General features: G+C 43.6%; 3 protein-coding genes across 4 annotated transcripts; 1 reads left to right on the plus strand and 2 right to left on the minus strand.

Annotated features, from left to right (window-relative positions):
* Nucleotides 1–6,125: 6,125 nt before the first annotated feature.
* On the minus strand, nt 6,126–93,498 carry SHANK1 (SH3 and multiple ankyrin repeat domains 1). Of its 2 annotated transcripts, none has more exons than XM_063300956.1 (23): nt 93,279–93,498; nt 71,019–71,264; nt 64,537–64,740; nt 60,737–60,808; nt 60,117–60,225; nt 59,860–60,011; nt 58,903–59,070; nt 58,560–58,676; nt 55,661–55,738; nt 54,690–54,756; nt 51,987–52,272; nt 49,497–49,663; nt 46,415–46,528; nt 41,855–41,930; nt 26,772–26,854; nt 26,025–26,149; nt 24,281–24,416; nt 23,065–23,148; nt 20,336–20,392; nt 17,350–17,474; nt 14,140–14,242; nt 10,754–13,181; nt 6,126–7,301 (listed from the first exon to the last, which is right to left on the minus strand). In XM_063300956.1, exons 2-23 carry the CDS (start codon nt 71,232–71,234, stop codon nt 6,734–6,736), a joined length of 5,535 nt encoding a protein of 1,844 aa, XP_063157026.1. In that variant the 5' UTR covers nt 71,235–71,264; nt 93,279–93,498; the 3' UTR covers nt 6,126–6,733. The 2 variants fall into 2 exon arrangements, 1 of the variants encoding a protein (XP_063157026.1); XR_010067816.1 differs by having other exon boundaries at nt 7,168–7,301; nt 10,677–13,181.
* Nucleotides 93,499–102,877: 9,379 nt separating this feature from the next.
* CLEC11A (C-type lectin domain containing 11A) lies at nt 102,878–126,392 on the plus strand. The gene is made up of 4 exons (XM_063302942.1): nt 102,878–102,991; nt 111,179–111,395; nt 124,556–124,747; nt 125,836–126,392. Exons 1-4 carry the CDS (start codon nt 102,878–102,880, stop codon nt 126,234–126,236), a joined length of 924 nt encoding a protein of 307 aa, XP_063159012.1. The 3' UTR covers nt 126,237–126,392.
* Nucleotides 126,393–128,761: 2,369 nt separating this feature from the next.
* On the minus strand, nt 128,762–147,722 carry LOC134495467 (E3 SUMO-protein ligase ZBED1-like). The gene is made up of 5 exons (XM_063300955.1): nt 146,090–147,722; nt 141,249–141,511; nt 136,374–136,438; nt 135,597–135,754; nt 128,762–132,309 (listed from the first exon to the last, which is right to left on the minus strand). Exons 1-5 carry the CDS (start codon nt 146,190–146,192, stop codon nt 130,289–130,291), a joined length of 2,610 nt encoding a protein of 869 aa, XP_063157025.1. The 5' UTR covers nt 146,193–147,722; the 3' UTR covers nt 128,762–130,288.
* Nucleotides 147,723–288,358: the final 140,636 nt, after the last annotated feature.

Genomic DNA, 288,358 nt, shown 5'->3' on the forward strand with positions numbered 1-288,358 from the left:
AAGGTTTGTTTTGTTTTGCTCCCTCGCTGGGGCCTGTGGATGGGAAGGGCCGGTGCGACCAGTCCGACAAGACAAGAGCCCTTTACTTTTAAGAAGAGTAAGAAGAAGAAGAAGAAAAGATGGCCGCATAAAGGTGCAATACCGGCAGCACGTCATTAGCCACACAGTGAAGGAGAGGGAGCTATCACCACGTGGCACTTAAGTGTGGCATCGGTGACTGCTGGGCTGTGGAGGGGCAGGAAACTGCACGTCTGGAGCCAAGCAATGAGGCCACGTGGTATGGAGCTGTGGCTTTTGGAGGCACAGTAGAAATAGCCACATGGCATGTTCAGTGTGGCAGCAAAGGGGTGACCCACAGGGGGTGCAAGTGGGTGGGACAGTGATGTGGCAAGAAGCATCCTGAGAGGGAGGCACAGAGCCACAGGGTGCAGAGCCCTGGCATCAGAAGGGTTAACCCAGCCATGCAAATTGGTTGATGTGCAACTCCTCTCAAAATATCCAGCAGACAACCAGTCCAACATCACTCAATATTGTTGGTATAACTTTGCCCCCGTCCATTTGGTCCTTAGTTTCACCCCTCACGCCTAGTCTCTCATATCAAAATGGTGGCTGGCTCCTTCCTATTCTGTGGTCTAGCTATTCCTATTAGTGGTTTCTAGTCTTTCTAGGGATTTCTGCCACCTCTCCACACACACTTGTGGCCTTCAGAGTCCAGATCCAGCCCCCTTCTCTTCTTTAGGCTGCAGGGAGCGACATACAGTAATATCTCTCAGAATAGTTGCTCATGTAGATTCCTTGATCCTGTATTTTTCCCAAGCTAGGCAGGGGGCAAGCGTGTTTGCTGAGAACAGGCGCTTCCCCTGGAGATACAAGCACTTGCAACCTTGGTTGCACCTTTTGAGCATCATCCTTGCCCTGCGTTTTCCAACAAGGGCTACAAATTCCCCTTGTTTAATAAAAGCAAAGCTGAAACTTTTAAGGTTTGGTGAATATCCTGGCTGCCCATGTAAAAGTTTATTTGCAGAGGGGGCCTACCACCAGTTGGATTTTTTTTTCTTTTTTGCATGCCTGGGTTAATTGTGTGATCATGAACGGGAAAGGGTGCATTGCTGGTCTCAACAGGTGTCATATGTGCAAGTTACCCAACATCATGGAAATGGGGGTGTGTACGTGCCAGGATCCACATGGTACACAAATATGGCGTGGCTCAAAAAAGCAGTGTGCTACGCCCTGTTGTTGGTGATTGTGGGAAGAGGAGGACTTTGCTGTCTGGCACAGAAATAGTTTTCAAGGAGCAAGAGGAGGTCAGCTGCATGGCCCAGGTGTGACAAGGTGGTGGTGGCGGCAGCTAGCAGTAGAGTCACAGCATAGGCGAGGTGCTGAAATGGGGCTGCCACAAGGTCTACACAGCTGTACGAGTCCTGCAGACTTCCCCACAGCTCATAATCCCTGACATGAAGACTGGGAAGGCAGGCAAGTCAAGGGGTACCCCTTCCCCCCTTCCCTTTTCCCCTGGGAAAGAGCAACTTACTAAGGATCCCAGCAAAGAGCAGCAGCAAGAACCCCTTATCCAATTTGTATTCTGCAAAAAAGCTGTCCATGAGCTGGGTCCTGGCATCGGCTGTATGCATGTGTGTGTGTAGGGGGGAGAGCAATTTATGGAGCAGCCCCACCCCATACACTGGACTCTTGTTTCTTTGGCAGCTGAGCATATGGGAGGAGGAAGGGATGCTCCAACCACAGCACAGATGTGGTCAATATGTAAGATCCCACCTCACCCCCCCAATTTGGGCTGGTAGTAGGAAAATATGATGCTGCTGAAGGAGAGCAGAGGAGACCGAGTGTGGGAGAATTTACCTGTCCTACATTCTGCCCCTTTCCAGCTCCTTTCGTCTTTGCTACTGTCCGGAGCTAGAATGTTGCCACAGATACTCCCCAGGTTGAAGAATGTAAGAGACGCCCTGCTCAAACTTTGCTGGGGAAATACTCAAATGCACATCTCCGTATTTGGAAGTACAGAAACATGAGTCATGTGCAAATGGAAGCGATTTTGAAATGAAAGTAAGATGAAGTCTGTTGTTGAACCTGAGAATGTGAGGTGTGGAGCAGGCGCACAATAGCATGGAAGTACAACATGCATGAACCAAACCACAAGTTATGAAGGAACAGCATTTGCACACTGCTATGGTCAGGATTGTGTGTACTCTGTGGTAGAAAGAGATGGGACAAGGAAGAGCCATTTATTTAGTTGCATATTATGTATTCTGGGTGTCCTGGGTTTGTCCATTAAGGAGCCCTACAATATACGAGCATCAAATATGATCAGGTTTCCATGGGTGGTGTACAGACTTGAGATCAGGCATTCAAGTGGTCTCTATGAAAAATATTAATCATATCAACAGGAAGTGATTGGTGGTGTCTGAAATTATTGTAGGCAAGTCAGTGCCTTTGATTAGTGATCACCACACCAGGTATCAAGAATGGCTTGCAAATGCAGATTACATTCCATCTTTATCGTGAAGTGAAGGTGTAGGAGACTGCACTTCTGCCAAAACATAGCTTGGTCTTTGTGCAGGTCATTTAAATGCACAACACTTTATGGGAACCAGCCCACCTTCTTCTGCGCCACTGTAGGATTAAGCCACACACAACTCATTCCTTAAAAGAACTAAATGGCAAAGGCAGATGCACCACAGAACTAAGCAAAGTTGGCTGTCTAATAGAAGTCAATTATTACAGTAAAAAATCATTCCACAAGGTTTTGGCCGTATTAGCAGAGGGATGTCCCATTTCCTTTTATATAGCGTTTATCCACAACCCTCTGCGTAGGATCAGCACATCCAATCTCTTCCCAACAGGATCAGAACACAAGAGGACCACCCCACCCATCAAGTCACTTTGAATAGATTTGCAACTGGCCCCGTTTATGGAATATCAACATGTGCTGTTTTCTGACAGCTGTTCTTATACTACAGAAATAACCTGGGACAGGTGGATCATAGGCTGTACCCCATGCACTAGTGTTGCTCGTTTCCCTCCTTCAGGACAATGCTGGCATCACTCCCTGCAATACTGTCAATTTCAGGCAATCCTGGCTACAGAATTCCAATAGCACTGATGTGGAATGCAGCCTCTCAAAAAGGGCAAGCCCACTCTCTTTTGTCAACATACTCAGTGACAGCCTTTATTTGTAGACGGTGCATGCCCAGTGCACAAACTAAACAAGAGCTTTGCTCTTATGCCTGGCTGTGGTACTACCAAAGATGCGTCCTGCCTTTCTACAAAGGTTATGTGCAATGGGAATCAGAACTGTGCAACCATGGAGCAGAAATTTTTCTGACAAGCAGGCAGAGTAAAAGTGCAAGACTGTAGCATGCCATGGGTGAGAGTCACAGCACTGCATCTAGTTTGAACAAGTATATCATTTTAATTTAAATCAAGCTGAATTCTTAGTGACTTCACGGACATGTCTATGCAGTTTTCTTGGTCGCAATAGCATTCTGCCATTGCTATCTTCTGAGATGGCTGACGCCCCAGTGTAGCCTACTATCTTGGTATCTCCTGAAGATGCCCCATCTATGTACTAATCTGGACCAATCTGGCTTATCTTCCAAGTCCAAAGTTAGAGAGGTGCTGCTACTAGGACCAATTTCCCTGCATCCATTCTCTGCTTCCACTGAAAATCCAGAAAGCAAGTTTCTAGCAGTTAATAATTATTGTACACTGCACAAATTATTAGGCAAGTGAGTATTTTGACCATATCATTTTAATGCCTATTTTCCACCTCCAAGCTGTATAAATCTGAATGCTTATCAGATATAAGCATATCAGGTGATGTGTGTTTGTGTAATGAGGGAGGGTGTGGCCTAAGGAGATCAACACCCTATATCAAGGTGTGCATAATTATTAGGCAGCTTCTTTTCCTCAGGCAAAATGGGCCAAAACGAGAGATTTAACTGACTCTGAAAAGTCAAAAACTGTAAAAAGTCTTTCAGAGGGATGCAGCACTCTTGAAATTCCTAAAATATTGGGGCGTGACCACGGAACCATCTAACATTTTGTTGCAAATAGTCAACAGGGTCGCAAGAAACGTGTTGAGAAAAAAAGACGCAAATTAACTGCCAAAGATTTGAGAAGAATCAAACGTAAAGCTACCAGGAACCCGTTATCCTCCAGTGCTGTCATATTCCAGAACTGCAACCTACCTGGAGTGCCCAGAAGTACAAGGCGTTCAGTGCTCAGAGACATGGCCAAGGTAAGGAAGGCCGAAACTCGACCACCACTGAACAAGACACGTAAGTTGAAAACGGCAAGACTGGGCCAAGAAATATCTGAAGAGATTTTTCAAAGGTTTTATGGACGGATGAGAGTGACTCTTGATGGACCAGATGGATGGGCCTGTGGCTGGATCAGTAACGGGCACAGAGCTCCACGACTCAGTCGCCAGCAAGGTGGAGGTGGGGAACTGGTATGGGCTGGCATTATTAAACATGAGCTAGTTGGACCTTTTCCGATTGAAGATGGACTCAAAATCAACTCCCAAACCTACTGCCAGTTTTTAGAAGACACTTTCTTCAAGCAGTGGCACAGGAAAAAGTCTGCATCTTTCAAGACGACCATGATGTTTATGTAGGACAATGTTCCATCGCATGCATCGAAGTACTCCACTGCGTGGCTAGCCAGTAAAGGCCTCAAAGATGAAAGAATAATGACATGGCTCCCTTCCTCACCTGACCTAAACCCTATTGAGAACTTGTGGGCCCTTCTCAAACGGGAGATTTACCGTGAAGGAAAACAGTACACCTCTCTGAACAGTGTCTGGGAGGCTGTGGTTGCTGCTGCACAAAAAGTTGATCAGCAGCAGATCAAGAAACGGACAGACTCCATGAATGGAAGGCTTATGACTGTTATTGCAAAGAAGGGTGGCTATATTCGTCACTGATTTTTTTCTTTGAAATGTCAGAATTGTTTATTTGTAAATTTTGAGTTGTTTATTATTCTCACTTTAACAGATGAAAATAAACGAGTGAGATAGGGGAATTTTCGTTTTTCATTTAGTTGCATAATAATTCTGCACACAGAGATATGCTAAGAAAGCCAAAACCTTTTACTTTCTTAAATATTCAGGTTTGAGGTTTATTAACATTTTGGATTGACCGAGAGCACTGTAGTTGTTCAATAATGAAATTCATCCTCAAAAATACAACTTGCCTAATAATTGTGCACGCAGTGTATTCATCCAAAAAGAAGACATTAAATTTAGGACACCCTTCCCAGATAAAAGGAAGACAGGGAGAGGGAGAGAGGGAGAGGGAGAGAGAAAAGACAAAAAACCTGTGCAATGCCCTTCTTCCCCACATTGTCTATCAGGCTGTTTCTCCCTACCCATCAATAAATGCTTGCATGTGACATATTTGTATATACATATGCATGTATGTATGTGGATACACACACCCACACATCTCCCCTGCAGAAGCCACATCCCCAAAATGGCCAAGGCAGGACACAAAATTGTTAACTTACACTCAATCTGCATAAATCAGCCATTCTCACACAGAAACACACACACACACACACATATTCCCTTTCCTTCTTCCAGAAAAACAGCCAAAAAGAAAGTAACGATAACATGAGAGAGGACATAAATAAACCTGATGGAGAAGGAGAAAGGAGAAGTAATTGAACCAGAAAAAGGTGAAGAGAGAAAAGCAGGAACAAAAGCAAATGGAAATAAGGTAAAGAAATAACTGAACAGGGATAAAAAGAGAGAAAAGCCCTATTTAGGCATCACAAATAAGGTTGAAGTTCACCAGGTGAGCAGCCCCTCACAAGCGATGGCTTATCTTCCAAGGCACCCATGCTTTTCAGTAGCTATGCCTACAAATTCTTTTCAGGTAATTTCAGAGCCCACTCCAATTCACAGGTAATTATTGGGAGGAGGAACCCAATCTTCCTACCAGCTAAGTATGACACTCAAATGATCTGGATAATATATAATTATTCCCCCACCCCGAAATATCTGGAAGTCGAGGAGGGAAAGAGTCCAAAAGATTTCTAATGAGCCAGGCAGACACTGAAGCCCTCCCCAGAGAATACATTTTGCAAAGTAAGCAAATATATGCAAATTTCATTTTCTTGTAGCAGGTCTTTTGTTTCTTTTTAACGGCAGAGTACTTAACAATCCTGGTAATTGTGGAGATGTACAGAGCAAGCTGTTACATGGTTCGATGAACTGATGTGCAAACAGCAGCAGCTACACAAGGGCCATCAGCAACAACAGGGAGGATGAGGGATGGGCGCAGGTAGAAGCTGCCGCACTACTGGATGACCAATACCAGCCATCTGAGTGGCAAAGCTGGTGGCTATGCTGATGGAGAATGAAGAGCAAGTGTATGTGTACAACTATAAACACACGCACCTGGGAAGTGATGATACACAGGTTAAGTGTTCATACACTCATGTCAGTGCTGTTGGCTGGATATATGAAATGCGCAAATTGCTACATGGCAACGCAACAGAGAAAAGTGCACACCCATAAGGGTGCCCAGGCAGGCTTTGGTGAGCTTCTCCAAGATCCCCCACTCTACCCTCACCCCCACAGGGTCTCTCTTCACCGCTTCCCCTGTGCCCGGCCCCGCAGCTGCAACCCCTCCACCTCCTTTGTTCTCCCCATGGTGGAGGTCCATTGTACATTCAGGCAAGAGGCTCCCCCGGGGCAGGGCAGTTTCCCCCATCACCTCTCCAGAAAGAACTTGAGGGCACGGGCGATGTTCATGCGATGCCCGACTCGCGTCACGCCCAGGTCAATAAAATCTTCCTTAGTGAGCGAAGGCAGGTGAGAGCCATCGATTTCGTTGTCCAGGAATCTATCACGGTGCTCCCCCAGCTTCAGGTACTCCAGCCAGTCAGCCACATCATATTTAGTCCAGAAAGGCAGCGGCTTGGAGCCAAACGGCTTGTCCGTGGCTGGAGGCAGGAAGTGGGTTGGAGACAGGGAACGGCTGCCTGAAGGGAAGCTGGGGAAGGGATGCTCACCCCCAGAAGTGGGTGAACCACGGAGATCAAAGACGCCAGTATAGATGGGCACAGAAGGCAGGATGGGAAGAGAGGAAGGCCTTGGGGTGGGGCTAATCTTGTGCTCACTGGGCAGGGCAGCTGGGCTGGGGGCCCGTCGCAGGGCAGGACGGATGTCAAAGTCCACACTTTTGGGATGCTTGCCCTGGGGGGACTTAGGCCAGTTGTGGAAAAGGCTGCTGACAGGCTTGGAGGAAATCAGTGATGGGGATGTCTCATCCGGGAGCCTGCAGGGAAAGAAAACAAGGAAGGTGAGATGGTTAGCATCTACCATGTTCCCTGCTGGGAGAGAATTAAGTAGGAATTCTTACTCTAGGCAGGTGCTTTCAATGAATTGACTCTCATGGTCTTTTACCGACATATTTCTCTAAGGTGCAGAGTTCATGGTAGAGATAATGCTTAAATGCATCAATATTCAGTAATAATAATAGATCCATTAATATTAATCTTGTATTTATTTACATTATCCCAAGGATGGGGCACTCCACTCTGGTGTTGGGATGACTACTAGAGAAATCCCAGTCAATTTGGATGATAGCAGCTAGGAATTCTGGGAACTAATTCCCAACACACCTGAAGGGTGCCGTTTTGAAGAAAACCTACTTCGTTGCTAACTTGGGAGAATCTGTGGGAAAATCTGGAATCTGTGGTAGATACACAGCATTACTACAAAGAAAATGTAACACGATCATATATTACTGGGATATCTGCTTTATAGTCCTTGAAGGGATACCACTACTGTGGAATAGGAATCAGCTGAGGCAAGAAACCCATGCCAGGCATGCCTGAATTGGGATACAGGAGTAGTATATGGTATTGGAGGAACTGCATTGTATTCTCCCAGCACTGATGTGACTGTGGGTGAATGAAATAATGGAGCAAATGAAATTTTGTGATATAACTGCGTTGAATGGAAAGGAGAGATGCTACAGACCCTCAGTGCCCATGTCCCTCTATAATCATGTGTATAGGTGTACGTAAGGCTGGCTGGGGAATTCTGGGAGTTGAAGTCACACATCTTCAAGTTGCCAAGGCTGAGAAACCCTGGTCTACAGCATAACAACAGCTACTCAGAAGGAGTAGAAAAAGGTGCAGGCAGCTTTAATAATGAAAGAGATGAACCAGGGGTAGAAGATTCCATGACACAAAAGGGGCAAAGGTGTAAGGATAAGCCCATAATCAGCAAGTTAGTGATACAAAAATAGGTTACTGGATCTGTTCCATTACCCTTTCCTTTTCTAAAGAACCAAAAAGTCAAGAGCTCTGACCTTCCAAAATGCACTAGGAACTTTGAATCCAAGGTTGTGCTGGAAAGAAAGCAAGTTAAGGCTCCAGGCTAGAAACCGGGAGACTATGGCCTCAGGCATGAAAGCCAGCTGGGTGACTTTGGGCCAGTCACTCTCTCTCAGCCCAGCTCACCTGACAGGGTGGTTGTTGTGGGGAAAATAGGAGGAGCAAGGACTATTACGTATGTTCCCCGCCTTGAGTTATTTATAAAAAGAATAAAGGCGGGATTAAAAAAAACCAAAAAAAAAAAAAAGCCTGTTATCTTCTATCAATGTTGGATAGCAACTGTTATCATCCCTCATTGGAAGTTGGGGGCAATATATCAGGTACCACCAGGTTGGGACAGGCCTTTGTTCCTAGGAATCCTTCAACTCAAATATCTGTTATACTGGCTTGCCGCTTATTAGTCTTCCTCTAAGTTCTAGCTGTAGTTCAGAACAGAGATCTGTATGCTGATTATTATTTTTTTTTAAAAAAAGCTTTCCCCTAAAATTCATTTGAGAGATAGCATGGGTTAAGAACTTTTCCTTCTGGGTTTATGCCCAATACAATTCTCTCTTCTGCTCTCCCAGCTGTTAGGCTTACTAAGACTAGCAGAAGGACCTGTCTTCTCCTCCCTCTGTGGGCTGTTGTGCTGACTGAGCGGCTCAAGCAAAGGAGAGGAGAACAGTAAAAGATCTTGCATGAAACCCTGAGCTGGCTCTGGCCCACTTCAGACCTGGAATCAACAGAGAACACTTTAGAATGCAGTCTAATCCTTTGCAATGCAAGAGTTTCATGGCAAGCACAAAAGAGGATTCAGCAGGCAGGCCTGGTGGAATGGAGTTCAGTTAAACTGTGAAATCCCTTAGCACAAGATGGTGCAATGGATCTTAACTTGGACTGCCTTAAAGAAACGTAGACAAATCCCTAATGTATAAGGCTAGCAAAGGCTACAAGTCATACTGGCTAAACGGCACTGCATATTGGTTGCTGGGAAACTGAGGTGCGGAGAGGTAGTATTCTCATATCCTATTTAGAGAGTTCTGTGTTTTAAATTTGAAATCCACCCAGAGACTTCTGAAATTGTACAGAATAAAACTAATACAACCAAGGGTTACAAAAGCCTGGTTATCTACTTGGGGAAACAGACTGCTGGACTAGACAGATTTTTGCTTTTACAAGTTAATATTCCTCCCAAACAAATGTGAAAACCACTACACTAGAAATCATCTTTCTGACACAGACTTTCACCTTGAAGTGGGAAATCTCACTACTGACACATGCATGCAAATATCTGTTTGTACCATGCAGCCCACGTATCTTGATTCACTACAGCTAATGCAGCCATTAGGGTTGCAATATGTTGTCTAAGAGCTATACACAGAGGCGGCTTGTGAAATGGTATGTTACTTTCAGCTTTGTGCCTCAAGAAGTTGCAAGGCCTGGCGTACCTGACCATTCTTCCCCAAAATCAGCAATTTGGAAAAAGGTATTGCATGCAGTCCCAAGGTTCTGGTGATATGAGGAACTGTCTTGAAAATGAGAACCCCAAACACGTTCTCTATCTACATCCTTGGTACGGAATGACTTTCATGTGAAACCTCCAAAAACAGGTATCAGGCTAATAAGCTTGTCGACTTCTTTCACTCATATGAATGACTGAACTAGGGGATTAATTGTATCTTTTTAAAGGTATGCACATACAAAAAGGAATTCTGCTTAACTGCAAGATTCCTGGTACATGTGTTCATATCTTTTTTTTTTTAAGGGCATGACATATAATTTGTGTCTTCATTATTTGTATATGTTAGCACATTGCAAATTCTAAAACTTGACATTTGGGGAAAATCCCTGATTATCATCAGTCAGAAGACATCTTTGCCTAAATATGTATAGACAATAAAGTCTATGATGCATGTGCAAGTTGTGAACACATGCATACAGGGGGACTTTATAAATGCATGCATGGCTTTGTAATCATGCCCTTTTGGACATGAGTGCTTGCTTGTACATAGAATGGCCATGTGTGCCTAAGAACTTGAACTCTATTCTGCCTGCACATAAGAGCAACCAGAGGAATGCACAAAATGGTCAGCAAGTGCACACAGCTGTTAAGCCAGGGGTGTACAGCAAACGTACGTACAAGAAGGTACCATGTACACACCACTATTTGGACATGAAGTATGAATGGCTTTGCCTGTGGCACAACCTTGCCTTGTGCTTGCCAGCATACCAGATGACGCAATGGTGGTCAAAAAAGCAAACAGAAAAGAACAGAAATCATAAAAAAAGCAAGCACTGACTGGAGAATGAGAAAAGGAGACAAACCCAACTGAAACACGAGATGCAGCATGCACGGGGCTGGCTTCCTGCTTCCTGTCCTCCTCCTCCTGCTCCGGCCGACTAATACCTTTGCCTCTGCAGGGAGCTGGGTCTCTCGGAACCGAAGGAAGCCACAGCGTCAGGAGGTCGTGACCACGACACCCCGCCCATCTGCTGCAGCTTGGTGCTCAGCTCGCTGATGATGCTCGCCTTCACAGTGGACATGGGCGGTGCCTTAGGCTCCTCCCAGGGCAGCGGAGATTTCTGCGGCAGCTCTTTGCCAGGCTCGACGGCGGCTGGCTGCTGGTGGTACGGCGGGGCAGGCGTGAGGGCGAACATGTTCTCAGAACATGCCGAAACTGAGATGGTGGAGCTGGTAGGGGTAGCCACCGGCAAGCGGCCTGGGAACGGCCGGGAGCGTAGTTTGGTCTGCAGCGGACTCTTGTCTATGCTGCCACCGCCGCCACCTACCCCACCACCGCTGCCACTGCTCCCCCCGAAAGCCTGGCCATCCAAGTAGGTGATGTAGGTGTCCAAGAGTTCTGTGCCCTCCCCAGACATGCTGGACAGCGTTGAGACGCTGCTGATGGTCTCCAAGTGATGGTCACTGCTACTTCGACTGTCCACCTCCTCAATTCCCGAATCGGTGACTGCTTCTGGGGCTTCTGCTGCAGGGATGGCGATGGATGAAACCACAGAAGAAAAGTTGACGTGAGGGGATTCCTTGGTTTCTGCGGTTCCAGCCTGCGTCAAGGTGGCCACCTCACTGTCATAGGAGGTGAGGCTAGACGCCGTAGAATCTAAGGTGCCCGGGGCAGGCGGAGCGGCCGGAGGGGCTCCTGCTGGGGGCAGCTCATTGGCTGCCTTGGGGGGAGATTCGGGCTTATCAAAGCTATTGGAGAACTCAAGGGGCGGGGGAAGCGGCTCTGTGAAGACAAACTCATCATCGACGTCAATGGAAGGGGCAGGGGGGGGCAGCACCAACAGGGGGAGTCCATTCTCTTCGGCCACTCGCTCCATTGGCGGGGCAGCCGCTTCTGCTTTCCTGCTCTCGTGGCCACTCTCCTCCTCCTCCTCCTCCTCCTCCGTCGGGCGGCAGTTCTCCACAAAACGCACGTGCAGCTCCAGCTTCTCTCCGTCATCCGGCCGTTTTTCCCAAGGGGTGGCTCTGGCTGAGGTTGGGGGCGGCTGCTGCTCAGGCAGGTGATGCGGGGGACTCCCTTGCTCCTTCCGGGGCGACGCAGGCCGCTGGTGGTGAGGCTGCTGCTCTGAGGTCTCCCAGAGGCGCAAGATGGAACTGCCGGGAGACTCGGGGGTTTTAGGGGCCTCCCCAAACCGGGGAGAGGACGGGCGCGAGTGCCTCTCTTCTCGGCTCTCCTGCTGGGACTGGGACTCCTTTAAAGCCCGCTCACGGGCTACTAATGCTAGTCCCAAGGGGGACCCAGGATCTAAAATCTTGCCAGTCAGTGGGTGAATGAGAGGGGTCGAATGGGGCTGGAGTTGTGGCAAGAAACTCGAACATACTGAAGTGAAGGCACTGGTAGTGCTGGCTCCATACGTTTTCGCACTGCGAGACGGAAGGTAACCGGGGCTGCTTCCACCACCACCGCTACTGCCAAAGCCAGGAGCCATGTTTAGCTGGATGTATGGCTCGCTGGAAAACATGCCTTCGTCGATGGATTTGGAGTGGCGGAGGCGGGGAACAGGCATCTGCTGGGACTCGTCCGGTTGCTCAGTGGAGAGGAAGAGGGCAGACTTGCGGCGAGCCTCACTGTACCACTCGCGGTCTCGTCGGGCAGCGCCAACCAGGGCTGCCCCGAACTGGCTGGTGAAATCCATGCTGTTATGAAGCTGGAGTGATGGGACAGGCACCACAGGCTCTGGCTGGGACTCTGCCTCCATGCTGCTTCCCTGGCTACTGCGCCCGCTGCTGCTGGTCGAAGGGGCTTTAATTATGATGGTGGGTATTGGGATGGAGCTCTTCTCTGACGGCGCGGATGACGGGGATGTGGAGGACGATGCTTGCATCTGGGAAGAGGGGGCGCCCTGCTGCTGGCGCTGCTCGTCCTCCACTTTGGTCTGCTTGACCAGCGGGCCTTTGCGGCGCATGGGCTTGGTGGGAACATACATGGCGGTGCTGGTGGCCCGCGGGGGCAGATTATAATATCGCAGGTCAGGGGTGTGGCCCCTCCATCCACGTGCAGTGGCCCCTTCTGCTCCTTGCTCAGACTCTTGGCGGTAAAGGGACATTTTGTCACGGACACGGGGAGGTGGCTCATATGGTGGTTCCTGATGAAGAGAAGCTGAGTACAGCTTGGCGTCAGCGCTGGGATTGAAGGTGGAGCGGGCCGAGGGAGTAGCTCGGCCAGATGCGGAGGGCGAAGCACTGCTATACGGAGGGTCGGGAGGGGAGGTGGTAGGAGGTGGGGGGATGTCTTCAGAGCCAGGGACCGAAAGGCTGCGGCTAAACTTCATGACGGGGGGAGCGAGGTAGGGCTTCTCATCCTCAGCAGCTCCTGTGGGGAAGTAATGCTACCATCACTGCAGACAGCCAGGAGAGGGCTATTTCTCCCCTCCTGTCTCAGCTTTTCCTTATTTATTTCCATGTGATGTTGACATATTTCACATTTACTATAACCTAATCCCATGGGAATGTTTTCTCCTACTGACTGTTGTTGTACCTAAGACATAAAAAACTTTTTCACCCCAGCCCACCACATGGTAAATGTTTCAAGACTATTCTGTGAAAATCACTGTTTCATGGGTAACATGGCCATGGCTCGTTGGATTGCAGCAGCAGCACATTTTTTGTTCGCTGTGGTCACAGATGGGGGCTGGTTGGTGGGTCCCTGTCAAACACATGCACAACTTACATATACACACTGTCTATTTACACTGGGCATGAATCCATAGGCACACACAAAGCAAATCTCACTTTCCCCTCTTCTGTAGTGATGTCAATGTTTCTAAGGATGGAAGATGCCTACTAACTTAATGAGGTTGGAGCTGCTGCTGATTTTCTAGAAAGCCCTGTTTCTGCAAGGCCAGTGACCACAGAAGCCTTTCCAGGCAGAAGCCAGTGTCATATGGTCTAGCTTCTGTTCTGAGAGGGCTCCATGGGCACCAAAGCTTTCAGGAAGAGACTAATTTCCTGAGTTCTTGTTTCTTGCAAGGCCTAATAAGTGTACAGCCCACTCAGTACAAAGGAAAGAATGTTAGACAATCTGTCCTCCACACTGAGAGGGCTCTCGCTGCTAGACCGTTCCCCCCCCTCCAAAAAAAGGAGGTTCTAGGAAATTGGCAGTGGATGAAGTACCGGTAAGTCAGAAAAAGGCAGACAAACAGGAAAGGGGGAATGGCTGGCTTGTCTGTGGCAGGCCAAAGACCGTCGAGAACCGCAGTCCTTCTCTTCCTAACTTCCTTCCCCAGGCTCAAATACAGTTCCTACTTCGCTCCCTCTAGACCCCATCTCACCAATAGATTTCTGGCGAAGCATCATGCCGGGAGGATGGCTAGTTGGTAAGTAGGATGGACGCTCATAACTGGCCTGACCAAGACGGTGTTGTTCAAAACTGGGCTGAAACAAAAGAAAAAATGAGAGAGAAGGAGGCCAAGAACTGGTAAGAGAAGATGAAATGATGAAGTATTTACAGGACTTAGAAACTACCATTGTTATTTTTTTTTACTAGTAGTGAATTCAGTTGGCAAATGCCCCCCACAATGAAACCAATATAAAGCTACTAGGAAGTACTAGATTGGAGAAGTCCCCAAAATTGTAGACATAACCCCTGCCCTCTCCCCAGATGCCAGTCAGAAAAAGCAAGAGAGGAAGAGTGGTGGAGTAAGAGTTTAATAGCCTGCTTGGAGACAATGGCTAAAATCTTCAATAGAAGCGCTGCTATTAGGACAATGAATATACTGCAACATTTTCCTATACCTCCCCAATATCAAATAATTACAATAATGCTTTGATATACAATATTTCAACAATTCTTGCATTATTAGCATTGCTTAATAACATTAACAAATAATCTGCAAATTTATAACACCTTTTTCAAGATGTCAGTTTTGTATATGGTTCTCCTTCTTCCCTATTTTATTTTCACAGCAGATTGTTGAAGCAGAGTGTGACTGACAGAGGTCCATAGTCACTGAACACATTTTGTGATTGAACACAAATTTGAACTCAGATCCTCTGCAATGAAGATAGTTTGGCAGGCTATGGTTACAGAATTCAAGCCCTGTGGGTGTGTTAAATGGTCAATCTTCCATCTAAAAGAGATTCTAATTTGGAGAACTGAACCAGGACCTCATAACTCCTTCAGTACCACCAATCTCTTTCTAAAATTAAAGATTTTCCCAGCTTTGTGGGAAAACAAATGATTTTGGACTTGAGCAATAAAAGCATCCAGCCCTATCCCTTTCAATGCTTTTCCCCCCTTTATTCTTGCAGGTATTTGCACATCTCAAACCTTGCATGTACATAACCTCAATCTCTGACTCTCTCTAACAGCAGTTTTTCTCACACATTTCCAATTACAGGTAGTGAGTTCAACATTTGAAGTAATACATGTTGAAAATACACTGTTCTTTAAGAGGAGGCAACAAACACTGATGTCCCTCCTGCCAAATTCTATGTTCAACGGAGTCTAGCCAAGGGCTCTTCAGCCCAGCAGGCATCCCAAGTAACTTTTCAGAGACCTGATGACATTAAAAACTGTTACAGCATCACAGCATTTTCATAGAAAAGGATTTTCAAAATGTAAGCATTAGGTAGCAGAATCAAACAGATGCTGCTTCCAGGGGCATTCAAGCAATGATGACAGTGGATGGAAATGGGTAGGCCTACTGTTGCTCTTTTGGCATGTATCCACAAAGTTTGATTCAGTTGCCTGGCACATACAGTTTGAGGAATTATTTATTTACACCTATGTGTGCATAGGAACGTATATTTAGATGCCTTGATGCGTCTACATCTACAAAGATCAGAATGGTGCAAGCCGTGGTGTTCCCTGTGACACTCTATGGAAGCAAAAGCTGGACTTTGAAGAAACAGAATAGAAAGAGTACTGACTTCCTGAACTTTGCTGTTGGAGAGAATACCATGGACAGCCAAGAAAACAAACACATGGATCATCAAACATATCAACCTAGAATTCTTACTCAAGGCACAATTGACCAGGCTCAAATCATCCTACTTCAAACAACTTATGCAAAGCCCCAGCTCCCTGGAGAAGGTTCTAATGCTGGGAAAGGTGGAAGGAGAGAGAAGACGACAGCCAGCAGCAAGGGGGATGGACTCAGTTACAGTGCTGATGGATGCACTGTTGCAAGACTTAAAGGACCAGTTTAGGGGCAGATTGTCATAGAGAAAATCTATCTATGTGGTCACTAAGAGTAGATACCGACTTGCTGCATAATCAATCAATGTGTGCATGCCTGTGTACTTAGGCATTTAAGTTTCAAGGCTCAGAAAGCAGAGCGCGGTTCCCAGTAAAAACTGCAACAGCAGAACATTTTAAAAGAAAGCATTCCTCAAAATAAGTGTCAGCAAGCTGAATCAGTCTTTATGGGTGCATGCCCAAGGAGGCCTCTTGAGAAATTATAGACCCATCGTGTTTTTACACAATACCTTCATTGGTTGAGTGCCCTCAGTGGTAGTGGGTAGTCCTTTACTTAACAGCCATTTGTTTAGCAATGGTTCAGACTCACAACAGCGCTAAAACCTTATTTATGATCAGTCCTCGCACTTACCAATGTTGCAGCATCCTGCAGTTGCCATTTCTGACCTTCCCAGCAAGCAAAATCAATGGGTAACAACCATGTGGTACACTTAACAACCACGTGACTCACTTAACGACTGCTGCAAAAATGGTCATAAAATTGGGTCGGACAACCACATTGCTTAACGATCAAAATTCCTGGCCCGATTGTGGTTGTTAAGCGAGGACCACCTGTGTTACTTGTATTACGCCTTCCATTTTTGATTTTTAATCAAGGAGATATTGACAAGTAGGGAAGAAAGAGGGGACAAGCAGTAGCAGAAAAGGAACTGTGGCAGCAGCAGAAGAGGAAACAATGGATGACAGTGTTACCAAATGAAAACATGAGGGTTGGAGAAAGGATTCCCAAGAAGGACCAGGCTGAAGCCCCCCTCAAATCTCACAGAGCTGTTGTCTGTGTTATATTCAAATTAAATGTATCTGGTATAGCTCTTCAAACAAAAGCATTAGCACCTGTGTTGAAAACGTACTGTATGTCTTAACTCTATTTCATCACTCTTCATAGCAGAATTTCTAAGCAATAAAAAACCCCAACACAACACAAGATCTCATCTTGTTCAGGTCCATGTTCCCGAGTAAGAGAGACAGTGTATAACTGAATGCTTCAACAATGATTCAGGAGTGCTCTGGACTTCACATGAACAAATAACTCTCTGCAATTCATTTAAGCATGCACGGTTTTTTCTAGCTTCCACACAAACCTAAAAAAAGATGCTGCGACTTTAAATATTAAAGATGCACTGCTTAAATCCAAAGCAACTCTCTGAACCATTTTCAGAACATGCATAGCCATTCCCACCCCGCCCTCCAATGGAAAACACCTCATAGCCTAGTGAAATAGTTTTACCGCCTTGCTCCACCTGGTATCCTCCAGACTATACCACTTGAGTATCCCTCTTACCTCAGATGAGAAATAATTCTTGGCAGTGCCCCGTGACTTCCCCAAGGAAGGAAGCCCTCCACTTCCACACCCGTCCCCCACGCTAATTGTCTGTTGAGCTGCTGCCAGGATCTCATCTAATTTATCTGCAAAAAAGAGTGAGAAGGAAGAGGAAAATCATCGTAAAAAGGGGCAAAATTATAGTCATTACTTTAGCCATCATTCCTCTTTTTTCAAGTTGCTTAACAGAATCTGTACAACTTTAGTTTCTTTTATCCTAAAAATTTAAGTCTATGCTAAGTTAAGCTTATTTCACTCCCATGTGGTCTGTTATTATTAATAATTACTACTCACTAGAATCCCCAAGTCCTATTGATATATTTTAAATGTTGAGAAAAAGTACACACTCAATTATCTCAATAAGTAAAACAAATCTGGTTAAAGGTAACTTAGATTAGGGGCTATATAAGCAATATTGCTTGTCTCAATCATAGTTCAGTAAATCTTGGGCTATAAGTGGCCCCTAGCTATGGAGTTCTAGCCGCTTCCCTTTGCTACCAGCCATCAGGCAGGCAGCACAGGAACAAATCACTGCTTCCTGACAGTCCTCACAGATTCGTGGAAGAAGACTATTCAACTTCACCTCTGAAGCAATACTTGCAGGAAAAGTAGCTGTTTACCAACAGCTATTAGCAGTAGAGAACACGGTAATCCTGACTGCTGGGAGGTGGAGGAAGAAAGCAGGAGGACCAGGTTAAAAGCTCTGTTTGCTTCAGCAATCCCACATCGTATGCACATAAGCATACAGCAGAATGGATATACAAGAATGAAAGAGAACACTCAAGGACATTCAAGGTAGAAGATGGAATGAATAGGTGAGTCCCAGCCCCATTCACCTTTGTGGTTCCTGAAATGTTATTGGGAGAATGGCATGGCCTCCCCCATGCCACCCATCCCTGGTATGAATAAAAAGGATTACAGTATTAGAAATCTTGTTTATAGTCCAAATGAGCACATAAAATAGACCATAAACATATTTTGCCCCTGGAGGTGAGGCGGGTGCCTTCGCTCCCAGACTTCCGGAAGAATTTAAAAACCTGGTTCTGCCACCTTGCCTGGGCTGGGAAGAGCAATATCTCTTCCTGGAGATGGTTGGCACCTCCCTATTGAACGAGAGCTTTTCGTCACAAGGGTTGTATATTTATCTATTTATAATGATATTTGTATTGTAATTTATGTTTTATGGTTTTAATTTGTTATTGTGTTATAAACCGCCCAGAGTCCCCCTTGGGGGAGATGGGCGGTGACAGAAATTTGAAACATAAATAAATATATATAAATAAATATAAACATTCTGAGCGCAGGAAGGCAGATATTACATGGACACCACTGACACCTCTGATTGGTAAAGCATCTGAACACTGTAACATCTTGCCAAATAAGGTATTGAAAATATTCATACAAGCAAGAAGGAATTATGCTTCCTACAAAAAAATACTGGGTTCTAGAAAGCTCTAACGATGAACAGGTTTCCTGCCAGCTCACCTTGTAATTATTTTTTCCTTTTTCTGTTGAGTTCTGAGAATTCTTGAAAAAAATGTTATTTTTACCCACAGTTCTCAAATGCATTTCTAATGTTGGCCTATCAAGGAAAGCTCCCTGCTTGGCTCCCATTGTATTTTTCAAACTTGTTCTTGAGAAATGGGAAGCAATGCAGGGGATTGCTTGCAGCAGTGGTGTAGGTGTTGCCGTTGGGGTTCAGATATTCTGGGCTGGATTTTTGTTCAGAGAATCTAATACTGCAATCCCTGGGAAATAGAGCTCCAAATAGTTCCTAACTCTGTGGAGTGAACCAAAGGGTGCCTGCTCTCTAGCATTATTGCAATCCATGTGAGCATCTAAGCCAGTAATAAATCAAATTTAGGTTGTGTCCTGAATTAACCTGCTTTTTCAGTGTGTAACTCCTGGGCAATCTACTCTAAAGCCAAATGTAGCTTTGATTCATAGCAAGTAGATAGCTAGTAAGAATCTAGTTGCTGTGATTTATTTAACAGACCATGGTTACAATAAAACTTAGCACAACATATGAACTCAGCCATTGTATATTATACTTCATGGACACAACAATCTTTCCAGCCAGAAGCTACTTGCAGTACCAGATAGTAGGCTGGGGATTATAGATATACATGCATGGAGTTGGTATCACTCGGAACCTTTTCTTCCCTTGAGCAATGTTAACTGAAACAGATGTTAATGGCCATTTCAACTGCACTGAGATAGCTGAGAAGTGAAGGGTAAAGCTCCCCCATCAAGATCATCAAGATAAGGATCATTGGAGGAAGGGGAAAGGAATTAACTATTTCCTGTCCTTCAGGGATCTGGATGAAAGTTGTGCTGGGGAAGAAGGCACACAAGCATTTCTGTCCTTATGAATTCTCTTCTTCAACCACAATTGGGGCAATTGTGACAGCAAATTGGTTCTTCCAGGCAAGCTTCTTCTATCTACCATCTGACCTGTAACACCTGGAGATGTGTCTATTCTACTGCAACAGAGTGCCTATGACAACACTACAAGGCACTACTTGACTTTCAAAATAAAGTTACTATTACTTTTTAAATAAAGATCGCCAAACTCTTATGAGACAGCCTAATCTTGAAAAATCTCCCAGGAAATCTCATTACATTTTGGGTATTTAATTACTTTCTTCGTTATTAAAAAAATGTATTTTGGCATTTGTGACATTGCATGAACCCACACAGTGGTGGCCCACACTTGAAAAAGCTGCTGATCCCTTGCCTGCAATAACAACTGAATACCAATAGTCACAAATACTAAAGTGACGTGTACATTTTACATGGTTAAACAGATTGCATAAAGCTTTCTGTGGCCCATCCACCCCAGAATCTAAGGATAAGGTCCCCAAGAAGAGCACTATGCTACCGTTATTCCATGCACCCTCCCCTGCCCTTTCCACCTACTACCAGGTTACTCTGCTTTGCTACTCACTCAGAGCCATCTGATAGACAGTCCGCTTCTTATCAGTGCCCATCGCTGGCTCGTAATCTGTAGAGACGACAGGAGGGAAGGATGATGGGAGTGCGAGATGCAGACTGGTGATGATGCGTCACAGAAAACCGGCTTCCGGAGCTGTGTGCATGGAAGTGGGTGGCAGCCATGGATAAGAGTATGGGGCAGGGAAGTGTACAGAGCAGGGCTGGACGTAGGAGTTAATGAGAGAGAAGCAAGTGGGTCAGGGTGCGTGTGGAGTGGTGGGGAATGTGTGACACTCACCTGTTTTCTTCTTCCAAGGGGAGACTGAATGATGGGAGGGAGATAGCAAGAGGGGAAAAAATTAGCATCTTCGCTTGGGTGGGACAGATAGCTGGGAAGGAGGCCTGATAGCTCCATTACATTTCAGTATTGATAGACATGTCCTGGCAGTGGGAAGAACATGTAGGGGGAGAGATGGAACTGAAGCTTTAAGTGGTCTACTGCTGTTTGGAACTGAGGAAGCAGGTGAGGGATTCCTGCTATTCAAGGTTGTAGTCAGAAGCCTAGTTTTAATTAGAAATAAAGCTAAACATAGAAAATAAATCATTCCTAGCCATTTGGGGGGTGGGGGTAGAAAAAAGGAAAAACTTGCACATAGTATTCTACCAAATACCGAGTAAAAAGGTAAAACAGTTAAATAACTGTAAATGTATTGAGCATTAATTCTCCAGCAAGCTAGTTGGAGAATTCTGGGAGTTGAAGTCCACACATTTTCAGGTTGCCAAGGTCGAAAAACACTGTATTAGATTGTCTACACAGACACATGTTCTGGCTATTCTGCAATGTCTCTACCATTTCAGGTTTTCCTCACTATAAAATAACTACCTATGGGCTGTCTTCTGACAATTTCTTTTCCCAAACCAAAAACATTAATGACAGCAATGGATGGAACCAAGATGAGATCAAGTTGGGGAGATCTTCCTTAAATAGTAAGGTGGTTCAAAAGGGAGGGGCCTAAGTGTGTGAATATGTACATAATATGGTAATGTATAAACTGCTTAATATTTTGCTATGACTGGAGCAAAATTCTGGAGGGCAAGAGGGCAGGAGCTCACCTTTCTCCACTGTGATGGACCAAGATTTTGGAAGTTCCAGGCGGCAGTGGATGAACAAAAATAAAGAGGAGGGTGACAAAAGAGAAGCAAAAAATACTGCTCCTGTCCAGTTCATAGCACGCCCCATCCCTAAGTAGGAGATCTACCAGGATAGTCTCCAGGTTCTGAAGAAAGGAATTTCCATTGCCATCTCTCTCTCTTCCCCATTTTTTTTCCCGTTCAATCATGTCCAATTCTCGGAGACTGCCTGGACAAGTCCCTACAGTTTTCTTGGCAAGGTTTTTCAGAAGTAGTTTGCCATTGCCTCCTTCTTAGGGCTGAGAGAGAGTGAGTGGCTAATGTCACCCAGCTAAGGCAGGACTAGAACTCATGGTCTCCCAGTTTCTAGCCTGATGCCTTAACCACTACACCAAACTGGCTCTCTTCTTCCCCATTACTCTTCCACAACTAATACCTATAGATGTGTCAAAGTGAACTCCCAGTGGAGAAACCATAATGACCGAACAGCTGTGCTGCAGATCTGGAAGGCACCATGTTGGGGAAGGCTGGCTAAGGAACTACACAGGGTAGCCTTCAAACTGTCCCTACTGGGTTCTAAGTGGGTTATCAAAAAACTGTAGCATGAATGAAACCATGTGGATCTTCTCAAAATACTATTATGACATAATATAATCCCCAAATGACAAAGAAGCTTTTCCTAGACTGACTTGTTTACTGACTTGTCCAGATTGCTTCTACTCTGCAGCTTTTGTTATCATAACAGAATTCCTGTGGGAGAATAGGGCATTTTCAGATTACTGCACCTGTCCTCTTGAATGCTCTGAGGCATCTGTTCTCTATGAAAAGGAATTTCTGAAGTGTGTTTAGGTGGTAGCAGCATGTATCAGAATCAGCAATCATGAACTTGGAACCATGCTACATTTCTCCCAGAGCTTGAAAATAGCATGTCATGGACACCCACCAAAGCCCAGAAGAGAGTCCACTGAGAATCCCCCCTAGGCCCTCCTCCTTGGTATTCTTTTCTCCCGCTGTAAATATATCTAAGTGAGAAAAAGCAACAGCTTCCATTCCTTTTCCGTCTTCTTCTGGGCAGCTCTGCAAACTTAACCCATAGGGAAAAGGCGTGCAAATCAAGAAAAAGAAGGGCGTTTGCCCAGGGGGCTTACAAAAACTGGAGGTGGCACTGAATTCTGCAGTTAAAAGGAAAAAAAAATCTACTGTTATATATAAGCTTTGCGTGCATATATTCCTACAGATAATAAAGGTATATTGGGTGGAAAAAAATCAGTATATTTGGTCCAGTTTAGTTTAACATTTTGCAGGTCCAGGGTAACAAAAGGCACACCCGAAAACCTTGGAGCAAGACCACAACCTACAAAATGATTCAAAAGGTATTTCTGGCAAATAAATTATAGTTAGCACCCACACTAAAGCATAATTATTTTTTACAAAAGTTACAGAAAGATACAAGTGGCAGCTCACATGGGTTATATTGTGTTTCTGATACAATGCAGCTTCCCCTCCTATAGCGGACGTATATGTATCAGAAATTCAGCATGAAGAGCACTGGGAAGGACAAATCCCTGCATACCATTGGCACAGAAAATGGCAATTCACTGGCAGCCTTACCCATTTCCTCCAACTCCGATGTCATGGATTTGGAACGCAAGGAGATGGCTGGAGGGGGCAACCGTCTTGTCTGCTGGGGTGCAGCTAAAGCAAAAAAAACAAAACAAAACAGCAGCAGCTCTGGGATTTTGTCACTTGATCCAAACTTGTTCCAACTCCCACAACTAACCTTTCTTCCAACCCACTGGCCTCGTTTTTGAAAATAATTCTTGGCTGGGTTCACAAAACTTACTTAACCTGGTTCTTGAATGAATTTATCTGGGGAGTTTACACAATACACTAAAGTGTAAAGATGACAAATGGGCTTCATTCACACAACATGGCTAAGTCATCAAAACAACCAAGCTTTGCATATTGTGTGAATGCATGTACTTGATTCAATATGTTGTGTGAACATGAGTTCTTATATCTTTCCCCTCAGCACTCTTCATCTCCTCTTGAAGGTAATGGAGTCTATTCACCACTCAAGAAATGCAGACACCACCTGCTAACCAACTAGGATCCAGAAGGAAAGGCAACCAGTGTTAAAACCAAGGTAGGAATATCAGTTCAGCAGTATGGCAGACCTTGTTATGCCTCAAAGAGAGGTAGTTGCTTGCCCCTGAAGAAGAGTCATATGATCTGAAACACTCTGGGCCAGCACATCTTTGAAAAGCCTCCAAAAGCTCTATAGTAGATTCAGTGAACCAATCTGTGGCCCTCCAGTTATGATTGAATTGCTTCCATTCCCTTGGGCAATGATGTTCAGCAACATCTACAAGTCCACAGGTTCCCCATCCCTGCATGCTGTCTTACCCCATTCTGAAGTTACATTAACACCTCAAGAACCTGCCTACCAGCCCTGTAAAATCATTAAGGCTAGAGCTTAAAATGGCAAAACTGTAAGCAGAAAAGCATTCTTGCATCTCAGGCCCAAGAAGTCCCATTCACCATCTAGAAAACCTCAAGAATACAAGGAAGTTGCCATATAAAGAGTTAGACCACTGGTCCACAGAACCAACCACTACTGTATTTCCACTGACTAGCTACAGCTTTGCAGCTAAGAGACTTTCCCAACTCAAACTATATTGAAAGATGCCATAATCAATCCTAGGTCTCTCTGCATGCAAAGCAGGTCTCTCTCCCACACTTCCATATTCAGCCCCCTCAGGATCATACACACCCATTTAAGACTCCTTTCCCCACTGAAGAAAATCAGAAGTACCCAGCATGGTACCTTTCTTCCTCATGGCCTCCTCCATCTCAGGATTCCGTGTTACCATGACAACCTTCACCATCAAGTTGTTGCCCCCTTGTCGAATCATATTGACAACTTGCCTGTGACCAACTTTTACCACATTCTGTCCATTTACCTGAAACAAAAACTTGACATTGGCACTTACATCTCTTTACACAGCAGGGTGAAACCTCTTCACCCAATATGCAATTAATTGATAGGATTAATTTAAAAAACAACAACCAGCAGCAGCTACCTTTGGCTTGATGTGTGAAAGGTCCCCTGTGCATGTCTGACGCTTTGGGGGACACTGCTTTTGCAATGTTTTCTTGGCAGACTATATCGGGGTGGTTTGCCATTGCCTTCCCCAGTCGTCACCTTCCCCAGCAAGTTGGGTACTCATTTTACCAACCTCAGAAGGATGGAAGGCTTAGTCGACTTGAACTGGCTACCCGAGAATCCAGCTTCTGCTGGGATCGAACTCGGGTCATGGGGAGAGTTTTCGGTTGCAATACTGCCGTCTACCACTCTGCACCACACGAGGCTACACCTTTGGCTTAGATTATGTTAAATAAGATTTAGGTTGATTCACAGAAGGAAAATCCATCAATGGGTATTATTCATGGAAGCCTTTTAAAACTTCCACGTTATGGAGCAATCTATCTCTGGTACTAGTTTTTTGGCAGGGCAGGATAAATGGTTGGACACTGTGAGAAAGTAAATGCTGGAAGTAGATGGAACTTGGAATTCTAGTCTCATCCAACAGGATTCTTCTTTATGACCAATTCTGACTGGTGGGAGGATCATGCATGAGTGTGTATGAAGGGTGTAAAGAAAGCATGCATTTGCAAAGTGTACTGATTAATCCATATCCCTCATAAAACATTACCCCCCCCAAAAAAAACCCTCCACCAGCAGCTACACTGCAAACGTATACTTTCAGTGAGGTAAACAGAAGACATGGAATTATGGAATTAGCAACCAAAAAATAATGGATGTTTTTAAAATCTGGGACCCAGTACAGTTGCCCAAATAAGCATGTATATCCATGTATGCATCAACACACGTGATGCTATTACCCTGAGGGCTGGAAAGCACCTCCAGTGCTATGTATTGATCATTTTTATCTAGAGGCTCAGTCACATAGAAACAGGTCCAGGCGTATAACTTCATTCCTTTACACACTCACACAGCCATGCAAAGTCCAAGTGGCCAGGCCAGGTGTGAGTTTGAAAGAAATTCAGGTGGGATTCCCCTACAGGGCCTCTTTCTCTGTGATGCTCCAAAGGATTACGGTTCCCCCAGTTTCCAACTTCACTTGATCAGCTATACCTCTCAACAATACTTGACCAATCTATCAAAGCTTGGCCGCTCTCATCTTTTCTCAAACATCCTGGTACTTTTTTCCCAGAGTGCCACTGCCTCATCCATTTCACAGGGGAACCATCTGTTGTTTGGGGAATCATCTTTTGTTGTGAGAACCACATCTTGTTGTCTCTTCCAAATTCTGGGTCAATTCCAAATGCTTTGTAAGCTTAACCAGAACAAACCATCCTGCCTTTTTGGCTCGAAAAACACTATTTTTCATATACAAATACATGGCATAAAACTGTACATCACTATATACTGGCTAGTGACAACATTCTGACACTACTATACTGACAATTCATGGTTCATTTTCTAACAATGCTAAGATTTTGCAAGAGGTCCAAAAAGGAGCATTAGCATTGTGCCAAGCCATTACCTCAATGAGAAAATCACCCATGCGGAGACCTGCTCGCCAAGCCACACCCCCTTCATCCACTGACTCCAGGTACTGTAGAGCAGGGAAAGCAGGCGTGGGTGTGAACTCTTCAATTGGGGTCTGCGCTGTAAAGAGAGAGAGGTGTGAAAAGATGCTTCTGGAAGTGAGTGCTTGGGAAGCTGGGGAAGACTGACAGCAGATGGGGAATGAATGGGGTTGGAACCTGGCTTTGGAATTCTGTCATCCCGACCCTCTGTGAAACCGAACCAAATTTGTATCAAGCACACAATCTGTTTCCACTGCCTCAGAGCACAGGCACTTCTTTTGTTCCCTCACTTCTGAGCATCCATCACTGAGGAAAGGCTCTAGCCAAGCCTCCAATTTTAGAGTACACGATATACTTGGACTCTCTTGTTAGAAAACTGAGTTCTGTACTTGGACAGTCACATCTTGCACCCGCTTCTCTTGATCCTGATACATCCGCTGCTATCTCCCCAACATCTGGGGAAGAGGACATGGTTCCAACGTGAACTTTTTACTCTCTCTCGGCTCTTCCTAAAGTCATCCAAATTTTATTTATTTATATTTCATATTTCATCACCGCCCATCCCACTAAGAGCAATTAAAACTGCTCTAAGCCTTGCAGGTTGGTGGGGAATCACTGTAGAAACAGGTCCCTCTGCATAGGCAGTCAAAGCAGCTAGGGAGAGCCTAGTCTCCAAGGACGACCCTAAGTCCCCCTCTCACCCTTAGCCCCTCTTAGCACAAAGCCAAATCCTTCGTTGTCCTTCTTCTGAAGCAGCACGGTCTTCTCTTTAATGATGTAATCACTGCAAAAGGAAGAGATGATAGGACAGGTTAGGAGCCAGCTAGATTTTAAAGGGAATTCCCAGATAGACTTGCCCAGCACATAAAGAATCAGCAGAGCATAATACGTGGGCCCTGTGTTACTCATATGTTGCCAACACAGCATCATTCGTGCAGGGAATCTGTAGTGTACCAGGTCTGCACAACTTGCAGGCTCCAACTCTCTCTTCCTCCTCCTCCCTATACTAAGCCCTGACAGTGCAAACATAGCAGGCACCTGCCCACTGTAACAATAGCATCCGTGGGCCAGAGCCAACAAAGACAGCACTGCTCTGGCCAGCATTCCAAAGACACTGCACAGAATTTTGGCTGCCCTAAGCCCCACGCTGCAAATGCAAATACTTGCTCACTACCCAGGGATGAGATACCGGAAGTCTCAAAGGGTCTCCACAAACCAAGATGCAAGCAGTACTCCCTCCCTGCAAAAGCAGACGTCAGCATACAGGAGTGTCTCAGTCACTGTCCACTTGAGATATACTGTACAAGGTTGATAACATATAGCTTTAGCAATACATATATAACAGATGAGCACAAATCTCTTACTGCAAATATATTACACATTGCATGGGACTTCACCCCTACACAAAGGAAAGTAGATGGCTAATATAAAAATGGCTGGATAATGCATTTACAATGTGATGTCATAGTATAGTGGAAATATAGTTTGCTGCTCCAGGCAGCTATTTTAAAACATAGAATATAACTGTGTATCTTCATGGCACTGCACTCCCTTTATGTCTCCTATTCCCAATTCTGCAGAAGCAGTGCAACCAGCCACTTGCTCTGGCTGCAGATACAGCTGTTACAAACACTGCACAGGTAACTGGTGCTGAAAATACATCCCCTATCTTTTTCCAGGGCTCCAAACCGCAACTGCAATGCCCACTGCTCCTTGTGAAAGCATCAGGCATAGCAAGAAGAGCCCAATGTCATAGATGAACTCCACAGCACAGAACAAAAGTAGAGTACTTAGGCGTCTCGCTGTGTGGTCTAGGCTGGTATTCTCCCAAACAAAAGAAAAACAGTTCTCCACACAGAACAGGCCAACAGGAATCCAGACAATAGGCACAATTCTCCACACTCTACAGTGCCAATTCTACAAACTGTAGTGGTAATGATCAGCACTACTAAGTTGTCGAGATATCAGACTTCCTTCCAAGCCTACGAAGTTTACTTCTGCTAGTATGAACTCCACCTTCTGGTTATGTTACACATGTCATACTATGTTTCCTTTGACAACCATATATGACATCCCCTACACAAGACCAGCACATCACCCACTGAGCCAGACAAAATCCGTAATCCGTATAAGATTGAGTTTTTGCTTTTTTACTTTTTGCCTGTCTGGGGTTACCCAAAAGGAAAATCATCAACACCTTGCAGGCCATACAGCTGGTAGGCTTGTGGTGAATTACCCATACTATACTTATTTCTGCTTGTGTTTATTCAGATTATTAATATATTATCGTTTTTTCAAATTATTCAAATTCTTGTAATCACAGATATTCACCAACCATTATTACTATGATTATTTATATGAATTGAATTTATATACATTATTACTAGAACAACTTAAATGAAATAAAAGCATGGAAGATGAGAGAGAAATTTTACAGAACGGAAAAGAGTAAGAGGTCAGGCAGCTAAAAACAAACTGGAGAAATAGGATTTACTGGAAAGATAAGAAAAGGGAACTTCAAGCTGCCAAGAAGCAGTTATAGAAACAGGGCAATCTCTGTAAATTAAATAAATAAATGTGATGAAAGTTAGAAGACGTAGGTCTAAGCAGCAGCTGGATGAAATCTCAAGAGAGCGAAGATGACCAAACACCAGCAGATTTAAATCACAAAACCTCTGATCTCTACAAAAATCCACTCTTATGGAAGGCCTCTTCTGCTGTACTGATACACACTGATTGTGTGTATGAACAGGGAATGTTACTAAGCTCTTTAATATGTTTAAGTTGTACTAAACTTAAATGCTGGTCTCAGGCTAGGGTAGGTCAATAACCCTCCCTAATGATCTTGCACTGAAGGCCTGATCACTTTGGCCTATACAGGGGAGTAAGGTCAATTAAACAGAATTCCTCCGTAACTTTATGCATAACAAATCCCTGCACGTCAGGCTACATTCACTTTGGTGGATCAGAAGTGATGCAGTCTGCTTACAGAATATTCTCTTGAATCTGCATCAAAACATAATATTGGGGCACATAATAGATCCAAAATGCTAATATATGAGCTGCGTAAGGCACTGAAGAATGCAGATTTCCTACTTTATGCAGATATGTACATATGTCCTCCTTCTCAAATATATTTAACTTACAGAGATATTTCTATGAAGAACGTGTAAGTGCACAATACTGTCTCAGACAGGCAGCAATTGTTGCAAGGAAGTGAGGTTCCCTGGACAGAGAGCATGATTAGTTGTAGTGAGTGCATATAAGCCCAATTCTACCAATCTGGCACCTGCCAGAAATTTTAGATTATAACTCCCATAGTTCTCAACGGTACCAGGTTGGGGAAAGCTAATAAATACACCAACCCACATAACAGCATATTTCACCACACTCAGAAGTGAACACTTGTATACTAGCATGGGATCTGTCAAGCGCCTTAAAACCTTGCACAAACCCAGCCTCCATCCAATACCTACTGATGCTTAACAGTCCCCAATATTTCCAGAATTTAAAAAGAAGGAAAGGAGAGTTCTAGCCTCTCCTTTTATATAGGTTTCTATGAGATCTCTCTGGGGAATCCTTTGAGACAGAAAGGATCTTTCTTACAGCAAAGATCAATACTTTGTGTTTCTATGAAAGCAGGAGGCAAAGTCAAGTGACTGGGAAGTTCTGGTGATGTGCATGGAACTAATCAATCATGAGGACCAAGGCAGTCCTTTTCCATTTGCACCATAATCAGTTTTGAAATGGGAAATTTTAGGGCTTCCTGGTGTCTCTAAACTACAAATCCCTGTATCCTCACTGCAGGCCCAGTGGGTCACAATTGCTAGGATTTAAAGCTTGGCAACCTCTGGAGGGTCAGTTTTGAAGGAGACATATCATGGAACTAGAGTACCTTTGCAAATAATTTAGTGAGTTTTCCTTAAAAAGTCTTCTATGCCACATGCATTTTGGACACATAACCTCAAGATCCTAAGGTAGCAAATTGCAACCAATAGATTAACTTTCCCTTTCTGAATCACATGCATGAACCCATGCTGAACATGGCCTCAGAAACTCCCCATTTAGTATCCATCCTCAAGGGCCCAATCTAGGATGCAACTGAATGAGCCTCCCACAGCTGCAGTCTTCAACAATGCAGTCTAACTGTAAAGGGATCTGGAATCTCAACCTTCTAATTAAAATGGGAAAGTGCTATCTTCCATCATTAGATGAAAAATATGCAGAGGTTGGTTTATGTATTCAAGGAATAACATGAATGTACTATAAATCTGAGCATGTATGGATTGTGTCATATTCAAATATCAATGCAGGCCTGTATATACTTGCAAAGTTGCATATTAAGTTAAATGGGGTTAGGGAAAAATCACATTTAAAATATACATGCACAGATCAGCTCATAACATCTGCCTGTGTACAAGAGAGCATCAGAAAGGTCTACAATTGTATATATACATAAAATATGCATATTTCAAATATTTTTCCCATTATCACTAAGCAGATCTTCAAGTGCCCATAGACACACAAGACAGCATACACATAAAACTGTAGACAAGCACACAGAAACATGACATCTTGCAGGATGATGCTGAAATTTTATGGAAATGTGCTGCCTTTATATACACATATACACAATGGAAAAGAACATGCTTTAGTGCATGTACAGCATTTAGTATATTATGCTTTACAGGCTTGCTGTTCAAGCTCTTATGTTCCACTACAAAGGTTAAAACAAGCTATAATCCAGAGGATATGCAGAGGTAGATGTAATGCATGAATATCAGACAGGCACATGCATAATACTTTCATTTCTTGTCCACAATAATCTCAGAATGTATATAGTTTAGTCAACAGCATTAATCAACAGCAAAACTGCATACAGCGGATGGCACCCATGCATGCCCAGTTGCAGACACACACCCACAGATGTACATACATATACATACAGCCTTCACAGGCATATATGGATGCATGGCCACACCACAGCAAACACCCAGAATCGATTCTTGTGTTGCTTCCCTGCTTCCTAAGTCTCCACGCACAAATCACACCACCATATAGAAACTATGCCATCCATTCCCACACATTTTTCAAGCATCCTCTACAGAGGCAAAAATCCTAAGCAATCGAAAACACCCAGCACATCCTGATCCATATGCAGAGCTGCATCTGTACAGGCAAGCACACTTACTGACGCACACCCTGAACACACACACACACTCCTTTCCAGAAGAGACGTCTTAATTCCCCCACAGTGCGAACGCGCGCTCACATACCTAACATCTCTGGCAAGCACCTTCAACCCATCACACACTGCCAGCATCTCTCCTGCACCCCCACCCCGCGGATCCCACTCGCCATCCATCCATCCATCCGGGCGGGCACGCGCAGGTTGAATGGCCGGATGCATGGAGTACGGTGGGGGAGGGGGAGCGCTCTGCGTGGAAGGCGCGAGCTGGGAGCCGGCAGCTGCGCTGGATGGTTGACTGAATGGCTGCATGAATGGCGGGCGGGGGTGCGGGCGTGAATGGGCTGCGGAGGGCGGGCGCGAGGCGAAGGGATGAATGGGGCGCAGGCGAGGGGGCCCGTGAAGCGTGAATGGCAGGCGGCTTGGGGAGCGAGTGGAGGGGAGAGGAAGCATTCGCCGCCACCGTCGCGCGAGCCCGGGCCCCACGGCCGGGTGCCTGCCGGTCGGTGCTCCTCCGTGTCCTTCTACCGTACCTGTAGATGTACCAGACGCTCCGGCGCCGGGGCCCCAAGGCCGGCCAGCTTGACGAGAGGGCCGGCTGTTGCTGCTGGTTCCCGCCGCCGTCGTAGCGGGCCATGGCTCTGCTACCGCCGCCGATCCCGGGCTCCCAGCCGCCGCTGCCGCCGCCGTGGGGCCCAGCCACATTCTAGGGGCGCGCGGTGGAATGGGGAGGCGGGCGGGGGGCGCAACAGCGGCAGTAGCAGCAGTAGCAGCGGCGGCGGGAGGGCTGCACCATACTCACATCATGGCACCGCGGGAAAGAGGAGGACGAGACGACGACGGAGAAGAGTAGGGGACAGACAGGCCAACCGGCCGGCCTTGTTCATTGGCAGCAGAAACCGAGTCCAACGCCGCCGCCGGAGCGAGCGGGATAGCGCACGCCGACTAGCCGGCACGCTTGCTTAACCCCTTGCGCACAAGAGCACCCGGCGACGCCGCGGCACTGCAGGAAGCGGACGGGCAGGCCAACCGGATGGTTGGGCCAACCGGCTCAACCCTTGGCTGTGGGAAGGGGAGTGAGTTCCTCGGAGCATGTGCAGAGCGCTTCGTTCGGAGTAGCCGCACGTGCACAGCCCACACCCTCCTTCCACAGTATAACCTGTGGGCGAGGATTGATTTCCACCATCCACCTTTGCCATAGGTTAAAAAAAAATGAACTCAACGTGCACTCTCTTAGTCACATACACTAAGCAAGGCAGATCTTCCTAAAACACTACGTTTCTTCCCTGGTCAGTTGGATGATACTTCACTACAAAGATGGAATAGGGTAGACAATGAAGTAGTTCAGGTAACACAGAACTAATATTTTCTGTATCTGCCTCCATTATGTGATAAAGTTAGCTATCCTGGGTTCTAAAGGTGCCGAACTATACCCTCTCTATTTTGTCCAATCAGTGTAGATAAAAGCTGCCCAGGTCCAACACATCTGTATGTCTCTTTCTATGCAGCTGCCTCCTGCAAAGAAAGTTCACAAGTCGTCTACCTAAATTCTCCTTTGGGTCATCCTCAATTCCTGGTAACAACATCCAGCTCCAGCCTGTAGTCATAGTCTTCCATCCAAGCACTCCCCAGCCTTGACCCTGTTAAGCGTCTTGAGTTCAGGCAAGGGTCGGTGCAACCACCTCCTGAGGCCTCCTGCCTAGATTCTGTGGGAAAAGAAACCTTGCTCCCAGCTCTGGGGACCCTACGTAGCACTGGGTGGGAGATTTAGTTACAAAGACTCTCGTTATAAATGGCCATCTGAGGAAGTGTGGTTGTCTGGCTCTGGGGACTTCTGTTGAGAGACCTAGATCTTGTCTGGATCAAGGCTCTTCTCTCTGAAGCAACTGTGCCAATTCTGGCACCGGATCCATCCAGATGGATAGCTAGCTCCTTGTACTACTGACTGAAAGGCACTGTGGATCTATTTTATCTTTTCCTGCTTAATGGGGTTTTTTTTCCTGGTAAGAGGAAAATCAAAGGGTTATAAATGGAAGGGCTGTCATCCAGATGCCCTATAAAATTTTGTTAATGAGGCAGAGTGATAAAACTCTAGCCTTCCTTGGAGCTAAGGGAATTAGTATCAAAAATCTCCACTGAATGCAACGAAGGCCATCCAGCCTGTGAAAGGTCCTATTCCACTTCAGTATTTTCAGAATAAAATCTGATAGTTGCTTAGCATTGGTCTGGGAATATTGGATCTTGCTGCACTTCACACATCTTGAGAGATTCTATGGTAGATGTTTTCTGGAAACATCATAGCACGCAGTGAGGTGTACTGCCTTTACTTCTGAGTAAAGCGGCTTATAATTATATTGCTGGCATAGTGCTGTAGCCTAGTTCTATACGTTTGATCTCAGAAGTCAATCACTGTTTTGTGGAAAGGCACATGAAATTGTTATCCTGAGTTACAGTTCTGTGGGGATTTATTTGGGAATAAACTACACTGAAGTCAATGGGGTTTATAAATCAGTCCTGCTGGTAAGAGCCTTACCTTCCTAGTCATCACAATCTCCCTGTACTACTCTTTCATATCAAAGAAAAGCCTTCAGACACAATTTCATATACATAAAATATATGTAATTCTTATTCCTGTACCTATTCCCATGCATGTACAATATTCATACATATAAGCAGGCAGGCTTGTAAACAATTGTTCCTAAAAGTATTTCTGCTCACCTGAAAGACTTTCCTTTTGGAAACCTTCATGCAAGGAGTCTGGTAAAAATGCTGTTCCATTTTTTTTTAAAGTCACAGAATGCTAACCTAGGCATACATGGACTGGGATGGGAGAAACAATAAAATGATTGGCGAGCCAGTAACTTAAACAAACTGCTTTTTCTTGTAAGGCTACACAAAAAGTAATGTATACATTTGGATCTAAAAATAGTTCTTGATTTGAGGTTAGAGAACAAAATGAGAAAGGATACCTTCAGAATACACTGAATTCTTGAAGAAGCAGAATGGAAAAGGTAGTTCAGATATTTTAGTCCTAAACGCAAGTATTTGAAATCAAACCTCTCTCTGTAATGTTTTATAAAGATGTTTTACAAGCAGCTGTGCTGCCGATCTGACAAATTAAAGTAGCTTTCCCCAGAACTGGGTTTTGAGAGTTGAAGTCAAATGCAATGGAACAGTACTGGCTTGGAGAAGCCTGCATTAGGGATACCTCTCAGGGGTCTTCTGCAATTTCTTTGGAAGAATGTACATTTTTGTAAATCTGTGAGAACATATACATTGTCATTTCTGTAATACTGCAAGCATAAATGTTGCATGCTGTTATGGATGAGCGTATGAAATGTAACATATACATAATCACCAAGCCAGTAATGTGTACAGAATTTTGTAAGGGGACACCTAGATATATGGACACACTAAATCACTGAAAGAGGTGATACATTCATTGGCAATGATGATCACTCAGGTTACACATAAATGGCACATTTCATGCAAGTGTGGAATAATAAAGTCCTAACACATTTAAAAAGAAGAGAAAAACAACTTTAGACAGGGGCCTTACTGTGCCTAATAACAGAGCCAGCATTGGCTTAATACTTCCTTCTCTGGACAATTTTCTGTTTCTACATGCACCCATTCGCACCATCCCAGCTGTTTTCCTCTGCAACATTTCAGGTAAGTGTTCATCCTTGCAAACCCAGAGCCTGTCTCTAAGCAGTGGCAGATGTGATTCACAAAAAGTCAGCCAGAAACATTCCAGGGGGGAGAACAAATGACAGCAAATGTGTGTAGTGGTCAAAATGCTGGCCTAGGAAGGGACAAAGGTTCAAGTCTACTCTCAACCTCAGATGCTCCTGAGGTGACTGGGCCAGTCACTATCAGCTTAATCTACCTCACAGGGTTGCTGTTATGTGAAAAACTGGAGGAGGCACAGGCTATGTATGTCACCTTTAGCTGCTGGAATAATGCCAGGATATAAATCTAACTCCTAAAAGTGAATTGATACCTGCATCTGACATACTATGGAGGTTGGGAAACAACTGCTGTGATTCAAAACTACTTTGCTGCTGAACTGATACATGGGACAAAACATAAAATGTGCATTATATTTGCATTCATCATACTCACATAATGCTCAGTAATCTCTCTTGCACTGTGAAGTATTAATGCCCTTGATCAAATAAGATGCACAAGCTGTTGAAAAATGCTCAGTCTCATCTTTTTCCCTCTCTCCCTCTTCCTCTCCCTCTCACACACGCACACAAGCAACTTTCCTGAGTTCTTGATTTGCCCTTATTACATTTCTTTAGTTCAAGCTCTTCTCATTTCCAGATTAATATCATCCTGCCCTAACAAGCCAGACCCCCTCCCCCTTCCAATTTTGTTCACCCTGATTACAGGAGAAGATGAGAACACTTAAGAAAAATTGGGCAATACTGTTGAAGGGGGAGATTTCTCCCACTGCTTCGCCCCTTCCTCAAAGCACTTACTGCATCCCCCCTCCTTCTCCCTCTCTTGCATTTTCCCCTCCCCACTGACTTCAAACCCTGCCCACTCACCCAGCCTCCTCTGGCCCCATGGTGCTGCCCAAATGGCTTATGTGGCTGCTGGCCCCCTGGTATGTTCCATCTTCACTCTTTGGTTGAGAGCAAAGGTTGCTGCCTTGGGAAGTTCTGGGACCATTTGACCTTGGTAGGTCACCCCCCTAGGCAGCAATCATGCCCTGTGTTGAAAAGCTGGAGGGATGTGCTTGCACAGGACGTGCAGACCCCGCAGCAGCATCGCAACTGAGAGCTCTGGCTGAAGTGATCCTGCTTTCAGATTTAAAGCCAGCTGAGTCTGGGACATGTTTCCTGCTTGCAGAGCTCAAGGACATTTGCCAAAAGGGTGGAATGCAGCACAGCCAAACTGGAGCATCAGAGACTTAGAGGCTCGGAATAACTGAGTTCACTAGGGAGCAAGAGCAGGATGGAAGGACCCAGCATGACAGGAAGGGCGGGAGTGTGGTGGCAGAGTCCAAACCGAACTGTGGAAGACCGTGAACTGACACTGAGGGTCACAGTTGGGAATCAAAGGCTGTTAAGAGGGAAAAGGAGCTGCTTGTGTTGGAAAATGGCACCAGAACCTGTTTCTAACGGCATGTGGGTCACAAAGAGGGATATTAGTGACAATAGTGTAGGTTGGTGTTAGCACCAGAATTTCATAGGCAAGTATGAAACATGGGTTAGAGGCAGGAACCTTTTGGTGGCTGGGGGCTGCCAGGAAGACAATTGGGGGCTTGATGTTGCAAAGTGGGCAGGATTTCCTGACACAGGTAGACAGACAGATGGAAATAGTGGGGATGGTGGGGAGTTGGAGAAAGTTTTCATTTGTTTTAATTATTGTATTTACTTAAAATATTTAGCCACTCAGCTGTTTCAAATCTTGTTTGGGTTAAAGTAACGTATAAATTATATAGTAAATAAATTAATGTAAATAAATAAAAGGAAGACAGGGTTTCTCCCAAACAGTTATCTCTGAAGTGGGAAAAGTCATTTTATATTTGGAGAAATGAGGCAGACTTTACTTAAAGGGATTAGACTAGAAAAATGCATATGGAGACTATGGATTTTGGGGGTGGAGTGGGTATGCATATGTACTTGTGTATGGTATATGCGTGATTTGTGTATACATACAGATAGGAGGTCAATTAATGTTGTAAGGGGTTGTTTTGTTTTATGTACAATTCTAATCAGTAGTTATTAACCCAATTAATATTAACTTCTTATGCTTTGGGGGAATGTGGCTTCTGACCAGTGTTTATACATATACATACCTCCATATGTGTACACACACATACATATGTCCCATTATACACTCTCTCTCTCTCTCTCTCTCTCTCTCTCTCTCTCTCTCTCTCTCTCTCTCTCACTCATTTTGTTCCACTATTCCATAATGTTTGGGAATCACCAATCCCCCCTGATTCACTGCAGAACCATACTGCATGAGATTTACCAACAGAACTTAGATCTATCATCTGCCTTCCTCTGGTCAACATGTAGGACACCAGAATAAGGGAAAGAACACAAAAAGCCCATCTCCCCTAAGATACTATATTTCATTTAAACAGGTAGATATCTTGGTGCCTAAGCTGCTAAAACTAGCTTGCACAACTTTTAAAAAAGATCTTAGAGTAGATGCATCAGCGTATTTGAGGACAAATTACACTTTAGGCAAAAAGTTATAATAGTCGTTGGAGGACTGCTATCAGGTGAGAGCAGTAGAAAGCAGAGAGAGGGTTTTTTTTTTAATTGTTTCTACATCTTACGTCAACCTTCTCTGGACATTTTGACACTGCTGCTTGGTTCTTTTTGTCTGTGGACTGGCAAAAGCCCTGTAAACTTACACTGGAGCCGTTCTACAAGATTTAAGAGTTTAAGGCTGGTTGAGTCCTGCAACAATCTTTTCAAGCAGGAGAGACAGTACAATTCATATAGTTTGCCCTAGAGCAGGCAGCATAGCTAGCATCTGATCTACACTATGGAACTAGCTCCAAGCTCGAAGGAGCCTTTGGTGTCCTGCCATTCATGTGTCTCCTAATGATGTGGCGCCAGGCACCTCACACCCTGCAGTCTCCAGTAGCACCACTTCGGGGTGCTGTGGGGAGTTTAGGTTGCCTGCATAGGAGGCAGGCAGAAAAGCAGGTATTACTATCAAGAGCCTCTTTCAGAATTCTGGAGCCCTCACCGTTATCTGAGGTGTCACTGATCCCATCCCTGCTACATGCACAACAGAAACAAAATTACGTAAGACTGGACATGGTGGAACAAGCTGCATAAATCCAGCTTGCAGGTATGCAGTCACATTTCTGAATATTACACCACAGCCAACCCTCTAGGTGGGTGGGGAATACTGAGAGTTCCAATCCCAGCACACCTGAAAGACATGAGACTGGGGGAGGCTATTCTTCCTTTCTTAATTAATTGGTTGAACTGGGTTGGCTGGATGGTGCCAAGGATACTGTTAGAGGGCAGAGGAAAAGGGCATAGTTTTTTAGGAGGTGACTCATGTCAGAGAGGGCCCACCCCAAAGTGCTTTCTGCTAACGCCCCACCTATGGATTTAACTTAGTGACAGCATCTGATTTAGTGACTCGTCATCTTAAGCATGCCTGGATGTCCTGAAACACCTGATACTGCATTGTTCCTGGGAAATTTGAAATGAGGAGCTGCTGACTCAGCTGCTTAGACAGGAGGAATTGAGAAAGGCAGGCATTAGCCCTGGACCGTTGATGCCAGGTCTGTGTTTTTGGTTCCTTGGAGTTTGAAAAGGGGAAAGAACCTAAAGCCAGAATTTTTGAGCTGCCTGGAAAGGAAGTGACACTGTCTTTGCTCAGACAGGTGAGGAGACAAATGATTGGACAACCATTTGTCTGAGATGGTATGAGGATTCCTGCCTTGGGCAGGGGGTTGGACTAGAAGACCTCCAAGGTCCCTTCCAACCCTATGATTCTATGAGACAAGCCTCTGGGGCTGTTTGGCAAGGCAGGAGGCTCCAGATCCAGGAGAGAGAAAAGATGAATGAGGAATCCATGAATATCTGGATCAGGAATGGAGCACTGAAGGATATTTGTGGAAGATATCTAAGATTCTTGGATCATCTCACAATGGAAGATGAGTTTGGCAGGCCGTGTGGTTGGACTGTGGGGAAAACTGATGAGGTCCTTTCCCACCTCTTCATTCTTTTTCTTTTTGCCCTTCTACTGCTTTCTAAGGTGAGAGATCCACCTGAGAACTGGCAAACCCTTGCCACAGAGTGGCAGAACAACAGCCAACCCCAACACACAGGCTAACAGGATACTAAACATGGAGTGGGAGGCCTACATTCAAATGCCAAGCAAGTCCATTCCTCTTTAATTCCCAGGCTTCTTGTGAGACTAATCAAGGTACAAAATAACAAAGCACTTTCTAAATTGCAAGTGCTGTGTCAACAATTCACATAACTCAATCTGGAAGCAGTGGGTGCTCTTGTAATTAGTCTAATAAGAGAACTAAAAAATTGGCCGCCTCCTCCACATGAAAGTGAAAACAGAAGCAGAGATTACTTTGTTAGTCTTCTGTGCAGCAGAAAAAGATATGTCTTTTTGCATGTTCTGGGAACCACAAGGTGGGAAATAGGTTCATCTTCTACTGCAGTTACCAAAACTTTTTGTGAGCTAACAGCTGTGCTCCCAAAAGTGGGTGAGACTAACAAAGAAATGGGAATGGTTAAGACAAGAACTAAACTTAATTTATGATTGCTCCCTGTGCATTTAATAATTTAAATAATGCCTGTAACTCATATCACATTAAATCACAGCTGAATGGCAATTTTGGACCTGGGGAACATATTTAAGCAGGGGCATCTGCAGGAGGGGAGTACAAAAGATGGAGGCTATGAATGTGCAATTGAAGCCTGACCCCTTTTTTTACATGTATCACATGCACATTGTGTCACTGCACAACGACATTATGAATATACACAGTGTAACTTGTGCCCCTGACTCCCATGGTTTGAGTAACTGTTTACCACATCCACTGCAATCTAATTTAGCTCCTTTGGTAAGTTATTGACAGAACTAGTGCAGGATAGCAACAGGATTTCTAGTATAAGCGGTAGCTAGTCCTGAGTAAACTTGAGTTCACATCTCTACTTAGCTGTGAAATTTAGCATGTGAACCATTGACAGCACTCACTTGCATTCTAACTTATTTCATGGGGTTTTTGTGAGGGTGAAAACATGCGTGTGTATGTGTGAAGAATTCTGTTGCTTTGGCCACCTTAGGAGAAAGGGTAGAGTAAAAATGCGGTGTTTTGGCTTTACCTTCCACTCCATACAGCACATATGTGCAACTGCTTTAGGTTGGGGGCCCCGTTTGACTTTTGAATGGTATGTCAGGAGCAGTATTCCAAAAAGGGGTTGGGTCCAAGGCAAAAGCTAAATTTGATTCCATTTTATTTACCTTTACTTGACATTAACATAGACTGATAAAGCTACTTTCCAATCTTGTATTAATTTTCTCATTTTTGACGTGTTAAAGATGACTACTTGGTAACAATTTCAGAGGTCCGTGGGGCTACAACTAAGGCTTAGGAGAGCTGCTTGTGGCCCTGGGGCCTCAGGTTGCCCACTTCTACCTTATAGGGATAATACTAACCTACCTTACTAGGGTGTAAGATGTCCCAAGACAAACTAGGTGACTGTTGTGAGAAGGGGTTTATTACAGCTATTACGAATAGTACATTCCTTTTAATTCAGAAAGAGATATTTGGTCAATGTTAAGAATATATTTTATGTCATTCCTCAATCTTTGTACATATTAGGCCTTGATAATAGTTTAGAAATGTTACTTATTTTTATAGTCATGCATCATTATAGTTTAAGATGTCTTAAGGAAAGGCAGTTGAAAGAAAAAATAACCATCCCTTGGAAACCAGAAGAAAAAGCCTTCCAACTGCGTAGGCTCTGCCTCATATGATGAAGTGAACTGGTTTACATTAGACTAATATTAATTTGGTAGTTTTTAAGACTGCCACAAGACTCTGCTATTTTGCAGCAACAGCTAACCCAGCTAGTACTTAGGCTTTGAAAGAGATAACCAGTCACTGGTTGTCAGTACAAGTTCCTCCTTTTTTCCATGTTACTCACAATTCAATTTGTTCATGATGCCTTCAAATATTTTTGATAAAATCACCAGATTAGAAAGGATCTGAATCATACTGTGCAGTCCTATTTCACCCATACATGCCTTCCCTGTCTGGCCCCCTTCTCATGTTCACAAAATTCGTACCATCGGAGCAAAAAAGATGCATCACACTACGATTCATGCAGAACAGATCACTTGGGATGACTCATGCCAGTGACCAAACTACATCCTACAGAGGAGTGGAAGTAGTAGTACAAGACCAATTTCTCTTAGTCCCTAAATATGGTGATTTTGTAAGCATAAATCAAATCCCACTGACAGAGAAATCCCATGCAAATTTACTAAGCATAGTCCTATTTTGCTCCATGGGGCATACTGAAAAGGAAATAGGTGTAGGCTTGCAAACTTCCTTGAACATTTTATAGAAGTGTATCAACTCCATGGAATATCCTGATTCAAACTGTGGCTGTTTCAAATGCAATATAAATTACTAAATAAACAAATAGTAATTCCTGAGTCCATTAGACCCTTCAGAACAAAAATCACATGGTATCCTTCAAAAATGCACTGCATAATGGGAACTGAAGTCCAACATATCTGGAAGACACCAGAGTGGGGAACTTATATTGGAAGGAGTCTGAAGTTCAACACAAGAGAACTGATGATGTCTGGATATGTGTATAATGGCATCAGAAGAAAACAGTGGTCTTTATGATCTCCATATGCTATGCCAGCCTTCTTCAACTTGGCTCTCTTAAGATATGCTGGAATTGCAACACCTAGAATTTGTCAGCCAGCATTCTGAGAGTTATAGTTCCAATACAACAAGAGAGTGCCAAGATGGGGAAGCTTTAGCAGTTCACCTTTATCTTCCTTTGCATGGCTGCATTTCCACACATTTGTACTTTTCCTAACTTTTGGGGATCATCCACTCACCTTGGGGCATCAAAGCTGTCATAGGAACCAACTGTGTAGTGCCTGAAGAGTCGTTTGGCTTTATCGCTGCGGCTCTCTGCAAAGCAAAGTGGAGAGGGAATGGAATTAGAGCACAGGGGCATATGAAACCGAGATAGCATCTTCTCTGGGTTCAGGACACTTTTCCTCCAAGAGCCACTCAGTGGCAGCACAGATTTAGGGCAGCTAATGGTGGCAGAGTAAAAAAAGATGTCCATGGAAAAAGGGCATGTTAAAGAAAAGGAATAAAAGGAAATCAAATGCATACTTTCCAACTTTCCTATAAGATGCTGCACTTTCTTCTAATTTTTAGTTTTTGTGTACTCTACTTGTTACTTGCACACATCTACACTTTGTAAGACATCATGGATGATTAGTATTAATGATAATGCATGCTTGAATTTTAGCCAGTTTGGATCATTAGGGCCAGTTCTTTCCTTGGGCTTCCTAAGCCCTCTCCCATTGCATTGCTAAGTTTCAGTTTCCTGCCCTTCTAAAGTAGAAAACATAGGAAACCATTATATAAGCTTACAATAGACTTAATATAATTTAATCCCTCCACCCACTCAGATATTAGCTCATCCCCTTTACATCAAGACCCTGCCTGCTATGGTCCTTGCCACTCCTTTAACAACTAAGTGCAGTCTTTGGCCACCAAAAGCTAGTCCATTCTTGATTTAAGTCCTCACTAGTAGCTATTTAGACAAGAAAGTGCGCTAAGGCTTGACATGTCGAAGACCAAATTCCCTGTGCCTTTCTTTAGTCCAGCAAAGAAATTAAGTGGGCTCCAGGAGGATATAATCAAAGAGGAGGACAAAAAGGAACATTATCTATTTATGCACATCTTGAGCCAATGGCTGTAATTTAAAGAGAAATCTATTTTACCATAATACTCAAGATAAAGAGTGTATGACTATATGCAGGGCTGCAACTAGGGGGAGCAAGCGGGGCACGTGCCCCAGGTGCCACGCTGGGGGGGGGGCAAAATGAGCACTGGGGGGGGCGCCAAAATGGGCGCAGAATCCATGTTTGCCCCGGGTGTCACAGACCCTAGTTGCGGGCCTGACTATATGCAGAAGCCTGTTCTCCTAGTCTTAAGTCAGACTTCCCTATCCTGGTCCCTTTTAGATACATTAGACTTCAAATCCAAGAATCTCTAACTAGCATAGCCATTGTCCCTGTTGACCAAGGATTCTGGGAGTCGAAGTCCAAAACATCTGGAAGACACAGGGCCAGGGAGAGCTATAAAAAGTGGTCATGCACAACCTTAAGGTCACTAATTCTTCTCTCGCCTTAGGCTTCTTGTTCTTTTAACTGGGCTTTGACTGAGCACCCCTCAAAATAGGGCAGGAATGGGGAACCTGTAACCCTCTGGATATTTCTACACAGCAGCTTCCATCACCAGTAGAATCTGGCTGGGGCTGCTGGAAATTATGATTTATGACATTTGAAGGTCACATGTTCTCCACTTACAGGTATGAGAGAGAAATTCCTCCATATAAACGACTCTCCCCTGCTACTATTAGCAGTGATTCACACACATCTCTCTAAAATTCTCCAGTTATGAAACTGCATCCTTTCTGTAGTGAACCTTGAGGCACATCTGTGTATAGGCTGACATTTCACACACTGCAGCTAATGCAGCTCAACTGTTAAGTGTTATCACATATAGGACAAACACTGCTTGTTTAGTATAACACTTTTTTTTTGCTTTTAAGTATTATCACCAGATCCAAGCTGTGAAAGTTTACTAATGAAAATGTCATTATGTCTGGACTCCTATGAAATCCCATGAAAGGGACAAAACAACTACATAATAAAAAACTTAGCTTGGAAAGTTTTATATGAGAAGATTTGAAACAACAAGCTGATAAATATTTCAGTAGTGTTTAATGAGTGCATATATGCATGTGCATTCAAAGCCCAAGTGAGTTGTACGTGTTCTTATTTTTGTTTGTGAAATGTTCATGGACATATACCTGAAAGAAACATTAGTACATTATACTACAGCAAGTAAGGCAGCATTCTGCAAGAGGAATGCATCAAGCCAAATAATGTCCAACTGAAAACAATTTGTGATCCTGCCTTCTTTCTTTTCATCAAACAACTGCTACTGGAGGAAGAAGGAATGGCTGTTGGTTCTGCTAGGAACCACCCATCTGGAAAGACTCTTTGAATTCAATTAAAAAAAAAACCCTCAGCATTTTAAAAGAAAATCTACAGTAGAGAGATAAATAGATCTGAGCAAAACTACATTTTATATATGTGTATCTATCCATATTCTACTCTACCCATATGTTTTTCATACGCCACTGAGAATTGTAACATTATGAATCCTGAAGGCTTTTGGGGGAATTAAATACCAGTATAATATTTTTGATTGGATATTAGCTAATGCTAATTTAAAGTGGTGAGGGGAGTGAGAATGAAAAACTGAACAAAAAAGAGGTAAAAAGGCCTATGAAAAAACCAGAAGAAAAGAGTATCTGGAATCTATAACAATTTTTTCCCAGCTTCTAGAAAATACTGTTTCCATTTTGTTTTTGTTTTCCCCCAGGATGCCAATTTAAATTATTTTGCTCCATGAAATCTGGAAGATCTTCTGCATACACAACTTTTTCTACTCAACTCCTAAGCCTTTATAAAAGCATAAAAGGAGCCCTGCTGGGTCAAGCTTATGATCCATTTAATCCACCCACTAGCCCAGTGTTTCTCAACCTTGGCAACTTTAAGATGTGTGGCTTCAATTCCCAGAATTCCCCAGACAGCATGGCTGGCTAGGGAATTCTTAAAGTTGCCAAGGTTGAGAAACACTAGTTTAATGCCCTGCAGCAAAGGCTTCTTTCCCCATTTCTCCCTCCCTCTTTTTTTGTGGTTACAGTAAAGCAATGAGAGCATTCTGGGGCTACGTCCGTCCCATAATGCATCCATGAAAGGTGTCTCCATTGTGATGTACAATCTTTTCAGAGGTATAAACCCAGCTTATATCATTGCTGCCTGTTTTCCCCAGCACTACCCTGGAAGTAAATTATGTCAGGGGTTTTCAAATGTCTCCAGGCCACGGAACCTGCTGAAAAAATTCTCAGAAACTCTGATCAAGAGGCCAAGCTCTAGTGATAGAAAACTGGCTATACGTAATTGAGTGAACCATTTTTTTAAAAAAAATCTCTTGCAGTAGCCCATCAAATTCTCACGGAACCCTGGAGTTCTACGGAACACAGTTTGAAAATCCCAGGCTATGCTGTGATGCAATATCCTTCCACAGAGGTGCTTACAGGGGGGCAAAATAGTTCCAGAGTGGCTATGAGTGCAGAAAAATATAGGGGAGGGGGACAAAAGGCTGCCTTCTCTACGAGCATTAAATTTAATCCATAATCCTAGAAATTTCTAGGAATTCTCCTAACCTACCTCCTCAAAGTGCCTCCCCATATTGCAGATAGGGAATGGGGCAGTAATGGCAAGGTGGCCTTTTAGTCAAAAAGTGAAGGTTCCAGCAAGCTATTTATGTCCTTTCCTAAGTTACTCCATTCTATTACCCTTCCCCACCAAGCACAGCTTTAAAAAAATTAAATAAAATCAATAGTCAAAAAGCATGTTGTGCCCACCAGACATACTTAATTCTTTCTTCTTAGGTTCTTCTTCCTTAAAGACTTCTTATACTTTTGCAAACTATGGGATTTCCCCTATCCTGTTGATACCTCCCCTTAGTACATGGGTAGTATATTGTTCTGGCTACACAAAGATTCACGCTTGGAAAATGAGCTTATTGTAAGAGTTTATGTCTAGTAACATGCAAAAAATGTCCAAGGAAGTGTCCTTGAAATGATGTGAAACCAACTAATCAGGTGTTCTGATTAGTAATGGGATAAGATTTTACTCCATTTCATGAAAAGGGACACATATTTTCATTTAATGAAGTATTCAGAAACTGCAGAAAGTGACCTGTCGTGACTCTATGTGGTGCGTGTGTGTGTGTACACATGGAAGGGCACAGTTCCAAGTGCTGGTGATCACCTTTGAAGTCTTACATAGCTTGGGCCCTGGCTATCTGAGACCACTTGCCCCAGATTCTGCCCACCCAAAGCATTGGCTGTAGGGAAAGCTCACTGAGAGTCCTCACTCCTTGCAGGGTGTAACAACAGGGGACTCAGAGGTAGGCATTCCCTGCAGGAGGTCCCCTCCTGTAAAACACCCTCCCATCAGATATGAGAACCATACTCTCACTTTTAATATTCTGGAACCTTTTTTCTCTCTTTTTAAAGGTTTTTTCCAACATACATTTGGGGAGTGAGGTGAGAGTGGATAGAGATACCTGAGTTTGGGATGAATCTTTGTTGTCTGCTGTCATACAGTGCTATGGCATTATGATTGCAATACTTTAATTGTTGACTGTTTTTATTTTTGACATATTGATATGTTTTGTTCCTGTTGACAGTATTGCAACAGATTTATAATCTGCTAAGTCTGACTTAGAGTCAGATGACTGAAGCGGCATAAAAGCACTTGTAACAAATAAATAAAAGCATGAGCTGGAGCACCTACCTTGCTTCCCTTCCTGGGACTTGTTGGGCACTTCCTCCACGCAGTCTGAGGGGAACCAGCCTACACGACCCTTTACCTGTCCCTCCCAGAAGCCGCCTTCCCCAACACTCAGCACTGCAAAGGAGATAGGCATTGTTAGGGGCATAAAGATACTAGGGATGGTGTGAGGGTAGACCAGCGGTTTGTCATTTCCTCATAGCCAGTTCTGGTGCAGGAACCAAGCCCAAATCTACATCTAGCAACATCCATCATCCTTAGGTCATCCACAGTCTTTTGGCCTAGACTTCCCTAGAAGATTGTTACGTACAGAATGACCTGACTAGAATAATCAAAAGAGTTTAATTTTCTGCTTTTTTATTTTTTTAAGCTCGGGTTATTTTGAAGCCTACACTAAAATCTTGCCTTGAGATTTCTCAGAGATTCCCAGATTCTGGTCCTCTCTGTTCAACAAGAGTTTGACTGTCTTGTTGAATCTTACTTGCATGTTGCCATAAGGATCCAGTTCCCCACCATACCTTAGGAGACCAAGCTAGTTTAGTGGGCCAAGGACCCATTAGCTCTGTTCTCCAAGGAAAGGGAATGACTGATGAACTCAGCAGGTATGGCTGAGCGGTAGGAAGAGGCTACCATTGCTGCTCTTAAACTCTGCCACCTGAGGCCCAGCACACTGAAGCACAGACTGCTTGAAATGAAATAATCTTTTTCCTATTTTTTCTTCTCTACTTTTTATAAGTCTTTGAAGCCTTAGATCATCCATCTACATGCTTTTTCAGGTACTATAGAGATCCATTATCTTCTCCTTGTGTTTTTTATTTTGTTCTACAAAATAGTGGGGAGTTTGCAGAGGTGGGGAGGAAGAGGAAGGAAAAGGTTACCTGCAATGGAAGCCTCCTACTATTAAGCTCACCATTATATGGCCACTGCCATGGTTGTGCTGCTTCTAAAAGCTTTGTTTACATTTCCCTCAACTGGAAATAAATTGGAGAACAAAGAGTGGAACATCTCAATGGCATGGGAAGTCCCACCAACGACACCTATTGAGATTCCCCTTTCTGTATATTAAAGCCGCAGGAAGTCTTTGCTCTTCTGCATCTGATCACCCGCTCTATTGCTGTATGTGTAGACCTGAAATCAGGCCTCTTATCTTAGGATGTGTAGCATCTCACTGCTCCAGTAATTTCATAAATTATTGTCTGCATAACCATCACTTTAGGGAAGGGCCAAGGGCACCAAACAGCTCTAAGCTAAACAAGAGATCAGTTTGGATATTTGTAAAGGCCAATATGGCAGCTTACTGAGCAGAGAGGAAGAAAGAGAAATAAATTTAGTTGCTGTAATATCCACTCTGAGATTTGACCCTGACTCGTTACTGTCACGTCAGCTTTTACCTCTGAAGCAACATAACTATTCACAGAAAAAAGGTCTTCCATTCCTGGTTTAGGGCAGTGGTAGATTTCTGGCTTATCAGATCTACTGTATTTTTTAATTTGAACCTCAGAATTCACTAAGTGGAGCTTGCTGCAAGAGACACAAGCTTAGAATGAAAGGATTCTGAGCCCAGATATTTGATCTGAACACAGATCAGATCAACTATAAAAATGAATGTCCATCAATTAGATTTACTGTGTATCTGTTTTGCACTTTCCAGTTTAATATTACTTGATTTGGAATAAACAACAATGGAACACAGCTTTTTTTCAGGGCAGGGGGAGGGAACTGCATCAAGCATGAGAAGTGCAACAAATACTATAAGCACTATACAGGTTTTTAAAAGAAAAAATATAAGCTTGAAGGGATTAGTTGCTTTTCTCTCAGGGTGCTATGTACTTTAAGGTCAGTATTGGTGGTAATCTCCAAAGAAGCAGTAAACCAGAATTGGGGTCCATGATATGCATTACAGTATTTAAGAATCTCTAGCCTTGAACATCACAGTCTCTACAAGTGAAAAGGGTGCCCTTTTAGTTTCTTACCTCCAGCTTTATAGGATAAAAAGAACCATGCCATTATTTTACCTGCCGAAAACTCAAGATTCAATCTCTGTATCTCCATCTAAGTGATCAACATTATGCAAAAGCCCTCTGGCCTAAGACTCGAGGGATCTACTTCCAATTAGGTTAGAAAGTACTGGGTTAAGAGGACAAATAATATGAGTTTGGATAAGACAACTTCCCATCTTTCATTAAAATAATGCAGGTGATTCTTTTTTTCAATAGTCAAACACTTCCTCATTTTACAAAATGCTAAACCTGCTACAATTCTCAAGACACAAATCTATACACTAAGGAAAAGGCCATGAACCACTCATGTGTAGCTGGCTGATGATACACACCAAGACATTTTAGACACCAGCAAAAAGACATGTACACAAACACAAGCCAAGCCTCACAATTAGCCTGGCCTTTAAGCTGAGCCAAACACAAGGTTCTCAAAGCATGAAGTAGGAGGCAGCCCCCCCACCCCAATTTAGAGAAGTCTAAAGTCCCCCAATGATATGTGTGTATATCGATCACTCTTTGTTTCCATGTCCTATTAAGGATCAAATATGGGTTTCCTTTCTTGTGTTGCATGAACTGCATGCATGTTTGCTGAAAAACATGTGGAACTTTTGGTTTTTTTTAATGTACGTGGAATTCTCACCTGATCCACCTTTCCCTCCATTAAGTCCTCACCTGGCCCACTTCCCCTAGCAGAAGATTTCTAGATGGTGAAAATCAACAAGGTTTGAGGGATTCAAAAGAACTGAAAGGGATGGATCAAAGATTCTTTCCTGCTGCCCTTCTCCACACTTTCAAGAAAGTGAAGGAGATTTTGAGAAGTCAAGTCAAAGTGTCCTGGACACAGGAATCTTGCCCAGATATCTTCCACCAGGTAATTCTCAGAGAATCAGGTTTCCTAATTTTTAAAAACTGGTCTTTCTGGGAGGACCAAGTTTCTTACTCCTTCAGTTAGAGGAGGCTCACTACAACAGAGTTTGAGAACCTCTGTGCTAAGCCCAATGATTTCTCCCAAAGAAGCCGAACAATACTGTAGACTTGTGAAGAATCCCTGGACAATCCAAGGGTGTGCACAAGGATCAACGTACCCTTGATCTTCTCGCCCTTGCTGATGGAGAGCTCACCCTCAGCCTGGGCCTGGTAGGGTTTCACTGCCATGAATGTGCGGCCAGGCACAGCCGAATAAAGTTTCCGCTTCACACCTCGACTACTCAGTGTATTGCTTCCAGCGGATTCCTTCTGGTAGCCACTGGAACTGCCAGGAGAAAGAGAGAAAGAGAGGCCGAGATACAGTACAATGAATTACTTTGGACTCCTCTATTGCAGGAGAAAAATCTATTTTCTGGTTGATTCTATTCTTTTCCTAGTAGTCCTGCAGAGGCAAACTACATGTTAAAGAGATGTAATTTTCATCTTTGCCTTCTTCTGAAATAACAAGTGCATGCTGGGTATCAGGATTGGGATTACATCCCTCTTTCCATGACATCTGCAAGGGAGGTCAAAAATGGCAGGGTGGTGGTTGTGGCAGCACAAAGAAGCTCTACACACTCTTTGTATATATAGATGATGATGATGCCCCTCCTGCCCCACAGATGACTGCACTTTTCTCCTGCTGAAGAACCTGGGTTCCTTTAGATGTTACTGCACTACAACTCCCAGTAGACCTAGTCAGCACAGGCAGTAGTGAAAGGTGTTGGAAATACAGTTCAGCAACATCCGGCGAGCTACATACTCCCCAGTTCTGTTGCCATTATGCCCACAAAAATGGGAAGCAAATTCACAACCACTGCAATAAATAGCAGCTTTGAAAAAAAGAATAATTTTCCTTTGGAAAATTTACTTGGCACAGCATTCATCTTCATCAAATGCACCCTTCAGTATTATAATACAAAAATGGAAAAGAACAAATAATTTTAATGAGATGCAACTGAAATCTTACCAAAAGAGTCATGTATACGAGATGGGCGGCCATATAAATTTACTAAATAAATAAATAATAAATAAAATGTTGCTGTGTAGAGTATGCCTACTTAGGTTCTATCAAACTAGCAATGCCCTCTTCTGAAAGATATAATTCCATTTGCTTCTCCCAAACCTTGTTTTCTAACCTTACAGAAATGGTTGGTCAGTCCTCATTAATACTAGGAGAGTCCCCTTGGTATGGCTAACAATTTTCTGAACTTCTACGAACTTTGGATGCTTCAAGTCTGCTGCTTTCTCTCTCTCTCTCTTTTTTTTGCAAGTGATGCTTTTAGGTTATATAAAGATCCATACTCACATGATATTACTATTATTGTTGTTGTAATTGTTACTATTATTATTTCACTGTCTACATGATATTAATTTTTGCATTATTAATATTACTGTGGATGTTTTAATTGCTGATGTATGATTGTAAGCCACCAGGAGCTCTTGGCAAAAGGCAAATGAAACAAACAAACAAACAAATAAATTTTAGCTTGAGATGCTCTTTCTGATTAAGAATCCAGATCTTGGCTCCAGGGTGGTTCCTTAATCTCTCTCTTGCCACACAGCCTCTGAGAATAGAAAATTTTCTATGTCACATCCTTTCCAAAAAAAGCACAGCTTCCTGATCACCCTTCAACCTAGAGAATCTTTAGATTCTGATGCTTGTGGACCCAACTTTCTTCAGGCCAAGTCTTTAAGTCACGTGCTGGGCCACCACTCTAAAAACTAGATGGAGACAGCCTAAAAAAGCAGCTGGTCTCAGAACAAAGAATAAATTTGAAATTTCATTTCATTTAAATGCAATTAAGTGCCTTCACATTGAGCATGCTCTCTTTTACTTAATAATTTTCCCCATCTGCCACATTAGAAATTACAATTCAGGAGCAACTTTTGGGAAGATCTTTAGAGCCACCTCGAAAGCCTTTACAGATTTCAGATGGAGCATTTCTGTATTAGAACCAAGTTCCCTTCCAAGAAACCAAGAGCTGGTATTAACACTGGGGAAGGACTTCAGGAAAGACACCAGGCCCTCCTTCAACAGAATAAGCAGGAGGAAATGCAACAGCTTACCACAGTTTGAAGTAAACTATTATATGAAGCGGGGGCAGGCAAATATTTTACAGCAAGAGAGTATACTTTTTAAAAGCTATCTTATTTAAGGGTTTGGGGCTTGTATTTTGTTTTTGTTTTTTTTGGCTTTTGAGGCAGTGAAGTCCCCAGAGGTTAGGCTGGAATTTTTGTTCTTCTTTTTATTGTTTGGGTCCCTCACTCAGCATAATAGGTACTGTAAGCTTAACACCGGTACTGGAAAGGAGGGGAAAGGAGGGGAAAACCAGGTCCATTCTAAATTTGAACACCAGTGGTATGATTCTGAGGACTGTTTTTTTGGTGGGGGGTGGTGGAATATAAGGCTGAGAAACAATGGCTTGTGATCCATGGGTCTCCCACCCCTAATCTCTTTCTCACATGCATGCATCTCTTATTCCATAAGCCCAAGGTGAGTAAGTAGCTTAATGATAAATGCTTCCCCTCCTTTACCACACTCATCAGATCACATCTATTTACCCGAAGCTGGTTCTGAAGCTTCCAATATGGACCTCAAACCTTACCTGGGTCGGCCACGCTGTTTTTTTGCCTCATCTGTGTGACGCCCCCGTGATGGGGAGCGGCTGCGAGCACCACGCGGACTGCTGGAGCTGCGCAATGTTCCTGTGGTGATCTTCTGGCCCTGCACTGCCACAGTGGCAGATGGGATAGATGGCTGAGCATAAAGCATCCAGTCTGGGAGGTTCATGCTGGTATCACTGTTGGCCCGCAGCAAGGTGTGTGGCACTGTAAGGTTCTGAGGGCCATCCCGGCGCCGGCTGGCATATTGTGGAGTCTCCTGGAAAGGGACTAAAAGGGATGGTGATGTCAGAAAAAAGCTAAAAAGGAAAAAATGGGGAGAATTGATGATGGAGAATGATGATGCTGTGCTTTAAATTGTGTGGAAAATCCTCCTTTGAATTTCAGAATCTAAAGCAGGGGCTTGAAGAGGTTTCTGTTTTCACATCTTGGGCTTCAGTGTCTACACCAGTGTTTCTCAACTGTAGCCATTTTGAGATGCGTGGACTCCCATTCCTGCTGCTTGGGGAATTCTGCTGGCTGGAGAATTCTGGGAGATGAAGTCCATGCATCTTAAAATGGCCAAGGTTAAGAAACATTGGTCTCCACAGACCCTTGCCTCACCAGCTGACAGATGAAAAAACATGATGCCCATTTAATTTGGATCCTTAGGTCCTTCTGGGTCTTGGCTTTTCTGGGGGAGAAGAGTGTACACATCCTTATAGCAGTAGCTCCTGAGGAAATGATTTACAAGTACAAAAGTCCTGAAAGTGGGGAACTTAAGGAAAGTAAAAGGAAGAGAACCCAGTAAAAGGAGAAAGAGGTTGGGGAGGTCTTTGCCAAAATGTCCTCCGTGGACCTTCTTTTCCGTTAGTGGATCCCAACTATAGTTTGCCTGCAAGGTTACAGCTATGAGCGGTAGGAATATTTTTAATGCCAGGATAGGCTAATATGGATGGGATATTGATTCTTCGCAGAAGTAAGTGAATCTGCTCAGAAATCAGTTTTAAAATAAAAATCCATGCATTCCTTTGTTTCTATGTTAATTAAGTGTCTATCCTATTCTCTACCATCCTCACATTCCACCCTATCTTAAAGACTTAGAAGGATTTCTAAATCCAAAAAGGGGTTTAATGGTGACAAGTGTAGAAGAAAACAGGGGTAATGCTGACAAAGGTATGCAAGCACCATTAGCAGAGAAAAGAGACAGCGAACAATATCTCAGCCTTGAGAAAGGAGGGAGCATGAAAAAAAGACCTCCCTAGATTCTGTATGATATAAAAGGGGGATAGAGAGAAGCTTTGGTGGGCTTTCACGATTTTATTATCACACCCTACAACAGAGTTTCAGTCACCTTTGCTGTGTCTGTTTCCTGAGGTGGCCTACCTCAAATGGCTGACATAAGCAGACCAAAAGGTAATAAAGGAAAAGGCCACCACAAGAAAGAGGGAATGCAACAAGCTGCCTCAGCAGATTTTCCACAATGCTCCACAGGGCCCAACATCATTCTGCTTTGGGATATTCTGAGGAATTAATGGCAGCCCCCAGCTTCCCATGAGGTCCGACAGTGACTCTGCATTAGGGCCCATAGGGTATTCTGGGGAGTTTTCAAATGGAAATATTTAGCCCTCTCAAAGGGATCCAAGGCAGATAGGCATTAACGCTGATTGGCTCTGCCAAGATGTTGAGGGTTAGGAGCACCAGGGTGCTGACCTTGGTTCTACAAGGAGCAGGGAAAAAAAGTGGGAAGGCAATTTGGTGAGGCAAGGCAAAGTTGGCCTGAGGAAAAGGTGACAGGAACAACAGTGCAGCAACTGAGAAGAGCTTTGCACTTAAACAATGCACCTTCTGAAATGAAAAGCAGACTCTCTCTCACAGAGTCCAAAAGATGTCAAATTCCTGTCAACAGGAAGAGCCAAATCACGTAACTAAAACTCCAGCTGTTCAAAACCTCAATAGTAAGTGGAATTCCTAGGTGCTGCCATCAAATTTCTTATTATTCTGGTCTTCCTAGTGACAAGGTGGCAAAAAAGAGGGATGGTGCAATCCATATTCTATTATACTCATAAAGGCTTTTTAAGTTTGTTGTTTATTTACTTGTGTTTATATGATTTCTAGCCCACTTTATTGATAAAAATAATCCCAACATTGCCATATGCATTTAGAATGAGACAATAATTTTTATAGAAAAAAAAAAAGCAAAAACTAAGGTAAACATCACTGGTACAAAAAGGCTTTAAGGTATGTTTAAACCATTTCAGTTCCCATGGTTACTTTCCCCATATCTCCCCCCAAAAACTTGGAAATTGTTAGTTTTTTCTGAGTTCTGAAATGTTTGCTAGTAATTCTTAGCTTCTCTGGAGAATTACTTGCTCAGGGTTCTCATTTGTGTATGTATGTGTGGAGATGTGGTAGGGCAATAGCTGTGACAAGCACAGAAGCAAATTACAGGTAGTCCTCATTTAGCAACCACAATTGGGACCAGCAACTTGGTTGTTAAGTGAAGCAGTTGCTAAATGAAACGGCAGCTGCAGCTTTCCTTTGCTTCACAGATCTGCCAAGGTCATAAATGCAAGGACTGGTCATAAAGTTACAGTTTTATCACATTGTAACTGCAAATGGTCGCTAAATGAGACAGCCACGAAACGAGACTACCTGTACTTTTGTAGAGCAGCCACATTACCCTCCTTCCCTCAAATCAAACTTACCCACATCCGAATCCCGATGGCTTTTGATCAGCTCCCCCAACTCAAAATTTCCTGCAATGACTGCCACCTAAGATAGAGAGAAAACGTATCCATGTAAACATAGATCTCTCTCTCTATTTATATCGGCAGTGTGGAACTTGAGGTGCCAAGGTGCCTAGCAGAACCTCCCAAGAGATGCCACCAAGCTCCCCCAAACAATATAATTTAAAAACCTGTGAAATCTTGTGAGATTTCAGTATTCTTGCCCGGGTATGAAAAGTGGCTTGAAAATGCTGCTGTCTTATCTCTACATATGAGAAATAGGTACTGAGGAATCTCTAAGAAACTGGATATTTGTCAAGACTGATCTTTAATTCAAGCTGGGGATGATGGCCATTCTACTTCAACACATCTGAATGGTACCCGGTTGGCAAAGGTGGGCAAAAGCAACATCCATAGTTGTAAGGAAAGGCTATTTGCAGAATCTACCTTCTGATGTCTTCAATACCTTATTTTATTCCAATATCTTCTGAGTCCAATGTTGAGCCAAAGCTAGGGGGACATAAGTAGCTCTCAGTTTTGAAGATTTAAGGCAAGGAGAGGATGGGGGTTCTACTCCCCCCCCCAAGTTATCTCCTATGTCACACAGATGATGGCACCCTGCAGTGCTGGTGACAAACTGGGGGATCTTAGTGCCAAAATCAAGAATTTACATTAACTGGCAAGATTTGTAATACAAATATACCAATTTCCTTGAGAAAAACGTCAGCCAAAATATTTACAGCAATGTCTGCAAACTGAGACATAGGAGTCATGACACAATTACTCCTTTCCCTAAAATATCAAATTAAATCTACAAACACCCACATTTAGAGGCTCTAATGCTGAAGCACTAGAAAAGAGGGAAGGTCAGGGACTCAGCCCTACGATGCCTGGAATCAAATTGCCAGCATGCTCTGCTCTCACTCTCTTGGACTCAGCTCACTGCACACCTGGAAGGCAGTTTGACCATGGTTGTTCTTGATCTCTTTGTTAGCTCCTCGGTATAACAGGATTCGGGCACAGCTTTCCTGGGAGACATAGCGGGGAGGAGAGAGAGAGAGGAAGAGATCCCAAGAAGAAATATGTAAGAGGCAGCTTCCATTGTTAGCAATCTCGGGGGACAGAGGGGAGAATACCAGGAATGGACTTGTCAGAGGTGGGGCTGACTGGTGCTGTTTATATTTCAGTGCAAATTTACTCTGCATTTCTTAAATGTTTATTATATGAAAGGAACCTCCAAACATTTGGGGCCGGTGGGCACATTTAGTATTCTGAGAAAAATAAATGGCTGCCATGGGGACGAGTCACCCAATCCCAAAATAGTTGCTGTGGGGAGTGGTGCATAGCCAGTCACAATATACTCATTTCACAGAAAGCCTCACTTAGGAGACTAAAGACAATGCAAAGCACTGACTTCTAGCCATACCCTATTCCTACACATTCCTAGGAATGTCTTTTGGTCCATGTGGGTCCAAACACATTCAGAAAATAAACTCAGCAGGGAGCTGGATTCCAGTGCTTTGCTGTGAAGTACTTCCAGTCAACTGAAATTAAAATTGAAAACGAGGCTGGCAAAAGGAGAACCTGAGCATAACGGGAGTAGATTGATGATTTCGTCCCTTTTAACAATGGTAAATCCAAACAGATCATATCATTCTTCCCCCCACCCTTCATTGTTACATACAATCCCTGCAATTTATGGAAATTTCTCATTATATAGATAGGGCAGAGTGGGATTTGAATGACTGACAGAAGTTGATCTTTGATCAGGGTGTGCAGGATTAAAAAAGTCAAAATGGTGGCCACACAAATACAAAATGGGCATGGTTTTGATCACATGGTTGTGGCCGCCATGCTAACTTATTTGACTTCACCCCCATGAACAGCTCTGCCTCTGATTATAATCCTGGGTGGCTCAGTATTCTTTCAGAGCTGAAATCTGGAAAGGAAAGCTACATTTGGGTGGAATGCAATACTAATGCTTCCAGATTGGCCAGATTGCCTTCAAGCTGCTTTCAGTGTCTTCAGCCTCAACAACTGTAATGGAATATGGGAAGCTGGGGATGGGGAGGGGGCAGGATCCTCTTTTTTAAGTTCCTCTAAAACACAATTGTAATGGGTTGTCACCTGTTTAGTTAAAGCAAATTTCTCGTGTTAACCAATTCCAGAGTAAAGCATCAATTTCATGCGGGTAGATTCTCGGCCTTACTAGCATGACTTTTTAATACTCAAAGGATGTTTGCTAATTTGGAGGTACACACACTTAAAATAAATAAATGGACCTTCCTTTTCCACCTAACTGCAGAAAATTCTAAAGGAAGGAATTTTAGATTTGATCCTAGAGCCAGATAAATCCCATCCTTTAGGGGATGAAGGGAAGATGATGGAGGTAAGAAGGGGAGCTCACAATGTTACCGACATCTACCTGAGAAACTAATTAATTAAAAATATTTCTAAAATGGTGAGGAAAGGAAGTTGGTGTGTTGTGTATTATACCACTAATGACATCAATCTCTACCATGAAAGTTATAAAGCCAGATTGCTATTTTTATAGCCAGGTGCTGTGGGAGATGCTGCCATGACACAAATGAGGATACAAGGAGTGGGGCTATCCAATCCCAAGAGGAAATACATTATAGCCAATCTTTGTAAATTGTGCCTAGAATATAATGGTAGTTTAACACCATACAGTCTGGCATATGGGGGAAGACTGAGTGAAAATTTCTAGACAAGTAGGTTTATTTGGGGAAAAAGGAAGCCAAGAGGAGGAGGAGGAGGAGGAGGAGGAGGAGGGGGAGACACAGATGTTTAAATAACAGTAAAAAAGTCAATCTGATTTAGTTGGTTACATTTTATCTACTTGAACAGATTCTTGGATTTCAGAATATATGAAGAATTATTTGCAGAAAAGATGGGCGAAAGGAATGTTAATCCCTTGCACAGTATCTCTGGTCACCTGATTGTATAGCTCCAAAGGAAAGTGGACTAGGTGATCCCATACACCTTTATGGGGGTTTGAGGACAATGACAGCTAGCCTCCTACCTCAGATAGAGTATAAGTTGAACCAATAGTAAAATAAGCTCCATCTCTGATATAGGTGATCAAGGTGGCCTATCAAATTTTACTTAGATAAATGGTTCCATCTTCACAATGGTTTTGTCTTCCATAAGACAAAATTGTCTCAGGCATTTGGGCCAGGATGTAGCTTGTCCTAGCAGGTGGAATATATGTGGTTATTCCCCAATTGTGCAACTTGTTATCATTCTTGGAAGTTGTTTTGGTTGGGACACTGCAATTTATTTAATGGCCGTACACCACCTGGAGTCTCATTTTTGCAAATGGGTGACTGAATATATAAATCTTTAAATAAATTAATTAAAAAATGAAACCATTTAGTTAGTTCAGATGAGTTGGCCATTTTAAAGGGAAATTAAATTGGGAAAGTGAAGTGCAAATATACACCTAGGATAATGATCAATGCAGCTATCAGCCCCACTAGGTAGACCAGACTGGGAAATCAACTCCACAGAAAGGCTAAAACTACTTTTACTGAGATTAGCTATAATAACAGAATCTTGCAGGTCCACTTGTACTATCCCTTCCCTCCTTCTTATACATCAGTGAACTAGGGAGGTGTCTGCCTGAGTCGCTTCCCAATATTATCCCATTGTCCTGGACTCAAAAAAATGCTTCAGCCCCTTTTGCCTAGGTAATGGTTCCTGCGTATCTCTGTCAAGATCAACATCCTTACTCGCTACCGCAGGAGTCCTCAGTGGGAGTCCAGATTTCCAGATGCTTTAAATCACTTTATTGATTAATATTGGACTGTAAAAATTAATCATTCTTACCTTGTTGTAGAGGGCACAGATGTGCAATGCTGTATTCCCGGATGCGTTCTGTGCACCTGGCTCAGCACCGTAGAAGAGCAGGTGTTCCAAATGTTGGGAGTTTCCATGTTGGCAGGCCTGGTACGTGGAGAAGCAGAGGTCAGGAATGGAAGGTGGGGCTAGATGGTCAGATGGACAGGTGCAAGTCACAGCCACCCCCCTCAATCTTTAGACTTCGAGCCAGCCCTAGCAGGAAACACATACAGGATGTAAGATGGGTCGCTAGCTCTCTTGCCCACACAATTGAGTTACCACACATGGAAACTTGGGATGGCTGGATTTCGACCGGTATATAGGATCTCACCTGGTGTATTTCTTGCCAGCCATTCTCATCAGTGGTGCCAATGTGGGCTCGATTGTACAGCAGAAGTTCACAGCAGTGTGGGTCACCTCCAACCATGGCTGTATGGTAGAGTGGGGTCAGCCCACGGCGGTCCTTATAATTGGGGGAGCCCCCCAGGTCCAAGAGTGCCTGTATAAGCCAGAGAGAAAAATATAGCTTCATCAGTCCAACATTACCTCCTACCCTGAGTGAAGTCAAACTTGCTCCGTGGCAATTTTTGGGCACCAAGCAGCACTAGTAGTAACACACTGACCAGGCCCCTTTTTTCTTTCTTTTATTTTAAAAATCTGTTATTCCAACTCTTTCCCTTTTGTGGAAGGATACCTGGATGAAATCAAAAGTTTGCTCCTAATGGTGTCTTCTGAAAAAGGAGTTATCATAGCCAATAGGCTTCTCTGTGATTTCTCCAAAACTGCAATAAACTTCCTCTTCCCCAAGTATATCAAACCCAGTGCCTCTTGAATGTTGTCACCTCAGGCATTTTGAAATTCTTGCCAAGTATGTTCTGTGAATCTGCTGATCAAAAACTTGCATACCCCTTCAGTGTCTTATAAGAGCCCATTACACTGGAATATTATAATAGTTTTTTATTTTATTTTGTTTGCAGCCCAGAGTCACTTGTTGAGATGGGCAGAATTTATTATGCATGTCACCTTATGCAGACACCCAGCAATTGGGTATATCACACAAATCCTGCCACAGACTGTAAGTATCTCAAGTTGGGAGTGTCCCTCAGTGTAAGGAGGCTACACCTTCGGGGCAGCAGCCTTTCTTTTTATATTTATATTTTGAAAATTACAATGTGCATTACTAGCAGACTATGTAAATAAGCAGGAAATAAAAAGGTTGGCTTGGATCTTTATGTTCTCTTTTTACATCTGCCATAGTCTCAGAGCACAAGTTGGCATCTGACATTACCATGAGGGCTGAATAGTGGTGAGAACAGACAGCTTTGTGGAGGGCTGTGGCGCCATCCCTTGCCCGGAAATCTATGTGGGCACCGCCAAGGCACAACAGCCGGATCACGTCAATGGTCCCATCTAATTGGGCAGCCAACGTCAAAGGTGTTTCTGCAGAGAAAATTTTGGGTTACTATTGTGAAGAGGGATGTTGTGCGGCTGGCCTCCAAACTCATCCTTTCCTCCCTCTCTTTGGGTCTCCAAGATGGCACTTACCGCCAGTATCAGAATCGTGATAGTTCGGATCAAGCCCTTTGTCCAGGAGCCGTGCCACTTTTTCAGCTGCTCCATGTTGCACGTACTCCAGGAACTTCTTCAAACCCGTCTGGGGAAAGATTTGTCAGGGATAACCAGTGAGGGTTGGGAAAGAAATGGGACAGAATAGTGCAATGCAGGTTCAAAAGAGGAATACAGCTGAGCTGGACCAAAAGCTCAAGTCATTTATAACTTCTTCAGGTTGGATGGATTTTAGTTTAATGTCCACAACCCTCTCATCCACACACATTACTGTAGAGTGGTGTTTCTCAACCTTGGCAACTTGAAGATGTGTGGATTTCAACTCCCAGAATTCCCCAGCAGCCCAAGTTCACCCAGCTGGCTTTGTGCCCAAGGCGGGACTAGAACTCACGATCTCCCGGTTTCTAGCCTGATGCCTTAACCATGACACCAAACTGGCTCTCCTAATTTGCATAAGAGACACCTAAAAGAACATGCAGACTTTGCATATTGTGTGATTATACAAAAAGTTGGAGTTTTTACAGCCGACTTAGATTCTCTCCAAACACTGAATCTTTTATTCTTTCCATACAACTTTAGAAAGCTCTCTCTTTTCTCACCTTGGTGTGGAGTTTTGCTAGCTGCTTCTCATCTAGGTTGGTTTGCTTGTATACTCGTGTCTTGTAGCGGAACTGGAAAGAAGATGAAAAGGAAAGGAGCAGAGGGGACGGGGAGGCAGGTGATTTACTGCAGCTGTACACAGAATGGATACGTTTGCAGCCCCAGGTAAAACATGAATTAATGTAAAAACACCTGAAGGCCTCTTTCTCCCACCCAGATGCTTCCCATCCGTGATTTGTTTGAAGGCTAGTATCTGTGATGGCATGTGTCTATGAAGGGGGAGGTGATGTGATGGACTACAGTAATGCAGCTGGTTCTCAGGAAGGAGGGAGCACATTCCAAGGAAGGGAGCAAGATAAGAGAAAACACAGTCCGGAGCTAGAACATGGGAAGACAAAGAGATTCAGAGTAGCCACGCTCTAGAGCCTTCCCAGGCTATTTCCCCTTAGATTAGGTAGAGTAGCTTTAGTCTGGCAAGATTCTGTGTATGTGGTATGAGCAAATAAAGAAGTGGAGTTTGGCTGGATTGATTCCTTATCGTTCTCAGGCTGAGCCTGACAGTATCTAATTCAACTGAATGGCACAAATCCACAAATTTAAAACAAATTATGGATTCCTTCTCTGGCATCTTCCGGCATCAGTTTTTCACAAGGCAGCAGACTGAAAAAAAACCTTGATGGATTGTTTACAGGCATGCGATCACAGCCGTTGCCTAAACATTTCCAGAATCCCCAGAATCACCATAAGCATCTGTTCACATTGGGCAGCTGCCACCCCTCTTCCCTGCCCTGACACTCTCCCTCCATACATTAATTTTCTTGGCATGACACTCTTAAGTGGCATCAGGTCCAATTAACCTTTTAATTTCCAATGATGCCCACCACTTAGTATTGCCCGGAGGCAGAAAATCAAAAGCATGGCTGGATCCAGCAGGTCTGTGCTATTGGTTGTATATCCCCCAAGATTTCTTGACAACATGAGATGGTCCAGAAGACACTTCATTCATAGCTTCATTAGATCTAAAGCCATTCCTGGTTCTTTCAGTTCAGAGTTGCACAGCCTGGAGGCTGCATATGACCTCTGGTACATTTTTTGCAGCCCCCTAGGGCATCCCACACCACACCAATCCCAGAGCAAAAATTTGGCCTGCTTTTATGGGGAGGGGAGGCAGTTGAGGTAAGTTTTTATTGGTGGCCTTAAGCCTTTTCAAACCATTTCCCCCTTTAACCACCACGGACATCCCCCCCAATAAAATTAAGGGTATTTTTTCTGGTATGGGATTTGCCTACTAGAAAGAAGCATCTGCAAGGGAAGTCAAAAGTGGGCAAAGGACAAAAGGAGCATCATGCTAATGTGATGCACGTTCCACCTCTTTTGTATGTGCATTGTGAAGCATGGTTCCAAACTGCACAACTGTGATTTAGTTAACAGTTAAGCAAACAAAATTAATGATGATGGGCTGCTCTTAAATGAATGCTGCAGGATGCTATGTGTGAGAAACACTGTACTTCAAAACACTATGTGGGCTTTTAGCACTCATGCACGCATTTCCATGAGTGTCTATGACTAGAAAAAAGTATGTCCGGCTCCAGCGCCTCCCTGCATTACAGATTTAATTTCCATAGATCTGAAGGAAGTACATCAATTTCAAATATTCATATGATTCAGTACCTCCCACTCTTCAAGAAATGACTCAAGGCATATCTATTTTTCCAGGCCTTACCTAATTTATCACTTTCCCTCTGTTGTCTTACCTTGTCCTTCCCACTCTCATGCACTCCATGCACCTGATTAATCAAATTGCAAGTTTACAGGCAAGGCTTCCTTACTGTTAATCTTATTATAACCAGCCCTTCAGTCCCTTAGGTTTTAGCAGGACTTAAGCATGACTAACTTCTAGATCCAAACAATATTAGGCTGTATTTGACAGCAGCTTAATAGAAAGCTGTTCCATTTCTGGAAGGAAACACGTCCAATTTTCATCATCCCCCTATGAACTACAGTCCTCTGAGACATATCCCATAGTTTCCCAAAACTCTTCCAAATCTTAGGATCAGTTTCTTTGTGGACCCAAGGACTGCAGTGGATTATGGGGGAAGAGGATACGTACTCATGGATGTCCAGCTAACATTAGGTATGAATCTAGATATTTATATTTGATGCATTCTTCTCTAATCTTGAGAAAACACTACTGTTACTATGGTTGTAAAGGAAATAGATAAATGCTTAACAGCATCGGATTTTAGATGTTGTTATTATAAACAAGAATGGCTGACAACAGGCCCATGAAGCAACTGGCAAACAATCTGCACATACAATGAACTTTTTTTTTAAAAAAGCACAGCCTGATGAAGGCTTAGCATACATATTAAAACAAAATATCCTGTATTAATTCTTTTCTTTTCTGCGTGCTGCTCAGTGATTACCATGGAGGAATGGGAAGGAAATTAACCCCACCCTGGAAATCTATGCCTCAGTAAGTCAAGCCAGATGGTTCTAAATGCAGGTAGTCCTTGTTTAGCGACCACAATTGGGACTGGCTACTCAGTCACTAAGCGAAATGGTCACTAAGTGAAACACCACAATTTTACTTCAGCTTTCCTTTGCTTTACGACCTGCAAAGGTCGTAAATGTGAGGACTGGTCGCAAAGTTACTTTTTCATCACCATCGTAACTGCAAACAGTTGCTAAACGAGGCAGTCACTAAACAAGGACTACCTGTTTTTACACCTATAGGGGAGGAGTGGATAATCTATAGCCAAAATGCCACATTTACGGCTTCCAGAAATTATACCAAATTTCAGCAACTACTTTTCTTACCAAGTTTCAGTGGGGAGAATAAAAATAGAAAAAGTGGAGTGTAATCCTTCATTTAGATTTAACAGATCAACTTTTCCCAAATACCACAGACCCACACGCACACGTAAACACATTCCAGGAAATACAAGTCCTGCCCATTTTGAAGATATTAGCATGTTGTTGCCTCAGCTCTTGATCACCATTTATTTTATAGAAATAGTGGCCCTGGCTACTAAAATATTGCCCAACCCTTCATCTAGGTTTGAAGGCTCTTTTCAGTCTGGGGTTCTGGCCAGTTTATCGCTCTCCCCAATTCTTAACAGCACTGGTGCTTGATGAAACCTCCATTGGGGAGCAGGAAATCAGTACGGCCTCCAGGACAGGCCCCCTATAAAAGAACAATATGTGATAGCTGGCTGGATGAGGTTGCTACCATGCTCCATTTTAAAGTAAGATGCAATTCCCTTACACAGAAGCAAGCTGAACCAATTATCCACTGCCTTGGGGATGCATGGCCAATAGGAACACTGGAACACAGAGAGACCTGCCCCTCACTGGCTCCATGGACACACCGGTTCAGTTCACTACAAAGCTAAGTAGGGAAATATTTGGTACTTTAAAATCAACTTGGCTGGCCAGCGCAGTGCTTTTGTTTAATGTGCAATTATTGACTACCTGTCAGCAACCAGCAAGGAGGAAGAGGAAAAAGTGGTAGGTTTGCTCCCTAGTAGAGAATAGTGGAAAACAAAGGTGAGTCAGGTGTAGAAGCCTTGAGAAGCAGGAAAGGCAGAGCTGAAAATACCATCTTGTCTAGGAACCATTCAGACTAGAAATGCTTCTTGGGTTAGTGACGATATAAACAGCCTTTCCCAGTCTGGGGCTTTGCAGACAACCATATGCATCTACTGCTATTTGTTTTTTAAATAGAGCTACCTGTGTTCTCCCACAATACTCACCGCTCTCTGACCCAGGTGTGCTGTCAGACAAGGGGCAGCCTTACCTCAAGATAGGGTACCCCCTTCTCAAAACTCTGTGGGTACTCGCGCAGGAGTCGCTCTTCATCTAGGAATTTGGCATCCCGTCCATTGGTGGCTGGCTGGAAGAGTCCATAATTCAGAACATCCTTGAGGCTTTCGTTGAGAGTGCAGAGAATTTGTTGTTTTGCCACCCAAATGGCTGCATCAGGGTTGAAACGTAGGCATTTCTAGAGCAGAAACAGGCCATGCAGGAGAAGGGTGTGGATAGAAAGCAAATTCCATCAAGTTGGCCCCAAGAAATAGCATGATTCTCCCCCAATGGAGCATTGTGTGTCTATAATAATGCTTTTTAGCCTTGCATTTAGGACTTTTTCTTCTGTGATACACTTAGCTAACCTTGGTTGGTCTGAAATAGCTAAGCTAGGTCAGTCTAGTTAGTAGGGCCATAGAGAGCTTTGGGTATGATTTGAAAAAGGCATTTTGGAGCATGCAGGAGCATAAAAATAGAACCCATCTGCTGCACACAATCCAGGCAGGGAAAAGGCCCAGCTGCTTAAAACAGCTTGTGTTCCTGCATACTTTGAAGCACCTTTTTGGAACAGCCTAAAGCACTGAACAACCCTACTGGTTTGTACTTAAAATGGGAGACCACTAGGCAATATCATTATAGGCTAGACTCCTGGAAGAAGGCAGTGGCAAAACACTTCCATATTCTTGCCAAGAACGCTATATTGATGTGTTCATAAAATTACTAGGAGTCAGTCTCAACCGTGAGGAAACTCTACTTTCTTTAACATCAGACGGAGAATGAGCAGGCCATATAGTATCAGTGACATGAAGAATTTCTAGACTTGGTTAAGCCATCAGGCTGGGGAGGACTTAATCTTGGCAAGCATTTGTCCATAGCCAGAAATGTTCCAATAAGGAATCTGGGTGTACTGTATTGTGATAGAAAATCGACCCAGGTGAGCTGTGGCTTAAAAGTACCTTACATTATACTTATCTAGGTGCATTAAGTAGGTATTAATACAATGTTATTTTAACGCTTAGCACTCTTGTCATTCTACTGCCTCTGCATTCAGCCTTTGGTTGACCCATTTTGCAGAATGTGCACTTTCCTCACATCTCCATAAATGAAGCAGAGAGGAACTTAGATGTACTCCTAACTGAAGTTCATTGTTCAAACAAGGTGCTTGCAGCCTTCCCCAGGGAGTCCAACTCCTAAAGACCTTCTGAAGCTATGATCTGGGGCAGCTCTAGCAGTCTTTTTTTTTTTAAAATATAGTCTTTAACACTGAGTAGTAGCACAGAGGTGGCACTACCAAGGGTGCCAGCACTCATTCAGATGAATTACAATCATGCCTATAGTGATGTATCTACTGAGTTTCTTTCATGTATCCAGTCTGGTGGAAGTTGTAGGCCAAGATACAAAGAAAGGCTGCTGCAAACAGTGGTATTTTAGGCTTTAGATATAATGAAAATATTGGGTGGGGAAGGGGTGTTTGTTTTTAGTTATTTGTTTTAATGTTGCTTCTATCAAAACATGAATGCTTGCATTTGCGGGCCCTTCGGTTCATTCTGGGCACCAGGATTCTGCTCATATTTTCCCATAATTTCCTCTCACACTTTCCAGATTTATTCTTCTGTCAGCTTCTCTGTGTTAGCATTTCCTGTGTAGCCCACCATTTGCTTTACTGCCCACAGGAGATGTGAAAACTTGTTAATAGCAGGGGGCTACGCAAGGAAACTATGTTACATCTACCTGTCCCATCAGGACCAGCAGGAGAGGCATGTTACAGGTCCTATCTTTCATACAGTGTCATCTGGCGGGACCCAGGAAGAGAGCCTTTTCTGTCGGGGTGCCCACCCTGTGCAACACCATTCCCCTGGACCTTAGATTGGCTCCAACCTTCCTGGCCTTTAGGAAGGCTCCAAAGACATGGCTCTGCCACCGTACCTGAGGGGCCGGCAATGGTGGGGAGTTCTTACAATGGCTGTGTTGAACTGCTGCAGGATGAATTCTGCTGCTGATCACGATTTTGTTTTTTAAATTGATTATGGATTGTTCTTATATGTTTGTGTATAGGTAGTCCTCAGTTAATGACGGTAATTGGGACCAGAATCTCCATTGCTAAGAGATGTGGTCATAAAACACAATGTCACATGACCACATTGCTTAGCGATGGCAATTCTGGCACTCCCAGTCGCTGTTGTTAAGGATCACAGGTCGTTAAGTGAGTCTTAGGTGTTTTGCAAGCCAGCTGGCAGGCAAGGCATGTCATGAGGCGCAGTGTGAGCACAGCAGGGCTGGGGGTGGCTGCTGCCAGGCAGAGGAGGGTGCAAGAGACTTCACTGGAGCGACTTGTGACCTTCCCTGCAGGCTACCCCAATGATTTTGCTTGTGGGAAGCTGGCAGGGAAGGTTGCAAATGGTGATCACTTGACCATGGGATGCTGCAACCATTTTAAGTGTGAGCCAGTTGCCAAGCACCCAGATCACAATCTCATGACCGCAGGGGTGCTGGGATGGCCAGAACTTTGAGGACTGGTCATAAGTACCACTTGTTCAGCACCATCGTAACTTTGAACAGTCACTGAACGAGTGGTCATTAAATGAGGAAAACCTGTGTTGGTTTTTTATTTGGTTTTATTGGGTTGTTTTTACCTGTTGTGAGTTGCTCAGAGTCACTTAGTGGGCCATCACTCCACAAGCTCCACCACTTTTGTACATACATGCAATGTCATGGAGATCCACGATGGTGGCACAATGCTGTTTTCATCCTTTGACCCCCTTGCCCCTCCCTCCCCTCCCGTGGATATTTTCTGACCTGATTGTGGCAGGAAAAAATAGGGAAATCTTTTCATAAGGTAAATGTGTCCCTTACTTCAGGTACAGAAAAGTAACTGTTACGCCACAGGACTTAACACAATCTTCCTCAAAATGGCACCTTCCCTATATGAGGATGACAAATCCCATCACCCTCAGCAAAGAGCTGACTGTGGATGAGTGATCTTTTTGTGGTCTTTTATATCCAGAAGGTGCCAGATTGGGAAAACTTAGTATGTATTATGAATTATAGTATTTTTGGCAAAAATGTATACTTGAACCAAACAGGACCGGACATTCCTGCCTTTTGCTCCCTATGGCATTTTATCTTTTCCATAGATTTCTTGATGCAACATAGTATGATGTTGGGGTTTCTCTTTCCAACTTTCCTAGCAATTTCCACCTCCTTCTCTCACTGCTCAGACATCCAGGGTCAGAACTGGGGAGCAGGGGAAGGTAAGAAGGGACAATCAGCAAGACACATGCTGGCAACTCTATCCTTGTTTCCATGGTCACGACAATTTGTGATCTCTAGCAACGGTTTCCATGGTTGCCCCATGAATAGAAGTGGGACCTAAAATGAACATTGGCAGGGCATGGGTTTAAAGAGACATTAAAATTTTCTGGATGGGTGGAGAGAATATAACCTGTGGGTCTCTCTTCTCCAAAGTGATACCGACCAAAAAACTTGGTGTTTCTTTTTGGTAACAATGTGGTGGGTATGTTTGTATTTTACAAACACAAACATTGCTGTATACTCAAGAGTAGGCAAGAATCTTGTGTGTATGCACTGTGAAGTGTGTTTAGAATACAGAGTTAAAGAACAGAGAAATTAATTGGGTTAAATGAAAGAGAGCAGAAATTATTTTACACAGCTATTAATAAATAACAGAACAGAAGCCACAAATCTTCTATTTGTACAAGGGTTGATTGATTCTGCACTCTCTGAAACCAACTTTTATGTTAGTTTATAACACTGAGGAAAGTGACAACCTTTAGCTATTAAGTTGATATGGCATGTTTGATAAATTAGTGGTAGATACCATTGCCAGGGGGGAATGGCCATCATGGGGTATCCATCAGGTGAGCCCTGTTCTATCTTGGGCCTCCTATCTATGGTGGCCAGCAGCAGCTGTGAATGGCTGGGGTTGATAGCTACCAGGTAACTTCCCCAAACACCTCAAAGTGGCATTGCAGGAAATAAAAATAGCCAGCTCTTAAAACCCAATCATGTTCATGAAGAGGAGCTAGTGTGGTGAGATCTGCTAGATAATTAGGGTCTTGATAGCTGTCCAAGATCCATGTCCATGATAGCTGTCCAAGGATGTGTTTCTTGTGCTTTATTTTCCAAAAGAGAGGTCCAGACAGCACATTCTTGGGATGTACTTGCAAGCATAGCCCCTCAAATCCAAATGGAAATGGAAATGGTCTACCCTATGGTGACAGTAAGGTATCCATATGTGCTCAGACTGTTCATCTCTCTCTCATAATCTCAATTCTGACAATATACTTTTTGGAATTGAATCTTGGTTTAGATTCAAGACCCCTCTGCACATGGACCTTTACACTGGGATTGATGACACAGAGAGGTTAGAGCTGTCAGTAAGTTTGGCTAAAAGAGGAGAGGGCTGAGTTCTCTCCTCCTTCCTGGGGCAAACAGAGAAAAAAGACTGCAATATAATAAAGACTGATTAAGGTTCTATAAGGGTTGTGTGATCAGTTCATTACAAAAATCTCCTTCCAACAGTACTGAACATGACAGGCTCTTATATAGCCTTCTCCAACCTAACTGTCCTATCAGTCAGGAACCACGCTGAGACGAGGAATAAGTCTCTAGTGTTTTATTACTGCTACGTTAGACAGAAAATCCTAACAAACTGAAGAAGCGTGAGAAAACCCATACGGATAAACCCCAAAAGTCAAGGTGGATCTGTTCTGTGTCTCTTTGAATGACTCTTCACTACTACGCATGCGTTTTCCCCCCTGGATAGGGGCCCCCTCTTGCTCACCATCAGTGCTCATGACATCAACTCCTAATTCTAACCCTCTAACACAGTGTTTCTCAACCTTGACAACCTGAAGATGTGTGGACTTCAGTTCCCAGAATTCCCCAGCCAGCATGCTGCCTGGAGAATTCTGGGAGCTGAAGTCCACACATCTTCAAGTTGTCAAGGTTGCAAAACACTGCTCTAGCAGGTTAGAACTTCTGGAATTAAAGTCAAACATATCCAGACAACACCATGTTGGAAAAAAAATCTAAAAAATTATAATTTTATTCTTAAATCCTTTATAAAAAAGCTATCGAAATGTGCATGAAAAATAAGCCATGTTCATCAAGACCAGGCTCTCTCCTACTATGAGAAATTCTTCTGCATGACTGTGACCCTAATCCTAAACTCAGGCCAGCTAGCCTTTCTGGGGCTAGTAACATCACTATCAGCTTGCAATCTCCTGGAACAAGATGGGATAAGGTGTCTACCATATATGGAATATATATGGTGTCTACCATATATGGAATACTGTGGGGAATTTCATAGCAGCTCACCTCTGCACATGCACTTGCACAGAATGAAAGCAAAAACATTTCTTGGATGCTCAGAGATGGTGAGGGCAGCTAGGTAAAGAAACTGGAAGGGGAGTGGAAGGGAAGGGGCTCATGTTTCGCTTAGATCTGCAGTTGCCTCTCCATATCAAAGGATTGCTGGATGAAAGTATAGGCAGTTGGGGCAGTGTCCTTGTTTTATTGCTAATGAAGCAAAAAAGTAATATGTTCCTTTTATTGCTGAGCTCAGGATGAACCCAGTTCTGCATTAATTACTTCTCAAAGGACGACGGTGGACTTGGTGGTGGTGTGCGGACTAAAGATGGAAGTCTAATCTTCTTTTGTCTGTCCGCGTTCCCTTGTGCCGCCCTTCCTTTACAGTACAGGCCGTATTGCGGAATCAGTGATTTAAAGCCAAGGTCACCTGATGCTACACACATTCCTGCCCCCAAACCCACTGCAGATTTTACCCGCCCTTAATAAACTCATGCTGTGCAGCAACACAGTGTCTGTATGAAAGACGAGGAAAGATAGCAAGCAAGGCGCCCTGATTCAGAAGGGACGTACCTGATTCAAGAAATAATTCTGTACAACCAGGTACAATTGCATAACATCATGATCTACGGGAGCAAAAGTTAGTTTGGGTAATCTGAAATAAAAATAGTGTCCTCCTTCCACTTCCACTCCCTTGTGAATAGTAAAACCCTCGGGTCAGACACCTGTTACTTTTCATACTCTACTCCAAAGAGTGTCTACAAATGGCATGAAGATCATGAATGGTTGTAATAATATTCCAGGTGGCTCAAGCAGCAGAAAAAGTAAATATCATTTGAAATAGGTTTGATTCAAGTGGTTTGCCACTGTCTGCTTCCTGATTTTTTTAAAAATTCCCAGTTTAGCTTACAGCCTTGGTATTCCCTTCCCTAATAGTCCCCCATCCAAGTACCAACCATGCCCGACCTTGCTGGCAGACAAAAATGGTCAAGAAGTCATAAATTGCTGGAAAAATGCAGCAAATAGAGTTTTCCACTGCGCCTTCGAAACTCACCCCCCCCCCCAGCATTTCAGCTTTCACCTGTCCACAGGTGACTCTCCACGCTTTGCCCTACCCTCCCTCCTTCCCCTTTGGTTGCTTACCGTCTGGTGCAAATCAGGAATACCAATTCGGAAGACCATCATACTGAAGTGAGCGTCCTCAGGTACTGACATAGAGCAATCGTGGGCAGGGTTAGCAGGACTGGCCGGGGGGCTGGGCCCCTCGTGGGAGCTCTCCGAGCCCGACTCCTCCTCGGGGCACTGGGAGAAGTGCTCCTCCTCCTCCTCCGCACTTGATTCGGGGCTCTGGGGCATCATCAGAGGTGCTGGGCACCATCACTGGCTGCACTGCAAGGATGAGAAGAGAAGAACAATACAGCAGAAAGATATTTCCATGGAGGAGAGCAGCAAGGGATGCATGATGAACAAGTGGGACCTAGTACAATGATAGCCTCCACATCCCAGAACGACAAGATGCATTCTTCCAAAATACCCGTATGCACACTTACTCAAGTGACATCTTCACAGGCTGCAATGCTAATAAGGCATTTAAATCAAACAGGCCCAGAGCAAAACACCCGTGCACACCCAAATAAGATGCTGGGCAAGTCTAGTATAAAGTCATCCTTTATGCTGACATAAAACAAACACAAATACACTAAGGGTTATGTTGAGGAAAAAAAAAAAACCAGAGGCACAGCAAGGTTAATACAAGCTGTTTTGCTGGCCTAGGGCGAATGCTAATTGTGCCACCCACCCACATCTTGCTCCGTGTAGGAGGCAGACTGGGCTTCCTCCTTAAGGAGTTTCCCAGATTGTGGCTCACTTTTCTCTGCTCAGTACTAGGGAATGGGAATTTCCAGTTTTACAACTTATACAATAATGAGAGAAGAAAGACCAGAGATCAGTAAACCTAACTTCTTTGTTAATCCAGATAATGCCAAGTAAACAAATCAGCCTTTCACAATCTGGTGCTTTCCAGGTGCAACAGACTACAAGGCCCATCGAACCCAGCTTACTAAAGAGTACATGACTGCGGAAGGCTGACAAATGTGATGTGCTGAACACTGAAAAAGTCCTGAGGGAATGGTAGCAACTGCTACTTCAGTAGTGCAAGCTGCCAACATATGTGTACATGTAATGAGCTTTTCACACTGTATAAGGTATGAATATCAGCCACCTGGTCTCACAATAATGGATTCACACAAGCATATTGGAAAAACAAAAAGCTGTTTGCATGTATTCTAGTATATTTTCCAAGCAGTTTATGGAGAACTTGTTCAGACATATAGTGCTTACAAACATCATTCTGAACAAACATATACAAATTCTCATTTGATCAGTCTAGCACATCTCAGATTTCATTATTAATTTTGATTTATACCCCACCTTCCTGCCTGGAAAGAAGACATCCTACGCTTCCACACCTTTTGTTTCTTAAATTTCTTCCTTTCCTTCTGACTGTGCCCCTGTTTTGTTCCAAGTCCCCCAACCTTTTCCTCCTCTGTGCTCTCCCCATAATGGGGCCAGTTATAAATCCCCCATTCCAGGCCTTGTCTCAGTAATCTGCCAATCATTTTCCCTCTCATCTCTCCCACCTCCACCCCAATCTCCTTCTCTGACTTTTCATGCTCTGTGTCCCAGTTTCCAGCTGGTCCCAGGGCCCATGTAATCTGGAAACAAGCAGCACATAATGTCCCAGAAAGTGTAACAGACCTGGAATGACTGCCCTACTTTTGATACCTACCCCAAAAGCTTATAATTAGCCTAAAAGGACATTGTTTGCCCTACGTTGTCACTCTTCCAGTTTCAGACACACAGATATGATATGGGGTTGGAGGGAAGCATAACTCAAAGTTGGGGAATATGCAGTTTGGGAAAGGTACCAATTTCAATGGCTGCCTTTTCCAAACACGTGCTTGAGATGATGGAGAAGCATTGCCAATTAGAAAAGAAAATCTGGGACTAGATGGGCAAAAAATCCGAGCTGGAATAAGGCAGCTTTGCTATCAGATAAAGTATCCCTCAAGAGCAGGTCTCTTGTTTGATAATGTACACCAGACCATGCCTTCTGTGACCATGACTGCAGAGACCTCATAGAATTACTTGCTTTTCTGAGGCACCAGAGTTGGTCATGACTGGAGAAGGGAAACAGAACGCATCAAGAAAGAACAAAGATATTGGATACATTAACATAGACAGAAAAAAGAACTCTCCGAGAAGCCAAGTGGACAAAGGCAGATAACAATTAGCACTTTAAATTGGGGATTTTTTTCCCTCTTGGAAGGAAGCCATGAATTCATCTTCTAGCATATGGTCCATCTCATGGCCCAGTTATACCCTGCATAAAAATCTGTCCAATGCTCTTTACAAAACTAGATAGGCTGATATGCTGTAAATTTGGAGGGAGACTTCCTGATTCAGCAGTGCAAGTGTAGGGCATCACAGGTTCCTATTCTTTACATACTGTTACTGATATGTTTAATACCATAAATGCTTTGGATGGTATTAGTAACAGTGATGATACATGAAATGAGTGCAAGAACAGTAAACTGTGGGTTAATAGCACCTAGATCAGTGCTGGGGAATTCTGGGAGTTGAAGTCCATATATCTTAAGTTGCTGAGATTGAGAAACACTGATCTAGATAGTGCATCAAATTTGTTCTGTTACTGGTAGGTATGGAACAAAGAGGCACACAGGAATGTCAGAATCTCTTGGAAAGAAGTTGAGGGACTACCTAGCTCAAGTTAAGGAATTGTGTGTGGTTGTTGTAATTCCACTGTAGAAATGGTAGAATATGTCCATGGCTTCCACATTCATATAAACTGAATGAATGAATGAATAAATAAATAAATACATTTCTCAAAAGACATTTTAGAAATAATATTTTTGAGAATGCTTCAGCTTTCACTGCCAGTCCCTGAACGAGAGCCATGTTGCAGAAGATACTTTCTGGCAGAAGCTGTCATTTTACTGTGAACTGTCACAGTATGATAGTAGAGAAAGATCCAAGTAAAGACAGGAATGGATGTCATAAGGGAACACAAAAAGCAAACAAAGAAGACATAAAGCACCTCTCTCCGCATGCAGCAACCATATTAAGCTTAAGCACATGAAGACAGACTCACATACAACGCTATGTGCATTTAAAAGAACCATGCACTATAAAGGGAAAAGAGCATTTAACATCCTGTTTAGTTAGAACAGCTTTCCCCAACCTGGTGCCCTCCAGGTATCTGGCTCTTAACTCCCATTAATCTAGTCACTTGGTACTGGTCACCCATTAATGGATAAATAGGCAGAAAAAGAGTTACACAAAGATGAGTTCACATACTGTGCCATTATGAGGTTTATTTTTGGTTTAGTGCTAGAATTCTCAAACTTTGAAAGGTGAAGGGTCCTCTGTGCAAGCACCGAGTCATGTCTGACCCTTTGGGAGGACACTGCTTTCGTGACGTTTTCTTTGCAGACTCTAGCGGGGTGGTTTACCATTGCCTTCCTCAGTCGTCACCTTCCCCAGCAAGCTGGGTGCTCATTTTACCGACCTCGGAAGGATGGAGGGCTGAGTCGACCTGAACCGGCTACCTGAGAATCCAGCTTCCGCTGGGATTGAACTCCGGTCGTGGGGAGAGTTTTCGGTTGCAGTACTGCCGCCTACCACCCTGCGCCACACGAGGCTCTTTCTCAAACTTTATGGAGCTGTTATTCCATAAGTAAAACTGATTTCATTGGGGTTAGGGTCGGGCAAGAAAGATACCATTTACTTTTAATAAAGTGTTAATTTACAGATAAAATAAAACAATGCTAGAACTTTATAAAATAAAACCTTTTCATTGGAAATAATAGCATTTACAATCATATATTTTAATAAGAACAATGAACTTCCTTCGTTAGGCATAATGCCAGAAATCTGGGTTTGATTTTATTTTTGAGACAGCCACTCTCATTTTTCCTTCCACATTTAGTTTGGATTGGTATCTGCTCTTCATAGCAACACCAATCTACAGAAAATCCTGGCTTTGCTGTCAGCTTATCCAGCAGGCAAAGTCATAGTTCTGTTAGAACTCACCCTAAATTTGCTTGGACTAGCCAGCTGTTGGCACATCCAGGTAGAGCAAGAGAAAGTTCTGGTGGCATTTCCTGCTTTGTGTATATGACTCCCCACCACCAAATTTGTGCTCCCCTGAAATTTATTTATGACCACTTGGAAGGTTGCAACTCACAGTTTGAGAACACTTGGTGTGCTGTTAGTCCAGCTGCTGTGGCTTAGCATTTATTCAAACCATGTCTTAGTCAATAAACCATGGATAAAAAGCTGCAACTTTGGGTGATACATGAGCCCACCCAAAGAAAATCATTTACATCTGCATTTGTTATACTTCTATCCTTACAAAGAATAGTTTAGGAAATAGGTCCAAGCTAGCTATGGAATTATTTAGTCTTAAATTCAATATATATCTACATAACTTTTTTTAAAAAAGGCAGCTCATAAAATCAGTATACCTTTTTCCTAATAAAGGCACTATTAGACTTTAGTTTCAATTTTGCCTAATATATACTCTTTTTGCAAGCAACCTTTCTTAACAAAACACTTTTCTACCAGGAAGTATATTTTTGTGCACACTTTTTCTTACTGTTTTTCTTTCTGTATACCTCTTATTTAATGAACTGCATCACAAAAATCTCAGAAGTGCAATCAGTGAATGAGAAGTGCAATTACTGATGAAGAAGTGCGTTCTTGCTTGCATATTTATTTGGGAAGAGCTAATTTAGTAAGTTCTTGTCAAAATTCACTCTGAATCAAATTCTCCTTCATGTCTGAGTTAGTAATAGACTGGTACTAGAATATTAAGGGAGAACAAGCTTAGCTCTTTCCCCATGCCATTTTCCTTATGAAAAGTGCCTCCAGAGAAGCTATCACTGCCTTATAGGAGAATGCACTTCTTTTTTTAAATTGCAGGGCAAAGAGTCATTTAAACAATGCTTTCAATAAGTGCAAAGAAAACAATTCACTTCCTCCATCTCTCTCTCTGTACTTGCCTGTTGACATCACAAGTTACCTTATTCCCCAATCTCCTGCATCAGTTAATTTGGCCCTCCCTATGGCATATTATCCTCACATGCAGAGAACCCTTGCATATCAGGTCCAAACATGTGGATGGAAAATACTCTTCACTCAACATGCTGGGCTAAGTGAAAATTCTTTGGTACAACAGGTTGTCAGAACCCAGCCATTGTTAGTACCTTATAGGAAGCCATAATACAGTTTAGGGTTTTTCCAACTGTGCTCTGCAGAACCCTAGGGATCTGTGAGAACTTGATGGAATTCCATGAGAGGCTCAGGGCAAAAAAGTTCACTTGAACATAGCTGTTTTTTAATCACTAGAGCAGGGTTTCTCAACCTTGTCAGCTTTAAGATGTGTAGACTTCAATTCTCAGAATTCCCCAGTCAGCATGGCTGGCTGGGGAATTCTGGGAGCTAAAGACCACACATCTTAAAGTTGACAAGGTTGAGAAACCCTGCACTAGAGCTTTGCTTTTTGATGATTGGGGACTGTGGGATATTGTTTTTTATCTAACAGGCTCCATAGTCTGAAAAAGGTTGAAAGCCCTTAGAATTAGTACATTGGCAGAGGAAAAGGCTGAAGATGATGGAAAAGAAAATCAGAAGACAACAGGGGGATAGGGAAGAAGCAGGAGACAACAGAGAAGAGCAGGTATGTGGGGGAAGGAGATGAACAGCCATGTAGAGGAGGAAAAGAGTGGTAGGATGAACACAGAAAGAGGAACAAGATTGAGGCTTAGTTTGCTCCAGCCTCTTTAAAAATAAGCAAGCAATTCCAGCCATTCTACCTCCTGAGAGCCCCAATAGGGCTGGCATTCAAGGTCTTAAGATCAGACTTATCTAGGCAGTAGCGAATAGATGAAAACTCTTGCTAAACCAAAACCAAACAAAGCAAATTATAGCAAATTATATGAGCCCAGCAAGAGGGTGATATTGCTGTGTTTGGGACACAGGAGGGTAGGAAGATGCATATATCCAACAGCAGGACTTTGAACTTGGATATGAATGTTGCTTCTTACTAAAATGCTTTTGGCTCCCTACTGAAACTTGAAACGGTCCCTTGAAAGTTCTGCTTAAAGCTAGGGGCTGGGCCAGGCCAGGGTAAAAAGTTACACATATGGCCACCTTATTCTTCTTTTTGCCTGGGGCAGGATGTTCTACTAAACCAAAGTTTTCCATTTGGTCTAAAACTGAAAAACAATGGCTGTCAGCTTAAGAACAAGCCATGATCTTAAAATATAATTTCATGTTGGTTTAAGATCTTGTCTTGTCTCCAACTGGTTAACCAGAATAATAATGTTATTCCTGAATAAACCAAGATGGGAAACATTTTTCCACCATAGAATTGTTGTCCCTCCCAAATGTATATCAGCAGATGGTTCAAAACTGATCTGAGTAAAGCCAGAGTAGAATCTGGGCAGAATCTGCAGCTTTTCTGTGTGCCAATTTAACTCCCTCTTCTCCCTCTTTTTCCCCCCTCTCATTCTCTCTCTGCTATCCTATATGATTCTCTCTGGCTGTGATACTTACCTATAGTTAACTTAACCATAGTATATTCAATTAACTGAATAATCTGGGTTTGCTAAGAACAACAGAATCCACAAGCAGGTTCCTACAAGATGGTGGGTGCAGTGTTGAGATTCAAACACTGCCCCTTTTGTATGTCTGTCTCCATCTTTCAGATTTTGACATGCACATCTTGTGAATACTTCTAAGACATTCTTGACTGGTTTGTATTTAGTTTCCTGGCTTCATACAACAAGCTTAACTTCAAAGGCAGGTTAACAAAATACAACTGCTGTGTTCACTTAATGCTTTGTGGCTGAACAAATAAATCAAATTTTGGCTTAATGTGGCAGCCCTGTTTACGCAGTTAAGGCAATGGTTGGGTTCCAATAACATGCTGACCCACAAACCACCCAAACCCATTTTAGGCTAGCCTTATATGCTATGCAAACCCAAACAAAGTGGCTTGAACACACAGCCCATGTCCCCCATGTCAAATTAGGCTGTGGGCAACATGGAGACCATGAATCGCAGGTTCCACACTCCCTTTCTCTACCATGGCTTCAAGGAGATTGAAATGTCCCATTTCTGTTTTAGATAAACCATAGTTTTTCATGTTATGTCTAAACCCTAAACTAGGGCTACCATATCTGGGTGGGAACAATCCAGACAATCATGAAAAAAAACAACCAAGAGTTTTAAGTACTGTAATTTAGCAATCATCTGGATGTTTGCAGCTGAGATTTGAGAGCCGTCAACTGTGGCTATTCAGCTATCTGCTCTCTGAGCACCAGAGGGCCCCAGGGACAAAGGAATTGAGGCAACTTGGGACTTAAGCATTCGTTCAAGGAAAGGAAACTGCTGTCCATTTATTTTATTACATTTATATACTCTGACATTGCTTGCCAGGAACTGAATCTCAGGAGGGCAATCCCTTAAGCAAACATTCAGTCCAGGAGCTAAATTCCAAGTGTGACAACCCTGCAGAAACTTACAAATTTTGGGTTCTTCTGTTCTGGAAAAACAGGAGTGCTAAAATAGAATTCAGATAGAAAATGAGACTGAGACTGAGATCAAACCGTGGGTAAAAACTAAGACATCATTCCCAAACAACCACACTGCAAAATGAATTCAGGGAATCCTCTCATGCATATTTTGAGGGTGCCATGGCTGCAGGAGGGAAGACAGAAAGGAAAAATTCATTGTATAATTTTATTCAATGATTACTCATTCTTTCTCAAAATATAGAAGCCTGACATATCATACTTTCACCAAATAACCATTGTACAGAAAAAGAAGACACTAAAATAAAATACACCAATAACAAGGCATAAGTTAAAGGGGGAAGGGATTTTAGGGTGTTATGCTTCCGAAATATTGCTGCTTACCTTTTTCACACAGAAAAAAGATAAGCAGCAATATTCAGATACATAAAGCCCAAAAATGCACAGTGTTTTAATGCCTATGCATCGCTACAGTGTAACTTTGTTTTTCCTGTATTGCACAGTTTTGTTTATAAATATTTAGAAAAAGCAAGAGTGCTGTTGTGAAGGTCGTAAGAATAATAACCATCCATAGAGACTGGGTTCAACACCGCACTATATAAGTCATCTGATTTTGGCTTTGCATAATATGTGAACCCAGACAATGTGTGTTGTCTAAATCAGATCACTATGGTTTATTCAGCAAACCTTTTTTAAACCAAGCTTTAGCTTTACAATGTATGAATGTAGCTTGTGGATGCTGCAGCTGGCACAACCAGGTGACTTCACATATTATTCTAAGTCATAACGTGCTGGGTTTGGTTCTGATGTAATGTTATCTGAACTCAGTCATGCAATTAATCCATGACTTAGGATGCAGTGTGAATACAAACAGTCATTGTTTTTACTGGATTATTTCCAGTGATTTCCAATCTTCATAAACTATGTTTATAAACTAAATTTCCAATCTTCATAAACTATTCTCCCTTCCCACATTATATATTGTTATTCCAAGCTGCCCATAGTTTTAGGAAGATCCAGAAGCTTAGTGCTTAACTTGGTTACTGAACTATCCCACTTTGAGTTCATATTGTACAACAAATCCTAAAATACTAATCAACTGGGCTGAGTTTTTCTCAGATGCTAAATCAGAAAAAGAAACCCTAACCAAAAGTAACATGAACCAAGTTTAGCCTGTTATGCATATGTAAGCCACTATATCTTGTTAAGCATTGAATGCGAAAGAAAAAGTGGCAATGAATATGTAGAAGACAAAACTACATACACCAGCTCCCTGGCTTGTGGTACGAAAGGGCTGCCTTTTCAGTCTCAACAGGAGACACAATTGCTTATCTGGACAGCATCTGGAAGGCACCATCTTGCCTTCTGCACAGGGTAAACCAGCTGTTTGTGGGAACTAGAGGGAGGAAGCTTCTGCAGCTTCCTGGTATTAATTTCTTTTGCCAAATATCAGGGAACTGCAGAAGCCCCATGGACCTCCATGTCCATTCCCAGGTACTTAGTCAAGAGAGGAAAAGCATTTGGTGAGGGAAAAGGGTTTGGTGAGACACCGCCTGATGGCTGTGCCTTTAAATCAGCAGTAGCATCATTCTGAAAACTTGAGATGACCAGGAATGATTCAAACTAACCCAGTGTTTCTCAACCTTGGCAACTTGAAGGTGTGTGGATTTCAACTTCCAGAATTCCCCAGCCAGCAAGTGTGTGTTAGAAGGGCTGTGTTTGGGGGCAAACGTCCAGGCCCTGTGTACCTTAGGCCCAGGCGGGACTTCCAAATGCAGCATGCTGGGCTGGTTTGGATGCAGGAGGCTGGAGGGTGAAATGAAGATCCTGGGTTTGGGTGAAGGAGGCAGATAAGCTCAAGGAGAGGGGTTTGAGAGACAGCAGTATGAAAGGGAAAGTGGGTCTCTCTGATTCAGTGTGCGCTGGGAAGCGAGAGAGAGATTGAAAGACTGCTGTAGGTGTTGGGTGTCTGATCATGATAGACAGAGGAATGAGTCAACTGAGGTGACTCTAACTTGTGTATCATTGGAGAGGTAGCATAGAAAATGCTTAACCAGGTTGGTTAAAAACCTAGTAACTACATTTGCACAGCATGTGAAGTTCAGTTAATTTTAACCATGGCTACTTTGTTGTGGCTTAGCATGTTTTTTAATCCAGATCGTTTGGGCAATGTTTGACTGTCATGCATGTTAACACTTGATCATTTTATAAAGCTCCGAAGACCTGGGTTTTTTTAAATATAAAATGGCGGCACAGGTTGTCTTTAAAGGGTTTCATTATATTTTGTTTTTGAGGTTGGTATGTTTATGGGTATATTTTTGTTGTTTAAATCAAGTCTAGAGAAATTGCTTGGAGTCTTGGGTCTGAGATGGGTTCCGAATTTTATTAAATACATACATTTCGTAACTGTTATGTCCAACAGCCAATGCACACTTGGGAGGGGTGATTCTGAAAGAGGGATCAAAGCTGTGGATTTGTTTTTTGTTTTCGGATTCTTGGACAAGCTATTTGCCTTTTAGTTTCACCAGCTGCTTTTCTGTGAGATGGGCTTGCCCCCCCCTTTTTTTGGTGAAAGGCTGCATCCGATATAGCAATCATTTTACGGAAGTGGTAGCCATTTTTTTATGGCAAACATTTATTGCAATATAAAATGTGATCATTTATTGGCTCACACAGCAGGAGACTCTTGATCTAAAGTAAATAGTATTCAGTCCAGTGTTAGCCCATCTTAGGGCTATTATATCTGGGCTGCACAGATCTGGAGGACTACCAGATGGTGGCAAAGAAAGTTTTCTATATCCCTTGGCTGTCATCTAGTAGGCATCCAAGGTTTTGCAGGCCAGATGTGGAAGCCTTAGCCTACCTACAAGTCAATTAGGCATTTGTCACAGACAGAATGTTGTACCCAGAAGCCTTAGTGATGTGCAGTGGACTTTCTTCCCCCATTCCCAGAATCTAAAACAAATCGAGTAAGCAATCTCATGCCAACTCTTGTAGCTATTCAAACACTGCATCAACCCTGTATTGTTCACTCAGAAAATTAAAATGTTGCTTTCAGAGCAAGTGATGCCAGACAATCAAATAGACACTTATTGGCTTTCCTGACATAACTTTGCTCTATTTGCATTCTGTGTTCCAAATCAGACATCAAAGGCTCTCCACCCCGCCAGTCCCATTCAGATTTGTAATATAATGATAAAATAGTTGGGAAGAAGAAGGTTGGACAGGCAAGTGTTTGTTAAGGATATGCGTAGAAACTGCAAAGAAAAAGTAGGCAGTCATTCATGACAGCAAAACTCCCCCTGAAGGTCAGTTCTCTGACTGGCTGTATTAATATATGTCATTTACTACTCAGAAGCTTTTAGACTACCCCAGGAATAAGTATAACAACCCTGTGAAGTAGGCCAATAACATTAACTCTCCCTTCAGGGGGAGGCAGTATTTAAGCAGAGACACAGTGGTTGGGTTCACAAAAGCATGTTTAACCAAGTCAGTGGAAGGCCTAGCAGCTATATTCATGTAAAGCAGTGTTTTTCAAGCTGGGCAACTTTAAGATGTGTGAACATGCTGGCTGGGGAATTCTGGGACTTGAAGTCCACAGATCTTAAAGTTGCCCAGTCTGAAAAACACTGATGTAGAAGGTAAGCTTGATTTGTTTTAACCCTGATTTGTTTGGGGGGTGGGCTTGCTTAGTATGTTGAATAAATCCAGCCCCTTTGATTAGTTTATGGTTCAGTGTTTTTTGCAAACTCAGACAATGGGTTAATTCAGTAACCAGTTTATATGTATTCTGTAAATGCAGCACTGGGTTAGTTCAAACCTTACCCATCTGATTTGACAGTCCCCCCCCCCTTCTCTTGTTTAAGCAAGCTAAGGATTTGCCGAATTCACTGGCCTTGGGCCAGTCTCTTTCCATGTTCTCACACTAACTTTTCGGGAACTAGGTGGCACTTCGCCTTTTGGGGAGGCTGAAATCTGCAACAGATGGGGCAAGGATGCGAAGTGGACTGGATTACATTACACACACAGGCAGAGCTTGTTTTCTCCTACATTACGTTAAGCCTATTTTAGGACACGCAGTATGATTTTTGTATATTTCTCAGAAATGGCCGCTTCTAGATATTTCAAGCCCAAATGTGGCCCTATCTCAGCAAGTGCTAAGCCATAGGACATATCATGAGTGCTCTTTGCTGCTGCATGTTTATTCCAAGTAGCATAGTTAAAACAAAAAACACATTTGTGCTGTTTCCCACAATTCCTATATCCTGATCATGTAACCTGGAAACAGTTGTCAGATGACATAACCTAATCAGAAACAATCCACAGATTAGGTTTGTAGGTGTGCTCAGAAGGCTTGGCTGAGCACCAGGATCACTGATGCCCATGGGTACAGCAGCACATGTGCCATCTCTGTATGATACCGTTTTTTTTTAAAAAAATTTAAAATGTATATTTATTTAAAATGGTCCAGAATCTTGCAAGATGGTCAAATCTCACAAGATCTGCTTTCCCACATGCAGTGTTATGAATTTTGAGCCATATTTATTGATTTATTTTAAAAATATTTTGGGTACCTTCCAAATCATGCAGTGATGTTTGTCAACTGAAAATACTGCTGACTTCTAGCTTATGATGCCATGAAAAATGCACTCGTTCTTGCACTGGTTTTTCTCAGCCTATCCTATCTCATGGGATTATTGTGGGTACAAAATTGCCAGGGAAATTATGAAGTATTTCCTGAACTTTTTGGAGGAAAGGTAAGCTAGAAATTAAATAAAAAACAAACATGTCTGCTTTGCAGAAAGTACATGCCTATTATGTGGGAACAGGACAACAATCATCAAATGCACAGACAGTGGCTGTTGTTTGAGATAGTATAGTATTGTAATTAGGTTAGTATGAAGGCAAACCATGGTTCAATGAGTTTGGATGTATAGTTTGCTCAAACAATGCAAGGGCAAGATGAGAGGTGTTTCAGCCTGTAGCATATGCATAGTTTCTAAGGTCAACTACTGTAATCCCATGGTTTGGTTAAAATTGAGCACATTTTAAATGGAAGTAGCTCTGTTCATTTGCTTAGCTGTGATACACTATCCCAAGATCTCTCGACAGAGACATTCCCAGATTTGGGGCTAATGACAGCGCTATCCTAAACATGCTTAATTGGCAGAAGTGGTATCACTTCCAAACAAACCTGGTGGAGAAGTGGTAGGTAAAGGTAAAGGTTTCCCTTGACATTAAGTCCAGCTGTGTCTGACTCTAGGGGGCGGTGCTCATCTCCGTTTCAAAGCCGAAGAGCCGGCGTTTGTCCATAGACACTTCCGTGGTCGTGTGGCCGGCATGACTAAACGGAATGCCGTTACCTGCCCACCAAAGCAGTACCTATTAATCTACTCACATTTGCATGTTTTTGAACTGCTAGGTTGGCAGGAGCTGGGACTAGCAATGGGAGCTCACCCCGTCATGCGGATTCGAACCGCCAACCTTCCGATTGGCAAGCTCAGCAGCTCAGCGGTTTAACCCGCAGTGCATTCAGTAGATATGTGGTGAGTCCCTCATCAAAATGAGGCTTCATAGTAAATGCATCCCAATAATTAGCAAAAACAAATTGGCCACTCTCCTTTAAGAGCATCACTGAATCTGCTCCTTGTTCAGTGGCAAGGCCTGGAACTCTGCAACAGACCATGACAGTGAGATTAGAAAATGTGAAAGAGTTAGTCCCAGCTACTTGCCTGAAAGCTGGATTCATATTTAATAAAGCTAGAATGGCTGGGTGGGTGGTACATGACAGAAAAATATCACATGCGTTGATATTATAGCCTGTACATCCAGCAATAACTCTACCCAAGTCATCTTCCTCCCTCAATACATTTGTACTTAATGTTAAAGGATGTGCTTCATAGGCAACACTCCTACACGGCACAATCTACTACAGGAAAGCTTTCTTAAGAAAGGACAGTTGAAATGGCTGAAAGAAGCCAAGTTCCATTCTCTGCAAACGGATTTATAGAGAACATTCCAGATTAGAATCTGGACAATAGTCTGTTTTAGGACCACCACTGGTTCCTTTGGATAACTGCTTGATCCCATACTCCAGCAGTGTATGACTGCAGATGCCTGGTCAAATGGGAAAGAGCCAATTCTGACATCCATCCAGCTAATGCTAATGCGGTTTCACTTTTTGCTTTTTAAAATCTATTTTTAAAAAATCAATCTCCCAGTCAGGGTCAGCCCCACCATGGATGGAACTGGGAAGCTTCCCACTATCACCCCTTCCCTGTTCTACAACACCTGGTCTACAAAAATCCATACAACTGCTAGAAGGCAGACAAGAGGTACAGATAACTAACTCTTTGCTGCCATCTAATGGTGGTTTCGATTTTTGCAGTCCAGCTCTACTAGCCTTACTGCTACCCCGAGTGACAGGAGGGCAGGGGAGAAACGTGAAATACAAAATACCCAGAAAGATGAGTGTCTTAGAGCAGCTGTGGACTTTCACCTTTTTTTTTTTTTAATCTTGTCAGATGGACCATGAGCTGCATTGGTTGCCAGTTTGCTTCCGGGCTCAATTGAAGGTGCTGGTTTTAGCCTTTAAAGCCCTTCATGGCATGGGGCTGGATTATCTGAGGGACTGTCTCTTCCTGATTATATCTGCCTGTCCCATATCAGATCTGGTAGAGAAGGCATGCTGCAGGTCCGGTCAGCTGGGGAACTACTCTTGGCAGGTCCTGGGAGGTGGCCCTTCTGTGCCCACCTTATGGAACATTCTCCCACCTGAAGTGAGGTCAGCTCCATCCCTATTAATGTTCTGGAAGTCCCTCAAGACCTGGCTATGTCATCAGGCCTGGCAGTCCCAGGGGACTGGTGAGATCTTGAGTTGGCTCCATTACTGTGGTTAACATTCAGACTCTCTTGTGACCTGTGGTTTTTTATATTTTTTTATAATGATTGCCTTTATATATTTATTGTTTGATTTTTGTACACCGCCCAGAGTGACTTTTTGTGAGATGGGCAGCCATATAAATCTAACATAAATAAAATAACACCTCCCACTCATTGGGTTTTACAAATTGCTCTAAATTAGGGTTTCTTTTTCCATGGTTTATTGAATGAAGCCCAATAGGCTGGATTCACACAACACACTGAGTCGTAAGTTATGATTTAGGAACCATAATGTCTAAGCCAAAATTAAGCAAATCACATTATGGGCTAGCATACGGTGCTGATCAGGCCACCCTCAAGGATGGAGCTCTTTTTCACATGTATCACTTGCTCATACTGAAACTTTCTCACAGTGACAGTATAGATCAAGATTGGGAAATCCAACTTCAGTATAACAAGAAAGGCCATGTACTGAGTGATGCTGAGTCAGCCACTGTCTCTTAGGATTACAGTGAGGGGAGGAACTTTGATAGTCCTGTCAATCTCTGGAAATACAGGTAAGATATAGACATGTAGTAAGTAACAGTCCTGTTCTTTGTAAGCTACTCATGTATTCAATTTACAGAGGATGGTTCTCTATTTCAGGGAGGGGAACAGGTGGCCCTCTAGGTCAGTGTTTCTCAACCATGGCAACTTGAAGATGTGTGGACTTCAACGCCAAGAATTCCTCAGCCAGCATGGCTGGCTGGGGAATTCTTGGAGTTGAAGTCCACACATCTTCAAGTTGCTAAGGTTGAGAAACACTGCTCTAGGTGTTAATGCACAGGATCTCTTCTTAGATTTTGCTCACTCCCAGTAATCTCTCACCAAGATGGGAGGTTGGGAAGTTGTAATTCAGCTCTGTTCCATATGATAGGCTGCCATAGGCAGTTCTCTATTTGAAGGGCCACCCAATCCAACGCCAATTTAAAAACAGAAGAACCATGACAAGGATTAGGACCCAACTACAATTAGCCCCTGGCCTGAGCTAGTGAGCAGATGGATCTCCTGATCACTGTCTTTCCAACTGTAATGAGATGACTGATTTTTTTTTAAACAGAGACTTACTTCTCAATTTGTATTTGGGTGGCCTCCTTTTCAGTGATGTGGGGCCACATATTTTTGTGCACATATAGATTCACACAAGTGAGATTTATGCATCTGTATACAACTCTATATTCTTCTTCATGGTACTCCTCAGTTTTTTCTTAAGTTCAACTAAAAAGACATGCACAGTGTATTTAAATGCAAAATGAGCATACAGGGAAGGTAGCAATCACAAGCTTAGCACCAGTAGCATGTTGCATATTCAGGCAAATGTTAGGGTCTTAGTAGGACCTACTATTGGAACCCTTTTTATTATTATTTCCCAGGGCAGAAGCGAGCATTGCCCTTCGGTGCCTGCAAACCCCCTTTCCCAATCATTTAATTCTCTTGCAATGCAAGACTGTGTATTTTTGCTCAGAACCTGCTCAAACTGTGCTGCTATTGAGGAATGGGGAAATCTATCAATTCTGGTTCCTCTCTGATTCTTCTTTTTCTAAAGTTGTATTAATCTCACTGCTACATTACTTGTAGATTTTTAAAAAGTCACAAAAAACTGTACACACTTTTGTGTGAATATCTATCTCTGTATTTTTGCAGGTAACCACCCCTAACAGACTATCTCCCTTATAATTTTCTCAGATATGTACAATTCTTTAGGTACTTTCTCCTAAACAGTAGGTGGTTTGTAGATACTTTGCAATAAGAAAATGTCTTCCCAATATTCAGAGGAGTCTGAGTTTTGAAGGCAATATGTATTGGGCCACAGATTGGTTTGACATTAGATAAATTTGCATTTTGTATCGGGCCACAGATTGGTTTGACATTAGATAAATCTGCATTAAAATGCAAATAGAACTAATTTCTCTCTATTCATAGCAGTCACATGAATTTTGGCACGCAGGAAACAGCAGATGCAAAAGCTCTTTAGATTAGGGTATGATTTTTTTGTGTATTCCTGTGTTCATACATTATGCATATCCCCAAATAGACAGATAGATGCAGACATGCTCTACAGTGATGATTCTTATGCATCTGTTGGTTGCAGTGTGCCAACAATTTAAGTGTCTCTAGTCTCATATCGCCATTGCCCCTGAAAGAAATGTGCATATGTACTCAGTTTTTCAACTATCTTATCTTTTCATTCTGTAAGGGGGCATAAAAGCATATGTGTGCCATTGTGCAAATGCCATGCATCAGACCAAGCACGTTTGCATACCAAATATGACAAGAAAAACCCAAGGAATACATGGCAGAAATATACTTCATCTGCACATAAGCATGTCCACATATGCTTTATTTTAAGCACGCCTGCATATCTGCTCACATACAGCCTCACAGGTTTAGAGCCGACAGGCACTCCCGCATGCACTGAGCTGGGCATGTGCATCCCGCTCCTCCACCCAACTCCACTCCCTCACACACCGCAGTAGCTGTTCTCTCTGCACACCCAGAAGAAATACTCTCAGAAGCATGAATCAAAGACCCGGAGCTAAGAATAGCCAAGCCCAGCTGGGCGGGGGAGAGGCAGCGCACGCGCTGTTTGGAATAAAGCCAGCCTGAGAATGGTGAGACAGAGGAAGGATGGCCTTCTTCTCCACCGATTCCATCTATGTTGGCAGCGGGGCATTTGGGAGAGGGGAAGATATACCCTGGATCTTCACAGCTCAGCAATGAGCTTTATCCAACCAGTACTTCAAACGAGAGTGACAGACTGAAAGATCTGGCAAACAAAGAACATGAAAATGAAGCCACGAATGACCGAAGGACAAAGGGAGAGAGGAAATCTTGTCTTTTTCTTTCATCTTACTAATCCAACTGCTGCCTTACACCCCCCCACCCCCGAGAAACCTCGCTCGTGGGATATTCTGTATATATGGGTTGCATCCATTTACCAGTGTATGTCATTGCATCGCAAGCACACAGACGAAATCTGGTGCATGTGGAGAGAATGTTGTCTCTGTAGACTGCAGCAGTCAGCTATTTCTGGGAATAAAAGCCTAGATTTTTTTTTAAGCTTCATGCATGCTTCAATGTGTATGTGTGTATGTTGCTTTCTCAGGCTTTTTCATCCCTCTGGTGTCATGTGCAATAGGTGGGAAAAGGGGGCAAGTGAGGGCAATTCTCCCTAGGGTCACATGCATAACCCAGGGGACTCTTGCTTTCCAGTCCTTCACACGCAGGCACACACCTTCATTCCCTCTCCTCAGAGCATAAATATTTCTGTCCTCTTTGTTATGTTGTAATGGTGGGCTTATACTTTTACCTGTGTCTGTCTGTCTGTCCCTCCTTTTCTCTCATGCAGTCAATCATCCAGGCACACATTGGCTCACATGAGAATATCATTCTACGTGCCAGTTTGGTCATCTCAACACGTAAACCTTCCAAGTTTATTCCTTGGAAAGAACTCGATCCTACAAGACTGGGCTTCTACTAGTCAGATCTATTTGGGTGAGCCTTGGGTGAGTCACTCTCTAAGTCCTAGTTCCCTTACCAGTTAAATAATAGGACAAAACAAGATGTTACGAGGCAACCTTGTGGTTTGCAATCCTGTATTTTTCATGCAACAATATTACGCAGGGTGAATCTGAAATGAATGGGGGTGCTACACCCTTTCCGCATGGCCAGTGTAGAAGAAGTGGCCTGGAAGATACATGTAGGGGGAAATTGGGACACTGGGGGGGAAGGGCAGCTTGCGTTCCTTCCACATGTGGGTTTTTTCCTTAAAATACAGATACACAAATACATGCTTCTCCAGTTGTGCTTTCTGAGCATGTGGCTTTGGCCCTTCACCTTGGCCAGGTTGGATGCACTACCCTGTGCAGTCTTGTGGGGGTGATATAAAAACATTCCTTTTCAGCAGCGTTTGTGTCCATGTGGAGATGGCTCTGTGGAGTCCCAAAGCCAGATGCTCCTTTGTTGCTGCCTTTACAGGGAATCTAAGACATACCACTATCCCTGGTAGAGAGCAAGATGCTTATCTGCACTTCTTCTATCTGACCAGGACCCTGATATATCTTTCCAGGTTGCCCAACTTTCTGCCACCTTTTGTTCCATCTGTCCTACCTATGACTGAAGATTAGTGCAAATTTTGGTGATTGCCACTGTTATCTGTAGTACTGTTACTATATTAATTTATTTGTATGCAATCTGATTGTATTTTATGCCAACTTTTTAGTTTTATTAATAATTATAGGTGTATGTATTTTAATTGGAGTGCTTTCTGTCCTAAAGGCGGTAATATAGGTTTTGAGTGAGTATGTGGCTTTGGGAAACAAACTTGCTGATCTGTATCATTTAACCTACTTTCTCATGATTCTTAGGATGAGAAATAAGGAAACATCAATAATGCCCTGCAACATGTTCATCCATGCATATTTGCAGAATTCCCAAGTGAAACAAATCATGTTCTCTTGCCAGTACAACTCTGCAATTTGTATGTAACTTGAGAAAGAAATCCCAGGACACCGGTAGGTTCCCTGGAGGCTAAGCCACTTCTGCATAAAGAAATCTCTTGCTAAAAGGCTATTTCAACTGGAGGGGTGTTTTAGGACAGCCATCCCCACGTAGCAAGCTCTAGGTATATGACAACCTGCAATTCCCAATCACCATAGTTATGTGAGCTAGGAATTGTAAGAGCTGCAGTGCCATGCCATCTGGAGAAGGCTAAGTTTGGGAAATTGCTCTAGGAGGCATCCACTGTACAAAGTCAAGCACCCACATGGGCCAGGCCAATTACTAAATTGTCAAGTTATCTCAATGTTGCTGTAATACTGTGGGGTGAACCCATAGATAATGAGCTCTCTCAGTGCTGGGGCAGCAGGTCAAGTCTGGCAAAGAATTATATGTACATGAGCATCCAGTAAGTATTTCTGAGGAAAATACACTCAGATACATGATTCTTAAAGAAGAGATGTAATTTGCAGAGGCACATGCAAAAGAGACATGCCATCTGTGTCGAGGAACGCGTATATGCAGAATCCTGCAAGTATCTTTGAGGAATACCCAGATGCATGTCTCCTCAAGCACCACATGGGAGTATACATGAAAGCACAGAGAGGTGCTCTGTGACAGCCCAAGAGAGCAAGATAAAGCCACCTTAACCAAGTTCAAAGAAGCAGAGCTGTTACGAGAAAAAGATCTTTGAATATTGTCAATGCAACTGTAAGCTGGTTTGCTCAACATGAAGCCCTGCTAAGCTCAAGGGAGCTGCCTTCTACTGAGTCAGAGCATTAGCCCATCTTTCCCAGTGTTGCTTTCACTAACTGGGAGCAGCTCTTCAAGGTTACTGGCAGAAGGACCTTTTCTAGGTGCAGCTTCAAATGCCAGAAATTGAACCAAGGTCCTTCGGCAAGCAAACCAGGCAGTCTAGCCTGAGCTATGACCCTGTTCACAATGTATGCTGAGAAAGACAGACAAGCATTCAAGCCTATTCAGTCCCATTTTGTTCAGGGAGCCACACTGCAAAGTACATTGAGCCAGGATTGCGGGCAAAGATTTCTTTTGTATTCACTCTCCATAAGGACAAAAGTCCATTAAAGCCCCCCAGACTTATTCCTGAGTCAGTGAACAGAGGTTTGGGTTGTTAAATGTCACACATTGTGAAAAGACAAACAGCTTATTGAATTATGTGATAAAAAGAGAATTTTATCTCCATGCACACACAGTGTATGCACACACACAAAAAGGTATATAACATGCCTCTCTATCTCTCCAGCACAATTATTAGTAGGGTACTACATATGCAAATACTCTGCACATATGCAAATACTCTATTAAATATAATGCCCAGAATTTTGGGGGACACAAGTTCTTAGATTCATAGAAATTGGGAGCTAGGAAGCATACCTGAAGCGACAGAATGAGAAAAATCCAGGTAAGAGTTTTCTACAATGCCTGGAACCACATTGCACAATGCACAGGCAGACTCTAGAAATAAATGCAGTGCATGCTATATTTGTACAAGAATCCATCATGGGATGCTATTGCATGAGGAAAGCAACAAAACCTTGCATTCATTAAAGGCCCAGCAAGTACACTATGGAAATCCTGTAAGCATGCAGACATGTGCACACACAGCATGTGCTCTTGCACCCAGGAAGCCAGAGGGAGGCAACGCTAGCCTGCATGAGCTTTGCCGCAAATGAGAGCCTAGCTAGAAGGGGCAAGTGGCTCTGCAAATCAAATGGGCACTTGTTCTCAAAGAGCTTATGACAGTCACTGCTCATATGTACTGTGAAGGGGATGGTGGAGCTCATGACTACACCCATTCAGCAATATGCAGGCATACCGATGAATCTGGGGTTGTGTGAAAGCTATGCCAGCACACACACAGGCAATTCCAATTTTTAATGCCACACGCAGGATGGAAATACAGAAATATGACCCAACTGGTCTCCTTTACTATATCTGCTGCTTCTGAAATAATTATTTCAAAAAAATTAGATTGATTTCTGTATTTTACAAGGGTAGTTAAGGAGCGGGGTGAGAGAAGGGCATAAATATGAAGGGTGACAAATCAGAGGAAAGCATAAATTAGGGGTACAGAAGCCATTGAAACCCCAACTCTGCATCAGGAGGGGTAAGAGAGTATCAACACACACACTGTTTTACAACCCAGAGGACTAGGAACCTGCCTTCCTATTTTGTATGAAAGCTGGGATTACTAGGATACAAGAGTATGCCCTTGTACAGTGAAATTAAAAATGCACACATTGGAATACAGAAAAGTGTATCTCCACCTGTAGGGATATAAGTATGTGGACTCCCTGTTTGGTAAACTGGTGTATTCATATGCACATTTTGGTAGGATCCAGATGCATTTCAACTGCTGTCACCCGGTCATGCAGATCAGCGTTGCCCACAAAACTATCATTGCCCCTCAGTCTATTCACAACCTCAGGTACATATGCACCGAGCAGAGAAAGAAAAAATAGTCCCACAAAGGTTGGGTCATTGAAAATGTGCAAAGCATGCATGCATGAGGGCAAATGTATATGGCCAAATATGAAAAAAGGCATCTGGACACATTTCTGGGTGTTGCAGAAAAAGACATTTGCACACATCAGGCACTGTCACACTTACCAATCAAGCTTATATGGAGGGGAGCTCACATAATGATGCCCGTAATAATATATGGAAATAAATATAGACACACACAAAGCAGGATGCATGCACATTGTAAAACAAACAGAAAATCTCTTCTATACATCTCCTTTCTCAGTGTGGGTCTCAAACACATTACTAGGGATACACCGAAATGTGTGGGTGCTTACACATATACTCACTCAGGCTCCTAACCCCAGCCTGCACACGTGCACCTCAGCATTTCCACATGCCTGTACAGGCATGCACATATGGGAAACATATGTGCACCACACACCCCGATATGCTGGAAGGTCCAGCGCTCCAGCTTTTGGCGACCCCCGCCGAAGGTGAGGGTGTAAAAGAAGAAAATCCTCGTGTCTCTGTCATTCAGGCAAACCCCTTTTCTCCTTCAGCGGGGTCCCGTTGAAGCTTCCCCGCTCTACAAGTTCACCACGGGAGCCCCCACCTTGCTAGGAAGGGGGCGTGGCAGGGGCCACGGTGGTGGCCCACGCGGTGGCTCTGGTGTCACCTCCAGCCACCGCCGCACCTCCCCTGCCCCGAGTCACGATCAGACGGCGTGTTTCCGTCATGGGAACTCCAACCTCCTCTTCCCACCACCAGGGCTTGCTGACATTTTGGCACCCCAGCAGAAAGACCAATTCCTCCACCCCGCTCCCGCATGCACCTCCCAGAGCAAGCCCCGCGCATCTCTGGCCCTGAGCGCTCCCATTACCTGCCACGGATGGGAGCCGCTCAGCACATGTTCTTCTCGGGGGGGACCCACCGGCTGGTCCCCCCCCCGCCCTTTCTCCACCGCCACCCCCTTCTCTCTTCGCCCGGTGGTGTCCTTGCGGTCCTGTACGGAGGCAGGTGGGCGGGGAGGGAGCGGAGGTCCAGTGATTTCCTCTGGGAAGGAAGGGGCGGAGGCGCAGCCACGCTAAAGGGCGGGGGGGGGGGGGGAGCGCCTCAGGCTTCCATGGCGGCGCCCCTCGCCGTGAACGAGCCGCTCAGTCTCTTAGGGCTGCGCTGCTGCCAGCCGCTCCCTCACTCCTTCCCGCCTCCCCTCCCAGCCGGGGAAGGAGGCTCTCCGCTCGCTCGCCCGCCCCGCCCCCCTCCCGCTCGCTCGGTTGCTTGCTTTCTGCTGTTCAGGAATGCAGCGCTTCGCCCAGCCCCCCCCACACTCATTCATAGCGTCACGTGGGTCCGGGGGTGGGCAGGGGGGAGGCCCGCGCACGCTACGGACACCCGCCCGGACCCCACGTCGGTCCCTTTCCCACCTCCTCCTGCACTACGACCGACCGACCGACCTCCTGACTCTTCCTCGGCTCCTCCTCCCCCCCACCCCGCTCTTCTTTTAAAGCACGGCCGCTGCCCTTCTCCAGCATCCCCTTTATTCCTGTGCATCCCCGGAACGACCAACTTCATTTACATCCCTGTCCATTTTGCGCTCTCTTCCTCTGTTCTACAGATCCCTGACACCGCCTTCAAAAAAGGAAGAAATCTTCTCTGTCTCCAGCAGTAGCAATCCAACTTCAGGGGTTTTCATAGGCGAGGCTTCCAAAGACCCTGAGAACTGGCTCTCTTCTCCCTCCATCCTTTTCTCTTGTACTCTAAGCTTCCATTCCATGCATTATATCTCTCACTCTTAAAAACTCACTCGTGTTTGTACCATAGATGTTGAGTGCTCAGTCTTACTTGCACTGTCCAACCCCCAGATAGTACCACAGTCTTACATATCTTTCCTGCCCCCTTGGTTCCAGTTCAATTTGCACCTGGAATAATGATCTGAGAAACCAACTTTATATGTTTCACTCCATTCTTTGTCCCTGATTTCACCAATCAGAAATAATACTTAAAGCAGAATTTACACAAGAGCTTCACATGTTGTGTGGAGTCATGCTTTAATCATGTTGTTTGAATAAACCACAATTGACTGGGTTCACACAACATGTTAAGGGAGGCTGAGATATCTGTGATCTGTAGAGTCCAGCCCCTTTGTGGCTCACAGACTCCACCAAGATTAAGCCAGCAAACTGGGGCACCAAACTGTGAAGTAATAGCTCAATTTTTATTTTATGTACTTATTTTGCAAAATTCAGTGCCCCTAAATATTGAAATGCACCTCCTGGCTGTAAAATCATTGGCCCATCCTAAACCATAACCCACAGTTATAATCCATAATGCCTGGACTTGCCCAACACAACTCAATGCGTCACTATATGGCACATTGTGTAACCCAAGTGCACATACTGACAACAGCCTGTAGCAGCAGTAGATCATTGGTTGCCCAGGCTCAAGACTTGCCCTAAATCCTTGGAAAAATAGAAGGACCTGGATGAGTCAAAAAAGTATGCAGCATATTAAATACATGTTTACACTATCTACACTATCGCCCTTCAGTTAAATTATACTTCTATGGATGTCTGTCTGAATGGTATATTGCCTAATATTTGCAGAGTTGTAAGGGATGTATGGTTTCATACACACACACACACACATCTTTATATAGAGAGATTTTACTGAATTACTCATTTCCACATTGTAACTGTTTTAGGATTGATTTAATTTTAATTCTGATATTGTTAAAGCAATGAAAAGGTAAAAGAAACAGTATAGGCAAGGATGGATTTTTTTAAGAACACAGGAAATACATAACTATATATGGCAGTGGGTGGATAGATATAATTTGAAGTCGATGCAATAAATCAGAAAGGGAGAACCCATGGTTCATAAGCCCCTATGTGTGATCCAGACTCATTTTTGAGCACTCAGAAGTTAACAACAACAACAAAATGAAAATAGATATGTTAAGCCTCCATAGGGGATAAAACATGTATTTCCTCTCAGTCCCCACCTGTAGGGCATAGCCACCCTCTGAGAGGTTTTTCAACTTCTTGAGTTTGAGCCTACAGGTTTGATATCTCCTGTGGTTGCCCGCTGAAATATTTAAAAAAAAATCTGCTGATTGCTTTTGGGGGATCTGCTAAGATCTGCTAAGTATTACTACATAATTGGGTGTTTCCTAATTAGATAGATCATTTGAAACATGTCAATTTATACTATTATACTATTGAATATATAGTATTACCATACTATGCATATGGACTCATACATATGGTACTATACTATGAATAGTATAAATATACTATTTATACTATCCATTTAATAATAGCTTAATGTCCATTTACCTTTTTAAAAATCCTCAGGGTAGCTCACAACCTTTATAAAATGCAGTGGTTTTATTAAAAACCATATGTGTTAAGGAGGGAAAGAAGTACACCCCAGTTATCTTTGCCCGCTCCCCTCTTTCTCTTCCTCCTTCTCATTGGACAAATGCCAAGAAAGGGATTGATTAGAAGGAACAATCTGGCTAAAGAATGAAGACGCTTTGACCCTTCAGATGTTGCTGAACTACAACTCGAAAAGGCTTATCCAGCAGGTCCAATGGCTAAAGATGTTGGGTGTTGTAGTTTAGCAGCATGTGGACTGCAAGTTTCCCATCCCTGCAGCAGCAGAAGTGCTGGAATTTACTGTAAATGTGATTAGGTACATCTGTAATGCCATGTCTTGCAATTCAATATGCTTGGGACACATGAACACTTAGGGAAGAATGGAACATGTAATGGGATATGTCTGGGACCAACAACAGCTATCATTATGTCTCTATGAGTCAATATGTCTGGATGCATGTGTATACACGTTAACCATAATTTCATCTGATCCGATTGGTTGTTTTAAGGATTCTTCAATATACTGTTGTATACTATGGCTCTTGAAATAAGGGAGGGTTTTGTAAAATCCCAGCACACTAGTTATGAAACGTGCAATTTTCTATGTTTAAGTGATATAGACATATTATTATTTCAGATTTTAATTGGGAAAATGACATTTAGTATGGTCCAGAGACCTGTTATATGTTCAAGGAAAGACAGCGCAAAATATTCCTCAAACAAACCCAATAAGTTTTAGGAACATTTCTTATGATTTTTGACAGCTGGTTTAGCAGAGGTGTCTAGAAGACTGGACTGTGAACCCTGAAGTATCAATTTTACAAGAAACTCATTTAGTTTATCTGCAAGTTCCTGGCCAACCTTTCCCCCCCAGTGCAGCTGAGGAAAGCTGGCTTTACCAGACTGTTCTAATGATTTTTTAGATGATGACATATAGCAGATGTGGACAGATTTCAGATTTATGGAATCTCTTCTTAGAACTCAACAGTGAAGAAGTTTGGTATCACACAGGATAAAACCCAATGCAACCTGTGGCTCAGAGGATGGAGCAAGTCTCTTCTGAATCCAGTAAACTGTCCTGGGATGGCCTGCATATACACATCCAAACCTATATCAGATATGATACATCAGAGAAATGCTGAAAAAAGCTTAACTGAACCTGCCCAACAGATTTGTTGAGTCCACAACTGCTAGAATTCCCAAACAGCATAGGAAAGCTGTTCTAATACATTGGGGAAATCTCACATTATTCAACATTCTTTATGATTGTTGAACTGCTGGGAATAAGACCTATGATAACCTGCTGGGAATCATGCAGAGGTCAGTTTCCAGTAGATCCCAGTCTACTGCCCAGATATCCACAATAGTACTACATGCAAAGATGAATATATACATTGTCATCATAGTTATTAATTTTTGTGTTGTCTTATCTTAAACACAGGAATGCAGTTTCTTTCTGCAACTGTGTTCTTTTAAGCAAAATTATTTGTGTCTTTAGTATACATACCTTAGTCCATTGAAAGGTACATAGCAATAATTCCCCACTTCTGAGATGAAGTGAGATGGCCAAAGATGTAGGAGACATAATTGAAAGCCATGTACAAAGATGAGTGTGATGGGATGAATAAATTTTAACTTGAGTGATCTCTATCATTTTTGCCTAAATATTGAAGTCTACTAGCTGGAGCCAAGTGCTAAATAGTAGCTTCGTAAATGGAGAGGTGAATACTCAGAGCTCATCCTCATAGCTGAGTTTAAGGTGCTATCCACCACCTTGAACTGCCAGCATAAATTACGTTCCTCCCAGTTCTGCCACAGTAATGAAGCTGATAAATGATGCTGTTCCAATTTACTTACTGCAGTCCAAGTTAAGGAAAGGGATTGGTGGATTCCCCCAGCTTTGCTTTCCCTCCCACCCAGCATCCCTTGCTGGCAGGGAAACAAGAACAAACTGGTCTTCCAAATGCAGGGTGGAGCAAATTTAGACAGATGTTAGAAGGGCAAGTTTAGCCATCTGTCAAGTTGCCTGAACAACGGATGACAAGCAGAGTGAACTGGGGAAGGAGCTCTCTTGATGTTCCTTGCAACCTTTCCTCTACACCTGTTACTATCAGGTAGACTATTTCCATACATGGCAATAGTTCTCTTCTGAAAAAAGCACTAAACTTGTATTCAGGAATTGCCTGGCTGACAGATAACAATTATTGGGGGTAGGGGATAAGGGTGAGAAGAGCCATGGTGTGAAGGAAGCTGTCCCAATGCTCAGCACAATCCCTTTTCTGTTCCTGTTACCTGTTTATTAGGCTGTTTCTGATAATGGGTTCAGGCTCTTCTGAAAGATTACCAAGACCATGGGCTACTGTGATGGACTACAGTACCACAGCTGGTTCTCAGGAAGGAGGGAGCACATTCCAAGGAGAGGGGAGAGGCAAAACACAGCCCTGAGTTGGATCATGGGAACAGAAAGGGGTTCAGAATAGCCACTCCCTAGAGCAGTGTTTCTCAACCTCAGCAACTTTCAGATGCATGGACTTCAGCTCCCAGAATCCTCCAGCCAGCATGGCCCCTAGAGTCTCCCAGGTTATATCCTTTAGATTAGAGTAGTACAGGTTTAGTCTGGCAAGATTCTGTCTGTATGGTGTAAGCAAATAAAGAATAAAGAACTGAAATGTGGCTGGATTGCTTCTATGTCGTTCTTGGGCTAGACCTGACAACTACCAAGGAATCCAGTTCTGGCCTCATGGTTGGCAGCATGCAAAAGTAGACAAGGAATGGCCAAGGAGAACACATACACTAGACCAGACCTCTGGAACCATGCAACTGCTACTGGTACCCACTCCCCCATCAAAGGGGACATAAGTAACTGTGAGACACTGCACAAACAGCCATGGAAACTGCATCTGTATAAGATTAATCCTGGGAGCATTCCCCAGTCAGGACATTAGTTGTACTGTTTTTGCATAGCCCTCAGAGATAATTTTTTAAAAAGTTTAAAGTACAGCCACATGAAACCTTGTAATGGAAATCCCGTAATGGACTCAATGGTGGCAGAACTAGCAACACAAAGCGGGCAGAGCCCAGCACTTCTTCCCAGTTTAAATGCGCTATAGGTGCAGTGTGGGTTTAGCATTCTTTCAGAAGAGCACTAAACCTGTATTTCTAAGGATCCCACACGAGACTTGACAAATGCTGTGAAAAACACTAATTAAGCCTTATGCAGGCAGATGCCTCTGAGCAAGCCTAGTGTCATGAGTAAGGATGGCGAGCAGGGGGCTCCCTTCCAGACTGTTAAGCGCATGCGTAGCACTGAGGAATTGGTGAGCCATTCCAAGAGGCACAGATTGGGACTGCCTTAACCTGCGGGGTTTATATGGCTGGGTTTTTCCCACGCTTGTTCAGTTTGTTAGGATTACTGTTATGTACTAGCAATAAACATTAGAGAACAGTTCCTTGTCTCAGAGTGTTTCCTGGGAGTCAGGACACCTAGTGTCCACTGTCTCCTGTGGCTCAAGCTAAAATGGTCCTGGAGGGGAAGTGACCAGTGACCAGAGGGTTAGGGTCTATCTGCATCATCTGTGGCCAATAGTTGCTGGACACTTCCTAATCCCTGATCACATCAGCAACCAAATGGTGAAGAGTGCCAGATCATAATCTGGACAAAAAGTGAATCAGGAGAAGAGAGAAAGCACTCCTTCCAAACTGGAACTGCTCAGAGCAACTCAGGTATGGACTTGGAATGAGATGCAGACAACATTATGAGGATATGGCAGAGAAAGAGGTTGCTGGGCCATGGTTATGCCACGGTTCAGAGCAAGAGAGATGTGTCAAGGAACATATCCTTGTACACCTCAGTCCAGATATGTATTTTCAGTACCAGAAAAGCTCTTTTAAACAGAACCCTTCCCCTAGCTTTCTGTTTCACTAACCTAATTTCCTTAGAGGAAGGTGTTGCTATGGTTAAACAATTGGAACATCCTTAGCGATTGGCTATGACTCACCCAGAACTCTATCCTGAATTCTGATCTACTACTGCTCAGTTCTAGGGTGTGGGATACACAAACCCATCCAAATACAGAGTTCACTGAATCACATACAAATACAGAGAGGTATTATAGCCAAGCATTGCGTGGGAATGATATGCAGACATATTTTGCACAGTATCGGCACTTGATATATTATGTTAATTATGTTAGCCTTGCTTTTGTGCCAAAATCGACTTCCAAAATAGCTCACAGCAATTAAAATTACAGTGCCAAAGGCTGTCCTCACTGAGACTGGGACCCAGGTTGTCAGAGAGATGGTTAGCAGCTGCCTTCCTTTCCTCCACTCATTTCACTGATGGGAGCTGGTCGTTCTGGCAGAGGAGAGTCTCAAATATGGTGAGAGCTAACTGTTAACTGGAGGTATAGTACTCCCAACAGTCCCAAGCAGAATGAAATATCCTCCAGGAAAAGATGAGAGGAACCTTGCGAAGGCAAAGACTATTCTGGAGCCCCTTTTGTTCCTGAAGCATCTCTGTGCTGGTATTTTTTCAGATATATCTGCTTGTGATCAGATATAATGAATACAGCACAATATTTGCTGATTTTTTAATGTGAGCAAGTGCCTCATGCCAAGACATAGGACAAGGAGCCAGATTTTGAAAGATTGCATGTTCTTTATCATTTGTGTTTGCCATGGAAACCCATGCCAGAAGTTGGCAATGTACTGTGGAAACTGCAGAAGAAATAGGACATCACAAGGGTGATTTCATATCTTAAAACATGGTACCCCATAAACACCATACCTATGCTATCCCAGAACTATCCATTTATAACCACGAGGATGCCAAAATGGTGAAATGTCCATTGTGATGTCACAATGAAAACCCTTCCTTTTCATAATTGCATTGCAATGTTGTTTGCAAATATATAAGGGGAAGAGTTTGGTTGCAACTTTACTATGCATGTTTCATCACTTGACTCCCCATCTCTCTGAGAGTACCTATACAGGTAGTCCTCGTTTATCGACCACAATTGGGTACAGCAACTTGATCGTAAGTGAGGCGGTCACTAAGTGAAAACACAATTGTGCTTATGATTTTACTTCAGTTTTCCTTTGCTTTACAGACCTGCGAAAGTTGTAAATGCGAGGACTGGTTGCAAAGTTACTTTTCACCACCTTTGTAACTGTGAATGGTCGCTAAACAAGTCAGTTGCTGTAATGGTATGTGGGAATGACCTTGATAGACGAAGGGAAGAGATGCTGCCTAGGGAACAATCAGATAAAAGGGGGAAGAGTCCACAACTGCAAAACAGGAACAGAAAGAAACTTAGAAAGGATCCACCCTAACTGATCAGGTGGTAAAAAGGGAGGGCTGGAGATTTGTACTTTCAGACTTGCAAGATTATGTTAATGAAGCCTTACAATAAAGTAGAATTAGCTCATCTTGTCGTGTTTCCAGTCTGATCTACCTGGGAGGCTGACGTCAATCTTGCAAGTTTGAAAGTACAAATCTCCCGCCATCTTTTTTTACTGCCTGATCAGTTAGGGTCGCTAGGAAAGGACTATCTGTAATGCTGCCTTGAGTTCTTGGAAGGATAGAAATCTAACAAATTAATGAACAAATCTATATGAATGAATGGAAGGATGGATGGATGAATGAATATATGCAGGTTTTAAAGTTTTTAAAAATGTGGTTATTCACAATTGTGCAGCTAAAACTGAACACCTACTATCACAAGATAACACCTGACCAATTGCCACCTCCATGAAATGAGAGGAAATAGAACAAAATCCCAGATGAAGGTGGAGAAAAATGTCACAAATTTTTTTTTACATCTTTAAAGGTGTTTGCATTGATAAATGTTATAATACACTATTTCAAAATATATAAATTGGTAGCATGAGGAAATGGCAAGAAATTACAGTAAAAGAAGTAATAAAGGTCTACAAAAACACAACATAATATCTTTATAATCAGATCTTTTTAACACCTCTGTGTTGGAGTATACTTTTTTGTAAGAATATTGTTTTATTGTATTTTAATGATTATTTATTTCTGTTTTTATTGTAAACTGCCCAGAGTCACTCCTTGAGTGAGATGGGCAGTGACTAAATCTGAAGAATGAATGAATGAATGAATAACATAACATAACATAACATAACATAACATAACATAACATAACATAACATAACATAACATAACATAACATAACATAACATAACATAACATATAAATGGTGAAAGAGCATGGGTTGGGGACTGTAACATGCGCTCTGTGGCCAAACCAGATTTTCCTGTGCTGAGGGGAGAAAAAAACATAATATAAACTGGCCCTTTCAGTCCACCTTGTCCAGCATCCATTTGCCACCAGCTGCAAAGATACAACTAATAGCACACATACAAAAGCTTGCACATTTGCAATAGATTTTGAGAGAATCACACTCAGCATGACCATTTCTTATAGGAAGGTCAAACTTGCACATTTTCCATTCCACAGTATTTGCGCTGTCCTTTGCAGCAAGAACTTACAAACACTTTTTCGACTGGGTTGCAATGATATCTCTTTCTACACCTCCACTCCCAATGTACCTTTACAATGTACCAGGTAAAAATTGACTGTCTTTCTTGAATTAGATGCAGCACCTTCCAACTGAATTATTTCATATGTAAATATATACAAATGCAAAAGCTTGTACTTCACAGAGATTAGATCTCCCTTGAATCTTAGGTATCTTCATCATCATCATCATCATCATCATCATCATCATCGCAATAGTAACCATCATGAAGTTACATTACCATGAAAAGGAAAAAAGTTCATTCAAATTTAAACTGGCCAGGTGACAACCCACATGCAGTACTGAGCTGCAGTTCAGTTTGGGTGAGGTTTTGGCTTCATACTCTCACATCTGGATCAGATTAGACATTCCAGCTTCTGGAAGGCTGAAGCTTTGTTCCTCCCTCCTCCATTTCTGCTCCAACGCCAGAGTGGGCTGACAGCAGTGAATTCCAGGAATAAAAAGCGGACTCACTCTTTCCTCATATCTGAGCAGACTCAGGAGAATTGGCATCCCCTTCCATTGTCTGGACAACAAATCTGGATAGAGAGGGAAACACCATGGAGCTTTGGACTCTGATGCAGCTGCTGTTCCTGGGGACACTGTTGGGTGTAGCTCAGGGACAAGGGGATGAGCTCAGCTCCGAAGAAGAACGAAAAGCTCTGATGCTCAAGGTGAGAAAATCTCCTCTTTGCTCTGGGACCTCTTACCACAAGGGGGCTGTTGACCAATAACTAGGAGCTTCTTGGGCCAACATCAATCACACAGCACTTCTTTGTTTGTTAGAAAAAGTGAATCTGGAATCTTCTTAAATAGCTTAAATAGTTTTCATAGAAAAAAGTAGGAATGATTTAGAAACCATTGAACCATCCCAGGAGATTCTGGAGTGATGTTAGAGTGGGGAAAAAAAAGAAAAACCATACAATCCTAAAATAAACTTGGATGGCTCCAGCATAAAGACCTCCTTCATCTTTGCTTGGCAATCATCTTTAAAAAATCATGCGGTCACTTTATGTAACAGACTTTCCCTCTCGGCAAGTGTCTCTTTACTACAAAATCTGGCAATAGAGCCGGGCATGCTGGCTCCCCAGTTTCTCCAGTTACAGTTTTGCCAACTCTTTTCCTTGTCAGGAAAAATGGGAAATTGCAGCTCTTTTGCTTCCCCTTCACGTATTTGTGGAACAGTTGCCAATGAATCGCTTCTTTCAAACTTAAGTTCGAGACAGAACGATTTGACAAGCATTCCCTTAAACCTGGGATCAACCCTGGTGACATATTATCCTTTGGCAAGGAAAAACTGGAAAAAGAAGCCTATTTACAATGTTGGAGATCACACTGATATACGTATTAGGGAGTGAAGGAAACAAGAGAAGAGCCTGGGGCAGATTCCTCTAACCTGGTGTCTCCCACAATTTCAAGCCCTCCTTTGATTTATAGTCTCAATACATTTGGAGGGCAGCAAGTTGGGAAGATTGGCAGAGGAGGAGTTTATGTGCTTATGGTATGGACAGAAGAGTCTAGCCAGCCTTCCCTCCCTCCTCTTTCTCATGCACACAAAGAATTTTATTTTGGAAGAAAATTAAAACTAGTGCCCATGAAAAGAGAGGACACATGCTCTTCAGTGTAATATATTTCTGTAGCACTTCCCATACAAATGCATCTCAACACAACTTTTGTGTAGCTGCTTAACCACAGATTACAGCTTCCCTGTGATGAAGCACTCTATCTCAAGCCAGAGGTACCACCATTTTTGGTGAGCGCGAATAAGAATTTGAAATCACAAGTAGATATTGGCCGTAAATTTTGGTTAATCTTAACCAGAAATGATGGGTACTCCAGATTTAGACAACTCCCTTTGTTGTTGTTTATTCGTTTAGTCGCTTCCGACTCTTCGTGACTTCATGGACCAGCCCACGCCAGAGCTTCCTGTCGGTCGTCAACACCCCCAGCTCCCCCAGGGACGAGTCCGTCACCTCTAGAATATCATCCATCCATCTTGCCCTTGGTCGGCCCCTCTTCCTTTTGCCTTCCACTCTCCATCAGCATCTTCTCCAGGGTGTCCTGTCTTCTCATGATGTGGCCAAAGTATTTCAGTTTTGCCTTTAATATCATTCCCTCAAGTGAGCAGTCTGGCTTTATTTCCTGGAGGATGGACTGGTTGGATCTTCTTGCAGTCCAAGGCACTCTCAGAATTTTCCTCCAACACCACAGTTCAAAAGCATCGATCTTCCTTCTCTCAGCCTTCCTTATGGTCCAGCTCTCGCAGCCATACGTTACTACGGGGAACACCATTGCTTTAACTATGCGGGCCTTTGTTGTCAGTGTGATGTCTCTGCTCTTAACTATTTTATCGAGATTTGTCATTGCTCTTCTTCCAAGGATTAAGCATCTTCTGATTTCCTGACTGCAGTCAGCATCTGCAGTAATCTTTGCACCTAGGAATACAAAGTCTTTCACTGCTTCTACATTTTCTCCCTCTATTTGCCAGTTATCAATCAAGCTGGTTGCCATAATCTTGGTTTTTTTGAGGTTTAGCTGCAAGCCAGCTTTTGCACTTTCTTCTTTCACCTTCATCATAAGGCTCCTCAGTTCCTCTTCACTTTCAGCCATCAAAGTGGTATCATCTGCATATCTGAGATTATTAATGTTTCTTCCAGAGATTTTAACTCCAGCCTTGGATTCCTCAAGGCCAGCTTGTCGCATGATGTGTTCTGCATACAAGTTGAATAGGTAGGGTGAGAGTATACAGCCCTGCCGTACTCCTTTCCCAATCTTAAACCAGTCTGTTGTTCCGTGGTCTGTTCTTACTGTTGCTACTTGGTCGTTATACAGATTCTTCAGGAGGCAGACAAGATGACTTGGTATCCCCATACCACTAAGAACTTGCCACAATTTGTTATGGTCCACACAGTCAAAGGCTTTAGAATAGTCAATAAAACAGAAATAGATGTTTTTCTGAAACTCCCTGGCTTTTTCCATTATCCAGCGGATATTGGCAATTTGGTCTCTAGTTCCTCTGCCTTTTCTAAACCCAGCTTGTACATCTGGCAATTCTCGCTCCATGAACAACCCACTTAACCATAGGTAAATCTCTAACCAAGATTCAGGAGCCCTGTGGGGTGGGACTGAAATTACAATACCGTAGGCATGTTTATATTTCTAATTTTGCTCATTTAATGAATGAGTATCATGGGCTTATGTGAGACTTCTCACGCTAGCCCTGCCTCTGGCCCATGCATGTTAAAGAAGACTGGAATAGGACTTAGGTTTATGCAAGCTACTGCAAAGGAGCCACATCAGATGGCAGTGCCCAGCTAATCTTACTGATTTCAAAAAAAGCCAAGTGGGGTCCTCAGATGGGAGGGAGACAACCAGAAAATTCCAGGGCAGTGGATGAAATTGGGAAGTCAAAAGAACATCTGTGAAAAAGACAGTGACAAACCAATTTTATGCTGCTGCCAAGAAAACAATGTAAGACATTGTGAAGGAAACCATACAGTAGCATGTTTCTATAGATGCAATTGGGAACTGTTGGTTTTGCAGCATTTCTGAATGCATGGAGAAACAGCTTGCCTGCACAATCAAGTAGGGTCTGTGTTGCCTCTATTCAGATTAAACACAAGAGACCGAACAGTGGGCTTGAATTGAAGGTGGGTGAAAATGAACTTGATCTCTGTATCTTTGGGACAGCCAGCTTCCTGTTTTAGGGACTCCTTCAGAGAATGCTACAGATTGAGAGGTGTCAGGATTGGCCTCACATCAGCATGTAACAGCCTTGGGCATGGTCCACTGCTAACTTCTGGGGGTACCAATGAAGAATGGGAAGCTCTCTTTTTTAATCTGCTACAGAGCAATACCCAAAATCTTCCCAAAGAAGCTCACTCTGAATTTCATAGGACCAACACCTACCAAGGAACAATAGACCAAAACCATCATCTGGCTGCTTCCATTAGTGTAGTCTCAGCAAATCTAAAAGTCAAGCTTCCCATAAAAAAGATAAATTATTTAGTGGAAAAATTAGTCCTCATTTCAGGAAGATGTCATATTGCATCAAGAACAATGCAAGGAATTAAAATGGACGAAAGTAGTGTTATTGCTGCCTCTACCGAAGCCAGATATGCTGGGCTAGGGAGGGCCACATTAGAAAACACTTTGCCAAGGCTCTTGGAAGTCTGGAGCGGCTCCTGACTGGATCTGGAAGGTGACTTGTGGACTGCTTTGAGGGTCCCATCATCCAAGAACTGAAGCAAAACCATGACTTCCATACCCCCCTCCACATGTGTTAATTGAACATCAATACATCCTTTTCGAGATTTCTTAATCTGTATTTGTTGCATACAAGCAATGTGTTCTACCAGCAAGCTGCAGCCCAAAGATTTCTTCGTGAAATCTGAATAAATAAAAGCTAAAGTTAAACCAGTGGCTATTATGATGGCTCCTAACATTGACATAGATACTGGTTGTAATTGTATTCTTTTTGCTATCTGTAGTGGATAGACTTACAAACATGAGCCTGCCTTATCCCTTCCCTAAATCACCATGTTTAAAGTATAGTGTAACCTTACTGTTATTTATACTGTGCTTATATATAAATACATAGCAAATAAAAATACTGCCACTAGTACCACTGATTATATTTTTTTGTGAGGGTGGATGTATAGTAGCTACAGCAACAAGGAGGAGGAAGAAGTAAGTTTAGGGACCAGTAGTGGGCTCTGGTTGGGGTGTGGGCCTATGACAAGTTTCTAATAATAGTAACCCTGAATAGGTCCTCCTTCTTGGTTTGTTTAGCAATATGTATAGGCTTTTTCCAACTTGATCCCCATCATAATTCTGTAAGAAGGATCTCCATCATTCCTAACATGTCAAAAGGATTTGCTGGTTTTCTGGTTGTCTCTGCTACGTGTGTGTGTGTGTATTTGTATGTGGCACTGTGTGTGTTGGGTAATATGTCCACATACACCACACCGCAAAATCACGCAATACTTTCTGTTACAGTTCTTTTAATTCTTTCCTAGTTCTTCTTTCTTAGTTTTTTCTATTACAGTTCTTTGTGTGTGTGTGTGTGTGTGTTTGTATACAACTTCAAGTCAGTGTTGACTCCTGGCAACTTCCTGGACAAGTTTTCTTGGAAAGATTTTGGAAGTGGCTTGCCACTGCTACCTTTCTAGGGCTGAGAGAGAGTCTGGCCTTGTGCCTAAGGTGGAACCAGAACTCAGGGCCTCCCCATTTCTAGTCTGGCACCTTTAACCACTACGCCAAACTGGCTCTCAATAAACCATTACCATGCTTTACATATTTTTGCTGAATTTTTAGGAAGAAACTTACAACTTGAGTTCAGACTGTCCCAGTTCAACAACTCTTGCACTTGGTTCACTATCACCACACAACCCCTTTTTGCTTTTGATCAGGAACTCTTCTGAAATCCACATGTTTAATCGCTCAAGGAGAGCCAGTCTGGAGTAGTGGTGAAGGTGTTGGCCTAGAAACCAGGAGACTGTGAGTTACAGGCCTCCCTTAGACATGAAAACCAGCTGGGTGACTTTGGGCCAGTTGCTCTCTCTTAGCCCAACCCACCTCACAGGGCTGTTGTTGTGGGGAAAATAGGAGGCTGGGGTATTAGGTAAGTTTGCCACCTTGAATTGACTATACACACACACACACAAACACACAGTATGTGTATGTGTATATGTGTGACTCATAAAAATATAATAATCTAATAATAATAGTAATAATAATAATAAAATCTAGGACTTAGTAATGGCTAGGCTGTGATGTCAGAACAGTGGCATTTTCATCCCTTTTCTTTTTAGAAAGACGTTTTAACATCAACAGGGCCATGTCTTGTTCTTGATTGCTAACTGAGCAGATGCCACAATGTTGCATTCATCATGGCTGAAGATGAGAATAAAGTCTGGATCTCTGAAACCAGTTTAAATATAAGATATTTCAGTTACTGTCTTGATTTAAGGTCTTCAGCTGATGGGCAAAGAAAATCTTAATTTTTCTCTCACATGCATTTGCATCCATTTTCTTGATCCTATGCTCATTGTTTTATTTCTGGACAAATATAATTGGTTAAGTACCTAGCATTTTTAACAGGGTGGTTTCTAAACTTCTGGTATATGTTCCTGTTATGCTTCTAAATCTTGGTGCTCAATGTTTCCACAACTGGCAACCTAGAAAGAAAAGTGAGCATAGACTGTCAGTTTTCTGTTTTGGCCCCTGCCTAGCAAAGCAAAAATGGAAAATAGTCCAGTGCTTAACAAATTGCAAGATGTGGTTTGTAACCACATTTTGAAATTCTTAAGTAATGCAGGTCTATGCTGCTACATGAATCAATAGCAGAAATGCACCGATAGAAGTCGGATAATGTAATGCAAGCTGGCTGGGGAATTCTGGGAGCTGATGTCCACAAGTCTTAAAGCTGCCAAGTTTGAGAAACTGGTAATGGACGGGGTGATCTGCATGCGATATGTGAGTTTAAGTATTTTCTGTTTCCACAAAAGCTACTGTCTTCTTCCAGGCAGGGGGAGGCAGGTAGAAGTCTCTTATTCCACTGCAGGGTCCTGAGCGTATTGGGAAGGGCTGAACGAGCAGATTTTTCCTGGAACTCAAATCCTTTGGCCAAAAGCCCTGGAAGAACTAGAATTAAAAGTATAGAATTGGCAGGGGAAATATAGGCAAAAGCATCAGGGGTCATTTCTTTCTTTCCAGTACTGCTTAGTTCCATTATGTAAATTTACCTAAACTCTCATGTTTGCCCCCATTTTTGTTTGTCTGTTTGCTTGATTAATTTCTAGCACTTGTACATTGTCTCCCATAACTGGGTTCAGCTACCTGATTCCCCAAACATTTATTTTGTCACATTTGCTAAAATAAAATGCTTTTATTAATTGTTATTCTAGCACTGGGTTTGTAGTAGCACCACGTACTCCAAAACTACTTGTAAAAAAAAGGGGGGGTGGCAGTTCTCCTGTTCTGCCTTATCTAGATTTCATGTAAAGGGGAAGGAGGGTTCTCCACACTCAAGAACGGATGCTGAAAATTTAACAACTTATCTCAGATAGAATTCCAGGAAGCAGCTACATCCAGAAACGTTGAAACTCAGGTGGGAGGATAGAGATCAGGGTCAGCCACAGGCAGTGACTCAGATAACTCGCAGTGGCAGTTCTGGGTGTGCAATCAAAGCCAAGCCCTTTTTACACGCCTGTAAAAAGGGCAGGGCTTCAATCACAGAGTTATGCCACCATGTTGACTTTTATTTATCAAAAAAGTCAAGATGGCAGATGCCCTGTATCAAGCATGCAAAAAAAAAGTGTGACCTGATTGCATAGATGTGGCTGCCATGTTGACTTTTTTGACCCCCATGGACCCCCCTGTAAAAAATAGATGCACCCGCATATATATCAAACAATTGATTTAAAATGGGTATCTGCGCTACCATAATTTGAATTGTTATTGGGTATGGCAACTGAAAAGAATGGTTCTTCCAGCTTTGCAAAGGACCAGGAAGAAAAAAGTGTTTTTGAACCTCACAAAATCAGCCTCTAAAGGTAGTTCAGCAGGTGTGTGTGCGTGTGTGGATTTGAAAGAATAGCAACTACACGGGAAAAAAAATAGTGGAAAGAACACAGAGAAGCAACAGCAGAAGCTCCATGGCTGGCTGGGAAATTCTGGGAGTTGAAGTCCACACACCTTAAAGTTGCCAAGGTTGAGAAAAACAGCCCTAGATAGTTGGCTTAGCTAGAAAAGGCAAGTCAATGGGCAGAGGTTATGTAGGAGAGGAGATAGCAGCCAATTGATGATGCCTTCCCAGTCTCAGACCCAAATATATTAGCATATGGCCTGCCAGCAGTCAATAAGTCTACTATCCGCTGAGAATGGCTATGGTCCTTCCCCCCCCCTTTAACTCAATGGGTCTTTCATTATGTAGAAAGATGATTTAGTTAGGAAAAAAATAACTTACAGCAAAGACAGGAACTAAAAAAAAAAAACAAGATGTGCAAAGCAAACAGTATGATCAGAGCTATGGTAACAGAAGAATGGTAATTGCAGAATAGCAACGGATATTGAAATGTGAATTCACATATCCACCCTGGTGCCAGCATCTCTCTTTTTAAATAGAACTTTAGGGCTAAAAAAATGAAACAATCAATAGAAGAGTGGCTGTAAATGTACTAACTGCAAATAGTATAAATTGGGATTTTGTATTAAGGTATGGAACTATGTGCTTCACATTAGGGCTTGTAAATCCTAATGATATGAAGATTCCCTCCCCAAAATGGGGGAGTTCTCTCTTCCACCTCCTCCTTCCTTCCTTCCTTCCTTCCTTCCTTCCTTCCTTCCTTCCTCCCTTCCTCTCTTACCATCCATCCAACTACCCAACCATCCTTCCTTCCTCCCTCCCCCTAAGCCTGAACAGTGACCCAGGAGAAACAAAAAACACTGTAAAAAGGAAGAAACTCTGTATTTTTTCCTGGAGTTTTTTCCTTCTGTTCTGTTCCACCCACCCTCCTATGCAGGGCTGCAACTGGGAGGGGGGGCACCAAAATGAGTGCTGGGGGGGGCACCAAAATGGGCACGGAATCCATGTTTGCCCCAGGTGACACAGACCCTAGTTGCGGCCCTGCTCCCATGAATGTAGTTGGGAGAGAGAGGAAAAAGGCTGGGGTGGGGGGAGAGAAAGGGGGAAAAAAGGAATGAAATGTGTATGTCTGTGTGTTTGAAAAAAAAAAAAAACAATACACAAGTTGAGGAACAGCCGCCATTAGCTTTCACTTGTGCCCCTCTCAGATTTCCAAGAGGGGAATGCAGTGTCCCACCTCTGTAACTTTCCTTGTGGATCACTTTTTCTGAAGCATCTGGAAGAAGTCCTGGAGTTGTCCGAAATGACTGACCAAGAGGATGCACAGGAGGTGATGTTGATGGAAGTGAAGGAGCCAGATGGGAAGGAGGACCTGGACAAAGAGACCGAGCAGGAAGAACTTGAGGAAGAGGTTCTCCAGCCCACCCAGCCGTGGCTGCCAACTACAGCAGCCCCATCTCAGGAAGGGGAGGATAGCTTCACTTATGTGTGTGAGTAATGCTGAGCAGTGAGATCACCGCTTTTGGCTAAAACATCCTTCCTTTCAAAGGGAATCTTCAGTGTATTTTGTCCCAGAGGATGTAACAGACTTCTCTCGGGTGGCTTTTTAAAGAGGATGCGGTATGTTAATGGAAGATAAGCTCTGTTAACTGTTGCAATGAAATGGAACTTCCATGTTTAGGAGCAGCAGCATCCATGTACTACTAAAACGCTCGTGTCTGTTTGTAAACTTTAACTGGGCAAAACTGTGCGTCATTGGTCAACAAATTTTGAACCAATGCACCTCAGATGGGCTAACTTACAGAATGCATCCAAAATTCAGGACCCATGACTCCTGTGGAATTAAAATTTGGCAAATTTTATAAAACATTTTATGACATAATACAAAATGTCATAAAACATTTCCTGTGGTCAACTCCTGATGTTTGACTGGTCTATACAGTTCAGTATGAATGACATGTGTCATGAGTAAGGATGGCGAGCAGGAGGGGGCCTCTATCCAGGGGGGAAAACGCAGGCGTAGTACTGAGGAATTAAGCGGCCATTCAAAGAGACACAGATCAGACCCGCCTTAGCTTTTGGGGTTTATCTGTCTGGCTTTTTCCCACGCTTCTTCAGTTTGTTAGGATTCTGTTTAATGTAGCAGTAATAAACACTAGAGACCTACTCCTCGTCTCAGCGTGATTTCTGACTGTTAGGACAACATGGGCTATTTCCAAGGTAGAGACATCTCTGAATATCTCCCTGAATTTGTAAGAACTTTTGCAGTGAAGGCAGTACATTAGAAGCTCTGCCCTTGTTGAAGGCATTGAGGAATCTGGTAAGGAAATACCTCTAAAATGACGACCCAGTGGGTCACGAGTTGTCTAGTTCCCTTTATTTTAGGAGTTGAGGCAGACAGTGCTGTTGCCAGGCAACCAAAACAGTGACATTCACAAATAAGAGAGCACTATTGCCAAGTTTGGGGTACTCTGAGATTTGCGGAGTTACAGAAAACTTTGAGGAGAAAAATTCCCCAAGAACCCAGGTCCCCAAAATGGCTTGGTTGGACTGTGCTCAGGGGCCACAGAATTTTGGCTGACTGTCGAGGAAAGAAATGGAAAATGGGGAGGGGAATGAAGAGAGTGGGAATAATGAGGACTCTGTGCTGTAACATTGTGTTGCAGATCCCACTTGTGTGATAAGCACCAGTCACTGCTGCTTGTGGGCTTTATATTTAATCCAGCAAAGTTTCACCTTCAGAGTCATCTATGGGACACTGAGAAAGGCGGGGATTACCATGAGCCAATCAGTGCTCCTGCTAGTCAGCCAATCAGAGAATGCATAAAGCGGGACTCAGGTGGTGCCCCACCCTCTGAGCTACTGCAGCTCCTGGAGTAACAATTTCTCCTCAGTCTTGCAACACACAGAAACCAAGGGGTGAGTGTGTTTGGTTACTGTATTTTGATTAAAAACAACAACACCTTAGCTGTTGGTGTAAGAAGAAAGCTGCCTGAGTATCAAGAGGTAATTCTTCTTGCCTATAAGTTCCCACTGGAAACTGTGGCCATAGCAGGACACCATTGTTGTGCAGCCAGATGCTTTTCTTGGTGGTTGTAACCATGGATATAGATTTTACTATAGAGCCTACAGCATATGGTTGTTTGGATGATGGGTGATAGAATGTTTCACTTGAGCCCAGTGATGGGAAGTAGGATGAGTCAAGAGTTTGATATCCATTATTTATGTAGCTGAGCATTTTGTATAGGGCTTGTAAAACTGGCTAGAAGGATGGAGATTGGATTCATTAATACTGTAAAAGTTGCCGTTGAAATTTATTGGAGTAAAGTGTAAAAGTGTGGCTGAGAGGCTGCAGGTGGCTCACTAGCAGGGGTGTCTGCAGGGGATGCGGCAAAAATATCAAGGCAGCAGCTGCAACTGTGTGATCAAAGCCCTGTGCCTTCTTTAACTGCATTGTGATGCATGAAAGGGGGCGGGACTTTGATTGTGTGATTGTAGCCACCATCTTGATCTTTTTGACCCTCCACCCCACTTCCAGATGCTCCTGTACCACCACCATCCCTTCTGTGGCACCCCAAACCCATCCAGAACAGGTAGGTCTAAACATTTGGGTCGTCTTTGTGCATCTTTTGGGGTCTGGGAGATCTATGGGGCAAAATGGGTGCTTCAAACTTCATGGTTGTTAAGACACCCATTCCACTGTTTAAAATTTTTGAAGTCCTCTTCCAGAATAGGCCCTGGCCACATCCACTTTTGGAGTATGGTCCTTGGCATGCCATTGCAAAGTCAGGTACAGCCCTTGAGCTAACAGAAGTTGTGGACTCCTGTACTCAAGATTGGGAGGTGGCAGGTGAGGTAAGGCTGCACTTACAGTAAATTAGAAGATGGCTTGCTCCCAAGCCCTGCAGAGCTCCAGCATTGCCAATCATAAGAAGGTTATTTTGAGATTGGAGCTGCGCTACAGCTGGGCTAGAGGAAAACCAGCTTGGCTGCCAAAGAGAGGTAGCAAAGTTGTGGAAACCCAGCAAAGTTGCCAGCTTGGTGCAAAGGCAGGGTCTGATGGGGCTTCAGGACAATCACATTCCTCGTTGGTGTGAACATTGACTGTAATGGCTCCATCATCCGTAGCAAAGGCTATAGTATGCTAGGGGGAAATGCGACAGTTGTCCTCCAGTCTGAAACATTAGCATCAGATTGGGAAAAGCAGTTCTACAATTCTGCAGCTTCAATGTGAGCTCTTTCTTTTTATTAAATAGGGGATTGAATAGCATTATTTATTTAGACATCCTCTGCAGAATCACTGGGTTTATTCCAAAGAGAGCCAGCTTTGCATCTCAGCTGAACCATGAACTGATGTGAGAACTGCTACTGTGTCCTCCCTTAGCAGCTGTTATGAGAAACTAAACACATCCACTTTTTCAAGCTTCCCCTTGCATTTGCCTTATGCCTCCAAATGATAAATGTTTTGTTCTTTTTCAAAGCCATCACTTACTTTCTGGTTTCTCCCTTGTCTTCAGGCACAGAAGCCAATAACATTTTGCTCAAATCAATGCTTTGCATAGATCTGATTTCTCTGGCCTTGCCTTGGAAGCAACAGTAAACCTACCATCACTCTTCCTTCCACTTTATGAAAAACTGAGCTTTGGGCTAAAAATCCACATGAGCACTTTACTGCCAAAAGGGCCTGCACCTCTCTAGGTTCAAAATCACAACAGTAGTCAAGAGTTTTGGTATCTCTCTAAGAATAAGACCTGCTTGTTTCACAAGAACCAGCTAAATGCCTGTGAGGATGAACAAGAAAGGCAGGGATGTGATAGTATTCCAGTACCTTTTTTCCCCAGCATTCGAACCCCTTTTGTTTCTGAGATACTGCCATGCTGGTATTTCTTTTTTTAGAACTGCAATTGCAACTTGGTTGGCAGTGTGCGGAAGAAGTACAACACAGCATCCTCTGTATTTTTAATGCAATCAAGCACCACACATCAATATATAGTGAGGCAACGGCTGTAACTGCTGAGAGACGTTTGAAGGTCGACTGTGCTTCATTCTTGTGTAGGACATACATGCTAGGAGGCAGGAGAAATGGGAGTTCACGCTGCTGTTTCAGGTTGCTCTAAAAAAAAAAAAGTCCAGTAAATGCATGCATATCTGTACAGCTCTGCTGGGATGTTGATTTTAAATACATTTTAACTATGGGTAGAGCACATGAATCAAGACACAGTACAGCAATGCAGCTGCAGGAGATTATTGCCATATCACTTTGCTTTCTTTAAAAAAAACAAAAAAAATTTAAAGGTAAATTTGTCATAGCTGTGCATAAGCATTTGTTTTAAAATAAAATGTATGGCATACATACCACAACTCACAGCTGCAAGGAAAGTATGACCTTATATTGCCATTCTAGACTTTTTCTTGAACCTCAATAAATTGGGTGAGAGACCAACTGGGAGTAGCAGGACTAGAAGCTGGACTGAGAAGTAAAATGCAAACTTGAAGAAGACAGGCCACCCACTTCCATATGGTTGTCAAGAAAACTATGTGGACATGTCCATGACATTAAACATAACCTGAGGGAGACCTGACTTTATTTTAACTGCAGTTATGCATAGCTATGTGTGAAGGCGGTACACGTGAATGAGGAAGAGGCGTGCCAGTTGTTGCGCGGTGGGGATAGAAGCGCATGGAATGAAATGGGCTTGTTTCGAGAAAAAATCTTTGACCACCCAAATGACGGTTTTTCGTTGACTGGGGGGTAGGTCAACGATAAAGTCCATGGATATGTCTTGCCAGGGGACTGATGGGGTGGCGACAGGTTGTAGGAGACCCTGAGGTTTGCCTGGTTTGCGCTTAGTTGCTGCACAAACGGGGCATGCTGTGACATAGGCTTTAAGGTCTTTGAGCAACGTTGGCCACCAGAATTGCCGCCGCACGAGGTGGAGTGTTTTTAAATAACCAAAATGCCCAGCCAGCTTGTCATCGTGGCAGCGCTGGAGGATTGTTTTACGCAAAGCCTCAGGCACATAGAGACGATCGTTGCGCCAAGCAAAATCGTCGGTGAAAGTTACAATGTTTTTATTTGTTTGTAACCAAGTGTCAGTTTTAAGGTGGAGGAGCAACTTTTGTTGCAAATCCGATGGAACTGGGAAGCGCGGCGAGCGGCTGGGAGGCGGGGCGGCTGGAGTTTGCGTTTGATGCGCTCGCGCCTGACTGCGTGTCACCGCTGCCAAACTCAATTGTTTTTCGGTCCAGACGGTACCTTGGACTGTTGGCCCTGGGCCCGCATCTTGGGGTCGGCGGGAGAGCGCATCAGCTAAAAAGTTTTTCTTGCCTGGGATGAATTTAAGGGTGAAGTCAAAGCGGCTGAAAAACTCAGCCCAGCGAAGCTGTTTGGGGCTGAGTTTACGGCTGGTGCTTAGTGCCTCCAGGTTCTTATGGTCAGTCCAGACTTCAAAAGGGTTTGAAGTCCCTTCTAATAAGTGTCGCCAAGTCTCCAAAGCAGTTTTTACAGCAAAAGCCTCTTTTTCCCAAACATGCCATCGCCTCTCTGTTTCGGTGAACTTGCGGGAGAGGTAAGCACAGGGTTTCAAGGCGCCAGATTGGTCAGATTGCAGTAGGAGTGCTCCGATTGAGAAATCAGAAGCATCCACTTGTACAACGAATGGTTTGGCAGGGTCTGGATGCTGTAAAATTGGTTCAGTGGTGAAGATGTGTTTGAGTGCTTCGAATGCCTGTTGACAGGTTGGAGTCCATTTAAGGAGCACTCCTGGGTTTTTTGAACGTCGCGTATCCCCCTGCGCCTTGGTTTTCAACAGTTCAGTGAGGGGGAGGGCGATTTCAGCAAAATTTTGGGCGAATGCCCGATAGAAATTGGCGAATCCAAGGAAACTTTGTAATTGTCTCCTGGTACGGGGGGGCTCCGATGCCACAATGGCTTCTACTTTAGCAGGGTCCATTTCAATGCCTTTGGCGGAAATTCTATATCCTAGATAATCAATTTGTGACTGATGGAAGGCACATTTGGACAGTTTAGCATACAACTCTGCTTTTTTCAATTTAGTCAGCACCTGATGCACCAAGTGAATATGTTCTGACATGGTTTCAGTATAAATCAATACATCATCCAAATACACCAGTACCCCCTTAAATAGGTGGTCATGCAAGACCTCATTGATTAGTTGCATAAAAACCCCAGGTGCCCCCGATAAACCAAAGGGTAAGACTTTGTATTGGAAAGCCCCGAGAGGACAGTTAAATGCTGTTTTCCACTCATCCCCCTCCCTTATGCGAATACGAAAATAGGCTTCTCTCAAATCCAGTTTTGAGAAGAGTTTGCCTCTGGCCAGATGTGATAACATATCTTTGATCAGGGGCAAAGGATATTTATTTAATATTGAGACCGCATTGAGCCCGCGAAAATCGGTACAAAGCCTCAATGACCCATCCTTTTTTGGTCTGAATAGGACAGGAGCTCCTACAGGGGAATTTGCAGGTTCAATGAAACCCCTAGCCAGGTTTTTGTCAATGAACTCCCTTAGCGTAGTGAGCTCTTTGGGAGACATGAGGTATATTTTTGGGTGAGGTAACTTTACATTAGGTAAGAATTCAATGGCACAGTCTGTTTTTCGGTGGGGTGGCAAGCGATCTGCTTCCTTTTCCCCAAATATATCGGCTAGATCCTGATATTGACTGGGTAGTCCCTCAAGAGGTTGAAGTGTTTGTACAGTAGTGTACGCTACCCCTCCACCCTCCATGTCGTCTAGGAGATCCTTTTCGGGTACTTTGTAAAATCCATCTGCAAAAGTCACAGTTCTATGTAGCCAGTTGATGAAAGGATTTTGTTGTACAAACCAGGGCATACCTAAAATAACCAGAGGACCCCCCACTGGAGCTACAACAAATGGCAGTTTTTCCCGATGGGAACCCATCTGCAAGGCAACCAGTCCCGTGGAATGAGTGACTGCTTTCCCTCCCGCCATAGTTCCATCCAATTGGGTGAAGATCATAGGTCTTGGCAAAGGAAACGTGGACAGTTCCAGAGCCGCTACGACATCAGGGTGCATTAGGGAACGGGAGCAGCCCGAGTCGAGCATGGCCCAAACTTCCACAGTTTTGGTTTTTGATCCCAGTTTAACTTTTACAGTCAGTGTAGGGAAGTTTCCACTCACCGAATCGTGGTCATGCCCGGTTTCTTCCACCTGCCCTAGGGCACCTTTCAGGGCAGGTGGTAGGCTTTTCCCGCCGGCTGTTCAAATTGCAATTCTTCTTCCTCTTCCCCGAATGGCAGTTCTGGTGGGTCCAATTCGGCGACGGCAGCTTTCAGTTTCCGCGGCATAGCAGGCGACTTCACTGCAGGTTTCGTCTGCCGTTCTTCTGGATGGCGTCTAGGGCACGAAGTGGCGCGATGCCCTTCTTTTCCACATCTCAGGCATTGACCTTTGGAAAATCGTCGTTCCCTTTCCTCTTCCCAGGCTCTTGGTTTGGGGCGGCTGGCAAGTCCAGTCGTGCGCGCTCCTCTGGCAAGTCGGGATTGTCTAAGCTCTTTAGTATGGGCATAGGTCTGCAGGGCATTTTCTGCGCTGCCCACCAACTTAATCCATCCGTATAGCGTCTTAGGGTCGTCTCTTCCTAGTGCCCAATGGAGGATTTCTGGTTCTAGCCCCTGCTTAAACATTTCAATTAAAGTTGGCTCAGACCAATCTTCCACCTTCCCTGATAAAGCTTTAAATTCCAGCGCATAATTGGCAACTGTGAGGGACCCTTGGTAGAGTTTCCTCAGGGAGTTCTTGGCTGTCTCTTGGGCTAGAGGGTCTTCGAAATGCTGTTTAAGCGCCCACAAAAAGTCATCGAAGTCCTCTAACTCTGTTGCCTTGGTTTGGCACAGTTGCACATACCAATCGGCTGCCCTCCCTCTCAGTTTATTGGCAATAAAATTGATTTTGCCGTGTTCCGAACGAAAGCTTCGGCCCCAATCCTCCATATAATGCTTAGCATTAGTGATAAAGAAGGAGAGCGTAGTGGGATCTCCATCGAACTTCACTCCAAACGGTGGGAAGTTTCTTACCGGCTCAGCTGGCTGTGGCGGCTCCGTAAACGTCAGGGTACGCCGAGCCCCCAGGGGTGCCCGATCTCTAGGAGGTCTTGCCTCTCGCCCCCCCACCTGACGGGATGCTCGGGTCGTGCTTCTTCCCCTGGGTGGTAGGGTGCTGTGCCTGGGGTAAGCCATTTGTGACGGCTCTTCCTCCCAATCTTCCTGACTTGGCTCTGCACCCCTGGGGAGATCCTTCAGGATTGTCACTATTAGATTCATTTTGTCCTCGAGTGCTTTCATACGAGCAGGAGTGACCGGCTCTTCAAGGGGTTGGTTGGTTACCACCACCCTCGGTGACAAGGGGATTTCGGGCTCCCAGGATAGTTGTGGAGACCCCCTCCCCGTTGCCCTCTCCATTACAGTTTTGTGTTCACTCCTCAGGCTCTCTTGCATGGATATCAGTAACTCATCCAATTGGACATCCCGCATCTCCCGACGTGCTGCTCTTTGCGCTCTCGAAGTTAGAGCTGGCCGGGTCCTTGCCGCCTCTAGCTCTTCCTCGCTCCCTTCACTCGCGCGAGGCGGATGGTCGGTCATCGCTAGCATTCCCTCTTATCCAAGGTTTGGATGGGGCTAGCGGAAGATGATTGAAATTGATTCTCAGCTTTATGTAATGGTTGCCTAATCCCAAATACTCAGTCTCACAAGCTCGGGTTTAAAGATAACTGATTTATTAAAGGAATAGTATGCAAATACAGAGAAAGCTGAGAATGAGCAAAAGCGCGCCAAATACAAACTTAAAAGCTTTGCCTGTAAGCCAGTCCCACCCCAATCACCCGTCAGTGTGCACCCCCTCCCAGGTGCTAGGAGCCGTTACACGCGCCTGGGAAAGTAACCTTGAACAGGAGCGCAAACCCAAACACACATTCCAGCGCTGTTAAACAACAGAGGGCGGAGGAATGGAAAAACCCTGGAGGGTGAAGGAACACGGGAAAGAAGTTGACATGTGAAATGTTACAATGTTAACAGAACATTGAAATGGGATACATGACACTATGTGATACATAGATACAGAAGGCAAATAAAATCTAAGGGGAAAAAAATCCTTTATTACAGATTATCATTTTACCATGACATCTTTTTGTAATGTGGATGGGACAATCTTGCCATGGAGCATGTCTATGTAAAAGAGCATAAAAAATGCATATTTAACCTGGAGAAGAGAAGATTAAGAGGCAGCATGATAGCAGTCTTCAAATATCTTAAAGATCATTCTGTAGAAGATGGAAAAGATGTACTACTCCAGAGGGTAGAACTAAAAATACTTGAGGTTTTTATTATATTGTATTATGTATTATAGTGTTTTATATTTTTATTTATGTTTTATTGTAAACTGCCCAGAGTCCCTTTTAGGAGATGGGCGGTGATAAATTTGAGAAATAAATAAATAAAACTAATGATAGAAATGATAAATAAAAAAGCAGCTTTCAGTTAACCTTCAGAAAACTTTTCCTAATGATGTGCTGTTTGAAAGAATCCCTCAGAAGGTAGTGAATCTCCATGGCTAAGCTAAGGAAAGAGGCTGAGCTGAGCAGCTGGTTGAGGCAGAGCAATCTTTCCCTGACACTGCAGATGCAAGATTCTGGTCTTGAGTAAGGATTGGACTGGATGCCCTTGAAGATCCCTTCTGACTCTAAAGATCTATGAAATAACCTCAGAGTGGTACAATGAAACTGCAAGTCCCTGTGCTTGTAGATAAATTGCAGAAGAGGTATCTATGGATGCTCACTTCAGCAAAAACCAGAATGAGGCTGTATTGGACAACAGATGAACAGCTCATATAGTTGCCATCAACTCTCTAATCCATGGCAGTTCTAGATGTCTTTATCATCTGCCTGCTGTCTGAATTCGGCCTGCGACATAAAGTAATATATCTCAATCATGGGCATTTTCTGAGTTTCTGTTTTGCAGCTCAGATTTTTGTTGTGTTTAGTTGTTACTTGCAGCCCAAGGAATTCTACAAGCCCCATGACCCTAGACTGGCAGTTGCTAATACACACTGATCTCAGAGCTGTCCCTGATTTCAGACATCATTGGCTGAAAGTGCAAATGTTTTGACATGGTACATGTTTAAAAGACAGAACTATCCATACTAAGAGGACCCGTTGATGAACAAAACCCAGAAGGCTGCTTCTTTCAGCATAAAATGTTGATTTAGAGGGCAGGAAGAGAGCAGGCGTTTAACTGTTTCCCTACCCCAAACTTCTATCTTCTCCCTTAACTTTTCCCCATCAGTGGTTCCAAACTCTTAAAGCGTGTGTTTATAACTTCAGTGGGGTTTATAAAAGCAGCTAGAGAAAGTTGTAGATAAAAGCAGTTGATGTCAAAAGAATAACGATTTTACCAATCTAGCCCCCATTTTCCAGCTAAAACTTTTTGCCAGAAGAAACAAACATTGGGTTTCCATCCTTCCTGCCTGAAATGTAGTGATTGCTTTCTTCCCCATCATAAACAAGCTTTATTCTAATATCCAGATCAACTGCAGCATTCTTTATGCCAGAAGTGAGAATTTTGATGCCCAAGTGTGGGCTGCTATTTGTGGTGGATGTGAGTTTAACTGTTGGGTGGGGGTGGGTGGGGGCTACAGGTAGAGCAATACCACAAAATGGACCATAGAGCTCAGCAGGGGCAGAGATTTCTTGTGGTTTCTGAGTGAGATTGATTTTTTCCTAGGGAAAAAAAGTGCTGCTAAGCCCATTTTAAGCTTATGTATCAGTTTTGTGGGTCTGCTGCCTCAGAACTGTAAAAAAACTGAAATCCGGTGGTACAGCTAGAGGGGTTTCTGCAGGTTGAAAATACCAGTTCAAGAGCTGCATTCAGCTGTGGGCTACAGTACAATTTCTTGGATTGTATTCTAGGAACAAGCTACCCTTAAGAATAAATTATGTGTCATTTTGTCTCAGTATTTTTAAATGAAAGGCATCAGAGGCTTGAATTTTGAGCAAAGGGGCCTCTCTCTTCCTTTCTGTGCCCATAGTTGTTCCCCAGGACAGGCTTTTTAATCATTTTGCCTCGGGCCATGTGTTTGTGTTTAAAGTTATCATCAGCAGCTGCTTTCTTTATGTCTGTCTGTATGTGTGTGTGGAAAGCAACCCATGGGTGAATTTGTGTATAAAGAGGGTTAAGGGGTTAAGCTCTTCAACATTTCGGCTCATGCTGTGCCTTTCCTCTATACAACACACACAAAACATGCACAAACCATGGGCCATCAGATCTGAGCTGCCAAAAATCCCACTAAATGGAACAAAGAAAAGTGCTTTCTGTACCTCACTGGTGCCACCTTGAGATCATCCAGATTTTTGAAGGCCAGATCTGGTAACCCTAACAAAGTGCCCCACATATCCACTACCAGCAGGAAAAAAATAACACTCAGTAGTGTGTTAATACAATTTTTTGTATTTTTAACTATTTTTTTAAAAGGAGTATGCAGTATATGTGAAAGGGGTGTGGATATAGCTACTTAGCTTTTTTTTTTCTTTTTTAAAACAAGGGAAGGATTATCCTCCATGGGAGATTCACTTGTTATAGATTTCTATGGATTTCTCACTGGGCATGAAAGGAGCACACACACACACACACACACGATGCTTAGTTGTATCAGAAGCAAATTTTAACTCTGAATGCTACAGAGACTTAATAGCTGAATGAAAGTTATGGGAATATAATGATAAAAAAAGGCATTATCTCCTATCTTATTTCTGCTCAGACTTCCTCCCAGGGTCTTGATACCGCCTTTTTATAAAACATTAACGTACATCTGAGTTTTTGTTCACCCTTCAATCACAGCTGATAGAAACCCCGTGAACACACCTTTGCATTCAACTGTCAAATAATCTATAAGGGTTTATTTTTTTTTGCAAAATACAAATAACTGGCTGTGAACCCAGCCCATAATTAGTATGCGTGAGTCTTGAAAGCATTTCACCAATATTAGCTCAATAATTCTAACTACATCCCTGCATGGCAGGCTAGCATTATTACAGTACTTCATTTAAATCCCAAGATGATGTGTATGGTTCCTGTTATCCTGGGTCACATTATCTGACCATATTATTCTCACAGCAACCCAGGGAAGTAGGTTAGGTGGAGAGAGAGTGAATATCCCAATTGTTGTGTGGGCTTTCATGGATGAGGGGGGATTTGGACCTCTGTCCTATTCTAACCTCACTGTAGGGATTTCTTTCTGGCAGCTTTGTAAGAGGAGAGAGAAAGACAGAGTGCAAGAACCTGAGGTGTATTCTAGTAAATCTGGAACTATGATTTAGCATTAATAAAGCTTATGACCAGCTTCACATTTCACAATCAGCCATAGTTCATTTGACTCTGGTTTACTGAAGAAACCACAGTTGGCTGACTTGAACATGCTAAGCCATAAACCAAACAAATCAAATTATGGCTTAGTATAGGGATGCGGCCCCGAAAAGCTTTGAATGTAGCCACCTCCCTTCAAAAATTAGTGCAGATAATTTTCACAGATAAATTATGTGGCAGTAGATTGTGTATCAGGGTATGCAGTAATTTTTGAGCTAAGGGTCACACTTTGCCATTCAATTGCACAAATGAAGGGTGGAAGCTTCTGGGTAGGTGCCCACCCACATTGTGCTACAAGTATAGCATGGGGCAAGTGAAGTGCCAGAAGTTTTTTATAGGTAAGGAATTGGCCCACCTAGCTGACCCTCTGCAAACCTAAGCAGGGGTATAATTAGTATTTGGATGGGAGACTGCCAGAAATAGACTGGGAAGTAAAAAAAAAAAAAAAGTCCTGGAAGAAGGCAATACCAAACTGCTTTGGTGTCATTGCCAAAAGAACTAGGTGGATGTGTCTGTGGAATCTCTAGCTGAACTTGGTAAAGTCTACAGACTTGTCATGTGGCCATGGCAGTTTTCCAATGGAGGCTGAAATTAATGTTATATCAAGGAAAGTTAAAATGTAAATTCACATACCTGGCCCAGAAACTACTCAAGAGTTGCTAATGTACTTCCTGAAACCAGCTATCCTTATGCCACTTCCTCTTCTTGCTATGTACCCCCTTCCCCCATTTCTGGTGTACTGCGATTGGGTTTCCCCCATTTTCTGATTATGTATTTGATTTTTGCAGAGTTTTCAACCATGCTATCCAAAGCTTCCTTACAGACCATTTAGCCTTGCTAGCGCTGGGTGATCATAGACACTTTGTCTACTCTTTGTCCAATGTTATCTTGGAAAGTAGATCACCAGCAGGACAGTATTTGGTTGGATCCAGAGAGTGATTCTCCCCCCCCCCCCCGATAAGCATCTATTTGGATTTTAGAAAACTGGATCTGGCCTGGGGTTTAATCTGGTGCATAAAAGTTCCTCATCGGATCTCTGAATTCTTTAAGAAGATCCAATCCCTTTTCCCAAACTTCCACCCTTCTTCAGTGGCCCTGGCCGTCTCCCTTATTTTTGCATTCTGATTCACTCCTGATTTGTTTTTTTCTCTAGATAGGACAGCTCTAATATCTCTTGTTTTTCAGGTCCTTAAAAGTGGTAGAGTAATTGCTGTCTTCTTTTTCTCCCTGTTCCTCCTGATGCACAAACAGTCTCACGACTGAACAGTCTCGATGCAGCCGTCCACCGTCTCAACGTGCAGTTCTATCACATGGATGTGCGAGTGTCACAGTTCTCCCAAGGCTTGGATGAATTGAAGAGGGGCCTGGCTGAGGCTCACGAGTCACTTGCTTCTCTGAATGAAGTTGCCACACACAACCAGAAAGAACTTGGACGCATAGATGGTGAGGATGGAAAAGGGGAGTGGAATCAGCCGTTTTTTTCTTCTTCTATAGCAATGTTTCTCAACCTCAGCAACTTTAAGTGTGTGGATTTCAACTCCCAGAATTCCCCAGCCAGCCATGCTAGCTGGGGAATTCTGGGAGTTGAAGTCCACATGTCTTAAAGTTGCCAGGGTTAAGAAACACTGTTCTATAGCATGTGAATTACAATTCAACACTTAAAAGCCCAGGGTTGAGGAAAACTAGCAGTTTGCATGAAACTAATCCAAGCAACAATAAACGAAAGATAGTTGGGCTGGGCCCAGACCCCCAGAAGCACAAGTGTCTTTGATCTACAGCCTCCAGGGAATGAGAGGACACTGTCCAGAATCTTTGGAGGTCACTCTGAGAGCTGATTTCAGCCTCTGAAGTTACCAGTTGCCAAATCCCTCCAAAAGGGAAAGCTCATCTCTTTTACATATAGCTGAGGTCCTATTGAAAGAGCCCAGTGTAATATACTGCTCAGGGCCTGCTGATCATTGCTGTCTGCAGAAGACAAAAGGATCAAACAAAAGGTTATTCAGGCTGAGGAAGGGTTAGCCAAAGTCTGCGCATGAATTGAGCTGAGAGAAGAACGAAGAGGATGGTTTTCAAGGTCATTCCCCTGCTGTTGTGTCCGCTGTGCTGCAGCGTGGTGCAGTGGTGAAATATTGGACTAGGACTGATTGTGGAAACACAGGTTTAGGTTCACCATTAGCTACAGAAAGTCACTGGCTGAATTGGGCCTGGTCATCCTCTCTCTGCCCAACCTATTTCACAGGGTTGCTGTTGTGGGGATAAAAGGAAAGCCTTGTACTCTTATGAAGAACGTGTGAATTGGGTGGCCATACAAATTTGTTTAATAAATAAAAATAACAAGAAAGACAGGAGATAAACCTAGCAAATAAATAAATAAAATAAACAAACGATCAAACATTTTTTATTAACTATGGAAGTTCATAGGGCAGGGATTTGGCCCCTTGTGTTCTATATACCTCCATGCATTCTGCAGCTGGTGATAAAATACAAAACCACTGTTACTACTAATCATCATCATCTTTGCCCCAACCTAGGTTGCTTGCGGGGCCGGCGCACTCAGAGCAAGTGCTTCCTGATCTTCAAGCACTTTGAGGTCTATGACGGAGCCCAAAAACTCTGTGAGGCCAGAGGAGGGCATTTGGCCATGCCAGTGGATGATACTGAGCTGGCTGTCCTGCGCCGCTACCTCTATGATGCTTTTCAGCCCTACAACTGGCCAGCCTGGGTGGGCATCCATGACCGGCGTTCTGAAGGGTTATGGCTTTTTGAGAATGGCCAGCGTGTCTCTGTCTTTGACTGGTACCAAGACCACCTGGTGACCCAACCCAATGGCAGTACCCGTGAGAACTGCGTCTCCCTCAGCTCGGATGATGGGAAATGGTGGGACAATGACTGTGAAAGGCGCATGTATTACATCTGCGAGTATCGCCTCTAGTGGGGCATCCCTTTTTATGCTCAGCCCCTGGCGCTCCTGGTTGTACTGGTGTCCTTTCACTAGTAGCATGTGGGTGCAGGGACAGTTCTGGGAAATCCCCCACCCCCCATTTTGTACATGGATCTGTTTGCTTTCCCTTCTTCACCTGCCATAACCTACCCCAGTCTGGTACTCTTCAGATGTATGGAAAGGCAACTGAACTTTTCTGTGCTGATTGGAAATGGGGCGAGTTTCAGTCCTCAACAAGCAGAGAGCATTTCCCTGGGAAAGCAGCTGTACCCCAGTCTGCAGGGGAAATGAAAAAAATTCTAATTGTTTTATTAAAGTAGGTAAGATATGTTCAGCTTCCAAAAGGGTTAACCCATTTTTTGTTTTGCTTTGGAAGTCTCTGAAAAAGCCAGAAGGGATATTTGGAGCCCATCCTCCTTTGGTGACCTTCCTGAATCACTGGTATGCCCCCTGCAGGCCTTGGAGGACAATTTTTGAAACGCAAGTCTCCTGGTTGAGGGGGAACCCCCCCCCCACCTATTTAGTCCTAAAGCAAAAGGAAAAGAAGGCATGTAGAGTGCTTCTTGCTTCTTCTTTACTGCCTAGTGAATCTGCAGTAACAGTTTAATACAATGTTTCTCAAGCTTGGCAACTTCAGGCCATGTGGACTTCAACTTCCAGAATTCCCCAGCCAGCCATGGTTTAATAGGAAATCCAGTATTCAATAGATGTCAAAGCCAAGACACAAGCCTAAAACCTAAATCTGTAAAAAAATATCCCTACAATACCTTGTTCACTGACAACGTGGAGATTGTTGAGTCCATTCCTCATTGGACCTCTTCAGGAATGGTGGACCTCCAACTGAATTGGGATCAGTCTTGTAAAATTTTAGCCCTCTGTCCCTACCACAGTTAACTGTCCCAGGCACTTAGGATTAGCATTGGAAGGAAAGCTCTGTCTTATCTTTGGAGCAGTGTTTCTCAACCTTAGCAACTTTTAAGATTTGTGGACTTCAACTCCCAGAATTCCCCAGCCAGCATGAATTCTGGGAGTTGAAGTCCACACATCTTAAAGTTGCTAAGATTGAGAAACACTGCTTTAGAGAGCTTCTCTCCTGTAGCCCTGCACTTGTGAATGTGGTTGGGAGAAAAAAGGTCTCCATCCTGTATGATTTGGATGGATAGTCTGGACCCGCAGGCCTGCATGCAGCTCATAAACCGTTTTTATAGACCCCAAAGCTCTTTCCAACCACAACTGCTAAAAATCAGCCCTGGTGTTCTGACATTTTAAAGCACAAAACAAAAACTGTTGTGTGATCCCAAAAATAGATGAACAAAGATATTGCCCTAAACTCTCCCTTAAACCAGGGGAAAAAACCACCGCCTTGACTCTATTTGTGTGATTCAGCCCCATCTATTTTGCATCATTACCCTACTCCTGAATGTAACACTGCCTACCTGACAATGTGCATGGTCCCTGTCTGCCCCATATCAAGATGATGAAGAAATCAATTTCCTTTTTAAAGTTCTATAAATTAAGAGGTTACAATTGATTCTACATTTTTCATAAAGACTGAACATGATGCAGCAAGAGGAATCACAGCTTTCTGAAAGCAGGGATGAGTAATAGATACCTTTCCAGATGTTGAATCCAATACGCCAGTAGTAAAAGCAAAATTATGTTCCATGGATGCATTCATGCAGTTGACATTTCCCATCCTGCCCCCCCCCCCAATGGTTTGCTGCTGCCTTCTGCTGGGCTATTTTTTCAAAGTTCCTGCCATTCAACAGCCCTTGACTTTCCTTCTAGGTGACACTCCTTTGAGTATTAAGCAGAGCCAGCAGTGCTTAGCTTTCTAGATCAGCCAAGGTTGATTAGGCACTGTCACCTGCTGAGAACCATATTCTATTAGCTGTATCTATTATGAATAGTACTAAGAAGGTTGATGTCTAACAGCGCCTCATATTGCCCACCAGATACTACCAAACGACAACTTCCAGCAGGAGGAGGAAGGTAATGAGAAGCACCAAGAGATGCCATTCAGCAACATGCAAAAAGGCTCTATGTTCCCCACCCCAGCACTAGCAAGCATTTGCCTCAGCTTAAGCATCAACTCTCTTGAGACATTGGCCACTATAGGGCAGCTTGACCTCCCTTTTGGCACCAATAAAAATTCAACAGCTACTGGATATTCTTAGATACATAGAGGGACAGCCATGAGCAATCCAGCAGATGTGCTCTGCAGACATGCTGTGGTTGGAACTCTTAGCGAGAGGCAGCTATGTAACTTCCACTATTCCTAGCCCATTTGGAGAAATGTTGGATGAGACTAGCAGCTAAGGCCAACAGAACTGAATTACAGAGTCAGAGGGTAATGTCTTATTTGCATCGAACAGGACCAGAGTGGGATGTTTTCTATGCTCCTTTGCTCTGCTGCATTCTTGGGTGTTGCTGCCCTAAAGCACTAACCTATTGCTATCTGGGCATGAATTCCCTCAGTCCCCCCCCCCCGCATTCTTAGCACCAGAAGCACCATCTTTTTTTTAATAAAACATCTTTTATTTTCTTGTTGAACCACCATTCTTTGAATTAAAAACAAAAACTAAAGGCGAAATAAAACTTGTTTTAAACTGGAGCAGGGGAAGGAAGGTGGACTCATGGATCCTGCCTGTATTCCTTATAAAAGATGTAAACCTGTTTTTAGCTGTTCCTCTTTTGCGTGATAACTTTGAACCTTTTAATGTGTGCAAACATTGGGGGGGGGGGCAGGAGAGAAGGGCCAAGAGGCATATATGGGGGAAAGGGTGTCCAAAAAAATGACCAAGGTGCAATGAAGAGAGGAATGGTTAATACTTTCTTTGGTTTCTAGGTCAATGTAATGCCCCAAAAGTGGAAGGGAGGCCAGAGGAATCACAGTATTTTTCTAACATCCCTTCTTCTTTTGGCTCTGTATCTTGGTTTTTGTGGATGGGTGGGAAGAGAAGGGAAAACAAAGGATGCTGGATATATTCACAGAATCCATAATGCAAGAAGGTACCTCAGCACTGGGGAGTTCCCCACCTACTATGTTGCCCACCATCACTCCAGAAGATAATAAAATAAGGGAAAAGGTATGATTAGTGTATCTCGTTGAAATACTCCAGGGCTCCTTGCAAAGCAAAACCACCTTGACACTAACCACATGCCTGCTTGGTGTGTGTCTGAATTACAATCCAAACCACTTGAAATATTCCATGCCATCTTTCTGTTTCCCTGAACCTGTACTGTCATGATCTTCAGCTCCCTACACCGTTCAGTCCTTTATTTTTTCCCCCACCTGCTCCCAATTATGAATCTGTCTCCCCATTGTAGGCATGGAATAGTCCAACCCTGCCCCTCTTTTGGTGTCCCCACTTACCCTTAATGCATCATTTCTGTCCTCAAATGTTCTCTCCTTCCGACCCATACATGGATTGTTCCCGCCCTCCGGGGTATCTTTTCTCTGAGAGGCGAGGACAATTATGTCGAGTGCACACTCATACACACTCTCAAACACTCAATTCCCTTACAGTTATGGAACATTCCAGTACATCAGCCCTCCTACGTCTTAGGAGGATTCAACATGATCTAATTCGGTCTCCTTCCCCACTCTCCTGCTCCAGACAAAGCCTACTAAAAGCCACAGCTGTTTTTTTTATTCCAGATCAGCCTTCCTCAGCCTGGTACCCTACAACTTTGTTGAACTAATATATTCACAGCTCCCAATCAGCTGGTGGGAATAGATGGAAATTGTAGTTCAATACCTGGACGATGCAGTTTGAGGAGGTTTGCCCTAGTCTGGCTCGTGGACTTTCCCTCCCCCACCCCACAAAACCACTCAGATGGTTTGTTCTATTCCTCTTTTACTTCCTCTCTCCAAAACACACAGACTGTATTCTCCCTCTGGATCTTTTGGCCAGCCCGGCAGAAGGAAGGAGGTACAGGACACGTGGAAGCCCTTCCTCCATTTCACCCAATCTTTTGTGGTGGAATGCTCTAGGATTCTGCCGACAGATGCCCACCCAAACCTGCTCTCTTTGCATATTCTAATAGAGCATTGCACGGTTGCCATGGAGGAACACAAGCATATCAACATGCTCTGGTGTCAGGGCTTGGCGCTTAGCATGGATGGCATCCCCAGCGCTGCTGAAGAGCCAGCCAGCAGGCACTGAGGTGGCAGGGACACCCAGGAGCTTGCGGGCTGCCCGGGCCAGCAGTGGGTACTGGGTATGGTGGATCTTCCACCACTGCAGGGGTTCCTGAGCAAGGGCAGATGCTTTGCTGGTCTGGAAGCTGGCTGTCTCCTGCTCGGCTTGCTGTTGGGCAGAGCTGATGCCTGGGCCACCACGCATGCTGCAAAGGTCTCCCAGCAGGAATTCGATGCCTGCATCTTGCTTCGGCAACTTGGCAGGGGGTGACAGGGAAGCCACGTCGGGCAGGCTGGAGGTCAAGAAGGCAGGGGCCTCGGCCAGGCGGGACACTTCGGCCTTGAGCAAGTGCAACGTTTCCACCCGGTCAGAATGGCTCAGGAAGTCAAGGCCACGGAACCGGGGGTCCAGAGCGCAGGCCAGGTTGAGGGCCTGGTTAACATCAGGGCTGGAGAAATGGTGGTTCAGTTCCTTCTGGGCTGCTGCTTTGGCTTCGAGGGCCAGGGCAGAGTCCCACTCGCTGGCCACCAAGTGCTTGTAGAGGAGGCTAGTTAACACGGGCTTGACTAGGGCCAGGCTGGAAAAGGGATCTTTGGTAAATGTTGAGGTAGCAATTGCCATGGGCTTGAGAACTTGGACTACATCCCGAAGGGCAGCCCAGTCCTGCGGGTGCAGGGTTGCCTCTCCATCAGGGCCGAGCCCCGACAGAGACTTGCTGTACTCCAGCAGACCCTGCAGGACTGTGTAGACACTGTGCCATTTGCCCCCATCTCTCAGGAAGTGGCTGAGGTGGGCTTGCAGGAGGGGCTCCTGGAACCATGGTTTCTCGTTACGACCTGCCCCGGTCAGCGCCCAAGAGGCCAAGCGACGGAGACGCTCCAGGGCACTCTGGGCCACTGGCTGGCCCAGCACCGCTTCCATCGCTGCCCGCAAGGCCTGCCCAATGCAAGGCAGAGCTGTCCACCCCAGGGCCGTGGCTGCTTGCTGGGTGGCAGGGCCAAGGCCGCCCACAGTGTACGAGGTGCTATCGCGGACCCCCCACTCTTTGGTGGCCTCAGCCAGAGCCTCCGCCAGGCTTTCTGGGCTGGGCTTCTCGGGAATGGGGCGGCTTGAGAGGACACGAGCCCGGGCTTCAAAGCAGTCATCCACATAGTGCACAGTGAGCGTGAGGTAGGTCAAAGTGCTGCTGTGGTGCCACACATCCAAACTGAGGGAACACTGGGGCAGGGCCCGCACCAGTTCCCAGATTTTTCCTTTCACCTGGGTATACATGTCCTTCAGCACTGTGTGGGCGAGGGCAGCAGCCTCAGGGGGCTTGTAATTGGGGTCCAGGACCGCCAGCATCTGCCCAAACCCCTCACCTTCTACCACCTCCACAGGCATCAGGTCCAACACGATAAAGTCAGCCACCGCCCGTGTGGTCCGACCAGGGAATGGAGGCCGGGGAGCTCCAAACTCGCCTGTCCCGGTCACTCCTTTGTCGAGGGTGGCCGCCTGCGTCCCAACGAGCTGGTTGTACTCACAACGGTGCTTGTAGATGAGATGTTGGCGCAAGTTGGTGGTGTTTCCGCTGTAGCTCAGCCGGACCCCACACAGCTTGCAGATGATCTTGCTCTTGTCGAGGATGCGGCCGTAGGCATCCCCCTGGAAGCCAAAAAAAGTCCAGTAGCGGCTCTGAGCCCTGCCCAGACCCACCAGGTTTTGTGTCCCTTCCAGCAGGGGAAAGGTGCTTCCTCCCACGGGAAGGCCTGGCTTGTGGAGCGGCAGGAAAGAAGAGGCAGTGGCATCTCCACACAGGTACTGGGTACGTGAGGAAGGAGCGTGGGGAGCCAGAGGTGGTGACTGAGCCTTGACATGCAGCTCTTGGAAGAGTTTCATCAGTAATTCTTTCTCGCCAAATTCGTATTTGAAATGCTCACCTGTGGGGGAATGGGAGAGATTGCATCACAGGGACAAGAGCCCCCCTGTATTTGAAGGGCACAACTCCCGGATGTTTCTTCTTTCTGAGCACTAAAGAGTGGCACCTTCCCCCCACAACAACCTTCAAAGGCTGAAGTCCCCTCCCCACCTTTGTAGATCTGGGGATACGGGCAGTCCTTCCCTTGGTTTCAAACTCTTCGGTGAGCAAGCAGGGCAGACATCTGGCTAGAGGAATGTAGTTTTACATGTATGGAGAGGGAAAAAGATAGAAATAGAGAGAGAAGATGGATGGCCCCACCAATCTTTGGTTCTGACCTTGTCCACAACTAGGTTAAGCACCACTGGGAATTGTCACTGACAATTCCCAGATGACTCCCATGAGTAGGGGACTAACAGTACCCAGTGCCTGCAACACCGTTGGACAGCCCAGACAGACTTCCCAAGTTAAAACAAACAAACACAAATGTAAAAATGGCTGAAAACTCACAATAGCCAAATCATGCAAAGAGCTCTGCTTTCATATGGGATTCTGTAACATTAATTTAAAAAAATGAAAAAGGTGTTTTTGGTGCCCAGTAGCACTGCATAACATTGTGTAATGTCCACTGACTGTAAAGATAGCTGACCCCTAGCCCAAGAGAATGGGACCCTAACGAGAAAAAAAAGTTCTTCACCTTACTACAAAGGATTAGGATACAAAGTCCCTCAAGTTAAAAGGGAAGAAGTAAAGCAGGAAAAGCCTCCGCTAGCCTGGACTTTGTTTTAAAGTTGGTTATATTTTGGATCTAGGAGGAAAAGACCCCAGGAACAAACATTTAGGGGTGCCATTAGCAAAAGCAATCCACATTTTCCCCAATATATTCCGAAATCCAGATAACTGAATTGAGTAAACCAGTGTTTCTCAACCTCAGCATGCTGGCTGGGGGAATTCTGGGAATCGAAGTCCACACATCTTAACATTGCTGAGGTTGAGAAACACTGGAGTAAACCATGGATAAGTGTGTTGTGTGAATACAGTCATCCAAGAAGCTTGTAAATCAGGGCTGTGCAAGCTTTTTCTAGGGAGGGCTGCATTCCTGCAAGGTATTTGTTTGGGGTCACGTGGTAAAAAGAGCTGAAGCAAGCGGATGAATCCAGAGCTAAAAGTGGGTGGAGATACTCAGTAGCCCTGTTTGGATGACAGGGTACAAACTTTAAAAACTGCATTAATTGACCCACAATTGGCATTGTTTGGAACTAAACCAACCTTCACCTGTGTTGGGTGAACTCTTTACTACAAAGGTAACCCTCCTAATGTCTGCAATGAAGTACCAGAGAGCTCACCCCACCGTAAAATTCTGATGTCTCTGATTGAGATGAAGCCTAGAGAGGCCCAGCTTTTGCCTTTTACCCTCCATGACCAGGCTGACTGCAAGTAAAAAAGGGGCAGAAATGGATGGTAACGTGACTACCTGCACCCAACTGCACTATTTTCCCACTCTCAGAGAGGAAAAATGTAACAGGAAGTGGAGAGGAAAGTGACAACCTCCTTAGCTCCTTTTGTGGCAGCTGAGAAGACTAAAAATAGGGTTGCCAAATAACTATTTGAGTAATTAAGGATTGTGAGTACCCAACCTACAAAGGTGAATCACTTAACTGGGAGAACAAATGATTGGATCATTCATGTTGTGTGAACAAGGTCATTATTTTCTTAACAACTTATTTTTTTCTCTCTTCCATAATAGGCAGCACTGAAGGGACAAAACCTTTTCCAGAGACCTAAGCTGGTCTCTTCCAAAAGCTTGGAAATTAAGCAGAGTTTGTCCACGTCTATGTTAAATATTCTCCTGATTGAAGTGCATGGATGTATTTGAACATAATTACTAATGGTGAAATAGAGAAAAAAATACTAGATCATGACCTTAATTTCCTGGGTTTTTTTCCTATTGCTAACAGAATTCACTGCAGAAAGCAGTAGAAAACCACTGCACTATTATTTTCCCAGGAAAATCATAAATGGCTGAAAACAAGCATCCTAGGGCCTCTGGTCCCTGGCAGGCCTTACATGGTCTGAGGGTGCAAAGAAAATCCAAAGAACAAATAGCTCTGATGGTTACCAATCTCTGGTAGGAGATGTCACTAATAGTGCTGAACTGATATATAATACTTGATATGTATTATATATGGCCAGTTATCTGTTTAGGGGAACCAATTTGGCATAGTGGTTAAGGCATCAGGCTAGAAACCGGGAGACTGTGAGTTCTAGTCCCGACTTGGTACGAAACCAGCTGGGTGACCCTGGGCCAGTCACTGTCTCTTAGCCCTAGGAAGGAGGCAATGGCAAACCTCTTCTGAAAAATCTTGCCAAGAAAACTGCAGGGACTTGTCCAGGCAGTCTCCCAGAATCAGACATGATTGAACAGAAAAAAAAACCCTGTTCAGTACGTAAGGTCTGTCTGTCTATCATCTTATTTGTCTTCATTCTTTTGTTTGTGTTTGAATGTATGAGCACACACATATTAAAAAAGAGGAAAATATTGATTGCTTGGCTATCAGTCATCCTTTATCCCCCCTAGCCATGCTAGGGATACCATAGCACACATTTTGCACTCACTAAGAAATTTAATCCCTGACAACTCTTTTTCTGTCAAGGGATGATGAGAGAAACCCTATGTTATTCCTTACTCCGCATACACATTACTGGGCTGAAATTTGATGCTGTGGTAGCTGTTAAAAATTGGTATCAAAACTTGCTATTTTTGATGCCTTATGTTTCTTTCACTTCATCAGTGTCTAAATATACTTAATTTTTATTCTTGGAAAATCACAATTTTGTGGGAGTTTTTTTGGCCTGGCCAGGCCCCATATTTTGATCCTGCTCCTCGATGCTTTTTTTTTAACTGCAGCCCTAAGTCCCCAAAGAATCTTCTACCCTTGGTCTAGTTGAGACAATATACAATCTGCACCCCACTAGGATTGGGCCCCCAGAGGCCCCAAAACCTGCTGCCAAATTGCAACTTTTAGTATGACAGAAAGGGAAGGTAACTGAGGACACATCTGGAAAGGAATCAAATTAGCTACATTTAATTTTAAATAAAGTGACATGTAAAGAAAACAACACTTAGTTTAATTCTTTAGCTCTACCCACTGCTTTTGGGCTCTTGCTGTAGAAAATATTGTGCGCCCATGGCCTCAGTGGTTTAACGCAACTTGCCGGAGTCTTTTAAAAAAACCCAAATGGCTGATAAAAGCAAGGGAAGCAAGGGGGCTTGCACTTAGCCCTCTCCCCCTCCCCTCTTTCGCTTACCTAAGCGCAGTCCTAGAGTGCGGGCATATTCTTCTCCTATCCACACCAGCAGCTCTGTGTCAGCGGGTATAATTTGGCAGACACGGTAGTAGATGTAACCCCGGTACTGGAATACAGTTAGGTTCTGTTCGTCCTCAGTGGAGGCACACGCCACATATCTGCAAGAACAGGGTGGATGAGTCACTGTGGTTGGGGGAAGCATTGTGTTTTACTTCTTGGTTGTTATACCAGCAGTAATTGCAGATTATGTCTCCAGGGAACTATGGGCCTAGTGGGTTTTAAGAAGGACTCTCCTCTGACTCAGGAAGCAACTTCTTTAAGGAAAGGGCTAGGCTAATTTGGAGCCCCCGAGGACCTCACCTGATACAGTATTCAGATTAAACGGGGGGTGAGGCAAAAAACAACACTGTGCCATAAAAATATGGTGCGACAAAATGAAAGTTAAGCATTCACATATTTCCTTGGACCTGCCCAGTTCTGCTTTAGTAGAAAATTAAAAGGGCAAAAATCTCATATATCCCTATCTGTCATGAGTTAGGACACTATCCTTCCTAGTCCTCCCAAAGATCACCAACATCTCACAAGAACTCAAGTGAGATTTTGCTACTCTTATGCAAGATCTTCAGACAATTTGGCAATTATTTATTTGCTTTCGCTCTGTACTGTTATCTGATGGTGTCAGAGGTTCCCAAAGATTGCTGGAGATGTCATAAAAGATTGAAACGGTGATAATTTCCCTTTGCAGTTTCTAGTGGGCTTCCCTCACAAGATATTCACCTCATCCAGTTGGATTTGGAATCATCCGAAGCATCAATGAAAATATAGGAGCCGTTGTCCCGTACCTGGAGAGGGAGTGGAAGGAACAGAAAGATCCAGTCAAACCCTGCCCACAAGTTCTACCTTTATTTTACAATTTGCTTGGGGATTTTAGGCTGGTTGTGAGCAACCTAGAGCCAAGGGGAAAAAGGGCTCAAGAGGTAAAAGAGCGCCCTCTGCAGTGGATCTGAAAAACCCCATCTATTTTAAGGCAGGGACAGGGAAATCAGACTTCTGGGAGGACCTAAATATTAGCGTTATCTACTACAACACCAAGGCTCACCAACAAAGCTATGCACAAAATAGTGGCCAAGCGAGGCAGAGGTAGATCTCAAATGGCAGCTTGTGAGTACTGCAGAGCAAATTGTACCACTCCAAGTCCTCCTAGCGTAGGTAGATACAAATGAACATCTAGCACAGATGAGAGATTCTGAGTAACAAATTTGAAGAAGGGGGAAGAAAGAAACCATTTTGTCCTTGTGATTGCTAATCAAACGCAACACTGCACCCCTTGCAGATCACCCACTACCAATTACTGGAACCCAATGGAGCTTCAGCCCTCCCCTTGCTTCATTATGGGCTTTTGTCTACTCATCCAGCTTATTGGGGAAATTGATTTTGTTATCAATTTCCCCAATTGATACATTTGGGGAATGTCCCTGAATCCTCCTTCAAGGCTGTGCTTCTTTGGAAGGCATATCATGGATCGTTGAGTGCTCAGAGTACATTGTTTTCTACCTGGGAAAATGAGGTTACTGGCACTTGCCCCCCACCCCCCATGGCTTTTCAACTATCACAAATGCTTGCAGTATTCTTGGGGAGAGGGTGTGGACCCGCTAGTGAGAATGCAACCCTTCAAATCCTGCAGGCATACCTTTCCAAGCTTCCCCTTTAAAGGGCAACTGCAAGACAGCACAGCAGGACTTCCTAATATTTGGTTTTAAACTGTAAATCTTTTGTTTGAATGCATCTTATTTTCTTCTTCATCTTCTGTATAAAATACATTCTTGGAACTCTCCTCTTCCTCTTCAATTGTACTTGGCTAAGTAAAAAAAAGCAGGGGGAGGGAGGGCCCTCTCTGAAAACACACAACTGACTGTGCCAGTCTGGTGTAAGGAAAAGGCTGTGGGCTTTGGAATGGGAATCCCAGATTCAAATCCCCAAGCTTCTTTTACTTTTTTCCAGCATAAGCTGTGGGTGTTCCCAGGGGGCCCTTAATGCTGCCAAGCAGAAGACACTGAGCAGCTATTGCCTCTTTCACTCCCTAAAGGAGAAGAAAAAGAAAAAAGAAACAGCAAAGGGAAAACATATGAGAAATATAAGTAGAAAATACTTCCTCTGTTAAATTCCTTCTCTTGCTCAGAAGCATCCTATCTTCTGAGGTTGCTGAGAACCTAAATTGAAGGGAGGATGGGAAAAGAACATACGTCAGGAGGGCAGTCTGATCACCCATTTTTGGTGGCCTCTAAAAGACTGCAGACTGGTGATGTTAGTGGGTGCCACTAACATTTTCAGGCAAAATGGGCACTTTAAGCTGCCCACTCGAGGTACAGAGGCTATTTTTCAGAGGGTTTTAGGGCTTGAGAGATCCACTTTATCCCTTAAGGCCCAAATGTTTATTCCCTTCTGGGTATGCTCTGAGCAGACAAAGAAGGGTGCTGGAATGGCTTGTGGGCTCTGAGGCATAGCCTAGGAACTGCATGCAGCTCACCAAGGGGTCAAACATGGTCTCCAGGCTCTCTTAGAATCTGCTGCCCACCACCAATAAGCCTCCAGGTTGCCTGTGTCTCACTCTGTCATAACCTGCGTCTGCGATTGTGTGTCGGTGTAAATATGAGAATAGTGGTAGGGGTTTTGTTCACACATTACTACTTTCATTTTAAACTGGGACTCAACCAAGATGTGATAGGGATCATTATAAAAGCATGTTTTAAAAGGTATGAACTAAGTGACTTAAAACAAGTATCAGTATCAAACTTTTCATTTTCATCCCCCATCCACTTCTAAAGCATTCATGTGTGGCCCTGCCTCTTTTGCAGTAGGGACTCCACCACACCATTCAACAGTGATGTGGTCCTTGACCCAAAGGAAGTTGCATAGTTTTGATGTCCAGGGTGGATGGTTTCGGAATCACTGGCTTTTACTGATGAGGCTGCAGAGCTACTGATAATCAGAGTAAATACAATGGGTTGGACAAGGAGTCTAACCTGGAAAGAGAAAGTATCTTTTGTTTTCATTCTACCCCAAGGAACTTGGAGGAAATGTGCTTCCCTCCCTCATAAAAACAGAAGAAGGAACAACTAGGCCTACCTATTCCCTGGATGGACTGATTGATCACTGCTGAAGAGAAAAAGATGTTGAAAAATGCAGCAGCGCAGCAATGGATTTTTTTTCCTCTGCAGGGATTATTTGACAGGGGCTCTAGGCAACCAATGGAGATGACCAAAGAGAACAGGTGAAACGAAATGAACTAAAGAGGGCAAGGCACAATGTTTCACTCCCTCTCTTCCTGACATCTCTTTTCTATATCTTTCTTTAGAGCACCTATTTCTCTCTCTACCTTTTTCTGCTGAGAAACAAACAAGTTATTTTTGCTGGAGGTCTGAAATAATCCCTCACAGGCAGTTTGTAAAGTTAGATCCAAGGCTACAGATTCTTGGGAGGATTGTCTGAACCCAGTTTGAGTGGAGAAGGATCCTCAGTTCAGAATAATGAAGCCAATGTAAAGTGCCAGTGGGAGATCCTTTTCACCTGCTAAAGAAAACACCAGCTTCAGAAAAGAGATTCTTCTCAGGATTGCAGGAGAAGAGGAAAGGTGTCGATGTTTGCTTGATATCGGCTCTGATCCTATTATCAATGGTTAACCTCCCCCATCTCAGTTGATGCCTTTTGCATATTAAAAAAACCTTGCATATTTAGCACAAACTCTTACCCTTTGACTATCACAGACTGTTATTTTAAGTTAGAATGGGCAGGTAAGCATGAAAGAGCTCAGTTTTCTATGATAGCAATTGTGTGGAGGTCCCGTTTGCCAGACAGGGATATGAAAGAACTTAATTTAAAGGTAATATTTGCAGCCCCTGGCAGATAGTTAAAGGTAATTGGTATTATGGTCCAAAATGTCTAGAGCAAGCCTCAGCAATGTGGCATCTATGGGTGGCATTGACAGAAATCATACAAAATGTCAGAACGGAGTAGGACTTGTGAAATCTTGTGAGATTTGACTATCTCTTGGCATATCTAGTGACAGAAAAAAAGAACAGCAAGTTTGAGATAGCTATGACATGATGACAGCTAAAATTACACAAGCATTTACTCAAAGTATTTTTGGTTTTATATAGTAAGACAGCAAATTAATGGTATAGCAGCTTCCTCAACCTAATACACTCCAAGCATATTGGCCATGCTGCCTATGGATGGTAACTGAGTCCAGCATTGCTGGATCTGACACTAGTTTGAAGAAAGGATAAACTCTTACATTTTTATCCCATGCTTTGACCAAAAGGTTCATTATTAGCAGACACAACTACCTCATCCACCACTTAAAAATCTATGAAAACCTATTAAAGTGACTGGGCCTGGCTCAGGATCATCACTAAAACTTTCCTACATACAAGAATTTGAATCTGGATTTCTCTGGCTTAAGACCAACAACAGCCTTGATGCCACACTGGATCTCCTTTGCAATGGATAATACACTGGATTATAGTTAAGAAATGGTCAATTATATCATCCCCATAGCAAAGATTTAGGGCACTTTGTATAGTGATCTCTTTGAAGAAATCTCAACTTTAAGGAAAGTCCTTAAGAATAATCTACATAGACACACACACATACGTTATCTTCTCCTTGTACATTATCCCATTTATTGTGCTTGCATGGCCAACTCTGGGGTTGAGAGGGGGCTCTGGCAATATATGTTAACCCCTTAAACCCCTACTTCATGCTACAATGTACAAACCCCCCAACAGCTCACTGTTGGTTGCAGCATGATAGGTAGACTCTTTACGAGACACATATAACCCTCTAGTTATTTTCCATTCCAATATCTCAGTTAAGGCTTGTCCAACACATTGTGGGGAACCAAAGTTAGAGGATGGCTGAAGCCATCTGCTGCAGGAGATAAGACTAGGTGGAAAACTGGGGAAGGGAGGTGGACCCAAACTGGGGACAGACCCCAGCACTAATGCAATTGCCAAAATGGTGGAACTGCTTTCCACCTCTATCTAATACTACTATTTTTTTTTACTCCCCAGGCATTTATAGAAATCTCATTTTCTTCAAGAACACATTTTTTTCAAATAAAGGGATACACAAAGTTCTACCAGATGACTCCATCCATGGTGAAACATTATGTGATTATTTTATCTTTTCTTCAAAGGTTTTGCTGAGGTAAAACTAAAGCCAAAAAGGCATGAGGTAAACACAGGTTAACTTGAAGTCAGTGATACCTGAAGCTCCTGGAACTATTCTGTGAATGAGGAAGAGAAGCTGCACAATACGGTAAAGCTCTTGTCTAGAAGCACCCACAATTAATTGAATCAAGGATGCCTGAAATGACTGTTCCCAATCTCTTTCTGAAATTATTTACTGCTGCTACTGCTAATTCAATTCATTTGCTTGGAAGCAAAAGCCAGTCCACACATCTCACAGTGTTTTATACTGAGATAGACAAACAAAACAAAATGAAAGATGGACAAATCTCCTTCAATAGTCACCAATTCCCAAATCCAGAAGAAATTTCAGTTGAGGTCTGTGATTGTGTCTAACAGAGACACCAAGAGCTCTGTACTGTGGTGGACTGGTAGGTGTATTGTGCATCCAGGTGTGCCTTACCGCCCAAGAGTAACGGGTGCAGTCACCATGTTCTCGGACCACTTCCCCCTCATAGGGCCCAAAGATGCAGCCACGAGGTAGGGCTGGGAGAGCACTCCACACTCCAGAGCCTCCTTGAGAACGTTCTTTAACCAGAAGTCCCTCAGGCAGGGACAGCAGTGCCCGTGATGGAGCTCTTTCTGGAACAGGTGTGTCAGCCACAAAAGTAGGGGGTCCGTGCTGTGGGCAGGAGTCGCGGAAATAAAGACGGCAGTCTTCACAGACTGTAGGGAAAGAAAGAAGTTTAAAAAATGGGTCTTATGGGAGCTCCATGTACCGGGACAAGCTCACAACCATGGTGAAGGAAGACCACATACATAACCCAGTGCAATCTGGGGAAATGAGAATCAATGAATATGCCACAAGATAATTATAGCATATTTATTTATTGAAGCTTTCAAATGCTCTTCAAGGGCAGCCCTGAAAACACCTAAAATACACCCTGGTTTCTGGGTGTGTTCCCTTTAGATCATGGGTGGACAATCTATGGCTTACATGTGGCACTCAATCTGTGTTTTTTGTGACACCCCGCCCCCGAATGCTGAGTTACGATTTCTCATTTCCCAGCACAAAACAGATAAGCCACCCCCAAGAAGAACTGTTGCCCCTCCCACCCCAGGCGAGGCAGCAGAACCAGGTTTTCAAGTTCTTCCGGATGGCCGGGAGCGAGGGGGCCTGCCTCACTTCTGGGGGCAGAATGTTCCAGAGGGCGGGTGCCACTGCAGAGAAGGGCGCCTCCTGGACCCTGTCAAGTGGAATTCCCTTACCGGCAGGGTTCGCAGCATGCCCTCTCTGCCTGACTGGGTGGGATGGGTCGATGTTAAGGGGATGAGACGGTCCCTCAGGTAACCTGGCCCCATGCCATGTAGGGCTTTAAAGCTCATAACCAACACCTTTAATTGGATCTGGAAGCAAACCTTCTCTGTAGTGGCCCCCACCCTTTGGAACATCTTGCCCCAGGAGGTGAGGCAGGCCCCTTCACCCCTGACCTTCCGGAAGGCCCTGAACACTTGGTTCTGCCGTCTTGCCTGGGGCGGGAAAGTGGGTAACCATTCTTGGGGGTGGCTTGCCCCCTAGAGGCCCTCCCACCAGCTTGGAATTTTACATCCTCTTGGATATTACATTTATTTATTGCATTTTATAATAATTGTAATGGGTTCAGTTTTATGAGATTTTAACATTTCTGACTGGAGTTTGATTTTATTGTAAACCGCCCAGAGTCCCTCTTTTGGGGGAGATGGGCGGTAATTAAATTTGAATAATAACTGGCACCCAGTGCAGCTCGCACAGCAGTGGTGTCACATGTGCCGACCTTGGGGCACCAGTAACTGCCTGCGTGGCTGCATTCTGGACCAGCTGAAGCTTCCGGATACTCTTCAAGGGTAGCCCCATGTACAGCGCATTGCAATAGTCTATATGGGAGATGACTGGGGCATGAGTGACTGTTCAGATGGCATCTCGATCCAGGAAAGGGCGTAACTGGCGCACAACACGGAGTTGCGCAAAGGTCCTTCTGGCCACGACTGCCACCTGCTCTTCGAGCAGGAGTCATGAGTCCAGAAGGACCCCCAAGTTATGCACCGGGTCTGAATGGGGCAGTGCAACCCCATCCAGAACTAAGGATAACTTCCCTGATACAGAGGAGCCATTAACCCACAGCCACTCCGTCTTACCAGGGTTCAGCTGAAGCCTATTGTTCCCCATCCAGACCCCCACAGCCCCCAGGCACTGAGAGAGGGCAGCCACCTCATCACTTACCTCACTTGGGATGGAGATATATAACTGAGTATCATCAGCATATTGATGATACCTCATCCCGTGGTGATGGAAGATCTCACCCAGTGGTTTCATGTAGATGTTAAATAGGAGAGGGGAGAGAACCGAACCCTGCAGGACCCCGCACAAGAGGGGTCGAGGGTCGATCTTTCATCTCCTATCACCACCGATTGGGACTGGCCCTGGAGGAAAGAGGTGAACCAGTGTAAAACTACGCCACCCACCCCCAACTCCCTGAGCAGACCCAAAAGGATACCATGGTTAATGGTATCGAAAGCCACTGATAGGTCAAGATGAGCCAGGATGGATGCACTCCCTCCATCCCACTCCCGCCAGAGATCATCCATAAGTGCGACCAATGCAGTCTCTGTCCCATATCCTGGCCTGAAGCCTGACTGAAAGGGGTCTAGATAATCCATTTCATCCAGAATCCTCTGGAGTTGTAACACCACCACTTTCTCAACCAACTTCCCCCAAAAGGGGAGGTGGGAGACAGGACGGAAATTGTCCAACATAGTAGGGTCCAGTGGTGGTTTCTTGAGGAGAGGGTGTACCAGCGCCTCCTTGAAGGCAGCCGGAAACACCCCCTCTCTCAAGGATATACTAACCATCGCCTGGACCCAACCACATGTCACCTCTCGGGCTGCCTTCACCAGCCAGGAAGGGCATGGGTCTAGATGACATGTGGTGGCATTTACAGTCCGGAGGATCCTGTCCCCTTCCTCAAACTGTTCCCAGATAACAGGGTAAGTACGTTCCCTTGGCACCTCCCCAGACTATGCCTCACGCTTAGAATCCAACTTAGAATGGATCTGAGCGATTTTATCTTGCAGATGCTCAGAAAACTCTTCCGCACGGCCCTGTAGGTGGATCACCGAGTCCCCCTTACTCAAGAGGAATCGAGTAATCTTAAACAGGGCCGTTGGGTGGCATTCTGCGGATACAATAAGAGTGGAGAAATACTGACGTTTCCCCACTCTTACTGCCATAAGGTAGGCCTTAATAGCGGCTCTAGCTTGTCTTCGGTTGGATTGTCTTTGTCTTCCTCCAGTGGCGCTCTAGACGTCTCTTGATCCTCTTCAGAACCCACAACTCCTCCATAAATCACAGGGAGTGCCGGGTCAGATAGGGCAAGAGAGGTCGCACAGGTGCAATCCTGTCCAAGGCCCCAGCTGCCTCCCTATTCCAGGCTGCAGCTAGGACCTCCGCTGGACTGTGCAGTAGATCCTTGGGTATAACCCCCAGCTCCTTCTGAAACCCCATAGGGTCCATCAGTCGCTGGGGGCAGACCAATCGAATGAGTCTTGCTTCCCTGTGGAGTGGGGCAGTACCAGAGAATCTCAAGGCTACCAGGGCATGGTTTGACCATGACAATGGGGACAGATCTAACTCTCCCCTCAGATCACATTGCCACTGCTCCGACAAGAAAACCAAGTCTGGAGTGAGGCCACTGTCTCGAGTTGGGTTCCGAATAATCTGGGACAGGCCCATGGCTGCCATGGTGGCCATGAACTCCTGAGCTGCCTCCAAGGCACATCCCAGGGATGGCAGGTTGAAGTCCCCCAGAACCACAAGCCTGAGGAATTCCACCACCAGCCCCGAGATGGCCTCTAGCAGCTCAGGCAGGGAGGTTGCTATGCAGCAGGGAGGCTGGTACAGCAGCAACACCCCCAACTGTTCTCGGGAACCCAATTTAAAGAACAAGGTCTCACAATCAGCCACTTGTGGAGCAGTACACCTGAAGGCCACTAGAGACTCTCAGATGACAACCACTACCCCTCCTCCCCTACCCCGATGTCTTGGCTGATGCCACACCTAAACCCGGCTGGGCACATTTCCGAGAGGGCTAACCCCTCTTCTGGGCTCAGCCAGGTCTCGGTAATACACACCAGGTCTGCCCCCTCCTCTGTGATCAAATCACATATGAGGGGGGGCTTGTTGTTAACTGACCTGGTGTTAAGCAGCAGCAGCTGGAGACCGGGGCCCTCAAGGATCTGCTGTCCATGGCCTGGGTCTGAACACAAAATCCTGGGAAGCAGGGTGTATCTTGTGATGAGTCCCTGCCTATCCCAACTTGAGACAGAGGAGAGCTAGCTTCCTGCTCATAACCATACAAGATCTCAGAGGTGCTTGGAGGACATCCCAAACTCATTATGCTCAATTCCTTCATTATATACCAGCATTCTCTACCTGTGAGCCCTCTATATATGTTAGAACTATAATTCTCAGAATCCCTAGCACATCTAGAGGATAGAAAAGGGTGGGCTATGCCTCCTATGTATTTTGTACATCACACTGTCACTTGTTGCCATCTTTCTCTTATACAGGGCAGACAGACCACCATCTGTATGCTTGTGTCAGCACATGTGCATGTATAAAATTGTGAACTTTTTGTTCATAATGTGCATGCTTTGAAAATGAATAAGAAGAAATGACTCAGATCTCATACATGGGCAAGCATGCATCTCTCTGCTATTCATTAAAACAACCCATCTTTTTCCAGGATTCTGAGTCTGAAAAAAACCTGCTTTAAGGAGTCAGCTCATTTGTTAATGTGACCGTTAATAAAGCTGCATCTTATTTTAAGGCTTGCACAGGAGTTTGACAATGTCAGACTACTTTAATGAATAGTAGAATGGGCAATGCTCACATGAAGTCTGAAGCACTTCTTCATCATTTTCAAAGTCTACACAGCCCAAGCATTTTTTCCCCATATCATCATCTAGTGATGGTGCAAAAGCAGAATTAGCAAATGTGACCCAACCACTCACGTATACTCAGATTATCATAAGTCAGAGCAGATTTCCAAAACTTGGTCGTTACAATATGGCTGAGTTCACTCAACTAGGGTAAAATGGGGTGGGCAGTTTGTGGTTCAGTAAGTTATGAGAACCAGCCTGTTAGTCAACCACCAAGACACCAGTGAACAAATATACTACTGTAGTAAATTCTGTGGATTTCTTTGCTGAAAGAAATGGGCTGTGGAGACTCTGAAAGGGTTGAAAATAATTTTACTTATAACTCACAGAGCAGCTCATCCTCCAAATGGGTGCAGGCATCTTCAGCCACTTGCATGGTGTGAAGGTTGGGAAATCTGCAAAATAATGAGATGAGGTACATTTTCCCCATTTCTTTCCTTAATTTTCAGTGTCCTGAACAAAACACCAAGATATCCTTACTGCATTCCTACATCATGCAGAGATATCCAAAAAGCCCTTCTTCCTGGCACAAACACTCACAGTTTCTTCTCCCCAAATGTAACACTAGCCCCCAATCCAATCTCTCTGCCAAGTGATACAAGCCTTCCTTTTTCCTGGAGCAGCAACCCTCCCCTCTCTCTAAAATGATACATTTCTCTTACCTTCCCCCCTCCCTGCTCCATTTCTTTGGCACAACTAATGTCACCACTAATCCTTCCCTTCTAACTTACCTTGCCTAACCTTGGAGTTCCCCAGATGTACTGGATTACAATTCCCATCACCCCCAGCCAGCATGATGGCAATTGCCAGCTAAACCCCCAACAACCCCAGTATCACATTCTAATCTCTGACTCTTCTGCTTTCCAGAGTCTACTGAATCCCCCAACCAGATGCAAATCTACCATATTAGATCATCCACCCAAATAGCAACACCCCACACCCCCTCCACTTTTTACGAAGAGGAAATAAACTCGCCCAATTTACCATATCTGTACCTCATTTCTCCAAGGAAAGCTCAGTTAGTTACCAAAGACTTAGGGCCCAGACTGATAACTGCCAAACCCCTGCTGAGATCAATACAGTAGGCACAGTCCCATATCTCCTCTGCCACCTAAGCCCATCCAGTTTTCCCATCCTGCCATCAGATGCTGATCTCCCTTCAAATGCTGCTACCCCTTTCTCTTCCCCTGCCCCCTCCCCAGCATGCAAAGTACCTCAGCATCATCCCCAACCTGGCACTCTCAGATGTGAGAGACATGAAGTCCCACATCTGAATGTCTCATCATCCCTGCCCATGCTAGCAGGGGATGGTTGGGTTTGTATTCCATATACACCGAATTGGGGACAGTTGCTCTCTCTATTCTACGGGCAGCCACCTGCAACATCAGCCAAGCAAGATTTTTCTCCCAAATCAATACGGGTCGCCCCACCGCAAGGCAGGCAGCTGTTGCTACTCCGCTCCCACCCGCAGCATCAAAGAACAGCCCTCCTCGCCGTCCTGCTCCCGCATCCGAACAGAAAGGAAACCTCAACAAATTGCGACGTATTGCCCTGCCTGGGCGGAGTTGGATCGATGCCGCTGCGGCAGTTCCTCCCGGCGGGCGCCCTCGTGGAAAGGATCGTGGCGCACCGGCGGACAGGGGACGCGCACGCGCACTCCGAGGAGGGGGCAGCCTGGCGACCCTCACGCGCCGTCCTCCTCCCTCCCCACTCGAGCCCGCGAACCTGCCCGCCGCGCGACGCCGGGCTTAGGCGCGTCGACGGTCCATCGTTGCAAGCAAGGGTGCAATCACATTCCTTCTATGACAGCTCAGCCTCGCCAATCAAAGCTCGTTTGGGTCCGGGTGTGTCCAATGAGAGCCCCATCGGAGTTTTTTGCTCAGCCAATAAGATACTTTATCGATGCCAAGATCGGCCCTGGCAAGGCGGGTTGTTTGAGTTGCTTCCAATGGATTCACTGGACTGGAATAAGGCGGAATGGCGGCGCATTGTGTCTCTGGCAGCGGCACATAGAAGCGTTGGGACCAATGGGAGAGAAGAATCGATAAAAGGGCGTGGCCTTGATCTCTTTACTGTAATAAGAAAAAGGTTGTTTTTTTTAACAGTAGGTGGCGCTTCTTGGCTGACTTTGTTTGGGTTTGGAAGCTAAATAGATCAAAACCCGGTTGCACTTGGATGGGCAACCCTGAAATCACAGGAATGTTGAAGAAAGCAACAGCAAACCATTTCTGTATTTTCTAAGATGTGTCCATGTAGTCACCAAACCCAAGCTGCCCTTGAAGAAGACAACCTCAGGAAGATGAAAGGAAGCCATGAATTGTGTAGGAGGAGGAATGCTAGCACTTCTGGCATCTTAGGGGCCTGGCTGGAGAGAACAGGTTTGGCTGCATTTGCCCAACATACAGGCCCTGCTAATTTCATTTGCACAGCATGCTAAACTTCTTTTTAACCTTCTTCTTCTTCATCTTTCATTTTTTGTTCAAACCCTGCATTTTGAGACTGACATGCAATGATTTTCATTCCTCCCTACCTTGAAATGCAGAGATTTCCATTGGCCAATCTGTGCTCTCCTTCCACTGAGGTTGATCAATAGGAGTGTGCAAAGAACGTTGTGCAGTTGGTGACATGGTCCCCAGGATAACAAAAGTCCACTTGTCCCCACCTCACACAAAAAGAAAGCACCTGCTAGGATGTGCTCAGATGCTGCTATGATTTGGAAAGCCAAGCTACCTTGCTACCATCCCTCTGCTGCCCTTACTTAACAAAAATAATAAAGGTGGGATTAAAAAAAAATCTAACCCCCCCCCCATGATTGGGACCAGCAACTCCATCACTAAGCAATATGGTCATTAAGTGAGACATCACATGACGGACTTACGACCTCACTTCTGCAGTGGTTGTTAAGTGAATCACCCGCAGTTGTTAAGCAAGACATCACATGACCGCGACTTGCGATTTTACTGCTGGCTTCTCCATTGACTTTGCTTGTTGGAATTTGGCTGTGAAGCATGCAAATGGCAATCACACTGTGATGGTCATAAATGCCCACCAGTCGCAAAGTGCCTGAATCTCAATAACATGATTGTGGGGAAGCTGCGACAGTCGTAAGCGCAAGGACCAGTCATAAGTCTCCTTTTTCGGTGCTGTCGTAACTTTGAACAATCACTAACAGGGCAGACATTAAGCAAGGACTGCCTTGTATTTGGAAATGATGGCTTCAGAAGGTGCAGTGATACTGTATTAGTGGTGGTGGGGAAATAGCACAGGAGAGGGAGTCCAGGAGCCAGAAGGTAAGAGGATTCAAGATTTCCCACAAATAGAAAATGGACCAAATTCTGTGGAATCCCAAAGTGAACTCTGCTTTGCTCCAGTTTCAAATAAACTGCAGCAGAAATGGAAAAAAAAAGTATGATTCAGCTCTCAAAACTGAGATCAAAGTATTGCGTGGGCCCAGGGCTGGTTCAAACCAGAACAGACCATAATTAGAAATAGTCATTTTGTTTTTTTAATTAACAATAGGCTGACCATATTTCCTTGAGACAAAAATGGGACATTGGGATGGCAAAACGGGGCAGGGCTGGACGACAGGCTGGATCGGCAGGCAGGAAATTCTCCGGTTTTCTCGGGCTGGGAATCTTCAGATTCCTTTGTTTGCGAGAAGCAAGGCTGGGCTGGAGACTCTAGTGAATGGTTGTCCCTGACAAGCCATGCCTCCTCTGGCTGTGCGTTTACATTCTCTTCTTCCCGCTGTTTCAAGGCAGGAGTTAATCAGCTCGCCCTCTGATCACCGCCTATCAGCTGATCCTGTTTTTTCCTTTTTAGGTTTCCAGCAGGGTTGAGCTCTGCAGCTTTTTCTCCCGCTGTTTCTGCTGAGCTCCCCCTCCTTCCACTCGAAGTCAGACTGCATTCTGACAGGTTCGCAGGAACTTTCAAATTTTTAAGCAAGGTTTTTAAGAAAACGGGACAAAATGGACATTTATATTAAAACGACAGGATGGTCTGGAAATGTTAAAAAAACGGGACTGTCCTGTTCAAAACGGGACCTATGGTCAGCCTAATTAACAATGTAATTCTTGTTCTCAAATCACAAGGACCCAAAGCCATACATACATTAAAACTGAAAAGATGGGACAACTCTGACATCTAGTGGACAAATGGACACACTGTGGTCTCCTGTTGAAAAGGCAGTGAAACAAACCATTCATTTGAGAAGATGGGGCTGTGCCAATACAACATACATTTTAAAATCCATTATAATCTGGAAGAGATGCACAGTTAACTTCAAATAACATGTCGTATGCATTTCCATCTTGCACACATTGCAGATGAGAAAAGACTTAAAGCATTCAGAGTAATCTTCAACTGGGTGATGTCTAGGTGGGTTGTTTGCATTATGGGAGTTGTAGTTCCACCTTTAGTTGAGGTTACAAAGCTGATTTGGGGTGTTTAATTCAGAAAAACATGACTGAGCACTAACCCTTGCATGTTTATCCCAAAATATCGTATGATTAACTCCCAAATAAACGAGTTTTAGTTTGCAACGCTGGTTGGCCTCAGCATAAATCTATAAACTTACTTTTGGCTTGGAGAAAGTGAAAATTCTGAACCCAGTGGCTGGTGGTATCAAGAAAGGATGGTGTGGCCACATCAGGTTGAGATAGTTGAACAAGTCTTCCAAGCAGCATCTGGGGAAGATATAAAACCTTTGTGACATCCTCCTTTTGAGTAATCGAGGCACCCCAAATGCCCAAGTCTGTCTGAGATTAACATGCAAAAAGCAACGTCTTGTAAGAGAAGTTCTTAAGGCTACTTTATCAGTGCCACCTTACCACAATTTTATTATTTATCTGTTCAGGACTGTTGCTTTCTAGTACTGAAACCAAGAATAGAGAAAAGAAGCTGGAGCAACCAGCGGTGGGGAAATAAAGTTAAGGAAGGGCAAGAGACTCAGCGCTTTCCTCCTCTTTCTCCTCTGCCTGCTTGTCCTCACTGTTACCTGAGCTCCGTTTTGCCTGGTTTTTTCACGCAAGGAATAGGTGCACATCTGCTACTGTCATGTCCTGGGCAGATGAAACCCCACTGAGCTTCTGTCTATACTGCTCGAAGGTTGACTTTGAGTGCAACATTTGGATTCCTGCTGGTTGCTATTGGGGTTGATGGGATTGCTCTGTTTAATGCTGGCTGCTTGATCACTGATTTCTTCTTAAATCTTTTTGTGTCCTCAGTTCGATACTATGAAATGCCCTGAGAACTTTACGAGATTTTAGATCCACCGGTAAATGTCATGGAAAATAACTATATCTATATAAAAAAGATGGAGTGAGCTCCCGCACTCACCCCAGCTCTTGCCAACCTAGCAATTCGAAAGCATGCAAATAGATAAATAGGTACCGCTTTGGCGGGAAGGTAACAGTGTTCCGTGACTGTCATGCTGGCCACATGACCATGGAAGTGTCTTCGGACAACGCTGGCTCTTCGGCCATGAAACGGAGATGAGCACTGCCCCCTAGTGTCAGACATGACTAAACGAGAACTTTTACCTTTATATAAAAAAGACAGTTTTTAAGGTCTACAGGGCCCAGATCTTGCAAGGGTTTAAAATAGGAGAGGCAAGCTGCACTTTTAAAAAATATTTTTTCGGTGTCCAAGAACTACAGGAAATGGGATGGTCACATAATGATGACATTAGAAGAAGCTGGAATGCTACCTTCAACCTGATCTGCCCCTTTTTTGTTTTTACTTTCAAAGATGCAACAAGCATCTTGAAGATTTAACAACTTAAAAAAAACCCATCAAAAAGCCCAGTAGAAAATTGTACCCTTGTTATTAGAACTGTTTGTACATTCTTAGAGTATTCAAAGTGCTTCTCATGCATTCTTTCAAATGCAGTCCTTATAACTGCAGGGGATTATAAGGTAAATTCGTATGAATGATATTTTTTCTTAGAAAGAAAAGAAAATGAAAGAACTAGTGAAAAAAACGGTATCCTTTCCTAATTTTTATTTTTATATTTTGGCATTTCTATGAAACCTGGTCCCCTAAGCCTTCCAGTATCAATACCTCTATTCTGTTCATAACTAATATTGTTCTGTCTATTTAAGGTCCACCCTTCAGAGAATGAATTTGTTGTTAGCATATACCTAGGTTCTCCAGTGTGTTGCTTCTAGGATACTACTCTGCTCATAAACATTTTCCTTAGGGCCAACTAAGGCTACAGTTTTTATTTTTAAAATTGTATTATTAAAAAATTAGGAAATGACATGCTACAAAGCAAGTGACAGCTTTTGTGTCATCTCTAAGAATAAATGAATTTTGGATGACTTTGAAGTTTTGTTTGTAAGTATATCCATCTGCCCAGAAAATAGATTAAAGGGATAGAAGCATTCTGGAGATGTAATCAGGTAGTAAAGAGCATACTTGCCAATTTATGGTCTTGCAAGTGAGTGTTTTGGGGCTGGCTATCTCCACCAAGGCAAGTGTCCCAGTCATTCTGTGAAAACGTCACTTACTCAAAAGACTGGGGACTCCATTATCTCCATATTACAATGTATAGGCTTCTCTTCTACTGGAATGTACACCCCCCCCCCATCACTATTCAATGTGAATATTGTGTTCTGTTGTGGGAGTGCAATATGCCATTTCTTCCACCAAGTGGCAAAACTGTTCCATTTTCTTACCCACTCCCCCCCTTTTTTTTTTGAGAAAAGTGACCATGTGCAAAAATTCATTCTCTTTATCACATGCTGACTGAGCTGCAGAGGACAAATAAAAAACACTGAAGCAAAGCATGCTGCTTTTAGATTCCAATTCCAGAATATTCAGAATGAAAAGTGACTTTCAACTGTGACTGTATTGTGACCAATTAATTCAAATTAATCAAATTAGTTTTAAACCCAACCAACTGATCTTCATACCATCTGCATATGTTAAAGACAATAGGTTAAGAATTTAATCGGTTAATATATTTCTAGATGTTGATTCTGTGTATGCAAGAGACACTTTCTGAGAGGACCGATTCCATGTTTTCTGTGACAATTTCCCAGGCAGTAATATTTGATGGAGGAAAACAGAAGGACAGGGTATTATCTTTACGCCCCACTTTTGACCTTTCTGGAAGCTTCCGCAACCAGTAAAAAGTTTACAATTTAGGATGTGCAAAACATGTTGATCTGGGAATGGAACATTCTGAAGAACTCTGGAATGTTTTATTTTACTGCAGCACATGCTGAACCTCTTCCTGGATTATGCCAATTTGGGGGTGGTTGGATGGTCCAGAAGGAGTGTGGTCCAGAAGGAGGTTCAGCATGGTTCGCCCAAATATCCTGTTCTCAGATTAACAAATTTTGCATATCTCTAGTTGTAGTTATATAGCATTGTCTAAGTGAGCCAGTATGGTGCAGTAATTTGGATGGAGGACTGAGTTCACTTCCCGGTCAACCAAGGAAGCACATTTGGGGGATGGGGGGATTGTGGGCTAGTCACTCTCTTTTAGCCTTGTCTACTTTATGGGCTTATTGTCAAATAGATAAAAGTGGAGAACTATGTAGAGTGCCTTGAGCTCTTGGAAAAACGGTAGGATAGAAATCTATCAAACCAATAAATATTATCTTCACATAGGAATTATATGTCAGACCCATGCCTTATATACAGTAATTTATTATCACAACTGGATAGGATTCCATTGCTTACCTTTAATCATATTGCCAGCAGTATCCAACAGATGCCCTTATTATTTGCACATACATGTTGCAAACAACAGTTGCCACAGCAATGAAAATACAAAGCCCATCATTAAAAATATTGTTGTGGTTGCATGGATACATCCTGTACTGATGTTGGTTTTCATTGCAGGAAGTTTTCAAAGCTGGGGAGCATGCAAAAAAGAAGTCTTTCCCTTGCAATTTGATGTGGTCCAACCTATGGCATCAGCATGCAGCCAGATGCTTTGGCTGCCTATATGTGGACTGGTCACAGATACTAAAGCACAAGTATATGAGAGTCAGTTTGGTGTAGTGGTTAAGATACCAGGCTAGAAACCGGGAGACCATGAGTTCTATTCCTCCCTTAGGCATGAAGCCAGTTGGGTGACCTTGGTCCAGTCACTTTCTCTCAGCCCTAGGAAGGAGGCAATGGCAAATCACTTCTGAAAAACCTTGCAAAGAAAACTTCAGGGACTAGTCCACGCAGTTGCCAGGAGTCAAAAACTGACTTGAAGTCGCAAAAAATAAAAAAATAAAAAACAGGGGTCTCTAGAAATGCTCTGAAGTCACCTGGGGCATCATACACTAAGCAGGTATGGGTCTGGTCAGTGTCTGGATGGAAGACTTACTTAAAGCCTCATCTTTATTGCTTTGAGATTTAGTCAGGAAAATAAGAAAGGAAAGGAAAAAGGAAAGGAAAGGAAAGGAATGCACCTCACATAAATGTCTCTAATTAAATATGGTTGCATTTTTCAATGATTTGCATAGAGACATGTATTTAATTTTTATAGAGTTTGTACATACAGAAACATTTACTTTTTGTTTAATTATTTTAGTTTCATTTTTGCTATTCTCTCTCCCCCTCCTCCCACATTAGTGATTTGGATCCTAAGTAGTTTCTCATTCATGTAAGGAGGGATTTGATTTTCACACATTCTACCCTTCACTGATTGCCCCCATCATTCTCTGAAAGACAAAAAAGCCCAATATGCAAATCTAGAATCTTCAAAACTCTGCATTCCAGCCCTTTCCAGCCACCTGTTTTCACAGCTTCCTTTCCTGCCTCCTCCTGGATTGTCTCTGACATGACTTGTATGACTCCTTCAATGCTATGGAGGGTTCTCTAACCTCCAAGAGTAGATTTTGGAGAGTCATGGAAGCTCACCAAGCGTTTGGTGGGATCACTACATCCAGCCTATCCCTCATAAGGCTTTGTTGTGGGGGAAGGTTGGAGGAGGGTATGTTAAGGCATGTCCCTTTTGAGATCTATGAGGACATGTGTGATATAAATTTATTGGCAGCCATGATTTGGAGAGAGCCAATTCTCCAATGATGCTGTGCTGCTTCCCCAGCTGTGAATTGGCTGTCGTACAGCTGCAAGGGGTTGCCCAGGGTCATGGTGCCAGCAACTGGGCCCATTTCTTTGTACCAGAAAGAAGAACATGGTGGCAGACAAGAGTGCCTGGGATTTAAATGGAGGTGTCTGCACCAGCTGGGAGTGGCCAATAAGCACCAGCTGTCCCCACTCCCTACAAGTCACCAGACTATGTCTCAAATGCATAATCAAGCACCATTATTCAGCAGTGAGTTAGGACAGAGGTAGTGGAGGTAAGGTATTGATCAGCAATGGGGATAGGAAATTTCATGCTGGTATAGAGCAGCCATGAAGGCCTTGGAAAAGATATTCAAATGCTGGGATGTGTCTATACCTAAAAAGATCACAATTGTGCAAGCCATAGTATTCCCTGTAACACTCTATGGAAGTTGGACTTTGAAAAAACAGGATAAGAAGAGTATTGATGCCTTTGAACTTTGCTGTTGGAGAAGACTCCTGAGAATACTGTGGACAGGCAAGAAAACAAACTGATGGATCATCAAATAAATCAACCCAGAGTTCTCACTCAAGGCACAAATGATTAGGTTCAAATTATCCTGCTTTGGATAATTTGTTGTGCGAAGACCCAGCTCTCTGGAAAAGGCTCTGATGCTGAGAAAGGTGGAAGGAAAGAGAAGAAGAGGATGACCCATGCCAAAGTGGATGGACTCAGTTACAGTGGTGATGGAGGGACCATTGGAAGACCAGAAGACCAGGTTAGGGATAGATCGTCATGGAGAAAATTTATCTATGTGGTTGCTACGAGTCCAAAATGACTCGATGGCCCATAATCATAATTTTCTACTGATTCAAGAATCAGTGGACAGCTCTTCAACTCAGCAAGGGTGAAAAGCCCTAAGTGATTGTGTGCAGGATACAGTTTGAAACACTCCACATTGTGAAGCACTGTCAGGCTTAATCCTGACTCTGTTCCCCCCAGCCTAGTCACTGGATCCTCCAGCTTAAAACGGGCTACATAGCCTTCCTGCTCATGGCAGCAACAAAATCTCCCTGACTTTGGACTTGCAAAGAAATGGAATTGTTTGGCTGCTTTGTGCTTTCTTTATCATTGTAAAAAGTTGCTTTGTTTTGGGCATTTTCTAGTGGGGGAATGACTTTAGAGCAGTTTTCCCAACCAGGCACTCTTTTAGATTTGTTGCAGCTGTATTTCCAGCTGAAGGTCCCCAAAATATTTGGAGGTACTGCCAGTTGAAGAAAATTTGTTTAGAGGGTATTCTTGACAGGAGATTAGAAAGGTCAGAGGGAGTATAAAAGCTCATCCTATAAATTTAAGTGGCAGGAGAAAAAAAAAATCTGAATTATTGTGGGACCCCCAAATTTAGCAAAATTCTGCTTCTCTTCTGCCTATCTAAGAAGGCAGGAGAGATTTATGGTAGTATATGTAAGTGAAGCTTGAAATAATTCAAGAAGAGGTTCATGAGTTCATAATAGACAATGCTGACATTGCTTAATTATTCGTTCTGAGCTAAAATAAGAAAATAGTCTAGACTAGGCTGAGATGGATGATTGGACCCACCCCATGTTCTTTTTTTATCCTAAAATGGATCTTGGTTAATTGCTAAAACTGTTTTAAGATCTGTTCCTCCCCACCCCATCCCAGAAACAGTGTGATAGTAACTACTGAATTTCTCCTATTTGAAACCTTCAGTAAAATCTTAATCCAGACCTGATGTTTAATTTTCACTCTCTGCATACTTACTCTCTAACTGGATTCATACCACACATTTGAATTGATTATTGAATTAAGCCATTTTCTAGGTTTCACACAATGCATGGAATCATAAACTAACCAAAGGGATTGAATTAATACAACATGCTAAGTGATGTTAAAACTGACCAAGCTTTGCATGCTATGGAACTACAGCCACAAATTCTTTAACCTGACCTGGGAAGCGTGTTGTGTGAACTCAGTTTCCCAGGGCAGCAAGGCTCAAAGTTCTTATTTAAGGGAGGCATATAGGAAATAAAGACATTCACTTCATGATGGTGAGAACTAGAGTAGAGATTGTGTGGTATATTGTATCAACACTCAGCTTTTACTCCTGCACTGATTCTGAGCTGACCCCTGATGAGTTCTGATGATTCTACCTTGATGATAAAACACTCAAGTATATCTTGAGTCCTTTCAGTTTCTTCCTAACATGTTCAGGTTCTTCCTTGTACCCCCTCTCTTGCTAAAGATTACAGGCATGTGCAGTAAGATAGAACAGAAATTGTATCCTCCAGGACAAGCTCATATGGGCAAAGGGAAGAGAGGTGTTCTGTTATTTTAGCCTGCAGAGACTCTTGAGAGCCAATCCTGATATCTCTCAGTAGGGTTAGGAAAGCTTCCTGGACTATTGCTGCCTATCCGTGTTGATAATCCTGAGCTGGATGGCCAATTCATGGTTGGATTAAGTATCAGGCAATTTGGGAGTGAACGGGCTGTTCCATTCATTAGCTGCTGCGCCCCAAGTGCCATCCAGGTAAAGCAGCCAGCAGAGGGTCATTTCATGGTAGCTACCAAATACAGCAATACAAATGAGTGTCTCTCTCATTATTCCTGGGAGAGTCTTGGTCTCTGTTGGAGGGGAGCAGATGTGTCACCCTTGGGTAGCAAGAGGAGCAGTGATCTTTGGCCATGCTGGGGAGGGGGGATGGGAAGCTCCTAGAGTTGCCAAGTGCTATTTATAGTTCTCTGCAGCCTGGTGCAAAAGGGATCGTGTGGAGCAGCTGAGCTATTTATAGCAATTGGCTCTCAGCAGCAGCACCCGACTCACATTCTAATAACCCACCGCAGAGGAGAGAGAGAGAGATAGCATGTGCAAGCAAGCAAAGGAGGTGATGGGAATATTCTCATCCATCAAATCTCAGACTGGGATCAGAAATGATTGATTTTTAGATCCCCTTTCCCCAGACAATCCTAGATATTTATTAGGACCTCTGCCATTAACTCCTTCTCTTTTTCTGATGAAACATTTGGCCACAGTTAAAGGCTTCAGATAAGAGCTGTGGGAAGTGGTTGTTTTCAAAACATTCTTTCTGATCTATGCAGTTGATCTGTTCTTGTGCAGGATACCTGAAACAGAACTGTATGATCTATCCCCACGGTAACATTATGCCTTGTTCTGAAAATTTCAGTCCTGAAATGCAAATGTGTAGGGTAGGTGGGGTTTCTTGTGGGTGATTCACAAGCTAACAGAAGGATATACTGGATATCTCTTCCTGAAAACTTAAGTTGTGTTGTCACAGAACACTAAGCTAGTTTAATGTTAATGTTTAATTTTTTTTTCTGGCTCAGTGTGTCATTCAATTGGCTTAATTTAGTAAACAAATTTTATCCCTAATTAAGTTAAGAATGTTGAGTGAACATAGCCAGTAAGTGCAATCAAAGAAGATAGATTATGTCTTAACGTGATGGTTAACACATTGTGGTTGTAGTAATACAGGTATCTTGATTGTGATATATTTAATACATCATGGTTAAACGGTATATGAAAACCAAGTTGGTGAATGGTTAAGGCACCAGGTTAGAAACTGGGGGACTGTGAGTTTTAGTCCTGCTTTAGGCATGAAGCCAGCTGAATGACCTTGGACCAGTCACTCTCTCTCAGCTCCAGGAAGCAGGCAATAACAACCACTTCTGAAATTGCCAAGAAAAATGCAAGGCCTAGTCCAGGAGTCAACACTGACTTGAAGGTGTGGGCACACACACGTAAACAATGTATAGTGTACCATGAGGTGTAAAATCTGTCTTACTGTAATGATTGCCTAAACCCAAATACTCAGTCTCACAAGCTCGGGCTTAAAGATAACTGATTTATTAAAGGAATAGTATGCAAATACAGAGAAAGCTGAGAATGAGCAAAAGCGCGCCAAATACAAACTTAAAAGCCTTGCTTGAGGGCAGGTCCCGCCCCATCGCCCGTCAGGACGCTCCCTCTCCCAGGTGCTGAATGCCGATAGACGCGCCTGGGAACGTAACCTTGAACAGGAGCGCAAACCCAAACATGCATTCCAAGCCCTCAAAACAAGGGAGTGTAACAGAATGGAAAAACCCCGGGTGAAGGGATACGGAACAGAGAATGACATGTGAAACGTTACAATGTTAACCAGACATTAGAATGAGAACATGACATATTGCCCCCCCAAAAGCAATCAGGGAGCCGGTTTGTCAGGATAGGCAGAGTGAAATTGGGCTACGAGACGAGGAGAATGCACGTCTGGAGCAGCAACCCATTCAGGATGAGGGAAATGTTTCCAGCGGACGAGGTATTGTAGAGTAGAGCGCTGGCGTCTGGAATCGAGAATAGATGCCACCTCGAAGTGCTGCTGGTTGTCTATCATGAGGGGAGGTGGAGGAGTGGGTTGCGGATGCCAACGGTCCGATGACAGGCAGGGTTTGAGTAAACTACAATGGAAAACAGGATGTAAACGTTTAAGGTTGTGAGGTAAATCAAGTTTAAACGTAACAGGGTTGAGCTGAGCAACAATTGGAAAAGGACCGACAAATTTAGGACCAAGTTTTTTAGAGGGTTGTGGGGACTTGATAAATTTAGTTGATAAGTAGACTTTATCCCCGACTGCAAAGGATGGTTCTGGGGAACGCTTGGCATCAGCATGGCGTTTATAGGTAGCTTGGGCATGGTGGAGAGCGAGTAGAATATTAGACCATGAGTCTTTGAGAGAGTCTGCCCAGCCAGCGAGGGTGGCTGGGAGTGGTTGAGGATGAGGAAGTTCAGGAATAGGAACAAATTCACGTCCAAAAACTGTTTTAAAGGGAACTTGACCAGTGGTTTGATGAATGGAATTGTTGTAAGCGACCTCAGCAAATGGGAGTAGATCGACCCAGTTGTCTTGTTGGTAGTTAACAAAAGCTCTGAGGTATTGTTCTAATGTAGAATTAACCGCCTCTGTAGATCCGTCCGTTTCCGGATGCCAAGCAGTAGAAAGTGATTGTTTCGTACCCAAAAGTTTTAAAAATGCCCGCCAAAATTGTGACGTAAATTGTGTGCCTCTGTCACTCACCAAACGGGCGGGGATACCGTGGAGGCGGTACACGTGGATGAGGAAGAGGCGTGCCAGCTGTTGTGCGGTGGGGATAGAAGCGCATGGGATAAAGTGGGCTTGTTTGGAGAAAAAGTCTTTGACGACCCAAATGACAGTTTTCCGTTGACTAGGGGGTAGATCAACGATAAAATCCATGGATATATCTTGCCAAGGGACAGATGGAGTGGCCACGGGTTGGAGGAGACCCTGGGGCTTGCCCGGTTTGCGCTTTATCGCCGCACATACAGGGCACGCAGTGACATATTCCTTTAAGTCTTTGAGTAAAGTGGGCCACCAGAATTGGCGGCGAACGAGGTGCAAAGTTTTCACGTAGCCGAAATGCCCCGCTAGTTTGTCATCGTGGCAGCGCTGGAGTATGGTTTTTCGCATTGCTTCGGGTACATAGAGACGATCGTTGCGCCAGGCAAGATCATCGGTGAAAGTTAACATGTGTCTGTTGGCTTGTAACCAAGTATCTGTTTTAAGGTGGGAGAGCAACTGTTGTTGCAAATCGGAGGGAATTGACAAGGGAGGCGAGCCGCTGGAAGGGTGAGCGGCTGGAGGCGGAGTCGATTGTGCTCGGGTCTGGCTGCGAGTCACCGCTGCCAGACTTAATTGTTTGTCGGTCCAGACGGTGCCTTGGACCGTTGGCCCTGGGCCAGCATCTTGGGGTCTGCGCGAGAGTGCATCAGCCAAAAAGTTTTTCTTGCCTGGTATAAATTTAAGAGTGAAGTCAAAGCGGCTGAAGAACTCAGCCCAGCGCAGCTGTTTCGGACTGAGTTTTCGGCTGGTGCTTAGAGCTTCCAGGTTTTTATGGTCAGTCCAGACCTCAAAAGGGTTGGCAGTACCTTCCAATAGGTGTCGCCATGTCTCTAAAGCCGTTTTTACAGCAAAAGCCTCCTTTTCCCAAACGTGCCATCGTCTCTCTGTTTCAGTGAATTTGCGAGAGAGGTAGGCACAGGGTTTTAAATCGCCAGATTGGTCAGATTGTAACAAAATTGCGCCTATGGAAAAATCAGAAGCATCTACTTGTACCACGAAGGGTTTAGAGGGGTTCGGATGCTGTAAAATTGGTTCTGTGGTAAAAAGTTGTTTGAGCGTTTCGAACGCTTGCTGACAGGCTGGAGTCCATTTAAGGAGCGCGCCTGGGTTTTTCGAACGTCGCGTATCCCCCTGTCCTTTGGTTTTTAACAGTTCCGTAAGGGGGAGGGCGATTTCTGCAAAATTTTGGGCGAATGCCCGATAGAAATTAGAAAATCCAAGGAAACTTTGTAATTGTCTCCTGGTACGAGGAGGCTCCCATGCCACAATAGCTTCTACTTTTGCAGGGTCCATTTCAATGCCCTGAGCTGAAATTCGGTAACCTAGGTAATCAATTTGCGACTGATGAAACGCACATTTTGACAGTTTTGCGTACAACTCTGCTTTTTTCAATTTAGCCAATACTTGACGCACCAAGTGGATATGTTCTGACATGGTTTCCGTATAAATCAATACATCATCCAAATATACCAGTACCCCTTTAAATAGGTGGTCATGCAAGACCTCATTGATTAACTGCATAAAAACCCCGGGTGCCCCAGATAAACCAAAAGGTAAGACTTTATATTGGAAAGCCCCAAGAGGACAGTTAAATGCTGTTTTCCACTCATCCCCTTCCCTTATGCGAATGCGAAAATAAGCTTCTCTCAAATCCAGTTTTGAGAAGATTTTGCCTCTGGCCAGATGTGATAACATATCTTTGATCAGGGGCAAAGGATATTTATTTAATATTGAGACCGCATTGAGCCCGCGGAAATCGGTACAGAGTCTTAATGACCCATCCTTTTTTGGCCGAAATAGGACAGGAGCTCCTACCGGGGAATTTGCCGGCTCAATGAAACCCCTAGCCAGGTTTTTGTCAATGAACTCCCTTAGCGTGGTAAGCTCTTTGGGAGACATGGGGTATATTTTTGGGTGAGGCAATTTTACATTTGGTAAAAACTCAATGGCACAGTCCGTTTTTCGGTGGGGTGGCAAGCGATCCGCTTCTTTTTCCCCAAATACTTCAGCAAAATCCTGATACTGATTGGGTAGTCCTTCAAGAGGGTGAAGCGTTTGCACAGTAGTATACGCTACCCCTCCACCCTCCATGTCCTCCAGTAAGTCCTTTTCGGGTACTTTGTAAAATCCATCTGCAAACGTTATAGTTCTATGGAGCCAGTTGATAAAAGGGTTTTGTTGCACAAACCAAGGCATTCCCAGGATTACCAGAGGGCCCCCCACTGGAGCTACCACAAATGGCAGCTTTTCTTGATGGGAGCCCATCTGCAAAGCGACCAGTCCCGTGGAAAGATTGACTGCTTTCCCTCCCGCCATAGTTCCATCCAATTGGGTGAAAATCATGGGTCTTGCCAAAGGGAACGTGGGCAGTTCGAGAGCTGCTACCACGTCAGGGTGCATTAGGGAACGGGAGCAACCCGAGTCTAGCATGGCCCACACTTCCACAGTTTTGGTTTTTGAGCTCAGTTTAACTTTAACAGTCAGTGTGGGGAAGTTTCCACTCACCGAATCATGGTTACGCCCGGTTTCTTCCACCTGCCCTAGGGCGCCCTTCAGGGCAGGTGGTAGGCTTTTCCCGCCGGCTGCTCGAATTGCAACTCTTCCTCCTCTTCTCCGAAGGGTAGGTCGGGGGGGTCCAGTTCTGCGAGGGCCGCCTTCAGTTTTCGCGGTGGAGCAGGAGCAGGCGTCTTTACCGTGGGTTTCGTCTGTCGTTCCTCAGGACGGCGTCTCGGGCACGACGTGGCTCGATGCCCGTCTTTCCCACATCTGAGGCACTGACCCTTGGAGAACCGTTGCTCCCTCTCCTCTTCCCAGGTTTTCGGTTTGGGGCGGCTGGCAAGTCCAGATGTGCGCGCTCCTCTAGCAAGACGTGTTTGTCTAAGCTCTTTGGTATGGGCGTAGGTTCGTAGGGCATTTTCTGCGCTTCCCGCCAACTGAATCCACCCATATAGCGTTTTGGGATCGTCTCTGCCTAGCGCCCATCGAAGGATTTCGGGTTCTAGCCCCTGCTTGAACAATTCGATGATTGTTGGCTCAGACCAGTCTTCCACTTTTCCTGCTAAAGCTTTAAACTCCAACGCATATTTAGCAACTGAGAGGGACCCCTGGTAGAGTTTGCGCAGGTCATTTTTGGCCGTTTCTTGAGCTAGGGGGTCTTCGAAATGCTCCTTGAGTGCCCACAAAAATTCATCGAAGTCCTCTAACTCAGTTGCCTCAGCTTGGCATAGTTGCACATACCAATCCGCTGCCCTTCCTCTCAGCTTGTTGGCAATGAAATTGACCTTGCCATGTTCAGACTGAAAGTTCCGACCCCAATCTTCTATATAATGCTTGGCATTCGTAATAAAGAAGGAGAGCGTTGCGGGATCCCCATCAAACTTCACTCCAAATGGTGGGAAGGTTCTTACCGGCTCAGCTGGCTGTGGCGGTGCCGCGAATGACAGCGTACGCCGAGCCCCCACAGGTGGTCGATCCCTAGGAGGTCTTGCCTCTCGCTCTCCCCTTTGATGGGCTGATCGAGTCTTACTTCTCCCCCGGGTCGACAGGGTGCTGTGCCTGGGGTACTGTGACGGCTCTTCCTCCCAATCCTCCGGGGTGGGCTCTGCCACTCTGGGCTGATCCTCTCTGGGTAGATCCTTGAGGATCGTCACTATTAAATCCATTTTATCTTCCAATGCCCTCATACGGGCCGGAGTGACCGGCTCCTCCGGGGGTTGGTTGGTTATCACCACCTTCGGTGACAAGGGGACTTCGTGCTCCCAGGCCAATTGGGGAGACCCCCTCCCCGTGGTTCTTTCCATAACAGATCTCTGTTCACTCCTGAGACTCTCCTGTATGGATGTCAGCAGCTCGTCCAATTGGGTATCTCGCAACTCCCGACGTGCTGCTCTTTGCGCTCTCGAGGTTAGCGCTGGCCGGCTTTTGGCCACCTCCCGCTCCTCTTCGCCTCCCTCACTTACGCGAAGTTGAGGTTCGGTCATCGCTGGCGTTCCCTCTTATCCAAGGATTGGATGGGGCCAGCGGAAAATGGAAAAAATGATTCTCAGCTTTATGTAATGATTGCCTAAACCCAAATACTCAGTCTCACAAGCTCGGGCTTAAAGATAACTGATTTATTAAAGGAATAGTATGCAAATACAGAGAAAGCTGAGAATGAGCAAAAGCGCGCCAAATACAAACTTAAAAGCCTTGCTTGAGGGCAGGTCCCGCCCCATCGCCCGTCAGGACGCTCCCTCTCCCAGGTGCTGAATGCCGATAGACGCGCCTGGGAACGTAACCTTGAACAGGAGCGCAAACCCAAACATGCATTCCAAGCCCTCAAAACAAGGGAGTGTAACAGAATGGAAAAACCCCGGGTGAAGGGATACGGAACAGAGAATGACATGTGAAACGTTACAATGTTAACCAGACATTAGAATGAGAACATGACACTTACTCTTATATTGCTTTTTGGAGATATTTGTTAGATGCTTTCAGAATTAAAATGTTCAGTTTTGTTAAAACATCATAATGTTGTTCTTTTACTAAGACTCAGAGCAGAAACTAGTTAGAGATAGGCACAGATTCCTGGGGGAGTTTATAGTTTTCATTTTGGAATGGTAGAAACATTCCAGTAAGATTAAAGATGAAAAAAGGGGAAAGGATAATAAGGATTGAACATAGGCAGGTATTAGGCAGTAGACAATTTCCTAGGAAGAAAATCACAGGCCAAATTGGACACAAATCTGGTAAACCAAGAGTGAAAACTCATTAGTTCATGATATTGGAAGCGATCTTCAGATTAAGTTCTTGGATCCAGTAGTGCTGTTTCTTCAGGTCATAAAAAATCTTTGGCTGTCTTTGGCAGGAATAAGTAACTGAATTTCTTAAAAAGAATGACTGATCAACTGTACTGTTGCTTCACAAAGAAATTGTACTTTCATCTACACAGTACTTTGAAATAACTAAAATTGAAAAAGCACAGTGAAAAATCTGTAAAGGAGAGCCAGATAGATGAACCTGGAGTAGGGAAATCTAGGTTCAAATATTGAATTAGCCATGAAGTTCATGGATGATTTTGGAATTACTTTACTCCTAATGAAAAGTGGGCTACGTTTAATAATTGTGTGTGTGTGAGTGAGTGCATGCCTTCAAGTCAGTGTTAACTCCTGATGACTGCCTAGGCAAGTCCCTGCAGTTTCCTTAGCAGTATTTCAGAAGTGGCTTGCCATTGCCTCCTTCCTAGGGCTGAGAGAGAGTGACTGGCCCAGGTCAACCAGCTGGCTTCATGCCTAAGGCAGGACTAGAAGTCACAGTCTCCTAGATTTCTAGTCTGGTGCCTTGATCACTACACCAGACTGGCTCTCTCTTGTTTAATAAATAGATAAACAAAATAATCTATCTAATTTATTTAGGCAGATTCATGCCTAAATTATTTAATAGAGATATGAGAATTTAGTAGAAAAAAACCAGATAGGTCACATTGTCTTCTTTGGAGGTAAGGGAGAATAGTAATTAGAAAGAAAATAGTAAGGAACTAGTCATAGGATTCTAGGATTCCCCAGATAAATACTGCCTGAAACCTCCCAGTAAGCAGTCCTAATCCCATGGCATTTACATGTGCTGTAGCAGACAGGAAGTTCAATTTAAATATGGAAATAAATATTCTTGTTCAGCCCATTTGGTACTAAGCAATTCTGGTTGACTTTCTTGCTCTTTAACCTACCCTATTTTCAGAGCCATGAGAAGAAAATGTGAAGAAAACCATACATCTATCCTGAATACTTTGGACAAAGAGCTGGATACAACTTTAATAAAAACAAAAACCTATTTATAAAAGGATGGACAACCAGACGTTTCAAGCAGCCCTTAGCTTAATTTCTTAAGGCTTTTGCAAGCCATCAGTTCAAGACTCTCGTAAGGGCCATCTGCCTCTTCCCTGGCAGATTTCTAGGTGTGGAGAAAGACAGAAAAAGGGGGCAACAAAAGAACTGATGCAAAAGGTGGTGGCAAAAAGACAGTGACTTTAGCTCTGGCCCTGTCTACCACTGACTTACGTCCCATCTGTTGCTAGAATGATAGTTTACCCCAAGGGAATGCAAAGAGGAAAGAAAGGAGGTTTCCTACTGCTGTTTCCAATAAATACATCGCATGCCAGATGTAGTTATTGTTTGATGAAGGTAGCATCACTGTATGCTCAGTGGGAGCTCTAACTTAGTGCTAGAGCAAAAGATGCCAGTTCTAATCCCTGGCATCACCAGGGAAATGTGAAATCTTGGAGAGCCACTGAATCAGACAGCCCTGGACTGGATTAGGAGTTCCCACTTTTTTGGACCACTGGTCCCATTTGGTATTTTTAGAGCATGCCATGGACACTCAAAGAAAATGGCTGCCACAGGGGTTCCACAAAATAGTGCAAATAATAGTGGGGCTAGTAACAAAACGCCAGTTCGTCAGAAGTGGGACTGGAGAGACCACTCCACCAATCCTCCAAATACCCATGATCAGTCCCAGTTTACCTTTTACTTCTTTTATAAAATTCAAATAGACACATTTACAAACAAGCACAGGACTGCAGCATCTCACTATTTTTAATTTTTAAGACCATCTAAGGGGAATCCAAGGCATTCTGTGAAATAAATGATCTGGATGTGTCCTTTGCTTTGCAGCATGCCATCTGCCTTTTAAAATTTGTTTAAAAATAAAAACAATGTTTTAAAAATGTCATAGGAAGTGGAGCAGGAGCCTGGCAAACACCAAAGCACACTGGCATCCACATGTACCAGTCTGGACATCCTGGGACTGGATGGACTAATAGCATAGCCCAGTATAAGGCAGGTTTCTGAGTCTCTTGTGCCATCCAAGTGTCATAAACTTGCTTTCTCACAAACAGAGGGTCTACAAAATTGGAGAGCTTTCCCTCCTTGCCCATTGTTCATAGAATTATAAAATGGAAGCATTGGAAGGGACCTTGGAGATTATCTGGTCCAACCTATCCAGTGTAGACATCCACTATTGCAGCATTCCCAACAGGTGGCCAGTGTGAGAGTGAGTTCTCCCACTGTTGGTGAGGAACCACATGAAAGCAAATCTGATGATTACAAGAGCACAGATGGAGAGGGGCCAGCCTGCCCAAAATAGGGGGACAAATATTCTGTTACGTGGGGTAGAAAGAAGAAAAACGAAATATAAGGAATTTTGAGTAAGGCAGCTGCTGAAACTCTTTAGTTATGACTTCATACTTTTCTTCAGTGAAAATTACTCTTCTGAAGTTCTTGGATTTTTTAATGAGCTTTCTCAGGTGGTTCAGCCTGACTAGAGGTGAAGCCTGGCAACCATTCAATCTCTGCATAAACACTTCCAGCAATGAAGAGTCCACCACCTCTGGAGGCAATCTGTTGTTGAACACTCTGACCTTTAGGGTCTTTCCTGTTGTCCAACCAAAACCTACTTTCTTGCGGTTTAAACCTTTTCTTGTCTTGTCTTCTGGAATAGTATTAATCTGTCTAGATGGTCTTTCTCATTCCCATTGTCTATGAGACTGTTTCTCCATATTTCTTTGACTGAAAGTACATGCAGAATAATGAAACATTTTGTAAAGCTTTGATGAATTATCATCATCATCATCATCATCATCATCATCATCATCATCATCATCATCATCATCACAATGATTGTATTAATATGAACAAAAGCAACACTGCCAAGTACCTCTGCATTGTTTTTGAACAGAAATAGTTTCCCAAGCTTTTTATTTATACACTGAGTTCTGATTGCTCCAAGTTAAGGATAAAAAAAATACTGCCATCCCATGAATGAATTCCTCATGTCCTCTCATGAACTCTGCAATCAACTGGGAAAGTCTCTTTAAACGCCAAGCAGACATGCCAAAATGTCTCTCATATATTTCTACAAAACAATATTTTAATAACTTAGATTTCAGTTTCTTATATCTTATTCTTTATTACATGGGTGTAATTTCAGTGGAACTCCACAGCCTATTTTTGAGTAGGCATGTACAGACTTGCTCAATTAGAGCACGCATATTTCCTGATATGTAAGTCTATTGGGTACAGTGTAGTTTATTTCCAGAGAAATGACTAAACAACAACTAAGTGTTTATGGGGTTGCAGCCTTGCTAACTTGAGGAATTTGTCTTGGTTTTAGAAATAAAATAATGTTTTCAGTTCTAATCACTAACAACAAGCTGGGTTTGCAAAGCCAGCTACTTTAGACTAAAATTGGGATGGACAGCTGGTGGCCCAGTTGTGTGAAACAGGCATCATATTAAGACATACTGTTGTTTACTTGCTTGGGCTTAGTGTGTTATTTGAACACATCAATTGTGTTTTGTTATTCTTTGTTTAGAGTTTACTGTATTGTGTGAACCCACACTACTTAAAAAGGATTTTTAAAGAAAGATTTAGGAGAGGGGGGAAAGGGAATATCTATCTATCTATCTATCTATCTATCTATCTATCTATCTATCTATCTATCTATCTATCTATCTATCTATCTATCTATCTATCTATCTATCTATCATCTCTCTATCTCTTATAAAAAAGCAGCCTGCCTGCCTGCCTGCCTGCCTGCCTGCCTGCCTGCCTGCCTGCCTTCCTTCCTTCCTTCCTTCCTTCCTTCCTTCCTTCCTTCCTTCCTTCCTTCCTTCCTTCCTTCCTTCCTTCCCAGGAAACATTTTTAGAAAAATGATATGATGGTCACATGTCTACCAGTTGTCAGTTGATATACACATTATGCTAATGTCATGCAAATTAGCTGCAGTCCATCACCTAATTATTTATTTTTTCACCTGCCCTTTATACCCTCACCTCTCTCCGCTGCAACTTCCTTCAATTGAAGGACCCTAATTGGGTTGCTCCCTTGAGTTTGTCCAGCCTTTTGTTTGGGTACCCAAGTAGCTGTCCTGAGCGCTGAAGTAGCCGCCTACCAGGGAGCTGTCCACGGTACCGATCGTACCTAAGACACTGTTCATCTCAGCACCACCTGCCGGCCCTCCCTTCTCTAGCGCCTGTCTGCGCCTTGCGTCCCCCCCCTCCCCCCAGCTTCCCTCCCCAATCAGCGGTGCTTCGTGACTGCCTAGCAGATGCGTCACGCTTGGGCCCGGAGTTCCCTTCCCCGATTCGTGACTCGCCTGCCGGAGTCTCGGGCGGGACTCGGCAATCTCTGCAGCTCCGTGCCTGGACAGATCCCCTCCTTTTCTCCCCCCTAAACTGACAGCTCCTGTGCTCCTAACCCTCTGAGGTGCCCTTTTGGAGAAGGTGAGCATCTGTCCAACGGGAACAGATAGGAAGAAAGAAATGGAAAGGCAGCTTCCAAAGATCTCTCTAATCATGCCCTTCTAAAGGTCTCTAGGCAAAGTTAGGGGCTGGGGAGAAAGGGGTCCTGGTGAAGGAGGAAGAATAAGAACTGGAGTATGGGAATGGGAATAGGACTCTGGAAATGTCCGGAGGAGACTCTGAGAGGACTGGGCACTAAAGATGTGATGTGGACGATTGGAGTCCCATGAATAGATCAGATTGGGGTTAAAACACGAAAAGCTCTCTCTGTGTGTGTTTGTGTGTGTCTGTGAGTGCATGTATGTGCGCTTCCATGTGCATATGACATACTCAGAAGAAGGGAGCTGAGAGGGGAAAAATAAAATGATGTGTCACAGACAATCAAGTGTGTGGTTGTGTTTTGGTTTGATATGGAGAGACAGAAGTGCTGGCTAGTTCTGGGAGGGGTGGGTGGGTATGATGTGCCTGGTTGTAGTTGTTTCTGTGCAGCTACTTCCCTCTGAATATGGTTATTAAACCCCATTCCACATTTTCCCATTTGTGCCTTTTCAAGCCTTAGTTTCAGGGATGTATACAGTATGTTGCTGTGATTTCCATTTCTATGTTGTGGAGTAGAGGGCTTGATTCCTTGCTGACCTAGTATACATCTTTCCCTCCACATTTGGGGTTGTAGGGAAGGGCAGGGGTGTGAGGAATTGTGTGTGGCTTTTAGTCTGTGGAAGCATAACAGAGTGTTTTGTTAACTGACTAAATATGCTTGTGCAGAACATATTGCACCATGCCTGAGCTGTAACATTCCCTGCAGGTCAGTTTCAGACATGAAAGATTTCTGCTTTGGAAAACATGTCAGGAAAGAACGCAAACTGTAGATCATTATGTCTAATCATGACTCTTGTTAGGGCTTTCATTGTGGTTATTTATATGGGCTGTGGGCACACAAGCTGAAAAGACACTATTGGTCATGGTTTCCCATTACATGCATGTTGCAATAGATATGTGTGCAAACCTTGCACATGATGATAAAGGCACTATTTGTGCAGCCTGTTTTGCAAAGACATGTAGGCATGAAGGTCTTAGAAAGACTTGTGAGCCAGTGAAAATGTTTGTGGTTTGGTGTTCCTGAAGAAGAGTTAGATGTACTGTATATGTCTACAGTTTGTGCGCCAGTCTAGATATGTGCTTTGGCTGGTGTGCATATCTAACAAAGATGTGTTTGGGCATGTGGAGGATGAGGATAGTATGTTCAGATAGTGTCCATTTAAATTAGGATATACATCTACGGTGAAGATATTTGGGTGGGTTTAAGATATATGTATGAACACATATGTATGTGTGCATGAGCATGCAAAAGACAGACATTGTGTACTCATTTCTGGGCACATGGCTCCTTTCTGTGCATGTTTAAACATACACGTCCGCTGCCATTCAAGAGAGTTTTATCAGGTAGAATCTAGCCTTGGCTGAAGAGTATTAGTATAACCAAAGGCAGAACATAGGGATAAATATGGAACATGGAGGATCCTGTAGTCTGTTTAACACACTCACCACTAACAAAGACTAGCTATGTTCACACAATACGCTTAACCTGGCTAGTGAATTAACCTATCTCTGGGTTCACATAATGTGAACATAACCTGATCCAATGGGCTGGTTTGACATAACATGCTAAGCCTCCAATATCAAACAGATAAATAAACCCTAAGCTTAACACTTATCAAGTGCAGGATGTTGCATGAATGCTGCTACTAGGTCTTTAGCTGACCTGGCTAAGATCTGTTTCACAGCATAAGCATGTCACTGAGCAGAGACTAGGATGTGGGGAGGATCCTTTGATCCAAACAGCTTTTTGCTCTTCCAATATAAGGAAAAAGACCTAGCAGTGTGTCTTAAAATTTCAGACAGTTGGGAAGGAGTTAACCTGAACCTTTTGGAAAGGCCTTGGTTCTGGACTTCTGCAGGGGTTTTGGTGTGGTGGTGGTGATGGTTTCTGTATATGTTTGTGTTTATGTGTATGGTGCAGTTGGGAAGAAGAGGGCTTGGAAGCATTTTTTCCTGAGGTACACGGGAGAGAGAGAAAGAGAGAGAGAGAGAGAGAGAGATGGTTGTTTGGTGATGAGAGGTTCCCCCGCCCACAGATAGATGGTGGCTGAGTGCGTGGGTGGTGGAAACAGGGAGCTCCCCAGAAGGATAGAAGGGGCATATCTGAGAAAGAAAAGAGTGGGGAGTCTTGCTTTTTGGAGTGGTGAGGCTTCCAGCCACTGGGGAGAGCACCAGGAAGCTGCAGAAGAGGCAAGGACCTTGATGCCCTCAGCCAAAGGAAAAAGGGGGCCACAATTGGAGTGACAGGGGTGTTGGTGGTGTGCAGATGACCCACTAGAAATCTCTTAATCCTTATGCAGCCTCCCCATAACCTTGCACCTTCCCAACATTCTGGTTGCAACACCCATCACCTTCAGTTGATGAAGCCTCACTGGCTGGAAGGGATAGGAATTGTTATATGACCACGGTGAAGCATGGCTGTCTCTAAGTGAAGTCAACAAATGGCAAAGGGAGAGTGGGGTTCTAAGAATCCCAAGAGCCACACTTAGGTCCAGCATATCCTGGGACGGCATGCCACTGAAGCTGCAGCTTTTCCCCACCAGCAAGGCAAGAAGCAAGGACAGGTCTTCTCTGGGTCTTTTTGCGGTCTGGGCTTTCTGGGTCTGTCCAACCCCGTATCAGAAAGCCCTTACCCCAAAAAGCATCCGGGGTTGTACGATGGCATCTGGCATCGCTGGAACCACAGCAAGTTGGGCACCTGCAAGTCGGAGAAGAGGGAGAAGCTGCTGTTAGTGGCTTCCTCTGGCCTTGTGCTCCCGGAGGAGGTGAGGAATGGCTCCTCATGTCCATTGCCCAGGTGGCACCCAGACCCCTGACAGGGAAGGTGTGATGGGAGCCACGGGAGACAGAATGCAGGAGTGATTCTCCCATCTCTGGTTGATCTCTTGCATGAGGCTGATTGACGTCAGTGCGGAGGAACAGCCCCGCCGTGGATTCCATGATGCACTTTGGGAAACTGGATCAAGTGCCTTCCTTCAATTGCTCCTTCTTCTCTCCCTGGGCTGTCTTCTGGTGCAAATTGCTCCACCTAACTTCCAAGAACCTGGAGCTTCCCAAACTCTTTTAGACATGAAGGGATATACTCCTGGAGTTGTTACCACTTGCTCTCCCTTTCCTTCAGCAGTTTCCTTCTATCATAATTCTGTCACCCCACTTCTCCCCAGCCACTGAGCCCTAGGCAAAATGGGCTGGCTGGGGCTTTTACTTTTCAGTGGTGTACCTGTGCTAGGTTCAAGTGGATTAACATCAGACCAGCCTTCTGCAATGTGGTGCCCTCCAGAAGTGTTGGATTTCAGCTCCCAGAATTCCTAGCCAACTTGGCCTTTCGGGGAGTTGAAGTCCAACACATCTGGAGGCAAGACCTGTTGGATAGGACTTAAGCAACCAACTGGTTCACATGCTTACCAAACCAATAACCTCCAGATTGTGGGATGTTGCCTGATCCAGATCCCTCCTCTTATACTTCTACTATAGTTAGAATAGTAGAAAAGGACTGAGAGATCTAAAGTTTTTTTTTTTTTTTTTAAAGGAATTCTTCATGTACTTGCTGTTTCTCAGCCTAATACAGTTTACTGGGCTGCTGTGAAAATAGTAGGTAGAGCAATGGATAAGATACAATAGATAATGACATAAATGACATAATGCAGAATTCATGTATGCTTCTTTTGCCGAAGTTCCACAATCCTTCATACTCTGAAGAATTATGCATAGATATGTCTGCTCTATAGAACATGTATTCTATAGTGAGGACATGTATTGCTCCATTATGTGGGATGGGCAGCATGTTTGGTAAGTGGGGAAGCTGACTCAGTGAGTCTTATAGACCTTTCAGTCAGTTAACGTCAGTGTGCTAATATATTATTGTGGAATGTGGGTTTGGAGACATTAGGTTTCAGTCCCTGTCCTAATGGACATGGATTTTCTGCATGGGCTTGGAGAAGCCATTACAGTGTAGCTTCTGTGGCCCTTGTCTATCATGACCTGCATAACTGTGGTCTTTGGCAAGATGATTGAGGAAGTAATAATGATCAAAGTCTGATCATCAAATAGCCTGATGTTAAATATTGCTCTTGAAATCTTATTTAACAATATGGAAGATGACACACCCTTCAGGGTTTCCACTGTCTTACCTCCCAGAAGGATCAACAGATACTAGGATCAAGCAGAAGAGGAAGGTCTGGACCTCCGACTCTGCTTGTCGGGCACATCTGGTTAGATGCTGTTTGGTCAGAATGAGCTTTCACTTGCATGTTTTTGCAAAGAAATGAAGAGAGCTGCCAAATAGATGGTGTAATTTATGAGGAAAGGCAAAATGCTGGGGTCTCTTCAACTCAGTAGAGGCTTACAATTCTAATTATGAACAGTGTTGCAGTGTTGGAGGGGTCCATGTAGGACAATCGATTCTCTGCTCAGTGAAGGAACTCCAAAGCTAGAGCAGTTCCACCAGATGGCTGTCCAGCTTGTACACATAGAAGAAGCAATTCTTCAGTGAGGAACTATTTCGTCATTGTATGCATTTCTCTCCATTGTTGGACTGTTTACCTTCAAGGATGTTATTCCTAACATTCCACCAAAATCGGTTTTCCTCCATATAGTTCTGCACTCTAGAGCTACAGTGGACTAGTTTTTGTCCTTTCGAGTTAGATCAGTTAAAAACCTCGTGATTTTATTTGATCAACATGCTAAGCTTGGCTTGTGTTAGGTTTTCCTTCTTTTTCTTTTTGGAATCATTGTGTGGTTTAGCATGTGGTTCAGATCCAGCCTGTTAGGGCAGTTCTGGTTCAATGTACAATATTATGTCCATCCAGAAAATGGGTTACTTCAGTAATCAAGTTAAACTGGTGTGGCATAGTGGTGAAGGTGCTGGATTAGGACCAGGGAGGCTCAGGGTTCAAGTTTACCCTCCGCTATGGGACTCACAGGTGATTTGGGGCCAGTCAGTCTTGCTCAACCCAACCCACCCTGCTGCTGCAGAGAAGAGCGATCCCCCATAATCTTTTGCTTTTGGAAGAACGGGCGGAATTAAGTAAATGAATAAAAGGATGGAAGTACAGATACATGCCATCTGGAGAGCTGGAGGATTATATATTCCCGGTCCTTGTCTTCAGAAGGCACAATAAGCAATAAAAATATAATATTTTAAAAAAAAATTAAAGGCAAAGGATAAAAATAATTCAAAATCTGTATGAAGGCAATGCTTTAATTAAGCCAACTGAAGGATGCAAAAATATGCCAGCTTTTCTGTTTTTAAGAACTTTGAATCAGACAAAATGCTTAAGGATGCAGAAGAGGGCAGAGAGGAAAAGAGAAATCATAGCTGGTGTTTAATCCATGTCTGGATCAGTTTACAGCAAAGACTGAAACCTGTGCAGACAAGACTTACGCAACAGCTTCATTTTTTTCTTTCCACATTTCCTTTTGCTTTTTAACCATTTTGCAAGAAGAAGGGCTTTTAGATTTTGTAACCATATACAAACCACTGGCTATAATATACGTACTGCCTTAACATGGATTTTATAATATGAAAAAGCAAAATACCAACCCTCACATGGAAATTCCTGGACATTTTTAAAAATTATAATAATTTCTTGGAATAGAAATACGTTAAAAGTTTTTTCTAGAAGTCTGTATATGGCCCGTTGTCTTCCCTAAGATCAGCTGGGAATAGCTTCTAAAACATTCATGTTGTGCCATCCAGGAGGATCATCTCATCCCAGGATATTAAAATACAGCACTACTTTCACAGTATGAGGCCAACTCTTTTTTTTAAAAACATAGTTTTATTAATGGTACGTAATAATGAACCAAACAAACAAAAAGGAGCAATACAGTAAGAAACTACATATTTACAGTGGTCAAGATAAACTAAACATAAAGGGAGAAAAAAAGAAGAAAAAGGAAAAAAAAGAAGATATCCATTATGATATCATTATAAAATTAATTCAATCCTTAAACTTATTAACAAATCTAGACCACACAGGGACATATTGCTCCATTTTTTTCATGTTTAGAATACAAAGAATTTTCATGTTTAGAATAAAGAATTTTAAAACATTGATTTGAAATCAAAGAATACATATGTTCTATCTATTCCTTAACTTCATGAGTATCAATCTTTTTACTCCCCATTTTTGGGAGCTTTGTGGGGGGAGAGCCTGGAAGTGTTGCTTCTCCACAATGGGGCTGGCTCTCTGGGATGGCCTTCTATTGGAGATTTATTTGTCCTCAATATTATCTGCCTTCTGGAAAAAGTTGAAAATAGAGCTTTTCCAGAGGTCTTTTGCGGCCTGATGTCAGGTAGTGTTTGGGTTTTTTCTAAAGCATTTATTTTATGTGATCTTTGGTATTATTATGTTTTGTATTATAGGCTGCCAAAAGTCTATCATGCCAGGATATAAATAAGAATTATCTTTGTGGATCCCCAGGCTTGGTAAAGCCAAAATCCTTCATGAAATGTCAAATTCTATATTTTAGGAGTATAGTTCAACATCACATTTACATCTTTAGCTACTATATTCTCCCCCACCCCAAAACTATGTTAGCTTACATTATAACTTGAAACCAAAAAGGAGCCATGAATGGACATAACCAAATCGCATGAATCAAAAAGCCCTCAAATTTCTGCTATTGGGATGGACTAATTCTGATTGATTGTCTGCATAACAACCTGCCTCTCCTTCAAGAACTCAAGCTGGCACTCCTAGTCCTTGGCCCCAGTAACAATACTGTGAGGAAGATCATGCTATCTACTGGAAGAGATGGCATCTAAAACAACTATAAGCAGATATAGTTAACTGGTATAATCAACCAGTTAACTATATCTGCTTACCATCTGGATCTTCCTGCTGCCTTAAAGCTGCAATGCTCAAAATTCTTAGCTAACATGGTAATTGTAGGACTCATGGTCCTACAATTCACCTGAAAGGTGCCAGACTGGGAAATACTGACCAAGATATATTTTTTTTCCTGTTTGGAGCTTTGATAGACATGGCATAACATTCTGCTGCTGTTATTCCAGCTGATGATTGGGTCCTTTTAGAACTGAGATATTCTGTAAGGGGAGGTATAGGTAGTATTTCCTAGAGCTTCCTAGATGCTGTTGTCCAATAATTCCTTTTTTTTCTCTGGCTATTGGCTCTTCTAGCTGAGACTGATTAAAAGCAGTGTTTGAATTATAATCTGCAGATGAAATGATAGAGTCTAATATGGGTCTTCTGGTCATGCAGATTACTTCTTAATCTTTGTTGTCTATGTTATTCTCCTGTTTGGAAATTTTGACTGGTTTAGGTCTTCCATTGCTCATCTATCCTGAAAGAAGACTTTCCCTGACAATGTGATACTCTTTGATAGAAGTACCATGCTCACAAAATAAACAATGCCATATTCAGACCATATGGCTGCTACAGTTTGATGACATATAGGCTAGGTTCACGTGTGTTTAACAATATTACCTAAAGACCTAACAGCAGTCTTTGCATTAAGCTTGATTAGTTTTAACCTTGGTTAGTTGAGGGGGAGAAGCTTAGCATGTTGTATGAGCTTAGCCTATTGAGTTACTTTATGATTCAATGTGTTGCCTGAACCCCCAAATGAGTGAGCCGAGCAATCAAATTAACGATATCCTACAAATCCATCCACACTGTGAACTTCAAATACAAAACTGAAAACTACTATTTGGTTAGAACTTTCATGAGCAAATGTGATGATTCACCACTATACCTTTGCATTTGTAGATACAGTTTCTGTTTGCCTAATACAGATGACCATTTCAACTGGATTCAGAAAGTGCTCTTCAAAGACCTCAGCTAATAGAATTACACAGTGGTCCTAAAATATAGTATTGCAGTATGCCAGGAGACTCCTACTTAGAGTTTCAGCCAATTTTTCTATTAAACTCTGTTCCATCCATCCCACCTACCTAATTTTTGATTTCCTTCCCTAAAAGTCACTTAGCATTCCGTGTTTATGCAGGCTGCTCAGTATCTTCATCAGGTTGTTTCAATGATTTCCACTTGCCTAGTTTCTGCCCCTCAGATGGTTCGTATTTCTGTAAAGTTTGGGATTTGTCAAAACATTATGCCATCTGCTTGTGTATGAGTAGTATTGTTTCGGCTATTTGAAAAGTCCACAACTGGAAAATGAATTTTATAACACACGCATGTTAATATATATGATGTTGTAACAGAAATGAATTTGCTGTTAATACATATACAGATACACACAGATACACACACTCACACACAGTTAATATATACGCTGTTGTAACAGAAAGCAACCACCTAAGATTAGTACTGTAGATAATGATTTCTGAATTCTTTTACGTGTAAGATATGACAATTCCTAGGTCGAATATACAGATTCAGACAAGCTTAGCATCAGCCAAATGAGATCAATGAGATTTAAGTTAGCAATGACTAATTCATATTTATTTCAATGGATCTACTCTTAGTATATATAAATCTGAAATCAAAATATGCAAGATGTGATTGATCATGCACATGTAAACTATTAATTTATTAAATACCCTCAAGAATAAAAAGAACATTCTTTTTAGATCAGCTGGAACTTTCCCCAATGTATTGGATTACTATTCCCATCATACTTAGCAAATTCATAGGTTCAAACAGCTGTCTTTAAATAGGCTGAATTATAAAAATATTTACTATTCCCATTGTGCAAACCTCAAAATTTATCTTCCTGAACTTATTCCCCCCAAATTTCAACATATTTGCAGATAAAACCTCTCAAAACTAACTGGTATATCTAGGATCCAAAAAACGTTTCTCCATTTCCATATTTTGAATTCAAAGACTGCCCGGACTAATTATCTTCTAAGATAATGTGTATACAGTGCCATATTCTTTAAGGATGCTGCCTTTCATTCTGCTTTGTACATGTGCTTGTATTAAAAACAATGAATGTCTTTTTAAAAACATGCTGCTTTTACAGGGACCATTCTCATTCAATAAAATCTTTTTTTAATAAATGCGAAATATATCAATCAATTTGCTTGCTGCATTCTTAATTTTTAAAATTTATTTATACAATACAGTTTGCACCTATCTTTCCTCCTAGAAGATGAAAATAGTATAAATTGTAATTTCTTCCTTACAACAAAATTTTGATTTAGTTAGACTTGGTAATTCACTAAAGGCCACCCAAGAGTTTAATGGCGGAGCTGGTTCTTAATCCAAGTCTTTCTAATCCTAGTTCAACACTTCCACCTTACATCATGTTGGCTTTTACTAAATTGAAAGCATAAAATGCCATTGGGTTTGTCTGTGGAATACTGCGTGATTTGTCATGAGAAGAAGACCATGAAAAGCAAACATTGCAGAGAAATGGCTTTGGAAAATCTAAGACTGGTAATGACAACCTTGTTTCATATAAAACTCATTATTTACATATCATAAGTGGAGTCATGCATCAAAAGCCACTGCAAAGTTGTCATGATATATATGGCATATTTTGGTGTGGTGAATAATTCACCATAAATATTATCAGCCCAAGCCATTACAAAGTTATTCCCTGTTATATCCAAATAGGTATTATCACAAAAGAACACTCATACATTTGCAATATGCTGTTTATTATGTTGTGATATATCCCTACAAATTTTGTTTGCTCAAGTAGCCTAGTCCTCTTCAGGGTGAACAAATATTTCCATTATTTTCTGTAAAAAAAAAACAGCTTGAAAACCCCCCCGAAGATTTTAAGAAAGAACTGGTGGGGAGGTTGTTAAAAAAAAGAATCCTTTGATCCAAATACTAATATCTCTCTGGAAATTTAATTGAAATGTGTTCCAGTGTTTCACACACAAAGGATGTTCCATTTTGATGTGTTATTGCTCTCTGATTCTGGAAAGGAGCATAATCATCAAGGAAAGATGGGTTGATTTTTGGCTTATGGAGCAACATTTGAAGAATGCAGAAGACGTAGAAAATGCTCACATTCAATAATCTGTGCTTCTAGAGATAGTCTATGAAACTATACATGTCCTCCATCTTGGTAACATCCTTCCCTGATCCATTCTTTATGATACGTAACTGGATTCCACTGAGTCAAGCTGGGGCCTTCTTGGAATAAGCAATAATGAAAGGGCCATCTGATTCCTCCCAGAATGCAAATGAACATTCAGACTCCCATTACTTATGAAGAAGGCACAGGAAAAATACACATAATGGCATACGGTTTGTGCAAAGATAAATTCCATGCATGTCTGTGTCAGTGGTTGGGGGAGAAATGAATAGGCCTTTTAAGTCAGAGTTTCTGTTGAACCCAAATATTGAATGATGATCTGCAGGATCTGGAGCTCAAGCAAAACATTCCTTTTTAAAAAAACCAGTCTTTGTTAATCTGATGTCTTCCAGGTGTGCTCTATTACACTCATAGATGATTTCTGCTGGAACTTGTCCATCAAAAGAAAAAAAAAACATGGTCTTCTCCAAGATCTCAGATGATGGACCTCTGCCACCTCTGTTCTTTTTAAGTGAAATTTTTTAGGAGTGGGACTCAGACTTTCTGTATGTGTTCTATGGCTGAGCATGCCTTTCTCCAAACATCAATTGTACAATGCTCTCTCTCTATCTTCCCCAATCTGCTTACCCTCCAGATCGTTGGTTTACAATTCACAGGACATCAGAGAATACACAGTATAATACTGCTGAGGCTCAGCTCAGGGCAATCATTTGGCTAGGAGACGTTTACAAAAACAGAGTTGCGGTAAAGTGGCCTGCATAACATAGTCCCTTTCAGTCTATTGCATTGCAAGCCCTACAATCCTAGACATGCTAGTTATGAATGGTGGGATTTGTAGTCTAGCACATTTGGAGAGTTGAGGTTGGAGATGGTTGCTTTAGCTGTGGTAATTCCTGAAGCTTTTAATTTTTTTTTTAGATGGAAAATCTCTTCATGGTCTTTTGAAGATAAACTCAGTAAGATGTCAGAGCAGAGATCACACAGCAATTATAATGGCATAAAACTTATCTTTAAGTCTTCTTACTTGTGCTCAGCTATGTCCTTTGCTGTCCCAAACTTCTATAGAGAGACTACCCAATTATCCGTTTCTGTTAAGATGGATCTAAGAAGTAAAGTAGCATATGAGGCTAATAAAATGATGTATCAAAAACAAACAACCCCCCATCGCCTTTTTTTTTTGTGCTCTTGAACACAAACAATAGCTGGATATCAGTTGGAATGAATGCTTGGTGATGCATTCACTTACAGAAGGATTCAAACATAGGATTCCTATAATCCTCTTGACCTGGTGGGAATCTTCTTGACTATGTTGTTCAAGAAGTAGACTTCAGTTCTGCAGTGAATCAAGAGGTATGTATGTATGTATGTATGTATGTATGTATGTATTTATTTATTTATTGGATTTATCACCGCCCATCTCCCCAGAAAGGGACACTGGGCGGTTTACAATAAAACAGGCTCAACCATTAGGAAAAATGAGGAGTTGATTCAGGCAGCAGGCTCTGTAAGAATTGGAGGAGAGCGATGTATGTCAAGGGGCTTGCCCTGTCCCCTAACTTGATGCCTTCAGATGTACTGATGGATACTTGCACCATTACCAGTGCTACAGTAAAAGAAAGATTCAATGGCTAGTCAAATAAGCCTTTATTCTTGGACTAGGAAGGGTCACAGTTTTGGTTTTTTTGTGTCAGAAAGCAAAATGTCCTGGTCTAGCTCAGCTTTAGGCTGAGCTCTCCCTGCTAATACCTGGCAGATGTTGCTCCCCATTTTTGAGGAATGGTCAAGCCAGAAGTGGCTCATACCTCTTTATCAGTTATAAAGAATATCATCAAACTCCTCCAAGCCAGCTCTCAAAACCGATGCAGTGCCTCATTCTTGGAGGAGAGGTGGGATTCTCAAGTCCTTTGTGTGGGCTATTGTAATAGTTCCATAATAAGACGTTATCTGTGAACTTCTTTTTTCTCTCCTTATCCACATTTCCCATCAAAGCTGCCCTACTCTCAAGGCTAGGCCAAGATACTTTTCTAACTAAGGAGATACCACCTACCCACCTCAAACCCAACAGTGTTCCCTCTCTACTCACAAACACCTGTGAGGCAGAGGCTCTCATAATCTCCTCTTCTTGACAACAAAAGTGCAAAAACAAAAGATCGAGTAATGACCAATCTTGTACCCTTTAATGTTGTCCAACCTCTGTTGCCTGGGACAATGGTTTCCTCTGCCTAATGGCAGGGCTAGTCCTGGGCACTCAGCTTGGCAACAACACTGCAATGCTTTGCACTTTAGGGCTGTTGCATATCATCATCAGCAAGGCCACTGTGTGGGAAAAAATGTCTTCTCCAATGGAAAAAATAATGGTAGGAAAACCTTGGACAAGTCTGTGATGTACTGTAACTTGTAGGTTCCTCCACACATACACCTTTGTTTCCCCTACTGAATATCTACTCTTACCTAATCTTTCATGCACATATTTTTGGATTAACTCCAGTTATCAACCAGAGCAATGGAAAATCCACACACCTAACAAATGAGAGTCAAAACAGTCCTTAGACAACTCTCTGGGCACCACTTGGAATTTCCACAACTCCTCCGTTGCCCTTGACAACCTGTAATTGTTGCCTACCTTTGGACTGATTCAGTTTAATATTGGCAGAGAAAAGCCTGTTTTCAGTTTGGTTCTGGGAAACAGTGTCATGGTTGGGAATCTCTTGCTCCAGTGATGAAATAAGCGATCCACATCTACTACATGCCTGCATGTTGAAACTGGTGAGCCATTCTAGATGCTCAATTTCAAAAAGGACATTATACAGCAGGAAAAAGGATAGAAAAGGGGCAATAAAACTGGGCTGAAACGTCATCATTCTCTCTAAAAGTTAATTTGTGTGAAATGGAGCCAATGGAAAACAAGGGAGAAGTTCTAAACACTTGAGGAACTCTTGGGATATCGCCTTTTAACTGGGAGAACATCATGCTGTCCAGTCACAGCTGGGCTAAAATCCTGGATTCCTCCAATATTTTCTATACAGCCCACAGTTCAATTTTCATGGTCTATTAATTCACTGTGATCATACAACATATTAAGCTATTGGTAACCATAGTTTATTCAGTAAACCTCAGTGGGCTGGGTTCACACGATATGCTAGTCTACAAACAAGAAAAACACTTCTCAAATAAATAATGTATTAAAAAACAAGAATAGGGCCAGGAGATCCAGGTTCAAATCCATTCTCAGTCAGAGACACCCAGTGAGTGATCTGGGGCCAGTTGCAATCTCTCAGTCAGCCAACCTCTCAGATGTTCTTGTGGGGAAAATTTGGGTCACAGCACGCTACTTACTAAGACTTAATCTCCTGAAGAAAATGTGGGATATAAATCGAGTAAGGTAAGTAAGTAAGTAAGTGAGTAAGTAAGAAAGTAAAGTCTAATTAGTGGACTGTTTTTATGGATATGTCACTGTGTGATCCAGCAAAGTACATAGCTACTGAAGGACAACTAAACAAAAAGAAGTTCACAAAATGACTGAGCAGTGGGAACTGCTCAGTCCTCCCTCCCTCCCTCCCTCTGAGGATGAGTACTCCAGGTGTAGGTTTGTACAGCAAGAAACTACAAAACCCTCAATAAACCAACCAAAGTATATTATGACTATGTTTTTAGAATACACTTACTATACCAGGATTTACCCAATTAACCCAGGTTCCTGAGTTCCCATGACACAGTGAAGAATAAGCTAAGTATACAGGCTGAGTTTGGACAACCTACTGAACTAGATGCATTTCAGCCTAGCATATTGTGCAATCTTGGTCTATGAGATCTGCCTCTATACTTCAACTTAATGGCATGATTGGTCATCCAAGTCCTCCAAAGAACATCAGAAAAATATATCATGGTAAGAAGACCAGAGGATTGGCAGGCTGACCAGAGAAGAGGAATGTGTCTTGTTGCCCATCACTTACATGCCAATGCACTTCTTCTTTTTATCAAGGGCTATAGTCTTTCAGGGGGTTGAATTTTATGCAGGATTAAAGTGGTGGGGCCAGAGTCTGAAGTGGGTGAGGACCCTTCTCTGCCTCTTTCTGATGTCCTATTTCTTCTTTCCACGTTGGAGGGACAGATAACTCTTAAGAGGTCTGAATTGATATGGTCCTCAGCCAGAGAGGGCCCATCCCTATATTATAAGCATTAGCCCCAGTTTAGCATTAACAACATTGTATGTATATGTACGGTGCATGTGGGTGCATGTATATGTGTATGTGGGTGCAAGGCACTCAATAATCAGGCTCAGTCATCTTGCCAACTGTGCTCACCATCAGTGCTGTTTCCTTTCCACTGAAATTCTGGCAAGCTGAGCTATAGCTTTTAAAGGCACTATTGAGGCTGCATCACCACTTGGCCACCTGAATGCTCTGTCAGCTGATCCCCAAAGGCCAATCTCTGTGAATCAGACCCTGGTAAAGCTGAGATGCCACATTTGGTCTTCATTCTGTCTTAAGCACCTTACTCTCTTTTTCCGATTGCTTTCCTTGTGCTTACCTGGAAATGCCAGGAATTGAACCGTGGACCTTCTGAATGTCAAGAAGATGCCCTACCACTGAGCTACAGCCCTTCCCCACACAAGGATGCTTAGAATTGCCTGTAGAACCCATGGTAGTGCCACTGGGCAGAAGCTGCCCTTAGACTGGTTTATATTTGCAGCAGAGATGCAGCCTTTATTCCTTTCTGGGAAATTTCCATTCTCCAAGTGGTCACTGACGTCTAGCTCCCCTTCCCTCCCCTCCTCCTTACCTTGCTGCAGTCAACTCCAAATGCCAGCCTTCTGCTAGATGCAGCAATTAACTTTGCCTAGGACAGAAAGGCCGAAGAGGTTGCAGCTTTGGCATTGGGGGTGGAGGAACGAATGCACAGGAAACATCGCAAGAAGAGAGAAGAGACAGAAAGTGTGAATTGAGTCCCTGGGGCAGTGTAGTGCAAGAAGGGGAGACACCTGCTCAGTTCAGCAGCTGTTAACTTTGACAGCTATATTTCAGAGTGCAGGCAGGTCACAAACAAATCAAGGGTAGAGAATAGAAAGTGCCCCAGAATAGGGGTGATCAGATTCTAGGCTTGTAACATCAGTTTATTTTTAGTTAGAACCTCAAGATCCATCAGCCATTGCTTGAGGAGTGCTTCCAGACACTCCATGTACAAAATCCACTGGACTGTCAGAAAAATCTTTCTGCAACATCAGTAATGATGTTCCACTGCCCCTGAAAATAGCAGGCTAGTTTATGGAATTTAGGGTCAGCCCCACTGCTCTTTCCTCCCACCTCTTGCTGCTACCTCTCAGTACCTGCCACCAGAGAAGATGTCCTTTGCCTGATGGTAGGGCTGGCTTTGCTAGTGCAACAATCGTAGATTCAAAATGAAACAATACTAAGCCTGGGATATTTTCTTCCTTTTGGGTTCAGTTTGGTTTGGTACTGAAAGAGAAGGCAGTTCTTCTCAAAAATCTACCTCTGATTCTTTGAGTGTTTTTCATTCTGATAATCAGAAATCCTTGCTGATCTACAAAAGACATCAAATATATGAAAATTGACCTAAATCTATTTTTTGCCCATCCTTTGCAAAGGAGGCCAGCAGGGGCATTCATGGGGTTGATAGTGGTGTTAAAATGTCAAGATAGCGTATGTGACTGCAAATCAAAGTCCCGCTCCTTCTTTATGTGTACTGTATGTGTGACACATGTAGAAAAGGGGTTGCTCTTTGATCATGTGGATGTAGCTGTTAGCTTGCCTTTTAGATGCTCCCCCCCGCCCCCCATGCCTCTAGAGGGAGGGCAAAGGCCTGAATATAAACACAATGTCAGAGCAAAACCTCTATATCCATTCCTACAGATGTTACTACTATGAATGAAAAGTGCCATTTGTGTAGAAGTCCCCAAACATACAGGACATTGTGGTCATCTTGCAATATCAGAATCAATCTGCTGGTTTGGAGGCACAGAATGCTCAAAATAAAGCAATCTTCTTGTATAAAACAGTGATGGCCCGAAAGCACTGGGAAAAATTTGTTTTTGACATACGCAAATCAGATATCAAGAAACACCGGAGATTCAGTCAATTTCACAACCACCACCAAATAATTCTTTTCGAAGCCACTTTTCTCATCAAAATCCCTTTCCTCGGTAGTGATTTATAGCGTCATTTAGTATTATCCAATCATTGCTGTGCCAATGAAACAGTCATGGAGATAGGCTTTGTATCATCACACAGAGGGTTCAGTAACACTAGAAGATGCTATAAATCATTTGTGAACAAATGGCCATATTGTTCCTTGTCTTCTCCATCTTCTTCTCTTCTGTTTCAAAGGTGCTTGACTTCCTTCAGTGTTTCTAATGAAACTTCTAATGTTAAGGCTCTTACATTATGTCTGATCAACTTCCATTACAAAAAAAGAAAAAGAAATTCTCTTGGATTCCTTTTTATAAATGTGCATGCACCACATTCCTGCTTCTCTGAAAGAAAACAGAGCAACCACCCCTCGTGTATCAGCCCATTCAGACAGTGCTTGCTTTAATACTGCCTCATCTGTTTCTCATTCATGCTTTCACCCCATTCACTCCTCCTGTTTCTCTCTGGATCATGTTCTCCGTTCATTTATTTTCGGATTTGTTCACCGCCCCACTCTGCCCCTGCCCTATCCACATACCCACAGGAACAGTCAGGATAAACTGATAAATGTTCATCTGTAGGAATTTGAACAGACCTCAGATATAAAATTGGAGATGGGAAAAGAAGAAAAGGTTTGGGCTTTATTTAGCACACACACCCCCATCCCCTGGAACAGTATGGATGAGTTGAGAAATGTTTGTGTCCCTCTCCTCAAATTACATGGTGCTGAGGTTAAGGGGAGCAGCATCTATGAAAAAAGGGCAACGGGCGAGGTACATAAACAGCAGTGAGGGTTGGATGTGTGAGAATGGAGAGGCCAGGCACACTTTTAGCAGCCAAAAAACGTGACCAACATCTATCTGTTGATGCAGCGAGAGCTGGAGGCAGAGAGTGGAACCACACGTGGGAGCTAAAAATAAAGCCTCTCAGCCCCGCTCCCATTGGCTGGGGGGCACAAAGAGCTAAAAATACTCTGCATACCATAACAGCGGCTGCTCCTGTCTCTGTAGGCTGACCTGTGCAGGCCCTTGCTGAGTTCCCTGCAACTCTGAACATTGCTGCTGCAGAAGGACTTTTAGCCAATGTCCTTTGGTCACCTTGTACCAGACATCTTTATCTGCCTCATCCATCCTATTTCTAACCACCCTCTTCTTAGAAGTGGACCTAAGAATTCATTTTGTAAATGAGACAAGGGCTGGGTTCATGTAGGTCTTAACTCCAGGACTGAGTTAAGCCAGTTTCTGGGATCCCACCACATGCTGAATCAAACTAAGCCAAAGGTTTGCACAACAAACAAACGAACAAACCAAGGTTAAATGTAATCCAGCACAAACAAAGCCCCAGAAGATCTAGTGGGCAAAGCATTGGGCCTGTTGGCTTTTAACTTATAAGAATAGGGGGACCAACTATTATATGCCCACTTATAAAACCATAGAGTTGGGTTTTTAAGGGACCTGAGGAGTCATCAAGTCCAACCCCCTGCACACTGCAGGATTCACTCCACCATCTCCAACAGATGACTATCCAGCCTATGTTTGAAAACCTCAAGTGGAGGGGAAGAAGCCATTCCACTCCACTGCTTGACAGCTGTTACTGTCAAGCAGTTCTCCCTAATGTCTAATCTGTATCTACAGATTAGACAGATCTACAGTCTAACTTGTATCTACAGCTCCTGTGTACTACAGGAGCTGAAGTAGATCCTTGTGGTCCCTTCCAACTCTACAATTTTATGATTTTATGCAGAGGATACTGTGAGTATGCTTGGGGTAAAACTGAGCTTTGATTGCACTTGAGGGATACTGACCAAAATGTGCCCAAACTGCTTGGTACTGTCCTTATTAGTAGTACAGAATGCTGCACGTGGCATGGCTATGATTCAGCTTGGTAACTTGGTCTACACGTTCTTATATTACTAGAAAGAATTATGGGAAAGCCTTAATTGACCAAAGGGTCAATGATGGGTGGACCCATCCAGAGGAGGCCGTGGTAAATAGAAGACTGTGACTTGGGTTGTAAGAGGAATAAGTGGTAAAGAGCATGAGTTAACTAACAAAAGAAAAAAAAAAGATCCTGTATATTGTGTGTCTGTGAAACTAAGACAAAGGGAAAGGAGTAAGTAGATCTGAACAGTGATCTAATCTTGTAGAGTGGGGGTTGATGTACGGAAGTGAGTATATAGCTTTACTTATGAATGAAAGGGCTAAACTTTGGAAAGTATGAATTGGTTTCATCTAGATTGTTGTGGAACATATGAAAGGAAGAACTCATAAGATGACCTTAGTGGCATGTGAATGGAAAATGGTGATAATGGAAGAACCAAGGGTAAGTTTTGAGTAAAAGTTTTGAATCAAAATTATCTTGGGGTTAAAAGTTACCTTGTTATGCCACATGAATGAATTGGTGGAAATGAAATGAGAGTACCGTAAAACTGATTGGTGCATTCAGAGAATAAATGAGAATGCTGGTTTGCAAGTATTGCTTAGAAAAAAAACTGTTTTGAATACATGATTTAAGCATAAATCTATTTATGCATACACATGAAAAAGGAAAGACTCAAAAAACATAATTTACGGATGGTTTATGATGATATTTTTAGACAATTAATGAAGGATATAGGAGTTATAAGAGGTTCTGAATGTGGAACAAACCAATTTTTGGTAGTGCCAAGAGTGGATCTAGGGGAAAAATGAACATGAAAAGGAAATGAAAGAAATGAGAGTGAAAGTAAATGACTGCATGAAGAGAAAGCATGAGGCCCATATGGAAAATATTAGATTTATTGCCGAACAGGAGTGGAAAGTGCATATAAGGAAAGAAGCTGCAGAAGCTGCTTTGAATAAGGTGAAAAGAATGATCTTTCAGAGTGCCACAGAAGTGTGCAAAGTTCTGCTAACAGTAAGTGTGAAAAATAATGCTTGGGGGAATAATTAAGTGAAAGAGCCTTCTTTCACTTAATTGGGTGAGGGGAAAAATGCACAGAAGAAAATGTTTGCTGCAAAAATGTGTAGAGAGCAAAAATACAGTTGCAAAGAGGTATAAAATAAAGAGATATAAAAATACTGTTTTCAAAGAGAGCCAGGAACCCAATCAGATTTACAGAGACAGAGAAATACTGAGTGATTTAGATAGAAATTTAATAAAAGTTTGGGAAGTGGGCAAAAAGAGCTAAACAGGGAGACTTCTGCAATGTGGATGGAATTAAAAATAAAAACAATATAACTGGGGATGAAACTGAAGAGCGGGAATACTGAAGGAATATTGTAGAGATTGGTATGAGAAAGATAGTGATAAGTTGATGAGCGGAATTGAAATGAATACTACAAATGCCCAAGAAAACATTGGTGGAAAAAATACTCATAAATTTGTGAGCATGTTGAAAAATGGTAAGGCTGCAGGTACAGCTGGTGTAACTAGAGAAGTATTAAAATATGTTTGCTTACAGCATGACTGTGTCTCTTCTTAATGTGGGTATGGAGACTGTACCTGACAGTTGGAAGATTGCCATTTTTGACCTCATGTACAAACAGAAATGTAGAAAGAATATATGCAAAAAACACAGGGAGATTAATTTGTCTGTCCGGGGAAGCACTGGGCAGAATTCTGACTGAAAGATTACGAGAGGTGACAATGAACAAAATTTGAGAAGTCTAGTGGGCTTTGTGCTGGGCAGGGGGTGTGCAGACTTGTTGCTGTACAGCAGATTGTTGAGAAATATATGAATGTGAGAAAGTATTGTTGTGTTTGTGGTTCTAGAGAAAGTATATAATGAATAGGCTTGAATTATGACATGTTTTGCACACCTATCCAGCTGGAGTTTAGCTGCTGGATATGGTAACAGTGGCATGTGAGAGTAACTGGAATGCTTAGTGAATGATTCAACAACGAGCACAGCACAATAGTGTGATATGTGATGTCTCTTTGGTTGTTTAAGTCGTTTAATGCATTTATAGAGAAATATATAAGGAATGCTCATGAGGGTATTAGAATTGTCTTTGTTGGGAATGTGAATATATGAGTATTTTTGTAGTCTGATGATGCCCTGTGGCTGGCCGTGAACCCAAATTATTTACAGTGAATGTTAGCTAGAGATTGTATAATGCAGGAGTATAAATCTGAAAATCAATTCATCAAAGATCAAGGAAAATGGAGTAGTTATACTGTATATAAATGGTAAAAAACTAGAGGTGGTAGATGAATTTGTGTGCCTGGATAGAGTATTCACTGAAAATGAGAAAATGGGTAGAGAAATTTTAAGACATATAAATGCTAGTGAGTAGATTGTGATCTGTTATAGGAACAAATGTTTATTTTTTTTTAAAAAAAGTGAAAATGGCTGTGTGTAACAGTGTACATCTACCCATGTTGTTACGCAGAGTTGGAAACATAAAAGTAAGTTGAGTGCAGTGCAGGTGGGCTACTTAACTATATTTGGCAAAACAAGAAAAGATAGGGTCAAGGATGAATGGATGATAAATGAATGTGGATTAAAACAAGAATGTGACCAGTACCCAATTAGTACATTGAGGTGATTTGGTCATACAGAGAGAATGAATGAGGATTAAATTACAAGACAATTATATGAAAGAAGAGTGAATGGGTTGAGAGGAAGGGGGAGACAGAGAAGGCCATGTTTAGATGGAACAGAAGGTTATAGAACAAAAATCAGTGCAAGAAATGGGGCTATGAATGTAGTAGAAGAAAGGATTGTTTACAAAGACAGAAAGGTATGGAAAAATATAGTGAACTGTGTACAGCAGGTGCAAACAAGTTTTAGCTATAAGTTCCTTTTCTTTTTCTTAGCATATACCCTTTTTTTTGGCTACTTTGTCTTACTTCTTTTCTGTGCTTTGCATAATGTTGCTTACTTGCAAGGAAATAGCAGTGCCACCTTGAGGGCCAGAAAGCATCTTCAGTACTACCTATGCTTAAAAAAAAAAATCCAGAGACTCATAGGTAGAAACAAATGCAAGTTTATGATTTTCACTATCCAATTTCATTTGCACACCCACGTGTACCTACTCAATGCAAAGTCTAGTTGGCTAGGGAGGATGAGTTCCAGAAAAGCTGAGGTGGGAGACCCAATTGCATATGAATCTTGTTCTATGTGATGGTGCCAAGGGGTTACGGTTTCCATATATATTTTCTATCTTCCAACAAGACTTGATTAGTCCATCAAATTTTGGCTCAATCCATCTTGGCACTTTTCTTATACCTCCTGGTATTTTTCCACCAGAATGGCATTAAACAATTCAGTTCACAGGGGAACAATCTGTTGTTTTGGGAACAATCTTTTGTTCTGAAAACCTTATCTTTCACGCCGTGTTGTGTTTCCTCATCGTTCTCCACATGCTGCATAAACTGAATTGTTCCTCAACAAAACTTTCTGCCTTTTTGGTCTCCTTTGAAAAGGCACAAATGTTTCATCTTTCATATAACTCCATTCTCACACATCTGTGGCATATATTACACATTACCATTACACCATGGCATTAGATAATGATTGACACTATATGTTAGTGACAGCATATAGGCATTAACATACTGATACACAGTTCACTACTTAATGTGGCTATATATGGTTAACATATATTAAAGTGTGATGGATATTTATATATGCTAGGAGAGGAAGCGGTGCTGTTAAAGAAGAACCTTGTCCCTCTAATACATTTACTGCTATGATTTCATTCTTCCCTACCAATATTTTTGTTATAATAATGCAGACATCCATACAGTAAAGAATAAAAACAACTATGCCTGCTTAACAAGCTGGATTCTTGGGTAGCCGGCTCAGGTCGACTCGGCCTTCCATCCTTCTGAGGTCGGTAAAATGAGTCCCCAGCTTGCTGGGGAAGGTGATGACCGGGGAAGGCAATGGCAAACCACCCCACTCTATAGTCTGCCAAGAAAACGTCATGAAAGCAGCGTCCCCCCAAAGGGTCAGACATGACTCGCTGCTTGCACAGGGGACCTTTCACTTTTCAACTTAAAATTTAGGGATAAATTCTGATAATTTAGTATATAGGCTTATTATCTAGCAAGTTGATCACCAATTGACAAACAGAAGCAGGTCTCTCATGCTCCTTTACCTTTAACAACAACTGTTCTCCAACAGGTGAAGGACTTCGTTTTTCATTAGTTTTCCAGACTGGAACCAACTGTTACCCCTTGCTCATGTGTACAGAGCAGGGCTTAAGAAAAGTGGTTTAAAGGTTGGGCAGTCTTGTTGCTAGCACATATTTCTGTTGGCATTATCACAGCAAGAAAGGTGGAATTCCAATCTGCAAAGTCCGAAAGACCCCTCAAGATGAGTAGGCCATACTGGGAACTGTGGCAGCAATCAGGTGAATTCTAGGCAAGTTTATCTAGAATTCCTATAATCCCCAGCCACCATGGCTGATTGAGGCAGATGATGGAGTCTGTATTTCATCTCCTCTGTGGGAGGGACAAAATAGGACCATCAAGAGGTAGCTGAACTACAACTGCCAGCATCCCACATCTTGATATATATTGGGTTAGAGCAGCATTTCTCAACCTTAGCCCCTTGAAGATGTGTGGACTTCCATTCCCCAGCATGCTGGCTGGGGAATTCTGGGAATGGAAGTCCACACATCTTCAAGGGGCTAAGGTTGAGAAACACTGGGTTATATAGCTTAGCATCAAATGGAAAACTCCTTGTATCCCACTTCTTTTTTATTGGGACTATTACTCGAAGTATATATTGAGTAAAATAATTTATAAGTAAAATAAATGTATGTGATTCCCTCATTGTTTTGCAATGTTTTTGTTTCTCTCTCTGTAAATATAAATGGACGGGAACCGTTGTTTGTAGCACGCACAGCACCCTGCATTCTCTAGGATTCTTTGGGGAAAGCATAACTATTTTAACAATTTAAATTTAGTACGGATGTGATTGCTTTATATCCCTTCAGCACAATTTTACAATACTTTATGGACATGAGCTCCGCAGAGACTGGAGGACAGCATGAGAAAGCTCAGCATAGGCTAAATGGTCAAAACAGCTTCTTACGTCTCAGAGCTGGAAATATGGACTTATCTGTTTGTTCTACCTTGATTTTCACACCCAGAATGAGATATAACACATTGTTCTATTGCATATAGCTGAGGCCCCAGCTTCCCTTCCTGCAGTGCTTGAAATGAGAGAAAAGCTAATTTCCATTGCCACACCAGGATCACTGGGGCTGTCAGAAGACAGAAGCCAGCAAAGTTATCCTTTAAACAATGCTTCCTCTCTCCCAGGCTGGCTAGCCATACTTCAAAGTAACACTTTTAAAATGAGGCACAGTGAAAAGGAGTAGTGATTTATTGGGAAATTAGGAGAATAAGCAACTGGAGCACATGCGACCATCAAATGCTGCCCATGTTCTATTCTAATCCTAATTCAGTGTTTTCTTCAGATTCAACCATTTGCAAGACAAACTGAAGTTAACCTACCCCCAAATGGTTGTTTTAAAAATGTGTTAATTTATTTGCTGGGGTTGGGGGATTGAGGGCAGCAGTTGTTGAGAGGAGCGCTGTAAACACAGGCTAGATCCACTAATTCAATTTCCTGGATCAGCTCAGTTGTAACGCATTTCAGAGGCCCTAAAATAGTCTCAGAGCAGGCTCTGGTGGCAACAAGGGCAAACTGCAAGTGAAACTTGGAAAAACCTGAAATAAATCTTCCCACTCATGCTTCTGACATTTTTTTGCCCATCAGTGCTACTGATGGGCAAAAAAATGATCAGTGCTACAGTGTTTGAAATGGGTCTGAAATACACCTAGGAGTATTTTGAGCTAAAAATTGGCAGGATGTAGTGATAAAGGTTCCTCACATACTTCTGCTATTTCTATCTACTTCTTATTTCTATCTACTGATTTCAGTAGCTTTGCTTTACATACAGATGTTGTTGTTTATTTGTTTAGTCGCTTCCGACTCTTCGTGACTTCATGGACCAGCCCACACCAGAGCTTCCTGTCGGTCGTCAACACCCCCAGCTCCCCCAGGGACGAGGGGGACATACAGATAGCCCTCCTTTAACGACTGCCTCCTTTAACGACTAATCACAGTTATGACAGTGATGAAAAAGTAACTTTACGACCAATCCTCACATTTACAACCTTTGCAGGTCTGTAAAGCAGAGGAAAGCGGAAATGAGATCATAAGCACAGTTGCGATTTCACTTAGTGACTGCTTTGCTTAATGACTGAGTTGCCAGACCCAGGTCCCAATTGTGGTTGCTAAACAAGGACTACCTGTACTTCCTCTGTTCTTCCTACTGCCTATTTTATAATACAGGGATGAGCCTGTAACATTTTCTTTTCCTATCCTCACTTTCTCTACTTCTTACATTCCTCCAACCTGCAATCTCTGTAGTTTACATCTTGTTCCACCTTAACACTTCTTTTTCATTCCTTTCTATCCTTGTCCTGTCTCTTTTCTCTGACCTTCGGTAACCCCTCCCCTGGTGGCTGTGCTGCTGGGCTTGGCTACTGTGATGCTTGGTTTATTGCTGGTGCTGCTTGACACTTTGTTTTCTTTATTTTATCCAATTCATACATCTGTCCATCTCGCCCAAGTGACTCGGAGGGCAGATAGGGGTGAAAACATCCGTATAATCGTAAAAATGACAATTCACAACAAAAATGAAAAAGAATGGCAGCAGAGAATAACCATCATGCTTGGGAGAGCAGCCAAGTCATAAGGACCTTCCGAAAGACTAGCTGGGTGGGAGTCAGCCTAATCTGGGGGGAATGGCCGTGTTGCCTCCTAGGCTATGCGTGGCTTCCTCCACTTTGCGCCTGCTGCTCTGGCTTGGGGTGGGGGAGGGGCTTATTTATTGGGGGAGGGATTTACTTATTCAATTTATATAGCTGCTGGTCTCACATAAATGACCCTGGAAGGCTTACAAAATTAAAAGCCACAACAACCTATAATAAGCAGCATACAAATAAACCATGAAACCAGATGGCAAACCAGATTTAAAAAATGCAACTGGCAGCATTTATGATCCATACATCATGAGCAGTGCAACCGTCTCACAGGCTCCATCCCACCACCGGATCCCCCCACACGGTGGGGTGGCTCTCTGCTCAGGATGCTCCTTCCGAACCTTTATCCAGAGCTCTTCTTTGGCCATGCTGGAGCCCTTCCCTGCCAGCTTCCTGGCAGTCTTCACCGATACGCCTGTGCCAACTCTCTTCTGGACATCCTGAAGCCCTTCCTCATGGACTGCCCTTGCTTGGCATTCATGCCCTGGGTTGGCTGGTGTTGGGGCCTGAGCATGGCTCTGCTGCTGAGCCCCGACTTCCGCTGGCAGATTAGGCCCCTGGGCCAATCCTGCTCTAATTGACAGCGCTTGGACTCTTTACAGCTGGGTTGCCCTCATCCTTCTCCTTCTCCTTCTCTACCAGGCAGCTGCTAAAGCCACTGGCGGCCATTCTGACTTACTACTGCACTGATGGCTTGGCTGCCACCTTTTGCAGTGCTGCTTGCCCCACCACTGTCTTTCATTACTTGCCATCCTACCTGCCTCCACCTTATCCAAGAGATAAGTGTGGTGTCCTGAAGGTGGTGAAGGAAGGGCACAGTGGCCTTTGCTGGCTTGTGACTATCCTCTCATTGTTTGGGGCCAACTCACCAATGGGTAGGTAACATTTGAACTCAGAAATGAGGAAAGGCTCTTAGTACTGAACATGTTGGTTGTATTCCCTGTAACAACAATGCTCTAAGGTAGAACAGTATTCTTACTCCTCCCTGCAGTATGACTGGAGTCAGCAGAAGGTAGCTCAGATCTGATTTTCACAGTCCTAATATCTATGGCTGGAGTTACAGGTGAATGTTGCAGAGAGGAAGATTGCAGCTGTGCCTTTTGAAGGACTCCCTTGCAGTCAGAGTTTTTCAGCCATGGAATGGATGTCCTCGCACTGTTGTGAGACTCTCCTTTTTGCTGGACGTATTTAAATAGACACTCGATGGACATCCATCAGGAACGAAGTATTAATGTTCCACATGGAGTTGGACTAAATGACCTGACAGATCCTTTTCACTTTGTGATTCGTACTGCAAACAGAAGGATGGAGATGTTGTGATTCAGAGCTCATCCACACAGCCTGTTCAGGTGTTTTCCCCCCACCCTTCTATGCCATTGTGAAATCTGGTCCTCACAATATACCCAGGAGGAGGCCAGTGGAACTGCTGCCCCATGGTGGTTAGCTGTTGCAGGTGGTGGGGATGCCTCCAGCACACAGGGAGGTAGGAGCCAGGCAGAGGGGACTGGAAGTGGGACCCCAGGATGCTAGGGAATCCATGTCCCTTTCAGAGCCATCTGCCTGCCCTCATGGCCTGGGCTGAATCACTGCCACAGGCACTTTCCCTTCCCTGCTCCCCACCAGTCCGTGTGGTTTTTCTAATTGGGTGCTAATTAGGCACTGCTTCCTAATTACAGCTATGAGTGAGTTAGGAAATCAGCTCTCTGTCTTTCAGCCTCTGCTTGTGGATATTGCTCCAGTCTGTTCACAAGGGCTTCTCTAATGGGAATATTGACCCCATGGCAAAAGACAGAAGTTGCTGGATGAGGTTCTGCAGCCGAGCCAGAAGTGGCCATGGAGGCACAGAGTGCTGTAGATGGAGGGGAAGGGACAACCCTTGCAGCAGACCAATGGGAGGTCAGCATGATGCCAGCCCTCCGAAGACCCCGCTGCCTTGAGACCTAGAATGTTTGCACGGGAGGTCTTTTTCTATTTTCCCATGGAAAACTCATCTTTCCTTCCAGATCAGCTTCCTACACAAAGAGTAAGTGGGTGGTCTTAGAGCCAGGGCCAACAGGCTGTATGGATGAGCTCTCTGTTTCTTAGGCAGTATATGAGGTTTACCCTTCCTCCGAATGGCTGTGGGGTATTGGAAAACACTGCTTTTGGTTAGACACAATACAACAACAGGAAAAAGCCACGGATATAAGTGGAAGTCAGGAACATACCCTTCAGATTCTCTAACAATGGGAGTTTCTATAGAAGTTCCTTTTATCTTCAACCAAAAAGTGTTATGTAGCTCTCAACACACTAATAGGTAGAGAGGGAAGATGATCCTGTCTGTATCCGCACCCAGTGAACAAGACAGGGTGTTCACACAATAAAAGCGTGGTCTGGAAATATTCACTGTGGTTGGAACAAGATTGGCAACGTACTGAAGCTCTGGAAGTCAAAAAAGGTAAAAGTTTGGCTGTTGGATGCCAGAAACTTGCCTATCCTGGGGCTAAAATAATATATATTGCTTCCCCTTGGACTGCACTGTAATTAGAACAAGCCTTTTCAGCATAACAGTCAGCATGTGGGAAGGCTTCTCAACCATATCAGCACTTGCCCCTGTGGTCTATCTTATTGCCCTGCCTCCCCTGGCCTACCAAGATGTTTGTCACCAGTGTTATGGCTTAGTGTCAAATATAGATTACTCACTCTGGAATAATGATTGCCATACACTTTGAGTTTCACAATCACAAGCATCATTTCGAGGCATTGTTCCAGCCATAAGTGGGCACTGACATGGTGAGGGGGGCGGTGGGGATGTTTGCATACCAGAAATTTATAACTACAGGTGGAACCAAAGGGTCCGAAAGGGAAATGCTCAGAGGAGAAAAAAGGAAAAGAGGAGTGTGCAGGCAAAAGATTTGGAACAGACAAAAGGAAGTTGCTGAATTAAGTATGGTTCACATAGTTAAGCTATGAAACCAGGCCTCAATTTACAGTGATGGTCACCGGCATAGACCTTTTGCTTTAAGAGAAGACAAGATCAGGGTTGATAAAAGGAAGTGCTTCTTTATACAGTATAATTCTTAGTTAAACGATGGTGTTTCTTGCCATTGCATGTAGTGATGGAGGACTAAGCAAAATCATGGTGGATTGTGCTATTGGTGTCCACACATCAAGATAGCTCTTGAATTATAGACAGCATACCTTCAATACAAGCCATTGAGGAGCAATGGTGGACGACAACAATAGGCCTCCTGTCTATCCTTGTAAGCTTCCTAATGCATCTGATTGGCATCTTTGTGAAGGCTAGATGTGTCTTTGGCTGATCCATCATGGCTGTTCTTAAAATTAGGGGAAGACTGATAATGTTCATGCAAAATATACAAAGCGATAAACCTTTATAAAAAAATTGTGGGTTGCATCTGGATCTATTTTGAAATATTCACAGGAATGGGCTCAAAGTGACAAACTCAACTGAATAAAATTGAATGTAAAGGCCACAAGGGCAAATGCTGATATGGTTGAGAAGCCTTCCCACGTGCTGACAAAATCAACTGAATAAAATTGAATGTAAAGAAAGAATAATGAGTGAATCCTCTTCCTTCTTCCCCTTGCCTCCATGCTTCCTTTTCTGCCAAAGAATGGCACTCAAAGTGACTGACACTAAAGAATTTTAAAAATCCTGTATGGGTATGTATGGCAAGAAGCTCAGATCATACACAATAATCATGTTCACAGAAAATGCTTCAGTGTTTAATGCCAATAGTTGGCTACTATAGAGGGAGAACATCTTAAGTTTGTCATGTATACCTTAGATCAGTGGTCCCCAGCTCTTCAGCTCATCAACCCCTTCATGAAGTTTCAGATTGTTCATTGACCCCCAAACATTTATTATATGAAAATAATTTAATAAATACAGTACTGCTTTAACTAATAGCACTATGAATAACAACAACAATAGAGACAATTCAAGTCCTCTCTCACTGGCAGCTGACCATTCAACCCTGGGAAACAACTGTCTGTGGAGTCCTTGGTGCTCTCTGAGCCTTGTTGTTTTCTTGCAGACGTTTCATTGCCAGACTAGGCAACGTCTTCAGTGCGAAGAGGGAGTGGGCCTGGCTCTCAGCTTATATACTGTGGCTTGCCCTGTTTGTGTTGGTAGGGGTGTTGTTCTCTCCTTGGGAGTTCTTTGATTGGGCTGTTGGACTCCACAGTTCAACCCTGAGCTACAAATATTCGCTTCAGTTGGAACAACTGTCATGTCCCCGTTGGGATGTATACATACATCACAACAGGGAACATGCCTTTCCGGTGAAGGGGAGGGGGGAGGAAAGAATCAGTGCTAATCCCATAAGCACTGAAAGACAATACAGATAAAGGACAAAGGAGCCATACCTTGGCCCTGACCCGGGAAGCCATCATCCTATCTCCCTGACATCTCTGCATTACCACGGGGGACACACCTGCTCCGGACACAGGAACAGGACAGAGGTAATCAGCACTAATCCCCCTGATCGCCCATCGAGACTCCGGGTTCACCGTCGGTCAGGACTTTGGTACAATGGGGGGTGGGGAAGGATCAGGTCCGCACCGCGGGTATTTACCGGCTACCTCGCACGCCATGTGCTCATTCCCGTCTTTCTCCGTGTCTGCATTCTATTCTTAATAAACCAGATATCCTTAGCCCTGGCTGGTGAGTCTGTGTTTTTTCTGAATAAGGCAACCATCACAACAACTGTCTTGTTGATAGCCACCTCACCTTCAGGACTAGGGACTGATGTGGAGCTCTATAGAGACCCCAAAAATCAATTGACCCCAATCAACCTTCCATCATTTATTGACCACCTATTGACCCCCAGACATTTATTGATCCCTTGGATAGTCCCATCAACCCTCGGGGGCTGATATTGATCACTTTGGGGAACCCTACCTTAGATGGTAGTGCTGCCTTATAATTACTTCCTGGAAAAGCAGGAAACACCTGGTTTAAAAGGCAAGATTTTTAAGGGCTTGCAATCCAGCTAGGAGACTTGCATTGAAAATTTCCTTCCATTTTGTTGGAGAACTTTGAATGATGAAAGGCCCCCATCTCCTGCACTATGTAACTACGATAATCATCACACTCTAAAATGTTTATTTCTACTCGTCCCCTCCTTGTCCAAAGCTGTACTTTGCCTAAGTATGACTCAAAAGCTGCAGCCTCAGACATCTGCATACATGTCATTAATTCAAGAATTTGTCAGTAATGAGGCATCATAAAAATAATTTGTCAGCCATGTGGCACCATAAAAGGCATCAGATTCTCACTCTTTCCATACAAGGTCAGAAGAGGCGCCCTCTGTGTAAAATGCACACCCTCTATGTACATAGCATACTCCCAAGTGTGTTTTATAGCTTGTACAGATGTTATTGAATAGGGCTGGGTAAAGCTTTGAATTTGAAGGAAAAAAGTGGCCTTGGAGGGCACAGGGGTGCTTGTGTAGTCCCAGTTTGCAACTCCTTAACGTAGTTGCGTCTTTTTCCAGGATTGCACAGCTGCGATATGTTGGGAAAGAAGAATGTGGTTTAAGGAGTTGTGGGCTCCTGTTCTACCTTTGCACCTCAGAACTGCACAGCTCTATGGCTGAGCCAGAAACTCCCAAGAGGCCCCCATCCACGAGACTACCAGTGCTGCTGCTCCAGTCACAAGCACTCTGGGTGGAGCTAGGCAACCTTTCCCTCCTTGACATCTGGTACACGTAGTTGAGCTATGGAACTCAAGGCCTCAATTTACAGTGATGGCCACCAGCACAGACTGTTTTAAGAGAAGACAAGATCAGGGTTGATAAACGGAAGTGTTGTGCAGCTGACCAATGGAAATGCTAAAAGTGGCAGCTAGTGGCATCCATCCACTGTTCCTCCTCCTCCTCCTCCTCCTCCTCCATGAAGGAAAAATACTTTAAAACCTCCAGCTGGCCTCTGTGCTGACGAGGGTAAGAGCACATGTGGTGCTTTTCAAGCAGACGGGGAGGAAGAACAGCAGAAACCTCTGGATCCAGGAGGCAGGGAAAGTGGGCATTCCTCCCCCCAGCGGAATATTGTCTGCCCTGCAGCTTCAGATCAGACACTGCAAAATTGTCTTTGAGACATTTCCTCTGGTGCTCCTGAGCTTCCCAAACTTTATGGGGACACTGCAGTGTTGTGGGGACATATGGAAGCAGTGCAGATCTCAGAGCAGCATAATCCTTGCATACGGAAGAGACTTAAGACTCTTCAGCTGGAGTAGCTTCCCATAGACCAACATGCTGGGAAAGAATTTAGTTTACAGGTAGTCCTTGACTTACGACCACAATTGGGAATGGAACTTCCATTGCAGTCATTAAGTAAGTTACACCCAATTTTATGACCATTTTTGCCACAGTTGTTAAGCGGATCATCATGGTCATTAAGTGAATCACATCGTTAAGTGAATCCCGCTTTCCCCCATTGACTTTGCTTGTCAGAAACCAGCTGGGAAGGTCACAAATGGTGATCGTGTGACCCTGAGATGCTACAACCATTGTAAATACATCCCAGTTCTCAAGCACCTGAATTTTAAAAGGCAAGATTTTTAAGGGCTTGCAATCCAGCTAGGAGACTTGCATTGAAAATTTCCTTCCATTTTGTTGGAGAACTTTGAATGATGGAAGGCCCCCATCTCCTGCACTATGTAACTACGATAATCATCACACTCTAAAATGTTTATTTCTACTTGTCCCCTCCTTGTCCAAAGCTGTACTTTGCCTAAGTATGACTCAAAAGCTGCAGCCTCAAACATCTGCATACATGTCATTAATTCAAGAATTTGTCAGTAATGAGGCATCATAAAAATAATTTGTCAGCAATGTGGCACTGTAAAATGTGGCATCATGTGACCACAGGGACGCTGTGATGGTTGTAAGTGCGAGGACTGGCCATAAGTCTCTTTTTTCAGTGCTGTCGTAACTTTGAATGGTCACTAAACAAATGGTCATAAGTTGAGGACTACCTGTACTTTTATTATTGTGCACATCCTGACTTTCTTTACTGTTAGTTTTTGTGTTTTCTTCACCCCACCTTTCCTTATTTTTGGAGGTTTATTTCTTTACATCTCTAAGGACAGCATCCCTTCACATGCCAAGGCTGCTGTCATGATCACCGTTGCGATGTTTGTGACATCGCAACGGCTCGCATGACAATACAAGAATATGGGTCCCTGGCTGATAAGACAAGGGCAATAGAGAAACACAAAAAGCAGCAATGGGTCTAAAGAAACAAAGTAACAACCGAGGCCACAACCCAGGAAGCAACAAATTAAGGTAACTGACAAGAAATTGAATAACAACTGAACAGGCGAGGTTCGGAAGGGCGCGCCCGGGCTTTCGAGGAATTAGAAGCCTGATCACCCGGCAATGGATCATCACCGCACAGGAAGGCGATCGAGGCAATGCCTGGGGCGCAGGGGGGCTGGACGACCTCTCGCCTGGCAAGTACGAACTAATGGGACTCGTGGGGCACACCTGGGGTAAAGTGGGGTGGAGCGCTGACCGGCGCAGGCTATTTAAATCCCGTTCCGGCGCACTCCCCTCACTTTCAGCTTTCTAAGGGCATGCACTCTAGTCCCAAATAAAACCTGAACCTAAAGCCTACTTTAGCGTCTGTGTTTTTATTGGGTCTCAGGCAGAGCCTGACAGCTGCTAATTGTTGTGTTTCAGGGAGCATCGTTGGCCAGTGGGATTAAAGTTTTCCTGGCTGCCTGCTTCCTCCTGAGTAAATACCCTGTAAATTAGAGAAGGCTCTCCTGCTTCCTGGCTTGGCTTGACCAGAAGGGCATGGCTGCAGCAATAATTAACAATGATGGACACACGGCTGGTGGACACACTTCATAAAGTTGGCAGGGGAAGAACTGCAGTCATTTTTGACAAAAGCTATGTCAAAAATGGTAGGCAATAGAAAGTTTAACCAATCTGTAAGCTTGTTGCAACTTTTCAAGACCTTTAGAATAAGCAACAGCCATAATATGTATTGCCTGCATCAGCTTCCTTCCAACCTGATGCTGTCCAGATGTATCTGGCTCCCCTCAGCCAATTATATTTGCCTATCAAGTGTGGGGATTATGAAGGTTAGTCCCACATATCTGGAGAGCATCATGTTGGAGAGGTCGAACTACTGTTTTGCTTCTCTTTCCTTGGTCTTTCTTTCCCCTCTCTCCTTCTATCCACTCCAGTATACTCCCTTGCTTTCACAGCCCTATTAAGCTACGTTTATGGCTCATTGGTGGGGCTGCATGTGATGACAGTAGGAAAAAGAGCCCTACTGGATCAGACTGAAGGTCCCGTAGAAGCCAATTAGATACTGCTGAGAAGTTACAAGACAGGACGTGAGGATATGGCTCCTTTCACTGTAATTGCTCCCCAGCACCCTAAATCCAGTTACATGTTGTCTCTGGAGTTAAGGCATGGATACATCATTATGACTAATGCCCATCCACAGACAGATGCTCCATGGAACTATTTTCCATGGGCTTGCTGCTGATGCCTAGCAATGAGTAAATTAAGCATTCCAGTGCCATTATACTGTGGTAAAACACATGTTTTGCATGCCAACAATCGCTGGTACAATCCCTGATTTCTGCAAGTGGAGTAAAAAAACTTTGCCTAACATCCAAAAGAACCTCTGCCTGTTAGGGTTTGCCATGTCAGGTTAGGCCCAGCAACAGTCTCTGGCTCAACAGAAAGCATCTTTCTTGGGTAGCTTTGAGGCACGGCTACCATATCAGGCTGCAATACTTTGGATGGCCACAGGTGGCAGCAAGGAGTTTCCTAAGACTCCTACCCTTTCCTGCCATCTAGTGGTTGCTCACTAGATTTTTGTCAGCCCCAGATATGCTATGCTACTCTTAAAGGCAAAAACCTACAAGAAAACAGGAATGGAAGAAAAGGCTCAAGAGAGCATCTAAGCTCATGGTTTAAATATCAAGCAGACCTGACTTTCTAGAGTGCAAATCAATTTTCCTCAATATTCATTTGAACCTACAGGAGCCATCTTCCTTCATTTTTATGCTAGACTTTCCCAAGCCGGATGTTTTCCAGATATGCTAGAACCATAACTTCCAGTCTTTGGCCAAGCTAACTGGGAATGATTGGAGTTGTAGTCCCAATACATCTAGGGGCAACAAATGGTTACCCAGCTTGGAATACAGTAAGTTTTAGGCAGGCCCGCAACTAGCGTCTGTGTCACCCAGGGCAAACATGGATTCTACGTCCATTTTGGCACCCTCCCCCTCACGGCACCCAGGGCACATGCCTCGCTTGCCCCCCCTCCCAGTTGCGGCCCTGGTTTTAGGAAAGGGATGATGGGAAGACTGACAGAGAATTCAGAATTTTGTTTGCAGAGAAGCCTATAATTAACTTCTGTACAAAAAACCCTGTAAGAAACACTTCACTTTAAGCTTCAATCTAGGCAGGCAGTCTTGAGCCCATCAGAGTTTTTGTTCAACCCCCATCAGCCCAACCAGCATAAGCAGTAACAAGAGCTTATGGGAATTGTTGGTCTGAAACCTCTGGCAATTCTGCGAGGTTTAAAGTTAAAAATGTCCTCAAATTGAAATCAGCTCTAGTGACTATAGGCATTGCAGTTTTCCTGGCAACAGTATGCAAGTGGTTTACCATTACCTTCTGTGATGCTTTTTTGACACCTTATTCCTGGGATTTCCTGGTGGTCTCCCATCCAGTATTAATTATGCCCAGTCATACTTAGTTTTTCAAAATTAGCCATAGTCAGCTAAGTGCTGTCACCGAGCTGGGCCCCAGGATGTCTATCCCCGCTTCAATCCAAATTGTTCCACTTTTTATGAAAAAAGTGCACACATTTAAAGTATTATATTTTCTTTCATATTTTTCTGCATATACTGCACTTTTCTTTTCCTCTGATTTTCCAAATTTTATACCATGATCGCAGATGCCTGATTTCCCCATTGATCTGCTGTGTGATTTAAATCAATATTTCAAATTTACTGCAGCTGTGAACAGTTCCAGGTCCTCTCTAATTATCTCACCTGGCCTGCTGGATGCTTCAGTCGTATTGGTGCACACACATGTGCATTTAAGGGAGTGAGTGGTTAGATGGTGATGATCTTGGGCGGGGGGGCAGGTCCTGGCTTGCTCAGCCTCTTATATTATTTGAAAATATGCATTTCCTGTGAGAAAGCAGCTTTGAGCCTAAGAGTCTGCCATAAAAACATGTTCATCTCAAATGCTATGGCATTCTTTATTATTTTCAGATGACCGGCTGACAGGCCACACTTCTGGAAGTGTATAATTCATACAATCTTTCCATCTCAATGTCAGCACTGAAATATGGCTGCACCTGTCTCTCCCTTCTTTTGAAATCCTACCTTAAAAGCTACCTTCTCCATTTGGATTTTATCTTGAGATCCCCTTCATTCTCATCCTCAACTGTGCTTCAGATAGATGGAAAAATTCATTTTCGTGCTTCGCTTTCTCTTTATTTTCCCCTGGTTCCCACCCCTATTCTCTACCCATACGGTCTTTTTTAGATGCAGGATGGAGCACCTACAGCACTCCTGTGCCACAGATGGCATGGCCAGTGTTGAGTGATGGTGGCTGCAACTGATGCCCCACCTCTTTTTTACATGTGCACAAACAAGACATGGATGAAACAGGTGCTGCTTCAATTGTGTGGTTATGTCCACCATCTGGAGTTTTTTGACCCCACCCCACCTCACAGATGGGTTTACGCCAAATGAGGACTCTGGTTTGTTTTATATTCCATCAGTTATGTTGAGGTTCTTCTACTTCTAAACCAAATAAATGTCACCACATTGTGAATTCATTGATTCGACCTGCTTACTCTGTCCTTCTATTACTAGGTTATGGGCACAAAGTTCCTGCTGTTTTTAAAATTTACTTACTAAGCTCTGAAACCAGCACAATTAGCATTTCTTTAAAAATTAGTTTGTACTGTTATATATAGACTAATTTGCTATGTAATTCTATAACCGTATTACTACTGTATAAAAGACTGTATACTTTAAAGAAGAAACTGAACCTATTATACAAAACTACACTAAACTAAAAAAGCAGGAAAAAAGACAAAAAGACTCTAGAAAACAAAACAACCCCCTAAACCAATAAACAAAACTAAAAGCACATCCCCCTCCAAATTGTATCTAATTTTAAATACAACCCCCCCCTACTAATATTATATTACTTTCTTCAATTTCCTTATTATATTTCAATTTTTGAGCAAGGAATTAAACCTAGGCCATACAGAATCTTCTTGTGCACTCTTGCCTATCATTTGGGGCAAAGCTAATTCCAAAGCTGAGAGATGACAATTTTTACTAAGCCAATTCACCGAGCCATTTTTTAAAGATGATCTCTGATGGGTCTAACTCTACAACCATTTTTTTTTTCTGAACTAATTGAGTTTTCACATCATAAAAACCCATTTAACATTCCTTAAAGCCTGACGCCACTGAATGGGCAATACAGGATACTTCTATTCTCTATTCCAATCTTCCTGTATATGGTCCACATTTATTTTTATAATTAAAAAAAATGGGGTGGAGTATCATAAATTGTCGGTTTAGTAAAGGCCACCTTCAATATCTCTGAGTTTCAGAAGCTGTTTGGGCATCAGGACCAAACAAAGTGAACAGCCCGTAACAAGTATTTTAACTGGATGTATTGCCATTCGGCTTTTAAAAGTAAATCATATCCCCTTTGAAAAATCTTAGCACTTTTAAATATGTTATTACTTAATAATTGGTTAAAGGTAAAGCCCTCACCAAAAGAAAGATGATGAATGACTCTAATGTAGAGCAGCCGTGGCAATTCAAGAAGAAATTGCTCTGCTTCAAAGAAACATTTGGACTAGCACAGATTCCAGGAAATGGGGACAAAAGGAATAAGCAAGTAAAGGTAGCATTTGGCTTTTTTGTGGAAGATGACCAGCAAATTTGCATCAAAAAGGACAGCACCTGCCAATTTAGGACAGCATTTGATGCATAATAAAATAAACAGACAATATATTTCCCATTTATTTTGCAGCAACAACTACAGCATATATAGTTTAGACCAGTGTTTCTAACCTTGGCAACTTGAAGATGTGTGGACTTCAACTCCCAGAATTCCCCAGCCAGAATGCTGGCTGTGGAATTCTGGGAATTGAAGTCCACACATCTTCAAGTTGCCAAAGTTGAGAAGCACTGGTCAGGGCAAAAGGAATGAACTGTGTTTCCTGTTCAAAGGTCCTTAGCTGTACTTGGAACTAAATTAACACAATACTCATTGCTTTACGTGGAGTAAAAATGTGGCTAGTATGTATGGTGCTGATTCAGGATTTGTTAATTTTCCCTGCAATGAAATAGATTTCCAGCAGGGGATGCTGCTCCCCTGCTGAGCAACTGGAAAACTGCAGGGGAGGAGCAGCTGCTGCTGCTGCTGTGGCTGCTAACCCTGGAAGGATCCTGGGTGGTGCCAAGGGCAGATGAATTTTCCCATCTCAGATGTTGCACCTGGGTTCCAGCTTGTCTCATCCTCATGGGACCCAGGCCACTGTAGTTATCTATCAGCAAGAATCTATAGGAAATGCCATCTCTTCTCTACAGAACTTCCTGTGCTTTCCCTGCCTCCAACAACATGGGAAATCCCCCCCCCCCCGCCCCACTGGATATGGCAAAGCATTAAAATGTTTCCTAAATAAATTGCTGTGGCAGATCTCCTTTGCAAAGATCAGCTAGGAAATGGAGAATTTAGACACCCCTGCCTCTTCCTTCCATGGAAAAGGGCTCCCCGCAAAAGAAGCCAAGTTCTTTAATCAAGTATTGGTTCCCTTGGCTTCCTTAAACAAGGGTCCCCATCTCCCTTGCTGGCTGCCAATAGGATATAACTCTTTCTATCCTTAGATAGATTGTGTACGGCTCTCCCTCCCCCCCCCTTTTTTTTTTTTGCTTGCTGTCTTCTTTGCTCACAGCTGCTGCCCCGATTTTCATCTTTTTGGGGCCCAGCCTTTCTCTCTCAGATGCTGGGATGTTTTTCAACAGTCCATGACATCGTACCAGCTCTAGAGAGCCTAATGGAGATTCCTACGTGACAGCCAATACTTTTAATGTGGGTTGAAAAGCTGCATCAGAGTTCTGTGTCCCAGAACATCACAGATGGACAGCTTAGGATCCATGGATTTCATGAGGCCTTCAGGGTCCTGAAGTATGGCATATGCAAATGCCTGATGCCTCCAGTGTTTGCCATTAGCTCTAGGAGAGATGGTGTGGGGGGAAATGATGCTTCCTGGGTGCTATTCTTCCTATAAGTCATGCTTCCTCACAGTTTAAGCTGGGTATAGAAAGCTCCCCTCCACGCAGCTTTGGGCTGCAGCACCATCTTTACTTTTTTGGCTTCTTTGACCTGCAGACACCACTGGTAAGTGGCTAGTAGGAGTGGGACGGGCCCTGTCTGTAACCTCACCTCAGGCAGATGTATTTCAGATGGACCAAGAAGCACAGCTTGGACTGAAAGAAACTGAAAAAGACCACTTTTGAAGTCAGCCAAGGGAACACCATTGTAGGTTGTTTTCGTAGGTGTAGGAGACTGGGATTTAAAAAGTGAAGTGGATAAGAAAGGAGTCTGCTGTTCTCCTGCTGCCTGGTACAAGGGGAGAAATGACAAAGTCTGATAAGGAAGTTGATGGGAGAGAGGCAGGCATTTGAAGGTTCTGCGCTGTTTAACTAGAAGACCATCTCACCCCATTTATAAAGCCAGAATGATGGTAGGGAGGATGCTTCACCCAGCCTGAGGGGTGTGCTGGAGATGGCTCGTACTGGCTCGCAAGAGCTGATTGTTAAATTTTCTGGAATTTTGTGAGCCAGTTGAGAGCAGAGCTGAGCCCCAATGCCTAGCGTGCCAATCAGCTGTTTGGCAGCTTGTGGCATGGTGTGGTGGTGGTAATGGAGTTGGCAGAGCTGGTTGTTAAATATTTACCAGCACACCACTGACCAGCCCTCACCTGTCATGGAACTTTGAATATATACACCCTCCTTCTTTACAGGGCTGAAATATACCCCTTTCCCACATTTGCTTCCTAAAGTGGGTAATGCAATAGTCCTACAATAATTCCACTGCATGATTTTTTGGAATACCCGGACCAGCCCTAGGCCATCTCCTTCTCTTTTATCTACTCTAGTTGGCATCGTGAGAAATTATTCAAGGACACTTCGGTTATTCATCAAAGTGGGCGGATGCTACACTATGTTGCATACCTCTCCCTAGGTCTGTGGTTGTCTCTCAAAGGGGTTTGTGTAATTTGAGCCATTTTGGAAGAGTCTCTCTGTCCCTAACTTATTTTCTGAAATTGGGTGAGGGGGCTTTGTTCTGAGGATGGGTGGGCCACTTCTTCATAGCTGAGACCAACACTCAGTCTTTTACACCATGTTGGCATGCAGGAATGCTGCTAAAAAGAGGGGAGTGGAGGAGTTGTGGCAGAGCTGCTGTGACATCATAAGAGGAGGAGCTAATTACATTCTTTTTTGTTGTTGTTAAGGAAAATAAATACTCTAAGTCTCTAGGAGGTTTAACATCTCTGTTTGGCTCTTATTTTTACCTTCACCTAAATATGAACATTCCTGCTACTGAAAATGGTTGATTTGCCACCAGATTCCAGGAGTGTGACTTTTGGAAAGGTCTGGGTCCGGCAAAATGGAGTTGGAAGGCCTTGGACAATGGATCACCCACTCTTGTTCTGAAACATGAGTACAGTGGAGAGGCTGACAAATGGCAAAGGGCAATAGAGCAAAAATGGCCATGGAGAGAACATGTTTGCACTGAACACTGCTAAATAATACAGTTCATTTCCTCTGACAGTTATCAGTTTCTTAATATAATGGCATTGCCATGTCCTAGAACTGATGTTTGGATGGAAAAACCCATGCATATCATCATCCCAACTCCAAAGCCATCTTTAGATTTACAGAGTCTGAGCTGCTATTGGAAAGTTGTGGTTCTTCATTGGAAACTACCCATTGTGAATGCCAGTCGTTTAGTTCAATCAGTCCTTACATGCATGGACTGGCATTTGTTCAGGTCAGTCATGCCTGTTTCATGCCCCCAAAGCTCTAGCAATTTCTATATGGAACAGAGCAAGCAAAATATATCCCAGCCCTTTCATTTGCTGCAATGGTTAGACTACTTAGATTTTTTTTTCATATATTTAAATATGTATACTACCTTGAACTTTTAAAGTTAATGGCAGCTTTTGAATGCTATAAATAAATAAAATGTACTTCTGACCTGCCAAGATGAATACAGCCCATTTTCTGTATACGATGGTCTGCCAGAATCTTGGCAAGCATCTGTTTCTACCATTCCAGACAGGCAACCAGCCAAGAGCTCCGATGAGTTGCCACCCAGGGCTGGGAGAATATTTTTGATTGGTGAGTCACTAGTCATACAGGCTTCCTAAGCATATTACATTTGCAATGAGTTGTGGTTGCTTGTTCATTGGTTCTGAGAGTTGATATAATGTTTGAAACATTTTTATTTCATAGGGTTATATGCAGGGCACCTAACACAGTCCTGCAGCAGGTTATCTCCTGGGCCAGGCGTGGGCAACTACCTTGGACTGCGGGCTTCCCAGGGAATTCAGAAGACATGGTGGATGATGTTATCGTACCCCTTGAAAGAGAGGGGTCAACATTTCTGCCTGTTTATTTTGGACAAGGAGAAAGTTGGGGGTTAACTAGCAAATCTGGTGCCTGATGGTAATTATGGGGACGGTGCAGGGTTAATTCTGTGGCGAAAGGCCCCATGTGCCATCTTATTGTGGCTTAAAATACTCCTTAGAGGTACCCCCTAAGAGAGAGCTTTTGCAGATGTTCCATGGGACATCTGCTGTGGGTTGGAAAGCAAATGCATTTACCACCTCTCCACTTATTCAGGGGTTAAGGAATGAGATCTATGAAGCAGGAAAGAAAGGGGAAAGACACCGAACATAGAAATTGTGATTTCTCCTCACTGAGGGTCAATTTGTTGCCCTGTTACACTCCAGAGAACAAAGAAAATAGTCTGAACCTTTTCTTTATTCATGTGTTGTAAAGTGAAAGGCAGAAGAAAGAAAAATGATTGAAGGTGGAGGTTTTGTTTTTGTTTTTTGCATTGCCCTATACAAAATGCATACGTGGATATTTCACAGCCTCAGCAGGTGGCAGCTACTTGCTGACCTTGTCTGGCCTTGGAAATGTAGCCAGGTCAAACCTAGTTAGTACTCGGATGGGAGACCTTCAGGGAACACCGCAGCTGCAGGCTACGCTGGGAAGTGGAAAAACATTTCAGAAGAAGGCAGTGGCAGATCACTTCAGTACTGTTTGTTTATTATTTATTTATTTATTGATCAAATTTATCACCGCCCATCTCCCACAAGGGACTCTGGGTGGTTTACAGTAAAACATAAATAAGAGAAATATAAAACTATAAAATACTATAATACATAATAAAATAAATATAATAAGAACCCGATGGCTACATTTTTTCTGTTGCTGAGAAAACCATGTGAACTGTGTCCATGAAATCACCAATCAAGAGTTGAGCTGGATGCAAAAGAGCCTTTGTCTCCATAGTTCAGGACAAGAAATCCATACAGGCCTGTATCACTGCCCAAACAGAGGGTCACAAATCCCACCACCTTCCTGTCTGTACAAGGGTATGATTGATTGATTGATTGCTTATGTGCCATCAAGTTGGTGTTGACTATTAGCAACCACATAGATAGATTTTCTCCATGATCTGTCCCTAACCTGGTCTTTCAGGTCTTCCAATAGTGCATGGTGCACCCATTGCTGCTGTAACTGAGTCCATCCACCCTGCAGCTGGTCGTCCTCTTCTTCTCTTTCCTTCCACCTTTCCCAGCATTACAGCCTTCTCCAGAGAGCTGGGTCTTTGCATAATATGTCCAAAACAAGGGTATGATTCTATCACAATTCAGCGCTCCCCATTCTGTTGGCTTCAGTGGAAGGGTGTGACTGGATCAGTAAATTGTTCAATGCAATATCCGTTCTTTGACGGCTTTTTGCTAACATAGTAAATTGGAACATACCGCAGTGTTTGCAGGCATGACATCAGCTCTGTGCTTTGGTTCATGATGTGGTTTGTTTCTTTTTGCCTTAACAAGGAATGTAAACCCAACCATTTAAGATTTTTTTTAATGCATAACCATTTATAATTTAACATGTTATGCAAATATAATCATTCTGGCTTATTGACTATCCACTATTAAAACAACCACACCTTAGCACAATGTTTCAACCTACCCTGGTGTTTTGCCGTATGATCCACAAATGGATCCCTCAGAGTGCTCTGGGGCAGTCTCCCCCGCCCCCTCACCAGATAGTGTCCTCTGTATTTGTTGGATTTCAACACCATATTCCCAGGTTTCTCAGGCTGTGATTGCATCAGAGATTGCAAGGAACTTAGGGGGCCTATTGCAATTTTTTTAAAAAAACTGCTTCAGGCATCAGGAGCATCTGTGGTGTGTATGTGTATGAAAATCTGCAAGATGGCAGTTACAGCCTTCCAGTCTGAGCCCCTTTGAAAAAGGTGGAGCTTCAATCACAAAGCTGAACCCAAAATCCTGAAGATTTTGACCCTTCTGCAGCTGCTCCTGTCAGGCATGGAAATCAAGCTCTGCCAGTTGAATATTACTAAGCTTATGAACTGGTTTTCCATCTGCTTCTTTATCAGAGCACAGGAATGATTGTATCCTTTAAATTAGTGTATCTCAACTTTGGCAACTGTAAGACGTGTGAACTTCAACTCCCGAATTCCCCAGCCAGCCATGCTGACTGAGGAATTCTGGGAGTTGAAGTCCACACATCTTAAAGTAGCCAAGGTTGAAAAACACTAATTTAAATTACTTATGTTATAGAGCAATCTTTTGAAATGAATGCATTTTTATACTTACTTCTCTATTTATTTTACAAATGTTTTAATATATTCTTTAAAATCTACCATTGTCCCCAAATTGTTGACAAAGTTTTTGAAATTTGTTTTGATCAATGCATAATGTATATTGTAGATAAGGTTTTTGATGTAACTGAAATGAAAAAAAAGCCTAATTTTTGCAAAATACCACTTAGTGATCATACGCAATTATTAACAGTCCATTGACATCAGTCACCAAAAGCTGGGTTTTGGTTTGGCTTCTGTAGGAAACATTGCTCTGTGGCATCTCCACTGCCATAACCAATAGTAATACATCTCTGGAATTCCTACGGAAGTCTATGTATTACTGAAGTTTGGCATTTTTATCAGTGTTATTTTGAAAACTCCAGTCATTGCTTTATTTGATATAAAATAATTTAATTATTAAAGTAAGTGGTATATTTATTACTAGCCCAACCCACGGGGAGCTGCACAGATTCATTCATCATTTTAGGGTGTTACAGAATTGAAATGTTTGAGAAGCCCTGCTATACTTCTGCTTTGGCTATGCTTGTAAGGAATTACAGGAGTCAAAATCCAACCCGTTTGAAAGCTGGTCTGGAGCGTTGCAAGTGGCCCTAGGAGTGTATTTCTTACATTACATTTTCTTCATTGACATATTATCTCAAATGCCATGTGGGGTCTCCTGTCTGGTTCCAAATCTCACCGTCATAATTCTTCTTGCCACAGGGATGTTTCCTCAATGGTATTTTTTTTTTAAATAAACAAGTCTGGATCAAAATAAGAATTTCCCTGTTCATCTGGTCTCAGAAGACCAAGGGTGTGAAGGGGAAAATGTGTGTTCTTTGTTTATTAGAGCAATCAGTAAGCAGCTCTGAGTCTGTGCAGTTTATGGATTCAAAGTCTGTTTGTGTGTGTGTGTGTGTGTGTGTGTGTGTGTGCAGGCCTGAATACATTTGGGCAGCCTAGAACAAATAGCATCTGTAACTAACTTTCCCTGTGTGCAAGCTGAGAATTCCTGGTTTACCGTTTCTGTGTAACTCAGAGGGCAACAAGACCAGCCCAAAGACGGTGTTAATGATGTGATGGCTGCAGGGTGCCTTGCTGTGGAAATTACTTTGATATCTTTTTCATAGCTAGACAAAGACAGTTTTAATTTCCTAGGTTTTTACATCTTCTATGTCAGAAACAGCTTTAATTGCTATTCTTCTTTCTCTTGCGGCTTTATCTATTGTTTGTTATTGATTTTATGGTTCCTTGTTTTTTTTTAATTTTGCTTTTGTATACCACCAGGGAGATGTTTAGCAACAAAAGACAAGCCATAAATCAAGTCAATGAATAAACAAATCACTTGACCAACCAAGGGTGCTATTATTATGCTCATCATCATCATCATCATCATCCACAATTATAGTGTTTATGTCAATAAAAAAATCTGTTTTGTATTTCTGCTTACATAGCTTCACTAAGAATCAGTAACTTTTTCAAGAAAGCCTTTTTTACCATTTGACTGTCATGGTTTTCTTCCAAGAATCTTGACAATTTGTGTATGTCAGAAAACACAATGGTCTAGACTCAGGACCCTCCTTCCTCATACTTTTGATCCTACAGACTAATTCTGAGTGCACCCTTGGGATGTGGGGAGAATTACAAATTGGGACACTGGCATTTATACCACTTTTGGAGTAACTCATTTTCCTGCTGATTTGATAGATGGAATTAATCCTCTGTTCACTTAAAAAAACCCAACTTCTACTATACATTAAAAAAAAATGAATTATGGGAAAATGGATTGATTGATTATGTGCCATCAAGTTGTTTTTGACTCCTAGCAACCACATAGAAAGATTTTCCCCAAGACGACCTATCCCTAACCTGTTCTTTCATGTCTCCCAACGGTGTACTCATCCCCTCTGTAACTGAGTCCATCTACCTTGCTGCTGGCTTCATTTTCCTTCCACCTTTCCCAGCATCAGAGCCTTTTCCAGAGAGCTGGGTCTTCGCATAAAGTGGCCTAAGTTGGATAGTTTGAGCCTGGTCATTTGTGCCTGGGGTGAGAACTCTGGGTTGATTTGTTCAGTGATCCATCAGTTTGTTTTCTTGGCTGTCCACAGTATTCTCAGGAGTCTTCTCCAACAGCAAAGTTCAAAAGCATCACATACTGTTCCTATCCTGCTTCTTCAAAGTCCAACTTTCGCTTCCAGAGTGTCACAGGGAATACCACGGCTTGCATGATTCTGATCTTTGTAGGTATAGACACATCGTGGCATTTGAATATCTTTTCCAAGGCCTTCATGGCTGCTGTATTGAGTGCTAGTCTATGGTGTATTCTTGACTGCTTCTTCCTTTACTGTTGATGGTTGATCCTAAAGGGCAGAAGCTACCCACCACTTTGATATCTTCATTGTCAGTTCTAAGGTTGGTTGTTCTACCTGTTGTCATTACTTTGGTCTTCTTTTTAATTTTAGTCCCATTTTTTCACTGTGCCCTTTGACTTTTAGTACTAGGGCTTGCAGATCCTTTGCATTTTTGGCTATTAGGGTAGTGTCATCAGCATAGTGCAGGTTATTGATGTTTCTTCTTCCAGTTTTAAAACCATGCTCATCTTCCAATCCAGCTTCCCTTAATATATATTCCGCATATAGGTTGAATAAATAAGAGGAGAATATGCAGCCTTATTGCACTTCTTTGCCAACCTGGAGCCAGTCTGTTTTCCCATGTTCTGTCTAGACTGTGGCTTCCTGACCTGTATGTAAGTTTCCCATGAGGACAATGAGATGTTCTGGGATTCCCATTTTTCTGAGCACATTCCACAGCTTGACATGATAAATACCATCAAAGGCTTTTCTATAATCCATGAAGCTCATACTGACTTCTTTTTGGTATTCTTTGGCTTTTTCAATTATCCAGCATGTATCAGCAATAATGTGTTCCTCAGCCTTTTCTAAAGCCAGCTTGAACATCTGGTATCTTTTTTTCCATGTAGGGCTCTAATCTGTATTGGATGATCCTAAGCATTATTTTGCTAGCGTGTGAAATTAAGGATTATTGTACAATAGTTTGCATACTCGGTTAGTTTTTCTGGTATTGGAATGTAGATTGGCCTCTCCCAGTCGATTGGCCACTGTGTCATTCTCCAGATTTGATGGCATAGATTGGTTAGAACCTTGACTGATTCTTCTTCTGTTGCTTGCCGTATTTCAGTGGGTATTCCATCAGTTCCTGTAGCTTTCTTACTTGCTAATAAGCAGAGTGCTGATCTAACTTCATCTTCTAGTAATAGAAGTTTTTGTAAGGTATCATGTATGTTGACATCTCTATTGTATAGTGTTTCAGTGTACTCCTTCCATCTTCCTTTGATCTCCTTTGAACTGGTTACTATCTGTCCATCGATATCCTTTAGCATACCAAGGTTGGAACCTTATTCTGAATTCAGAGGTCTCTTGAAAAACTTTTCTTGTTTTTCCAGTTTATTTCCATCTTTAATGTCTTTACCGATGTTGTAATGCTGCCCCTTGTCTCTTCTAAAAGCTCTCTGAAACTCTGTTAAGTTCCTTTCTGAGATTTTTGTCTTTCCTGGCTTTGGCTTCTCTTCTCTTCTTGGCAATTTCCATGGTTTGCTCTGACATCCAGTTTGCTTTCTTCTCTATTTCTTCATTTTTGGCAGTCTCTCTTCACATCCATCCTTAACAACTTCTTTAAGTTCTTTCCATAATTCCTCTGGTTCTCTATCAGTGAAGTTCAGGACTTCAAGGAGATTCCTGATGTTCTCCTTGAAAATGGTGGGTATACGTTCAAGATCATATTGTGGAAACTGCCTGTCTCTCTTCTTCTTCTTTAGCTTAACTTGGAGCTTGCATATGAGCAGTTTGTGATCTGTTCCACAGTCAGCAACTGACCATGCCTTTGATGCTATAATTGAGCTCCTCCACCTTCTTTTAGCAATGATATAATCAATTTGATTTCTGTATACTCCATCTGGTGAGACCATGTATAGCGGCATCATTTTGGTTGTTTGAATAGGCTGACCGTATTTCCTTGAGACAAAAATGGGACATTGGGATGGCAAAACAGGACAGGGTTAAACTTATGTAATATTCTGTATTCACAAAAAAGACGATAAAAAGGTTATCGACAGTAAGCTGGGAAGGTGTAGGAGGGGGAGGTGTGGCAATGGTTGGGTCTGGAGAGGCTGGTGCAGGGGTGGCGTTGGGCGGAGCGGTTGCAGGAGGGCTGAGAGCTGGGATGGGAGGACAGGAACGAGGTGGCAGGAGGCTGGAGAAGCAGAGGGCTGAGGGCGGTGGCGAGCTGGGACAGGAGGACAGGAATGGAGGAGTCTTGTGAACGGTTGTCCCCGACAACCTCTTCCTCTCTGGCGCGCCCTTTTATTTTATTTTCTTCCTGCCGTTTTGGCCTGAGAGCCAATCGGCTTCTTGTCTGCTGGGCGCGCTTTTCCAACCGTCTTCCACTGCACTGATTGGCGGCAGCGACTCTTCCTCTTGCTCACTGCCGATCAGCTGTTCCTGCGGTTCCCGCTGTAGGTTTCCCGCCGGATTGAGAACTACTGCCAATGGGTAAGTCGGCCTCCTTTTCAATTTCAATTTTTTCCAGCTTTTCCCAATAATGGCTCCAATGTTTTTTAAAAAAACGGGACAAAATTGACATTTATATTAAAATGACGGGACGGTCTGGAAACGTTAAAAAAAACGGGGCTGTCCCATTCAAAACAGGACATATGGTTAGCCTATGTTTGAAGAAAGTGTTAGCTATGAAGAAATAATTGGAGTGGCAAAAATTGATAAGTGAGTCTCCTGCTCCATTTCGTTTTCCTAAGCTGTGCAATCCAACTACATTTTCCTCTTTCATATTTCAAACTTTGGCATTCCGGTCTCCAATTACAAGCAGCACATCCTGTTTGCATGTTCTATCGATTCTGAATTGAACTTGATCATAGAAGTCATCAACCTCCTCTTCTTCTGCATCAGTGTTGGAGCATAAACTTGAATGATTGTCATATAAAAAGGGTTGGCCACCAAGTCTAATTGATATTATTTGGTCATTGATTGCATTGTAGCCAAGTACTGTTCTTGCTGTACCCTTCCTAACTATAAATTAAGAGAAACACTGATGATTACATTTAGATCTGGTCATACCTGTAGTAATCAACCCTTCAAAATGATCCTAGGATAATAACACAGAAAGCTGTATTGTATGGACTGGGTTTGCATAACCCATCAAATCAGATAGAGGTTTTGGCCCAGAATCTTATGTGAACCTAGCTACTGTGATTGCTAAAATATGTTTTATGATTTAGCATGATGTGTGAACACAGATAATTGTGGCTTATCTGACTGGTTAAGCAAGACAGTGAAAGAGGAATAGAGCTCTGGAAGTTCATTATATAACTTTTGGCCAGTCCCTGACTATGTTTGGGTGAAGGGGATGATTATTGTAACCACTAATCTCATGGTTTAGTGGCACATGGTCACAGATGCCCCACTCAAACAGGAAATGGCTGTCTGGTTTCCGAGATGATGCAAATGGAGCTGGGAGGCTAATACTTGTCAGCCCTCCCACGTAAACCAGACAGGAAGCATGACTAGATGAGCTATTTCTACTTTATTGTTAGGCTACATTAACAGAATCTTGCAAGTCTGAAAGTACAAATCTTCCACCATCCCTTTTTACTGCCTGCCAAATTAGGGCGGATCCTTTCTACAGTAAGTTTCTTTCTCTTCCCATTACTCAGTTGTGGGCTCCTCCCCCTTTTATCCAATCATCTAAGCAGCATCTCCCCGCCCCCTCCCCCCCCATCTTCCAAGATCATTTTTACATTCCATTACAATACTTCCTTTTTGGAAGGTTTTTTAAAAAAAAAAACTGTTGAAGAAAATATAAAAAAATCCAGTGTTCCACTTGAAGAGGCTTATCTACCTCACTACTTTTCTTTTCCTGCACTTCCTCTCTTTGGAGAGGGGAAAAACAGAGAGAGAGAGAGAGAGAGAGATGAAGTTGCTGTTTTTAAGGGATGAGTCTAGGACTTCCTCTGTTTCCTGGCTGCAGAAAAAAGAGTTAACAATTTTCTTCTATATGCAGATAACACAGTTAATTGGAGGAGTTAGTTTAATCCATAGATAATAAATTGTCAGTTAAATTGAGTTTGATTCCTGATCATTATATAGATATTTCCATGTTATTTCTTGGCAATTGGTAGTGGTATTTCTTGGTATGCCACTACCACCTTCTAGAATTTCTTTCTTTTTTTTACTTCCCAGTCTAGCCCTGGGATTTTCTGGTTGTCTCCCATCCAAATACTAATCAACATACTTTTCTTTCTTAAGATCAGCCAAGCTTGGCTAAGTGCTACTACCAGCTGAAGTCCTCTTACTGACTGTTATGGTGTTCACCTGACATACTAGCTAAGACAACCCTTGGCTCCATTAAATTATGTTGTGCAAACAAAGGCAATCATTAGAGTTGTTGGGAGTTGGACAGTACACAAATTTTAATAATAATAATTGATAATAATATAATAATGATAATTGATAATTGAATACAAACTGATAACATCTTGGTGCATAACACACCAGATTTAACTGTGGTTGAACAGAAGAAAGTGTGGATAATTGATGTGGCAATACCAGGGGATAGTAGAAGAGAAGAGAAAGAATTGGAGAAGATCACAAAGTATCAAGATCTGAAAATCGAAGTTGAAAGATTATGGCATAAACTGGCCATGGTGGTCTCAGTGGCTATTGGCACACTGGGTGCCATACAAAAAACCTTGGAAGGTACTTAGAAAATCTGTCCATTGACAAAATTTCCGTCTGTCAATTACAAAAGGCCAGACTGCTTGGATCCACACATACTGTATACTATGCTGATATGTTAGGACATCCTAGGTTCTTGGGAAGAACTCAATGTGAATGAAGGCCAATAACAGCTACAGAACTGGCAGCTGTGATTTCACATTGTTGTGCAAATAATAATAATAATAATAGCAATATCCACATCTGTGTCCTGAATACTACATACTGTTCTGGTTGCCATATTTGAAAAAGGTTATGATAGAGTTAGTTATACCAGTGTTTCTCAACCCTTTTTTCCCCATGGCCCCCTTCCAACCTTGTTTTTCTCCTGTGGCCCCCCTGTCCAGATCCCATTACTGGATGCAGACATGGGACAGTAACTGGTGCATTTTCGGGCATCAATAAGACAGTATTTACAGTATAGTATACTTTGCTTTCTGGGCACACCAAGGCATGTGCCATGGCTTCCTTGTTACATGTCTTTCACCTGTGGCTCCTTGAAATATCCTAGGGTGACCAGGGGGCCATATGGCCCCCAGTTGAGAACTGCTGAGTTAGACAGTGGGGAGAAAAGGGCCACCAAAATAATCAGGGGGGTTGAACATTTCCCTGCAAAAAGAGTAGAATGTTTGGAACTCTTTCAGTTGATTGATTACGTGCCAACTCTCATTGTCGACTCTTAGCAACCACTTAGATAGATTTTCTCCATGATGATTGGTATTCTAGCTTGAATAAAAGGCAAATAAAAGGGAGTGTGGTGGAAACACTCACCTCTAAAGAAAGCCAGAGCAATTGGAGAGATCCAGACTGGCTTCCTTTATTAAACTAGCCAGGTTGCCAGCAAACAAAGCCAGGAGCCACAGATCTTATATAGGTTTCCTCACATTAAGCCACAGTCTAAGGAGTTTAGGCTAACTGAGTGCCTGGATGTGCTTGTCAGAGAAGACAAATCACAACACATATGTGATAGCTTATCAAAGCCACATACAAAATACAAATCCACCTACATATCTTTTTTAAGGAGGCCCTATGTATTACCCCTCCATGTTACTTTAACAGAGTGACAGGGGAAAGCCTGAATGAGTTTATTATCCTTTTTTGTGTGTTAAAAAGGTTTTGCCTGCCAGTGAGTTTTGCCTGCTTATTTTGAGTTACCTCTGTGAGTGTCTGTACCAATGCTGTAATCACAACAAATCTATCAGTCAGTCACTTAATTTTATTATCATCTGAGCTGTTGATTAATAAATCTGCAGAAGCTGCCTGAGCAAATTTATCTGCCATTGGGCAAAACCATTCTGGATGTGGGATTTTATCACTAGTGATGGGTAAATAAGGAACAAACAAGAGCCTGTTATCTTTATCCTGACTAACAATGCCACAACCTTCTATAAGTTCACAAAACTCATTGGGTATACCTCTAATACTGCTATAGGAAGACAAGATCAAGGTGTATACAATCATGCATGGTGTGGCAAAAGTGGACAGGGAGGCATTTCTCTGTCTCTGAAACCACTAAGACCAGGGGATCCAGTGGAGCTGATCAGAAGGAGACTGAGAACAGACAAAAAGAAGCACTGCTTCACACAGTGCACAATTCACCTGTGAAATTCCTTACCACAAGATTTGGTAACATCCATTAATTTGGGTGGCTTCCAAAAGGAAAATAGATAAATTCATGAAGGACAGGTCCATCAAAACGTGAAACTCAGTGTTATACTCAGGTTGGGGGCTGGTTATCCACCAGAGAAAATGGGGGGAAATCATGCAAATGCCATGGCTGATATAGTTGCTTCAGATAATCTGACACAAGTGCATAATTGCAATATTATTGTGTAATCACGCATTTCACCATTTGGCATCACGGTGGTTTACTGCAGCTACTGCTGGTTAGAAGCAAAATGCCTCTAGCTGAAGGGGGACAACACTGGCAGAGGGATATCTTTCGCTCTGCTGCTTGTGAGAACCCAAAGTCATCTGAAAGCCAGTTTGGTGCAGTGGCTAAGGTGCCGGATTAGAAACCGGGAGACTGTGAGTTCTAGTCCTCCTTAGTCATGAACAACAGCCGGGTGACTTTGGATCAGTCATGCCCTCTCAGCCCAACCCACCTTGCAGGGTTGTTGTTGTTGTGGGGGGAAAATAGAAGGTGGAGTGTTATGTACACCACCAATAAAGATGGGATATAAATCTGATAATAAATAAATAAATGAATCTGGTTTGCCACTATAAGAAATAAAATGCTGGATTAAAATGGGCCTTGGCCTGATCCAGAAGGGGTGTTCTCATCTTTTTAACCAATTCCACAGGAGTGTCAGGGAAGGTTGGTGTCTGTGATTGCACAGTTCAAACCCTGTCCTGTTTTTGCGTGTGATGTAGACACACTTGGAGGTGCTGCTGTGGAGGGAAAAAAGTCAGAATAAGGAGTTCCAATGTACATTGCCTACAATTCCTGAAGAAAAAGCAAGATCTAGCTAATCTGTCTTCTCCTCCTGCCTCTGATGGCCATTTGCTGGGAGACCAGTGGGCTTTCTTCTGCAGTTGGTTGGCCAATGTGAGAACAGACCGCTGGACTAGATGGGCCAAGGGTCTGATCCAGCAGGGAACTCCTTATGTTCCTCTTTCCTGTTAACGTTATTCATTTATGCAACAAAAGAGCCATGCCTACTCTGTTTTAACTGGGCAGAATAAATTCACTGCTTCAAGCTGCAGATTTGGGGTGTCCTGAAGAGGGAAGCATAGTGTTAGCTGCTTAAGCTGCATTTTTACATCTTGTAAAAACAGAATTTTTATTGCTGAGGGACTGAGGGATTTTTCTTTCTGGTGTTCTGGAACAGCATGAGCTGATTTAAGATCTTGTATGCCCTGACAGGAGTGGTTGGCTATTCTGGTTTTAAACAACCTAAAGAGAACTGCCCTTTACAGTTAAATGTATGTTAGAAAATAATAATGAGTTGCTGCAAACAGTTTGCCCAGAGTCTCACTAGCTGTGCAGGCCTGCGTTACACAGCAACTGACTGTATTTCCCTTGTGTGCCTTGGCCTCCCTCAATTTCATTCATGCACCTGGGTGATCCTTTCCCTGTTTGGTCCTTATCATAAAGAAGCTGGCTCAGCCATTCCTGCAGCTACTGTAGGTTGATCTCCTTGGTTTACGAAGCATGGGAATCCAGGCCTGTCCCATAATCTAGCCACTCTGTTGCCCCCCAAGTCTGCATTTGTGGCTGAGGAATCCCTGGAGGGGAATGGCCGTGGGGCTACCATGTTGAGCTCCTGGGCTTCCAAATTCACCCCTGCATTATGAATCACTTGTGTTAAAAATCCTCTTCAGAGAAAAAAGCAGCCAGATGGAAAAATGCTTGGTTCAACTCTTTTTTGGAGATGCTAGTTTTCTACTAGCATTGAGGTGAGTTTTTATCATTGCTGTCTTTGTCTAGATCAGTGTTACTCAACCTCACCAACTTTAAGATATGTGGACTTCAACTCCCAGAGTTCCCCCAGCTGGCTGGCTGGGGGAATTCTGGGAATTGAAGTCCACACATGACTTTGACTCCTGTTTTTGACTCCTGGCAACTGCCTGGACTAGTCCCTGTAGTTTTCTTGACAAAATTTCAGAAGTGGTTTGCCATTGTTTGCTTCCTAGGGCTGAGAGAGGTCACCCATCTGGCTTTGTACCTAAGGCGGTACAATTAAGGAAATATTTAATACTCCTGTAGCTTCAAATGGAGCAGCCCCTTCTACACCTTTAGCCTCTCACTTCACATTCCTAATTCGTACTGCTGTGAGTATAAACCTACCCAGCTTCAGAAAATAGCTCTGTTACACTGTTCACCCACCCCCCACCTCCCACCGCTCCAGGCAGGGATTTTTTTTTTTTGGTCTTGCCAGCAAAATTATTATTTCTGCTGGTTGTTACAGAGCTGCTAATCTCTCCTGTTTTTCTCTCTGACTCTGGGGGGTCAAATCTTTGTGGAGAACAGTGCCAGAGGGCAAGTGTTTTCCTTTTGAGATTTTGAAATGTTGGAGCCATGGAAAGATTTATTTTTGCAGACCGCCAATACTGCCTTTCCCCCACCTGCTAGGTCATGTTGGCCAGCCCAGGCAGCCTAGCAGCCCTGTGAAAGGAAGCAGAATGAGGCAATTTGGCAACCTGGTCAGCTCCCACTCTGGAACAGCAGATCTGATGGCAAGGGAAGCGCTTCTTCCCCTTGAGAAGACTCCTGCCAAGCGCATCCCTTGGGCCCCATTCTCTGGGACTGGCTCCCATCAATCTGCCCCACAACCTGGGCTTCCTGGCATTGTCCCGGAGAAGTTCTTCACATTGGCCGCAGCGGTGACATTTGAAATGTTGCTGTGGCTGAGAACATGGACGCCAGTCAGCCAGCAAGGACAGAACAGCATATTAAGCTGCTTGGGAATGTGCAGGAATTCTGTGCCAAGAACAGGGGAGGCCAATTCTTTACACAGAGACACTCCTAGGTAGTGTCTTCATTTGCTAGTTCTTTCTTTTTCTTGGATCTTTCATGATCCCTTTGGATTTTCCAAGCACTGTATGTCTTCTTTGCTCTTCATCTTGTAGTAGCTCAGCTTGCAACAATGGCCCAGGGGAGTATTTCCTATCACTCTCCCTCTCTGCTAGGAAATGCTTCCCCTACTACATTTCTAGATTCAGGAAAATCAGATCAAGCTAATGGTCAACCTAGACCAACACTGTGTTGATCTCAGGGCCGTTCGCTTCAGGGAAGCCACAAGCAGGTGCTTCATGCAATCATTCTACCTGGTTTTGCTTTTCAGTCATGGACTGTTGGTGATGGTGATGGTGATGGTGATAATAGTAATAATAATAATAATAATAATAATAATAATAATAATAATAATGCTTTTGAATCCAGGTCTTTTATACAACAATGATCAATCCCTTTTTTCTAGGTATCAGTTTGATCTTTGGATCCCCAACAATGACGCCATGGTCACCAATATTCCTAATGAGCCCGATCTCTCTTGGTGTTACCAGGCGCCACACCCACTCTGATTTTGGTAAAAAAAAAGTTTCAATTTTAAAAAACAGGAAGCTAGCATCAGCTTCCAACACCATCTTTATTTTCAAGAATGCTTCTGGCCCGATAAAGACTGCAGAGGCATTCTTAGAAAATAGAAATGATGGGTATCTACAGTTCACTGCTTTCTTTGGAAATATCTGTCTTTACAAGAAGAGCAAGGTAAGCTGAATTTGGTGGTGAATATCCTGGAGGCTACAGGGGGACGTGGGCAGCAATCTCACTCCTTTGGCTAGTGCCAACCGACAACAGTAGACATTTTGTGAGCATGCCAAAGAAAATAAACTCAACAATCCAGATGTGCTCACTGACCCAAGGTTGGATATTACATACTGTTGGTATATTGTTTTCTGCTACTTCCTTAAGTATCGGCAGAGTGAAAAGATCAAATTTAATTGTCCTCCGTTTAGGTGTTAATAGCTACATTGCCTGGGGGAGGAACCTTGCCTGGACTTGTTTTAGTTTCAGTTTCCTTTTCCTTGCAGCACAGTCTTTCCCGCTCTCAGCTCTGAGTGTGTGCGCATGCACAAGCTTGAAAATGTTTTTGTGCTTTCTGTAAATAAATTTATTTTTATAGAAATGCCTGGTGTGTGATTTTTCTGATCTCTCGGGCCAAATGCTTTCCAGCACTCTGCCAAGAGGTTATGGGCCCAGTAAGAAACCCAGTGAACCCCCAGAGAGAGCAGAGAGATCAGCTCCACACCTCATGCACATTTTTAAAGGCAGGTAGCAAAGACCTGTGAAGATTTTCCTTGGAGCTGCCTGGAGATTTTCCAGCTACTGTTGGTCTACAGGACAAAGAAGCCAGCTGAGGTGACTTGCAAAAGAAGGAAGAAGCCATGGCTGCCTCCCAGCCTTCAGCGATGCCTCTTGAGTGCCTATGAGAGACCAACTACTTGAATTGGGCCCTGAAGATGGAAATGTATCTTTGCAGAGAGAATCTTTGGCTGCCAATTGGTAAGCAAACTCCCCAAAATCCCAGTGCTGAATGGCTTAGGCAGGATGAGAGAGCTAGAGCCACCATTATACTGGGAGTTGAGGACAATCAGCTAGTCCACGTGCGAGGCATGCAGTCTGCAAAGCAACTTTGGGACGCTTTGAGAGACTTGTATGTAAAGGCAACAGCAGGGAGTAAATTTACCCTGACAAAAAAGCTGTACAAAGCCTACCTAGCAGAAGGAGATAGCCTTCCTGAGCACCTGCATCATATTCAGCAGCTGTTCGTTGAGTTGCAGGAGAGAGGAATGGAATTTACACCTCTCACAAAATCCTATATCCTGCTGTCCTCACTGAATGAAACGTGGGTCACGCTGATTTGTACCCTGGAGGCTATGCCTGAAGCAGACCTCACCCCATCGTATGTTACACAGCGCTTACTTGCTGAATGGGAGAAGAGAGAGGAAATATCCCCCCCATCTCTTCTGAAAAGCTGCAGCATCAGAGAACAAGGGAAAAGAAGGGAAAAGAAGCTGAGGCTACACCGCTAGCCAGCCAGCGATGCTTCAACTGTGGTTCAGCTGGACATTTGTAGAAAGACTGTGCCTTGAGACCCAAGAGTAGAAAGACAGAGAAGAAGAACAAAAGGGCAACACAGAAGAAGGCTCTTCAGACAACCCAAATTGCACAGGTTGCTGTGAAGGGTAATTCTGATGTATGGGTGTTAGATTCTGGGGCCAATTGTCATTTATGTAATTGTAAAAGCTCTTTTGTGTCACTGTCTAAAACTGACAGACAAAGTGTGTCTTTGGCTGATGGGTCTGTGACCAAAATTATGGGACAAGGTGACTTGTATTTATCCTGCTTGGGAGAAACTGTGAAAGGTGTGTTGTATGTGCCAGATTTACAGTCAAACCTTTTATCTGTGACACAATTAGTTGCAACAGGGTATGTCATAACATTTAAGAAAAATGGTTGTGAGATACGTAAAAATGGAAAATTGTGTGCTGCTGGTATGTTAAAAGACTCCTTGTACATTGTGCAAAATGCAAGGAAGCCAAGCTGCAAGGCTGCAGTTGGCAACACTCCATATCATGACCAATGTGTACACCTGATGCACAGGAGATTTGGTCATGCTAATTTCAAGTATATAGCACAAATGCCACAGCTGTGTGCTGACTTAAAGATATAACCCTGTGATAAACACTTAGATTGTGTAATTTGCAAAGAGTGCAAAACACTAAAAGCTCCTGTGAGTAAGCACAGTGACAGAGTTACAACTAGACCTCTAGAAATTGTACACCCTGACATTATTGGTCCTTTTGCTCCAAGTTTTGGACAAGCAAGGTATGCAATGACCATCACTGATGAGTTCTCAAGATACACATTTATCTACATCTTAAAACATAAAAATGAGGCATTCGAGAAATTTAAAAGTTTTGTGACATGGGCAAATGGAAAATTCCCTAGGCCTGTATCTGCACTCCAATGTGATAGAGGAGGAGAGTTCCTTTCTCACAAATTCAAAAGGTTCCTAGCAGAAAAGGGGATAGAACAAATTCTTTCTAACCCTTACACCCCTCAGCAAAATGGTGTTGCTGAAAGAAAGGGCAGAACTTTGCAAAATGGTATGCATGCTTAAAGATTCGAATTTATCTTTTAAATATTGGGGAGAGGCAATATCTACAGCCTGTTATGTGCAAAACAGACTGTATAATTCTGTGATTCAGGACACTCCATTCCATTTGCTTTATGGTGTGAAACCAAAGGTAAACCATCTTAGAGTGTTTGGTAGTACTGCATGGGTTCATATTCCAAAACAACAAAGGAGGCCCCACAACAAAGAAAGCCATCTTTGTTGGCTATGAACAAAGCCAGAGGAGCTACAGGTTCATAATGGGAGAGAAATTAATAATTAGCAAAAGCGCTTCTTTTGCTGAGCAAAACTGGGGGAGATTAAATTCTAGCTCTCCAGTTGATCTATCTACAACAGAACAGCAAGGACTTGCTGATAGTGATCTTTTGCCTGATGAGGACATTAAGCCAGAAAAGCAAACTGAAGATCTGTCGGATGAGACAGATGCTTCTCAGGAAAGTGATAGGAGTCAAAATTTAAGCCCTGTATTACCTCGCAGATCTCAGAGGAGTAATAAAGGCGTTCCTCCATCACGTTTTCAGGCTGAAACAGTAAAGGCTTTTCACATATTCACAGAACCTGAGTCTTTAGAACAAGTGAATGCTTTACCATCTGACATTGCACAAAATTAGCATTCTGCCATGCAACAGGAATTAGCATCCTTGAAAGAAAATAAAACATGGAAACTGGTAAATCTACTTCCCAATGAAAGCTGTCTAGGTTGTAGGTGGGTTTTCAAACTGAAAAGGGATGCTGATGGCAAAATCCAAAAATATAAAGCAAGGTTGGTTGCAAAAGGGTTCACTCAAAGGAAAGATTTAGACTTTGACAAGACTTCTGCACCAGTTACTAAAGGTGAATCAATTAGATTACTGTCAAAAATTGTTGCACTCAAAGGAATGTCAGTTCATCACTATGACATTCAACCTGCATTTCTCTATGGTGATTTAGACCACAAATCATACATGCAGCAACCCCCTGGCTATGAAAAAGGGGAGAATCTGGTCTGTGAACTGCAAAAGTCAATCTATGGGTTAAAACAGGCTGCTAGATCCCGGAACCAAAAATTAGATGAAAAACTGCAGAATTTTGGTTTTGAAAAAGGAAAAGCAGATCCATGTGCATATATGAAGAAAGACAAACAAGGCTATATGTATCTGTGCATTTATGTTGATGATTTGCTGCTGTTCACATCAACAGAAAAACAAAGACTTGCTTTTGAAGTCTGCATGAAAAGCCATTTCACGTTAAAAAGCCTTGGAACAGTAACAAATTACCTAGGCTTGGAAATACACAGGGAGAAGGATGGTAGCTTTCTGTTAAGCCAATGTAGTAAAATTCAAAAGCTCCTAGAGGATTTTAACATGCAAGACTGTAAACCAGTCTCTACTCCCATGATACCAGATTTTCAGAAAGGCATAAGAGAAACTCAATTAACTGAGGCAGAGAAATATAGACCTGCAACTGGAAGTTTACTGTACATTGCAAATCACTCTCACCCAGATATCTCAAATTCTGTGGCCATTTTAAGTAGACAGGTAGAGAAGCCTACATCAACTGGAAAAGCAGCATTGAAGAGGTTAATGAGGTATTTGCAAGGAACACAGAATTATTGCCTGAAGCTAAATGCCTGTGGAACAGAGAAATTGCAGGCTTTTGCTGATTGTGACTGGGGAGCAGATGTCAGTGACAGGAAATCCACTTCTGGGATTTTAATTCAATTTGCTGGGTCAAGCTTAGGCTGGCATTCTAGAAAGCAAACCCTTGTTGCTCTTTCCACTGCAGAAGCAGAGTTTTATTCTCTAGCACAAACCTGTAATGAGGTTATATGGTTTAAATAGTTGTTAAAAGACATAGGCATGGAAGTGAACCAGCCTATAACTGTTTATGAGGATAATCAAGCTTACATTGCAATGGCAAAATCTGAAGCTTGTAAGAATAGGACAAAACATATAGACATCCGATATCACTATATCAAAGACATGTTAGCTAAAGGGGAAATAATGTTAAAATATTGTGCATCAAAAGATATGATGGCTGATATTTTAACCAGTCAGGAACCACGCTGAGACAAGGAATAGGTCTCTAGTGTTTTATTACTGCTACATTAGACAGAAAATCCTAACAAACTGAAGAAGTGTGGGAAAAACCCAGACAGATGAACCCCAAAAGTTAAGGCAGGTCTGATCTGTGTCTCTTTGAATGGCTGCTTAACTCCTCAGTACTATGCATGCATTTTCCCTCCTGGATAGGGGCCCCCTCCTGCTCACCATCAGTACTCATGACACCTCTTGCTCTACCAAGACATACAGAGTTGACAAAGAAAATTGGTTTTGTGTCTCATTCTGTAGCGTAAAAAGGGGAGTGTTGGTATATTGTTTTCTGCTACTTCCTTAAGTATCGGCAGAGTGAAAAGTTCAAATTTAATTGTCCTCCATTTAGGTGTTAACAGCTACATTGCCTGGGGGAGGAACCTTGCCTGGACTTGTTTTAGTTTCGCTTTCCTTTTCCTTGCAGCACAGTCCTTCCTGCTCTCAGCTCTGAGCGTGTGTGCATGCACAAGCTTGAAAATGTTTTTGTGCTTTCTGTAAATAAATTTACTTCTATAGAAATGCCTGGTGTGTGATTCTTCTGATCTCTCGGGCCAAATGCTTTCTAGCACTCTGCCAAGATATACAAGTAAAACTTTTTTTACATATGATAAGCCTGATTTTTTCAGTATTATGGAGTGTTAGGAATCAGATGAGATTTTTTTTTTTTGCCTCAGGTGACTGGGTGGGGGCATACACCATGAAATAGCACACTGCTATATGTAAAGATAAAGTCTCTTGAGTCAAGCTTGGCTCCCAGTGACTTTATGCCCATGTAATTTTGTTTGAAATAGTTTACCATGTCTTCTTCCAGGATGTTAACTTGACTTCCAGGCTGTCCTGAAGCTCTGGGTACTCTCCAGTTCAAGTACTAACCAGTCCAACCCTGTTTAGCATTTCAGGTTTGGCCAAAATTAGCTAGAAGCAGCCACCTTCCCAGGGTTATAATATGGTATATAAAAATATGATGTGTAATTTTATTGAGATGACTGAGTGCATGCAGCAGGCAAAGATGTACACACCTTTTTTACTTGAGACTGTCCAGGAACAGCATCTCCAGCCAGCAGGGCTGCATGTTATGATGTGATATGCATGTACCTCCAGTGTGGCTAGGCTTATTCTGGGTGTGCAAGGTGCATATGCTGTACTTAACCTGTGTGCCTGGGGCTTGAGTGACAATTCCATTCCATTCACAAGCATATGAGCCTGTGGTTTTGTGGAGGTGCCACATGTGGTGGCAAGGGCTATTGTTCTGTTGTGCCACATACAGTGAAGCAACTTCTGACAGAGTCTGAGCTTTGTGTTAGGAAGGTCCCCACTTGGAAATTTGCCTTTGCCACATACTCACCAGATGGCCATGATCTCTTGCCCCTTTATCTGCAACATGCAGAGAATAATATGAGTCTTAATATGAACTGCCCTGAATCGTCTAAGGTGCTATAAAAAGATTGAAATATTTCTAGGGAAAAAACCCTAGATGTTACACCAGCAGCAGGCAACCATTGCTGGTCGAGGGTTGTCCTTTTGTTTAAATCCTATTTTGGAGGGGCAACAGGGAGAATGGCAGGGGCATGATGATGGCACTGGAGGAGTAGTGGGTGGCGGGTGGGGATAGAATTCCCAGGCCTTTTGTTTCAGAGACTAAAACTGTTTATAGTAGCTCCAAACATTGAAGAATATTGAATTTGGGAAGGATCGTCTGGATAATTATAAACAAACTATGAAAATGTTTGTCATCCCAAATTACTATCATCTTGCCCTAACAATATTGAAATTTATATTTTGTTTATGTTTAATGGTTCCAAAACCCAAACATGATCATTTCCTAGAAATTATTCATCTTTCTACTTCATGAGCCATGACTATGTATGTTAGTGTTATCATTCCAAGCTATTTATCAGCTGACAGCAGTTCAGATCTTTCCCACTTGAGTGGTATGAATTTAAGCTGCTGTCAGTGGATTTGAAATTAATTTTATGCCCTGTCTTTTCACTGTGCCTTTTAACTACCCTAATAGAATCATTCAAGGGTCTAGGGAAATTAAACATCTTAGTGGCTCTTTGATTACCTTTACTAGTCCTTCCCAGTCTGCTCTGATTTTAGCACAAAACCATCATTTATGGATAATACAAATGCAGTTCACGAAGATTTTGACCTGCTCCCACCATTTCACTGAAGATTAAGAATTTGACTTTATAAAAAATACTGCAATAAAGCAATAGAATCTCAGCAGCTACTCAATTTTGCATCTGGGAAATTCTGTATTGCAAAGGAGATGACGTGTGGCCATGAACAATGTTTGCTTGCTTATTTATTTGGTTGATATATAACCCACTTTTCAACAACTGTCCTCAGAGCAAATTTCACCTGAAAAAAAAATTACCGACTAGTTTGCTGCAGAAATCATCAAACTCTAAGGCAAGACTGAAACAAGAATATATTAAAACAAGGAATAGTCATTAAGATAGTTTTATAATGATAAAAGTTTGGTCTGGAAACTCCTTTTAAAATAGCTGATCTCTTGGACCTGTTGCTCCAGATGTGGGCAGATGTAATGGGAAGAAGGAATAACCTTGAGGAACAGGAGGAAGAACCACAACCAAGACAATGGTCAGATAAAAGAAATCTGAGTCTAGGCCAGATTGGTAACCCAAGTAAACATCTCAGAGAAGATCCTCCCCAGTCCTTATGAAGATAAAGGGAGAGAGAGGAGAAGCACATTCAGAGTTGCAAGGTTCTGTTGCTATAATCTTATAATAAAATAGTATTAGCTTGCATGACTTTGGTTTCCTAGACTGACCTACCTTGGAGGGCTGACAGCAATGATGCCAGAGCCTGTGGGGTGAGGGAGATTACACAAAAAATGTGGTGGGCTTCCAACCTGACTTTACAGACCATAAGAAGTTCCTGCCCTACCTGGAATCAAACCATCTAAATCAGGGGGTGGACAATGTATTGATAGACAGGTGCTATATTTAACACTTTTTTAGAAACCTAAGGTTATCATAATTTTTATGTTTTCCATCTCAGTATGGTGGGAAACTTCAACACCAATTTTGGCAATTGCATTCAGAGAAGATTCCAGGGCCTGCAAAAAGGTCTGGGAGACATTGTGACTCTGCATTTTCAAAGTACCCCCCTCCCCTTCTAGCTTAATATTGTCTATAGCAGCCTTCCACAATATGTTACACCTTCCAATTTTATTAAGCTATAGTTGGGTATTAATCCCCCCCAAGACCTTTTCATTCCTCATTTTTTCATTTTTCATTTCGCATTTTTCTGGATGCGAAGGCCTCCTCCTCTGCAGTGTAACAGAGACCCTCAACTGATGAGAGAGATATAATTTATGGAAACTGGGGAGGCATGGAAATGTGCATGTGTGTATGTTCCTGCATTTGTAGCTCTCTGTGTTGGGGTGTGGATGGGGAACCTTAGGCTTCTTGAATGTTTGACCCATTTATACTTGCCCTTAGTGCCAGTGCTAATTTATGCCATACGTATGTGGCAGCAGTTATTCTCGCACCTTGTTTTGTGTGAGTTCCACTTTTACAGCTAGGATGTTGAGATGCTTATCTTGAGAACTGCCAGAGGAGGGGTGACCCCAAAAACCAGTGCTTAACATTCAAAGGTCAAGGACAGCCTGGGGCAATAGAATAGGATCTTTTCTGAGACATTCTTATTTTTATTGTTTTATTATTATTGTTACATAACTCCTTTTCTTCCTGAGTACTCAAGGTAGTGCATATGACATAGGTAGTCTCCTTTCATTTTTGGTTCAAAACATTCTCATCAGGTGGGTTGAACCAAAAACAGTCACTTGTACAGAGTAATTCAGCGAGCAGCATGATCAACTGGGATCTGGCACCAGTTCTTCAGTGTGTCTTCAGTGTACCTTGAATATTACACTACATGGGGCCTTGGAGGAAGGAACAGATTTTAATTCAAAATAGTTATCCTTTAATATCATCTCAATCTCCAATGTACCTTGGTTAATTCCTGACGCTGTGTTATTCTGACTTCTGGAGAAAGACACTTTATGATTGGTTGGCAGGCAGTATGAAGCCTCTGCATTGGCCATCCATAAATATAAACAAACTAAGAATCTGGAGGTATATTTTGCTTGCTGTGCCTCCATCTCCCCACAAGTGTCTTAAAAGATCTTAAGACGCTAGAATGTAGCAAAGATCTTCCTGTGGTTATGGTCTCCCACAGCCTCTGCTTTGTCATAACATTTCTGAAAAGCCTGGCTCCTACTCCATGTACTTAGGGGAACTCAAGAGCTGTAAATTGATGATCCCCACACCCTCTTTTGATTCATGTCTACATATTGTACAGATAGATGTACGTAGAGAATGAGAGGGTGGAATTTAAACTCCACTAAGTCAGCTGGAAAAGGCATAAATTTTGATGGGATATACAGTAGGCTGGGAATTGTGAGTGAGTCTGGATCAGATCAGTCTGAGATTACAGCTGGGTTCAACACAGCAGTTTAACCAGGTAAGTTAAGGAAATAGCATATTTAGGAATCTATTACCTCAATCAGAACTGGAGCAAAAAAAGACAGTTTTAACCCCAAAGTGGACCAGGGCAGTTAAGAATCAAACATCATCCCCAGGTCAGCCATTTTGTGTGAAGTGATCACCAAAATTGTGGGGCAGTGATCAAGCCCTGACTAGTTACTCCTCCAAGGAAATGAGAAAGTAGAAAGTGCAGATTGCAGCATTACAAAATTCATGGCCAAGGCCAGCAAGATAGAATTCCCCTTCCAGGCCATGTCTATCACTGCCCACATGACCAATGGAGTAGAGGCCTTTGGTATAATGAAGACTTGCCAGTAGTCTTATGGCATTAGGGATCATAGAATATCAAATAGGACTGGAGGAAGTAAGCAGGCCTCTACACTCCCTAAAATGATAGCCCTGAATCAATTAGTATACAGTAATTTCTTATCTCTGTACTGGGTTAGGAGTGACCAATTAAAGGTGTTCTATGAGCCCAGCCTGTAGCTGCATTTGCACAACATACTTAACCAGGTCAGCAGAAGACTACTAGCTGCATGCATGCAACATACTAACCTAGTTTTAACCGTGGCTATTATGTGTGTAGGTGCATTACCATGCTCAGTGAGCGCAGCACATTAGTTTATGATTCAATATATTTTGCTTCTTAGACAGATACTTTGTTATCTTGTAACCAAGTTAGATGTGTTGTATAAATGCAGTCTATGCATCACAAGAAAATATATGTTTGCATGGTGGAGGAATTACAGACGTAATGCTGATTTGGATGCCCAAAAGGTCCCCATCATCCCATGAAAAGCTTCTCTTAAATTAAGTGAGTCAGTAAGAACACAAGGACTGAGCTGCAGTTCTCTGATTTCATTTCTTGATTATTTTTATTTTTCAAAAGTGACATACAGCTGTGGATGGCCATGAATGCTCTGGGCAAGCTGCCACCTACATAAATGTATACCTCTACCTGCTTCATCACCTTCTGGTGCTTCGTCTTTTGTTCTCCCACCTTCAGTCTCTCCAGATCAGTGTTCTCAACCTTGACAACTTTAAGGTGTATGGACTTCAACTCCCAGAATTCTGGGAGTTGAAGTCCCCACTTCTTAAAGTTGCCAAGGTTGAGAAACACTGATGTAGATTCTTTCTCTTCCTTCTTCATCACATCACTATCTAGCAAGCTGCATGTACCAGGATAACTTCTCTCTCTTTCTTTTTTCCTACAAGCAACAGAGCAGACAAGAACACTGTTCTTGAAATTTGTAAAACCAAAGGGAAAGTCAAATAGATAAAGGCTGGCTTTGCATAACAATACAGAGTTAGATGGGCCAATGATTTGACTCAGAATAAGGCAGCTTTTTTTTTTAAAGAATCTTTATTGAAGAAATTTTTTACAGAATAAAAACAGTACAAATTTTTTAAAAAGGAAAGTAAAGAAAAGTGATAAGTAAGTAAGTAAGTAAGAAAAGAATAGAGACAGAAAAGAAAGAAAAAGGGTAAAAAAGGATATAAAGGAGTGGCTTCCGATCTTCTTTACAGCAGTTGTAAAGATTGTTGAATCTTCTGATTATGTTTGTCTGCAATGATGGATCAACGTGTATCAAGGAGGAAGATGGGAGGGGGGAATTGTAAGGAGTGTGAATCACTGTTGTTTGGGCTGGAAAGGGGGAGTCAAGGTCGTGCTGCCAGAGACATCTGCAGCTGGTATGGCTGACCATTAGAGGTTGGGTGAGAAAGAGACAGGAGCGGGGAGTGGGGTATTGGAAAGTTTTAATGAGTGAGTTTAGGCAGGAATCTTTTAATCACAGCTTTCTTCTGTTCTGTACACTTGTTCTCAATAAACTCGAATTTTGCATATTCTCATTGTGCATGAGTTGGGTCAATATTGGAACTAATGGTGTCAGTTCTTAAAGCAGTTATAAATGCATTTATATTTTATCCTCTTTCTCTAAGGTTGTATTGTGGCTCCATTCTTTCCATATTCCACCCTTTGTAATAATCAAACCCGTAAATCATAAGTTCATTTTTTTCCTTTTTCAGCAAAAAGTCCATAAAAGTCTGGATTTGTAAATGTAGTTACAGGTAGTCCTTGACTTCGCTTAGCGACCAAGTTACGACAGCACTGAAAAAAGTGACTAATGACCGGTCCTCACACTTACAACTGTTGCAGTGTCCCCACAGTCACGTGATCAAAATTCGGGCACTTGGCAATCGGCATTTATTTACAATGGTTGCAGTGTCCCAGGATCACATAATCACCACTTGTGACTTTCCCAGCTGGCTTCTGACAAGCAAAATCAATGGGGGAAGCCAGATTTGCTTAATGACCATGTAATTCACTTAATGACTGAGGCAAAAAGGTAACAAAATTGAGCGTGGTCATGTGATGCCTCACTTAATGACTGCATTGCTTAGTGACCGAAGTTCTGCTCCCAATTGTGGTCATAAGTCGAGGACTATGCTATCTCTTCACCAACCATTCCTCTATTGTGGGTGTTTCAGTGTCATGGTTCCTGTTTCAATGTTCCTGTGAATATTGTAAGTAGTTCCCATGCCATGCTGGTGTTGCAGGAATGTCTATTTGGGTTATCTCGCCTCACTTTCCCGAAGACTGGCTGGAACTGTTAGGAACACCTGCAGGCTGCAGGGAGTGGACTTTTTCTGACTCTGGGGGGCGGGATTGGAACTGTTTAAGCTTTAATTGTTTGAAAGACCCGCGCTTTTGCCATTCTCAGCTTTGCTCTTGAACTTGCATACTATCCAGTAATAAATCAGATATCCATAAGCTTCTTGTGTGAGTCTGGTTGGAAACCTGGGTAGGCGTTCATCACATAAAGCTGAAAATCTTTAATTTTGTTAACTCCTACCAAGAGAATATTCTTGTCATGAGCACTGATGGTGAGCAGGAGGGGGCCCCTATCCAGGGGGGAAAATGCATGCGTAGTACTGAGGAGTTAAGCAGCCATTCAAAGAGACACAGAACAGACCCGCCTTCACTTTTGGGGTTATGTGTCTGGGTTTTCCCACGCTTCTTCAGTTTGCTAGGATTTTCTGTCTTATATAGCAGTAATAAACACTAGAGACCTATTCCTCATCTCAGCGTGGTTCCTGACTGTTAGGACATCAGTCCTAACAAACTCCTACTCCCATTGAAAGAGGGAGGAACAAAAAAAAAATAAAGGAGAGACATTTGGGAAAATGTCTTCGGAAAACCAGGAAATTCGGCAAGCCATCCAACAATTGGCAGCAGCCCTGCAACAACACCAACAACAAGTAGATCTCCAGATCAACACATTACAAGCAGCTATGCTACAGCAGTTACAACAACCAGCTCCGGTTAACCCACAATCGGTGCCAGCAGCAGCAGCAGCAGCAGCAGCTCCGCCAGTAGTCTTGAGATCCCAGGGCAGTCTACCAGAGAAGTTTGGAGGAGAAGCAGGTCAGTTGAGAACCTTTCTCACACAGTGCACAATGTTTTTCGACAGCAGACCAGCGAGTTTCCCACAGACAGAACCAGAGTCACCTTCATTTTAAGTCTGCTAAAGGGCCCAGCAGCTAAATGGGCTATTCCCATGGTGGAGAACAATTCTCAATGACTACCAGAATTTTCTGGCAGGGTTCCAAGCACACTTTGACGACCCGATCAGAGAGGTCACTGCCAGCCAGAAAATTCGGAAGCTCAAGCAAGGCAACAAGAGGGTGGGAAGTTACATTGCTGATTTCAAGCTGTTTGCAGGAGATCTGGACTGGAATGAGAGTGCCTTGAAAGACCAATTCAAACAGGGACTGGATGAGGATATTAAAAATGAATTAGTGCGCTAGGGAACACCAGCTACCCTAGAAGGTTTATATCAGTTGTCTGTGGTCATAGATGCCAGGCTAGAAGAGCTCAGACAGATGCAGCCGGGGAGAGGCAGGGGCCTCAGAGTGCTTCCAGGATTTCCAGCTCTCTCTGCAGCATCTCTCTACTCTCGACCAGAGGAGCCGATGCAGATTGGGGCGAGCAGGAGGCTTACTTCTGAGGCTGAGAGACAGAGGAGGAGAGAGAGAGCCCTCTGTTTCTACTGCGGAGTCCCAGGGCATATGGTGAGAGCTTGCCCAGTGAGAAGCCAAGCAAATTCCGTAAGAGCCCCAGGGCAAGCAGCAGAACCAAGAGCCACCTCTACCTTGACTTCCAACCAGGGAAACTCTGTCAGTCTCCCTCCACAGAGCTCAGCAGGGAGACCATCAATCAATTAAGAAGGGCTCATTCCGAGGATTCCAGGCAATCCTTTTACTACTTACCAGTCATAATGCACGTAAACCCAGAGCACCAGGTCAAGCTAGAGGCCCTCGTGGATTCCAGAGCTTCCACCAATTTTATTGATGTACAGACTGTACAAGACCTCAACATCCCAACCATGGAATTGCCACGTCCCATAGAAGTTGAGACCATTGACGGCCAGCCCCTCAAGGCAGGACCGATTCGAAGTTTCACAGAACCTTTGCAACTAACAATGGGAGACCACACTGAGTGGATCCAACTTTATGTTACTGTATCACTTAATGTGCCTATAGTCCTGGGCACACCTTGGCTGAAGATCCACAACCCATTGTTGGACTGGACTACGGGAGCAGTCTCCTTCCCAGCTAAGGAATGCCAGCACCACAAGATTCAAGCCGCTCTTCTCTCTCCAGCAACCAACGCAGTCATGGAAGCAGGGGGGGTCCAGTTGCCAGCCAAGTATGCAGATTTTGCAGATGTTTTCAGTGAACAAGAGGCCACAGCACTACCCCCACATGGGGACTGTAATTGCACCATTGAGTTGATACCAGGAGCCAAGATTCCAGCAAGGAAACAATATCCCATGTCCCCCAAGGAACTAGCCACCTTAAAGGATTACTTGGATTCTAATCTCCAAAAGGGTTTCATCTGACCATCTACTTCCCCAGCGTCTGCTCCTACCTTCTTCGTACCAAAGAAGCCTGACCCATTGGCACTGGCAACCCAGGAGGCACCCATAAGAGTGGTGCATGATTTCAGCCCCCTCAATAAAGTCACGGTCAAGGAAAATTACCAACTCGTCCTAATATCTGATCTGCTGGATCGCTTACAGAAAGCACACATTTTTACTAGGTTGGACCTCAGGAATGCGTACAATCTGATCCGGATGAAAGAGGGGCATGAATATCTGACTGCCTTCAATACCAGGTTTGGTAAATTTGAGTACCTTGTTTTGCCCTTTGGCTTGTCTAATGCAGGAGCCATATTTTCCCGATTTATGAATCAAATTTTCTCTGATTTACTAGATAAGTATCTGGTCATTTATCTAGATGACATATTAATATTCTCTGAGGATGCTACAACTCATGTAACCCATGTACGTAATGTCTTACAAAGACAGAGAGAACAAGCTGTTTGCCAAGCTAGAGAAGTGTGCCTTCGATTTAACTGAATTACATTTCCTGGGCTATAGAATATCAACAGAAGGCACATCCATGGATCCCTCAAAGGTCCAGGCAATTCTCTCTTGGCAACCCCCCCGAAATGTGAAAGATGTACAAAAATTTCTAGGATTCTCCAATTTTTACAGAAGATTCATAAATAAATTTAGTGACAGGGCTAAACCCCTCACTTTTGAAGAAAGGATCAAAATTCATTTGGGGGAGAGGGAGCAAGCAGCCTTCCAAGAATTTAAGCAACTCTTTGCATCTCAGCTGCTTTTGAAGCATCCTGATCCCACGAAGCAATTCATAATGCATTCAGATGCTTCAGATTTTGCTATTGCTGCTGTTTTATTGCAATATACTGACAAAGAAAGGAAGACACTGCTTCCTTGTGCATTTTTCTCCCGCACACTCTCACCAGCAGAGAGAAACTATGATGTTTTTAACAAGGAGTTGCTGGCAATTAAAGCAGCATTCCAAGAGTGGAGGCACTGGCTAGAAGGTGCAGCCTTTCCTGTGAATGTTTGCACTGATCACAAGAATTTACAGCTTCTACAAAACACCATCCCTAACCCCACGCCAAATCAGGTGGAGCCAGTTTTTCTCCCGTTTCAATTTTATTATTTCCTATGTTCCTGGGGTGCAGAACCGTTTGGCAGATGCCTTGTCTCGATCCATTCAGGCAACCCCCGCTACTCACCAGGAGGTCCAGGCTACTATATTACAACCTCACAACTTTGATCAGTCTATGAGGGGGAACCAGACAGAGATTTTAGCAGCAGGCAGACAAGCAGAGGACCTATTTACAAGAGTCAGAGCTCAGCAACAACAGGACCCGTATGCCAGGGCCAGGATGGATGACCTCCAGAGGGGCCCGCAAGACACTCCCTCCCCATTTAACGTGGAAGCAGGAATCCTCTGGCATAGCGGGCGATTATACATTCCCCCCTCATTGAGGGAAGAAGTACTGAGTCTTTGCCATGACCATCAAACGGCAGGCCACGGAGGTGTTTTCAAAACTCTCCATAGAGCTCTGAGAGACTACTGGTGGCCTAAGATGACTGTAGACATAAAGGGTTATGTTGCTTCTTGTCATACCTGTAGATGCGCCAAGCATCTCCCAGGGAAGACCACAGGACTCTTGCAACCCCTACCCACCCCCAGTAGACCTTGGGATACAATTTCCATGGATTTCATCACTGATTTACCCCCAGTCCAGGGGCTGACTTCCATACTAGTGGTGGTGGACCTTTTCACTAAAATGGTGCATTTTATTCCTTGCAAGGGCCTCCCATCTGCGCAAGCCACAGCGCAGTTGTTTATGGACCATGTTTTTAGGTATAGAGGCTTGATAAATCACTTGGTGAGTGACAGAGGCCCTCAGTTCACTTCCAGGTTCTGGAGGGCCCTTTTCCAGTCATTAGGGGTCCAGATCCACCTATCATCATCACATCATCCAGATAGTAACGGGCAAGCTGAGAAAATTAACCAATGGTTACAGCAGTATCTCAGGTGTTACACCACTTATCAGCAAGACAATTGGCCAGCCCTGCTCCCCATGGCAGAATTTACTTATAACAACTCTGTGCAATCCTTACCAAGATGTCTCCTTTCCAAGCACTCTACGGTGTTAACCCTCGGGTGTTGCCCACCTCCTCCCAGCAGGGAACTGTTCCAGCCGTGGCTGATTTTCTTAAAGAGCAACAAGCCGCACAGGAGTTGTTAAAGGAGCAGCTGAACAGGGCAAAGAGTGCTTACAAGAGAGCTGCAGATGCTCACAGACAAGAGGGGCCAGCGATTGCGGTAGGAGACAAAGTATGGCTCTCTACGAAGTTTTTGACCTCTACCAAGCCCTCCAAGAAGTTGGACTCTAAGTTTGTGGGCCCTTTCACTGTGGTACAGCAGATAAATCCAGTGGCCTATCGCTTAAAGCTGCCACCATCCATGAAAGTCCATCCAGTGTTTCACAGATCATTGCTAGCCAAAGACCCTCCCCCAAGTACCTTACGATCGCAAATGCCCCCCCCACCTCCAGTAATTGTGGAGGGGGAGGAGGAATACGAAGTCGAGGAAATTCTGGACTCTAGGAGGAGGGGAAGGGGCATCCAATATTTAATACAGTGGAAAGGGTACCCTGAGGAAGTTTTTGACCTCTACCAACCATGTGGGAAAATGCCAGAGGTGTGCATGCACCAGCACTGGTTCAATGATTCCATCAGCTTTTCCCTCACAAACCCAAGCCTCGCACTCTACCAGAGATTCCTCACTTGACTCAGCAAGCAGAGGAATCCCAAGCAGAGGAGTTCGTAAGTTGGCAACCTCCACCCCAGCCAGAGGCTCTGAGGCCAGAGCGAGAGGAGGAGGGGGAGCCACAGCCCTCCACCTCTGGCTTGCATTTCCCAAGGGGGAGTGGGGAAGAATCGTCTAATTATCTAGCTATTTTCCAGCAGCAGCCACCTGGGCCAGAAGCATTATCAGACCTGGAGAGCAGCACTGATTCATCCTTGGAGGAATTTTCCTTTGAAGAATTTCCACCGTTGCCCAGTTCCCATGGGAGCTTGGAGGGGGAGATGGACTCTCATGAGACTTTGGAGGGAGGGAGGAACTCTAGAGAGGAGGGGGCTGAAATGGAATGTGAATCTGGAGGGGAGGGTGATGTCATTGATAGTGCACTGATAGTGAGCAGGAGGGGGCCCCTATCCAGGGGGGAAAACACATGCGTAGTACTGAGGAGTTAAGCAGCCATTCAAAGAGACACAGATCAGACCCGCCTTGACTTTTGGGGTTTATCTGTCTGGGTTTTCCCACGCTTCTTCAGTTTGTTAGGATTTTCTGTCTTATATAGCAGTAATAAACACTAGAGACCTATTCCTCATCTCAGCGTGGTTCCTGACTGTTAGGACAATTCTTGTGAGGAATTTTAGCTGATGATGACTATGGCAACCCAAACTACGGAAGTGCCAGAAGAGCCCTCCAACTCTGCCCCTGAAACGGGGGAGCGAGGTGAAGGGCAAGTCGTCCTGGTCGAACCATCCCAAGCACCGGCTGTTCAGTGCACCTCCCCAGATAGAGGAATGGAATCAGACTTGGAGGAGGCGGAGACCAGTGGGGTGCTAGCAGAAGGACCGGGCCCATTGGAGTCCCTCAGCGAGTTGATTGTCCTAGACGACATCGACGAGGCACAGCCAGGAACATCTTGGAAATACCGGGTGCCGCTGACGCCAGAGGAGGAATCCACCAAATTGGCCGGACCCCTGGGACGTCAGGTGAGAGGGGACTCACCAACTCCCCAGAGACTGCGGGTGTTAGAAGCAAAAATGGAATCTATAGAGAACTTGTTAAAAAACATCTCCATGTCGATGGATAGCTCAGTGAAGCAGGGGAGGACAGCTATCAACAATTCTTACCTGTACCAGCTGGCAGACCAACAACGGGGCAGGGACAGGCTGTGATGGGGGGGGGGATTCCTATCACATAGAACTTGACCCTCCATGACCTGGAGCGATGGGGCTTCTGCAGCTCTGGCTCCTGCAGCTCTGGCTCCTGCAGCCCCTGTTTCCGTGGCACCTGGCCCCAGCCGAGGTTTTAAAGAGCTGTCAGTTAAATTCGATGGGGATCCAACGAAACTGGTGTTTTCCCTCACCAATACAAAGAACTATATGAGGGATTTCGGGATGTATTTTCCGCATGAAAGATCCAAGGTTGATGCAGTTGCAGCCTGACTCAAGGGGAGGGCGGCGGATTGGTACAACCAGCTGTGTGATGCTGATGCACCTGCTCTGGACACCGTTGATGATTTTATGTGGGCATTGAAGATGCATTTTGAAGATCCCCTGGCAAAAGAACGGGCTAAGAAAGCCTTGAAAGAGCTCTCCCAGGGCCAGATGTCAGTCGCTGACTATGCATTGGAGTTTAAAGCTCTGGCCAATAAAATTACCGATTGGTCAGAGTCTACCTTAGTTGAGTATTTTAAAGAAGGTCTTTCCAGTGACATATTGCATTGGGCTTTAGGCTGAGACGATCCCACTTCTCTTTATGATTGGACCTGCCTGGCCGGAAAAGCTAAAACTGCCAAATTTACCTACTTACAAGCCCGAAAGGCTGAGCGGTCCTATCCAAGTACCCAAACTCCCAGAGGGGACCAGTTCACTGCCAAGAGAGCCCCAAAGCTTTGGGAAGAAGAGAGGAGCCACCGCTATGCAAAGGGGCAGTGCCTACACTGTGGGAAGGAGGGACACCGGGTGGCCGATTGTCCGAAGCCCAAACCCGATCCCAAACATGGTAGAGTGCCTACGAAATCGCCGCCAGCAGTCTGCAGGGCCACAGCAGCCAGAGGTGATGTTGACAGTGAGGATTTTGTGTACTTCTCCAGGGAGTCTGAGCCCAAACCCAAGGAGCTGGTGGGAAACTCCGGCCGCCTGCTGTGAAAAGTGCCAGCGAGCAGGTGGCAGAGCACGGGTGCGAAGACTCCATGGTGAGTGATGACTGTACCACTTTGATGTTAAAAGTCAGGCTGAAGTCCCAAACGAAAAATGCTGAAGTTTGGGCACTAGTGGATTCTGGCTGCTCACGTTGTTTGATCCACCCTAAATTGGTGGCAACCTTGGACCTACCAACATTTCCCCTTAAGTGCCCTCTGGTTTTTACACAGATTGATGGTTCAGAGGCTGAAGGGGGCCTGGCCACCCACTTTATTGGAACTGTAACCATGTAAGTGGGGAGCCATACAGAGACATTGAAGTTCATTGTGGCTCCTGCAGGCAGTCCTTCTGTTATCTTGGGCATGCCTTGGCTAAAATACCAGAACCCTTGTATCAACTGGGAGTACAGAACTGTGACATTTAGAGATGGATTTTACAAAGGCCCTGCTGAGGCAGTGTCTATTACGACTTGAGAATGCAAGGTGGGGGCTGGTCAAGCAATGCCAGCGCCGGCACAGCTTGAGGGACTGCCTCCCCAGTATGCGGATTTTGCAGATGTATTTGGAGAAGCGGAGGCAGACCAGCTTCCCCCCCACCGTAAGACTGATTGTGCCATTGAACTAGACCCAGAGGCAAAGCTACCCAAGCCCAAAATCTATCCTATGACCCAAAAGGAGCTGGCAGCTTTGCATGAGTTTATTGACAAGAATTTGGCGCACGGCTTCATCGAGCCCTCCAATTCCCCTGTGGGAGCACCAGTTTTATTCCATGAGAAAAAGGATGGGACTCTTAGACTTTGTATGGACTACCGAGGCTTGAATGCTATCTGCACATTTTCCAAGTACCCCCTACTGTTAGTGAAGGATATGCTAGCTCATTTAGCTAAGGGGATTTTTTTTTCCAAACTGGACTTAAGGGAAGCATATTTCCATGTTCGCATCAAGGAGGGGGATGAATGGAAGACTGCTTTCAATTGTCCTTTGGGGTCCTTCCAATATAAGGTTCTCCCGTTCAGACTTTCAAGGGCTCCTGGAGTTTTTATGGAACTCATTAACGAGGTTCTCCATGACCATCTATTTAAAGGAGTGTTGGTCTATTTAGATGATGTATTAATATACACAGAAACAGAAGAGACACATGAAGCCTTGCTCAGGCAAGTGCTTGCTAAGCTTAGAGCAGCGAAACTGTATGCCAAGCTCTCTAAGTGTGAATTCCACAAATCACAGCTTGATTATTTGGGATACCGGGTGTCAGTGCAGGGCATTGAAATGGACCCAGCCAAAGTGCAAGCCGTGGCGAATTGGGGGCAACCTCGCACCCGCAAACAGCTACAAAGTTTTCTCGGGTTTGCCAATTTTTATAGGCAGTTCATCGGGGGGGGGGGGTGCGAAGATTGCCCTGCTACTTACTGATTTGTTGAAAACCAAAGGCCAAGGGGAAACTTGCAAAGTTAAAGCCCCTGGTGCCTTGCTTAATTGGACCCCAGACTGCCAGGCTGCATTTGACAAACTCAAAGCTTTGTTTATTGTGGAGCCTGTATTGTAACATCCAGACCCTGATTGTCCCCTTGTTGTGCAAGTAGACGCCTCAGATACTTCTATTGGGACTATTCTACTTCAAAAGGACCCCCAGGCAAATTGAGACCTTGTGCTTACTTATCCAAAAAGTTATCTGACACTGAGCGCCATTGGCACGTTTGGGAGAAAGAAGCATTTGCTGTTAAAGCTGCATTGGAGAACTGGCGCCATCTATTGGAAGGTACCAAATTTCCTTTTGAAGTTTGGACTGACCATAGAAATTTGGAAGCTCTTCGCACACCACAGCACCTTAGCCCTAAGCAAGTTTGCCGGGCTCAATTTTTTAGTCGTTTTAATTTCCAACTTAAATATTTCCCAGGAAAACGTAACTTTTTAGCTGATTCGGTTTCTTGTCTACCTCAAAATGATTCTCAGCAACCCCACATTGTTGACACTGTATTAACAAAATCACAACTAGGTTTGGCAGCTGTCACTCGAAGCCAAACACGGCTCCAGCAATCCAAGCCCTGCAGGTGAAAAGGGGAAGTACCTAGTCACTTTAAGGCTGACTTTCTTCACGCTTTGAAATCTGATCCTTGGTTGCAAACTAACAGAGACAAAGTGTCCACTTCTGATGGTTTTGGTTGGGCAGACTCTAAACTATACGTTCCTGAGACTTTGCATTCTCAAATCTTACAGAGGTCGCATGACCATAAGACTGCAGGTCACTTTGGATTTGTAAAAACCTTACACCTTGTATGAAGGCAATTTTGGTGGCCAACTTTGCAAACTGATGTAAAAGAATATGTTGCCACTTGCCCAGTTTGTGCAATGTCTAAGCGCAAAAGAAGAAAACCACAGGGTCTCCTCCAACCAGTGGCAAACCCTACCAAACCCTGGGAGCAAATTTCAATGGACTTTATTGTAGATCTACCTCCCAGCCAGAAAAAGACAGTTATTTGGGTAGTAAAGGATTTCTTTTCAAAGCAAGCCCACTTTGTTCCTTGTGCTTCTTTGCCAACTGCTCAACAGTTGGCCAAACTGTTTTCACACCACATTTACCATTTACATGGATGTCCTACACGTGTGATCACAGATCATGGAATACAGTTTACTTCTCACTTTTGGAAATCATTTATGAAGTTATTAGGCACCAAACAAGGCTTATCTACAGCCTTGCACCCTGAGACTGATGGGAATTCTGAGATTCTTAACTCTGCTTTAGAGCAATTCCGTAGGGCTTACATTAACTACCACCAGGATGATTGGGTTGACCTCCTTCCCTTTGCTGAAGTTGCTTATAATAACGCTGTTCATCAAAGCACTGGCAAAACTCCTTTTCAGGTTGTCAATGGGCTGGACTTTGTTCCCGTTCTGGAGTTGCCACAACCCCTTCTCAGGAGGGTTCTGCTGCTGACTGGGCAGCCTGCATTTCTGACTCTTGGCCAGTTATTCAACAGGCCCTTGCTGATGCTCAAGCCACCTATAAAAAATATGTGGACAGAAACCATTCTCCACACCAAGACTGGTGATAAGGTCTATCTCTCCATAAAGTACATCAGATCTTCCCAACCTTCTAAGAAACTGGCATCTAAATTCATTGGTCCTTTTCCCATTATTGACATTATCAATCCTGTGACTGTTAAACTTCAATTGCCTCACAATTTGAAATGCATTCACCCTGTTTTTCATTGTAGTTTGTTGAAGCCTTTTCACACTTCTAACTGCTGGCACCCTTCTCCACCCCCACCTCCTTCAATCTTGATTGATGGACATCTACACTTCGAATTGAAGGAGGTCCTTGACTCCCGTCGCTTTCGGGGCTCCCTGCAATACCTCGTTTGCTGGAAACATTTTCCCCATCCTGAGTGGGTGCCTGCTCAACACGTTAGCGCTCCTGATTTGGTTCGCCAGTTTCATCTTTCTTATCCTGCAAAACCTCATCCCTAAGTAATAAATCAGATATCCATAAGCTCCTTGTGTGAGTCTGGTTGAAAACCTGGGTAGGCGTTCATCACAGAGTCTTTCCATCTTTGTGCATATAATAATCCCACTGCAGTTACCATGTACACAAACAATCTTCCATAAGTCTTTTCTAATTGTCTGTCTATTAGTCCCAGCAAGAAAAGTTCTGGTTTCAGTAAGGTGCCTTCTTCTGTTCCTAAAAATATTACTTGATCAAGAATACAGGGAATCCAATGTCATAACTTAGGGGCACACTAAGAATTTGGTATAATAGGACACCCTAACTCTAACCTCAGGAATCCCTCAGACTGCTCTATTGTAATTTGGTAGCAAAGTGCTCAGTTATGGAAATGCCATTTTTCATCCAGAAAAGAAAGGAAATTGATCTGTTAAGCCTCTTATATCTAATAATGCTTTTGTATTATTAAAACATTGAAAATGCTGGCTTACTTCCCACCAGTTATTCTGTGGCTCTTGGCTGCTGAAAGGGGAAGAGAACTATTTAAGAAGTGTGGCCCACAAACAGAAAAAGGGTGATCTGTTCCTGATAGACACAGAAGTTTACTAATAGATGATCTTTGGTGGGGCTTGGATGGAGGTGGCACGCCCATCTTTATCCTTTTAGATCTCTCAGCAGCTTTGGATTCTGTTGACCACCTGTGAGGGTTGGGAGTTGGAGGCATGGTATTGCGGTAGTTCTGATCTTTCTTGAGGAGTGGGTCTGGAGGGTGGTTGTGGGTGGGGAGAAATCAGGCCCCATCCACAACCATTATGGTTGTGTCTCAGGGTTCTTTCCTCCCCCCATCAGTTCAACATGTACATGAAACCACTGATAGAGATCATTTGCCAGTTCAGGGTGAGGTATCATCAATATGCTGATGATACCCAGTTATACAGCTACACCCCAGGTCCATTGGGAGATGCGATGGAAGTCATGTCCCAGTATTTGGAGTCTGTCCAAATACTAGAGTTTGAATGAGGAAAATCATGCTCAGACTCAACTCAAACAAGATGGAATGGCTGTTGAGTAAGAGGCTGATTGATTCCAGGGCTGTACCAACTTTGACTCTTGATAGGGTTGTGCTGTCCTGGAAAGAGCAGGCTTGCAATCTGGGAATCCTCCTGAATTCTTGGCTCCTGTTCAAAGACCAGGTGGAGATTGTGGCCAAGAGGGCTTTTGTGCAGCTTTAGCTAGTACATTAGTTGCCACCTTACCTGGAACAGGATGCACTAAAGGTGGTCACTTGTACCCTTGTGTTCTCTCAATTAGATTACTGTAACTCACTTTGTAGTAGGCTGCTCTTGAAGGTACCCAGAAACTTTGACTGGTCCAGAATGCAGCAACATATGTGCTGAGTGGCTGGTCTCAGTACTACCATGTTACACCATTGCTGCACAAGCTGCACTAGTTACCAATAGAGTTTGGACTGCAATTCAAAATATGGTTGCCACCTACAATGTCCTATATGGCTCAGGGGCTGGATACCAGCTTACTCCAATAGTTTCTGGCCACCCTACCTGGACAACTAGGGAGTGCTTGCTGAGGATCCCCACCTAGCAGGAAGTGCAGCATGAGGGGGCTTGATGATGAACGTTCTTTGTTGAAGCTCCCCTCCTTTGGAACAGCTTCCTCCTTGAAGCATTCATGGCCCTCACCTTTCACCAGCTGGTGAAAACACGGCTCTTCTAGAAGGCCTTTGGGGATTGACGTTTGTTTGTTTCTATTTATATGGGATGCCCCTCTTGCCGAAGCAACTCTGTGTATAAGTGACGCCACTTCTTAATTTTATGTTTTTTAGTTCTGTATTTTGATTGTAATTTAAACCTTTATTTGTAGCTCCTTTAAAATTTAAAGATTTCTTTAACATTTCTTTAAGCTGCCTAGAGTCTTGATGGTTTCAGGGGCTTGGGGAAAAAATACAAAGAAATAAGTAATGCCTAGTAATGTAAGGAGCTTTGGGCTGTGGATTCCCTACTTCAAGACAGCACAAAATGTTTCTAATCATGTTATACATTTCCTATAATTAATATACGTTTCCTATCCAGGAAACAGGTCAACACCTGGCTTTGAGAACAGGAGACCTATACTTTTCATAAGCCTGCAAGGGTAAGTTTCTGTAGAAATAATAATAGTAATGCCCAGCAAAGATCAGGAATAACAGAACGATCTCATTGTTATTTCTACATTTTCTAAAAGAGTCATGGAAAAAAGTTCTTTTTATTGGTGATAGACGTACTATCTAAATATTTTTGGCTGCCATTTTATCTGTCAAGTTGGGGAGAGAGGTAACTGTGGCTTATCAGAAGAGCTTCCATATGGAGTGTGCAACTTGAAAATTACAAATACGGTAAAAAAAACAGATCAGGGAAGAAACTTTTAGAGCATTACACTGTTCAGTATTTTGTCACTCACAATAAAGTCAAGGTGGGTATCATTGAGAGGCTTAGCCACATTCTAGAAAGTAAGTTCTGGAAATTCACACTAACCAGTACATAGAGATTTTGGCTGTTATATAATGCTATAGTCACACTTATTCGTGTAGCATCTAGACTGCCCCTGACAATGAACGTGGTGTGTGGGTAAGAGGATATGGGGAAATTTTAAAGGGCAAACGCAAGGAGAAAATCTTTTGGTTAGGAGTTCATATCAGAATATTTAGACTGAAGGGAAGATTTGAAAACTGCTATCAGCAAGCCTACATAGGTGTAATATTCATAATCAAAGAATTGGGGATAAAGAGTGGAAGACTTGTATTAAAAGTCTGTGTGGATGAACCACTAAAAGGCCCCTTTTATTTCGGAGGATATAAAAGGTGCCCTCTGACCAACAGTGCATGTATACAATTGAAAAAATGCTCAGAAAAAGAGAGCAGGGGAACACAGACAAATTGTAGTCAATTGGGTTGGCAGGCCAGAGAAGTTCAATAATTGGGTTCAGGTGACAGGGGTACAACACCTTCAATACACCAACATTTTTACATCACCCTACCCAGCAATGCATCAGCAGATGTTTTCTCCAAAAACACAAGTTCGACTTTTACAATTTAATTAGCAAGGCTGCTGAATGTTCCAGGGTCATGGGAAGTAGGGCTTGTAGAGTTATAGAATCCATACATTTAGAATACTAATTTCAGATGCATGATTTGAAATTGCTAGTGAGGAAAAAAAAAATGAAGTGTTGGAACTTTTCTTTGGGACATGGCTCCTATGCCAGCATCCCTGAGCTATTGGAAAACACCAGTAGCGTTACAGCATATTAGATAGCAACAATGTACCTCGTGTAATCCTGCCCTTTGATCCAGAGGTTCAGAAATGGAACCTTAAAGCAACTGACCTATATTCCTTTCTCATAAGTAAAGGGACTTGTCCAGGCAGTTAGCAGGAGTCAACACCGACTCAAAGGCATAGAAAAACAGAAGTGAAGAATTTGTTTATGTGTTAGAACTCTTCCCTAGATACCATGGCAAAAAATTGCCCTTTGCAACCAACATTACTGGAGGCTTCAACTCATTATATGTTCATATCAACATGGCTGAGCATCAGATGGGGATTTCATTGTGCTGTTATTGCACTGGGTATCTGTCTGAGGGCAAAACAGCAATTTCATCACAGTAACTTATGATAAGACCCATTACATTCCAGGGAGCAAACATTACATTGATACCATTACTGCGGAATTCAAAACCAATCAAAGCAGAAACATCTGTTTTTGACACAGGAAGGTGGTTGTTGAGTATTTCAGGCCACAGTAAATGAAAGATGGCTATAATCAAGGAGCATGGGAGCCTTCAAAATTTCATGGCTGGCACTAGCTGGTAATAGCTGATAATAGCTCCAAGGGCACAAATGGTAATGGTCTCAAGGGCTTTAGAGGAACCTCCATCATATACAGGACAGACTGAAGAGGAATGTTCTGCGGGGTTCTGTGGAAAGGTCTAGAAATCATTAACCGCTTGAGACATCTGCAGTCAAGAATAGAGCCTGGTGGTTCATGTCCTGGGTCGCTGAAGGTGTGCAGGGAAACTTGGGAATGGCCATGGGCAGGAAGTGTTATGCATGGGGTCTGTCAGCCCCAGTGATAAAGAGGAAGGTTGCAAAAGTACCCTATCATACACAACGAAGGTGTTCTTGGAAGAAGAATCTCTATGACAAGCAGGACAAGTTTTAATTCAAAATGGTCTTTATCCATGAAGCACAGTGTGTCATGCGCTGCCTACCTCTGAATAACACTCAGACACTGGTTCGTGGATCAGGCTCTGGTTTATTTGCAGGGCAGGTACAGCGTCGGTAGAAAAAAGCTGAGAGTGACAGGAGCGCGCCGGTGCGGGGTTTAAATACCCCGCGCCGGTCAGCGCCCCCTCGCTCATGGTCACGTCACCCCCCTTTGTCCAATACGTTGCCCTGCCGGTGGGTGAGGGTTTCCGGGATCGCCCATCATCAGGTTTCCCATTCCTCTGCTGATTGCTTTCAGCTGGGCGATCCCCGTTGTATTGCCGCTGATGGCTTGGGTGGCTCCGTGATCCGTTTAGCTATTGTTTGTTAGCCGTTAGTCGTTGTGGGTTGATGGCTACTTATCTTGTACCCCTTCACCTATTTCCTTGTCATTGTCATGTGTGCCATTGCGCTGATGACTTTAGCTCAACGGCACTCATGACATACTGCCCCCTTTTCGAATAGTGTTCTCCCCCGGTTTTCTGGGTTTTCCCCGTGGAGCTGTCAAAACGCCACATTTTTTTTTTTTTTTTTTTCCCAAAGTTCCCGCCGGAGTAGTTGTCGCCCCTCCCTTTGCTCCTCCCTCTACCACGTGCCTTCCCAGGGTGTGTCCATGGTACGCATGCTCGGGTCCTGACCTGGCGTGCGCATGCTCCAGCCACACCCTGTTTGTTTGGCTCAGTTCGGCGAGGAGAGAGGCGTGGCTGGTCGGGTGCTTCTCAGCTCCAGGTAGGGCCCTTCTTTTTCTTATTTAAAGTGCGTCGCCTTTGTTGTGTCTCCTGGGCGTTGCCCCCAGGTTGCCCTGTTGACTTGCTTGCCACTCCCCCGCGGCCGGGGGGCGGGGGGAGGGTGCTGGCGAACGTTTGTCACCACCCCGTGGGCCCGGGGCGGGGGGAGTGAGTCCCGGGGGGGGGAAGGTCCACCCAAGTCGCGGGCTTGGGGGGGCCCTTTCCCTTGGGGCACGGGAGGCGGGGGGGGCCTGCGGGGGGGGTTTTGGTTTTGCTGACCTTGGTTGCGGTTTGTCGGGGTATGCCCGGTGAAATGCTCTGGTCAGGTCAGGCGCGTTAACGTTGTGCGCCGCCACCCATTCCGGGTGGGGGAAGTGTTTCCACCTGACCAGATAGTGTAGAGTTCCTCGTTGCTTGCGGGAGTCGAGGATGTCCCTTATCTCGAAGTGGTGTTGCCCGTCGATCATCACCGGTGCGGGCTGTGGCGTGCTTGGGTGCCATCGGGAGGTGGTTGCCGGTTTCAGGAGGCTGGTGTGGAACACCGGGTGGAGTCTCCGGAGGTTGTGTGGCAGGTCCAAGCGTATTGCTACCGGGTTCACTATTTGCGTGACTCGGAACAGCCCGATGTACTTAGGCCCCAGTTTTTTCGAGGGTTGGGTTGACTTTAGGAACTTGGTGGATAGATAGGCCATATCCCCCGCCTGGAACGTCGGTTGTTGGCGCCGGTGCTTGTCGGCCTGCTCTTTGTAGGCAGCCTGTGCATCCTTCAGCGCCGCCGTGATTACTGGCCATGCTTCCGCGATCTTCCGTCCCCAGTCGCTAGCGTCCACCTGGGGTTCCGGGGGTTGAGGTAGCTCCGGTATGGGGACGAAGTCGCGCCCCGAGACTACTTCGAACGGAGTTTTCCCCGTGCTCGTGTGGACGGCGTTGTTGTATGCGACTTCGGCGAACGGGAGCAGTTCAGCCCAGTCGTCTTGGTGGTAGTTAGTATATGATCGTATAAATTGCTCTAAGGTGGCATTAAGAACCTCAGTGGCTCCGTCCGTCTGAGGGTGCCAAGCCGTAGATAGGGCCTGTTGGGTCCCCGTCAGCTTCAGGAAGGCCCGCCAGAATTTGGAGGTGAACTGTGTGCCCCTGTCGGTCACCACACGTGCGGGACATCCGTGTAGCCTGTACACGTGGATGAGGAAGAGTTTGGCTAGCTGTTGTGAGGATGGGACCGACGTGCAGGGGATGAAGTGGGCCTGCTTTGAGAAGTAGTCCTTCACCACCCAAATGGCCGTTTTCTTCTGGCTGGGTGGGAGGTCCACTATAAAATCCATAGAGATTTCCTCCCATGGGCGGGAGGGTTCTGCCACCCGTTGCAATAGCCCCGCGGGTTTGCCTGGTGCCCGTTTGGCCCTAGCGCACGTTGGGCAGGACGCCACGTAGGTTTTTACGTCTCGCCTGAGCGCGGGCCACCAGAATTGACGCCGTGTTAGGTGTAGGGTCTTGAGGAACCCAAAGTGTCCCGCTTGCTTGGCGTCGTGTGACCTATGCAAGATCGCCTGGCGTTGCGAGTCCGGGACGTAGATTCTGCCTTCCCCCCATGCCAGGTCTTGTGCCATCGTTACCTTGTCGGGGTTTGCCAGGAACCAGGGGTCGGTTTTGAGGGCGGCGGCGAGGTCCGTGCGCATTCCCCCTGGTAGTTGCGGTTGGCTTCTTTCCGTCGCCGGTTGTCCCGCCGTCGGCTGCGCCGTAGAGTCGAGCTGCCTCCGTGCGCCGCTTCGGGTGGTCACGGCCATCCCCAGTTGCGAGGCGGATAGGACCGTCCCAATGGTGTCTGGGGCGGGCTCTTCGTCTTGGGGCAGTCGGGAGAGGGCGTCGGCCAGGAAGTTCTTCTTGCCCGGCATGAACTTCAGCTGGAAATCAAAGTGGCTGAAGAATTGGGCCCATCGGACCTGTTTTGGGCTAAGGCGTCTAGGCGTTCGTAGGGCCTCGAGGTTCCGGTGGTCAGTCCAGACCTCGAATGGTTGGGTGGCTCCCTCGAGTAGGTGTCGCCATGTCTCTAGTGCCGATTTCACCGCGAAGGCTTCTTTCTCCCAGACGTGCCATCGCCTCTCTGTCTCGGAGAACTTCCTTGACAGGTAGGCGCATGGTTTCAGGAGTCCCGTGGGGTCTTTCTGTAGCAGGATGGCTCCCAGGGAGAAGTCTGAGGCGTCGGCTTGGACCACGAACGGCCGTTCTGGGTCCGGGTGCGCGAGGATTGGCTCCGTAGTGAACAGCGCTTTCAGCTTGTTGAATGCGGTCTGGCACGCGGGAGTCCAATTCAGCACTGTGCCTGGGTTCTTGGCGCGTCGGGTGTCCCCCACCCCTTTGGTTTTGAGGAGGTCCGTTAAGGGGAGGGCTATCTCAGCGAACCCCCGGGCGAATGACCTGTAGAAATTCGCGAATCCGAGGAAGCTCTGTAGTTGCCGTCTGTTGCGGGGCCGCTCCCAGTTTAGCACCGCTTCGACTTTTGCGGGGTCCATTTCGATGCCGTCCCCGGAGATTCGGTACCCCAGATAGTCTAGGCGCTTTTTGTGAAACTCGCACTTTGTAGGCTTTGCATAGAGCTGCGCCCTTCTGAGCTTGTCGAGGACTTGCCTCACGAGGGTTACATGTTCCTCGTGCGTTTTTGTGTAAATAAGGACGTCGTCGATGTAGACCAGGACCCCTTTGAACAGATGTTCATGCAGTACCTCATTGATGAGCTGCATGAACACCCCAGGGGCCCCCGCGAGTCCGAAGGGCAGTACCTTGTACTGGAAAGCGCCTAGGGGGCAGTTAAACGCCGTCTTCCATTCGTCCCCCTCCCTGATTCGGATGCGATAGTACGCCTCGCGAAGGTCCAATTTGGAAAAGACTTTGCCCGTGGACAGGTGGGCGAGCATGTCCTTCACCAGGGGTAAGGGGTATTTGTTGGACAGGGAAGCCGCGTTTAGGCCCCGGTAGTCGGTGCAGAGCCGTAGGGTCCCGTCTTTCTTCTCCCGGAATAAGACGGGGGCTCCGACCGGTGAGCATGCTGGCTCTATGAATCCCCTGTCTAGGTTTTTATCGATGAACTCCCGGAGGGTTGCCATCTCCTTCGGGGTCATCAAATAGATCTTTGGTCTAGGTAAGGGGACGTCGGGCAGTAGGTCGATCCGGCAATCCGTCTTGCGGTGGGGGGGTAGTTGGTCAGCTTCTGCCTCTCCGAAGACCTCGGAGAAGTCGGCGTATTGTTCTGGTAGGTCTGCTGTGGTAGCGGCGTTGTCTTGTGTGGTCGCCTCCGCTCGTCCTACCGTGGGGTTGCTTCTGCCCGCTGGAACTGGTGCTCGATACTCGCCGTCGCCGAATGTGAAGGTGCGGGTCTCCCAGTTGATCCGCGGGTTGTTTGTCGCGAGCCATGGCATCCCCAGGACTGCAATGGGCCGTCCGATGTGCGTGACTACGAACGATGTGCGCTCGGTGTGAGTGCCCATTTGCAGGGTGACCGGCTCGGTTTGTAGCGTGGCTGGTTTCCCTCCCGCTGTAGAGCCGTCCAGCTGGTGGAATGCCAGCGGCGTGGGGAGGGGGAAGCAGCGGAGGTCGAGTTTGGCGACTAGGTCGGGGTGGATGAGGTTTTTTGAGCACCCCGAGTCCACTAGTGCCGCGGCCGTGGTGGCTCCGTTGCCGGCAGAGAGTTGAATTGCTGCCAATATTACGGGGCTTTCGTCGTTTCGTTGAGGTGGTCCGCGTTGCTGTCCCACCGCCTGCCTCGCCACGCGTCTCAGGGCAAGCGGGGAGCATTTCCCGCCGGCTGGTCGGGGTCTGTATTGTCCTCTTCCCCCCAGTAAGCGTCCCAGCCCTCTTCTGGTGTCGCTGTGGCCACGGTCATTCGGCGGTGAGGGGGCGGCCCCGGGTTGGGTGGTTTGGGGCTAATTTTCGGAGTGGATTTGGGCGCGCTGGTCGGCGGTCGGTTGGCGAAGCAATCCGCCGTCTTGTGCCCTAATTTGCCACACCTCCCGCAGGGCTCCCGGTTGAACTTCTTTTTTGGGTATATGGGGCCGGCCATCCCCCCGTGTGGTGCGGGTACCTTTTTCCCGGCATAGTTTGTGTCTTCCGTGGTTGTCATGAGGAAGGTGCGGTGCGCATGTTCGGCTTTCCCCGCGAGGTGGATCCACCCGTGTAACGTTTCTGGGTCGTCGCGGTAGAGGGCCCATTGGAGAACGTCGCGGTTGAGCCCCCTTTTGAACATTTCCAGCAGGGTGGTCTCGGACCAGTCGCTGACCTTCCCCGCGAGGGCTTTGAACTCCAGGGCGTAGTCAGGGACCGTGCGTGTGCCCTGTTTAAGTCTTTGGAGTGCGCTTTTCGCCCTTACTTTGGCTAGGGGGTCTTCGAAGTAGTTTTTCATCTCATTGATGAAAGCAGGGAAGGTGGCGAGGGCGGGGGAGCTGGACTCGTACAGTTGGACGTACCAGTCCGCCGCCCTGTCTTGGAGTTTGATCGCCACGGCGGCGATCTTGTCGGCCTCGGAGTCATAGGAGTGTCCGTGCCTCCCCATGAACTCCCTAGCGTTGGTCACGAAAAACGAGAGTTTTGTGGGGGTCCCATCGAAGAAGATGGGGAAGTCCTTTGGGGCCCGGGCGTTTTGTGCGGCCCTGCCTCTCGCTTCCCGGGGTGTGGTGTCGGCCGCCTGTGCCGTCTGCTGACCCTCCGCTGGCCCGTGTGGGTTCGGTGCTTCGCTCGGGGTGTGGGCTTGTGCGGGGACGTCGTTGGGTGGCGCGGGGGGCATAAGCGCCTGGAGCATGGTCCGGAGTTCCGTCAGTCGAGCCCGCATGGCCGCGAGTTCAGCTCGTGCCTCCTCGTCCACAGCCCGCGCCGCCGCTGGGGCCGGTTCCGTTGGCGCGTCCTCGGGGGTGGGTTGCCGGCGGGGTTCATCGTCCCTCTGCCGCGGGTCCACTTCCTCCGCCGTCTGATGGGTGTCTCCGTCGTCCTCCTCCATGTTGACCGCCGTGGGGCTGTCGCTCCACGCCCGTTGCTGGGGTGCGATGTGGGGCGCGGGGTCCTCCGCTGGTTTCGGAAGTCGTGCTGCTCCCTCCCGCGGTCGGGTTGCCTCCGTTGCCATCTCCCCTTGGGGTTGGAGCTGAGGCTCGGGTCGGGTGGGGTGGGCGTCCATGGCTCCGGGAGTCCGCGGTGCCTCTGGCCTTGGTCGGTCCTCCTCTGTTTCTTGCCGCACGGCTCGCCCTCCTTGCCCGCGCCGCTCCGGCCTCATCTTGCTGGTCTTCTCGCCGTCTACTCCTCCCGCGGCTCGTTGTCGTCCGGTGGGGCTCGGCGAGGCTGAGTTTATGACTCTCAGCTTTATGTCATGCGCTGCCTACCTCTGAATAACACTCAGACACTGGTTCGTGGATCAGGCTCTGGTTTATTTGCAGGGCAGGTACAGCGTCGGTAGAAAAAAGCTGAGAGTGACAGGAGCGCGCCGGTGCGGGGTTTAAATACCCCGCGCCGGTCAGCGCCCCCTCGCTCACGGTCACGTCACCCCCCTTTGTCCAATACGTTGCCCTGCCGGTGGGTGAGGGTTTCCGGGATCGCCCATCATCAGGTTTCCCATTCCTCTGCTGATTGCTTTCAGCTGGGCGATCCCCGTTGTATTGCCGCTGATGGCTTGGGTGGCTCCGTGATCCGTTTAGCTATTGTTTGTTAGCCGTTAGTCGTTGTGGGTTGATGGCTACTTATCTTGTACCCCTTCACCTATTTCCTTGTCATTGTCATGTGTGCCATTGCGCTGATGACTTTAGCTCAACGGCACTCATGACACAGTGTTTCCCAACCTTGGCAAGTTGCCAAGCCATGCTGTCTGGGGAATTCTGGGAGTTGAAGTCCACATGTCTTACAGTTGCCAAGGTTGAGAAACACTGATGAGGCATCTGAGAAATGTATTAAATCTGAAAAGGATCTTTTTCAGTTGGCACCCACATGAACCAGTATTGAAAACAGAATGTATATTGAAATTCCTTCCTTACCTGATTATTGCCCAAAGCCCCCTCGAATTTTCATCACCAGCCAAAGCAAAATTTACATGGATTTAAACAATACCCTGTTATGTGGGTTGCAAGACTGTAAAGGCTAATAGTATAAATATTGACAAGGTGCAAAGGTGGCCCTGATCAACTACCCAATTGTTGGAAATCCTGGCAAATCCAGCATGCCTCATTAGCATATGGATGGTTGCTCTAGGATGCAAACTCTCCATGGTATTGAGGAAGCTGTTTGTTGCCACTCCCACTTCCCCTCCCCTCTCTTCCTTCTTCACCATCGGGAGCTAAGCACACCGCTGTGTGCTGCTCCATATCTCCGGGCGCTATGCGGTGGGCCTGGAATTCCCACTTTCTTCCACACAGCTCTTGGCAGCTATAGGGCTAAGAGATCACCAAGTATAGGTAAAGAACAGAAGAAACAAGGAACTTCATCTTTCCACCAAAGATGAATGTAACTGGACCAAAGAATAAAGTCAGTAAGACTCTTTTTTACTTTTACTTTGAACCTACTCTGTCTAAGCATGTAATTCTTTATGCTTGGGAGGGCTGAGTGTGTAAGATCAATAACCTGTGTTTCTCTGACGTGCTCATTAAAGTTATCTAAGATAATATTCATTTTCTGTGCACAGCTTCCTCCATTGTGTTAAACTCTGCTCCATTATGTGGTTCTAGCAGGCCACCAAATGGCTTCACGAATAGCATTGTTGTTTAATCTGTTGGACATTACTGTGGGGGACTGCCTCATCACACAAAGCCCCCATTGCTATCCTTATTGGGCAACGACTGAACTGATTCTCAATTTTGCGGGTGATGTACTGTTTACAGGGTTTTCTAAAGATGACTGCTCACAGGGAGTGTATTTTGCTGATAGCTGCTGGCAATCCCAGAGTCAAGGCTGGTAGATGTAAATGGGATCTGCTGGAGCCACTGCATTGCAATCCATTTTTTAAAGAAGCTGCTGATTAAAAGGCTTGATGTGAAAATTAGTCATACAAGCAAAAATGAATTTTGTCTCATGAAGGAAGGCAATGACAACTTCAATGTGCAACTCTTAGTAGCCTATGGCTTTGTAAAACATGTGAAAGAAGAACTAGGAGTACACTTTGGCCACATAAAATATTTACTGACATCCAAAGCCTCCCTTCCCTAGAGTTATAATGAAGGTCTATGCATTCCAGCAGGCAGTTTTAAGTGCAATTGGGAAAACCTATTTCTGAATCAGCTGCCTAACAAATTAGCGATTGCATTTGTGGACAATGCGACCTTTAGTGGCTATTATGGGAGAATCCTTTCCAATTTCAAGGACTTCAGTGTTGGTTTTTGTGCCCTGTACTGTGATGATGAAACAAATCCCTGCAAAGCCTCTTCAGCTTAATTATGAGCAGGGCCTTTTGTGAGGAAATACACATGGGTAGTACAAGTGTTAGGTAAAGATATATAAGACAGATTGCTATTAATCAGTCAGAAGGAGTTTAGCCATGGTTGCACTTTGTTTTGAGTTGAGCCTTTATCAAGGGTGCTCTGAGCATTATTTGCTGATTAGGAATGGCAATTTCAGAGCTAAGATTAGGTTTGTACAACCCCTCCCCAAATACGGTCAGAACATTTCTTTATGTAATCTTTAAAAATCACATTGACACCAGTCACACAAGAAATATACTGTTTGATTATATGATAACATGGACATGCTGCAGCTCCTCTGCTTGTTCTCTAGAACTCCAATTTTTGTTTATTTTACAAACAGCCAGTCACCAAACTTTGGAACTTTCACTTTCATTTATGGGTATTGATAAATTCATCTCAACCTTTAGGTTTTCACTTCTCAGCAAGGGTATCATACTGTGCCAAGTCTAAATATTCACCAAGTCTAAGTATTAGTGCTGTGATAATCTCAAGCTAAAGTGCAATGTGTTATTTAATTTTGTTCAGCAAACATCCGACACTTCTCCTGTAATATGTGCTTATGACACTTAGGACCTCTTGTGGCGATGTTCTGGCAGTGATGGTAGAGGTGCTGGTTGAGGATGCTATGGCTCCTTTGACTGATAAAAGAGATTTAGTTTGTCCTTCCAGACTCATTTTGTCTAGTCAATCTTAGGAACTTCTACAATGCAAAATTGTAGAGTTTTATCTTCTCATCCCCAAACAAATCTGCTCTTTGAAGAACATCCAACCAGTTAACAGCCATACCTCCAATAGCAGATGTTCCAAACCTAATTGTTATATCTGACAACATGGTACCAGATAAATACTCTCAGCACAGTGCGCTATGTGCCCAGCAAACAGACTTCTCAGAAGTGGAATACCATCACCTAGTTAGGGCCTGATGAAGCCTTCTGACCTCTTGATTATCTGCTTTTTCGAGTGAGACCCTTTATCTCTCAGTTTTTTAGCGATGCTTTGATTTAAAGTCTGGAACTGTTCAGAAGGTTCAGAGGAAGACTTCCTTTTAAAGTGTTCAGGGCTATTTCTGCCGTTGCTCCCACCAGGTCATTATAGCACTGCATAGGATCAGTGTCCTCTATTTTGGTGTGGCCTTTATAGCACCTTTAACAGCTCCCCGTTTCAGCATACCATTCTGACATCATGGCAAATGAGTGTTAGGTGGCTAAGCTTTTGCTTTTTTACTACTCTTTTTTTGTAGTGCAGATAGCCAGCCAATCAGGGGGAAAGAGCTCTGCTCTCCATCTGTAGGCTTTATGGGTTGTGGCTGCCAAATCTCCCAAAAGATAACCATAGAGTTGTGGACAGTATACTGAGAAACATCGAAAAAGTACTGTGTGTTAGTGGGATAGATCTCCAAGCCAATGTGACAATCTGTATCTGGTCATGGGGGCAGAGGAACAAACTGGAATAGAGAGTGATTGAGAGGTTTTGGAAAAGAATGCTCAAATTTCTGTGATGCACGTATTGTCTAAAGTATTTTTCTATCTGATTACAATCACCGGCTGAGGACATCAGATCATTTATCATTGCTAAATTCATTTTATTTGGGGAAAAGGATGCCTTACCTTCAAAAGCAGATGGGAACGCTTCCATAAACTTAATATATGGAAATTTATTAGGCAGGCCTGTATACAGTTTGCCAACAATTGTAAATATTTTGAAGCATTTGAGACAACACAGCATCACTACATTCAGTATTTGTTAGTAATACTATTTATTTGATAAAAAACAATTTTCCAAATTGAATGGTCCACTTACCATATAAGAGGATGAATGTACAAACTGCACATTTTTTTTGAAATAACATACAATTCATATTTGTCATAGTGATACCCAGATATTTTACCTTCTCCTCAATCTTAAAACCCGTTTTATTCATCAATTCTGTTTGATCTTCTCTTTTCATATTTTTGTTAACATCTTCATCTTCTGTTTATTAATCTTGAAACCTGCTAATGCACCAAATTCTTTAAATTTGCTCATTAATATTTCAATTTCCTTTAAAGGATTTTCCAGAACCAACACCAAGTCATCTGCTAAAGTCCTTAACCTATGAGTTTCTTTTTAAATTTTTACTCCCATAATCCTCTATCTTGTCTTCTATCTCTATTCAGCATTTCAAGAACCAAAATAAACAAGATAGGGGATGGTGGGCTTCCCTGTCTTGTTCCTTTTGTATCTCACAGGGTTTGGTTAAATCTCCATGACCAAGTAGTTGTGCTTTCTGTGAAATGTAAATTGATCTTACCCATTTTATAAAGTTCTCTCCAAAATTCATATCTTCCAAACCTTGAACAAGAAAGCCCAATTCAAATTGTCAAAGGCCTTTTTTGCATCTAAGAAGATCAATGCAGCTTGTTTTTCATTATGTTGCTCCAAATATTCCAAAATGTCCAACACATTTCTAACATTGTCCTTTAGCTGTCTTTTAGGTAAAAACCCACACTGATCCTCATGAATAACTTCTTGCAAAATTATTTTCAGTCTATCAGCTAAAATCATTGTGAACAACTTGTACTCATTATTCAATAATGATATCAGCCTATAGTTTCTTGTTAAAGTCAAATCTTGTCCCTCTTTAGGTATTAATGCTATATTGGGCTCTTTCCAACACTCTGGCATCTTTCCTCCCTGGAAAATAGAGTTCATCATGTTTTGCAAAGGTTGTAAAAGTTCATCCTCAAAACATTTATAAGAAGAACCTGGTAATCCATCTGGCCCAGGCACCTTTCCTAGTTTAATCCTTTTTATGGCTTCGGAAACTTCCCTTATTGTTATAGGTCCATGCATAATTTGTCTCTGTTCCTCTGTAATCCTCAATAAATTTTGTTTCTTTAGATAGTCATCTATTTTCTCTAGAGAGATGTTGCTTCCTTTATACAAGTTGAAATAATATTGATGAAATGCTTTTTGTATGGCTGCATTGTCCATTAATACAGTATCTCTCTCTTGTAATTTCAGTATCATTTTCTTTTCTTTTTCTTTTTGTAATTTATATGCTAGTCACTTCCTTGGTTTATCTGCAAACTCAAAATATTTTTGTTTTACATAATTCATTTTTATTTCCATTTCTCTTACTATTAACATAGATAATTGTCATTGTAAAAGCTTGATTTGTTGAGAAATACTTATTTTCTCTGGGAATTTCTTTAATTCTTCTTCTTTTCGGTTTATTTCATCTAAAATAGCACATTTTCTCTTGACTCTTCTTTTTCAGTTCACTATTATGCTGTATAATTCAACCTCTAATAAAAGCTTTACTTGCATCCCAAACCATTCTTAAATCAGTGCCTTTACCTACGTTATTTTCAAAAAATTATTTTAATTCTTTTTACAGTCCTCCACTACTGCTTCTTTCTCAAGCAACATTTCATTTAGTCTCCATCTAAAAGAATTAGATTTTCTTTTATAAACCAAACTCATAGGATTATGATCCAAAAATGTCTTTGGCAATATCTCCACCTTCGAAACCTTAACAGCCAAGTTCTCTGAAAGCCAAATCATGTCTATTCTTGAAAAGGATCTATATCTTTCAGAATAATAGGCATACACTCTTGAATTGCCATTTTCCTGTCTCCATATATCAACCAGCCCTAAATTGTCCATCAAATCAAAGAAATTGATTGGTAATTTGGTAATTTACCTTGAGTGATTTTAATATTTTTCTCAGATGTTCTGTCCAGTTGTGGGGAGATGACTCCATTCCAATCCCCCATCAAACACCAATTTTCATAAGAGAAACCTGTGAATCTCTCCATAACACATGGAAGGAGACAACTTGATCCCTTGTCTCTTTCCTGACAAAGCACACCAAAACTTCCCTTGGAACATTTCTTATTTTTGCAAATCTTGTATTTATTATATATACTTTATCAATTTCTGCCTCTATATCCTCCTCGTCCCAATCCAAAAAAAAAATTGCTAAGACTTTAATCTTTTCTCAAATATTTTCACCAGAATCCTCTGGAATTGCTCTATGTCTCCAACAAAATTCCTTCTCTCTCAATTCCAACAGAGCCAGATTATCTAGTTCTCTTTCCGTCTGTCTTTAACTTGTCTTACTCTCCAAAATTTCCACTTTGCCATTAATTTGTTTTACATCTCCAGATACTTGTTTTACAGAGCTTTCCATCTTCTTAACTACTTCTTTCATCACCTGTTTCATCTTGTTCAGACATGGAATGAAGTTAAAAAAGACATGTTAAGATGGGAAAAACTACAACTGTCATTGCTGGGGAGAATTTCTGGGATAAAAATGAATGTCTTGCCTAGAATGAGTTTTTTTCTTTCAGCTAATACCTGTTTTGACAACTGCTGCACCACTGAAACAGGGGCAGAAGGATATATCTAAATTCATGTGGCAGGGGAAAAAAGCACAAGTTAAACGTAAGGTGTTACCAGATGCAAAGGAAAGAGGAGGACTGGGTTTACCTGATTTGGAATAGTATTTTGCAGGTTGCTGTTTAGTTTGGATGAAGGGGTGGGTGCTGCTGAGAAATAGGAGGCTCTCGACGTTAGAAGGACATGACCTGAGATTTGGGTGGAATGGATATTTGTGATACGATAAAGTCAAGGTTAATGTGGATTTTAGAGGGACGTGGTGGCGCTGCGGGTTAAACCACTGAGCTGCTGATCGGAAGGTCGGCGGTTCGAAACCACGCGGCGGGGTGAGCTCCCGTTGCTCCTCCCAGCTCCTGCTCACCTAGCAGTTCGAAAACATGCAAATGTGAGTAGATCGATAGGTACCACTTCGGCGGGAAGGTAACGGCGTTCCGAGTCGTCATGCTGGCCACATGACCCGGAAGTGTCTATGACAACGCCGGCTCCAAGGCTTAGAAACGGAGATGAGCACCGCCCCCTAGAGTCAGACACGACTGGACTTTACGTCAAGGGAAACCTTTACCTTTACCTAATGTGGATTTTAAAAATCATTATGTTAGACGTGCCATATTGAGAATCTGGAGTAGGTACAAACCCAGGTTGTGCCGGAAAACACCTGTGTGGCTCTCAGCACGAGAAGCATAATAGGCAAACACAAATGGCTAACTTATGGTGAGGTTCTAGAATTTTGTCAAGGGGAATGTAAAACGAAATCAAGAGAAGAACTGGTGGCAGAGGAATATAAAGATTTAAAGTAGACAAAATAATTTATAGTTTTGAACATTGTAAGACTGAGTTTGAAACATAATTGCGTACTAATGATGAACATGTGATTGCCAAAATGTATCAACTTTTATTGAAATTTGAAACTGAAGAACAAGTGAAAGAAGGTATGATAAAGTGAGGTAAAAATGTGGTTTTAACATACAGATAGAACAATGGGAAATACGTGGTTGAAAGGACTGAAATTTACACTAAGTTATAATCTTAAAGAGAATGTTTATAAAATGATGTACCGTTGGTAAATGTCACCAGAGAAATTGTCTAGAATGTATAAAGGCACTTCACATTTATGTTGGAAATGTGAACAAGAAGGGACATTTTATCATGTTTGGTGGATGTGTAAAAAAGCTAGAAAATTCTGGATTCAAATCCATACACTGATTCAGAGGATTTTAAAGATTAATATACAATTGAAACCAGAGGTTTTTCTTTTGGGATTGATGGACAAACAGTTGGAAAAAAGTTATGGAACTTTGTTTTTGTACATGATAACCACAAATCATAAGTGCATTTTTTTCTGTTTCATGCAAAAAGTCTATAAGGGATTTCCAGTCAGCCATAAATGTAGATATTGTCTTTTCTCTAAACAAGGAGGTAAATTTAGCCATCTCTGCAAGTTCCATCATCTTCACCAACCATTCCTCCATTGTGGGTAGTGTCGAACCTTCCCACTTTTGAGCTTATAACTATCTTGCTGCAGGGATTCTCCTTGCTTTTCACTGCCCTGCAGGCCATGCTGAATATCCAGATTCTCACTGTGTGCCATATATGTCAACTATAGCATGGATGCTGTGGAATAACTTTTCATGGTTCAGTGGTAGCCATCTGAAGGTGCTGCTGCAATTGTATTTTTCCTCAGATACATGAAATGGAATTAGGCTGTGCAGATAGATGCCAATGTAATATACTGAAAGGGGTCAATACGATGAATCTCAAACTCCACAGCAACAACCCCATCAGTGCCTGTGAGAAACTCACGCTTTGTCATTTTCATCACTTGTTTCCTAAAACACATACAAGCCTCCCTCAATATCTGTGAGTTATTTGCAATAGTGAGCTAAGGCTCTTTTCAGTTTAAATATTAAGCCTGTATTAGCAGCCTGCCACTTCAGAAAACTCAGGCATCGTGGTTTCAGGTCTAACGTCAAGGGTTGGCCCTTCATAATCTTGATTGGCTTCTGTGTTGATCAAGTGGGGAAATACCCCCTGAAAACCCATAGCTGTAGGGTAGTCTGCTTAAATTATGGGGTAAAAAACAGAGGCTGTCAATAAATCAAATCCTAAAGTTCCATCCTGCATCAAAGTTGAACCTTTGTGTGGATCACATATCTCAGCACCAGGTATCCATCATATCTTTCAGAACTGTGTACAATGAAAATACATCCTGCAAACTCTGGATTTATAAATATTTTCAAAAACTGAACAGGCATTCAATACCATAAATACCCATCTAATTATATCACTGTCATTCTTCAGAATGTCCATGGCATAGTCATAATTTGGTATATTGACACCTTCCTGTTTCTTGACAACATTCAAAGTTGTATTCAATGTTTCTTACACATACTTTCTCTTGAGTCAGTGGTTTCCAAAAACGTAAGTGTCCTTCCATGCTTTCAGTATTTTCATACAGGCAGTCCTTGCTTAATGACCACAATTGAGACTGGAACTTTGGTTGCTAAGCAAAGCTGTCATTAAGAGAATCTGCCCCAATTTTATGACCTTTTTTGCAGTAGTCATTAAGTGAACCATGTGGTCATTAAGTGAAATATGTGGTTCCCCATTATTTTGCTTGCCAGAAACTGGCCCGGAAGGTTGAAAATGGTGATCATGTGACCATGAGATGCTGCGATGGTCATAAATGCGAACCAGTTGCCATGCGCCCAAATTATGATCACGTGACTGCAGGGATGCTGCAACGGTTGTGTGAGGATCGGTCATAAGTCTGTTTTTCCAGCACCATTGTAAGTCCGAACCATCACTAAATTAAGTGAGGACTACCTGTAATGTTGCCTGCATGGTTTTTTTTATACGCAGTTTGTGAGCATGAAAGCCATAAGCCCTACATGTGTTATACTATATGTTAATCTTGGAATAAATGTTCCCATCCTTTGCCAATCATGTATGTCTTTGGAGGCAGGCTTAGAATGAGAAAGCAATTTGTACTTAATACATTTCATCCTCCCCACAGCAACTTCATGACAGTCTTTCTTCAGACATGTGAGGCATTAACATTGACAGTTATGGTGAAATTGATGGAGGTAGGGCATATGACAGAGTTCACAGAACTAGCATTCACCTGGGAACCCCTTGATGTTCTTGACTCCTCAGAAGTGATTGTCATGTAACAATACAAGCAACAGTTTTTCTTGTTGGGGACTGCATGTGATTATTATCACATACAGGCCCCAACAAGGGGCCACATACAGGCCCTGTAAGTGATAATAATCACATACAGGCCCCAACAAGAAAAAACCTGTTGCTTGTATTGTTACATGACAATCACTTCTGAGGAGTCAAGAACATCAAGGGGTTCCCAGGTGAACGCTAGTTCTGTGCCACTACTCACAATACAGATCTTCAATTGTTACGCTACAGATCTTCAATAAAGTGCCCCTACTCACAATACAGATCTTCAATTGTTACGCTACAGATCTTCAATAAAGTGCCCCTACTCACAATACAGATCTTCAGTTGTTACACTACAGTTCTTCAGTAAGGTGCCCCTACTCACAATACAGATCTTCAATTGTTACACTACAGATCTTCAGTAAGGTGCCCCTACTCACAATACAGATCTTCAATTGTTACACTACATGTTCCTCAAAAAAAAAAAGTACTTGCGAAAGACTAATTATCATGTTTATGGAAATACCCATTCTGGGGTAGAAGTCTGTGGCTCTAGCAATGATTTCTGTTTTGTAAATACTCTGCAATCTAACAAATATAATAGACACCCTGCAAAACACTGGAATTCATCCAGTACATTGAAATCTACAAAATGCCGTCTTTTTTTCTCTAGGACTTCACTGAGCAGCATTATGCTTAATTTCCTATGGCCATCCTCTTCTCTGTTCTTAACAATGGTGACCAGTAACTGTAAATTATCATCCCAAAATGCCGCCACTTTGTTCAGAAATATGCTTCCATTCTGATTCAGGAATTTATCAGCATATGCAGTACCCAGATGCCTCCTAAGGGAAAAGAGGGGGTGGTTCAATCCATCCATATCAAATCATTGTATAAAGTCATTTGCCTCAATGTACCCAGAAACATTATCCCACAGATTCTGTATCACATTATGCATCACAACATAAGTGGATATGACAGAAGTTTACAAATCTATAGCTCAGATAGTATTCTGTAGCAGATAATGTTCGATAGCACCATAATGATAAATTTATCTCTCCCATATTTGTGTCCTTTTCAGGTCTTCTTCCATTGGTGGTTGTGTATCCATCAGGTTGGGGTCCTCTGCCTCCGTTTGTAGAATTGAGACCTCTGCTGACTGTGATACAGCCTCCTCTATGTGAGCAACCCTTACGAAGTCTCCTGCCTTGCCTTTTCACCTTTTTTACATGGGGGCTCTGAGTCAAACAGCAGAAATGGGTAGAACTTCAGCAAAGTTCACAATAATGTATCTGTATACCTGGTTCCTGAAAGCTATTGCTGCAGCCTAACATACCTCTGTGGAGAACCCAGATATGGTAGACATTTTAGCTTCTAATTTTGCATGTGCAGAGTGCGGGGGGGGGGTGTCGACATCTCTTGTAATAATCTGATCTCAACAATCTAATTCTGTTGAGCATAAGTAGGCATTGGTAAGGCAGCAAACTTTTCATCAGACTCCCGTTTTAAAGAAATGAAAAAGAAAAACAACACCAGAGGACACACTTGCTGCAGGGATGCTTGAAGGGATCCTGAACTTTGGCCAACATTTATTTCCATTAAAAAAAATTACCTTCATAGACTTTCAAACATTATGAATCCAATATTTCATTCTGTTAAAGGAAAAGAAGACAAAATTTACAATACTATTTTATCTCTAACAAATCTGCTTCTTAAATTGTAGTAATAAAAGACTTACATTAGTTGAAGCTGACGCTCAAAAAGTTCATCTTGGCTGGGAAATGTTATAATGACTGGATTAAAGTAGAAATCTGTACTGAGATGCCTCTTGATGCCCCGTCTTTATACAATATTGTATTGCTCTGGACTAATTGCTCCAATCCTAAATTCTTAGCATCTTTGCAAAACCCAGTTGTGATCACATGACCACAGGACACTGCGATGGTTGTAAATGCCTGCCAGTTGCGAAGTGGGGATACTGCGATGGTCAAAAATGCAAAGACTGGTCTTCGTTACTTTTTCAGCACCATTATAACTTCAAATGGTTGCTAAACAGGGCAGTTGTTAAGTGAGATCTTTCTGTAACAATCTGACACACCAGCCTTTTCAGTCTACAAGCAATTTGTCCACAATATTTGACATTACTGAAAGTGAATCAGCAGCCTTCTCTGTGCTGTGTATGAAGATTCAGCAAAATTACTCTCTATGAGATATAATTTATCCAGTGTCAAAGAAATATTGATGATGATCTCAGGTCTGAAAAGTATGAGGCAAATATTTTTAATGAGATCTGATTTGGCATCACTGTCAACTTGCTTCTCCTGGTCATGCAGATATTCTGTCAGATGATACAGAATTTCAGAATCTGTATCATGTGAACATGTTGAGATCTTACAGTTTCAGGAAAAAAAAGTGGAAGGGTGGAATAAAATTAGGACATTGTCTTTAGAATCAAATGGTATTACTATTTTGTCTTAATTGTTACTACTTGCAGGGTTCTGGAAGAGGCAGTTGCTGAGCAATCTAGTGTATTCTTCTCAAAGAGACCGTACAGTTTGGCAATGCCAGGTTACTTTCTCCTATCCCTTCACTTAGATGGTTCCAGGCACCATTTAACCTCAGGTATATCAGCCTCTATGCTTTTTGAAAAAAGGACTCCTGCTTCTGCACAGACGTACTTGGACATACAACCAGGGCCTGTGACAAGCATTTACCTTGCAGAATATACTCTGTACATGCCTAGAGTATTAGGGAAGGACATGTCCAGGCATGTATCCAGTATCTCTTCACTGTGTGATAAAACATTTATCTAGTAGAATACTCTCTGCATATGTTTCAAGTCCTACCCCACCTATCTGTTCAATAACATTTTGGTGTCTTTTATTTTGCTGCTGTTGCTACGGATCTTTAATTTTCAAAAGGTACACATTACATTAGAAAGTTTTCTTTTTTTTTCCTCCCTGTATTCCACCCCTTGGACTTGAACTTTTTTAATAAATACATCAGGATCTGGGTCTCCCCCTCCTCCCCGTTAAGCTTTGTGAAAATATGTGTTTTTATCTTGCAGTGGCAAAGAACAACAACAGCCTGTAGAATAAAAAGTTATGGAGCTGGGATAAGATCCATAAGAGGGAACACCTGACTTTCCATCCTATTTGTGACTTATGCGTTTCCTCTCCCTTTTCAAGATGAAGTTCATTTTGTCTACTTAAGCAGGACACTGGAGCACTAATAAAGTCTCCAAACACTTTATGATGGATTTGCAAACCCAGGCCAAGCATACATGGACATGTTCAGCAACATCCCATGGACAAGACCTTGATCCACAGGAAAGGGGGGGTATTTATAATCAAGAAACAAGATTATATATGTGTTGGTTACAAATTAATTATAAGAAGGCAAAGTTTAAGGTAGACCGGAGTTGCTTTGTCGAACCTGCTAAATAGCTGCCCTGACCAACTTTCTGTTGAACCTAGGTACAAATACAATATAGAAACTCTTTAATATACCTACTCGCTTCTAGTGCTTGCTAAATATTTGCTTAAAATATTTATTAATATTAAAAAGGCTTAAATTCTTCCACGTTGGCAAGAAACATTCTCATAAAAATAGTTAGGGACTAATCTATTTCAAAAACATACCAAGCCCCACATACCAAGGTATACTCCATAACAGTGTTTTTTAAACATGGCAACTTCAAGATGTGTGAACTTCAACTCCCAGAATTCCCCAGCCAGCATCTCTAGGCATCTGTGTTTCACTTTTGGTCCCCACCCCCCTGTGGCCACATGAAGGTTGGATGTGGGACATAAAGGAGCAGGAAATAATCCCCCCCCCATTCCTTCCACAGCGGTGTAACGTTAGCCTCTTTGGGTTGGGAGAACGTCAGACATGGTTTCCTCCCACCAGTGATCTTACCCAGCCTGCACACAGAGGTACGGATTTAGCCAGGGAACAGGTGAATGGGTCAACAGCATAGTGTGAACGTGGCCACTGAGTTCCCATTGATCTGCTCCCAAATAACCCAGTACAAGGATCCTGTCTTGACAGATATTTTGTGATTCAGCCTTGAGTCAACTTTGTCAGAACGACTTATTTCACTTTTTCTTTCACTGTTTTTCCAAAACCTTTCGGCCACAAAGCAAGCACTGGCATTGGCTGCTGTGACATTGGAAATACTGGCTTCAGCTGCATTTTGGATAGCTGTATACCCTTTCCTGTGTAATCGTCCTCTTTTTCTTACAAACAAGCCTTGCTTCTCTCACTGCAGATACTCAGCACCTCCAAAGGAAACTCTGATGTGATCTAATGGGGAACCTTAATCCTTCTGATTAAGGAAAGAAGACGCTTCGTAACAATGTCCCCCAATTGCAAGGGGTAGTGAAATTCTCTAGGAAGTTTTTTTTGTGAGGGTGGTGCTGCCTGCTTTGATTTAGTTCATTTCATTCATAAAGCCATTACTTAGATCTTCAAGTTTCTCACAGCAGCAGCAACTTATGAGAAACACTTTTCGGTGGCCTGGGAATAACAGTTGCAGTGGTGGTGATGATGGCAATTTCCACACCATGATGAAAGCTATAGGAAGCCTGCATGTTTTTTGAGCTACCCTACATTTCCACTGAAGCTTCTAGGGCCAAGCAGTGGCCAGATCCTGCAGACCATGATAGTCTTTTCTCTGGGTTCTGATCCTAGCTATATTCTTCTCACACTAGTTAGCCCAGGGAGAAGTGAGAGGTGAGAGTCTTGACAAGGCGGCCTTCCGCCTACTGGCCAACCCAGCCACAAAGGTGCCAGACACTCAGTTCACCTTGCCTCTCAACAGCTCTCTCTCTCCCCGCTCCCCCTTTTCAATCTGCATTTGCAGAGGGTGGTGACAGGAAGAGACCTGGTCCCCGTAGTCACCAGGAGTCACGATCGGCTGTAGGCATCCCTCAGCTTTTCAACATTTCCTCCAAGGAAGAGGCCAACGAGCGTCTCCCTTTTGGGAGGTAAAGCCAATCAGGAACGAGGCAACCGGCTTCCAGCTCCTCACGAGCACTTTCCAGACTTTCTTCCCCTTCCGGCCCACCCAGAAACCGTCGGCCCTCCAAGCCTCCCCAAATGCCGTTTCCTCTCTCTGGCTGCGCCTCGCGCCCGTCTCCCCTTCGGGGCGCGCTATCTCGCTCTCGACGCCGAGCTCTCCTCCTCGGCTCAGCCGCTCTCGCCCCGCCCGCTTTGCCCTCCACCCCTCCCCCCCGCTTCCTCCCCCCACCCCCCCTCCACTATTAGTATTCCACTCCCGTCTCTGCTGCTCGCAGGAGCGCTTTTGCTGCAGCGCTCCCGACGTCGTTGGTTGGTTGGCTGCTTGTGTCGGCTTCTTCCTTGGCAGCCGGGTCGGGTCGGAGCCGCCAGGACCAGTGGGTTCTTCCAGGTCTCTTCGCTTCCTTCCCCCTTCTCCGTCGCCCACTCCCGAGGGCTTTGGCGAGGCTCCAGTTGGGTCTGGTCCGGGATCTCTATGGAGCCCAAGCATTAAGGGGACCGGGGGAGCCCGCAGCCTCGCCCCCCTCTTTGCCCCCCAACCGGGCACGCGGAGGAGGGAACAGCCGTCTGCGCCAACCTTATCAGGAAAAGAGGGGGAGCAGGGGATGCTGTCTCCGCGACGCCCCCCACTTTGGTGAGTGGGGACGAAGGGGTGAGGCTAGATGGTTGGGTGGGTTTTTTTTTTGGCGGGGAGGCGGGGGGGAAGAATCATGATCCAGCCCAGGAAAGGGATGAGAATAATACGTACAGCAGGATGGATGCCCTATCATGAAAGAATATGGATGAAGTAGGGAGTTGAAAAGGTTAGACTGGGACAGTGATTTTTTTGGAGGGGGGAATAGGGCAGGCTGGAATTAATCGGAATGGAGAAGTGGGATGATGGATGGAAGTTGCTATGGAAACTGCACCATCTATACCCTGCTCAGTGGCTGAAAGATGCTGCTCTCCTACTTCCTCCCCCCCCCACCCCCCACGACTTGGCAACCCAACCCCCTTCTGCCCTTCCTGATGCTGCAGGCGAATCTCCCTGATCCAACTACTTTCCACTTAATTTTCCCCAACCCAAAAATCTTCCTTGCAAGCATTCATCCACTATGTCCTCTAAAGAGCTCCCCACCAGGCTCAGCCCACTCCCCTTTATTGCTTGCTCCCATAGCAACATGCATTGCTTTCCCATCAAGCTGTGCTTAATACTCAGGTCTGATGCCACACCCCCACAATGGGAGGAGGAGGAGGATTCCTCTTGAGGAACCCCATATATCCCATCTAGGCCTGGCTCCAACAAATACCTGGTTGCTTCCTATCTTCTTACTACTACTTCTCTTTTGCCTGTCTGCCAATGGGTCCAAATCTCACTCTTGTGGCCAGAACCCTTTCCTACTTGAATCTCAGTGACATGCTTGAAGCCATGGGTGTTTTCAATTAAATCATCCTGAGACTATTAGGTCCCATGAAGAAATGTACCAAAAAGTAAGTCCAACTCCAGGGAAGCATCTATTTCACCCTCTCTATTCCCATTATGGACCCAAGATGATACCCACCCCCATGCATGACTCCCATCCCTCCCAACTAGTATGGCTACTAGGATGATGGGGCAGGATACTAGGTTGGGGAAGTAGGTGTGTAGCTCTCAAGAATGTCCAGCTGATTCATTTTCCAATGAGCTAAACTCTCCCCATCCTCTATGACCTTTAGGAGTTTCCTCTTCCTCCATTTACTCAGAAACCCCATCTTCTCTCACATTAGGATTAGTATTGCCAATTTTAAATTTCTCCCCCCCAGATCTAACTTAATTCAATGCCTCTAATAGTTTCCTACCCTACCCCATTTGGACTCAGCTCATTCAAGGCTTCCACCTTCTTCCTGTTTATACTTGATTGGCATGTTACAATTTCCCAATATTTTGAAACATAGAGGCCATAAGAGCAGTTATCTGGATCCTACCCACCCTCCATTTTTCATGCTCTACCCATTAAAAATGCCCAAATTTTAAATTTTGCTAGCTGCCTTGAATGCTTGCCAGAGTAAAAAAGCAAAGGGTCAAATAAATAAAATAAGCAATGGCAAAACTCCTTCCACTCTTACATACTGGTTGTTTGTCTGTCCAACTCTGAGTCCTGGTCTGTTGGTTCTTCTGCCACACTCTCATCAATTCACCCTTTCCCTGTAATTATTTTAGTTTTTCTATTCATAGTGTGTTATGGGTAATCAAAGTGAAATTCAGTAGGGCCTAATTCTCAGGCACAGCTGGTGAAGAGTTAAAGCTGTGCCTGGATCCTATCATTTAACACTGCAGATGGGAAAACACATGACTGAATGCTCTTCCATACAAACAAGCAGGCTGCATTAACCTGAACATGCTTAACCTGGTTGCTGAATTAACTCATTTCTTACTTCATACAATACAGTGAAACATAAACTGATCAAAGGGACTGGATTTGCCCATGCTAACCTACAAACTAATTAGGTAACAAACCAAGATTAACATGAAACAAGTATAACATCTAGGTTGATCCGGTCAAATGTATTGTGTGAATCCAACCTCTGTATGGCAGAGAAAGTTAACCACAACTCTTCACCCTGATAGGTTCTTTTCTAGATGCGGGACCTTAAATGGAGAGGCATTTAATTATGCAAGCCTCCACCTGCAATCTGAAGTGATTGCAGATTTACATTCAATGAAGTTTTCTCTGCGTATCAGCAGCCTTCTCTAGCCTGGCATTCTCCAGATAATGTTGGTATGGTAACTCTCAGAAATGAAAGTCAGCATAGATGAAGGCTAAACTGACCATGTAAAGCCCTACTAGCATGGCCGTGGAAACTGGGATTTGCAGTCCTAGCACCTCTTGAGAATATCAGGTTGGATGAAGTTTCAGTGGTAGCAATGCTAGTCTTTTGCAATCAAAAGTAATCCAAAGAGAGTTGGGACAGCTTAAAAACGAATCAGTTTTATGTTATCATCTTTAGTCTACTTCATGGAAAGATGTTGCTATAGTGGCATTTGACGGGAATGGCAATATTGCAGTGGCAAATTTATGCCAGAAACTAGTAATATTCACCCACTGGTTACTGAACTAAGCCATTTTCCCGATTTGCATAATACATTGAACCGTAAAGTACAGTAACCAAATGTGCTGGATTCAAACAACACCCTAAACCACAAAATCACACCACCAGATGAGATTGACACTATTCAAGTGTATTGTGCTGTGTGAATGCAGCCTGTGTGTATGTGTGTATGTATGTGTTTTCAGGAGTTATTGCAAAGATTGAAAGGTAGCGGGATATGCTTGGGTCAGGAAGGATCTTAAATTAAATGAGGGACTTGGGAATAAATATGAGTCCAAGGATTTATGGGAATCACAGAAGGACCTTTCTGAATTCTCTGGGAGGGGCCCTGTAGCCAAATATTCATCTGAGATGGCCTTCCCCAGCCAGCTGCCCTCCAGATATGTGAACTTCCCACAATCTCAAGCCAATATGGTGGTTGCTGAGAATTCTGGGAGTCCATGCACTTGAAGAAGATCCAGAATGATCAGAAGGCTTTTTTTCCTTCCTCTGTTAGCTTAGTCTATTTGTCAATGCTAATAACATAACCTTCTCCATACATGAGACCCGAGGCAATTGTTCCACTTGCATCCATCTCGTGTGGCTGCCCTATTCAGTAGCAGAGCTCCAAACACAAAGGAAGAGCCCCTTGAGAGCAACAAGGCGAGAGGTGATCCTAAGCATGGACTGAGGGCTTGCAGTGCTGTTACCTAGCTGAAGCTAAGCAGGTCTGGGTTTGGTCAGTGCTTGGCTGGGAAACTGAGAATGCTTGGGGTACTACCATGGGACACTACTTGAGAGGAAAAGCAAGATTCCCAGTATAGGAAATTAATATGAGTAGAAGGGCAAGGTGGTGGATCTGTGAGTTAGGATTCTACAAAGTTATGTGGAAGGTGGGAATGAAATTCAAAAATTATGGGCGATAACTGCTTGAAGGTAATTGCTTTGCACTGGGACAGGGTGAAGTTTTCTACATAGATTGATGAAAAAAGAGAACAGAAAGATGGGACTGCTGATAAAAGAAGGTATAAGGAAGTGGTTATTTAGAAACAGATTACTGGTATATTTAGACTAGCATTCTCCGATCTAGGCGTCTTCTGCAGAGCTGATTCCCCACAGTATGCTTAGGCTAAGCTAAAATAGAGTTGGATAGCTGGTGCTTCACTGTGTTGTGGAAATCCACCTATTGTCTTAGCATGTTGTGTGGACGAGCCCTATCCACTAAGCCATGATGTGTGTGTGTTTGGGTGTAGCACGTAATGTGGACAAAGCCATTTTGTCTTGTTAACCCAGATTTAACATGTTATTAGAAACCAGTCAGTGAACTGGATAACAGCTCCCAGCATCAATGGACAAGCTGGCCAAGGATGAAGGGAGTTGTAGTCCAGCACCTGTGGGAAAGAGGCAAGCTGGAGAGGGCTGTTCTGGTCCAACCGGTAATTGCTTCCTTTTTTCTTTCTTGCAGGTTTAATTTTTAGCAGGGGAAAGGGTCTGCATGATTACACAAAGCCAGTCTCCTTTTCCCCTCCCTGGGGGGCCCTCAACAGATCTGTGACAGGAAGGAGGGATGTATCCAGTGTGTGTAGATTGTGGCAATTTATGAAAATGGCATATTGTGCAGCCATTTAATAAGGGGCATGCTGTGGGTATGTGCATGTCTCTACGCTGCCCACAGTTACAACTGTGAGTGCTGCTGGGGCTGAAGGGGGATTGGGGGGCCTAAGGTAAAGGCTGCTGTTGCTCCTTAATGTCAGAGCAGACCCTGATGGTGATGCTTTGGGGATTAATTAGCACTGCAAACAGTTGAATTGTTAATTGTGAGGGCTTTGGCCTGTGTACGTAAATTTGAGCCATGTTTTTGCTTGCTCTCTGTATATGATATGTATAAAATATAAAACTGTACATAGCTACAGCTACTAGAAAAAGTGGCCAAGAGGATGTGCTAGAAACAGTTACCATGGCAATGGGAGCTAGAAGAAAGGGGATGAAAAGGAAGGAGTGAGAACCCTTTTTAGCTTGTACCCTAAGTATGTGTTGCCTTGGTTGCTGTTTCTCCTTTTCTTTCCCCAACGTTGTGTCCATAAGATACAACACAGTTTATATTGGTCACCGCGACAGGGTCAAAAATGCCTTTTCTAACCTGGGTCCTCCAAACTGTTGGGCTGCAATCCCATCATCCCCTGCCGATGCTACCTGAGAATGATGGGAATGTAGCTCAATGCATCTGGAAGGCACCAGTGGGAAATGGCTGCACTTTATGGAAGAGGGAAGGGGGAATCTTGATTTCCCCCTCCATGAACAGTTTGTATCTTTTTCATTGCACATGTGCTTTATCTGGAAGGCTGTGGAAGAAATTGTCTCATATTAAGCGCAGGGAAAGGAAGTAAGTATGTTATAAAGGATGGTGTGGGATTTGAATAATCATGTAGGGATGAAAGCAGCTATCTGCCTTTCTGCATGGGATTGGACTCAGTGGCCTAAATCACTGCCTGTGTGGACAGGTACACACAATAAAGTAGGATAAAATGGGGTTTAAGTAGTTTCTGGCTCAGTGTGTTGTGGGAACCAGGTCCTCATATTTAGCCACAATGGAATTTCTTTGTTTGGCATTCATGCTGGCTGGGGAATCCTGGGAGTTGAAGTCCACACATCTTCAAGTGGCCCAGGCTGAGAAACACTGATCTAGGACAACACAGTCTTCTAGCAGCAATCTTTTTAAATCTTCAGCTAAGCTCTTTCACAGAACCTATTAGGAGATAATGTATTTTTGAAAAAAAAATTACAGGTTTGGGATTGAATCTGAGGATTTCTGCATACAGAGCTGCCATGGATATGGTCCCCTGCAAGACATAAAATCTTGTACTTCAGCTTTTTTTCAAGAGGGGCTGGATTAAGGAGAATTCTCATGGCCTTGAGTCTTCCTTGGCAGCAACAGTAACACACCTATTGAAAAACTTTCAAGGGGGAAGTACCCCTAGGGATTTAATGTCAGGGCAGGAAGCCAGGGAGGCTGCAGACTGCTGGAGACGTGATTTTATACTAAAAGAGGATACTCAGACAGTCTGTGGCCATTCAGTAACCAAATAAGTCAAAAGTTCTCAATGAGAATTTCTCCTGATTTTTCTTCTTTGAAATAAGTGCTGATACAAGTTTTCTTTTATCAAATAGAATGAGAACTTGTACAAGAAAAATGCAGGAGATTTTTTTTTTCTGCCTGACACTAACTGTAGTAGATTGTCAGGTCTGAAAACACTTGGTTGTTTATGTAGTTATCTTCCTTAGATAGTGAGATCACTATCAGGCCAGGCAACATTTCCCTTAGAGACTGTTGTTTCCTGACTGTGCCATCAGTGGACTACTACATCCACTGAAATCAATTGAAATGATCCAATTTATTCTTGGGTCCCAATTTTATTTTCTCTTATTTTCCTTGGCCTCTGCAGAACATTTGAAACATTTATTCTAGGTATTACTGTTATTATAGTCTTCTACCCAACATTACAGCAAGATTGTCAGGTAAGGAATTATAAGTGGCAATTGATAATGAAACAGACGTTACTTACTCTTTTCCCTGAAGGAGCAAAGCTGTGGACCAACTTGCTGTTTTGATCACAATTCATGCACAATATAAGCTGGGTCTGTTACCTGGGAATCCATCAGTTCCCTTGACTTTCCTAAGGGGCTAATTTAGTAGCATTTGGGAGGCACTGATTTATGTATGTGCCTATATGTGCCTTGAAAGGGGCATCCTTAAAAAAAAAAGAAAATAGCATCAGGGCCATTGGAATACATTTATTCCTTACAGGAATGTATTGAATTTCAGTGTTCATTGGAATGCATTAAACTGAAGGTGACTGGTTGACTACTAAGTAGTTTTGGAGAAGGATCTCTCAAGTGGCCAGAAATGAATTGTCCTTCAGAATGGCTTCAGAATCACATTAGTATCCATCGCATTTCGGCAAAATTTGACTTTGGGAGAAAGGATCAAATCATTATCATCATTATTATTATCATCACTATCCTGGGATTTCCCACTATGTTCCTAGAAAGAAGCGGTCTCTTTTGATGGCATAGGCAGGCCCTGAACTAGTGTAAGTTCTTGAGCAGCTGCCTTTAAGGTGCAGCTACGGATCAACAAGGATTTTTGCATATGGCTGAATCCTGTTCATGGGTACTCAAAGCAAATTAAGGTTATCAGTTCTGGGCCACAGTAATCCAGAAGACCAGTAGATGGCAACAAAGTGACTGAGAAAAATCTAACTCCTTGTGGCTATCTGGATTTCTGCAGCCCAGACCTGGTATCCTGTAAGTAAATGCTTTCAACTGAATTTATGCCAGAGTAATTGTTGGTACAGTTTTTGGCACAGGGAGACCATGAAAGATCTTGGAAATTTTTCTTGCTCCCCCATTTTTTATTAACAGCAGATGAATACTTGGCATGTATAGCATTCTTCCTGAGTGGTTTCTCATGTTATCTCTGTAATATTTAGAACCCTTAAATTAGGACAATAGCATTCCTAATTTCCATGTCTAGAGGTTAGTGCAATTTATTTATTTATTTATTAATCAAGTTTATCACCACCCATCTCCCCCCGAGGAGGGACTCTAGGCAGTTTACAATAATACACAGTTAAAAATGCCATATAAAACTATAGAATAAATATAATACATAATAACTTATGAATATGGTGGGAACCCGATGGCTAAAAGTTCTCTATAACCCACAAGTAAAACAGGGCCACTCTAAGGAGCTAGCCATCCCCAGGAATGACTATTCACCCTCCCGCCCCTGGCATGGAGACAAAACCAGGTCTTTAATCGATTTCTGAAATCCAGGAGGGAGGAGGCTAACCTCACACTGCCTTGTGCAAAAGCCCTCCTAGCTATGACTGCCACCTGCTCTTCGAGCAGGAGTCGTGAGTCCAGAAGAACCCCCAAGTTATGCACCGGGTTTGTCTGGGGCAGTGCAACCCCATCCAGAACTAAAGATGACCATTTCCCAGGTATTGACAAGCTGTGGGAGAAACTTGAGCACAATAAATATTGGGGGGCAGGAGGAACTGAAGGAACGAAAAGCAAGCAAACCCCAAACAAATCAATAAGAATGCGTCATGCTCAGGGACCATGAAATACTGACTGGCTTGTGTGTGTGTGTGTGAGAGAGAGAGAGAATGGGCAATGGAGTTCTGAACAAAAATGTCTCCACCCTGCAACCTTTAATGGTGAGGTGTTATTTATTATTCTCTAGACATATTTTTGGGAGATGATAGGAGTGGAGAGATGCTGAATTAGCGGGAGTAAAAAGTGAATGGAGACATTTTCAGATCAGACTAGCATAGCATTATTCCAAATTTGCTCATATAAATTTGTTAATGCCTAAGGCAAAAAGTTCTTTTTTTACATTTGTTTCTTTATGGGATAGGCTCTATAGTATAAGACAATTAAGACCCATCAGTCACCAGTCTCAAGAGCGGTACAGTAGTCTGCAAGACAGACTAGCACTGTCGAGATGCAGGCTCAGACCACAACACAACCATGATATTCTACACTGGTTGTGTTCACCCAACATGCTTAGCCAGGTCAGATGAGAATTTATGAAATGCATTTGTACAATATACTAAGCTTTGTTACTGTTAACCTTGTTTAATTTTGAGAGAGGGGCTTAGTGTGTTGTGCAAACCCAGCCTCTATGACTAGTTTATGATTCAGTGTATGGCGTGAAGCCAGAAAATAGGTTAATTCACTAACAGGTTAAATGTGTTGTGTGAATGTTGCCAAGTACAGTTGTTCTGCAAGAACACAGATGCTTTCCCCTCTCTTGCTACAAGATTTCTTTAAAAAAAAAAAGATACCAGTGATTAATTAAAAGTGATCTTTTACAAGCAAAGCAAGTGGTCCTTTTTCATGCTTCTGGTAAAGAACTGTATTGTCCACCATACGTACAGCCTGCAACTTTCCAAGTTATTTCTGACTTTACATGCCTCTGTAGCAGTGTGTGAAAAATCTCACTGCTGCAGTTCGGTTAGGTGAAATCCAGCATGTTCAGTTCTTTTTTTCCAACCATGTCTGGTGGACGCTGCTGAGAAGCCTAAAAACAAGGCACGATTTCTTTCCCACTGTTTCCCTATACACTTTGTTTTTCAAAGCTATAGTGCGCCTGAAAACGGTGTGGGGGGGTCCATTTTGTTAGAGCATCTAACAACCTTTGATTGCAGTGTTGCATAGAGCGGTGTCTCCTCTGTTAAAAAGCCATAACTTCTGTTTCCCAGTCCTACAATCAACTTTAGAGATGATCTTGATTGGGGCTATTATAGGGGTGGGCAACCCATGACCCATAGAGTACATGTAGTCATGAAGTATTCCACTTATCTCCCTAGAATCCTGAGATGGTGCTGCTGAAATTTGTCAACAAACTTCTATTTTGGGTGACAAGAGTTTTGGATTTTCCTAACCTCAGCTCCCCCATCCCAGACCCCAGAAGTGACCCCCAAATCATACCCCAGCTGAAATTTGATTATGCTGATGAAGCACAGTCTTGGGCCATCTTGGTATCTGAGGACCTGGTGTTTTTTTTGAAGAGTGGAAATGGGACCAGTTTGTTTCCCAAAGACTTGCTGTTTTCATTCCCACACTTAAAATCCACCCCTCAAGCCTGAGAATAGGTAGAAAAAAATCAACCTCTTCCCTTTTTGTGATGTTACTACCCTTCCATTGGCACATTGGTGCTGCAGCTGGCCAGGAGAATGAGTTGCCCATCCCTGGGTTGGTAGGACTTCTGTATTGATTATTGTTTGATTTGTTTCCTGCCATGCCAGGCAGGTGTTTCTGAAAAGCCTGAAAACAAGGCATGATTTCTTACCGTGTCCCTGTACATGGGTGTTGCTGGTAAGCAAATTCAGGTCTGCTCCTCCCAGAACCTGGGTATGAATTTGGCAGAGGAAGAAAGAATTTCAGCTCCGTATAATGAGAGGCAATTCTCTCCCCCCCCGCCCGAGCAGGAGCCTGCTGGTAGCCCAGTCTGCAAATGGTGGTGGTGGTCCTAGATGATGGATATGCAGTTCGTAGGCAGATCATTGTGCGTCTCTTTAAATACACATTGTTGGCTCTAAATAAATAAGTAAAAAAATCCCTGGGTGGTTATATGTGATTCTTAGCTGAGCACAAGGTTCTATCAGTGAGTAATTTCCATACACGCTGATGTGTTGCACTGCCAGGTTAAGGATCTGAGAGTGTTAATTACAAGCAGCAATTTGGCAAGAGAGGCAGCAGTGATGTAGTTCTGCCCACCACTCTAAGTAGTGGGCAGAATGGGTGGCTTGGCTTGGCTGAAGAGAGGGGGGGGAAATTGGGTCTATAGATGCAATGAAAACAAGTTGCTTTCTCCTTTTCTTGGCTAATGCTCTTTGCAGGAGGTGGGAGAAAAAAGGGGTTGGGGTGTATTGCCCATGAAGGAGATTGAAATATTCTGGAAAATTTGAATTACGCTCTCCTGGGGACTGCAAGGAGAACATACATGTGGCAAAAAACCCCAAATGGGCACACATGTGTGCATGCACACACATACAGAGGGTTCTGTAACAGAAAGTTTTAAAAGTTAGGTGTTCAGTCCTGGAAAAAGCAGTGGAAAATCAGGTTAGCAAAATCTTGGTTGGGATCTGATGCCAGAAAACAACATCAGATTCTTCACCCAAAATTCTTTACTCCTCTGCATGCAGGTTCAATGGAGCATATTGATATGTTAGCTACATAGTTTATTTTGATAAATGGATTTTGGCAAGGAATATAAAGAATGGGAGAGTGGGGGGAAGTTCAGAAAAAAGGGGATGAGATGTGGAATTTCTCCAGAAGGTTGTGCTCCAAGGCTACTGGAAATCTAACCTCCAGCAGGTTTGACCCACATTTATTTTTCCTTCCTTCCCTCCCTCCCTCCCTCCCCAAGCAAGAAGTCTAGAAATGTGCATGTTTAAAAGGAAAAGTGGACATTTGCAACAAGTCATCTTCATACAGTATTTAGACTGGGTAGCATGGAAGAGCAGATGAAGCGGTCGTAGTTCTGAAGGTTGAGGGAGAACAGCCGATTTTGAGAAACTTGCTATTTGTTCAAAGCACGTGAATTCTCAGTGGACCTCACTGCTGTAGAATTGTATAGGTTTTTATAGGTTCAAAAGCTTATGCAAATAATTTATTTGCTTCATTGCTCAAACCTAAACATTGAATTGGGAGATTGAGAATTTCCCAGTATGTCAAAACCTGGCTGCCACTGACTGTTAAAATTCTTTCCTTCCAATGCTTAGCTTGGCCAGCTTGAGATTTCAGGTGCTGCCACATCTTCCCCCACTGGCTCATGTTCCCCACTGCTGACATTCCATGACCTGAACTGTGGGACTTACTCTGGGGTGAAAATGCTACACGAGGTTCTGCCTTGCCATGGGAGGCTGGGCTAGCATTTTGTAGCCCTATTTTGTTTCACTGACGACCACAGTGTTTATCATGCCTATATAAGTCAGCGTCATTAGCACGAAGCAAGTATTGAAAATGCCCCTAAATGCAATCTATATCCCTACAGGGGCAAAGGAACCTCCAACCAAGCAAAGCAATCAGCTGAGCCAGAAATGAAGTTCAGATTATGAGACAAATAATTATAAGACGAGATATAGACAGAAACTTGTGAAAATACAAACCAAAGTTTGCCATCACATGGATTGCAAAAAAATTGCTATTCCAGGTTATTTGTCTACCTTGTGTTAGCAAATTGTATCAGACTATGGCGGCCTTCTCTTCATAAAATGAAGAGGTCCATAGGCAGAAAAAGAGGTGATGCAAACATTGTGTGTGTGTGTTCATTTGTGTGTGTTTGGGATACCCCAGAGGCTCTTAATCAGGTATTCGTTACTTTATGGCAGGAGCGGGCAATTTCTATTAGATCACAAGCTACAATTATGTCTCCTGACCTGCTGGCCCACCACAGAAGGCTACTGTATCTTGTTTTATGGTAACATCTCTGAAGGTGATGGGGCTGAGCATTTTTGACCTGGATTTGGCTTTGTTTTGGATATTGGATTGATGGCTAAATTTTTGCCATTAAATTTTGCCAGACTCATTTTTGGCCCATTTTCAGAGTTTGGAGGGACTTCTAAAAGTGGAAATTGGAGCAGTTCGCCTCCCAGTGGCTTTCTGCTCCCATTCCCATCCTTGATTTTTATGGTCAAAACTGATGATTTCAACAGAGTAGACATTTATTCTGGAAAATGTGGATAGTATGACAATATTCATCCATATTCTTTTTTTCATTGTTTCATTCTTTTTTCTGATTCCCTGACTTAGACATTGGGCATCCTATGCAATCAGGGATCACACAGTGAATAGGATGCATATGCTGCTGCATCTGATGGGACAGTTTCATAGTAGCTATCAATTACTAAAATAAAGCCATATCCAGTCAAAATCCAGTTATATGGTTAGACAGCTGAGAATGAGGGCCCTTTATGAGATTAGGCAAAGAAGAGCATCAATGAGGGCAACTGAGAAAGAAGGCAAGTACTTAGAAATCAATGGACTGGGGAGTAATTTTAATGTTCATGAAAGTTGATGAGTAGCTGAAAAATTAAGAGGGATTTATGCACAGTGGACGGGGAATGCACTACACCAATCAGTTTGTAAATAAAATGTGTTTATTTACTCTGATGTCACTTGTCCTTGCCCTAATTTGTCCTTGTTGACAAAACCATTTTTCCAGATCCTGAATGGGGATGATTTTATTTTTGGGTGTCCAGTGAAATCATCATTATCATATATAGTATAACATTATGATTTCTTATTGCTTTATTAGATCCTTATTGTATTTTCCTGGAAGGTAACCTTCTATTTCACAGAGGTTAGGAACTAAAACACAGAGAACTGTCTTGTGAGCAGCCGTCTCCGATTGCTGTTTCTAAAAAACATCAGGGAGAGATGCTCTGGATGAAATATGGAATGTAGAGGGAAGGAAAATGGAGAGGTGAAGAGTTGGCCTGCTTGGTCCCTTATATTTTATAATATCATTGTGTGGGTAGGTTTAAGTTGGATGTGTACACACCATGAAGCTGAAATTCATACCCCTTTTTGCTAAATGGAGAGTTTTACGTTTTAGGAAAAGAACAACAACCTTACTTTTTCTCAGTCTCCAGAACTCTTCTGCCCATGCTCCAGCAAATCCTAAATGGCACTACAAGGCTGTTGTTTCCTGCATGGCTTGAACCATAAAGGGAATGACTCTTTTTGTACAGGTGGTCCTTGTTTGGTGATCACAGTTGGGACCGGCAACTCGGTCATTAAATGAAGTGGTCGCTAAGTGAAACTGCGACTGTACTTATGATCTTACTTCAGCTTTCCTTTGCTTTTCAGGCCTGTGAAGGTTGTAAATGCAAGGATTGTTCGTAAAGTTACTTTTTCATCATGGTCGTAACTGCAAATGGTTGCTAAACGAGGACTACTTGTATGTCACACTTTGCATTAGGTCTCCATCCACTGCAGTTTCTGGCACCCTCTCTGCAATGGGTAGCCTCTAGCTACCAAACAGCTGCCCACCCCTACTATAGAAGTAGTTTCAGAAGAGAAAATGGGATAAATGGTAGCCTTTTCCTTTCCCATTTTGCACAACCCTATCCATCTTCTACGTGTAGGCACAAAATATTCAATTTGAGAAAGTGCTGTGCCGAACTTTGCTTTGTAATAGCAGAAACATTTTCTTCCCTTGTGAAACGGGCGTCTCTTTCCCTTTCTTATTTGTAGGAAGAGACATTCTCTTTGTAGTGCTTTAGAGATTTTAAAAAAAAAAAACTGGTGGAAAGCTGTCACTGTTGTTGCTGTTGTTTCCTATTACACATGTCTCCACTGCTCTGAAGCCTCCTTGACTGCCCAATATTTCCCAATCTGAAAAAGGCTCTGAAAGTTGTTCTGGCATGAGATTTCATTTTGGGATTGAATTGAAACATCAGAAGCCAAGGAAGCTGCAGCTGCTGGGAAGATGGTTGTATAAGAAATAAGGATGTTTGCACACACACGCACCTGGGCTCCTTCGAAATAACACAACAGTACACCACCCATGGCAATTTCACTACAGTTTTCTTCTTTTCCAAAATGAGCTTCAGAAGCAAACGTCCTCTCATCAAATTAGTTAAGAATTGGTTGAAAAAAAGGCAGAAGCGTATTTTCTGCGTGGAACCATTTCCAGGCTGGCAGCTGGAGCTGAACTGGAGCTTCTTTAAGCTATATTTTACATTGACAGATAATTTTAAGAAGGTGAGAGAGAGAGGAAGAAAAGCTGTATTTTTTCCTTTCCTTTCTCCTGAAATCTCCCTCATCTTCTATAAATCCTTTAAGAGTGGCTGCAATTACATATCACTCTAAACCAGAGAATCTGGTTTGTTATGCCACCATCTGTATAAATCATTGCGTGAATGGGAAAACAAATCAAGTGCTAATAGTTTAACCTAGTATTTAAACCCAAGATTAAAGTATATTGCACCCCAACAAGCTGTACGATCATAACTTGTTGGGAATTATAAACCATGTTTCCAGATTCTCTAACCTAGCTAGTTTGTTTACTCAGTTATATGGGTAAGATGCAGGCTGCATTTGTGTGTGTGTGTAACACACAAATTATTGTTTGATAATTTATTAAAGGAAACACAACTTATTAAATTTAAAGCCAGGATTTCTGTCTTACAACAAAGTACAGTAGAAATGCAGCCATTAATGCAATAACTTTCCTGGGATTTCAGTATGTTCAGATTGGGTTTGCCTATTGTGCTAAGCCATGGATTAATTACAGTTTTTTTTTAATACTTTTGAATTCAATATTCAGTTGGCTGAGTTCATAAAACTTGCTAAGCCAAAACTAAACTAAACAACTATGTCTTGTAATTTTGCATAAAGCAGGACTCAAAAGTACTACAGTATGTGCACAAGAAAAAATCAGGATCTTTTCAATGGTGGCTCCAGTTTTGTTGAACAAACTTCCTGATGTAGCTTTCCACTGCTTTTCTTTGCTTGCCACTAGGAAGCTGCTTCATTCATTTCTGTTTAAACAAGCTTTTAATTTCTCCCTGGAGTGGTACATGACAAATTAATGCATAACATTTTTTCTTCCCACATTTATTGTTTCCCATTAGTGCTTGTTCATTGCTATTCTTTCAAAAATCTTGGAAATATGTCGGATGTGGATCTGATTTCTCAAGGAAGGACAGATTATACATATTTTATATTTGTAAAATAAAACTGCATAAAAGAAAGGCTGAAAGAATAGCACCTAGCATGCAAACCTGAATGAAAGTGATGCCGCAGGTTGACAGAGAAGTGACTCTGGTGCAAATGCGGCTTTGGGTGAAGTAGAGGTTTGAATCCAGAACACTCTCCATGCACTGTAAGTCTGGGATCAGGGTTGTTCTTATTATCACTGCGCAGAAAAGCATGGTACTGTACAAGAAGTAAGAGAAGAAAATCCTATTCAACTGGTGTATGTCTAGAAAGGAAATGCAAAAAAAAAAGGTGATGTGAATGCATGGCATGATGGGCAGCAAGGCAGAAGAAGATGAAGTGAAAGTTCTTCAGATGGGTGCATGTGGTGGAACTGAAGGAGCAAAACTCACAGATTTGGATAAGTCAGAATCCAGGATGGAGCATACCTGTATATGGAGAACAAACCTATACAGTAGTACAGCAGCTTTCCACAACCTATGTGGCGCCCCCTAGATGAGTAATAGTTCAGTGCATTGGAAGGATAGGAGGTTGGGAAAACTGCTGTAGAGGTCTGAAAGCAGTGAACCAGGAATCCAGATGTGAATGGGACACTAGCATAAGCATATGGTTTTGTCAGCAGAATGCTGGCTGGAAGAAGTAAAAGGAAGAAAAAAGACAACAGAAGGCACATGGTTGAGTTGAGAGCTACATTCTGTTCCTCCCCATTGGCCCAGCTGACTACAGAACAGATTTGGACAAATCAAGCATAGATGCAGGGAGCAAATGACTTATGGAGGTCAAATCTTACCCTAACTAGATAATGATAAATGTAGCTTACAAATTTGCAGGATGACAAGCAGCTGAGTGGCTCAGCTTTTGGAAGAAAGGTGAGCAGTTTAGAAGTCTTCAGTCTGCAGACCCACCTTTGATCCCTGAACTGCAACATAGCAATGAGACCCCTTTCACATTAAAACAAAACACAACATTCGTCCTTGTTTTTCTCTTTTAGGATGACCAAGTGCAAATGAATGCAGGGCTCTTATCTTTCTAATACAGTACTGGGACAGAACAGATCTGAAATTTTGACAGGAACATTTGTTGTTATTTGCCATCAAGTCCTTTGCGACTCATGGCGACCCCATGTATAACAGAACGAAATGCTGTTCGGTCTTGCGCCATATGCCTGACTGTTCCAACAACGTTTGCATCCATTGTTGCGGGAATTGTATCAATCCATCGTATTGAAGGTCTTCCACTTTTCCACTGGCCCTTGACTTTACCAAACATGATGTCCTTTTCAAGCGATAGATAGGACAGGAACATTTACAGAGGTGAAAACAAAGAGGTGCTCCTTTTCCATTAGATCTTCAACACAATAATGAAACAACTTCTGTTGACCTAGGGCTGCAGAAAGAGTTGTGTGGTATGGCAAGCATTCTGTGACTGGGCAGTATGACGGCCTATGGTTGGGAGGGGGGAGAGAGAGAGAGTTTTAAGGTGTGAACTGAGCATCTTAAGTGCCTGCAATATTTATGGCATCCATTTTGCTCCAGCCCCCACCCTCTCAAAAATTCACAAAGGAAGGTAGAGGCTAATATTTGGAGTCCCATCCAGTCTCTGGAGCTGGGGTGTGTGTGCGGCACTAAAGGGATGCCAGTGGGTTACATGTGGTC

Source organism: Candoia aspera, chromosome 4 (assembly GCF_035149785.1).
Source record: "Candoia aspera isolate rCanAsp1 chromosome 4, rCanAsp1.hap2, whole genome shotgun sequence".
Lineage (NCBI taxonomy): Eukaryota > Metazoa > Chordata > Lepidosauria > Squamata > Boidae > Candoia > Candoia aspera.

Bases quoted from the DNA above. Each gene is read 5' to 3' on its own strand.
- SHANK1 (XM_063300956.1), bottom strand. From the start codon at position 71,234: ATGATGCCCCAGAGCCCCGAATCAAGTGCGGAGGAGGAGGAGGAGCAC. The intron at 49,664-51,986 runs GTAAGGTTTGAG...TTCTCCTGGCAG, and splicing joins AAACAGCGTGGCCGACCCAG to TTCCAGTGGCTACCAGAAGG. The intron at 24,417-26,024 runs GTAATGGCTTGG...TTTTTGTTTCAG, and splicing joins TGGGTGATTTTCTCATTGAG to GTAAATGGACAGAATGTGGT.
- CLEC11A (XM_063302942.1), top strand. From the start codon at position 102,878: ATGGAGCTTTGGACTCTGATGCAGCTGCTGTTCCTGGGGACACTGTTG. The intron at 102,992-111,178 runs GTGAGAAAATCT...CTTTTTCTGAAG, and splicing joins GAAAAGCTCTGATGCTCAAG to CATCTGGAAGAAGTCCTGGA. The intron at 111,396-124,555 runs GTGAGTAATGCT...ATGCACAAACAG, and splicing joins GGATAGCTTCACTTATGTGT to TCTCACGACTGAACAGTCTC.
- LOC134495467 (XM_063300955.1), bottom strand. From the start codon at position 146,192: ATGGGGAAAATGTACCTCATCTCATTATTTTGCAGATTTCCCAACCTT. The intron at 141,512-146,089 runs GTGAGTTATAAG...CTTTCCCTACAG, and splicing joins TTTGGAGGATGAGCTGCTCT to TCTGTGAAGACTGCCGTCTT. The intron at 132,310-135,596 runs GTAAGCGAAAGA...ATTCCCCCACAG, and splicing joins CACTCTAGGACTGCGCTTAG to GTGAGCATTTCAAATACGAA.